The 227,181-nt window shown below is 41.0% G+C and overlaps 2 protein-coding genes, 1 long non-coding RNA gene and 2 pseudogenes across 9 annotated transcripts; 2 read left to right on the top strand and 3 right to left on the bottom strand.

The window, feature by feature from the left end:
- Window positions 1-6,933: 6,933 nt before the first annotated feature.
- On the bottom strand, window positions 6,934-18,650 carry LOC106025007 (translationally-controlled tumor protein-like; annotated as a pseudogene).
- A 20,501-nt stretch (window positions 18,651-39,151) lies between these two features.
- LOC100732299 (uncharacterized) lies at window positions 39,152-52,343 on the bottom strand. Of its 2 annotated transcripts, XR_001201636.3 has the most exons (4): window positions 52,193-52,343; window positions 48,664-48,780; window positions 48,012-48,133; window positions 39,152-41,725 (listed from the first exon to the last, which is right to left on the bottom strand). It is a non-coding gene; the product is annotated as an uncharacterized LOC100732299 (long non-coding RNA). The 2 variants fall into 2 exon arrangements; XR_010044655.1 differs by lacking the exon at window positions 52,193-52,343 and having other exon boundaries at window positions 48,664-49,364.
- Window positions 52,344-69,685: 17,342 nt separating this feature from the next.
- Window positions 69,686-99,871, bottom strand: Klf3 (KLF transcription factor 3). 5 transcript variants are annotated; one of them, XM_013154380.3, is made up of 6 exons: window positions 99,740-99,871; window positions 85,122-85,217; window positions 78,705-79,191; window positions 77,907-78,057; window positions 73,953-74,113; window positions 69,686-73,442 (listed from the first exon to the last, which is right to left on the bottom strand). In XM_013154380.3, exons 2-6 carry the CDS (start codon window positions 85,176-85,178, stop codon window positions 73,261-73,263), a joined length of 1,038 nt encoding a protein of 345 aa, XP_013009834.1. In that variant the 5' UTR covers window positions 85,179-85,217; window positions 99,740-99,871; the 3' UTR covers window positions 69,686-73,260. The 5 variants fall into 5 exon arrangements, with proteins under 5 accessions (XP_013009834.1, XP_063096551.1, XP_003471669.2 ...); XM_063240481.1 differs by lacking the exon at window positions 99,740-99,871 and adding an exon at window positions 98,745-98,931; XM_003471621.5 differs by lacking the exon at window positions 99,740-99,871 and adding an exon at window positions 90,937-91,201.
- On the top strand, window positions 98,826-197,681 carry LOC106028065 (putative uncharacterized protein FLJ13197). 2 transcript variants are annotated; one of them, XR_010044656.1, is made up of 6 exons: window positions 154,179-156,941; window positions 158,012-161,768; window positions 162,805-162,934; window positions 184,277-184,341; window positions 186,200-186,408; window positions 195,701-197,681. XR_010044656.1 is itself a non-coding variant. In XM_063240484.1 (4 exons), the coding sequence occupies exons 1-3, from the start codon at window positions 98,826-98,828 to the stop codon at window positions 184,284-184,286; spliced, it is 363 nt and encodes a 120-aa protein (XP_063096554.1). In that variant the 3' UTR covers window positions 184,287-184,341; window positions 186,200-187,083. The 2 variants fall into 2 exon arrangements, 1 of the variants encoding a protein (XP_063096554.1); XM_063240484.1 differs by lacking the exons at window positions 154,179-156,941; window positions 158,012-161,768; window positions 195,701-197,681 and adding an exon at window positions 98,826-99,048 and having other exon boundaries at window positions 186,200-187,083.
- Window positions 100,973-118,280, top strand: LOC134474066 (BAG family molecular chaperone regulator 5-like; annotated as a pseudogene).
- Window positions 197,682-227,181: the final 29,500 nt, after the last annotated feature.

Below are 227,181 nucleotides of genomic sequence, written 5' to 3'. Positions count from 1 at the left end.
ATGGATCTCCATCCACCCTTTTCCCAGCTGAGATGACTTCTGATCCTCTGCCTTGAACATGATGTTAGCCAGATATCCCAGAGTTCTGAAACGTACAACCACAGGATCTTCTCAAAGACTGCTAGTCAGGTCCCCATTTAAGGTGGGCAGCCTTGCAAGTAGATCATTTCTGCTGGCTAATGCAGTGTAAAAACCTTGAGATGGAGCACTGGGAGGGTGCTGACATTGATTTGGTGTGAGTTACACTGATTATAAGATGATTTCAAGGCTCAGAACCATCCAATCTTTTGGGTCTGAGTCCCTCTGTGTATTGACTGTGACACTACTTCCTGTCTTCAACACTTAATGATGGCAAGGTGATGTTAGATGTGCTCCATCATGTCCCTCAGCCTCTGGCAGTAGAGCAGTAGCGACCACTGCTACCATATGGCAGTGGTGTATTGTCAGGCAGTCCTCCAAGAATGGCTTTCACAAACAGAGCACACATCCCCTCTTGCCTCCTGCTGATGAGATTCTATTATACTCACCCTGCCAGTCTTAAGCTGTGCCTGCTGAGGGAGGGGCACTTCCTGCAGGAGAGGCACTGCTCCTCTCTCTTTGTATGTGGACCCCTCACCTGCACTTCCTGCTGTTAGTTTATGGAAGTCAGAGTCAACCACCAATGAAAGAGCTCTTTTTCTAGGAATGCAGATTACAACCTCAAGAGGCCAAGAGAAAACATAGTTGGAAATAGGGTGTTCTATATTTGCCCTATAAAATTCTGAATGGTAAACTTAACAGGACCAGAAAACAAGTATTGGTCACATTTTCCTGCATACTCTGGAGAAGACTTGCATCACTGAAGCACAATACTGACCTTGAGAAACTTATGGATGCTGGTGTGGATAGACAGTGCAATGTCCTGAATGATAATGTAATCAGTGTCACAGGTGTGCTGTTGGAGAACAGTAGGAGCACAAAGATCTGTACTGTTTAATGTAAGTAGGTTTGACAGAGTTGTGTCCTTGTATTTATTACAGCATTGCTACTGTTTTCTCCTAAGGGCCATAGAACCCTAACTAGGATTGGTGCACTGAACAATAAGGTTCACAAAGAGATAGTCTCTGGGTTTGAACAGGAAGAGATGGGGCTCAGAGTCTACAAGGAATCTTTTGCATGGGCTCATGGGACAATAAGCAATGCCTAAAAAATTTTTATCTGCTCCTTTAAAATCACCAGTCTGAGAGGATATTGTTAATAGTGTATCAGAATTTAAAACCCACATTACTCACACTGCTCTATTTAGGTAGATTATATTCTGTTCCAGTTTGTCTACTTGTACTAGATCTCCAGCTATTCCAAAGATAGCAGGACATACCAAGGTAACCATCCTCAATTTCCTATTAACTTATCTGAAGCCCTGTATAACTTATACCATTTTATCATGACGATCTTAGTAGAGTCTGGTTTGTTAGACTGCTATTTGTTGTCAACAGATTTTATTCAAATCTGTTATGATTGATAGTATCAAGTCTTAGAGAACAGGCAACTACACTGAAGATGACAAGATTCACTAGGACACCCATTCTGGTTTGATTATTATCTGCTTTTGAAGTTTTACACTGTCTACAATGTTGTGTTTTTATTAATATTGTTATGTACTGCTACATTTAATTATACTATGCCTGATGACATAGACAATTCCATTGAAGATGGAGTCAACCACCAATGAAAGATCCATTGAACAATGAATGGATAACACAGTAACCTTTGTAGATCACTTTGTACTGTGGTTTTATATGACTTTTTTGTTTCATGTTTTTATAGGAATATGTTTTGTTTTGTCTTGCTTTGTTTTACTTCTCCCTTTAGTACAGAAAGGATAGAAATACATGTTGAGACTCATGCATGAATAGAACCTATAAACAGTTTATGAGAACTGGTCATATAATGCATGATGAAATGAATGACTACTTTGAAGAAAAAGAGACTACAGTACCCAGTGCTGATCCTGTAGCATCATGATGTGAAATCCAGCAATAATATTATTCCTTGTTCACAGTAATTTTAGCCTGTTTTGTTTTGTTTAATCTTAACATACATGAAGGTATGGACAGCTATTTTGAAGAGAATGAGAGACGTAATGACAGCCATTGTTGACTTCCCTGTTGTCTGATCTTGAAAACTTTAAAATGCCTTCCTCATCTTGTTCAGATCAGTTCTATACTGTGTTGTTTCATGTGAACTCTCTGTGTGTGAAGATACAGTCAACTATTTGGAAGAAAACAGACAATATGATAGATAGTGAAGATCTCTGATTGTCTTGCTTTGAAATTTATGTCTCTTACATTGCTTTCTTATGTTCTGTTTTTTTATGTTCTGTTGTGTTCAATTGTACTCTCTTTAATAAAAAAAAAATCACCAGCCTGCACAGCGTCCACATTTGAAGGCATAATTCAAACTCAATTATTTATATAGACAGGGCTCCATCCTGTACTGCACTGCAAAGAAAATCTTTTCCCAAGGGCCCTGTATATTCTCAAGGAAGCCCTGAGGAGGCTATCTGGGTTTATGCAAAAGGGCATATATTGTTAGTTGTCTAAACTCAGTTGCACAATGACTTGCTTCCATTTCCAAGCAAGTCACTGGCAGCAGACTGGGTTTTTTTTTTTTTTTTTACCTCAAGGGCTAACTGGTTACTCAGACAGATTGAGGCAGACAAATCCTAATGTAGCAAGAAATGCCCCCAGCCAGTCTCTTAGTTGCCCAGGTAATAGTTCCTGTTACAGTTCCTGTTACTACTGTCTCCTAGAAATGGCTGGTCATTGTAATGCATAGCTGGCCACTATGATAAACATTGTAAGAATCAATCAGTTAAAGACAGCCAAATACTCTACCTCTGCACTTCCTCTTTATAAGCCCATAAAAAACCTCCCTCCCTAAGCCTTCGGATCTTATCATTTTGAAGGATAATTGATTCCTTGTCTGTTCCTATAAATGCAAATAAATCTGCCCTCAAATCCTTGGTGTTGTTTCAATGTTTCTGTGTGCTGTTGCATCTGGTGCATCAGCTGGGAAGACTGACCATGTTGAGCTCTTTGGTCACCAGTCATGGCCCCCTCAGATGGAGTGAGGACCTCTCCAGGTCCTCATAGGAAGGCACACCCTGGAGATTTCTTGAGTCCCTTTGGAGGTCTGGAGGAAGATTTTTGGCTTCCCACTGAGAGGCTCACTTCAGATCCAAAAGGGAGAATGACACAGTTTGGTCTGATCATTGGATAAGGTAAGAGCCCTGGAGATATCTCAGGCTGTCTGTCAGCCATGCTCAACTCAAGCAGAAGGAGAGCTTGGATCAATTCTCATTAGTCAAGACTAACTTCAAGGGAAGGGGGTTGGAATGTTTTAACCTCTGAGTGCCTATTAAATGAATGTATGAGTGAGTGAAATGCATAACAAAACAATAGGCTGCTCTATCTGTGCACCAAGACTGGGAAACACTGGTTGCAGTGCCATCATCTGAGGTACTGTGTTGATTGACATATGGTAGAGCAGAGGCTTTGCACACTCCTTAGCTAAACTGCACCTAAGTTCCCTGAAGGGCACACCCAGCTAGGCATCTGAATGATCTCTTTGTGAGGAGCACCCAGTCTTTGTCATACTATCGTTCCAGGGTACACAACACACATGTAGGAAGTCAGAGATGGGAGTTAATTAGTCAAAACCCACAGTCCTCAATTGCAGGAAAGGGGCTTTTCTGGTGATTATGGAGTTAAAAATGAAACTAAGCTGCTCCAAAATTCCCAGAAACTGCTGCTTCTGGAGCCCAAACAAGACCTGAGAGTCTCACCTTCGACAAAAAATCACCCTCACTGGCTACTGCAGTTGCTACTAACACTTGCACACCCCCCATTCTGACTCATCTACTGCTGGAAAATTGAACTGGTTCCAGTTCAGTCAGTCATGGCCTGCATTTGACCACCAAGGCCTCTCCGAAGATGCACCTATCCTGCTCAGATGGCATCATCTAGTGCCCACCTCAGATGACTGCCAGCAATTGCTTCTGAGTTCCACATTTTGACTGAAGAAAAATTGGACTCTTAACCCTAACAAATGAGTTTCCATGGCCTTTCCCAAAGATTGCCCCACCTAGAAGCATAAAATCAGTGAAGCTCTTTTCAAAGACATCAAAGGGGATGGACAAAAGCCCATCAATATGTCAAAAAGTTACCACTATTACCCAGAAGCCTAAGAAAGCCCTTAGCAATGTGTGAATTATAAGGACTATGGACATTAAGAGTTAAGTGGAACAGAACTCTGCCTTTAAAAGTCCCCTCTGTCAGAAAAAGGTTACCATCACTGGAGCAACTGGGACTCTTGCCTCTCACCCCTTCTGCCAGGCACAAACTTAACATCTCGGAGGACATCTCACCAAACACAAATTTCTGTCCCCAAGCCAGTCAGACTCCCTCTCATTTAACCCTGCACTGGAAGATGTCTGCATCATCCTGAGACAGATAACCACAATCCTGGAATTTTGAAAACTCCTCCCAGAGATATAAGCCAAAGATCTGTTTTCTGGACCTGACCACCAACCATGCTTCCTTAGTGACTGAACTCTGTGACCACCATTGACAATATGCTACGTCACAGGAAGCACACAGGTATTCAGCCACACCTCAGCCACCTAAAACAGTTCGGGATCCTGATGGACAGTTAATCACCTTGAAACACTCCCCTCCTCCTGGTTAAAATGCCCAATGGGGATTTCTGGCCAGTGTAAGATCTTCATGCCATCAGCAATGCAGCCACCACCTTTTACTCTGGGGTTGCCAACCCATATGCCCTTTTTGGATCATTAATTCCAGATGCCACCTGGTTTGCATTTCTAGATTTAAGCTGCCTTTCTCTGCTTTCAAGTTGCTTCCAAAAGCCCCCTCAACTAGGAAAATCATGTGACAAGATGCAATTCACTTGAACTCAGTTGCCGCAGGAGTTAAGAACCCTCCAACTGTTTGGGGGGAGGCTCTGACAACAGTTTGGCTACTCCAAGATAGCCTGTTTCTGTATCTCCTCCTGCTTGCCATCATGACCCCCAAGGGGAAAAAATGCAATTATACACTGTCAGAGTACTAAAATACACCTTTCTTGCCTCTAGAGCCAGTTCAAGATCCCTGAGGTGTCAATGTTACTGTGATTGCTGTCCGTATATGATACATACCTCAGTCTTCTGCCACTCATAGCCTGCTGGTACACCTGCCTGGACCTAAAAAATGCCTTCCTCTGCCTTTGATTGGCTCCTGTCAGCCAGCCCCACTTCATCTTTAAATGGACAGACCTCAGTTCTTAACTCAAAGATTAACTGACCTGGACTCAACCTTCAAGAGGCTCAAAAACTTGTTTATCTTCTTTGGGAGAAGCCCTTACAGCTGACCACCCTAGTTTCCCAGTGTAAAATATCATTGCACTTCTGGTTAATTACATTCAAGCTGCTTTCTGGAAAGACAGGTATCCAGCTCTGCTGCAATATCTGGCAGAAACTGGCTACTAGGTATCTTGAGAAAAGGCACAAATCTATAAACGATATGTGGCTTCAAAGATGCTTCTCTAACAGCCACTGTCATTCTGATCAAAAGTCTGACAAGCTCTGCTTAGGCTGAGACCTAACTGTCCAGGTGCTACTTGTACTGTACCTACTTCTATGCAAAAATCGTCACCTGACTCTTGTGGCTCAGTCCTGCCCACTGAGCTGGGCCCATCAGACCGTGATTGCCTGACACTGACTAGTAAACTGTTCTCAAGCCAACCAGACTTAAACAGATGCTGAGTATACTCTGTTCATGAATGGGAGTAGCTATGTTAGAAATGGAGTCTGACAGGCTACAGATGCTGCGGTCACACTGGACAAAGTCATTTTGGCTGAGACTCCCCAACAGGGATAATCTGCTCAATGAACTGCTACTGCTTCTGCTTCGGTCTTCCAACAATACCACACTTGTACTCACAACACTCTAAGCCCCCTCTGGGGATCCGATTGACCGAAACATCAACCCCAGCCGGAAAAACTTTAGCTGGTACTCCCATAAAATTCATTTTAATCAGAGCCAGACCTGTCCCCCTGTATGTTCCGCAATGGTGCTTATACCCTTGCAGCCAGCTCAGGCTTCAGAGTCTGTGTCACTGGCCCTGACCTCCACCTGGAATGCAATATAGTGAACTTTTCCCACTTAAAGATACATAACTCAGGCGCATATGAACTACCTCTACAAATTTCAGAAGTCCAGCTTTAGATTCACCATTCCAGAGTTAAAAGAACCCATATGGACAATTGTTAGAGAGTTTACCTGGACCAGCCAGTGAGCTTCTAAAGCTCCCTTTCTTTTCTTTTCTTTTCTTTTCTTTTCTTTTCTTTTCTTTTCTTTTCTTTTCTTTTCTTTTCTTTTCTTTCTTTCTTTCTTTCTTTCTTTCTCTTTCTTTCTTTTTCTGAGTTAAGTATTTTTATTCTTTTGATAATCTTTCCCACGGTTAACTACTTCCCAGTGTTGGCACTGCTATGAACAACATGTCTCACATTCCAGTCCCAGAAGTAGTTTCCACTGCAGAAGTTATTTGAAGACAGTCTTATGCTTTTTAGCAGTGGAGACCAGGCTCCATCTTCTCCATAAATACAACAATGGACTTAGCTTATGCATGTATTAGACTAAGAGGCATTCTCCCAAGTGAGTTAAAATACACTTTGTTTTTAGACAGCCTGCATGACATGTGTTTTTTTTCCCTAAAAAATAATGCCTCCACTCCAAATAAATCACTGTCAAAATAAATGAAGCCTCAAGATGACATCAGACTCATTTGTGTGTGTGGCAATCCTGGTGTTGTGTGGATGACAAGCAGCAGCCAGTTATGACATGATAGATCCACTGAATCCATTTCTAAATCATCCTTAAAGAAAATCATAAATCATAAAAGAAAAACATAAATCATTGTTTTGAGTGCAAGTCTGGTAGCACCATTCTCATGGTAGTCTGGGAGAGCAGCCATGCCATCTGGATTCATGTTTGCACCAAAAAAGAACTGATAGTTTATGAAATTAGCAAGGATGTACTTGATTTGTTCTGTAGCCCCTGCCCTAAATGGTTTTACTCTTTCTGGTCTTTGTTCTTCAAGGTTGCCTTGAGTGATTTCATATAATCTTTGATGTACTTTTTGTAGGCCTCTTTTGTGAAACTGGTTTCCTGCAAGTGATGGTTCGTGACAATACCAACACCAGTTACTACTATGTTTTTGCCTTCGCCCTCCAGGCCTTCAGTGGAAGCGTTTCCTCCAATGAGGAAGTCATCAATGTTAACCTCTGTTCTACTGACCATCTTGCCCTCCACCTCCAGGCACAGCCCATCCATGATCTCCCAGATCTTGTAAATGTTGGAGAACATCTCCTCGTGGCTGATGAGGTCCCACTAGATAATCACAGTTGTAGCTGATGGGAGAGAAGGCGGAAAAAAGCTAAAGCTCACTTTCTTTCTTTTTTTTTTTTTTTAATTTTATTTAAAGAGAAAAAGAAAAAAACAGAAAAAGGGTACAAGTTATACAGATTTACAGAAAAAAATAAACAGTAGGAAATCACTAGTTAATGGATTACATTTTGTCATCTTAGAAATAATTGTTCAAGTTACAAAATTAAAGCTTATAAAGTGGACATTCCAACAGTGAGACTGCAAACAGTTCTGTTCAATGACTCAACAAAACTCAGTAATATCATTATCTATCTTATACAGTTAAATATACATGCGGTTATATCGTTTAGAGCACTTTCTTTTCCTCTCTTTTGTACAATGACAATTACACATTTTGGGTTTGTTGCTCCCACAGTTCTTATTACTTTTTTGGAAGAGAGTAGAACCAAATGTGACATAACAGAACAGTCAGTCAAATCAAAAGGGTGGACATAATACATAATGTAAAAGCATAATACTAGGTGATCAACAATGGTTACCATAATGCCTCCCGCTATCTCTAATAGAATTGCCTCTGTCATTAGTTATAATAAAATTGAACAAAACAGTAAAGAACAAAACCAACAAAACCAAAACGTTGGAGACATTATAGGTCTTCAAAAGTAGATAATAGTCAACCAGAATGGGCGTCATAATGAATCCCACTATCTTCACAGCTGTTGCCTAAACTTTCGAACCCGGTACTATCAAGCAAAACAGAATAGAGTAACATCAGTCAAAACAAGATGGTGAGAGCAATACAGGGCTTTAAATCAAGATAATGGAAAGTCAAAGTGGGTTACTATAATATATCCTGCTATCTTTTAATTTATTTTTCCCTTAATTAAAAGGATAAAAAAAGTAAATAATAAAATGGAGATTGAGATAAAAGAGGGCACAACAGCAAATCAGTGCAGATCAAAACATAACCATTTAAGCAAAATAGTGTTTCACCACAAGATTATCCCGACATAAAAGTAGTTACCATATTGTCTCTTTCCTTGAAATCTTTGAGTATAACTTCGTATACTGTAGCATCAAATATATCAAAACAATGTAAAACCATTTAAGAGAATGACAGTATTACAGGGTATTTAGAATCAACCAACAGAAAATGAACAATGGTTTCTGTATAGTCTCCTTGTCTATAAAAGGTTTTGTTTATACTATCATATATAATAAAATCCAATAAGATACCACCTATTTAGACCAATGGAGACAGAAGAACAAAAGCTTGATGAGACTTCAAAACAAGATGGTACTAAATCAGCATTACCTCTTAAGACGTCATTTTCTCCAAAATAGCTGTTCCTATCATCCAATCTTCTCTGCCTCATTTCTGTTGAGCTCTTTTTCTGTCATTAGTTGTCAGTTTGTCTTCTTCATTTTGTTTTCTGCTCCATTCATTGTGGCCTCTCTGCCGCTACTTCTGGATTCTTCATATTTTTCTTTTTTAGAATTATCTTGCAGTATTCTCTGTAGAGTTGAATTGGTGGTTGCATATTCCCCTAGTTCCTCTTTATCCTGGAAGCACCTTGTTTTTCCATCAATTTCCAGGGATAGTTGTGCAGGATATATCAATCTTGGCTGGAGATTATTATCTTTCAAAGCTTGAATTATTTCCCCCCAGGCTCTTCGTGATTTGATGGTTTGTGGCGAGAAGTCTGCTGTAATTCTGATGGGTGTTCCCTTGTAAGTGATCTGTTTCTTGTCTCTGACGGCTTTTAGTATTCTGTTCTTGTATTGGATTTCTGGAATTTTAATTATTATATGCCTGGGTGTTGCTCTGTTTCGGTTGTAGGTGGCTGGGTTCCTGTATGCTTCATACAACTGAGTATCTTTACCTTTTGCTAAATTAGGAAAATTATCCTGGATTATTTCTGTGAGTAGCTTTTGTAGTTCATTTTTTTGTGTCCCTAGTTCTTCTTTTATGTTCTTAATTCTTAAGTTATAGACCCTCTTATCATCTTCTAGTGTTTGTATTATTGCTGTTTGTTTCTTTGTTATTTTTAAGAAGTTTTTCATTTCATGCTCCCATATTACAAATCTGCCCTCCAGTTCAGATAATCTGTCTTTAGTTTCTTTCAAGCTGTTATGCCAGTTTTTGATAGACTTTTTAGTTTCCTGGTAATCTCTTTGAACTTGCTTCACGTATTCTATGCTTTCTCTATTTTCTCCATTAAACAATTCTCCCCTCTTTTTCTGTTCTTCCATTCCACCATCCGTTTTTTTCTTGGGTGGTGCTTAGCATTTCTCTAACTATTTTGCTTATGTCTAGCTTCAGGTCATTAATAACTTCATTCCTGAACTTGTCTATGAGGCTCTCAAGGTAGCGCTTTATGTCTGTTGGTGCTGTATCTGCTGTTGCCTCTTTCTCAGGTTTGGGGGCCGAGGACCCTTTGTTGTTGCTGCCTCTTCCCATATTCTTTGTTCCTTACATATGCAAGCGTATATAGGAGGCCCAGCTTCCTTCCCTGTGAGTCACAGTCTGATTGAATTGCCTGGGGTAGGTGTTCCCGCCCACCGCAGCACACCAGGAAGTTGCAGACCAGGCAGCCTATGCAGGGCCTGCCCCTCCAGGTCACCTTCAGGAGCTGGGACCTGGGCTGTGCTAGCCTACTGGGTCTCAGCCAGCAGTGTCACATGGGCTAGGCACTGCTCACCAATCCCACTTGAGAGGGGGATTGGTGACTGAAGTCACTGCAGCGCCCTGTTCCCACAAGTCTGCCCGGTCCCAGAATGTCCTCTGTTGGAGTCTCCTAGACCGTGGAAGAGTCCCAGTTTTCCCTCACTCACCGGAGGTGGATGCACAGCTCCCCACCTGTCCCGCTCTCAACTCCGTTCACCGATTTCCATTCTCTGAGCTTCCATGCATCTCTCTCCCTGCCAAGCGGATGCAGATGTAGCAGCGGTGGCAGGAAACCCAAATCGCGGCTTCCAATGGCGCGGGCTCCAGCTTCCATGCTGAGGCTTTCTCTGTTCCTGTTATAGCACCAGGATTGCATTCCCAGTTGGTTTCTCTCAGCCCAGTTCATTCTTGGGTCACCGGGGCATATCTCCTCTTGCTTATGATTCCTTACTCAGCACCATTCCTGAATTCTAAGCTGGGTCTTTCAGAGAGCCTTCATAGCTGCTGCTATCTGTCTGCCATGTTCTCCCGGAAGCTAAAGCTCACTTTCAACAGACAAGGAACTTGTCTGTTAGTCAAGCTCTCCTCTGGCCACTCCAGATGTTGACCAGGCCATGTATGGCTGAAGCCTGAGGGCACCATTCACAGGATTGCTTCATGCTTCAGTGCGTTACTCCTCTTGAGTTTTGTGCCTTTTCAGGTTGCTTATCTTGGTCCTTGCTTCCACTTCAACTTGTGTATATTGTATTATCCAACTTGGTTTTTTGCTCTCTGTCCTCCTGCTAATTGTGTTTTTTGCCTTAGCACCAAGATTTGATCAGCATCCAAGATACATTGGACACTCTCCTAGATCAGATTAACCCCTTCACTCCCTTGCTAGAGTCAACTTAGGGAGACCTATAATAAGGGAAACAAATCACAAACTCCTGTTGGGAAAGCTTTCTAATTGTGGGGGCCATGGCTAGGGCCCATCAGAGGATCACTGATAGCCCTAATGTTACTACTTCTAGTTGGGCTTTGTTTCAAAAGATCACGTGTAACATGCCTAGCAAAGATTTGCTAGAAAACTAAATTGAACTTAAGAGACTAGACTAATATCACTCTGAACAGTGAATAAGAGTATTGCTAGAGTTTATATCATAATGTTACAGAATTAGCATTGGGTTTCTTAGTGTCTCTTCTTCAGAGTATCTGTTCATTACATCATGCATTATATAATCTGTTCCTGTAAATAGTTTAAAAAATTCTTCCCATGTGTGAATTTCTACATGTATGTCTATCCTCTCTGTATTATAGGGAAAAGCAGATCATAACAAGACAACAAAACGAATTCCTAGATAAACATGCAATGAAAAAGACACATAAGACCACAATATTAGGTAATCTACCATAGTTACTATGCTTTCTCTTGTTATTTTCAATTGACTTGTCCATATCATCAGGCTTAATATAGTTAAGCATAATATTACATAGCTATTTTTATAAATGCACAACTTTGAAGACATTGTAGGACTTGAAAATGGTTAATAATCAAAACCGGCATGGATATCTTTTATATCTTGTCATCTGTCATCTTCATAGTAGTTGCCTCTACTTTTAGACTTGATACTATCAAGCATACCAAATTCAAATAAAATCAGCCAAGGCAAAACCACGGTCTAACAAATCAGATTCAAATAATATCAGTCATAGTAAGACAATGTAAGTAATAACAGGGTTTCAGTTTAAGTTAATATGATATTAAGGATAGTTACCATGTTATAACCTGCTATTTTTGGGTTAAATGCCTATGCCCTCAAATCTGATATGAGTGGACAGACCAGAACAAAATAAAATCAAACTTAACAGAGCAATACTACTGTGACTTTTAAATCCTGATACACTATTAACAATGACCTCTTGCTTCCTTTTTTAGGTTATTTTTCACCTTTCCCCTTCTCAGGAGGCTTTATATGTTTTGGGTCCCACTAGCCCCTTTAGTTTTTAGATTAGGGGGCCAACCTGTTGTCTATCTGAGTGTTGATGAACCTTTTTACCCCTGAGCTTGATCTTGAGCTGTACTCCTTTATTTACTAGAGTCAACCAGCTGTGTAGTTCTACACTGCCCCAAAGTATCATAGCTTTCCAATCTATCTGCGGCTGCTGGATGAGTTGTCCCTATTTCTCTCTGTCACATATAGCTTTGCTTTCTCATCTTTGACTTTCAGTTTATTAACCCTCCTTCAGGTTGTGTGTATTTCTTATTCAGAGCATCTTGATGGAGCCTGTCTCCTAATCTACTTTTCCTGTTTTTTTTTATTTTAGTGTATCAAGGCTATCTGTATTAAAGATTATAGCTTACGATCTCTGCCTCATGTCTGCTATTCTATTTTACTGCTATAATTTGTCCACTTTACTCCCTCATTCCACTGTCTGCTCCGTTCATTCAGGCCTCTCTGCCACTGTTGCTGGAATCTTGGTATTTTTTCCTCTCTCTCTCTGGAATGTCCTTCAGTATTTTTGGTAGGGTTGGGCTGGTGGCCATGAACTCCCACAGTTCCTCCATGTCTTGGAAACATCTTATTTCTCCATTAATTTTGAAAGAGAGTTTTTCTGGGTACATCAGTCTTTTTTAAAATTTTATTTAAGGAGGAAAAGAAAAAAAACAGAAAAAGGGTACAAGTTATACAGAATTTCAGAAAAACTAAACAGTAGGAAATCACTAGTTAATAGATTACATATAGCCATCTTAGAAATAGTTGTTCAAGTTACAAAAGTAAAGCATATAAAGTGGACTTGCAAACAGTAAGACTGCAAACAGTTCTGTTCAATGATCCAACAAAACTCAGTAATATGGTTATCTATCTTATACACTTAAATATACATGCAGTTATCTCCTTTAGAGCACTTTCTTTTCCTCTATTTTATACAATGACAATTACACATTTTGGGTTTTATTACTCCCACAGTTCTTATTACTTTTTTTTAAAGAGAGTAAAACCAAATGTGACATAACAGAACAGAGTCAGTCAAACCAAAAGGATGGACATAATACATAATGTAAAAACAAAATACAAGGTGATCAGCAATGGTTACCATACTGTCTCTTGCTATCTTAAAAAGAATTACCTATTTGATCAGTTATAATAAAATTGAACAAAACAGTAAAGAATAAAACCAAAACATTGGAGACATCACAGAACTTCAGAAGAAGATAATAGTCAACCAGAATGGATGTCATAATGAATCTTATTGTGTTCACAGTTGTTGCCTACACTTTCGAACTTGGTACTAACAAGCAAAGCAGAATAGAGGAAAATCAGTCAAAACAAGATGGTGAAAGCAATACAGGGTTTCAAAGTGAGTTAATAGAAAATCAAAGTGGATTGCTATAATATATCCTATTTTTTATTTATTTTTCCCTTAATTAAAAACATAAAAATAAAAAAGTAAATTAAAAAAAAGGAGATTGAGATAAAAGAGGGCATAACAACAAAACAGTGCAGGTCAAAACATAACCATTTAAGCAAAACAGTGTTTCACCACAAGATATCCTGACATAAAAGTAGTTACCATACTGTCTCTTTCCTTAAAATCGTTGAGTATAACTTCATATACTATAGCACCAAACATATCAAGACAATGTAAAACCATTCAAGAGAATGACAGTATTACAGGGTATTTAGAACCAACTATCAGAAAATGAGCAATGGTTTCCATATAATCTTCTTGTCTATAAAAGTTTTTGTTTATATTATCACATATAATAAAATCCAATAAGATACAACCTGCTAAGACCGATGGAGACAGAAGAACAAAAGCTTGATGGGACTTCAAAACAAGATGATATTAAATCAGTACTAGGTATTATGATGTCTTGTTTTCTCCAAAATAGCTGTTCCTGGGGCTAGGGATTTAGCTCAGCGGCATAAGCGCCTGCCTTGCAAGCAGGCAGTCATGAGTTCGATCCCTTACCGATAAAAAAACGAAAAAGACCAAAAAAAAAAAAAAAAAAAAAAAAAAAAAAAACCAAAATAGCTGTTCCTACCATCCAACCTTCTCTGCCTCATTTCTGTTGAGCTCTTTTTCTGTCATTAGTTGTCAGTTTGTCTTCTTCATTTCGCTTTCTGCTCCATTCATTGTGGCCTCTCTGCCACTGTTTCTGGAATCTTGGTATTTTTCATTTTTGGAATATCCTGTAGTATTCTTTGTAGAGTTGAATTGGCAGTTGCAAATTCCCCTAGTTCTTCTTTATTCTGGAAGCACCTTCTTTTTCCATCAATATCTAGGGACAGTTGTGCAGGATATATCAATCTTGGCTGGAGGTTATTATCTTTCAAAGCTTGAATTATTTCCCCCCAAGCTCTTCGTGATTTGATGGTTTGTGCCGAAAAGTCTGCTGTAATTCTGATGGGTGTTCCCTTGTAAGTGATCTGTCTCTTGTCTCTGATGGCTTTTAATATTCTGCTCTTATATTGGATTTCTGGAATTTTTATTATTATATGCCTGGGTGTTGCTCTGTTTCGGTTGTAGTTGGCTGGGTTCCTGTATGCCTCATACATCTGAGTATCTTTACCTTTTGCTAAAGTAGGGAAATTCTCCTGGATTATTTTTGTGAATAGCCTTTGTAGTTCATTTGTTTGTGCCCCTACTTCTTCTTTTATGTTCTTAATTCTTTAGTTATAGATCCTCTTATCATCTTCTAGCCTTTGTATTATTGCTGTTTGTTTTGTTATTTTTAAGAAGTTTTTCATTTCATGCTCCCACCTTACAAATCTGTCCTCCAGTTCTGATAATCTATCCTTAGTTTCTTTCAAGCTGTTATGCCAGCTTTCAATAGAGTTTTTAGTTTCTTGATAATCTCTTTGAACCTGCTTCACGTATTCTATGTTTTCTCTATTTTCTCCATCAAACAATTCTCCCCTTTTTTTCTGTTCTTCCATTCCACCATCTGTTTTTTCTTGGGCGGTGCTTAGCATTTCTCTAACTATTCTACTTATTTCTTGCTTTATTTCATTAAATACTTCATTTTTGAACTTATCTATGAGGCTCCAGAGATACCGCTTTATGTCTATAGGTGCCGTGTCTGATATTGCATGTTTTCGGTCTTCATTCTCTTTTGCATTTACCTTTCCTGGATCAGTATTCTCAAGATTGGGGACTGAGGACCCTTTCTTGTTGCTCCCACTTCCCATACTTTTTGTCCCTTCCATACAAGCATATGTAGGAGGCCCAGTTTTTTTTTTTCTCTTTGTCTGTTACAGTTTGTTTGAATCCACCAGCTAGGTGTTCCCACCCACTGCAGTGTACTAGGGAGACACAGACCTGGGCAGCCTCTGCTGGACCCATCCCTCCAGATCAACCTAGTGAAGGCTTCACTGCTAGGGTACACCGCCAGGTGCAGGGACCTGATTTGGGATAGCCTACTGGATCTTAGTCCATGGCATCACCCAGGTCAAGTGCTCCCCATCAATCCCACTTGAGAGGGGAATATGTGACTGAAGTCACTGCAGCATCCTGTTCCGGCTAGTCTGTCCAGTCCCAGAATGTCCTCTGTTGGAGCCTCCTAGTCTATGAAAGGGTCCCCATTTCTCTCACTCACCGCAGATCAATGCAGGGCTCCCTGCCAGTCCCATTCTCAACGCTGTTTGGTTCGCTGATTCCCGCTCTCAGAGCTTCTGCATGTCTCTCTCCCTGCCTTGCCAGTTGGGACACAGCAGCAACAGGAAATTCAAATCACGGCTTCCAGTGGCGCGGGATCTAGCTTCCGCGCTGAGATTTTATCTGTTCCTGTTATAGCATCAGGATTGCATTTCCAGTTGGTTTCTCTCAGCTTAGTTCATTCGTGGGTCGGCAGGGTACATCTCCCCTCACTTAGAACTCCTCACATGGCACCACTCCTGGATTCTAAGCTGGTAATCTCAGAGAGCCTCCGTGGCTGCTGTTATTTGTCTGCCATGTTCTCCCGGAAGTGAATTTCTGGAATCTCGATTATTATATGTCCGGGTGTAGATCTGTTTTGGTTGTAGGTGGCTGGAGTTCTGTATGCCTCATTTATCTGGGTATCATTTCCTTTTCGTATGCTTGGGAAGTTTTCCTTTATTATGTCTGTGAATATTCTTTGTAGCTCATTTTTGGTTACTCCTGCTTCTTTGCTCACTTCCTAAGTTATGTATCCTTTTGTCATCTCACGTGCTTTATTCTTAAGTTATGCATCCTTTTGTCATCTTCTAGCCTTTTGAATTGTTTCTTTCTGGTTTCTTGTTACTTCTAAAAGGTCTTTTCTTTTGTGGTCATATATCATAAATCTCTCTTCTAGTTTCAAAAGGGTAACTTTGGTTTCTTTCAAGGCATTTTGTCAGTTTTCAATGGACTTTTTAGGTTCCTGGTAATCTCTTTGGATCTGTTTCATGTGTTCTAGGTTATGTTTAAATTCTTCATCAAAGGTTTCTTTCTTTTCTGATTTCCTCCATTCTTCCATCTGTGTTCTCTTGGGAGGGGCTTATCATTTCTTTAATTAATCTTTTTATATCTTGCCTCACTTGGATCAGAAGAACAGTTTTAAATTCGTCTCTGAGGTCATGAAGGTATTTCTTTATGTTCGCTGATTCTGTGTCTAGTATTGGATGGTTACTGCACTGGTTCTCTTCTGTATTTACTTCTCCTAGGCTTATTTTCTCAGGTTTGGCAGCTGGATATTTTTTAAAATTTCTATCTCTTGTCATGTTTCTGGTTTCTTTCAGACTGGTGTGTCCTGGGGGTCTCTGGCCCTCTCCGTATTGCTTAGGGTCTTTCCGAAGCATGCTAACTGGAGTTTTTGCTGCCCTCCCCAATTTGCTGTTATCTGAGGTACATGCAGGGGTGCAGGGACAGTGCAGGCTAGCCTTGAACCTTTGAGCCAGTCTATCCACAAATTAGGCTGTATTTTGTGGATGTCACAGAGTGGTGACAATTTTGTACCTGCTTATTGGATCCCCACCAGAGGCGTAGCTCAGCCCCAGAAGACCCCGCCAGTTCTCTGTGTGCCAGGGGAGGCTGACTGACATCACTGTGGCACCGGGCTCTGCCCAACTCCAAGATGTCCTTCAACCAGCAACAGCAGCCACGGGACCCAGTCCCTAGCACTCACCGGGAACCAATGCAGATCTTCCTCTTGGGTCCATTGCACACTGCGCCACTGTCTTCACTACGTTCCCAGCACAGGGCAGATCGGTCAGAAAACCGCACGGCGCCTGGCTTCGGAGCCCAGGTGTATGGTCCTCTCACAGCCTCCCCCAGTGCGTCCAGGTGGCTCTGGCTGCTTCACAGGGCCCCAGGTCCCAACTTCCAGCACTCACTGAAAGCCAATATAGCTCTTCCCCTTGGATCCACTGCTCACTGTGCCACATCCTCCCGTTAAGGGCCCGGGATTTGCTGACTCCTGTTATCGGCAGCTGCAGGCTCAGCACGACTTTGGATCCTCCAGGTGTGCCTAGTACAGCGCGGAACAGGTCTCAATGAGCGTCAGGTTTCAGCTCTCCACCTGCACTTTTCCTTCCTCTTCTAGTTTTATTTTTCCCTTCAGTTACTGCCTTGATTAATAAGAATCATTATTCAATCATCTGGCCTTCTCCATGTTCTCATATTCTAGCATCTGATCTGATTTCTTGGCAGAGACTCTCCATCCAGCCCACTAGCAAGCTGCCATTTTTTCTCCTCCTCGTAAAATGCCAGCATTTCTTATTTTATGTCTTGAAGAGTTAAAGCCTATTGCTAAGTTCTGATCTCCCTGTGGGAGCAAGTAGATGTGTAGTCACGCCGGGGAACTTTCTAAATCCAAAGACTTTAAGTGCCTCTTCTGGCAGCTGTACGTTTGGAAATACCAACTCAGGAAAGGTGTGGGAAGCTCTGTGTTAGTTCTGCTGTCCCATTGGGACCACAGTCTTCTCTTGAGTCCTCACTAGGTCTGAGGAGATCCAGAGCCCTACTGGCCCTCACCCTTTTCATGGTTCTTTATTTCTGGAAAAGAGTGGACCCAGTGCCCATGCTGCTCTTGGCAGTGCCCTGTCTTATCCTTTCAGCAAACTGCCAGGTGCTCTTGGTCTGTGTGTGCCAGTCTCAGCTCTGGAATCCCCATGAATAACACTTGTTAGATTTCATAGATCAAGACATTCAATGTGAATTCCTTCTCATTTAACAGATAAAGTAATCAACCAGCAAGTTACAGTATCTGATAAGTAATAGAGACCCAAAGGGGTTTGCTTGTAGGGCTGGCTTCCATAGCTGTCCTGCTATCCTTCCTCCCAAGAGCTTAGGAACTTAACTATTTGTTCTTCTATATTTATAGACACCCTGGAAATTCTTCTTCCTCATGGACCTTTCTTTAGCATACAGGCATCCTGTAGTGTGACAGCAATTCTCATCATTTAGTGTTTAACCCAAATGCTACCAATCTTCACTAGCCTGTGGAACAGAGAAGACACATCAATGCCTGTGACACTTATTCCTGTTCCTGTTCCATTCTTGTTCTTGTCCTCTCTGCCTCCTTCAAAGGCCTCCACAAGAATCTCCACCAGGCCCCAAAGGTCCTTGTACATGATCAGCCTTGCCATTTGGTGCTGCTACAGCCATGGTCTTCTCTACTCTTACTCACAGGTGGCTGGACCAGGGCCTTTCCAACTCCTTGCAAGCATCTCTCACTACTGACATTGTTGAACAAAGCTGCCTTCCAGTCCATGAAAATATCCACACCAACAGTGATTTCTCTCAGTAATGCTGAATCCAGTAATTTTGAAATGAGAAGTCGTGAGTTCTGTAGACCAGGTTCTATACTCACAAAACTGTCAGTATCTCACTGTTTCAATGCTGTGATTCTGGGGCCCAAACACTCACCATGTCTCGTGAAATTAGTTTGTTTGGTCTCACTCTCGACCTTGGTGGAGCTCTAAACAAGAGGGGCAAGGAGCGTGACAGTACTGCATCCCTTAGACTGTGCCTATTCATGTCCCTTCACTTTCAAACCCGAGGTGAGCCTCCATCCTCCTGTCTATGCACAGCAATTCTTGTGTGCAGATGGAGAGAGAAAACCATCACTCAAATTTAACTTCCAGTTTAGGTGAGGCTGGGGCACTTTACCATATTTTATGGCACCTGCATGGGGAAGTTAGCCATAAGGCTTCCCATGAGAGGCTACAAGGGAAAATTAACAAAAGAGGAAGCTCACTCCACTCTCAGGGCCTTGAAAGAAGTTTAGAGCCAACATCTTCCTTAGCTGTTACAAGTAAGAAACTGGATAAATGCTGAACTGACATAATAAATAGAAAGTCCGTACTAATAGACATAATGCTGTTTTCACATCTGTCAGCATTCAAGTTTAAACTCAATATTGAAAGGAGAAAAAATGATATAGAAGGATCATTAAAAATGAAAAGCCCCCTCAAATAAAAAGTCAAATTAAATTTTTTAAAAAAGAGAGAAAAAGTACCAAGAGATAGAGAAAGCCAATAGAAGCCAGCAAAAACTAGGACTAGAGATCCCATTTGACCCAGCTATTCCCTTGGTATCTCCCAAAAGAATTAAAAGCATCATATCAGAGCAATACATGAGTACCCATGTTTAATTTTTTTAAACTTTATTTAAAGAAAGACTAAAGAAAATGGGTAGAAATAATACATACTTTCAAAGAAAAAAAACAGTAAGAAATCCTAGTTGATGATTACAGATTGTCCTCTTACAAATAGTTATTAAAGATACTAAAGTGGAGCATATAAAGTGAGGATTCAAACAGTGAGACTGAAACCAGTTCTGTTCAACTATCCAACAAAAACTTAGAAATATGGTTATCAATCCTATACACTTAAACATACATGCAGTTATCCATGTCTTCAATTATGTTGAGACTGAACAAACCCAAGCAGGCTAATATCACTCTGAACAAAGAATAATACTATTGCTGGGTTTCTTATTACGACCTTCCAGGATCAGCACTAGGTCCTTTAGTGTCTCTTTTTCTTCAAAGTCTGTTCATTTCATCATGTGTCATAAGATCAGTTCTCATAAACTGTTTATAGATTCTACACATGCATGAGTCTTAACATGTATTTCTATCCTTTCTATATTAGGAGAAACAAAACAAATCAAGACAAAACAAAACAAAACATATTCCTATAAACACATGAAACGAAAAAGACATATAAGACTGTTGTACAGGGGCTGGGGATTTAGCTCAGCAGCATAAGTACCTGCCTTGCAAGCAGGTGGTCGTGAGTTCGATCCCCAGTACCAATAAAAATGAAGAAGACAAAAAAAAAGACTGTTGTACAAGGAGTTGTACCACAGTTCCTGTGTTATCTTCAATAGAATTGGTTATATCATCAGACATAGTATAATTGAATATATCAGTACACAACAGCATTAATAAAAACACAACTTTGTATATAATATAAAACTTCAAAAACAGGCAGTTATCAAACCAGAATGTGCATCGTAGAGTCTTGTCATCTTCAGTGCAGTTGCCTATACTCTCAGACTTGACACTATCAATCATATCAGTTTTAAATGAAATCTATCGATCCCAAACAGCAATCAAACAAACCAGATTTAACTAAGATCAGTCATGATAAAACAGTATAAGTCATACAGGCTCCAGATTAAGATAATAGGAAATTAAAGATGATTACTGTGCTATAGCCTGATGTTTTTGGGATAGCTGTCTGTGCCCTCAAATCGAATACAAATAGACAAACTGGGACAGAATAAAGTCTATCAAAAAAAAGAATAAAATCTATCTAAGCAGAGTGGTGCGAGTAATGTGGGTTTTAAATCCTGATACACTATTAACATTATCTTCTGCCATCTTTTTTAAGTCTCTCCCTCCTCTTTCACTTCCCCAGGGTACACTGTGCATTTTTGGGTCTGACCAAGACCCTTGGTTTTAAATTGTGGGGGGCAACCTGCTATTTAAGTGGTTCTGAGCCTTCTCTCTCCTGGACTTGATCTCTAATTGTATTTCTTTACCTATTAAAGCCTGTCTTTTCAACCTATCCACAATTACTGGTCTAGTTGCCCCTATTACTCTCTGGTTCTCTGTCACATAGAGCATTGTTTTCTCATATTTGATTTTCAGTCCATGTACTCTTTTTCATGTTAATTATATTTCCTATAAATAGCATCTCGATGGACCCTGCCTCCTGATCTACTCCACAAGAGTACCCATGTTTATAGCAGCACATTTTGTAATAGCTAAATCTTGGAAACAGCTCACGTGCCCATCAACTGATAAATGGATAAAGAAAAAATTTTTATGCAGTGGGTAAAAGGATAAACTTAAGACATTTATAGCCAAACAGATGTATCTTGGGGTCCTACCTAAGTGAAATAAATCAGACACACGTGTAAATATCATTTAGTCTCTTTGATATGAGACACTGAAAGTGTAAATAAGAACCAAAATGTATATTACATATTGTGACATAGAAAGACATTGCTCAAAAGGAAAGAGGAACTAGAGAAGGGGAGGGAGATATGAAGGATAAGAAAGTCAATAAAATGAGAAAAGAAGGATAAAATGCAAACAAAGCTTTATAAATAAAGAAGGGAAGAGAGATTGAAGGGAGGGGAGGGGAATAAGGGAAAAAAGAGGTGCCAAGATATAGCACGTATAGGTACAAATTCCCTGTCATGAATGTGATCGATATGTTATATGTAAATTGTACCAATAAGCATGATTTTTAAAAAGGAAGAAAAAGAAAAGCAACGTGTGCTTTTGCAGGGTGCTTTTGCCCCAGAGCAAGGGATGCACAGCACAAACGGCCACAGTGAGTTAGTGCCGTTTCACTTCGTGGGTCCCCCCCCCCCCCCAGCCTGGCTTTGGAAAGCAGAAGTTCATGGTATTAAAATAGATGTATTGTGCATGCAAGAGCAAGCCCTCAGCAAAGCGGCTCTTCCTGTAATCCTACTTCTCAAAGCAAAGCCCCCCTCTTTCCAACCGTGGACGATGGCCACTTGGTGTTTTGTTAGTTCTATAATAAAGAAACTCTCAAATGAGCCCTTGTGTCAGAGTCAGAGAGAGGAACAAGATGCAAAAGATCCATTCCCCTCTTTTAAAAAAAAAAAAGGTCTGAGTTTGTCACTAAATTACATTAGGTTGGGGTAAAACTGGCAATCCTCCAGCCTCAGCCTCCCTGAGGCTGGGTTTAATAGGCTGTGCCACCATGCACGGCCTAGAGAGTCCATCCTAACTTTATTTCCCCCCCAACCAGATTCCTGCACCTGTCATTCAGTCCTTAGGACCAAACTAAGGAGATCTGGGATTGAAATGCTCAGGGAAAACTGCCCCATTTGTTTTTCATGGTTCTTTCCTCTTCCTCTTCATTGCCTCTTGAAAGCGTAGAATGGCCCTTGCTCAGGTCCATTTAATGTTTATTCTTGTTCCAAATCAGAAACAGCAAGAGAACCGAGAGCTGTGCATCATGCTGCAGCACTGCGCGCCCCCGAGAGCTGGTTAGAGCGCAGAATTTCAGGCTCCATCCCCGATGTGTGGGATCGGGTTCACTGGATTGCAAGCTCAAAGGTAAGGAGCTCAGAGAAAGGCGGCTTTCAGCGCCATCCAGTCTCCCTCCAGCGAGGTCCCTGTGGAATTTTAGGTCACAGCGGCACCGCGTGGTTGCTTTTATAGTTGCGGTTGAGTTTGAGAAGAAAACTGTCTCAGAGCAACCGCCAGTTCTTTTGTCTCAGGAGGCTCGGAAGTCTCCTCCACGCTGTCAGTGAGAACTTTCTTCCAGTGATGCCTTCTGCCCGAGCCTAGAGGAACGCTTCATGGCTTAGGCATGTTCTGCATTGGAGGCGGCGATGACAGCACATCCACAGATTTCAAAGTGTCTTCTCCTTCACGAGATTGTTCATAAAACCTATAAAGGCATGGGAGCTCAGGGACACAAAGAATGACTTCTATAGCTCATCTAGATATGTGGTCACTACCTTTCTTTTCACGATTAGGATTGCTTTACTCTAGAGGCGGGAGGTTTGCTCACTATTTGGGGTACTCCAAGCACAGTTCTAATCTATGTATTTATTTATTGGAAAGTCACAATCCAGGGAGGCCAGGGTTGTATCTTCTTTGTTTTGAAAATGCTTGCTCTACAGTAATTTTGTCTGTAGTATTTGCTAACTGGGGAAATCTACAGTAACCAGAAACTATGACAGGTTGAACATTTTGAATTCAAAACTCCAAAATTTTCCCAAATCTGAAACTTTTAAAGCATCCACATAATCCCACAATGGAAGAGTTAATGTCAGGTCCTTTTTGGCTTCGGACGGGAAACTTGAGGAGTAACAGCTGAGCAGACTGACTTTCGAGAAGTTGTCCACGGTTACACTTCTAGCTCAGAAAAGAGCCCTGGGCCTTTGTCTTCCTTCTGCTCTCCAAGCTGTACAAGAGAGGATTTAGTTCATTTTCCTAAAACACAGTTCGGGTTGGAATCTTTCTCGTTTCAAAGTTACCTCCAACTTTGCCCATTTGGTTATATGACACAGACGTCTCGCTTTGCAAAGCAAAATCTAATCCAGCAGCCTGCTTGTTGCAGCCACCTTCATGCTTCACAGGTTCCATCTAGACTCTCGGCCTTGTCCTCCTCCGTGCTGCTCAGGGAAACATGACCTCAAGGAGACCTCGAGGGGCCCACCTAGTGGCTAAAGTGGGAAATGCTGCCGGGGGGGGGGGTTGGTCACCTGAGTGCTGGAGTAAGACTCACATGGACACAGCCAGACAGTGCTGGTGTGAGCTCGGCTGGGGTGAGCGCAGCTCGGACAACTGCATGCTCTCTTCTGTTGTTTGGATCTTGACCAGAAGAGATCATGGAATAGAAAATGATTCTTTCTCATTCCAGCAGTGCTACCCTGGCCTTGGCCTTGCTAAGCTGCTTTTAGACTTGGTAATCTTTGAATCCTACCCCTCAGAAAATTTCTAGTCCTATTTCTTAGCCTCTGTTTGCTCTCTGTCTCTGTCTCTCTGTGTGTCTCTGTTCTCTGTCTCTCTCATTTTTACCGTTGCATTGCTGAGGGTTAAACCCAGGATCCTGAGCATGCTAGGCAAGAACTCCACGACTAAGCCACACCTCCAGCCCTCCACTGTCTTATGAATCTATGGATCCTCCTTATCCTTATCCCTAAAAATTTTAAAAAGTAAATTAATGTACTAATCAGCTATTTCTCAAATGATTATATTTTATAAAATCTTCACATGGCTGGGGGTTTAACTCAGTGGTGTAGGTGTCTGCCTGGCAAGCACAAGGTCATGAGTTCAATCCCTGGTACAAAAAAAAAATCTTCACAATCCCAATTTTCTTTCATAATCCCAATTGTTATCACAACAAACATTTATTTTTCTTACAGGTCTGTTGACCAGAGGAGCTCTCTTCCAAACTTCATGTCTGGTTTAAATCTGTTCCAAGTATCTTGGATTTGAAAACAGCAGCTACTCAGGGGTGCTCTTGCTATGATAAATGATAAGGGAAAGGACAAACCACAGAAGCACATTGAAAATCCCCAGGCATCGTGTATCTTATTAGATATTCTGTTAGTCAAAGCCAGTCCCACAGTCAAAGTCAAAGTGAATACACACTCTGCTAGCTCTACAGGCAGGTACTGCAAAGCCACCATACAAAAGGCATAGACACTTTATCTTATTATGAGGATAGAATGTAAAATTGAGATCATAACTCAGTGAATAAAAAAAACTATTGACAGACATTAATTGTAGCATGGCCTCATTGGCCAGTCTTTTCCTTTATGATTTGTGTTTTTGTGAATTGAACTCAAGACCATCACACCAAACTTTCCCATCCACTTTATTTTAAGACAAAGTCTCACTAAATTGCCCACGTTGGGCTTGAACTTGTGATCCTCCTGCCTCATCCTCCCAGAGTACTGGGATTACAGGTCTACACTACCATACCCAGCTTCCAATTCTTGTTTAAGAAATACTCCACAGACTCAGAGTCATCAAGAAAACATTTGTCTTTATCTTGTTGTATTTCTTCAGTCTTTAGTCCCAGGTATGAGTGAGGTTTGTTATTGGGGATTAGGGTGCTGCAGCTCTTTCTAGAGATTCTTTCCAGATTCTTAGTGACCTAAAAAGAATTGGACAAGACAAGCAAAAAACCTAGCAAGATTTTACATTTCTTAAAGGTAAGACAAGAAGTACGCTCTACAGAAACAGAGCAGACCACTGAGAAAGAGAAAGCCAGCAGGTTAAATGCCACCCCACCCCACCCCATTCTTCAGGCTGATGTCAGATCCGGGCCTTTCTACCCAAACCCTCTGATTTTGCACTGGAAGAATTGAAAATAGCACTTTCTGATTGGAAACTCTTTTTCTGACTATGTGTCCTGGATCTCTGTAATTGACAGGTCAGGCCCACTTGCCCAGCTGACCTTGACCTAATCTCCTCCTTCCTTTCCCCTGTAAGACATAAATCCACAAAATCCTTTGTGGGATGCTGAGGATGTGGAGGTCTCTGTTGTCACATAGGTACTTTGGACTGAAAGGGGCTAGAGCTGCTGCTGACTGTGGATGGTGCTCTCTCCAACTACCTTGGGAGGTTGTGACTCACTGATTGAGTTGAAAAGCCTGAAAGACAGTAAGAAAAGAGTCAGTGCTTGTATGTGAAGAACTGTTGAGCTGTCTGTTCAGTGGGAGAAAGCCTGGTGAATCTGTCAGTTTCTATAGACTATTATGGGTTTTCGTCTGGATCATCATCTAAAGCACAGAATGGATAAACTCTACTCTTGGGTTGAGAATGCAGAGCCCAGATTGGACATCTCATAGGTCAAAAGCAAGGGTCAAAGTCTAAAACCAATCTGCAAACCTACCAGAATCTTCTCAATAACAGCCTGTTCTTGGCATTGTTGAGTATCTGCCACTGAAGAGGGAGCCAGGACTCAAGTAGTCCCCTCTATCCTGGGATCTCTCCTAGAAGCAAGATGAACTGTGACGCAGAAGAGTAAGAAATATCGCTCTGAGTATATCCTTCAGTATATCCAGTAACAAACCCTCACCATAACCAGGAGTAAAGCTAGAGGAGCACAGCTAGAAGACTGGGAATACTAGGTCTCTCTGGGGAACTGACCTCTGGTGGAGTTCCTGAGTTGCTTGAAAGATGGGACTGATTTACTGTCCTTAGGACTGTGAGGAGGTTGTAGAAGACCACCCACTGTGGTTATTGTCATTAAACAGATGGAAGAGACCCATCTTCCCCTGAGAGACAGGTGAGTGTCTGAAGACAGGATCATCAGTTTCCTCTTCCTTGGAGGTCTGTTAAACCCAGAGCATAACACTGGATTCCATAAGCACATTCCTTATTTCCTACTGTAATTTTTACTTTACAGGAATAGTAGCCAGCTGAGCATCTCAGTACCTTTACCTGTGGGTTCAGGAAACAATCCTTGTGCTTACCCATTTGGTACAATGAAAGGCAAGAAGTGTGCATGTGTGTGAAAGTATCATGCCAGGATTTTCACCAACATTATAATCTAACAGGTTTAGTGTATGTTTACCTGAGCATTGCAGAGGGTGATACACCTATACTCTAGGATTTGTTTTTTAAAAGTTTGCTTTTGATTTTTCTTGTAGAAGTAGCCTAGTTCGGTACAGTGAGATACGAAGTTTTGGAGGTGGTCAAAAGTAAACCATCAGCCAGGCATGGGGACAGAGACTTACAATTCCAGCATTCATAATGAGCGTTACATAGTGAGTTCAAGGCCAGCCTGAGCTACAAAGTGAGACTCTGTTTCAAAAAACAAAAACAACAATAACAACAACAACAAAAGTTAATCATCAGATTACTCATGCATGGATGATGAAGATGATTCATTATGGTAAAATACATACTTTCATAACAGAAGCATGGTGTGAGTATATGATGATGACGATGATGATGATCACTTTGACATGGGCCATGTGAGCCAAAGTTCCTGTGACAGTGAAGTGGAGCAAGAACCAACCGATGCACAGGAATGCACACCTCCTTGACTCTGGTGGTGAAGAAAACAGCAAAGTGAGTACACATTTGACTAGCTAAAATGTTGCAAAATAGTCATGCAACCAAATGGAAAGACCCAATGTTAGACGTAGGTCCAAAAATATAGTAAAGGCCTTGGCAAACGTGAAATGTATTGGGCAGAATGCCACCACTGCCATTCAATGTTTGAAATTGTGACAGATAAAATGTTACAAGATTCTGTTAAACACACAAAGGCTGAAACACAAGAAAATTGTTACGTATACACCAATAGTCATATTAGAAAATGTATTTATTATGGTACTGACAACATTCATAGCAGAGGTTTCTCATGGTAATTGCAAGAATGTAAAAGACTTATGGAAAAGTGATGGGTCAAGATATGACATAAAAATTTATGCCCTTCTAGATGCAAAAGACTTACTGTCTTCAATTTTTAAATTTATCTTAAAATACAGTCATCATGAACTTATGCATTTAGTGATAAACCAAACTATGTGAACTCATGTGAACAATGACTGTTGACTCATCTCCCAAACTAATCAGAATGTGACATCTGACAATTGGTTTACCAGTTTTCAGCTGATTTTTTGCTAACAAAGCACAAATTGATCAGTGAAGGAACTGTACACAAGAACAAAGCAGACATTCCAAATGAAAGGTTGCAGTTTCAAACCAGAGAATTGTATAATACAATCTTTGGATTTCATTGGTCTTATATATGGCAATGAAAATGAACTACTACTGCTGATGTCAACATTGCTCCACGATGGAAATGTAGGAAAAATGGAAACTACAACAAAACCAAAGGCAAGGCTAGATGTGGATGAGTTATGCAGCAACGATGGTGTTACTCGAAACACAAAGGATTGGCCAATGTTTCTATTTTACTCAATTCTAAACATGTGTAGCATAAATAGTTTGACAGTTTACAAAGAAAATATTAAGTGAAAAGTACCACATTAATTTTCTTAGGATATTGGAACTGGAACTCATAAGAGATCATTTACTGCAAAGGAAAAAAATGTTTCTGCCAGGGAACTATACAAAAAAATATTCTGAACCACACTGGTGAACATACAGGTGAGCAGGCAGGCACAGCATCACAAATGCCTACTATGACAACAGGATAACGAAAAAGATATCAATTGTGCCCTACAAGAAGGGACAGGGAAACAAAACACACATGGTATTAGAGTATGTGATAGTTGTATGTGAATCATGTGTGAAAATTGCCTTGGGTGTGACAACTGAAACAAAGATTGCTTATATTGTGGAGTTCTGTTGGTGTTTGCATTAAAGTTCACATAGATTTTTGCTTCTGATATTATCTTTTAAGTTTGTAAATAAGTACACAGCTGATGTGAAAATGTTGATGTCTATTTTAATTACATACTTGAACTCTTATTTTATTCATGTCTTATTTCTCTGTGAAGTGCATATTGTGCAACATAGAAGAGGAAGCTCCTGAGAAATCAGGAAGAGAAGAGAGGTGACAAGAATGGCCTGTTACATAGGAAAGGAAAGTTAAGCATGCATGTTCTCAGTGTAAGCGAGACGCGTGCATAGACTGTACAGTTGTTACCTGTGAAGACTGCTTTAGATGTGACAGTTGGAGCAAAGACTATTTCTGTGGTAGACTTTTGTTTGTGTTTACATTGTAGCTCACTAGGTTTTTATTTTTGGTGTTATCTCAGGTTTTGCAAGCAAGTACACAGCTGAAGTGAACATATTTATGTTTATTTTAAATGTGCAACACATATCAAGAATTTTATACTTTATTTTATCGATAGTTTCTGTTCCTGTTCACTACACATTGCATAATATACTAAGACCTTCTGACAAAATGGCAAGACCAGTGAGATGTCAAGCATGTCCTACAAAAAGACCAGGAAAGCAAAACATATGTGCTGTCAGTGTAAGCGATACACGTGTATAGAGCAGGCTGTTGTCATGTGTGCAGGCTTAGGTGTGATAGCTGAAGCAAAGCTTTTTTTGGTAGAATATTATTGGTATTTTCATTGTAGTTCATATAGGAATTTATTTCTGTTGTTCTTTTTTAGAACATACTCCAAAAATCAGTCAGTGTTGAAATCTTGATGCTTTTTGTAAACATTCAATAAATATTAAAAATGCAATACTTTATTTTCATGATTTTTTCCTGTTAAGCACTCATTTGTTTAATATAACAAAGCTCATAAAGTTGTTTAATAAAGTAAAACTCATAAAATTAATAATTTATCAATAGAAATATTCTAAAGCATAAACATGGGTATGACACATCCATGTTTAGGAGACTTTATGACCAGAAAATGTGTTATATGCCTTAGGAACTGTAGTTCTCAAGCTTTTCCAGTAATAAAGAGGTATAAGAACCTGAGCATAAGGGATTTCACACCATTTTCCATGATTTTTACAAAAAAAAGAGACCTAACTAAAGAATAGTATTGAATTTTGAGTGCCATTCTGTATCCATCCTTTGCCATTTCCTAGTTCAAACTGGACCCAAACAGAATTTCAGTAGAAGGTAAGTTGGGGGTTTTTTTTTTCCGGACTGTCAGAGTCAAGTTGTTCCCACTGTTTAAGGATATACCCTAAGGGAGAGATTGCTGGGATCTGCAGGTGCATCATGGGAGCTGCAGAGGGAGTGAGGGAGAGAGAGAGAGACTAGGTCTGGGGTCCTTCATAAGGCATTCTCTAGGGAGGATGCAGACCTGCTGAGTCGCAGGAGCACCCTCCATGACTCAACTGTGCTGCCAGATACTTCTGGCAAAGCAAGTGGCACTAGTGCCTTCTTATGTATTTTTTTCCATTGAACTCCTCACATCCTGTGACCCAGTAGGACTCCTTAAAGAGAAAGGATGAACCCCTGGGGCTCCAATGAGCTACATGAGAAAAGTCAACTCCTAAAAACTCACAGCAGAGTTCCCAGGGTCCTATCCATTTGTGAAACAATCCCCCCACATTTATCTTGATAATAAAATCTTTGGAAATTACTTTGTTTAAGGCAGTAGGATAGAAAGACCTTCTTTTTGTTTATCTTTCTCCTTCTCCTTCTCCTCTTCCTCTTCCTCTTCATCCTCCTTCTCCTCTTCCTCCTCTTCTTTCTTCTTCTGCATTTAATAGAAAGACGAAGAAGAAGAAGAAGAAGAAGAAGAAGAAGAAGAAGAAGAAGAAGAAGAAGAAGAAGAAGAAGAAGTGTACAAGGATACGGTTATCTATTAAGTCTAGCTCTAGTTTGCACACTCACAGTCGGTTGAGTTGACCTGCACTGGCTGTTCCCTTTGTTCTGCTCAGGCCCCCAGGTACATGTTTCTAAATTACCCAATTTCTGTTAGAAGAAATAGAGAAAGGATCTAACCTGATTTAGAAGTGCAGAGGGAATGAGTTCCATTAGCTCCTTGTATATAGAAGCTTTAGCTCTTATCTTTAGTGTGAGATTTCATGGTGATTGTGAGGTCAGTTGAAAAAGAAAATGACAAACAAATATGGTGGAAACACATGGGCCACGATGGCTCCCTGAGAACATGACTCATTAAGATTACCTAGAGATAAAGGGCCATCTATGGGAGAAGGGCAGATCAGACTTCATTCACAAAAAGAAGCAGATGGGGTAGGTGGCTACTCAAGCAGGCTCCCAGAAATGATAAAACTGAACGAAGTATTGGGGAGAACAAAAATGTGGGGACAAAAAGGCATACTAAGCTTTAGGCCTGAACAATCTATTCTATGACTAAGTAATATGCTCCCTGGCAGCCCCCAAGCCATGTGACCATGGAGAATGCTTTGCTGACTCACTGGTCGCCACCAGGACACAGACACACACACACCCCGGGCCTCAGCATGAGGTCACCCTGGTGTGAAGCAGCAGAAGCCTGCCCTGGCAGTGTGTGCTGTAGGGGAGGGAGATGGAGGTGGTGGTGGGGGGCCCACAGTGCGAAGTGGCTGGGTGTGGGTGACCACATGCTGGGCCACTAATTTTTCTCATCCACAAAGCTCTTAGCTCCTAGCTGGGCCTCCCAAGACTGTGTTACCAGGGTCTGGGGTGCTGTGGGATCATTCTAGAGATTATTTCCAGGTTCTTATTCCCTGAATTGGACAAGACAGGGGGAAAGGTAGGTAGGTTTTGTTAGAGGTAGCGGGATTTACTAAAGGCATGAAAAGGTATATGCTCCATGGAGCGAGTGTGGGCCGAATAAAAGTAAGTAAAGAAGTACACTCTGCAGAGTGAGAATGAGCTGCCGAGAAAGCCAGAGCACAGTGGCCACGAGGTTAATGGCTGATGTCACTTGCACTGAGGTGGGAACCTGATTTTGAATTTTTGTTTATGATTGACCAATCGATGCACTGTTCATTTTTAAATCACCCTGTTCCCACAGATCCACAGCGTTATGTCATCTAACACATTTCTTTAAATGCAGGAGGGTCTGTCTGGATTCTCCAGTCTGTTTCCTTGTTCTGTCCATCAACTTCTGGGCTGAGTCTGCACTTCTCCATTAAATTGGCACCTCAGTTCACAAATGCTTGTGACTGCGAACAATTTGGTTCACAACCAAAATCATTTGGCAAAATTCTATTTTTGCTTGCAAAGTCTACTTTAGGTGACAAACAAGATCGTGGTCATTTTTGCTGCCCAAACATGAATGTGGTCATCTTTTCCAAAGTTGTGGAACAAATTAAGTGTGTGGACTGAGGCAATAGGTATTTGCTCTCCAGTCTTCATTTAGGATCAACACAAGTTCCCCATATGCACGTTGAAAACATCAATCAATATTTTGTTTCAAATTATTCTGAATTAAAGATTAAAATGAAGAGAAGAAAAGTTTAAGATAATGCAGTGAACTTTCCTTTCCATGAGTATGGAAGAGTTCTCTTTATCTGAGTATCTTTCATTACATTCAGTAACATTTTATAATTTTACTAGTGATTGGACCCGGGGTCTTTGCAGCGAGCTACAATGCTGGACTTTTTTTTTTTTTTTTTTAATTTTTATTTTCAGACAAATTTTCACTGAGTTGTACAGGCTGGATTCAAGTCTGCAATAGTCCTGCCTCAGACTCCCAGACTGCTGGTATCATGAGTATGTGCCACCATTCCTGGTTTATAATTTATTTCTTGAAGATCTTATACATCATTAGTTTTATTTTTAAACAATTTATTTTATACTGTTACAAAAGATACAAATGTGTGCATTAAAATTATGTCCCTTAATTATGTTATGATGTATGAAATAAAATAAATGTTTACACATTGATCTCAGTATTTCAGAATATCATAAAATACCAAAATAACTAATATTTATCAAGCCTCCCCAGAAGCTATGCTCTAAGTATTTTATATGTGTAGAAAGCCTTCAGTCTCACAATGGCATTGTAAGGGAGATGTTATAACTATTTAAAAAGGAGAAGACTAAAGTCCAGAAGAGGGCAGAGAGGTTAAATAAATTGTTCAAGGTCATAAATGACAGTAGAGCCAGGAGTTGAACTCATAACCCAATATTGGCAATAACCTCGACAGTGTATTTCCCTTGTATTCTTCTCAAATTCTTACATCAATTCTAACAATTTGCTTGTCTATTTTTGGCTTTCTGCAATAATAAGAGCACAGAGCAGCTAGCAAAAGCATGGTTAATGCATTAGCAAAGCTCTGTGTGTGTGTGGGGGGAGCTTTATGAAAAGGAACGTTCTCCAAGTGCATGGAATTCACCAAGCCCTTGGGATTATTGGTATCCTTCCCAAAGAGCAAAGAATTCTATGTATTTCAGTATTTGCCAAGTCAGGGCATCCTCAGAGGAGGCCTGCAGGCTCCAGGGAGGCCTGCGCAGGGAGGAGGCCCAGGGCCAAGCCCAACAGAGAGTGTCAAATAACCAGCCTGTCCCTTCCCTCCCCTCCACCCCCACACTTGGGCCAATCAAAGGCCCATTCAGACCCCTCCCTTTCACAGATGGAGGCCACTGGGGCGATCCCCTGAGGCAAAGCCCAGCAATCCCATGGGCTACTGCTCCAAACAGACTAGCGTTTGAAGCCACAATATACTTGGCTCCAGTTTTACACACATTACTTTCTGGAAAAAAAGAAAAGGAATGAGAAGAATGAAAGGGAGAGGTTTTGAGAGATGAGGAATTCTTTTTCCAATCTAGTGAATGAGGTTAATAAGTGGAAAAAATAGAACTACTCTTTGTGAAGGTTCTTTTGAAGGGTTACCAGGCCATGATAATTAAAAACAAACTTAAAAAACGATATCATTCATTCAGCCTCAGTTTCTTCGCTCAGCCTGGAGGGAAACGAGGCGACGCCAGTGTACGGAGCTGGGGGACAGTGCCTCAGCTGGGAGATGGTGCCTCCTGGACAGTGCAAGGTGGTGACCGTTACGAAGTGGGATCCCTGTACATAAAGGGATCCCAAAAGCTGATTCACAAAGCAAGTGCAGCTGGATGTTAATCATCCCAAATCCCACCACAAACCATCTGATTTGCACATATGTTACCAAGGAACATTTTAGTTCTTGGCACAGCGTGAAAACCAGAAACTCAACAGCAGAACTCAGGCTTCAGTACCCCTGGGTAGGTCTCTTGAATCTCTGTTGACTGTTTCCTCTGGGTAACATAGAGGCATGAACGGGATCCCTAGTTTACAGATTCCCTCCTGAGTCCTCTAGAAAGCTGAAACAGGAGGAAGAGAGGTACAGTTACTTGAGCAATTTAGCCCACTGTGCCTCTGTTGTCTCTGACCTCAGATCATTTCAACACTGGTTGAGGAATGAACTCTAACCAGCACAGTCCTGGGAAATGTTACCCTTCTCAACAATACTAGGCGACCCCAGAGCAGGACCACTGTTTCTACACTGGCTCAGCTTGGACTGTCTCTTTTGGGGAGGTCAAGAAGGTTCTTGGCAGGACCACAGGGAGGTCAGCAGCCACAGTTCTGTGCTAGTGGCTGCGGAAGGGAGCCTTGCAGTCTGTGTGAGCACAAAATCCCATAGATCTGCATCTGTGTTTTCACAAACACAGGTAGGTGTTCTGTAACATTTTGCAGTAATTTCTCTCCCCAGAGCACCAGAGCTGGGTTATGATGCTTCTCTTCTGTTTCCCACTGCTGCACTTCACTTCTCTAGAACTTAACGTTGTCCATTTTTATACTTGTTAACTTGTCCTTCATCTGTCTTGAGATCAGAAGCCATAGCTTTTCATTATGAATCCCCCGTATCCAGCAAAGTCCTACACGAGTAGTTGTAGTTTTCAAAAATAGAAGCAGTGACTGGAAACAGTCTCAGATGTACTTGCACAGCTTCCCATTTCCCATCATGAAGCAGAATCTCTCTCTCTCTCTTTCTCTCTCTCTCTAGTCAAGATCTAAGGAAGAAGGAGAGCAGAATCTGTGACAGTCTCAGTAAACACAATGCTGTCAAATGCTTCACTTCAAAGCCAGATTGTGAAATCAGGCCTCTGCCTGCTGCTCCCTTAGGACAGTCACTAGCCATGAAGAAACCTGAACAGACCTGCCATGGGTAGATGTGGTTTGTCCCCCAGAGGTTCATTCACGTGGCCCTCAGAGTCATGGCACTGTAGTGTGAACCTTTTAAGAGGCAGGGCCTACTGGGAAGAGATTGGGTCACTGGGATGCTGTCTTCAGAAGAAATTAAGGAAGTTCTCAGGGAACCTCACTAATCATCTCTAGAGTGAGCTGTTGTAAATGTGTGAGTCTGACCCCTCTCCACTCTTTGCCAGCTTGCTCTGTGAGTCCTCTCATGCAGTCCCATCTTAATGCCCAATGCCATGAGCCACTCACCACAGGACAAACAAATAGGACCACCCTGATTTGACTTTCACCTTCCAAAACTGCAAGAGAATAAATCTCTTTATATATTTCCCCACCTCTGTATTTTGTTACAGCAGTGGAAAATAGACCAACCACACAGAGAGCACAAGGTGGGTCCTACTGGCAACTTGCTTCAATCCTCAGATAGATGAGTGAATGAACCTTCAGATGACTCTGCCCTCCAATCTTCAAGTTTTCCAGCCAAGGTCTGAGACAATGTCAGGGGAGAAGAGATCCCATGTGTGCCATGTCCAATTCTTGACCAAAGAATTTGTGACAATAATAAATGTTTGCAGTGGACTACTATGTATTGTTGTTATGGTTTGTGTTTAGATGGCCCCCAAGCTTCATGCAGTCATGGAGGCAGCTGAATCTAGTGTTTGTGACTGATTTGTTGACTATTGCTAGAATTGCAGTGTGAGTGCTGCACCCACCCAGGGGGTGGGGAGGGAGCATTTATGTAAGGGCTACAAGGAGGCACACTTCCCCTCTTTTGCCCTTTTGCTCTTGCTGTTTGTGGTCACCATGAATGGGTGTCTCTCAGGCACGCCACCCTGCTTTGGAGCCAGCTGAGTATGGACCGAAAACTCTAAACAAAGAAATAAACCTTTCCTTCCTTTTTGGGGGGGCATCAGATATTTTGTCTCAACAATGAGAAAAAAGTGACCAAGACAGTTGTGGTCATTTGTTACTCAGTCATAGTAAACTACAGTGGTGAGTGACAGACACTGAATAATTGATGAGTAGTTGACCATGGGTACCATCAGCTCCTTGGACCCACAAAGGGTGGGAAGGATGGAAACTATTTCAGGAAATGTGTCGAACTGGAATGCATGTGTTTCTTAAATTTTAAAGCACAGATGTCTGTAAATATCTACTACAAAAAGTAGAAATTTTTTAAAATTCAGGGTTCCTTTAAGCCATAAAAAGACATGGAAGAAGCTTGAATGTATATTAATAAGTGAAAGAAGACAATCTGAAAAGACTACACACTTATGATTTCAACTCTAAGATACTGGAAAAGCAAAACTACAGAGACAATAAAAAAATACTAGTGGTTACCAGGAACTTGGTGGGAAGCGATGAACAGGGGGAGCACAAGGCATTTTTAGGACAGTGAAGCTGTTCTATATGATAGTATAATGGTGGATACATATTACTGTACATTTGTTAAAATCCACAGACTGCGCAACACCAAGAATGAACATAAGTATTAACTATTTTAGTCCTAAATGCTAAGGATTTGGTCATTGTGGGTTCATTGATTACAGCACTGTTCCACTCTGGTGTCGGATGTTAATAGAGGAGAATCTCTGTGTGTGTGTGTGTGTGTGTGTGTGTGTGTGCGTGTGCGTGTGCGTGTGTGTGTGTGTGTGTACATGCATGAGAGGGGAGCCATGAAGAAAGCAAAGAATACAGGGGAAGCTCCAACGTATTTCTAGTGTGTTTCCTAATATTTTTCCCTCCCACTCAACATTGTGAATCTAAAACTGTACTAAAAAAAAGTCTTTTTTAAAAAAGATCTTTTAAATGTGGTCATATTTGTCCATGTTCCTGGGCCCTTCAGTCTCCCTCTCATCAAACACCTCATAAGTAAACAGCTTGTGCAGTCATTGGCAGGATAGTTAGTGCTTTTGTCATTGCTCTGGCACTCAAGGGAAAGTCTGACTTTGTACATCAGGAGTTAATTTACCTTGGGACTTATTCTTCCAAGCCCTTCTTTCTTTGTTGAGTGTGTGTTATGCGGGAGTGCACTGGCTCCCAACACAATTTAAGAAGTCTGCTGGTTTTGTTTTGAGTGACAGTGAACACAACTTCAGCCTAAAAGGCACAGAACAAAGTGAATGGCTCAGGATGAGATTCAGACAAGGACTTTGTGGCTTCTAAAATGACTGCTTAGGTAAAAATACAAAAATACAAAAAAAAAAAAAAAATGACTGCTTAGTCTTTATTCTTAGGTTTTTTTTTTTTTTTAGCAATTATTAATTAGCAAATGAACTGTTTTCCAAAAAAAAAATCAGTGGGATCATTATAAACAATGATTTCATTTTGTTTTTAAATTGACACTAGATGCTCTAATTGGGTTTTTATTATTGTGTCTATTGGTTTAATAGATTTCTCCTCAGGAAATACAGCACGTAACCACATAGTCCTGATGGCTATTTGGATGAGGATTTGGAGTTTTAGAAGCACTTGTGATGCCAATGATTCACGTTTTCAGTTGCAGCTGAGTAGCCTGACTTGGCTCTTGGCTGCACATACAAAGGCACACACACCTGCTAACCATCTGGCATGAAGAGGAACTTCATGGTTCTCTCTCTCTCTCTCTCTGTCTCTCTCTCTCTCCTCCTACGTTCCTCCACAGGATTATTTCTCACACTCAATTTTCCAAACTTCCTATCACATTTTGCCTTATTGCTGTCAGAGTTTTGATTTCCAAGAGTTTGACTTTTTTTTGATTTTTCAAAGAACTTTTCTGTAACCTTCTAATGTCCTTCCCTTTTCTCTGTGTGTCAGTCTTAGTCTCTGTGTCTGTCTGTCTCTCTCTCTCTCTCTCCTATCAATGATCATTTTTGGAATGTTCCTCCTGCTCTTTTCATTATTTCTGTTTCTCCTGAGCTTTGAAAAATAGTTTTTCTGTTTGTGTTTTAATGACTTATTTTTATAACAGTTTTTTATTTGGCATTTCCCCAGATGTTTACTCATCGTTGGCTCCCACCTCATATTTAAGGCAGAGGCACGAAAAACAGATTGTAAGCTGAGTAATGTGTGTGTGTGTGTACACGTGTGTGCAAACCCATGTGATGGTGTTAGGTCTGCAGGGAGTCTGCCAACTGATGGACTGTTCTGCAGGTGATCTTGTGGGACTGTTTCATTGGGACCTTCCCATTGCTAATTTCTCTAGATCTCTTCTCTACTGTCACTTTCCTCACAGCCTCAGTTTCCCAAATCCTCTCTGATCTGACAGATCTAAACCTGGCTGGCAGCATTGTCAGCTGAAGTGAAAGAATGGGGATCCTCTAGTCGATCCTCAGTTATCTATGTGGTGCACTGCTCTGATGTCACAAAAGCTAGAGTCTCTCTGGCCTGCCCCCTGCCCCCTTTAGACGAGCTCTGGACCTCTGACACTGGAGTCCAGGAGTTCCATACACACCTGTACACACCTGCTTGCTGTCTTCTATTGTTGCTCTCTCTTGCACCCGAGAGCCACCAATTTCCGAGGCTCTCTCTAGCCCAAGCCAACCTGCTCCTACATGGCCCCCAACGTTAACATTGGTTTCAGAGTCCTTTGGTCAGCTGAACCAAGAATCACTTTTCCATATGATTTCCAGCTTCCAAATGTTTATTTTCCTTTCTTTTCATCCTTGTGAGTTAAATCTTTTCAAATATTTAAATTTAAATTAAATGTTTAAATTCACTGTCATTTTGGTGGAGACGGGGACAACATTATAAATGTGTTTCCAGTTTGTCACATTTTAACAGGACCTTTGTGCAGCGGAATTCAGACAATGCAGTGGTAAAATGGAAAATGACTTAATTCTGGTTGGAAACAGGCTTCACTTTTGAAATTTCCTTGAGGTTCTCAGAGATTTGGTTGTTACTATAGGATTTTGCATTTCCATATGTGTTCTATTTGTATTAAATATTTAGAACAGAAAAAATAAAAAGCTGAAAATCAACTCTCTCAAGGAGTCAGAAAAGGAACAGAAAGCTGTACTTACGTAGAAGGAAGGAAATAAAGGTGAAAGTGAATGAACCAAAAATAATAGAGGAAAGAAAAATTCAGCAGTGTCAGAAGTAACACTCTGATAAGAATGATCCTGAGCAAAAAGAACAATAAATTAATAAGTTGCCAGGATCAGAAATACCCCTTAGATAATAACTAGATCATATGTTATTATAAATGATAAGTTCAAATCTTTATGTCACTTAGAAAAAATACCCTACCAAAGAAGACATGAAAAAATTTAATGTCCCCCACACACCCCCAAAATAAAGTAACTTCCAGGCTTAAATGCCTCATTGGTGAATTGGACCAAAACTTTCAATAAGAAAAACACAAATTTTATACAAACTTCTGCAGAACAAAGAAGGATGGAACAGTTCTCAAGTTGTTTTAACAGACCAGCATGTCCTGGTACCACAGTCTGACAAAGACATTATTAGAAAGGAAAATTACAGCCCAATCCCACACATAGATCAAAATATCCTGAATAAAAGTAAGTTGGATCCAGTCATGTATAAAAAACATAACACACTGTGATCAAATTTGCTCATTAAACTGATTTATTCAGGAAATTCAAGGTTGAGTTTCCTTTCAAAAATTAATATAATTCACCATCTTAAAACAAGAAAGCAGCAGTTGTACCAAGGTACTCATTTAAGATGCTTTGCTGTCAGGTGGAATTGGGGGGGAACTGGACAGTTTTATCCATAATTCATCAATCCAAGCTGAAGTGAAGACATTCTGCACTGAACGGAACGCAGCTCATCGGACAAGGATGGAGGGGTGGCCACTCTGGAAAGGGTCGGGAGACACAGATGGGCCTGATTCCGAAGAACGGAGGACAAGAACCAAAGTACTTGGCGAGAGGACCTTTAGGAGGAGTCAAATTCCACTCCTTGTCTACAAATACAAAGGCTTCCTGAGGACACTGTGTGTTCTGGTTCTCAAAATATGTTCACAGTTCCTGAGAATTGCTCAGAGTTTCATAATAAGTACATAGTCCAACTTCCTTCTGATAACATTGCAGTTAGATTTGGCCTAGTTCCATGTGTCCTACGGTTAAGGGTTTTGGTCATCTCTGAAATGTTGACACAAAGAGGTGAGAGTGGCAGAGGTTCATAGGAATGCATCAAGAGGTAGCATCTCGTGTCCCCCACCTGTGCCAGTCATCTTTGAGGAAGATCACCATCTTATATGAGGCTGGCCACATATTATTTCCCAAAATCTTGGGTTATCTGTTCTTGTTTTTCATCTACTTTCTATTTCAAAGGTTAAAGTCAAGACACTTTTTCTTTTCTTCTTCTTTCTTTCCTTTTCTTTCTTTCTTTTTTCTGCAGCATGGGTCTTGCTCTAGCCTCATGGTTAAGCACATAGCTTCTGGTGACAGCTCTGAATTCAATTCCCACTCACCTTTAGAGTCACAGAAAAGATCTGAAGTAATTGTCACTTGGTCAGGGTTCTCCAGAGAAACAGAATGGATAGAATATATGAGTGGGTTTATTTGACTGGCTTACATGCTTAGTAGCCAATAGTACCACAATAACCATCTACAGGCCGGAGAGCTGGAGAAGCCAGCAGATGCTCAGAACAAGGAGCTGGCAGCCTCAGAACAGGAGAGCAGCTAGAGATGCAGCCCCAGTCTAAGGCCAAAGACTTGAAAACCCTCAGAGAGCCAGAGGTGCAAGTCTGTGTTTGAAAGCTGAAGAGCCTGAGATCTGATGCGGGGCAACAATAGCAAAAACAAACAACAGACACACACACACACACACACACACACACACACACACACACACACACCTATTTGAATAGGATCGAATGCACATAGTGCAGACCTCCCCACTTTGGATTTTGTTCCTGTAGGCCTCAACCAACTGGGTGGTGTCACTCACACTTGGGACAGGTCTTCTTCATTCAGTTCTAGGACTCATCTACAAGTCTCTCCCAAAACGCCCTCGTGGACACACCCAGAAATGTGCTTTAGTAGTTCTCTGGACGTCCTTCAATCTCAGCGCTCTCAGACTGTTGACCAGTCTCTGATTAGCTGACTGCCCTAAGACTTTCTTCCATTGTGGCCTAAAGTAATAAGTGCAGGCATTGTTCTGAGAAAGGACTTCACTAAGCAGTTCAGGCTGGCCTTGGATTCACTGTGCAGCTCAGACTGGCTTTGTACTCACAGCAGTCCTCCTGTCTCAACCTCCTGAAGTCTGGGATTACAGGTGTGCACCATCATGCCTGGCTATCCGGGAGTATTTGAAAATAAGTTAGACACTGAAATAGCTATCTTTACCACATCCTAGTTAATGATCTGAATTAGTCAATATTTCCACATCTTAGATTCCTTATTTGTCTATAAACATGGATTATTGGGTCAATAAATGAAATAACGTATATAAAGTACTCAGAATATGCCTGACATAAAAAGCACCAAAAGTATGGTGACTTCTATTATTAACTGAAGAGGGAATTACCACTGCATATGTTCTACTTGCCTCCTTAAAGGCCTGATTCTTCATCAAAGTTTGATAAAAATGGAGGTCCACCCAACTACGTCTATGCTGTCGCACACTAGGGGCTGAATTGTCACAACAGAGAGGCAGGCTCTGGACTTATGAGTTGGGAAACTTGATTTTCCTCAGCACTGCCAGAGGTAACTCATAACCAAGCTCATTAGAAACTGATGTACAATCAAAACCTTCAATTTATAAATTGTAATGAGAAATATAGCTACTGAGTGTATTGGATATTTAAGTCCCTAGGATGAAACACTGGTTCATTTTATGCAGTGAATACTTGCTGAAGACCACATCATTAGAACTTAGGTAATTCAAAGCAATTTTCCTAATTAATAAATTTAAACTACAAAAGAGTATGTTTCCTGAGCACATAAATCTACACTCATTGGTGCGTAACTGCATTTAATGGCATTTTCCATGTTTTCAGTATCATTTCTGATATTTTGCAGAAGTCAGTCTTCTGTCCCACAAGTGTATCATATCATAACGGCTCATAGGTCTTCTTCAGAGTCTTTTAATGACATCTAAAGTCTGAAATACATGCACCGTTGTTAGTACTTTTCTGCACCACCAATTATGAATGTTCACATTACATGACCTGAAATGAAAAAAAAAAGTGTTCTAAATCATGATAATAGTTCAGTTGCCACCAAGATCAATCAAAGTTTTGAGCCTTATGAATAAAAACACGGCTCATGAACACTGGCAAGAGAAGGCCTTGAAGTCTACAACTTGCATCTCATTTGTCTGAGCAGTGATAAAGTCTTCTGCCTTCATTATTTTTCTGTTGCTGAGACAAAACACCTGACATTCACAAGTCAAAGGAGGAAAGGTTTATTTCAGCTGACAGTTTGTGGAGGTTTCAGCCCTTGGTTGAATGGCTCCAAGGCAAGGTGACGGGGCACAGGGCATCACAGAGGAGACACAGTCCATGGCGAGGCAGGTAAAAAGCAGAAATCAAGAGCACCGGGGCAGTGAGCCTGCCTTGTTTCTGTCCCTTTATATTATACCCAGGCCACAAACCTACTGATTGGTTCCACTCATACCCAGAGTAGGGCTTCCAATATCTGCACCCTTAACCCCAGTGTCATACCTTTAATTCACATTCACACATCCTAACCCAGCCACCTTTGAAATACCCACCTATGACTGCATGAGACTTTAGGGGGGACTTGTAGTTACTAGCAGCCATAATGTGATTCATTTTTAATTTTGGGGATAGGCACAATTTCTCATTTTGTGTTCATCCCTAGTCCCTTATATTTTGTTTTGTACAGAGTCTTGCTAAGTCTCTTAAGTTACTCAGGCTGGACTTGAACTTGTGATCCCACTGTGTCAGTCTCCCAGGGTAATGGGATTATAGTTGTGTGCTACAAGATGGAAATTTTAAATGCTTGCCATAAAGGATGATTGAGGATGACAATGGTAACACTTATTAGGACCTTCCCAGAAATCACTCGATGTATATACATTACTACATTCATTTTTTAGAAATTCCAAGAAATAGGAATTATGGGGTTATGGAAGTTAAATAAAATGACCAATGCCAAATAGCTAATAAACTGTAGGACTGAGATCCAGCTGCAAATGTGAGCTAATTTCAGATCAAGACACACTACTCTTCCTTCCTAAAACTAAATGAGGTCATATTTTTAAAATGTCCTAGAGCAGTACTTTTTAAAGTAGATTATCAGTGGCTGAAAATTATGGTTTCCATTTTTATAGTAACTTCTTCCCCCATGTCCAACACACACACACACGCACACACATACACACACACACACACACACACACACACACACACACAGAGTGCCCAAAGGCATAAAATTAACAAGAAGAGCTTGGAGCACATCACAACCAGAGATGGAACTTAGAAGTTTGGCTTCCTGCAAGCTTGCCTACAGGGTAACGTATCATGGGATTGTGTTTTCCTGCATCCTGGAATCTCACGTTCCTGGTTGCTAGCTGTGAGTTGCGGCAGAGACTGCTCACCTTTACCAAATGCACCACCCTTTTCCCCGGCTCAGGGCTGTACTATGCTTTGCTGCTTCCCTTGAATACATTCACTGGACAGTACTGGCCATGTAACTGAGTTCCAACCAAAGGATGAGTAGGGTGATGTCCCAATCTCCAGGCCTGATCCATGCACCCTCCTACCCCCATACGCTCTTCCTGCTGCCAGCTTGAACCAGGTGGGCATGGCAGCTTGGTGTCACATGCTGGAGTTGAATAACCATAGAGGGAAGGAGCCTAGGTTCCTGGATTCCTAGATTCCTGGATTTGTGGAGCACCATCTGCTCGTAAGCACCTCTACATCACTGTCCGTGTGAAAAGAAATAAACTTTTATTGTTGGAGTCAGAGTTTGCTCCAGCAGCAAGTGTCCCTATCAGCCAACAGACTTCTCCTTTTGGTCCCACTGTTCCTGATTTCCGGAAAATCCAAGGGGACACAATGAAACCAACAGCTGTCTGAATCCCACTCCACTGCTTACCAACAGGTCACTTGGCCCCTTCACGGTACAGTTTCTGATTTGGATGATCATCATGCTTGCTTCACTAGTGTTCCTGGACTGTTTGAACCACACAGCAGGGTGTGCTCTCATTGTGGACCTTAGGAATTGGTAATTTTGCATTACTATAGTATGTAGCTAAGATAGCAGCTTAGAAAGAGAAGAAAGTTCATTTGACTCAAAGCTTTAGGGTTCCAGTCCACAGTCAGTTAGCCCCATTGCTTTTGGGCCAGTGGTGAAGCAGAGTCATGGGAGGAGCTGTGGGGTGGAGCAAATCTCTTGCCACAGACTGGAGAAAAGAAAGAGGAGACGCTGGATTCCCATAATCCACTTCAAGGGCAGTAACCAGATGCCTCTCACTAGACCCCACCCTTTAAAGACCCCACCACCTCACAAGAGTGCTGCAGACAGAGAGCCAAGCCTTTGGGGGACACTTACCGAACCATAAAAACAGCACAGTGCAACAGCACTGTGCTTTTAAACTGTCATGGGTGACTTCATCCAAAATGATTTCCCAGCTGGCTCTGGTTGACTCAGAGAATACCTTGTCAGCTAGGATATCCTTCTGTCCCAGAAAGAGCCTTTCTCGCTCAAAAAAATGAAGCTGTCCTTGGGCCATGACAAAATGCTATTGCTATGGACTCTGCCAGGAAGGAAACAGCAGACATTACAGTTCAGGCACTCTCGCCCAAGGTGGGAGGAATTCCAAATTCCAGGCCCACAACCCTCTCATTCTCTCCTTCATTCACGTCATTCATTCATTCATGAATGTCTCTATCTGTCCCTCATTCATTCCTCCATGTGACATGCACTTACTGTGTCATAGTCTGTGACCATGATGTACAGAGGATGAAAAAGATTACTTGGAGATGAGATTTAGTTCAACCACCGACAAGCCAGAGGGACTACTCCTTTAGCGGAAGAGAGCCTCAGGGAAACAGCCCCTAGCTGAGACTCTGCAGCTATTTATTTGTAACTCAAGGACAGGAAAAGAAAAATATAGAAGAAAAGCACTTGCAACATTTTTGTATAGGAGTTTTGGTCAGGGGACAGGGAAAGAATGAGGTGGTTTATTACGTGACATACACTGACATAGTTTAAGCAATCTTATCAAAGGGACACTATAGTCAAAGCAAACATCTCTGAAAATAACTGCTTTTAATTCTGCTGATTGTTGTCCTGCAGATTTTCCTCTAACGTCTAACCGTGCATTCCAGGAGGCCTGAACTGTTGTGCAGAAACTTCTTTTGGTTTTCACATTCACTTCAGTCATCCCCATAGCTACGGAAACAACTTCCGTGTCTACTTCCATCCCTGCAATGATCATTTCCCCCAAAGGGCACAAACATCTACAAGGCATTCTGAGTGGGCAGGTATATGGATAATCTTTAACATATGCACCTTGAGACCACGGTAAATGAAATAAGTCAGACACCCAAGTTTAAATATCCCCTGAGCTCTCCTGTGTGAGAGATCTAAATTATAGTATATGTAAATTAAAGAGCAGAATAAAAAAGATAATAAGAAGCAGGCAGATAGATCTTTTACAAAAGGGAAGTGGTCAAAAGATGGAGGAGGGGAGAAAGAAAAAGTGGATAAAAAAAGAATTGACATGTGTTATGTACATACGTCAACTCTCCACAGTGACTATAAGTATTATGTACTGCAAACCTGTAATACAAAAATTAGGTGTATGGAAAACAGCTTTAATAAGGGAGAAAGCACACACAGTACAAACCAGGCATGGTTGTGTGTGCCTGTAGTCCTAGCTTTTTGGGAGGCTGAAGCAGGAGGATGCTTTGCACTCAGGAGTTCAGGGCCAGCCTAGAAAACAACATAACCCCATCTCTAAATGAACAAAAACCTGTAGGAGGATCTTATGTATTACAGTAAAGTGCCCTCAAGTTCTCCTGTAAGAAAAGAAGATAACAGTAGGATATTTAATAGATAATGCCTTAAGGATCATTAGATAATGCCTTAATCATGCTAAAAAGACAATCCAGGGACTAGGCATGGTGGTACATGCCTGTAATTGCAGCCCTTAGAAGGCTGAGGCAGGAGGACTGCCACAAGTTTGAGACCAGCGTGGGCTACACAGTGAGTTCAAGCTCAGCCTGAACTGCATACCAAGACTTTGTCTCAAAAAAAAAAAAAAAAAAAGAAAGAAAACAAAAAAGAAAAGATTATCTAGAATTCTAATCAAAGGGCCCATACATGAAGAAACACCTTGATTTTAGTGGGAGAAAATGGTGAAAAAAAATGTACATTCAAGTTAAAATTTTCAAAAGTGTGCATTGTTAAAAAAATGTTCACTATATATATTTATATGCCAGGTGCTAATTATTCAGTTGGGCTTATCTTGTTGCGATCTCAAACAGCAAACTGCACAAATAAAAGGCAGCTTGCAGCTTATTTTGCCCTTACACAGAAAGCCAACAGACCCAGAAAACCTTGGCCGTGCCTGGCTCAGGCTACATCATTCTACCTCCCTCTTGGGAGAAAGCCTTCTTATTGGAAAAGTATTGGTGATTACCTCTCTCTGTATCATTCCTAGAATAATTGTCTCTGTGTTGTAGTCACTCAACACCCATGCTTAAAAGAGGAGAGGTTTATTTTGGCTCCTATTTTAGTCCATGATTAGTGGACTCTAAAGAAGAAATAGTATGGCAGAGAGGCATGGAGGGGGAGAAGCTGCTCACATCATGGCGGCCAGGAAACAGGGAGTGAAAGGAAGGCGGAAGGGAAACAAACCCTTCCGGGTCATGTCCCAGGGGCCACCTCTTCTGACTTGACCTGACTTCCCAGCAGCATATTTGGCTATTAACTCATCAGTGGATGAATCCACCCATCAATATGGTGTACCAATCAGTTTCCCCAAGCCTTGCCTATGTATGGATGAGGCTCTGGGAGGGGGACATCTAGATATAAACCACAAAACTATGATACACACTAAAGTATGAATGATTAACAGCTAATGGTAACTGAATATCTTCTGCGGGATGCAATGGGGAATGTATTTTATATAAATTGTTATCTTCACCAAACCCTTCCCTCTGGTATCTGCCTATTAATGATTTCCAAATTGTTAAATTTCTGATAGCCACGTGAGTGACTCTTAGGGTTGACAAAGGAAAGGAAAGGAAAGATTTCACTTAGATTTTGTTAATAATAATGAGAATAATGATGAAATTAAGAATAGCAGTAATCAACACTTAAGTAATCACCTTGCTTGTGTCAGCCACTGGTGTGCTTTGGCACATTACTTCACTTATGCCTCAGCATTTGAGATATTGTTTTATATCCATATATGCTGTGTGAGGTAGGTTTTAATATTACCAGTCCAATTTTACAAAAAAAGGAAGTCACACAGCTGTAGCAGAGCTAGATTTGAATCAGACAGTCTGGCTCTAGGGTCCACCTTGTTGTTAAAATCTCTTTTCTTTTACCAGAGACAATCCCCTGCAATTCAGTCTTGGAAGAACAGGAAGAACAGCCCCCTGTGGACAGAGGAGAGGCTCTCAGAATCCTCACAAAACCCCCAGCCTTGGGCTCTATACTGTTTCTTCCTGGGTCTCCCTCTCCAGCAGGGGGCGCTCAAACCTTACATTTTTCTAGGTTTCCCCCTGCGAATTGAAAATTTAAGACCCTTTGTAGGAAAAAGCTGATCCTAAAACTTTGTCTCTTGATGTATTTACAGACTACTAATCGGTGGAATGATCCGATCCACAGAAATCACAGGACTGTCCCAGGACATTTCTTGGAGGGCCTGCAACAGACATTAGTAATCAGGAGCCTTAGAAACCTGTGTAGGCCCCAGGCTTCTAGTAGCACTGCCTAACTGCAGATAAGCCACAAGGACCCTGGGGCACTTGGCAAACAGGCTGTGAGAACTGGGCCACTCTCAGGATGACCTGCATCGTGTCAAGCCTTTCAGCTGGTGTGTAAGATCCAGGCTCCACTCTGCACTGCCCTGTTGTGCTAAGGTTTACCCTCTTGTGACCTTTGTTACATCCTTTGCAGGAAACTAATTCAGAGGAGCAACTCTGTAAGGCCAGACCTCAACCTGGACCAGAAGCAGAAATCCCAGGTTGAGCACAACCTGTACCTTTCACTGTGATGGGAGGTGGGTTGCTCTTGGTGGGGAGACTCTGTACCTCCTCTCTTAATTCTGTCCTAGAAATACAGGTGAAGAGCTGCCTTTCAATGGGGGCTCTCGGATCAGTAGCAAGAACAAAGTTGCTTGTCCTGGGAACGCAGATGTTCTCCAACATCATATACAAGGTGTTGTCCAAACTGCAAATTATCTTTCTGTGAATATCATTAGTTGCATTGTCGTGGCTTCCTTGATGCCCTGAATCAACTCAAAATGCTCACCTTTCATGGTTATTTTGACCTTGGGGAACAGCCAGGAGTCACATAGTGCGGGATCCAGTGAACAAGGTGGATAAAGACACATCATAATACTTTTCTTTGACAGAAATTGCTGTAAACATAAACTGTAATTTGTTTCAGAAAGTGGCAAGAATGATGGAATAATAGCAATGTGTCTTTTACTATCATACATTTTTAAAAATTAAACATCCATATTTTTTAATCACTGCATACGTCCCCAGCTGTTAAAGGAGCCCAGCCTTGGGACCCTCATCTGCTCTTCTTCCTTGGTCCAAACGCTTGTGTCTCCCTAGAGTCTACATTGAAATCCTAACTCCCAGGTTGATAATCTAAGAAATGGAGCTTTTAGGAAATAGGGTGATTAGAGAGCCTTCTCCCCTTCTACCAAGTGAGGTGCCATCTATGAGGCAGAGATGGGGGCCTCATCAGGCACCAGATCTGCTCATGTCTTGACCTTACACTTCTAGGCTCCAGAACTGTAAAACACAAATGACCATTATTTATGAGACACTCAGTTTATGACATTTGGTTGCAGCAGACAGAAAAATGGCACCCTGTAGAGTGACCCTTTTTGTGTGCCTACTCTGGCAAAAGAAACAACTCAGAATTCCCAGAGGAGAGAGCGCTCACTCACCACCAGCCTCCAGGCAGGGCTGTACCAGATTGCCAGGACTCGGTTCTGGCCCTGGCCCGTAGGAGCTGAACGTCGCTGCGAAGCCTGTGCATGCCCTTTCTTCCACGGTCTCCTCACCTGCAAAGGAAAATAGTAAAACCTGTCTCATAGGAGGCTGCGTGTACTCAGCGAATCAGTGCATGTGTAAGCAACACGGTGTTGGATGTGGAGGAAAGAAATGCTTGTATTTCTTAGCTGATGAGATTAAACTCATTTCTGGAGATGGAAAGAATGTGGACATTCTCACTGTGAGGCTCTTGGCTGGAACCCCAACAGTTCTGCTCTGGGCGACACTGACAAGTTCCTAGCTTCCCCAGGAAAGCGTGCCCTCCTCTTGCCACCTCCAGCCACCAGGAAGTTGTGCCAGACTCAAATCCCCGAGACTGATTGACTTGGAGTTGAGGTCAGCTGGGGTTCAAGAGGGCCTCCGTTCTGACTTTCACTGTTCACTGGCTTGTGGCATTTGTGTCCCATGGCTGCGGAGCCAAAGGGCGGTTGGCAGGCACACAGTGTGGGCCTTCTTTGGCCCTGTTTACCTTCCAGGAGCAGGCAGGGTGTGGCCAGCCTTTCTGGGTGGTGAGGGTTGCAGGGTGTGGTGAGAACACTGGCTGTGGCCGCCCAGATGGCCTGGGGGAAAAGCAGGAGAGAAGCGAGCCACCGGGCCTGGTGACCCGGGGGTCTGACTGCCGCGGCCAGGCAGCAGCCTGCTCTGTTGTGGAGTAACTATGGTGACAGAAATTCTTCCCTCCTCAGAATACTTCCTTGAGGACAGTAACAACGGCATACTTTCCCGGGTACTTATCCACAGGGCACGCCAGAGCCTCCTCCCAATGGCTGTGACCTGGGCTGCTGTGCCTGAGCCCTGGCGCCTCTCTCTCCAGGCTGAGACCTCAGGCACACTCAGCCCCTCGGGTCCTCAACTTCATCCACAAGCAGAGGGGCAGTGAAGAGCGCCTTCTTATGGCCCTTGTAGAGGACTAAAGGAGAGAGCCCAAAGACACGGGGAGGGAGGGTGGCAGTCACTGCATAGATTTCCGCCTATGATTTCATGTTGTCCTTCCTATAACAGCTCTGCAAAGTAAGCCCTCAGCAATGGGGTGGAGAGCATGTGCAGAGAACCAAGCAAAAATGGAATCTAATTCCAAGATAAACTGATTCTGAATTCCGAATCCTGGATCCCAAATCAGCAAACCTTCCCATCTTTCATTCAGCAACTTTATGTAAAGAAATGTTTTTGAGTTCCCCACTATGAGCCAAGCTGCTGAACCCTTATTTAGTTGGTTGAAAGTTCCAATGGGACTCACTTCATACATACTCATGAAGTATGTATTTTTTCACTGTATCTCTTCTGAGTCCTAGATCCAGCTAGGGTCAAGTGGCCAGGGAACCTATGTCACTACTGAGAAGGCCGTTTGGGGGCCAGCAGGCAGCCTGCTAGTGCTCTAGATAAGGACAAGGTCCCAGGGCTGTTTTCTGTTACCTAACCAGCTGATAAACCTACTCACCTTGAATAAGTTACTTAACTTCCCAAGGCTGCACATTTTAGAGCTGGTGGAGAGACAGTACTCAGTGCCATGGGTCTACTGTCAGATGCATGTTCGGAGAGCAGCCCTGGGCACAGGATACCCTCCAGAAGTTCTCTAGAGTTGGGTTTGACTCAGATGTGGACAGGCCTAAAGAGCTTTCTGGCCCCTTGGCAACTCACATCTGTCCCACCTGTAACTCAGGGGGCTGATTGAACACGGAAGGAGCTAAGGCTCCAGAGCCACTTGCCAGGGCTCCTTGCTGTCCCAGCACTTTTGTTGATGTATCAGGGTTGAGAGCCTCATGTAAATCCAGACCAAGTACTTTGGTTTCCCTGAACCTGACAGCCTCAGGGTGCTCAGAAGAAAAGCAAACTCCTACCTTAGGCCATCCAAGGACCAAACCCAAAGGCAAATGACTTAGGGTTGAAGTAGATCACTTAAGCACAGGAGATCAAGATAAAGCTGGGCAACACAGCAAGACTCCATCTCAAAAATCAAAAATCAAACAAAACTGAAGAAAGGAAAGAATAGAAACATGTCAGATTCCCACCAAAAAATAGATGGTCCAAGATTACACAGTAGTACAGCCAGGACTGGAGCTCAGTTCTCCTGGCTTCAGTCTTGGGCTTTCTATATCTAGGAAGGAAAAGAAAGGACTTAAAATGGACAGGAATCAGGTTTGGAGAATGCTCTTCACTTAGGAAGACACTTTTAAAAGACCCTGCAACTGAGCCTAAATGGTACCTCCTAGAATAGTTATTATCCTATGCAAGGTGTCATTAGTGGGACTTCAGGAACCCTATTCATGTACAAAGCAGGGGTCCAGGGTTTGGTGAGATGGAGGAAGTGGTCATGGGATTGAAGATGGGCAAGCCTGGTTTTAGGATCTTGAAGTAGGCCTTTGAGAACAGCTGGACTTAGGAACCTCCTAAGGGTTGGGAAGAAACTATGCCATGGGTTGAGTTAAGCAGAAACTAGATTCCTGGCTGGCCCTCTGAATCAGTTTAGACTTTTTCTGTTAGGGCCTCAGGACTTGGTATGTTAGGGACAGAAGGTCCTTTGGGGTGTTGGCTTGGGAGGTGGCCAGCAGGGTAGTTAGTGTGTGAAAGATAAGGTTCCTGACCCTACCTAATTCCAAGCCCTGCAGATATAGGAGCAAGACCCAGAGGACACAGTTCTGGTAGAAAGGGAGTGGGTTAGGCCTTGGTGACAAAGTCCTAGGGGAATCAGGTCTCTAAGGGGACAAAGTGCCTTTGGAATCTAAGACATCTGAAATACTTGAAAGCATTCACTGTTTCCCTTCAATTCAATTCGCTTCAATTCTGTTCACTTCAGTTCAGTTCAAGCCAATTCAGTTCAACTCAATGCAATTCCATTTGACAAATATCCCTCCTAGGCACCCACCATAGCTGGCAGAGATGGATTACAACAGTGAACAAGACAGGCGGACTTTTGTGCCCACATTGAGCTTTATAGTCTAGATGGAGGGAAATAAAAACATCATGAAACTGGCACTTAATTACAAATTGCAGTGCATGCCACCCAATGGTTGTGACAGAGACCATCACAGGAGAGCAGGTTTAGATGGGGTCATCCTACGAAGTGACTTTCCCTCTGCCCCTGCAGCATGAGGAATTGCCTGGAGAATGTGACACCAGGCAACTTCAGGCAGCCTTACGGCTCTGCCTTTCTCCAAGATCAGGGCCTCCTAAGCCTTTTTTGCTTCATCCAGCCCACTGAACTTCTGAACGTTTTTTTGAATCTAGTTTTTCCAGGGTTTTCTGACAGAAGTTTCTGTCTACTTTAGGCTACTGCACCCTACAGAAGTGGAAGTCCCCCCATGACTTTGACTTTCATGTATTTCTCTTTTCTAACTATGTAAGTTGCAGACAAAAACAGTATCTTCATAAAAATTAAATTGAAAACTGTAAGAGCACATGCAATAAACTATGATGGTTCCTTACACTCTTTTGTGCTGGACCTCTTGTCCTTCTCAGCCTCCATGGGGACTATCCTCCACTGGAAGTTGTAACACCTGGGGTTTTGTCTTGTCCCCAGCTTTCTGCTGCATCTAGGAGACAAAAGAGGTATCTTAACCTGCCTAGCAAATCAAGGAACAATACAAGGCACGCTCAGCTCGTTTGTCCGCTGGAAACATAAATTCACCTCTCCATTGGCATGCCTTCCGTGTTATCAGGCTGTCCCTCAACTTCCTCCAACTGCTGGGGGACGGCAATACCAGTCTTACCTACCCAGATCAGCAGGAAGCTGGCTAGAGTCCAGGTGGCCAGCTGGAGTCCAGGTGGCCGTGAGTAGTTTGTCCTTTATCAATATAAAGTTTTATTTTTGTGGGGGTTTTATTATTTTTATTTTTTTGTATCAGGGATCAAACACAACCTCCTGCTTGCCAGGCAGGCACTTGTGCCACTGAGCTATAACCCCGGCTATTAAGGAAAAGATTTTGGAATTCATCTGACATGCCTGTGGTGGAAAGCGAGTCTCAACCCAGATCTCAGCTGTACAAACCTAGGGAATGCAATTTTTAGTTTTCCAAGGTTTACAGTACTGGAAAGTAAAGGGAGAACAGACTTTGCTATCCAAGACATGCCACTTTTGCATAGGATTATCTGAACTGAAGACACTTGAAAAAAAGAGAAGGGTTCTACTCTTGCCTTGTTTGTCTAAAAGCAGGGCATAGATTTGTACAGAAGTTAATCGATAACTCTAGATTCTTATCAGTCCAGAGATGACACTGGAGGACTCTGCTTAACAAACTTTCCTGACTGCCTCGGCTCTTCCACTAGCTCTTAGCTGCCTTCCCACGATTCGGCACCCTGAACCAAGTCCTTTTCCTTTGTCATACATAGCACAGCTCTGAAATTTCATGTGGTCGTTTAAAGATGTGAGAAGAGCCCAGGTTCTAACCACTGTTTGGCTCACTTGCTTCTGAGTTCCTCTTGTGAGTATATGAGAGACACATAAATGAACCATTTTGTTAGTTTGTCTTTTGTTACAAAACTACAAGCAAGAACTTAAAAGGGCAGAAGGCTAGGCTTTTTCCTGCCCTCCAAAGCTTATTAGGAAGAAGTAGCACAAACTCAGCATGAGCACTAGCAATATGTATAATAATTTGTCCTGTGTGGACACGGAGGGACAGGTTAGCATCGAAAGAAACCTACACAGACACTTCAGCTCAGGTGTGTGGCTCTGGGCATTATGGTTATGTCATCTACCTTTATTCATTAAAGTCAGCTGCATTTTATCAAGAGAAAGTGGCAGTTGTTGTCCAGTCAAATTAGTTTAGCTCAGGGCTGGGGATTTAGCTCAGCGGCATAAGTGCCTGCCTTGCAAGCAGGCAGTCGTGAGTTCGATCCCTGGTACCGATAAAAAGGAAAAAGACAAAAAAAAAAAATTAGTTTAGCTCAGTTTGTAACAGGTCCCTAGAAATAAGAAATGTGCATATTAAATGTAGATAAATACTGTCAAATTATTTTCTAAAAGATCTTCATCAGTCTTCTATTACAAGTGTTGGAGAAGCTCTTTTTCCTATTGCTACAATGTCTTTGGGGTCTTTTTCATTTGCATGTCCTTATTCACTCTGAAAGCACAAATAGTAAGACAGTGAAAATGATAGCTATGATTATTAAGCCAAGTATCATGTTGCACTAAGTATGAAAAGCCATTGTATTTAGTTGTGACCATTCTACCGGCTAATTGAAACCTCATTTTACAAATCATGGAAGCTGGAGCTCAGAGAGGTTGAAAACCTTGCCGGAGGTGCACCGAAGAACCAGGGACAAAACTGAAATGTGCACAAAACCAGTCTGTCCTTGTGAGGACACAGGCTGCGAAAGACATTTCAGGTTAAGGGTTGTATTACCTTAAGAATATTATTTAGTTAGTGTTTGGTAATTCCAGGTTTATCTCTGCATCATAGTTATGAAAATTGATGAGCTTGCTTCGGTAGTGCATATGCTAAAATTAAAAATTAAGTCTCAGACCCTCCAGCAATGCAGAAATACTGATTTAATTTTTCAATGGAAAAATTCCTCTTTGGGTTTCAAGAGGCTCCTAGGATCTCCAAATGAAGTTCCCATGAATTTAATCACTCACCTGGACTCCCAGCATCGGAGATAGATGGATGGAGAGGAGATAAAAGATCAGTTTTCCAGTGGTCAATCCCAGATTCCAGTTGACAGGGTCTTCTCCTTGTTTAGCGTTTAAGGTAATCCACAGGAAGGCAAAGGTGTGTGTGTGCCTTATTTGAAATTAGTCAGAGGAAAAAGCTGGCTGTGTGTATTGGTGGTGGGACGCTGTGATATCACCTTACCTGTCATTTTTTGGAATACCAGGAGAGTTTAGAAGTTGACAGGCAGATCGCAGGTTGCCAGGATCAGCTCTTAAGTCCACGACTTCAGAGGGCCAGTGAAGTCCCTCTCCACCTTACCACCTCCATGCTGTCTTTCCCAAACAAGGAGCAACACTTCTTTTTCTACAGGGCAGGAGACCCTTGGGTAGGGTGGAAGGCCCTGGAGTCAGATTCTTCTAGAAAGGGATGCAGATGTATTTGGTTAACAGCCAGGCCTGCGGCCCACTGGTTCAGAAGTGAATTTCCTGAGAAAATGACGAAGCTGCTGTTTCGGGGTCCTTTCTAAGCCCTGGAGGAGCCCGCGTGTTGTGTCTCTTGCTGTTGCTTTGTGAAATGAGCAGAAGCCAGTGTGCTATTTTGACTGCACATTCCTCAAGACTGCAGTCTTCCTCCACTCTGACTTCCTTTGTTGTAATAAACTTAGGGTTCCTGGGTGACACATGCTTGGAATCCCTCAGCCTGCAAGGCTGCGACAGGAGGATCATAAGTTCATTTGAGCCAGCCCAGACAATTAAGAGAGATCTTGTCTCAAAAAAAAAAAAGAGGGCTAGGGATGTAGCTCAGTGTGAAGACTCTAAATTCAGTCCCTAATATTGACAAATCAATTGTGTTAACAGGCCTGGGGCAGCTGGGGACAGTTCACTTAAAGGCATATTGACCAAGAAATGTCATGTGGTTGGGGCTTGGTGGCCTACAGCTTCCACGGTGAGTTTTGTCAGTCCATCCCAGTGTGGACACAGCAGGCAAGAATCCTTTACCCCGGGGCCACAGGGACCTGACCTGGGAGAGGAAGTTGCTGGAGGAGCATTTGTGTCACAATAAGAGTCTGTCCTATAAGGATGTAATTGCAGGGGAGTCGCTGGTTGGAAGTTCTGCTAACAGTGACAGGGAAGCAGAAATGACCACTGTGGGAATCTGGTTTTGAAATTCCTTGTACTATTTGTTTAATTTTTTCAGTTCATTACCCACAGAGGTAACTTGATCACCAGTGCACTATTTATCCTCCTGGACTTATTTTTCTCATATGCCTCCTCTTACCAGTAACTCCTGGGGCAACCTCTCCAACTCCTCTCAGAAAAAGAAACAAAGCAAAATAAAACAAGACAAAATAAAACACCCCATCCTGTGGCATCTGGCCCAGACATCCTAGTGGAAGAGCAACAAGTTTGCAATGTTCAGGGTCAGAGGTGAGCAAGCCTGGAGAAAATTCCCCAGCTATCAGCCTGGTAATACGGGAGCAGGGCGCTAGGTTATCCCTGACATCTGTTCCAAACAGAAGTTCCTTCCTGTTGAGAAGGTACCTCATAATGCAACAAATACAATTGCAAATGAATCATCTATGCTTCTCTCTCTTTCTTGAGAAAATCTTAGAAGATAGATTTTACCAGAATTCCTAGTTATACGACATAAGCTGGTAGCCATTCTTCAAAAGCAAAGTCATTTGTCTATGATGCCACCATTTAATCATCTAAGGGTTAAGAATAAAAAGCCATTCTAATTATCCATACTAAGGAGAAGATATTTATCCATACTAAGAAGTCTTTATATGCTTTCTCTATAAGGAATATCACAATGGTTGTCCTAGGAAAGTGCTGTAACGACTACTCAGCCAAAAAGCTGTAGAAAGCCAGCACTGTAGAAATGGTCAGGCAACAATCCATTCCGGGCCTCTTCTGTCTCTCAGGAGCTATTCCTATTCTCCATTCCTTTTCCCCAATAAACTTTCCAAAGAAGAAAGAAGGATTTCTACAAGCCAGTAAAAGTCCTTGGAGATTTGCTGCGGTTTAACATAAACCTATTAACTTTTAAAATTTGGCACGCGCATGTGTGTGTGTGTGTGTGTGTGTGTGGTGTGTTGTGGTAGTGAGGACTGAATCCAGGGCCTCTGCACTGAGCTATTTCCCCACTAATTTTAAATATTATTTTGAGACACGATCTCGCTAAGCCACTTGTTGCCCCAACTGGGCTGGAACTTACTATCCTCCTGCCTCAGTCTCTCAGTGTGCTGGGATGATAAACCTGTGCGGCACAACCTGGTTTTGTTTTGTTTTGTTTTTCACTTTTCTCATTCAAAATAAATATGTATGGATTTTATATGCATTCTCAAACACCCGCTAGCCCCAGTGGATTCTGTCCCCACAAAATCAGGACCCACCAGGCTGTCTCTGACAAAGCTACTTTGTATTTCTGAGTCTGCTCTCTAGTGCAGCTGCCACCCATCCCTGTTAGCCCATCCCTTCTTCCCTCTACCCTTCCAGTAAGGTTGCATTTCTCCTTGATTTTTTTTTTTTTTGACAGTCTCACTTAGCAAGATAATCTATTTAAGCCCAGCCAACTTGTATTAAATACTTGTAAAATCAGCAGCAGCAATTTTTGCCATGCCTGGCAGGCAAAAGATTTGTATGCATATTAAATTTGGTCTCAATTAAAGTTCAAATGCAACCAATTATTCCCTCCATTCTTTATTAGGGAAAAGAGATTTCTAAAAACGTTAGTCAGATGACTCCTTTCTCAATTTGGATTTTCAGTTCAGCTTTTTGCTCAATTTATTGTTAATTAAAAAATAAAGTGGGAAGTTCTGATGAGTTAGGCTGAGGGTTTTTGCTTATTGAAAAAGAATACAACACTCTTAGGCTCAGTGTTGTAGGGATTTTCACGGTAGTGGTTGAAGGAAGCCCCTGATGTGACTGTACAGCCAGTGCGTAACTATATTAGCTGGACGTTTTGTGCATGTTTTCCAGCTTATTTTTTTCTTTTCTTTTCTTTTTTTCGGTACTGGGATCGAACTCACGACCGCCTGCTTGCAAGGCAGGTGCTTATGCTGCTGAGCTAAATCCCCAGGCCCTTTAGCTTATTTTTTTGCTGCATAGAACTGAATTACTCAGGTTTAGACTAACGATGACTTTACAGCCTGAGCTATGTGTCTCTCATTTCAATTATTAGTCCTTTCTTCCTTTAACCAACCTGCATCAACGTTTACTTTGATATGTTTGTGACTTTAAATATGCATTATCCTTGCAAAACATGGGTCTTTTTTTATGTTTACCTGTATCTAATTTCTAGGAATGGCATGTGATATTACTATTCCCTGCTTTTCTTGCTTAATACTATTGTGAGTTCTGTCAATCTTTTTGCCTGTGTTCTTTGCACCTTCTAGGATAAACAGTGGAAACATCATCTCTCCTGTTTAACCATTGCGGGTTTTGTCTGCTGAAAGAAATTAATTTTGTCGCAGTAATATTGTTTCTGCATTTTCAGCTTTGCAGAAGAAATCTCCCCACCCAGAATTCAATGTTTTTTGTCTCCTTGTGGTGCTAAGGAGTATACATAAGCCTTTGCACTGAGCTGTGGCCTTAACCCTTTCTCTTTATATCTTATTTTGTGGGCCTGACTTGCTAAGTTTCCTGGGCTTGGGCTTGAACTTGCAATTCTCCTGCCTTAGTGTCTCAGTGTGCAGAGATTCCTGTACATGCATGTACCACCATGCCTGGTTCACTGTTTTTTCTTTTCAATCAGACATCCGTCTCTGTGTGTAATAAAAGGTATCAAACGCAGCTCTTCCTCCAGACAGCCGTCCACTTCATCCTCTGAGCAGTTTGGCTTTCCTGTATTAACGTTTGGCACTACCCGCCTTACCTGTCAAGAACTCAGAGAGGCAGGTATTATTTGCGCTTTGTTTACCCAGTCTCATGGGTCCATTTGCCTTTATATAGAAAAATTCTTATGTATCATTGTACAAAAATTCTAGATATACGGAAACTGAAATAAAATACTCTTAAGTAAATCTTGAGCTAAAAACATGATAAGACTAACAAAATAGAGCAGGGTGTGGTGGTTCGAGCCTGTAATCCCAGCACTCGGGAGGCTGAGGCAGGAGGATCGTTGTGAGTTCGAGGCCAGCCTGGGCTACAAAATGAGCTCAAGGCCAGCCTGAACTGCATAGTGAGACCCTGTCTCAAAAAGACAAAAAAAAAAAAAAAAAAAAAAAGACTAACAAAATACTTCAGGTGTAGGAGCAGCCCCATCTTGGCACTGACCCCTGTAGCAATGATGGCCTTTCTTGTGGAGCAGGAAGAAGCAGCTGCTGTGGGTGTAGCACACATGGCGTGCTCCTAGGGACACGAGGAGGGCCAGGGGTCCCTGTGTGCACAGAGACTGCCTCCCCACCCCTCGTCCAGGCCCAGCAGTGAGTAAACTGCATCACTCCACGCGGCTGCCTGGCCTGGGTACCAAACAGAGGGGATCAAAGAAGTAGAACTTCAAAAGAAATTTGGAAGCCTAAACACATATTAAATAAAAAAAAGAATGGAGATTGAAACCAAACAAGTGAGGCGATTATCTCTTGAAAAAAAATTTTTTTAAATGTATACAAATAATATAAATACAAATACAAAGCAAGGAAATAATCAAGACAGAAATGAATGGAATTAGCTCCTAGTGAACTAACACAAAGCTTTGCAGAAAGTTAATGGACAAAACACACTTGGCTGTTAGAAAATAATTGGGAAAACAGACTTCTGGCAAGGCTGCACAAAAACAAAAACATGAAACATATAATAAAAAGGAAAATAACTTTACACCTGGAGAATAAAAGCATTATGAAAAATGATATAATGGCTGTTTTTTCCCCATAAACATGATAATTTAGAAAAACCAAGTAACATTTCTCTAAAAATATAAAGGACAATTGATGGAAGAAGAAACGGATATTTAAAAATATTTAAAATAAAGTCATGACTATTTAAAAACTTCAAAGAAGCCAGACATAGTGGTGCGAGCCCCACAATCCAAACTCCTAGGAAGCTGAGGCAGAAATATGCTGTAAGTTTGAGGCCAGCCTGGGTTACACAGTGAGTTTAAGACCAACCTGAAGTACATAGATCTTGTCTCAAACAAACAACCCTCAAAGAATAAACAAAGACCTCTTCTTCTCAGGATTTGACTCAGACAGGGTTTTTTCTGTTTTTTGTTTATTGAGACAGAGTGTCAGTATGTAGCTCGGGAGCATTGGGACCACAGACATGCACCACCATGACTGGGTCAGGTGGTTTTTGAGAGAAATTTTACAAAACTTTTAAGAAAAAAAAAAAAACTTTTATAAAATACTTTGGAAAGTTGCAAAAGGATGAAGAAAAGTCTCCTATTCAATTGTGACTAACTAAACAAACACAAAATGGTCAGCCCACACATAAAAATAAAACTCTGGCCCACGATCTTTAATAAGTAGTTTGGTAAACTAACCCTTTATTCATAGTGGCCAGCTTAGAAAGCCCTACCGCTACCTATAAATCAGACTTGTAAGAAGTCAGACCAACGTCTCTGCCAAGTAGTCCAGAAAAACCAAACAATAACCTTGTAACAATGAGCCCCAAATAGCTGGGACTTGATTAAAAATTGGCAGCTTCCCTAAGGTTTGTTCCTGCTTCTAATTCAGCACCAATCAGAGAACGCAAAATGCGAACCCCTACGTATCATATGGGATGACTTCCTTCCACTTAGTCTGCCGAAAGCTTCCCCAGGCTACCAGCCTCCAGCTGGCACGCGGATGCCTTCCCTTCTCCCCCTGTGCAGCTGGCTACTGCTCTGCCTGCCTCTGCGGCATGAGGAAATGGTGGTAGTAGACCCCCTTGCTATATCCTTCCCTGAATTGGTTGCCTTTGCCTGTTCTTATTGAATTGGTCTGTTATTTCCATACTGTTTAGGGTAACAGTGAAAACTTGTCAGACAATTATAAGTGTATCTTACTTATTTTCATGAATCCAAAATCCTAAATAAAACATCACCTGATCAAATTTTATATTTTACTAAAATATACCATAACAATCAGCTTTCCTATTGCTGACAGAATCCCTGATTTCCAAACCTTAAAAGAAAGGTTTGATTTGGCTCTTGGTTTCGGAGAGATCAGTCCATGGTCAGCTGGCTCCAAGGTAGAAACAGCATGTTGGGAGGGGATGGTTGAGGGAAAGCAGAGGTTGGAAACTGCTAGAGAGGAGAGGGCAAGGGATCAGACACGGTACCAAAGGACGCACCCAGACACACTGAGGAGTGTGCTGCGCCAGCTCCTTGGGTGGCACCCAAGAAAATCAAGTTGACAACTAAGCTTGACTGTCACATACACAGATTTATATATATATATCTTGTACCCAAGCAAATTTTAAGAAACACATGTTTCCACATTAAAAAAAAAACCCTATCACAATCACAACCATCACAGCTTGATTCTATCACAGTAATGATCTAAAGGAGAAAAATCATACGAGTAAAAAGGTGAGGAAAGATCACTTATTTAAGTTAATACTTATTTACATTAAAATTACTCAGAAGAAAAGAAAGAACTCTCTTTACTCAGTTAAAGTCACATATCATGAATCATGTAACAGAAGTCAGGCTTGTTGAAGTAATTTTAGATGCATTTCCATAAAAATATAACGCAAGGATGGTGGAAGGATGCCACTAACATATAGCAGGGCATTTATAACAGTCAACACCAGGAAAGAGATAAAAACATAAGAAACGTGAGGTCAAGAGGGAAAATTAAATTGCTATTTCCATAGTTATTAAAACAATTGCAATAATATCATAAAATCATAGAACTAATCAGATAGGTCAACCTATTTGCCAAATATAAGATGATTATAGAAAACTGCCTCTATACCAGAAACTACAAGATGTATTACAGACAAGAAGGAAGAGCAGGTCACTCCAAATATTTATGGGATCTGGAGCGAGAACACAATGAAAGTTCCACTGTATATTTAAAGACCTAAAGGCTAAACTGGTTGAGGTGGTATGTCTGAAGTCTCCACTATGTGGGAGGCTGAAGCAAGAGGATCTCTTGGGCCAACAGTTTAAAGCTAGCTTGAGCAATGTAGTGAGACCTTGTCTCTTAAAAAAATCTATATTTATGTATTCAAAAGTACATAATCAAGATATTTAGAATAAATGATAAAATGGGAATACAGTTAATGACGTCTAGTGGTCAGCTCCTCATTGCTTGTCCCCACACCACCATCTCATGCAGTAGACCAGGTTGGTTCTTTCTTTTGGTAGCACATGCCAAGGTCACATTCCCTGCAAATATATTCTGAGATAGAGACAAAGGTGGCTTCTGTGTTCATAATCACTCTTGGGAGAATTTTTTGTGGTCGTTGCTTTGTCAGCTAATCCCAACATTTTTGTCATTTGAGTGTTAGTCTCTGTTAGGTTTTTTTTCTCATGTAAGGAGTTTTCCTGGCTCTTGTTATTCCAAGTAATTTTGGATTGTATTTTAGAAATCCTGTGTGTTATCTATGTAACTAATGTCTATTTTAATGGTTTGACAACCCATATTGATGTAGAGTTTACCTCCTGGCCCACTGTTATGGGATGTGGGCTGAATCCTAATTTAATTTTTGATCTTGTTCTGTATTATTCTGGTGTGCCACGTGGTGCTGTACTCAGAGGCCAGTCTGAAACCTGGGTGGGATTCTGCATGGTAACTCAGTCCTCAAGAACTTTTCTCTGGGTTGATTCTGGTCAGTTTGATGTTTGGGTCCCTTTGAATTGAGCCTGGTTCTTCAGATTTAGATTTAAAAATAGTGTTTTCATCTACTCTGCCTTCTCCATAATCCTCTCCCAACTCTCTAGTTGAAAGAGAGAAGGGATGCAGCCTGTCTTTGGCACTTGTGTTGGGTGGCATTGTCCCCAGGGTCCCAGTCCTCTACCATGGCGTAATGGTGAGAAGGCGTAAACTTTAAAGCCTCTAGTAGGACAAAAGAGAAATGCTTTGTGACCTTGAGTTTGTGACCTTAGAACACCAACCATATAACTGATAAAATTAAAAATTGATAGACTTCATCAAAATTAAAAAGCTCCCCTGTTCAAAAGACATCGGTAAGAGAATTTTGCAAAGATATCCACAGACTAACAGGAAAGCAAAATAAAACTTTGGTTCAGAATATAGAGAGACATTTCAAAATTCACTAAGGAGAAAACAACCCAATACAAGATGGGCAGAAGAAATGAACAAACACTTCACTGAAGAAGAAGTTTTGGATGGCAAATTAGCACATGAAAAGATGCCCCTGCTAAGGCCAGGGGAAAATAGAAATTAAAGCACAAAGAGGTCCAGCTCCACCTAGCAAGGTGGGTGAAACAGCACACTTGACGATACCAAGATACCAAGTGCCCGGGAGGTCTTGGACACCTTGCAACCTTCAAGAATTGTTGGCATAAATGCAAATGAACAGCTGCTCTAGAAGCTTAGCAATTTGTTAAGGAGCTAAGTAAGCATGCATCTACTATATTATCTAGCAACAACACTCTTAAGAATTTACCCAGGAGTAATGAACAGAAAAATAAAAAATGAGCAAAAAAGGTTAATATATAACCTGCATATGAATATTTATCATGGCATTATTCATAACTGTCTCAAATTGTTATCTGAAGAGTCCTCAACTGTTGAATGGTAAGCACATTGTGGTACATTCATATTCAATAATTGAAAAGAACAAGTAGCTGATCCATGTAACCACATGGATGGATGAATTTCAAGTACATAATGATAAGGAACAGAAGCCAGAATGAAAAAGGCTACATATGTATATACAAAAGGCCAAAGAGCAGGGAAATAGAGGAGGCCGGGGTGGGGGTGGCTAGACTACTAAGGAGTAGCAGGGGATTTTAGGGAAGGATGGGATTGTTTTATGACTTGGTTGTCAAGTCGGTGGATGTACACTAAAAAGAATAATTTTTCTTTAGGTAACTTAGACAATAATCTTGATATTTCAGAAAGGATATGACGTGTCTCGTTTGTGGAATCTAGCAAATGGCGCCCACCATGGCACCCCTTGGAAAGCCCACAGGCTTATACTACTCTAGTTAAGTGATAGATGAATGTGGCCTGTGATGTGGGGGGAGGGTGTCCCAAAAGATGCCCCAGTATGGGCACAGGTAAGTGCATGGGGTCAAAGTTTGAGGAAGCTCTAAAATGGTCTAGCAGCCATCAGAAACCCAGGTAGTCATTGAGAGCAGGCCCTTGAGGGTCAGATACCTTGAATTTGAACCTGGTTTCTCCATATCCTATCTTGGGTAAATTATTTAACTCATCAGTGCCACAATTTCCATCTGTAAAAAGAATGATTCTAATTTCCTGCCTTATGGTACTGAGAATTAAGCTAATACCTGAAAAGTGCCTAATAGGACAGAGCATGTAGTTAGTGCTTAATTATTGCTAGCTCTTATTATCCCTTGGCTTATGCCACACACTTCCCAAGTACTCTTCTCAGCACACACTCAGGGGATCAGATGTTTTGTGCCTGGCCCCGGGGACAGGACATTGGGTACCTTGAACTGTACCATGTCAGGACCATCTGAGATCTGGAGAGGGAAGGAATCAGATAGGTCATGGGCAGAGCAGGGTGTAAATACTGATAACAGGAACGTACAGAGTTATAGCATCTCAGAAAGAATTAGGAGAGAATCTGTTTGTGCCGGTGAATAGAGTTCATCCAGAGAAGAGATGGTCTTTGAGAGGAGTTTTGAAAGGTGAGTAGGAGCTTGGTAAATACCTTTGAATGCTTTTCGCACATCAGTCAGTCAGAAAATGGTTCCTCAACTTAAAAAATACACAAATTTCAGAATCAATAAGGCTTTAAAGGAATCTGAACTAAGAACCAGGTTCAGATATGAAGAGGACCACGGAGGATTTTAAACTGAGGGGCAGTAATGTGATCAGATCCTTAGAGAGACGAAGGATGGCTTTGGTGGTTGGTTAAGAGGGATGATTAAAGGAGAAAACAAGGACCCATCTGTGCATCCCCAGGAAGAAACCGGGGCAGGGCACTAGCAGAGGGACAGAGCAGTCAGACTTGGGAGAGTTCCAGAGGCAGCCAGGGCTTTAGTAGAACTCAGATGCACCCGTTCTTTCAATCACCATCTCACGATGCCTTTTCTGTGGGGGCTGAGGATACAAAGGTGACAAGTCCCTGCCCACTGCAGCGTTCTCATTCTGGTGGGGAAGAGAATCTTGGACAGTGATCTCAGTGAAAGCAAGGTCAAGTGTGCTGAACAAGAAGTGTGCAGATAATAGTATGGGAGAAAGTGACTTGAAAGACGGGGTGGGGGAGCACCTCAGTTTGGCTGAAGGATGCCATGCACACAGCTGGAGGCCTATAAGTGAACAGCAGGTATGAGCCTGCACAGAGGAGAAATTTTCTGCAGCAGCAAGTACACAGGTACTTCCTATCCCCATTCTTGCTCTTTAGATGAGAGTCCTTGGATTGACAGTTTCTAAGTCTTGAGAGAAGAGAAAAAAATTGAGTACACTGAATATATTTGGTGCAATAGAAATGATCTAGGGGCCTGGAGAGCCTACCTGCCTTTTGTTCTTAGCTCTGACCACTCAGGGTTACACCAGGGATAGAGCAGAACACCAAAGCAGGCAATGTGTCTAGTCTCAGTGAGATGTTCCCTCCCCAGGTCAGAAATTTGAAATAATTCTCCCTTACAGCACATGCCATTCTCATCTGGGAATTGCTCTTTACATACAGCACCACTATTAGCAGTGTCTGTGGTCTGGGCATGGTGGTGCACACCTGTAATTGGGAAGCGGATGCAGGAGCATCACTGTGAGTTCAGGGACACCCTGAACCACAAAGCAAGATGCTGTCTCAAGAAAAAAAGAAGAAGCCTTGCATGGTGACTCATGCCTGTAATCCCAGCACTTGGAAGGCTGAAGTAGGTGGTTGTTGCCAGTTCAAGACCAGCCTGGGCTACGAAGTGAGCTCAAGACCAGCCTGAAATACATAGCAGGTCCCTATCTCAAAAAGACAAAAGAAAGAAAAAAAAAACCACTAATATGTTTGCTTTACATATCTGAAAGTGAAGAAACAATTTATCTTTGACCTTTATGCGTACACATTGGTCATTCTGATCTCCTAATATATTTACATATCTGTATGTATATGCATTTACCACCAGTTCCACTCATTATTAAAAGTAATTAATTAGGAGGGCATTAGGTTGACAGAGTGCCAAAATCTTAAGTGCTTATATGAGCAAAATGAAACTTAATGCAGATGAATGGTCACAGCCTAGGAAAACAAAAAGCAACTAATTGGAAATCGCCAAATGAAATCTCACCAACCAGAATCTGCCAACTAACCTCTAGCTATGGACTTCGCCCAGTCAAATGTTTTGTCTGCTTCTGAGAATACATTATAGCTCCCCTCTCATCTTCCATTGTTGGAGCCCAAGCACTTACAGTCTGGGGCTGCTGAATCCACAAATCATTATCTGCTAAAATATACTCTTAGAATGCAGATTGGTCATGGTGACAAAGGCCTATAATCCCAGAACCCATCTAGCAAGACCCTGCCTCAAAATTAAAAAAACAAAATTCAAAGGACTGAGTATGTAGTTCAGTGAGTTCAATTCCCTGTACTGCAAAATAAATCAACTAAATACAAATTAATGTATCTGAGTGACTCTTTTAGAATCATTTCTTCCCTCTCACACTAGAATTGATAACTTCTCCACAGCAAAATCTCTAATCCTGCTTTGTAAAACCTGACAGCATTTAACTATTTAGCAATAATTAGGTATTATCTTTTGGTGACAAACATTCTTATTTTGTTTAATCATTCCTTAAATAATCTAACTTCTCACAGAATCTATATTTGTCACCATCTTGATCTTTACCTGCCCAGAATCCAGCTTTAATAAAATTCCCCAAAGAATGATGGGTCTTATTTTGAACGAAACAAGTGTCATGTCATCCATCAGAAATACGGGGGTGGGGGGGGTCCCTCTGCTTCTTGAGTGCTATGACTTAAACTGCTTCTCTGCTAGTTCCTTCCCTGAGAGCCAAAATACATCTCCTCTTTAAGTTGTGGCTGGGTGTGTGGGGTATTAGTCCCAGCAATGAGAAATTAACTAAAACAGATTTTGGTGCCAGAGAGGTAGAGTCATCGCTGTGATGCTACCCGACCTTATAGTTCAGAAGCCTTTGGAACTGGCATGAAGGGGAAATTGGGAATGTTTGAAGATGCTGGCTGGAGAAACAGCCCTAGAGTGCCATTAGGTGAGCTTGATGGGAAATACTAGTCAGAGATCAGAATACCAGAATATTAACAGTAATGTAGCTGGTAAAGGCCACACTCAAGTGATGTCAGTTGGGTAGAGTTCCATTGGCAGTTGGACGCCAGGTCATGTGTATTATTCTCTGGCAGAAAATTTGTCTGCATTTTGCTCATGTCTAGAGGCTTTTCAGGAGACTGAGATTAAGGTGGTAGACTGACTAACATGATGAAATTTCATGGCAGCCCAATATTTAGTTGTTGGCATGGGTACTATTGGAGGATTTTAGCCAGCTTTACCTTGAAAATCAAGAGCAAAAAGCACAATGATTGCTTTTAAAAGTTTTGAGTTTGGCCAAAAGAAAGCACTAATAAGGACAGAGTATAGGAGAGCTTAAATGCTGAAAGGATTAGCATTAAAGAAAAGTCAAGCTGGGGATTTGGCCTAGTGGCATAAGTGCCTGCCTGGCAAGCATTAGGTTGTGAGTTTGATCCCCAGTACAAAAAAAAAAAAAAAAAAAAAAAGGTCAAATACTTTGGAACAAAAGAAAAAATGGCATGTGAGGAACTATTGAGAGGACAGCCTCAGGACACTCTGTGGGAGGAAGGCCTCTTAGGGAATTGATTCCCCTGGGGGTTCCATTTGCCACACTCAGCCTTCCAGGCACTTGCAACCTCTGGCGATGTAAAAGGGCTCAGCAACTCCTCTAGCTGTAGCTGTGGCAGACCTTGGTGTTATCCTCACGGTGCTGGTTTTATGGCATGCAGAATGCAAAAACTACGGGGTCAGGGAGGCTTCTACCCAGATTTCAAAAGGTGCAGAAGGCCAGACATTGTGCCCATGAGAGTGGTTTGTGGAGCTGTGAAGGTGAAGTCAAAAGGATAGTGAAGACTCCAGGAATCTGGAGATTTCAGAAACATGGAATGTGTGAGGAAAGCTGCAGGTAGTAAGCAAAAGCAGTCTGAGAGAAGCCACGAGGGCTTAAAAGCACTGGGAATATAGCTCGGTGGCACAGCGCCTGCCTGGCAAGTACAAGATTGTGAGTTTGAGCCTTGGTACCAAATAAATAAATAAATAAAATTTAAAAAAAAATAATAAAACTGAAAGCATTGGCAATGCCATTGGGATGGGGCTGCCCCAGCCATTTGGAGTTTGCCATGAGTGCTGGATGTGAAGTTGTAAGATTTAATGTTTGCCCCGATGGGGTTCTGTCTTGCTTTGATCCTATTCCTTTCTACTTACCTATTCCCCTCTTTTGGAATGGGAATGTTTATCCCATGTCTTTGTAAGTTAGAAGTATTTAAACTTTCTTTCTGATTGTTACAGGGGCTCACAGGAAAGAGTTTGCCTTACATTTGGGAGGAGACTGGACTTGGACTTTTTAGCAATGCTAAAAAAATCTAGGACTTTGACAACTCTTAGAGATGGGGTAAATGCATTGTGTATAGAGATGTGCATGAATCTTTTGGGATCCAGGGGCAGAATGTTACAGAATGTTATAGTTTATATCCAGATCTCCCCCAACCCCCAGCCTCATGCACTCATAGTGTGGCGCTGGGGTGGTGATTGGATTATGGGAGTGTGATACTCATTAGTTGATTAGGTCATGGAGTTCATAGCGAAATGTTGAGATGTGAAGCCTGGTCTGAGGAGGTGGGTCATACCCGGAAGGGGGTACCCCTATCTCGCTTTATCTCTGGTTCCTGGCTGCTGTGCCTTGAACTGCTTCTCCTCTACGATGCCTCTCTACTATGCTGCTCTGCCATAGGGCCAGCTGACTATGGACTGAAATTTACAAACTGACCCAAAATAAACCTCCAAAACAAAAGGAGAGATTCAACCAGTCATCTGGACTACATCGATAAACTATTAGTTTTTTTTATAGCCACATACAATCAGTTTAGAGCTTGCAATCTACTACTGTACTACAGTATAAAGCAGAGGAGGTTCCTTTTTAAAGGCTGGTTTCAGTCTTCTCCCAACCCCTTTCCACTCAACAGCCTCTGAAGGCAAGTCATGTGGTTAAGTCCCGGCCAGATGTCATTCTGTGTTTTGCTGAGATGGCATCTAGAGATAACATCCAAGCTGGAGGAAATTGCTGAGATCTAACGAGCCAGTATCATACCATCACACTGAGCGGAGACAAGGGGCAGAAGGGAGGTTATTATACTCTGCCTCAAACAAAAGAACTTGAAACCATGATCAGAAACTTATTGTTCCCATGCTGCTGCAGACTGTGATATCCACAGACGTGGCCATAGAAAGGCCTGGAACATAATCCTGCTTTACCTAGAATTATTTATTATTTCATGCAATTACTGTCCTGCTCCTGACCCCTCAACTTCAAGCTCTGAGTCCTGGTGTTTTATTATTTTAGACTCTGGTTAATACATAGGAAGTTTATTTAGCTTTTCACTTGTAGAGCTAGAAAGTCCAAGATTGGGTGTTGGCATCTGGTGAGGGCCTTGGCAGCTTCATGAAGTTGGAGGGAGTAGAACTGTGTAGAAGAGGTAAAACATAAGCCGTGTCCTTACTTTGTGACAACTCATTTTCAAGGTAAATAGTTCAGTCCCATGAGAGTTCAATTAGCCCAGTTCCATGCAAAATGCATTGATCCTTCATGAGGGTTGTGCAACCCAAGCACCTTTTTCCAGGGCCCCCTGGGAGACACATTCACACTGTAATAAGGCATTACAGATTCTTTTAAAGCAGGTATGGCTCATAAACAGCAAATAAAATATTTCAAGAGTGCTCCAGGTACATTTACAAATTTACGTTGGGTTGCCTGTTTTCTGAGTTGAATTTAAAAAGACTTCCTGTTGGCTGTGAACAGAAAACCAAGGTCACAGTTTTAGGGGTAAGTTAACTCTTTTAGTGCACCTTCCAGTTGCATCTATTTTTCTTTCCTTTCATCCACCGTGACTGCCCACCAGAGAATGATTTATTTTGAAACTTCTAAGGTGTTTTTACATGGTACTGAATTTTTTTTCATGGTGACCACTGCCTGTATAGTAACCACATGATCACGTTTCATATTCTGATGGTTTTATTAACAAGTATATAATACATATATTGCATACTGTATATAGAATATGAGGACTGTACAGTACAAATTTATGTTCACAGTTTGACATGACAAAATGTCATTACTCAATTCCCATTGGACTACAGAGTAGAAACAAAGAAGGTACATTAAACATTCACATCTTTAGTAAGAAAGATTACCAAAATGTTTCAGTATTTGCAAGTTTACTAATGCATGCTAAAAACCTTTACCCATTCAGTCTTATTAGCTTATAAAATATATTACACTTTATTAAAAATTTCTGCATAGTTTATACAAGTATTAAAGTACTGTAAATGTAATAATCCTGCTATATTTGCAGGTATGGTTTAAGAGATGCTAAGCAGAAAGATTATTTTGACCCTCTAACACTAAGTACATAACAGAAAAAAAAGTGCTAGTATTTGTAAAACATGTTTGTAGCCCTCGTTTAATGCATGTAAAATGGCTTTGTAAATGTATTAAGTGAATTTGCAATCATTTAGAAATTGTTAACCTTGACCAAGAAAAAAATAATAACTGAGTTCACGTATGACAGCAATTACTTCAAGACAACTGTGTATTTTCAAATCAAATTATTTTAAAACCTTAGATCTCTGAGATTGTCTTTAAAACAATCTAATCAAGAATGATGGGCAGATATACAATATCAGCAATATAGTCTTGAATTCCACATTAGTGCAATACTGATAGTGCAGATGGGTGTTAATAAAACATACATATACACATATAGTTCCTCTGTAATTCTGTTCCAAGGCTCTTGAAACTGCTGTGTATTTAGCATCTCTGTAGTTGAACATAGCTATGCTGCAAATACATTCTCCAAACCAAGCATTTAGAATGTTAATGCCCATTTTATGATGTAGATTCACATTTTAAAACTCTGAAATATGATGAATTCTGATTTAATTTTTATGACTTCACCCAGATGACATATGAGCAATAACTGAATAAACTCTCTAATAAACAATTTATATGACATCAACTTCATTGTTTATAAATCATTCTCAGAAATTTAAAGTAGTGCGATTAAATCACCATTGATAGTAACATGGCACATCATTAAAACCACAAACTTCAGGGCATCTTATCTCCTATCTGAGGTCTTCCACAATAACAGCTAAAATGACTAAGAGACTAAATTTCTCAACTATAGTAGTAAAGTAAATATATATATATATATATATATATATATATATATATATATATTTGGAAAATTTGGTTAGGGCCAATTGGTAACTAAAAAAGACCAGCCAAGAAATAGAGAATGGCCTCACTGGGTTGCTTTTCTCTCAGTTAAAATGGATCTTTGTTAATGAACTGCTAACAGGATCTAAGCAAGCTTAGTAGTAGCGCAAGTCTCTTGAACAAGATTTAAATATACTGTAGCATACATCAAATCTCATGAGAACCCATGAAGCTATTAATCGCACTCCACACTCAAAGCTCAATCCAAGATCAATTCAGTCCTTTTTTGTCCCTTTCCCTTCAATTCTTCAGTGTTTTGGAAGAATCATTCAAAGACACAAACACTTCAGCATGAATGTGATACCTGCTTTCCTAAGAGTCATTTCTATTCCTCAATTCATGTTACAGTTGCACAAAAGAAAACAACAGCCCAAATAGCGCATTTTAATAGTCTTAAAACGTTTTGTAGTGCTAAGAAAAAAAAAAAAAAAAAAAGAAACCCAAGTGCCAAGATAACAAATTTCTTTACATTTCTCACTTACATTTCCTTTCAGCTGGTTCACAGGGCTGAGTGGGACCTCCCAGGTGTGCAGTCCCTATAACTTTTCATATAGCGCCATCAAAGTAAGCTCCCCACACAATTCGCAGGCCTCCAGAGTCACTTGCTTGCAGATGTTTAAAACTATTGAATCATGTATTTCTCCCAGCTAAGGCTGTATTGGATCCTGAGTGGTAGCTGGGCTGGATCTGCAGGATTCCATTCTTCTCTCTCGCCTTCCTCCATCCTTCATAGAGGAATGAAGGGGCATTTGGTTTTGGTTATATGCAACCATGTTTGACCACCGCTGCCCATTTTCTTCAAACTTGAGACCAATAGCATGTCTCTGTGTGAACTATTTTTACTGGCATTTAGACTACTGTGCTCAAAAGCCTGCTTTTGAAAAACTTCCCCCATTAATGGTGTTATTTATCTTCAACGTAAACACGAGTCATTTTTTTCAGCTTGTTTTTCTAACAGGATACTTGATAGTATGGGAAGTACTAACTCCAACAGTAAACTTCTGGGAATATTCAAGCTACTTATGTAAGTCCCTGAACTGTGGTTTTCTATAATTTTCAGAAATCTGCCCCCAAAATAAAGGTACGTGTGCTTTACAACTAGTTGTATTTACAAAGAGTGCTACTCGGGTCTCACTTGAACAAATCTCTGAAAGCTTTAGCAGATGCTCATTTATGTGTGCCACAAACACAAATGACAGCTGATCTGGCACCTTACAGCTCACACAGAAGCTTCATGTAAAAGCTATGTGATAAACTTGATATGGGAATACAAGTACCACTCAACATTTCCCTGCTTGCAAAGTTATGTAACAAGTTGGGTAAAAGGAAGACCATTAATACTTTTACCCTAAAGATTTTTCCTTTTTATTACTGGGCAAATATTTTTGTGGTTTCGTTAACTCTCCATGCTTGATGGTCCATACTAAGGATACTGTGGGAATGGAGATCGCCACATGGATAACTCCACGGGTATTTGGTTTTGCAGCATGTTTGTACACAGCTGAGCACGTGTGGAAACTGAAGTTCTCTGGTAGCCAACCCAAAGTTGACACCAGCAGCTTCCTCCTCTGCAGTCCCTGCTCCCTGCCCCTCCGCTAAGGAAGTTCAGCACTGCATTGTCCCTTGGAACTGCTACCCGTCACCCACCTAATTAAAGGGCTCCAGCTCACCTCCTAATGGTGGCAAAGCCCTCCATGTGGGCTGCAGGCCCAAAGGGCAAAGGCCTTGATTTACATCAGGTGACAATCCAGATTGTGAGGCAAGATGTGTGAAGGTCAATGACAGAGGTGACTATTCTAGCTTGATGTCCTGCTGTAAGTCTTGCTAACTGGTGAGTGGGATCAATCTTCTTTTTGCTGCCACGCATAAAAGGGGATCATGGTGCAGAGAGGGACAGATGTCTCTGGCAAGGACTAGCAGGCTAGAAACTGTATTTCTAATACATTTACTTTGACATTCTTTTGAGGAATACATGGAGAAACTGACAATTGGTTGTTAGTTTACATGTTCCCTTGTTCTCATTACATTAAACGTATCTGTAAGAAGGGTTTGCTTAGCATCCCCGGAAAAAAAAGTGTTCACATTCTTTAGGTCTGACCCGTGATAAGGAGGGAGGATTAGAGAGTATCAACTACTGACCATATGGAAGTTTTGAATGATATAAATTCAGAGATTCAGACCAGCTGAACCAAAATTAAAATGTACATGTAAAAAATGAGTTAGATAATGGGAGGGAGGACAGAGAGAGCCCGGAGAGTGGGGAGTTGCGCTGAGGTGTGAGACCGAGGCTTTCAGACCAGCATGTGGCGTTTCCTATGTAGGGCAAGATGGTCAGAACGGGAGAAGCTGCGGTCACAGTCCGGACACTGGAAAGGTTTGATTCCAGTGTGTTTTCGGAAATGTCTTGTGAGTTCATCAGACCGAGCAAACTTCCATGTGCAGCCTTCCCATGTACATTTGTAGGGTTTTTCTCCTGCAAAAAGAAAAAAACAAAACAAAATGAAATAAAAGCTTAGGCTTTTTTTGAAGACGGTAAAGGTAAAATTTTAAGCTAATGTTCTTTAGCCTTGATCTCTAACTCTGTTCTGTGCTGGGGATTGAATCTAGGACCTTCACACTCAGTGATATCCCCAGCCCTTTAAATTTTGAGACAGGGGATTTCAAAGTCAACAGCTGGAACTTGAATTGGAATTCTGCCTTGACTTCACAGAATATATCACCATGCCCAGCTATCTCCAAGTCTTCATCCTACTCATGAGCTTAATTATATGCATTAAGTCCAAATGAAAAGTTTGAGGAATTTTCTTACAGTTTCTAACAATATGAAGTCTCTATCAACTAAAACACCTGTTAAGGAATTCAGTATCTTACTTTCTGTCTGAGTCAGTAACAATTATTCTTAAGTATAATGTTTCAAATGTAAGTACTGAACACACAGCAGTCTTCTCCTTTCAGAAGCCAGGTTCCCACACTGCTCTAATACCTGTGTGTGTTCTTCTGTGTGCTTTCAGGTGGGAGCTTTTAGTGTATACTTTGTTGCATCCGTCATAGTCACATCTGTGTATCCTCCGCTTCCTCTGTGTATCTGGGGATTCCACAGGTAAAGGTCTCTTCCCAGGCTGCACTATGACTGAAGGGTGATTCCTGTGAAAGCCAAGGTTAACGCAAAGTATTAAGCAAAGTTTCCTTTTCTTCAGTCCACTTAAAGAGTATTAACATTGGGCAAAACCAAACAAAAATCCCAACAAAATAAAATTAGCTGATCAACCCAAGAAGCACTGCTATATTCATTCAACAAACATTTAGCGAGCACCTACCATGAGCCAGGCACTGTGCTTGGCAACCGGGATACAAAGATGAATAAAAACAGGGTTCCTGCCCTCGAGGAGCTCACACTCTAGGGGGAGACAGACATGGAGATAAGTAATGATAGCAAGGAGGGTTAGGTGTTATGCTAGAGGGAGGTGCTGAGTGCCCAGAGAGTCTGTCTGTCACAGTAAAAGCCTATGTGTAGAATTCCATAGTGCAAGGAATGCTCAACACTATACTATACACTTCCAAAGCTTCATTAACTTTCCTGATGGTTCTTTAGGGAAAAAAACGCCAAGAATGTTTCCAAATCCTCTATCTCAGGCAACCACAGTAGAGGATGTATATGTATCTCTTATCCTTTATATAACTAGCATTTAGTTTGTGTCTCTTAAAGACTGCCAATTCGTGTTCATTTTTCAAACGCTGGCTCTTTTGGCACTGCTGTCTTCACGAACCTGAGCCGTATCTGTCACTGCCGCATGAGGAGGTGCACCAGTGCAGCCTCAGGGAGGCGGGGAGGCCCGTCACCCGTGTCCCCGGCTCACTATGTGCTGCAGTCTCCTGCCTACCTCACCTCCTCACGCTCCTGAGTTTGCACAATCGTCAGAAGGTGAATCTGAACAAAATCCTGCCAGATATCATTCCTATAAACTTTTTCTCAAAAAGAAACGTGGCAAAAAGAAAAGGCAGATTGGGAAAAGCATGCAGTATTTTCAGGCTTCTCCACTGGTTAACATACATCATAATAAAGTTCTAATTCATTCGTTTTCTTTTTGGATGACTAACTTTTCGATATGAGTATCTGTAGCCAGCCTCCAACTATGAAGACTTATTTCTTTTTTAAATCTAAAACTACAGTTCATACAATGTTCCAAGTATGTGAATGAGGAGGGGGAGAAAAGATTGGTGTAAAGGAAAAAAAATAATTTGATGAGGCAGATACTCAAGAACTGAATAAATATATAAATTCAGCTATGAAAACCAAAAGGGAGTTCCCGAAACCTTGTTTTTATCTTGGTAAAAGTTTCAGTACACATCCCTCGTCAGTGACTATTTCAGGCATGGTGAGAAGTGACTAGCAAAGTGTAAAAGATGCGCTTACTTTAATTGACTTTGTTCCTATACTTTTATTAGTAAAGAAAACTGTCAGTTGAGTATCACTTTACCTTCCTGCCCTGGTGCCTGGAAGGGAGGAGTTCAGGAGGGTGAACCAGGCAAGCTCACAGACACAGAAAATGTTAAAGACAAGCAGTGAACATGAAGCAGTTTGGCAGAAAAAGGAACAAGAACTTCAATTACATCTCTACAGAGTTTTACAGACTGATACGGTTTTTTAAATGAGGCTTGAACAGTTTTTCAGTGAGCCTTTTGAATTATTTAGAACTCTTCAGTAAAAAGAAAGCTATCATTTTATTTTTTTAACTTAGTAAAGAAAATGCTAGGGAAGAAATTTAATGATTAACTGTATCCCATGGGTTTCTGGGATACTCAGTATCTATCCCAGTTTCCTCTCTGTAAAGCAAATGATGACAATGCTGGCCTTGAAGGTTCTTGTGAGAAATGGTATCTCCTCAAGTGCTATATATGAAGAATCTACAATACACACACACAGCTAAGTAGGGGCACCTGATCCTTAAGCTTTTTGTTCTAAAAGCAGCTTCATACATGTAAATAAATAACAAGTCATTTGATACACCTTTGAGAGCTCTTCAAAATCATCCGAAAACTCTACCTGTAGGACCAAGCAAGTGGATTTCAACGTTGTAACTGCTTTGAAAGGGAAGGGCCTCTTGAGACCAGAATGCTGGGCAGCCTCATTGCAATGGGACTGGGCATTTAGTTTCAAGTGATTTTTTTTCCTGGCTAGCCGGTTTCCTATGCGGGCTGCTACTGGGCCCACTCCAAGACATTACTCAATCACATCTGTGAGAGAATTGCTTAAAGAGTCTATGTCCCAGTTGTGGCTAATCTCAATTTTTTGAGAAGCAAAGTGCATTCTTAGGTCAGCATTCAAATAAGCATATTTCTCATTAGTCATTAAAAGCCACCGAGTATGAGATCACCAGAAGAGTATTACTTAAAATAGAAAAGAGTTTTCTTTTGAGCAGTATTCACATTAAAGGAGACTGCCTTTAAATATTCTTCTGTAATTCACAATAACCTAGACTTTGACCTAATACTTTCTCAGTCACTGGATCGCTCCCTATGCAGGCGCTTAGCTTTAGGTAGTTTAAAAGTGTGATCACAGGAGCGTTACCTAATGTCTTGACTCATCTGCTTCCTCCATGCCTGTTGTAGGGAAATGCAATGACTCCTTTGAAAAACTTGGAAAAGTATTTGGTTTTTTTTCAGAGGAGGGGGTGATACGTAATTGTAAGAGCAACACAGTCCAATTTTAAGAGACACTTTCCTCTTCTAGCTGGGAGTACACAACAACGCCCCTTTCTCAATGCCCCAGTGAAAAGTTCATCGACTGTACAGTATACATCTATAGAATACTTGAAATTGTCAGGAAACTAGCTGTTCTAAAGCAGACTTCACACTGATGCAAAGCTGTGTGAGGGAGAGGGCAGAGAGGATAAAAGTGGGCAAGATACTTATTCAAGTTGGAGAAAAGGTGACGTGGGAGGGAGATGACAAGAGGGACTGATGCTCTATCCTAGGAAGCTGGTGGCTAAGCCCAAAGTTAAAGCACAACAAGATGATTATGACAACAATTACCGCAAGAAATGAAAACAGAAGCGGGCCAGATGAAGTGACTAGCCCAGGGTCATACATCTGGTGGAGCACAGAGCCATAGCCAAAGGCCATCTTCTCAGTTACTGCAAACACAGCCTCCAGCAGCAGCACTGCGGGAAGTCAAGGACCTTTCCAGGGGCCAACCCTACCACCGAGCAACATTACTTAACTCACGAGTGGCTTGATCCCATTAGAGCGTGTGTGCAGATGCTGACTAACAGTACAACCTTCCTAACAGGATGGCAGGTCTACAGAACAGGGATGTGCAATAGCCCAACAGGATTCAGAACCCAAGAATAAAGAAATCTTTCAGTTCTGAGCATCTGAGTCGCACATACAATGTTCTGTCAGCAGGGCTGCTCCACGACTTGTCTTAGAATGCCTTGTGGACCTCTACAGATTTCGAAATTTTCCTATAATCAATACACTACACACAGTTAGTTAGAAGTAACTACTGGAAGTATCAAATGTGTCCACATGACAATTTTTCATGGTCTAAACTTGCATGAAACATCAGAACACCAAGTTCCATCTATGCAAAGATCTGCACATATGCACAGGAAAACCACGTAAACATAGTCTGAAGGATAAAAAAACACCAAAAATTATTTATGTGGTAAGGTGCAAAATCTTGGACGATGACTCTGATGAAAGTTGATGAAAATGTTGCCACGCATTGTTCATGTAACAGAGAGCACGATGTTTTTGAGAGAGATTCTACCAGCTTGACCAGAGGTCCTGAACCACAATGCCCAGAGGCTGCCACATACCACAGAACGTTCTTGGTCATCCACAGCACGTCACATGTTTGCAATCTTGTGTTTCCATTTCAAGCCCCAAGATGCATGCTATTACACAAAGTCTGGTTACACCTTTATATACTTACTCTTGCAATAATGCTTGTGGGGGGGACACTGAGTTCATTAAAGGGGGTGTCATTTCTTCAGGATAATAATCTGTCCTCTGTGGTTCGGTCCCAGGTTCTATTTTAATTTTTTTCTGTAATATGGGCTTCTCATATGATTCAATTACAGGTACTAAAAAAATAAAAATAGCAAAGTCACTCTATGTACAAATTATCAATGTCAGCTTCTAAAAGCTCACTGTACAGCTCCTATCAACAACACTCGTGTGAATATTTATTCACCCATGGAACGTTTACAGTAAGGATGACTGTTAAACAGATTCTCTTTTCTCCCAACTAGTGTTTTGCTAGCAAGAAGCAACCACAAGACCTAGACTTCTAAGAGACAAGCCTCATGACTCTTCCTTATAAATGTTGGCTGTCTCTTTCAACCCCTCAGATATCAGTTGATAAATAAAGTGGCTTTTAAGAGCCAGCAGTTATTACCATGATCAAAAAGTATTTATTAAATGTCCTTTGTATCCTGAATGATTTGGTATTCAACAAAGTTAAAGTGAAATCCAAATTCTTGCTGCTCCTAAGTTGACAACTGCATAGTGTAGCACAGTATTAGTAATCAGCTGAAGGTGTTCAGCAGACAGTCTGATTTGTGGGAATTCTTCTGATAGCGACACTTCAAAACAAAAGCAATGAGGCAGTGTCTTAGGTGACGTCCTCTGGAGAGGCCAGGGCTTTGTGTTACGCTTCCTCACCAAGACTGGGGCAAACCTGATATAGGAAGCAGGTACAAGACGAGCACAGAGCTGTGCTGGCGCTTACCTTGCATGCTACTGCTTGAATTCTCCATCTCCTCTGACAAGGAGACCATGAGTGGCTGTTGGAGGTGGCTGGTATACATAAAGGGGACGGGCTGTACCACAACTGGCTGGATGACAGGCAGGATGCCCGGGCTCCGGATTCCGTGCCTTGAGAGGGCAGCGGCCATCACTGGGGGCATGGACAGCGGCATGCTGAAGGGCTGGACGCCTGGTGAGGAGGGTGAGTACTTTTTAATCGGCGGGCTAGAAGAAGGCATGCTCAGCCCTGGTGACGATCTCCGGTGCGAGGATGGGAACTTCAGAGAGGAGGGAGAATTCCCAGCCGAAGGTGGTGAACCACGCTTGTTCACTGTAAGGTCCACTGGCTCCATCTGTATTCCGTGCGACAGGCCTTCTGGGGTCTGAAAGAACTTATCAGGCAATGGTGTAGAGTAAATGACCCCATATTTGCTGGACTTCATGGACTCCACGTAATTAGACGGGTAGGACTATTAGGAAGGAAAAAAAGAAATGTGTAAATAGCCAAACGGGAAGCATACTGTTTGAAATATGAAGCATGCACACACAACACACATACCCCTCAAAGTAATTTTGATCACAATGGCTTTAAAAAGGTGTTGAGATATATGCTTCATCTGCCTCAACAAAGGCTGTGAGAGACGTGGTCAAGCAAGCACTAGAATTAAGGTCAATGCAATTACCAGTTCACGTGGAAAATTTAAAATTTAATTCTAAGATTTCCACACCCAATGCGAAGGCTGACTGATATCGGGCAAGGTTCTAATGCAGGTCCGATCACAAGCTTTGTGGCCTCTCTTGCTGGGAGTCAGCTTCAGAGATCACCAAGAATCACCCAAGTCACACTATCTTTATTACTTTTCTGATAGAAGGAAAAGCTTTCTAGTTTTGGCATCTCTACCCGTGTAGCATATGTAACATTTCACATTTTTCATGACAAGCTTTTGTATGATGAGGAGAAATGGAGCTACATGGTAATTCTTTTTGATAGGCTCCGCTGGAGAGCAACCCATGCCTACGGTGGCCCGAGATCCTAGTCTACCTGTGGGTGCCTTTATTCTAGCACTTGAAGTCCCAGAAATCTCTTTATCTCTGGAAAACCAGGATAGCCACCCAACCTCTTCACCTATGTACTCAAGGCCACCCTCCCTAGGGCAATTATTTATCCTCAACTTTCATGATCTGGAGGCAACACCAGCTCATGACACAACCAGGAAAATGCACCAGTGGGCCTTTATACTTAGACTGCTTCAAAGCACTATTAAGTCATTTCTTGGTTTCTCTGGCCCTTCCAATGTGCACTCTAATAGTTATGAGGCAGCAGTGATTTCGTTTGAGATTACTACTTGGACCATGCTCCTTCCTTCTCTGGCCTAGACTGAATGAAGGAAATGCACTTGGTTATGCACTGTTACCCAATGCTTGCTTTCGTCCCTCCTCTAAGCCAAATGAGCATCAGATTACTCATGGGTAGGGGACCAGGAAGTAAATTTGTTATCGCCTAACTCTGTCTTTACCTGATGCTGATGTCAGTTTCTCATCTTTACATGTTTTGTTTCCTTTTGCCCTTTTTTTCTGTCTAGATCATAATGATCTGTGTAATCTCCCAGCACAAGTAATGCCCATGAAGCACGGTGCACACTTCACCGGGGCACCCACGATGCTTACAGATGGGACAGGAGAGAGGGACATGCATTGCTTTAAAAGAGCTACATGTTTACTTCAATGTGCATGCAAGGAAAATTATACTTTTCACAGTCATGACATGAAGTTTCCTCTTAAAATAAATGTATTCCTAAAAAACTATAAAAGAAGGCATGAAAAATGATTAAACATTGAAAGTGTACATGCTCCAAGACAAACTTGTCAAGAAGGTACTCAACATCCCCCCCAGGAGGTCATGAAGTTAAAACTGGATCTGATGTGATGCTCTCTATAAGGAGCTCACAACAGAAGGCTGTTGTGGAGTCCCCCTTCCTGTCCCTCCTACAAGACCTGCATGCTGTAACGGGCTGCCAGACGCCAAACTAGGCTTCTCTAACTTCAATGTGCACTCAAATTCACCTGGGCATCTTCTGAAAATGCACTATTTAGAATCATTAGAGAGTAGCCCAGGGTACCACAGACTACTTTTTGAATATCAAAACTAAATGACAGACATGTAGAATGAAAATAATAAAGGTCAGTTGAAAGGAGAAAAAAGAATTCTAAATATTAATAATACTACTTAGAAACAAGGCCCTGAAGGATTTAAAAAAAAAAAAAAATCAAGAAATACAAGTTATATAAATTTTTAATACCAACTTTGAGCTTTGTGCTGTTGAGGATTAAAGGAGGCACAGATGATTTCTACCTTACTTCTGAACCAGGCACAAAGAAGTATTACACAAAGTGAGAGGTCCAAAATATATGATAACACTAACATTAAATATTCAATATATTTAAATTTAAATATTAAAATGGGCATTATTAAAAGTATAAGGCTCATTAAAAATATTATAAATTATGCACCATGAGGGTTGCAAGAAGTAATTAAGGGTAAGAATGAGAAAGTTTTCTCCTAGTTGTAAAACTTAACGTGTTTCACATAATTCTCCAAAGGGCCAAAGTTCTGTAGTAACGAGTGACTTGAAGAAATTGAAGACAGCATTGATTCTACTCATCAACATGTGACTTCTTTCTTATTTTCCGCCCTATTCTTCCTAGGTCTCCCTTATGACCTAGATTTTAAGGCCAGCAGCTATTGGCAGCTGAAGAGGAAGGGAAATGAGGACATACTTTTATTGCTGTCATTGCTAGATTTTTTTTTCTATCCATGGTGAGTTTAGGACAAGCAGGAAAATAGAACATGGAAACTTGCAAATTTAAATGATACTCTCAAGCTTCTCAAGCCATGGAGAAAGAAAAGGTTAAAAGTACGTTTTAAAAACATTATACACAGTTTCACTGGAGTTTGCTCTCCAATGGACAGCCCCACCCTTACGCTGAATGTGTTGATTCTCAAGTACCAGGCTAAGCACAGGGAGACACAGCTGGACAGACACCCAGCCCTGAGCATGTAATTAACTATTTCCAGTCCAACTGCCTCACAAAAAGGTGAAGAAAGAGGGTCCTTCAAACTGGCTCCGTGACAAATTTCCGTGCAGTGTTTACTTTACCTTCTCTAAGGCAGGTTTACTTTAATTATTTGGGTGGAGCACACAAACTACTACTCAACCAGCTGGTGACAATCTGGTGTAAGGACTGATACCAGGCTCCATCTGGGTGTGCCTCAGGCGGGCACACCCTGGTAACAGTCCCTTCCCCTCTGTTCCAGTTCATTCCTATCTTCTAGCTAAGCATTGCAAACAGGCGTGGCTGCCCTGGCCCCAAATCCAAATCCATGGCAAGTGTTGATGAAGCAGAACATTTGTCTGTGGTCACAGATGGACACTCAGTGTCCCATGTTCTGGAACAGAACAGTCTCAAGACGCAAGCATGGGCCACTCGTCCTGGCCACCAGCCCCACTGAGGAGAGGCAATGTACATCCACTTCCCCAAACCATCTGCCCTAGGCAAGTACCTTCCTTCAGTGGTACTTAGCACTGGCGGGCCAGCACCTCTGCTGAGTGTGTACCCCCCACTGGCCTGTGGCAGAGGAGGCTCACTTGATGAAGCCTGGAGATACTAACCCAGCACCTTCACTCTCGACAAACTGAAGGACAATACTAATTTTTTTTTAATTTTGAGAAACTAATGGGGAGAAAGAGCACGGGCTTGGGTATTTTAATTTCTCAAACGTGTTAGCTATCACTTCATACTAAAGTAAGCAGCTCTGGAGCTCTTATTTCACCGGGAAAGGTTCTGCTGACTTTCCCATTACAAGGTAACTTTAGAGAGTGGACCAGTGCACAGACAAAGGAATTCCCAGGTTGCAGGTGGGGCTCAAACCAGGAAGGCGGGGCGCACTCTCTGCCCTGTGCTGCACCTCTGGGTAACCAAAAGCAGACGTCTCTCTTTCAAAACTACCAGAAGTTTCTGTTAGGATAGAAAAAGGCAAACCAAACCATTCACTATCTCTGAATGGATAAGGAGTTCACTGGCCGAGACTATTCACTAACAAAAAGAAAAAATAAAAATGGGCAGGTTTCCTTCATTCCTGTAGGGACAAAGAATCTGGGTAGCTTTTATACAATTTATTTTCTTTTTGATGTCCCAAAGCAAATCCTGTTTCCATCTTTTGAGGAATGGTAAATACGATTTCTTTACATGTGCACTTTATATACATGCTATTTCATAACTTGCAAATTAAAAATAAATAAGGCTCAGGAAACCGCTGGTGATTCTGCCAACACCAGGTGGGGCATAAGCAGCAGAGGCCCATGGCACAGACCCAGGCCCTCATTGTGGAAAAGCCTCACTGCGCAGAGAATGCTGGGAAAGCTCATGCTCTGCAAGCCCAAAATGACACTTCCCCCACTTCTGCCACGGTAAAATACCAAAGAGCAGACCGCTTCTGCTGGCTTCTCCTTTTAATGGGGGTGGTAGTGGTACTATATACTATTTTTATTCATGTGAGATTTAAAAAAAAAAAAAAACATGTCATATGCTGCCTTTAAGTTTACAACACGTACTTAAACAGTCAAAGACTCTGACCCTGGGGTCAGGCTGAATTGAAAAAAAGAGCTATAAATTAGATTCAATACAGTCCACACTTGAGCAAGCAGGGAAGACAAAATTCGAAGATTAAAAACCAAAGCTATTTTTCTTTTTCCTTATTTAATTTTTTAAAGTAGTTACAATTTCATATTTCTCAAATGTTTCAACTAATGGAGGTTTTGCTGAATTCAGAATAAACCCCTTCATTGTAAGGACTGATATTAACCTTTGGTGAAAACTGTCTGTAATTAAATTCTTTAAGGGCCAGTTGAAGGGGAAAACTAACACATGAAGGAGAAAAACACTATTAATTGCAAAAATACTTATACATATTTTAACTTCTTATATTAATAAGTTACAACATTACAAGTTTGTTTCTTGCAATTTATTTTATTTCCTATTTTTTTAGTTAAGTGCGTTTCCTTGTACTTAATTATTTCATACCAATTTAGCAACGTGGATCTTCATTTTAGCTTGAAATGAGGCTCTTGAGCCATATTTTCACGCTTGATTAAAAGCCCTGGAAGTACCCCGAAGAGTAAAATGCATCACTGATGGTTCTGCATCATTTATAAAATTAATCATATCCCCCAGTACTAAAAACCTATTCACATTTCAAGAATATAATTAATGGGGAAGTCTTTTACTTTAATTTTCCTCTAAGATGATCATCGCAATAGTTGGGGGGAAGGAGGTTGATAAATAACAGCTCTAAATAACATTAAAAATACATTTAGTTTTTTGATTAATAAAATTCGTACTGCTCCGTTGTTATATTCAGACATGCGCTTATCTAGCTGTCATGCTGCGAATGTTATTTCCTTAAAGATGCTCTGATTTAACTTTTCATTACAGACACTGGTAAATACTTCACTGACTTCGTAATAGCCATGGCAACTCTGTTCCAAGGGCCTCACAGTGACCCCCATGTCTTGTATAAACATTTTTGGCAGGAATCTCACAGCCAATGCATAAGGATGACCTAATTGTGCAAGCGTGTCATTACCAACCTTCAGATACAGAATGCAGGCCAAGTTTTTCCACTTGTGCATATTTTCCAAGCTCATGGAAGAAAAAAGCAAGGCAGAGTGGTAGCCTGGCCTTGTTATTCAGCATTCACTAAGCCAGATCCCCTTGATCTAAACCACACCTGCTTTAAATTCAGACACCTGTCACCCATGCATCATCTCCATGACACATGTCTTGTACCGATGTAAACACCTGGATGAATTACCAGTCCCCTAATAGCTTGACAACACCTAGGTGCCAGACTCCCAGGAGGGGCTGGCTTGGCATCAAATGTTAGAGGACAATGCACATCAATTCCCACCGGCCACACTCTTCCAAGAGACACTTGATTCCGTTCCACATCCATGTTCTCCCTCTTGTTTCTCCTCAGTCACCTTCCACATGGCCTCAGGACCATATGGCTGTTGCCCGTGGGTTTTAAGCAAGTTACTTTATTCTTAAATATCTTTACATACCCAAGTTGAGTTTCTAGACACCTACTTCTGTCGGGACCAGGTTCTCTGGGGCTAAGTTCCGTGTTGATCCTATCTTGAGGTGTGTGGGGTACAGGTCCCTGTTATTAAAGGATGCACAGCTGCTAGGAGGGAATGCTCCTTAGCGATCACTGGGGCCTCCCTGAGAAACTGCACGTCCAACGCCTGTCAAGTAATGAGCAACTTTAGGGAACACACAAGATGCAAGTCTAGTGTCACGTGGAAAAACAGGGAGTTGTGTTCAATTTTGGAAAACTTACCACCGAGACAGGGTCCATGGCCTCTTGCTTGACAGGGACCGGGTCAAACATGAGCATTCTTTTAGTTAAAGCTTCTAGGGTGTTCTGGTGTTCGACCTAGAAAACAAAAGGTACCCATCTAAATCCTGAGGTCATTTTAGATATAAGGTAGTAAAAATACGTATTTATTTTTGGTTTTCTGAGACAAGATCACACTGTGTAGTCCAGGTTGGCCTTGAGCTCATGATCCTCCTGCCTCAGTCTCCCAAGTGCTGGGATTACAGGTGCCCCCCAGCTTCAAACTAATAAAAACGAAACACATCTTGCCCCCCTCCCTTCTCTGCCCTTTCATCTCTCCCACCCCCAGAATGGCAGAACTGTTCCCCACCTAGGAAAGATGCCGTTTTATAAAATTAAAATCAGACTTGACGGTCATAATCATGAGAGCCAATGGTGTTTCCAACTCAAATACAAAAACCCTGACCTTTTTTGGGGGGGGGGTGGGGGGAACCATGTACACAGCCCCTCTGCGCAGCAAGGCTTGCTGAGGGCTGCTGTACCATTCAACACTAGTTTAGATTACACAATTGTTAAATGCCTTCCCTTTTCCCCTTATATTCATCATAGAAAAATCAAGGGGGGAAAAAACCAAGCAAAACCAAAACTTAAAGAGCTAACTGTCTTTAACGACTACTTTCTTTCTATCCTACCAAAACACTTTTAGGTGAGACCATGTTGTCAGATTCAGCGTTCCACTGTGTGAACAGATCACTTTAATGTATCCCGTTTTTACTTTTGCTACTAAATTTTCACTACCACAAACTGCAGTGAATCTCTGTATATCTGCATTTTCCTGCCCATCTTTCATTTGATTCTAAGATAAATTTTCTGAAGGACACAGACACATACATAGTCTAAAACACTACACTGGTTGCAAAATGACAAATTTTTAAATTCTAAATTGATTTAATTATTGAAGTTGAATCCCCCCCCCTTTTTTTTGCCATTTATATCTCTTTGGAAACATTCAAGGTAGATCTTGACACCCTCCTCCCAGGACCTTTTTCTGCTTTTTAAAAGCTGTGGAAGTGCTAGGTTTTGAGTTACTTTCTGTATTTCAGGAAACTCCTCACATCTCCACAATAGCAATCCTGTAGCTCGCTGGGTTTGTCCTTGCTCTGTGGGTGGCTCTCGTGCTTCACTGCTCTGCAGAGTCTCACGACAACATGCGAATTTCATCCATAACTCAACATGAGGCCCTGACTTCAAAATTACATTTTCCTACATCCCAGGATGCACTGTAATCTGCAAACACCAGGTGATACCAGGCTGCTCAAATCCATGGTGCTACTACCCTCTTTATCTAACAAACCAAGAGCCAGTGAAAAATAGATGATTTCATAATGAAGGATGAAAACGTTTTTTGTTTTGCAATCTATTATTAACCAGGACTAGCATAGCAGTTCTATGGATGGTCATGATTCCAAGAACTGTTGCCCATGCCCATGTTGGCTGTAAACAAGAGAGGTGGGATCTCCACTTTCATCACTGAGGTCAGATATGCAACAACCCCACCCTTGGACGGCTGACTAACACCTCCATAAATTGAATTAGGTCTTACAGATGCAGCTATTCCAATAGATGGTATCTGGATGCAAATCTTTCCAAATAAGAGCATTCTTATTTCTCAGGTGTGAAACAACCCTCCGCTACTATATCTCATTCTAAAAACCAGCCCCTTTGGCTGGGTGTGGTGGCACAACCCTGTAGTTAGTTCCAGGACTCGGGAGGCTGAGGCAGGAGGACAGCCACAAGTTGAGACCAGCCTGGACTACTGAGGCAGCCTAAACTACACAGGGAGACCCTATCTCAAAACCAAACCAAACCACCAATCCCTTCACCCTTAAATAAAACCTGGATTACAGTCAGTTTAAAAGTCAACAGCAGCCCACACCCTGTCTAAAGCTCAGGTTGAGACCTGTCACCTTGCAGCTGTATTAGAAAGAGCTTCTGAGCCTCCCTAGCCTTTGCACACAGGTTACCTTGGACTCCTGGCTACCAGGCAATTGCAGAAAAGAACAAATTAAGATGATGGAATCTGCAGCTCCTTTGGGTTCAAATTCTAAACTCTACCTTTCAGCTCAAGTAGGCTTTAATGACTTTGTCAAATGCCTATAGTGATGATTATTGAACCCATTTAGAAATGAATTACACATTAACCTGTTACGTCTTTTATCAGTGTAAGTCATCATTTAATCATTATTGTCCTTTGATTCCCCCCCCCTTTAAATTTTAAGAAAATGTGTGCTTTGCAAGGCTTGTAAGAATGAGAAATAGTCTAATGTAAGCCACTGTTCCTAACAATGCCTATTTTGTTTTTATTATGAAATACAAAGGAATGTTTATTTGTTAAGAACTGTACTTTAAAGTAATGCAAATGTTGAAGGAGTATTTCTCATGACAGACCTATTTCAGCTAATAAATGGAGGGATGAAGCAATCAGAACACCTCATTTTGAACCTCCTAGATAAATGATGCACCCTTGAATAAAAAATATGCAAAATTCAAGTATCACAAGGAACAGCACCAAATTCACTGTCTATCCACACATCTAACAGCATTTTGTTAATCTGGTATCTTTAATGGCTGGAATGATTATACTTTGCTGACAATCACAGGATATGAAACACAAGAAGATGAATGTTTGGAATGATCTACCTTCAACTGTTAACAAAAGCTCCAGCTCTATGCATCTGTGTGGTAATTTTAAGATTAATTTTATAATTAAAAGCTTTAAAAAGAGAGAAACTAAGGAAGGAACCAACGAAGAGAATGAAATACATTAATACACAACAGGCTACTGCTTATTTGCAAAAAATTTCTATCAATCACTTTTGCCACTGGTTTAGACTTTGTGGATTCTGACCAAGAACCAGAAGTTATTGCAATATGTTCAGAGAGCCTCCCGTTTAAATAAGAAGTAACAAGTGCTAGAAGAATTAGGGTCTCTAAACTTGCAGGTCTTTGCTATCACTGGGCTGCTTAGTACTCTAGAATATTAGCATTTTTAATTAAAAGAACTACACTGGCAGCAATCTTAAGTATAACCGGTAGGTGGCGCACTAAAACACGTTTTAGCGCCCAGGGCCACCCTCACCAGAATCTTTAAACCTGTGTCTTTTAACCAGGTTGAGAAATCTACTCATCACTTTATGTGGATATCGGAGAGGAGGCCTCATATGTGGTTGTTTCCTCTATTTTCCAATTATAAACACATTCTCATTTTACATGTAACTATCTTAGCAGAAATGAATGAGCAATCCCTGGATAACTGGACTGCATTTTAAAACGCAAAAGGCAAAACTTAAAAAAAAAAATTCTAGGTTAGTGAGGTGTTTAAAAACAAAAATACAGGAATTTTACCAATCCAAAACAAATTTTCATAGTTGGAGCAACTATGAGTTGCTAGTTATTTTACTAGGAAGAACCCACAAAACTTGAGTTAAAAAAAAAAAAAAAAAGGCAGAAAAAAATGGCTGATGCAGTCTGCAGGATCAGGGCTATCACTCCGAGGCAGCAGACTGCAAGTTCCAATCCAGGGTCAAAAGCCCAGGACCTGTCCCTAGCGCCGCAAAGACAAAGCAGCAAAAAATAAAGAAATGCAATTTCCCTTCATGGACTTTTCACTTATACTTTTCAGATATCAAAGTAAGGGTTAGATCTGTAAAAATGCAAAACCGTGCAATTACGTATTAAAAGCTTGGTGAATCATTGACGCGACATTTAGAAGTAATACGGCTCTGCTTCAAAGTCCTGCACTTGGGCCTCTGTGAGGCCCAAAGGGCTCCGTGAGAAATCCAGTCCCTAATGCATGAGGGGTTCTGATGTCTCCAACCCTCCTTGGAAAGCAGCTTGTCTAGAAAGCGGTATATTACAGAAACAACCTTCCCCAGGGCTGCCCCTTCCTCAGAAGCGGAAGAGACAGACAGGGAATCAGTGTGTGAAGGAAAAAGCAGTTTTCTGTTTCTTGGGGAACAAAAGCAAGGCTTGCCTAGCGCTCTCCCAGATTATTTCCCTCTCTTGCCTCACCTCCTCACAGGTTTCCTGCATTATTCTCCCCAAGCCAACCTGACCCCCACGGCTCCTGATTACCTGCTTCCCTCAAAGCAAACTTTTGTTTCCTAGCTGACTTCCTCCAGGAACACAGAGAACACTGCTGTGAACCAAGGCCATCTGTGAGCGCTCTTTCTCTCCCTCCCAAGGGTTTGGATTTTTAAAGGAGGAAGTGCGCTTCCCCCCACTCCCCCAAGAACTTCAGGGGGAGACCTGGGCGTGCACGCCCGCGCTGTGCCGCCCTGCAGTGCCTGTTTCTTGGGCAGAGGCGGGCCAGGCAGGCTAGCAGGGTCCCTGCAGCTAAAATTCCCTTCCTGACAAACTCTCTTCTCTCCTTTACCCGAACTCTTCAAAAGCTCCAAGATGGGTCGAGTCATAGGGAACAGCTGTCTTGCCCAAACACACAGGGCAAAGGCAACAGTTGAGAGTAGGCATTTTTAAACTAGAGGCCTCATTAAGAAAGAAGCTAAATGCTGGCACCTACCTGGAAATGCGTCCTGTTTTCATCCCACCCAAGGGCTTCACCTACCTTGGTCTTCTATGGCTGCTTTGAAAGGAAATTAACTCCACGAGGTATTTCCAAATCTTTGCCCCTCATAAATTAGCTATTTTTGCATTAAACGTGTTTTGCAAATGGGAGAAGTTAATTATTTCGTTTCAGATGAAATATAATGATCCAGTGAGCAAACAATCCGCCCTCTCTCCTCTCTCTGCGAACAAGCCACCCAATTTTACTTTCCTGCCTCCACCCATCGGCTCCACCCCATGGAGAGTTGCCAAGGCGAGTCCAACTTGTCCAAACAGGACATGGCTTCAGATAAGACTCTGCCCACACCCTGTACTTCGAAAAGACCCAGTGAAGCAATTGATTTTGCACGTGAATAAGGACAGGTGCAAAGGTAATAAGCAGGCAAAATCCTAGGTGTTTCTAGACTGGTTGCCCAGCAGAGCAGACCTGGGGGTTTGGAAACCCAAACCCTACCACCCTTTAGGTCAGTTCTCAGGTTCAAGGGCACCTGGCTGGTAGCCTTCCACACCCTTCTTAAAGAAATTTCTGCAAACTCGAGTTATTTTTCCTTCTAGGGTTACACAGTTGTTTGCCTCCTTTATGCTCTCTGATGATTTTGTGTTTGCGTCTTAAGGGCCAGCAAGCTAAGAGAAACTGAAAAATACCCCCACACTGTCTAATCCTGCTGTGTACTGGGCTCCCAGGGCCTCGCCTAAGCCCTCGCAGCGCTCCTCTGCGCGTTATATAATCAGATCCAGAAGGGCTGCGTGAGGCCACACGGCCTCGCATCCGCCCGCCCCGTGCCCTCCCTCTCCCTCCCTGCAGACCCACCCCACCCCACCGCACCCCGCAGCCTCCACCCACGGCCCCACCCTGCAGGGAGTGGGAGGTTGGGAGGGACTGGCTCTGGGGCAGCAGCCAGTTCCTGGAAATTCCGGCCTCAACAAGGATAGCAGGAACCTTAAAAATAACCAGAAAGAATCGGCAGAGGGGTGGTAGTTCTTGAGGATCCACCGTTCAAGTTTTTACAGCGCGCCACGCACTGATCCTTTGGGCACAAAGAGCCACTACGCTGTCCTTTCCCTTCAAAAGTAAACAGCACAGAAAAAGCAATGCCTTTGGAAGCCGGGTTCTTCCACACTGCCCAAACCCAAGCCCTCCACCCCTGCGAGGCTGCCCTCCCGGCCTCGGTTGCCTCATTTTCTGGTCACTCACCATGGAAACCTAAGGTCATCCGTGACGCCTTCCTCAAACCCCTTCCTTTCCACTTCTCTCCTCGGCCCTGCCCAGGGGCCTCACCACTCTGTCCCCAGGAGTCTTTCTGCATCGGGCTACCCCACCTCCACCTCCGTCCTTTGCCCCCGCGGCTCCACCCCGTGGCCACCTAGTTTTCAGCCCTTTTTCAACTCTGGAGGTCACACACCCTCCTCGGGAGGCTCCCAGAGTTTACAGGGGTTTGTGCCCACATCTGTACCCGCTTCCTGACCAGCCTCCCAGCTCCAACAAGTGCCTCGAAAGGCTGGCTGCCCAGCCTTCTCCCTCCCTACCCCACCCCTTTGTTCATTTCTGGCCCAGACGCTGGGCAACCAGGGTGGAATGCCCCCCTCCCCTTCCGGCTTATCTCAATCCTCCTAATTCTTCAAAGACCAGCTCAAGGCCCTCCCCACCCCGTGGCCAGCTGCCTGCTGCCTGCAAGCACTGGCCTTGTTTCCCCATGGGTACATCCTGGACTCCAGGACCGGGAGCACCTGGAGGCCAGGCAGGTGCCCCATCCCTTAGAGGAGTTCCTCCTTCTCCCAAGATGGGCTTGTTCCCAGATGGCACTCAGTCCTGGGGAAGAGTGCCAGCCATCTCTCTTTGGATGTACTACAAGGCTGCCTCCAGTAAGTAGTGGGGATAAAGAAGGGCCTAGCTCTGTAGGAACCTACTGAGCCAAACTTCCTTAAAACAAATTACCACCTAGGTATAGTGGTCCATGCCCACAATTCCAGAGCCCTAGGAGGCTGAGGCAGGAGGACTACTTAGACCCTGCCTCAGAAAACGGTAAAAAGTGCAAAGGCCCTGGTTCAATCTCCTGTACCAAAACCCCAAAACAAAAAGCTCCAAAAATAAAATACCTACCACTGCCACCAAAACCAACCTCGCTGTACCTTTGCCTGTCACAGTTCACTAATCAGCATCATCCTCAAAAACCATTTACTCTGCACTTACAAGACTAGTGTCAGGGTCTCTACAGTCTCTTAAAATCTAAAATAGAACAAAAAGGGAAAAGGAGGAAGCAGCAACTGCAAGGGAAGGATATGTGTGTGGGGGGGGGCACTAGGTTTTTACAAAAGGATGCTCTTGTTGACCAAAGAAAGCAAGGGCTAAGTGATGTCACACTTCCTTTAGAACTGGTGCCTAGTTTCGGCACGGCCTTCCTAGCAGATTGATGAAAACACTGAAACAGAGAGGTAAAGTAACCTGCAGAGATCACACAGCCACTGAACTGGAGAGTCAGGATGTCAGATGTAGGTCATCATCTGACTTCAAGACTGGTGGTCTCCGCATACCACCTCCCAGCGGCCAACATAACAGTATGTGGGATATGACTTCTGCTACTAAACTGGTCTCTGGGGAATATGAAACTCGGGGACAGCATTACAGTAGCCAATAGCAAGGACTTCAACTCCTCCCAACTGGCCCCTGCTGCCTACCCCTCCTCCCTGTGGACATGCTTGGATGCAAGATCAAAGGACAACAGGTTCGGAAGGTCCCGAATTAGGCTTTTATTCTTCCTCGCCAGTGCACCTGCAATTGGTCCATAAAAGTGCTGAGAAAAATTGGCAGCATTAGTCAAGTAAATACGGAAATCCTCATAATAACTGTACGAAGGTAGAAGGGTCAGGTCCTCATCCCCATTTTAGAAATGAGGAAATGGAAGAACAGAGGTGAAATGACTCGCCCAAATTCGCAGAGCTGGCTGGAGCTGCAGCCTGGAACAGAAGTGTGCCTGCTACAGATCAGGCTCTTTCTGTTCTGCTTTGGAGCCGCTGTGCGGGGACCCGCTTTGGGGTGAAACCATCTCATCTAGGTCACTGCCCAGCGCAAGGATGTGGGTGTGCACTGGGTCTATGTTAAACAGTGCTATGGGGAGGTTCCGATGGGCAATTAAGATTTCAAAATGCCTTTTCAGGTTTGATCACTGCAGACCTCCTGCATCCTGTGGCATAACTCCAAATAATGATCACACATAATTTGAGATTAGCTTTAATGAGTAGGTGCTCAATAAATACTTGCAGGATGATTAAGTGGCTGGATGTCAGACCATCCTTCTCATATGCAAGGCAAGAAAAAATAAAGCCCTGGAACGATGGTACACCAGGCATATCTGGTTGGAAGTTTGTCCAGTGGCCAGTGAAGCCAGCCTAAAAAAAAAAACTGTCTTCTAAAATGCAAAGTAAATGTGAAAACTCTGGGAGGCCTGGGCCAGAACGACTCCCTTGTTTGCAGAACTAAGCAGAACAGGAACTTGATCTTACTAACGAAAGCAGCTTGAAAGCAGTTTTCGGTGCAAAGCTTTGGAAGGTACTAGCGTGTAAAGTGAAAGAACAGATAAAAGAGTGGATTGCAGTGATTACACTCAAAAAACAGCAGCAGTAGAAAGAATGATACAGAGGCCTAATGAGTAAGGCCCACAAATGCCATCAGGCAGGTGGCTCCGCAGGGTAGAGTTGCGCACCTGACACCAACACCATCTAGTAGCTCCTATCTCTTGCATTCTGGCCCAGCTCCGCTGATCACTGCTGGCACCAGCTCCGGACCAGCTCTGGTGAGATCCCTGAACCTTCCAGAGACAGGTGACCCCCCTGAGCATGTTCTAGGCAAAGCTGGGCTCTTCAGGAAGCTCAGAGAATGGGGGCTGCCTCAGGGGATGGACACCCTGTTCCTAGAAACCAGGTGAAGAGCTCGTTGAGAGTCCCAGAGGATGCATGGGCATGGAACTTGCCGGCCAGCCCCCCTTAATAATTAGCTAGGGAGACAAATGTATTCAGCCTGCTAACAAGGCAATGAGTTCAGAAGCACTCCAGGAACCTGTTAAAGAACTTTATTATAAACACTGACCAAGGGACACAAAACCTACAGATAATTTCTTTAATGTGCCAGTAAAGATGGTTACATTCCAGAATGCAGGGCCAGTTAAAAGGCTCATTGACATACATTTTTTTCCTAGTTAATTCCTAGTTTTCAAAGGATGAGATTGTATGTATTTATTTTCCTTAAATACAACTAGTGTGAAAACAGCCCGCAAGAAATACTATCTTCACGAAAGGTACCATTTTACAGCAAATATATGGATTTGGAAAGTATCTAAAGGAGGGATGGAAACATGATAAAAGTTGAATAGTAATTATACTAACTACCAGATAATGTAATTTTCCTCAGCCATTTAAAAGCTTGTTAAGTTTTTTTTCTGACAAGAGGTCTTATTATGTTGCCAAGCCTGGTAATAAACTTGGGGTTCCAGTGTTTCTCCTGCCTCAGCCTCCAGGAGTACTGGCACTAGAGGTTCGTATCACCTTGCCCAGCTTTGCAAAATTTTCTCAGAACATATAAACCTCTAACCATTCATATTACCACCTTCCCCGCCCCACCAAAGAGGAAACAATGATTTGCGAAAGCCATAAAGACTGTCTACCAAATATAGCTGGATAGAATCAAAACCAAAAAAAAAAAACCTTCTTCAGTTTTCATTACTTACGAATTTCAGTCTAAAACTCTCTTATTCTACATGTCAGCTTAATATTTCAAAGTTGCTTTTCCCAAAAGAGAAAGGAAAAATCTTACTGGGATTTTCTAAAACTCCCGTCACTTTTCAAGAAAGATTACCACCAGCCAACTATTTGATCCTAGTAACTTTCCAAATGTCATATTTTATACTTTCTCTTTATACATAAAGAAATATAGTGGGATGTGGTATGTAAAACCAAAATCCTATTTTCATCAATATTTGAGAATAGAAGACCTGACCTGATTTGCTGCTTCAGCAACTCTGAACTAATTCTAGCAGTGAACACTGCAGGCCATTCCTTTAGGTTTTAAAGAAAAACCAGAGTAAGTTTACTTGCCAGTTTTCATTTCCAGCCATTTCTTTAAAGCTCAGTTTCTGAAGAACCAAAAGAAAAATAACTTGATAGAGTAGATTTTAAATAACTAAAGCAGATATTTTTTAACCTACTATTGATACTTGAAACCTGAAATCATGAAAAAAATTGTTATTAGACAGGAAGCCAGGTATAGTGGTGCACTCTGGGAGGCTGAGGCAGGTGAACTTTACTCAAACCCAGCCTGGGAAACTTGGCAAGACTTAGTCTCAGTAATTAAAAAAATACAAAAAAGCTGGGGCTTGGTGTGAAGTTCCTGGGTTCAAGTCTCAGTATCATGAGGGAGAGGACTTACACCCTTAAACACACACACACACACACACACACACACACACACACACACACACACACACACGCTACCAGCATTGTTTTCAAAATTAAAACTTTCCAAACTATCATTCAGTGGACTTTTTGCTAGTTCTTTTCTTTCTTTCTTTTTTTAATTCAACAGATCTAAAATACAGTAAAATTTCTGTCCTTAAAACTTATCCTGATACGTTAGTCTTTGTCTTTAAAAAGAAATAATCCTGGGATTTTCGGTATGGTATGCTTTGCTTGAATAACTTTTCTAAAAATTTCTCCTTCAGGACATAAGCAAAAGTGTAACTTGGCCCAGGGTACCAGGATTACTTAAATCTGCTGTCCCCACCCCCCAAACCCTCCAGAGTGGCTGGGTTGAGGTGCACAGGGTGGGCAACGTCCTTCAGATAATGCTAGGCCTAATCACTATAAGGTGTTAATCCCGATCCAAAATTGACAGCTTCAAGGCAAAATGCCTCTTAACAAACCCTCTACCTACCTTCACTGGAGAATTAAAACACATTAAAAAAAAAACTCTAACGATATTTTTTGCCCTTATGTACACAAAATCCTTTAAAACAAACAAAAATATCACAATCTGGCAGTGAAAGATTATAAGGTAAAAACTATTGATTCACCCATATAAACAAAGTGTGTATGTAAAAAGGTTAACTGACTTCTCATTATGACATAACACAGGCATCTTAAGCAATCCCTAGTGTGTAGAGACATGATAACTCCCTGGGTGGGGATTTGGAGTTTAGGGGCAGGGACCATGGCCTGGTCTAAGCTACTGATCTACCAGAAAACAGCCTGAAACAGGAAAGAGCACACATATGCCACTTGGAATGTATGACGCAAACCCCAGCCTTGAAACAAAGAACAGGAAACAGCTCTGCTGGCTGTGCTGGAGAGAAAGCACAGAGAAACATTTAGCCGGCCCTCCCTGACCCTATATTCATGAGCAGCTGGAGTTTTTAAAGACAACAACAGGGGGTGGAGGTGTTTGTTCTTTGGGTGTGAATAATAACACCAGCTTTATATGGGGAACCTGCCCTATTTACAAATAGGAGCTGCCACATACAGTAAACATCCTAACTGCACATGTGATTTTATCATATGTGCGCTACAAGGACCTTCCAAATTACCATCAGTTCCCTCATTTCTTTTGTCCTTTTGGTCCCATCCCAGTGGCTACTCCCCAGTCCTGACCAAATTCTGGGTTTCAGTAATGATTATCATTTAGCTTGAGCACATCATAATGAAAACCAAGATACAGCACAGCTAACAATTCAGATTATAACTGGGTTACCCCATATAACTGCAACTGGATCAATTGTAAGCTCCTCTCAGTCACAGAACTAAATTCCAAGACACAGGCCATTTAGAGTCACCCAAAATTTTCACTGTCTTCATCCAAATGTGTTTATAGACAAGAGTTGCAACTCATCTGTTACATGTACACACATCTAGAGAAGCCAGCTCTTGAGAATATGATCCTCACTGACATTTCACTTGATCCAAAATTGTTATGTAGTCTGAAATGGAACACCAATTTTTACCAGATATTCAAAAATGTCTATTTTCCTTTAGGTATGTTTAAAGTAGCAAAGTCCATTTATAGTCCTGTTTCCACTCCACTATTTACTTTTTTGGCCGGACGATTTAACTCAGGTTTCTATTATCAGAGATTTAAGGATTGGTGGGTAGGTCTTACAAGTTGAAAAATAAAAAAGCATTACTGTGCCCATAGCAACAAGACTGGGTTTAATTTAGAAACTCTGCAAAGAAAAAAAAAAAAAAAAAAAAAACAATAGCTTTCTCCAAAGCGACATTGTGATTACATCCAACAAGGTTTCATGGTCTAAGCACCTACTTTTCTTTGTTATTGTCACCCTGCACTTCTTACACTTGTGCTCTCCTTCATGCAAGCCAATGTTCCTTACAGTACATCTTCATTAACTTAATCAGTAGTCCATCATCAGCCTTCTTCCTTCTCACAGTCCTGCAGCAAATCTCACCGACTAGAAATTGAGAAAGCAGTTTCTCTGGGGAGTTTAGTCAAACATCTTAGTCCAGGTCTCTATTGACAGCTTAAGGTCAACCAACACATCTAATGTTTCAAGTCCAGAAATCACTCGAACGCTTTCCTTAAACAATACCATGAACCTGCAGAATTCTGGAGATGTTCATGTTCTGGATTGTTGGAATCCAGGTTAGCATCCACACTTGAGTTCTCTTTTAAAAATGCTCCTCAAATTCGTAAAACAAAACACTCAGAAAAAGCACAAAAATGCTACGTGGAAAAACCTATAGTGAACAACTGGCCTATGGCCCACTTGTTTTTTGCTTAATAATTAGCCACTAAATGGAAATGAAGTCAGAATACCATTTCATACTCCCCTCCTCCCATATTCAGGGCTCTCGTGGGAGCGTAATCGATAAATTTAAAGTGTCTTGGTTGATATTAACGGAAAATATAAAGTCCAAGTCAGTTTAAAAAAAAATCAGCCATTCAACGTAGAACATTTATTTTAGTGACATACAAGATGAGAATTTCCAGTATCTCTTTAACCCGACTTTTTAAAAAAGTCTCAGATTCTTTATCCAATACTGTACACTGCTGCAAAATTTAAAGCATAAAAAAAAGAGAGAAAAAGAAAGTGTCTCTTCCTGTTATCTGCCAAAGAAATGGATATGACAATTCCAGGTCTTATCTACCATCTCCAAGATAACCACTCTGAAATGTTCGGTCCTGGTCCAGGATCAGTCCCCGGGTCTCCACCAGGTTCGGGTCCCTAGCGCCGCAGGCTCTGTGACCAAGACACTGTCGGCCTCCAGTCCCGCTGCAATCCTCGCCCCAGGCACTGCGGCAGGTTCTCTCCATGCCCCCAGGACTCTCCAAGCCCAGCTGGCTTTCTTCCACTGCCCAGAGAGGCCGGCCGCCCTAGCAGCTCCCAGGTTCCAGGACCCAGAGAGGGATGCTCTTCCAGTCCCAACAACCCCAAGTTTCTTCCCACAGGACCAGGCAGCCTGCTCCAAGTTTGCAGCGCCGGCGAGCGCGCACCCCGTCCGGGGAGGGGGTGGCTGGCGGGCGGGGGGCGGGGAGGGGGAAGGACGCGGGAGCCTGGCTGGGGGGGGGGAGGAGCAGGAGCGCGCGGCCTCGGCGCTACCTTTCTCCTTGCAACGCTGCCACACGCGGAGAGCACCAAGGTTCCCCGGGCTTTGGAGGGAGTCGCGGGCGGGCGCGGGCGGAGGCCGGGGGACCACACAGGTGAGCCCCTGCCCGGGCCCTCCGCGCGCCCTAGGTTCCGCGAGATGTTCCCACACCCTACACGTTCAGCCTCGGACCCGGGGGTCCCCTCCCCCTCGCCTCCCTCCGCCCCCCACCCCCGGCTGCAAGGCGCCGCCGCCGCCGCACTTTCCCAAGCCCACAGACACCCCCAGCTGCACCCCGGGCCATTCCCTGCGCGCCCCCACCCCGCAACGCCCTGCGGGAGCAAAACACGGAGGCAGACAGGGTGAGCGGGGGGCGCGTGAGCCGGGGCCAGGCGGAAAGGTGAGGGAGAGGGGACTTACTTTGCGAGGCGCGGTGCAGAGCGCTGCCGACGAGAAATAAAGGCCCGGCTCCCCGCTGCCGGGAGCCCCGCGAGCGCGGTAATGTCAGCGCTCCGCTCCGGCCACTGGGCGCGGGGACCGGGACAGGCACAGGGGAGGGCACAGGCGCGCGTGCAGCGCAGCTCGGCGGGCGCTGCGCTCCGGCTCGGCTCGGCTCGGCTCCGCGCGGCTCCGCTCCCGGCTCCCCTCTGGCTCCTGGCACCAACTCTGGGCAGTCACATGACGCCGGCGCCGCTCGCTCTGCGAGCCTCCCGGGGCTGGCGGGGTAAGTAGAGGCTGGGACCCGGGGTGGGAGGGTCAGGGAGGGAGAGGGAGCCGCGGCGGCCGCCCGGGCTGGGCGGGTCCCCACCCACTTGGGTGGAGGCAGCCGCCGGAGGGGTCGGGCGAGTCACTCGCGCAAACACGCACCCCGCCCTGCGCCCTTCCCCCGCCACCCCCGCCTCCCGCGCCGCCTCCGCCCCGCCCCGCCCAGTCACCCGGGGACGGCCTGACAGACACTCATTATTCCCCGGAGCCGGGCGCCGCCCCGCCGGCCCAACCTGTCCCGCGAGGCGCGGCGCGGCGCGGCCGTGGGGCTGGGCGTGCGCGGCGCGGCCCCCGCCCCGCGTCCTCCGCCCTCGGCCCCCGCCCTCCCGGCCGCGCGCCCTCCGCCCCGGAGCCGCGCCGCGCCCGAGCCTGGGGGGAAGGAAGGGCGGTGCTGCCCCGCTCCGGGCGTCACACGGCCGCGGCCCGCTGCGCCACTTCCAAAACACACAGCCGGGCTCGCGGGCGAGCCGAGCCGAGGCGGGGGACCCGGGCGGCCGCGCGGCCATCAATCACCGGCTCCGGCGGGAAGGGCGGCCCCGGGCGCGGCGGGAAGGAAGCGCTGGGCGCGGCGGCCTGCGCCCCTCCTCGGCCGCGCGCTCCAACTCGGCCTGGAGGACCCGTAGCCGAGGCGCGCTTCCCACCGTGCTGACCTGATGGACTAGTGGGCTGTCCGGACCGGGACCCAGAGCGGAACCGGCCCGGGAGAGGAGGCGCCGGGCAGGGCTGAGCCTGGGATGATTCCGAGTATCCTCCCAGGGGTGGTTGTCGCCCAGACGGTGTGCGGTGTCTTTGTGCCCCGGGCGCCAAGTGCCCCCAGGCGGTGACCCTGTCGGGGAGTGGGTGGCCCAGACGACGCCCTTAGATTTCTCTTGGAAATCCTGGAGACCCGGAGGCGTGCACCTCCCGCGGGCCCCGCACTCCTGAAAATGAAAACTTGGCAAACTTCGAGCCGATCTTCCTACTCGGAGCGAGAGTTCGGACTGGCCAAGGGCTTGGCCTGGCGACCTCTCATTTCCTGTTGGCTTCCCGGGATGGAGCGTGAGCGAGCATAGTGGCCTTCCCGCACTGCCCGCGCTCGGGGCTACGGAAACGCGCCACGCCACTCCGAGTGAGGAGTTTGTATAGCTCAGTGCTGGAGTTTAGTACCCCTCCCTAAAGTTTCTTTTTAAATGGTATTAATGTAATAAGGAAAGCAATAAAAAGAACAAAGGGCAAATTGGTTCAATTGTTTTAGACCTGGGTAATGTTTTAAAACATGTCAGCCTCAGTCTATAGTTTGCTGTTGCTACAAGATCTTTTAAAAGCCTTTTGAGTTCACCATCCTCACTTTTATGCTTAGTCTAGGCATGGTGCTTCTTAAAACATAGCGATCCATGTATTTCCAGCCCCTTTCATATTAAGCAGTCATAAAAATTAGCACTCAGTAACGTCAAGGAAATGAAATTCCGTACTGTCAGTAATGGAGGTACATGAAAGACCACGTGGAGGACTCCCAGAACAGTCACTGGTTGTGTGCAATCGTGCAGTCCCATATGCTTAATCTTTACAATGTACAGGTGAGAGGCTTTTTAATGAATAAAAGATGCAGGAAAAAAGTTGAGTTTGTGTGGGTCGCTAATTGCATTTCATTGATCACCGATCTGTGTTGAGAATTTTGAGCATGTTAGTGCCTGTCTCATGGTAGGAGCTCAAAAAATATGAATTTCACTCAGAAAACGAGGAGTGATGAAAACATGATATCCCCAAACCATGTTGTGTGTTCCACTGTTCATTTGAGAAGCGCCCAGAGGTCTGGTGGAATAGGTTTGATAGAAATGTGACCCAAGATAAGAAGGGCGTCGTGCAGGAGGCAGCTTCAATGAAACTGATATAAAAATGCAGCCATCTAATGTCTGGTGGTGCAGTGAGGGACGTGGCGATCCTTAAGGTGTCCAAACTGGAACTGCCCAAAACCGCCCATGACTCCTCCCCTTCCCTAACAAGGCGCGCCCATGACTCCTCCCCTTCCCTAACAAGGCTGGGCCTATCATTCCTTGAGCCTTCCTGGGTCACTTCCCACTCCTCTGCCACTACCTTGGCCCAGCCTATTGCCAGTGCCTTGCTGGGCATCCTATTGGTGGCCTGGCTGAAGTGTGAGAAAGGAGGGGGACAAGGAAGTAAGAGTGCTTTTCAAAATTCAGACTTGCTTCCCACCCTGCTGACCTGGCTTCTAGCTCTCATTATAGCTTCCTTTTTCCTTGTCTTTTCTCTTGTGCTGAGACAAAATAACTAATGCCCAAAATTAAGAAAGGAGAGCTTTATTTAATTCACAGTTTGTAGAAGTTTTAGTCCATAAACAGCTGGCTCCAGAGCAAGGTGGCCCGACAGAGGGGCAGCTGTTCAAGGTGGCAAAAGCAACAGAAGGGGGACAACAAGCCTCTTCCTGCCTTATATTCTAAGCAGGCTACCCCCTCCCAGAGCAGGTGTAACTCACACCATCTCCATGCTCTCCTCTGGCACAGAATGAGGATGTTTACAAAGTGAGGCCCCTATGCCCCTGCTGAGTCCCTTAGTTAAACTTCTAAAGGTCTCAAGTTGACATAGTGTCTCAACTCTTACACTCCCTGTTCTCACTTTCTATTCTGCTGAGCTTTACACCTTTCATGGGGAGCTCACTTGTCCACCCCTGGCCCTTTGCACATGCACATTTTTCTAGGTGGAAAAGCCTTCCTACCTTTTCTCCCAACCGGGCCTCCACTCCCATGTCCTTAAAACCCGGTAAGCCTTGATTTGTATGACACGTTCTCCAAACTATATCTTCTTTCAGCACCATCTCATGCCTCACCCCACTAGGACAAGTCAAAGTGTTCTTTCTTGGTGCTTAGTGGCACCTGGGTTTCACCTCTTGTAACACTTTCCATTCTTTCAAGTGGGTAATTAATGCTCTCTTTTTGGCAGCAGAATGGAGAGACTGTGAAGACAGGAACTGTGTCCTTTTCCAGGGCCCAGCTGTTGAGTGGGTGATGTTGTGTCAAAGTACTAAGCTGTAGGAATTAGGAGGAAGGGAAGGTCTTCCCCAGCTGAAAAGATGGGAGGAGGTTTTGGGAATGCAAGGAGTCATGACGTGTGCTTAGATAAATCAGAGGCTCAGCCATGGTTGGGAGAGGAGAAGGCTCTCCCTTCAGCAGGGAGATGGAGTGGAGTCTTAGGTTTTCTCTTATTCCTAACACTAGCATGGTGCCCGGCACACATGTGTTCAGTGAATCCTAAATTCAAGAACTATCTCAGGCTTAGTGAGGGGTAGCTGCCTTGCCCTTGTTCCTTGCTGATGGCAAGCTGATGACTAATTTAGGTTCTGAACAGCAGGTTGTGGGTAAGGGTTCTCTTCCCTGATATCTGATGGGCCATTGTTCCTCCCAGCCAATCATTACATACCCAGCTTGCGTGTATGATCCAGTCCCCGTCACTGGTACATGAAGGGAAGTGTGCATTAAGTTTGGATTGAAGGTGTATCTGAGAAGCTCATGTGTTCAGAGATGGGGCTTTTGGAAAATGATTGGATTAAGGGGTGAGTTCCCTCCATGGATTAATACAGCAATGGACATAATTTGATGGGATTATTCAGAGGTGATGGAAATTTAGGAGGTGGGGCCTAGCTGAGGAAGTTAGTCTTGAGGGCATGAACTTGGGACCTGGATCTTGTCAACTCTGGCTCACTCTGTGTTTCTTCATTGCCCTGAGTTGAGTAGCTTGGTTCTGCTATACCCTTCCACTGTAGTGCTGTTCCTCATCACAGGCCCAGGAACCACAGGGCCATGATGCCATGGACTGAAACCTCTAAAACTGTGAGCCAGAATAAGTGTTTTCCTCTTTTAAATTCTTTTTCTCAGATATTTTGTCATAGCAGCAAAAAGCTGAATAACAGTACACTAGGGCCTTATGGGAAATAATTTTCATCTTAACAAGAGACCCCAGACCTGCTTTGGAAGTTGTGATGTAAGGATGTGATGTTTAAAGCTGTGGCAACCATCTTGTGATCATGAGGAGAAAGTCAACATTTCATGTTTCCATATGCATAGTTCTTTTCTCACGTTAGTTTTCAGCTCAATTATTACCTCTTCAGGGATGACTTCCTTGAATACACAATGTAAAATGTCCTCCCCCTTCTCCACTCACTGTCTAATTATTATGGTATTTTGCTTAATTTTTTAAATACACTATTAGCTAAAATTACTATGTTCTGTTTTTAGAAGAATATTTATTACTTTTTTTCTACTTAGAATATGAGAGTAGGGGCATTCTGTTTCAGTCTTCTAAGATCCTCGAACAATGTGTATCAGAGGAAAGATGTTGCCATAAGTATTTGTTGACTAGTGAATGAGAACTAAATGACCACAAGACAATACCACTGTGAAGCTTGAAAGTTGAGATTAATTTAGAGCCTGGTGAACACCCTCATTTTCTCTTTTGAGTTTACATCACAGTTTCATTGCACGCAGTTCTGATATAGCAATATTCTTCTCTTTAAATTTTAGAACTTTTCTGTTTCTGCCCTAATGTTTCTGCTCTTCTTTTAACTATAGCCTAAGTTACAAAAGCAGAAAATCGTCATGTGATTGTGAAATTAAGAGCAGCATAGATGTACCTACCTTAAAGGAAACAAAGCCGTATGTTTTGAAGTAAAATTGGAAGCACTAGGTTGAGGGGTATCCATCTCTGAACATTAGACAGGGTTTGGAAAATCTCTTCAGCATCTCTACGAGCTGCCACATAGCCACCTCTGTGTGCATGCATCCATTCACCCAGTTTAGAGTTACTAGGAAACAGTGGGAATGAATTAGATGATCAATAAACTGATGAAGAGCAAACTCAGTGTGTGATCCCCCAACCCTGCCCCACCCAGGACTGTTCAGTGTTTCTGTTGCAGGTGGGCAGTTTTCTTAGCTTGTGTTTGGCAGAGCCTTTGCAGTCCAAGGACTAAAGCACAACAGTTGAGATGCTGGCTCTTGGAATCCGTGTTAGAAAGATAAAGCAGAAGGAGGCTGCAGAGAGGAAGCCAGGGTGCGGGTCATCTGGATATTCTAAACAGCTGAAGGTGGGCTTGTTAGAAATAATGTGATGAGTGGCCTGGAAGGTTCAAGGTGAATAGTTAGAGTGGGGACCTGTGAGTTTAGCTCAACATGAAGCACTCCCAGGGAACAGCATCGTCCAGACATTGCCTATGGAAGTGGGAGTTGGAGGGGAGCTGAGAAAATCCCTGAAGTTTAGGAAACAAGAAGCAAAGTGATGGGGGTATTGAATGTGATTCCACGTAGATCCTGAAATTGCCCAGAACTAGGCCAGAAGGAATCTAGCATAAAGCTTTGGTCCTCAGATCACATGTTCATTCCAAGAGAAAAATTCATCAAGAAACTGAGGGAGGGTGGCAACCAGGAGAACATAGATAGAACATACTCTCCATTTCCTGTAGTTAATTCTGCTTTCCCTGAGTCATAAGCAAGTAAAAAATTATCACTCATATTCAGTTATTTATTTTTGTAGAATATGTCAATAGCTTCTTTTTTTACTTGTTATTATAAATACGTTATTTCTACATCATTGAGAATTTAAGTCAGCTCTTGGGATTTGACAGGGATCTTAAGGTATTGTGTATAGTATTGTTTCAAAGGAAAGTATAGATTTCAAATCAGTGCTGAATTGAGGGCTGGTGGTTTGGTTTCTGTTGCTTTAATAGTGTACCACAGACTGGGTGGTATAATTTGGATATATTTTGTTCCCCAAGGATTTCTGTGTCGGTAGTTTGGTCTCCAGTGTGATAATGTTAAGAGACAGTGGGACCTTGGAAAGCAAGGGCCTCCAAGGGTCTCTGGAGATTAGCCCTCAGGAGGGATCAAAGTTGTTCTCTGGGGGCCTTAAATTAGTTCCCATAAGAATGTTAAATTTTTTAAAATTTACTAGTTCAAAAATAATAAGTATTCATGTAGTGTTTTAATCTATTTTCTGAGCAAGATTCCACAGAACCAGTAAGATGCAAAGAAAAGAAGTGTAGTATAGTTTGGCTCACACTGTAATCCACAGTAAAGGAGCCACATCTGGCAATGTCCTTTCTATTGGCAGTGTTTCAAGGTGCTGCAGGGCATTCCATAGCAAATGATGGCGCACACATCCTGTCTCTTCTGTTCTCTCTGCCTCTTCTTATAAAGCCACCAAGATTCAATCATGGGATCTCTACCCTAGGGACCTCATTAAGTCCTGGTCACCTTCTGAAGAGCTTCACCTCTGAACGCTGTAGTGAGTTTGAGATCCCACCTCTTAATGTATCATACCAGGGATGAAATTTTGACAAATGAGTGCTGGAGGAACACTCTTAACCATGTCCAAACCATGGTATGCACTTTGATTTTGTCTTTAAGGTTCTTATAGTCTTGCAGATGAAATTGTACAAGGTCAGGAAGTCCCCAGAATTCTTCATGAGGGAGGTGACATGAGGGAGACTTGAACTCCATTGGGGGAGGAGGAAGGCACTGCTAATCCCAGTTTAGGGATCTAAAAATGGGACAGGAGCAAAACAATCAGACCAAGGGCTCACTGAAGTGGTGTGACACAGAGCGGGACAAGTCAATGAAGGCATATCATGGAGAAAGTTGGAAATTGATGTTGGTAAACTGTGGAAAGCTTCTGAATAGGTGAACTGCATGATTTCATATAAAAATGGTGTTAAACATAACCTTGAAGTTCACAGGGCAAAGCAGAGAGCAGCAACTGTTGCACGTGTGCCAGCGAGTCAAACAGATATCTGCACCTGGATTTGTAGTCAGATTACACCCCAAATACCCATCATTGAAAGTTAATCTTGATTGTCCACTTGACTGGCTGGAGAATACCAGGAAACTAGCAGAGCACACTACTGGGTACATCAGTGAGGGTTCTTCCAAAGACCATGGGCATATGAGACAACCAAGTAAGAAGAGAGACCTGCCCTGGACATGGGTGGCATCATCCAGCAGCCTGGGGCGCAGATGGAACAAAAGCAGAAGGTGGGAGCACATACTTTCGCCCTCTGCATCCCAGGTGCCCCAGAGTGAGCAGCTTTCCTGTCATACTCTTTCATACTGATGTTTCCATCTTACCTTAAGTCTAGAAGACAAGTGACCATGGACTGAAACATCCGAAACCCTGATAAATCTTTGCTTCTTTAAATTGACATTCCCAAGAATTTTGTGATAGTAATGAATGATCTACCAAATATCAGAGCTTAGCCCTACAGGCACCTTAGAGTACTGGCAGTTCACCTTATGACTGCATGGCTGGCTGGCAGATGCCACTAGGTACCACTGCCCAGTATCACCAAAGTATTGTGTTTTGCAAGCCCAGGCAAGATCAAAATTCAAAATCTGAAATACGGTTTCTTCACTGTGTATCATGTTTGCACCATCATAAAGTGGACAAGCTATCATAAACTATCGTAGAGTCTGGAATATTTGTGTATATATATATATATATATATATATATATATACATGTATATACACACATACCATCTCTTGCTTACTACTTCATACATGCAAAAATATGTCTTTCTCCCTTGGTGACTAAGCCAGCAGAGACAATATGTGAAACACACTCAAGGGACCTGTTTAGCCTCTTACTTTTTCTGCTTGTTCCTAACATGCTGCGTGTCCACATCTCTCATACCTTCAGCCTGCAATATCTCCGTGTGTGACATATACAGTCACCTGGCATTTCTGGTCCTTGGTTTCTAAGAGGACTTCAATGTTTTATTCCTCAGGTTCCCACTCTGCCTACTGGCTTTGCACAAATGTTTTGGAGGTTTTACTGATCTGACCATGGAAACAATCACACTTGCTTGTGCTTAGCAACAGCAAATTCTTCATCAGCTTTAGAATTTAAAAACTTTAACAAGAAAATGTGAAAATGATAATAATGGTTTGTGTGAAGGTATAGGGTGTAGAGTGGAGTGATATTTTTTCTTTACCCTTCAACACTTTTTTAAAAAACTTAACATGTATTAATTTGGTAAATAACTAGAAAGAAATGAGCACATTGCAAATAATTAAAGGCAGGACCTCAAGGAGAAGTTTGCAAGCTGGCCTCTGGCAAGTGCCCAAACTCAGTGGATGGCACCGGGGTGAGAGGGAGGGGAGGCTCTCCAGGGTAAAGGCAGTAAGAGGAGGTGAACATCTTTTATTGACCCTTTGGGTTTTTAACAATAGCCACACCAATAGTTGGACCTGTGTAACCAGAAACTAGAATTCTTCCTCAGAATAATACGCTTATGCTTGAAAACCTCTCCAAAGAGATAAAGCTAAAAACCAGAAGAGCCAGCAAACCAAACTGAATAAAACCCAAGTTCCTATTTCTCAAGACACGCACTTCCTGGAGCACAAGTCCACTCCCCGTCTCCTGTCTCCCGCAGTCCTTCGCCAGGATAGATTGAGTTCAAGGCCAACAGCAGAGTCAGCGACTAGGGACATGCCTGAAAAGGAGCTGACCTTCTGTTCCCCCAACACCAAGATATGTCTCGTGTATGTCCTCACCGTTTCCTTCTAAGTGACATTTGTTTGTCTGTTATTGTTCTTAAGGTTTTCTGGGTAACTACAAGCAACAGACCTTGTTAGTTCCTCTTGAGATTGGCCACTACTCCCCACCCTTATTTCTCACCTCCCAGCATCCTGTTTGTCTCCCTGACTCTGTTCCCCACCCTATCCCCACCCCCATTCAGCTACCAGACCTTTGAGCCCTCAGTAAATTAATTTTAACTCTTAATTTTATCATGTGTTCTCACACTGAAGAAGGCTTACATCTATTCCATTTCTTATTCTTTGAATTCTAATTATTTGAGCTTTTTATCTATTGTATTTATTATACCTTTAAGATTTTTCCAGATAGATACCCAGAGTTTACCTTTCTCTCTCTTGTTTTGAAGTTACTGTCTTTGCAGAGCATTCAAAAATAATAAAGGGGGATAAAAGGAAATATGGGAATTTTGAAATATGTACAGACTATTTTGGTAATCTTTGCCTATTTAAAGTTACCTGCTGTATAAGAACAATAACAAATCTACAAGGTGTTGCTCATATTAGTATGATGCTTGATTAGATCTTAAACAATACTTCAGCTAGTCAGTGATTTAGTATGAACTAGGTAAGCTTTCTGTCACTGGGATGAAACTTGTAAGAGAAAAGGTTTATTTTGGGTCCCAGGTTTGGAGGTTCTGATCCCTGGTTGGTTGACCCCCGGCTTTGTACAAGGCAGCACCTTATGCATAGGAGTGCCTAGTGGAGCAAAGTTCCCCTCAAGGCCTGGACACCAAACAGAGAGGAAGGGGCGGAGGTTCCCACAATCCACTTTGACCTAAAGACCCCAGTGACCTAAAGAGCACTCATGAGGCCCCACCTCATAAAGGATCTACCAAGAAGTTCTTCCTGGGGACCAATATTTTTTTTTTAATTTTAAAAAGAATGAAACAAGGCAAACCAAAGCAAAACAGAACAAAACAAAACAGATAAGAGTAAAGCAAGGCAAATAACACAGGACTTCAAGACAAGACATCAGGAAGTCAACAGTGGCTATCACAGTGTCACTTGGTTTCTTGGAAATAGTTGTCCATACCTTCACACACAATATGTTAATACAAAACCAAGTAGTATAAAAACAATCAAAACGAGAATGAAAGCCTTACAGGTCTTCAAAACTAGATGGTAGAAAATCAATGACTACCATGTTGTCTTCTGTTTTCTTCCAAACAGCTGTCCATACCTTCACACATACTGAAATCAAATAATTGAAAAAAGATTAAAGCCAATTAAAACCCAAGAATAAAAGCATTATTACACTTCAAAACAAAATGATAGGAAATCAGCAATGGCTACCATAATGTCTCATTTTTTTCATCATAGCTATACTAAAATCACACATACTAAAATCAATTCTTGTAAACTCTTTATGTGAAGTTCTAGGCATATATATGCCTATACAAGTACATCTGTCCTTTCTGTATTAGAGGGGAAAACTAAACAAAATATAACAAAGTATAAGAAAAATAAGCAAGACTCAAAACTATAACAAAAAGCCCAAAACAGTAACAATGTAGGCTTTTAAAACAAGGTGGTAGGAACATAACTAATTTTGTTGTTTTGCATAGTTATCTTTGAAAGTCTTACTCAGATTATCAGATATAGTCATGCAATCTTGGTCTAGTCCTGCAGATGTTAACTATTTTGTTCCAAGAACAGTAGAATTAGTAGTATAATCATCTTAGTAATCTTAAGTATATGTATACAAATCTGTTTGTTTTTTCTTCTTTTCTCTTCTTTTCTCCTTTCCCTGGCTGAGTTGTTTTTCTTCTTTGATCAGTTTCTTAAGCCTTTCACAATATTTGTTAAAGATTTTGTATCTTATTTACCCTTTAAGTGTCTTATACTAGGGAGATAATATGCTATTTACACATGTGAGTTTTAGTTACTTCACTTGAGTATGGTCTCAAGTCACATTCATTTATGTATAAAAGCCTCAATGTGGTCTTTCTTTATAGCTGAGTAGTATTCCATTATATAAGAATACATGATTTTTGTCTATTCCTCAATTGATGGGCATTTGGGTTGTTTCCAAGATGCAGCTATTACAAATGTTATAAACATAGGTACACATATATCCCTGTGGTATTATGTTTTGAGTTCTTCCGGGAATATGCCCAAAAGTGGAAGAGCTGGGTCAAATGGGACCTCCAATCCCAACTTTTTGAGGAACCTCCAGACTGACCTCCACAGTGGTTGCACCAGTCAATACTGACACCAACAGGGCAAAAAAGTTCCTTTGTCTCCACAGCTGGGGACCACAGGCCTTTTGTGGACATTCAAGATGCAACTATAGCATGAAATATCTATGCTTTCAGTTTTTCTTATAGTTGTAGCAAATGCGTTTATTAGCTATAAAACATTATGGAATCTAACAGTTAAAATTTGTAGATTTATAAGAAATTTTAAACATTTTCTAGAATATCATAATGAAAGGTAATCAGTGTTGTAGAACAACTGAATATATTGTTACAATATCATCACAGAATAAGTTTGTTCTAAAATCAGTGTTTTTAGGAAAGGAAAGAAACTTTCAAGACTGTTCAACTGTTGCTACGCATTAGTTTATTCTGTTCCCTTTTATGTGCTGATTAGTGAAAAGGAGATTCACAAGAAGCAGAAATCAATGATGATGAAGCCTTAAACTCATATTAATGGTATCTTAGGTTTTTTCTTACTATTTATGAATACCTGAAGAATGAAGGGTTCTCCAGATTCATACAAGTGTTTCTCCATTTTCATGTTTGTTTATTATGGGACAAATTTTTCAAATATGATTTATTTTCTGTCACTTGGTACTTAGACGATGAAGCGTCTCAAAGAAGTTTCCAAGAGTAAAGAAGTGACAGGATGAATCTTGCCAAGAATTTATTACCCTGACCCAGGAGATAAACTCTGGGCAGATTCGCGGTTCTCCTTCTTTCCCTCAGCAAGTATCTCAAGACTCTCCCTTTGTATTGAATTGGAAAATATCTTGCTTAAAAGCAGTGCTGGGGACTTTGTGGTTTTTCATGAAGTGTTCGTGGTCTCAATTTAGTGGAGTGATGTAGGTAACAGGAAAATCACTTGTGTTTCTTAGTGTATTTCTTTTCTTCTATACTTGGAGAAAAAGTATGACTAGATCCTTAGAAGAGAAAAAAAATCTTGCTGATTGAATCTAGAGCATTTGGTATAGATGACCTGACAAAGATGCATTGTGAGATTCAGACACAGTGATTGCTGTGTCTGATGCCTCCCCCATCACACTGTTGGTTATGTTATTTCAGTTCCAGATAACACTCCTTTTCTTCTACAGGCTTTAGAATCTAGGGAAGGTAAAGCAAGGTTTACTTAGCCTCTTTTTTAAAGAAAACTTTTCCTATATCTTTTTTTCAAGATGATATAATTCAAATTATCTTTCAAAAACTTTTTGAAATCCAAAAAAAGAATTCCTTCAAAAAATTTAAAAGTCATTTTTGTACTTTACATTATTACCATCAACTCCTGTGGGGTTAATATCTCTAGTAAGCTGAAACCCTAGAAGTTGTTTATAAGCTAATAATAAGGCAAAGTCTGTCTTTTTATTGTTTTTGTTACAAGTCTTTATATTTTATAGTTGGTTCTGTGTTAATCTAACAATAAATTTCCTTAACAATATAAATGACTTTAAATTTAGTTACCCATACAAAGGATGTTTACGCAACTACTAATATGGTACTGATTTATATATTTATATTTTATCCATTTTTATGTATCACTTGCTTTTGTACCCTTGAATTATATTCCTGAAAATATATACTTTACTCCAAAAAGTACTATGTAGACTCTAACTTCCTAAGGAAATATTAAATGGTATATTTAATATATGATAAAAAGTTCTATGCAAAATGTTCTATTATATCACAAAAAAGTAAAGAGATTAAAGGGGATTAAAGGAATAATAATGCTTGCTAAAATAGCCAGACTGTGACAACCTTGCCTGTGAGTTTAGGAATCCTTAGACTCAGTTATCTTTGCTTATCATTATTTCTTGGATCCAATTAAGAAGCACAACATTGGGCTGGGGATATAGTTCAGCACCACAGTGCCTGTCTGGCAAGTGCATGGTTGTAAGTTTGATTCCTGATACAAAACAAAGAAATGAACAACAATAACAACAACAACAACAACAAAAAAACACGTAACTTTTCAAAGGTCATTTGAAGATGGAATCAAATGGTCAGAAAGCAATTTGAGTATTATACTAATTTTCCCTAAAAACTTCTTATTAAGTTAAGAGAAAAAGAATTTTTCTTGGAAAGAGCTAGTGACCCCTCCCCAGATGACCCTGGGCAGGTCTGTGAGAGCAAATGTGGTTCCTCCCTCCATCCAGAGGACCCCAGTGGGCTATGGGCCAGTGATCCTTCTTTCATCCAGAGGAACCTGGGTGGGTCTGCAAGATCCTCAGTCATACAGTAGGGCCCTGGCAAGGGCATAGACTATGCACAGGTAAGGTCTTGCATCCTGGAAAAATCTGAAGCATCAGTGGCAATATCAGTTAAGGGTTGATTGACATCAATACCCAACTGACTCCACAGGAGGAAATCAGGTAACTGGCATCTCCCTACACTGTGGGACCCAATGACTGTATGAACACCAACCACACAGTAGGACCCTAACTAAGATGCACATGGTGGACAGGAAAAACTAGCAAGATTAAAAGACTGAAATATTAACCAAGAGGTGAAAATGACAAGATGAAAAAACAAAATGTAATCTCAGACCTCTAGCCCATCCAGAACAAGTACAACAGACATTGACATGGAAGTAATTAGAAGACATGCACCTGAAATATCTGAATTGATATCAAATGAATAAAGAAACAAATCCATGAGGCTATAGAGGAAATCAGATCAGAAATAATCTCTCAGGTAAAAAAAAATTGACAACGTTAAGGAATTAATTCTGCATAGCTAGAGAAGACATAGATAAAAAAAAAAGAAGAAAAGCACTACAGGAGCAGTAGAAAATGACAGACTCCTTGAATGAACAATATAGAAAAGAAAAAGTGCATGACATGGATTCAAAGAGCTATCCAGGAAATTAAAAATTTGATTGAAAGCTGGCAAAAATGCTTGAACAAAACTGAAGATAGACTTTCAGACCTTGAAAACAAGATTGTGGCTAGTGATCATTTCAACAGCTCCAAGATGATGGGAAGAAAAGCAATGTAAGACTGATAGGTTTCAATGATAAAGCAGGCATCAACATGGAAAAAACTGGCATAACGAACCTAGTTGCAGAATTAATGGCTGAAAATATCCCAAGCGTGGGAACAGAATCTGACATACAGATAACTGAGGCATATAGAGCTCCAAACAGCCATAACTAAAATAAGTTTACACCCAGACATATCACAACCAAGATCCTAGAAATTCAGCACAAAATTAGAATATTAAAAGCTGTTAGAGAAAAGAAACATTATCTATCAAGGAAAGCCCATTAGAATAACGGCCAACTTCTCAACACAAATCCTCAAGTCAAGAAGATCTGGGGGTGAAGTATTTCAAGATCTGAAAGAAAACAACTTCTAACTCTGATACACTCTACAAAACTATCTTTGACAGTTAATGGTGAAATAAGGTACTTCTTTGACAATGAACAACTGAAGAAATTCATGTCCGCCAACCTAGAAAGAGTACTGCAAGATATTCTAGATAGAGATAAAAATGACCTCAATTCCCAAAGCATTACCAGAGAGAAACCACCAGGCAGAGCAAGCAACTAAACAGGGGGAAAAGCAGGGAACTAATAACAAAGATAAGCCAATGCATATCAGTTATAACCACCAATGTAAATGGCCTCATATCACCAGTCAAAAGATGCAGATTGGCAGAATGGATTAAGAAATAAGATCCAACAATATGCTGTATACAAGAAACACATTTAACTAAAAACGAAACTCATAGGCTAAAAGTCCAAGGATGGAAAACAATAGTCCAAGCAATAGGCCCCAGAAAAAAGCAGAGGTAGCTATTCTGTTAGCAGAAAATTTGAACTTCAAATCAAAACTGATCAAAAGAGATAAAGAAAGTCACCACATACTTGTTAGGAAAAAAATTCAAGAGGAAGCAATAACAATCATATATATATATATATATATATATATATGGGAGCACCCAAGTCCATAAGAAAAATTTTAATAGACTTGAAAAATCAAATACACAATAACACAACTGTAATGGGGAACCTTACTATCCCATTATAACAAAGCAATAGCACAACTAGACAAAAAGTCAGCCAAAAAAAAAAAAAAAAACAAAAAAACAAAAAACTGAATCAAACGTGAACAAATGGGCTTATTAGATATTTGCAGTATTCCACTCAATGACATCAGAATAGCCAAATTCTTTTCAGCTGCACGTGGGATGGTCTATAAAATAGACCATATACTAACCCACAGAACATGTGTAAGTGAATGCAAAGGAATTGAAATAATCCCATGCATATTATCTGACCATAGCACAATGAAATTGGAAATTAATGGCAAAAGAAACTGCAAAGATTCCATAAGCACATGAAAGTTAAGTAGCACCCTCTGGAACAACTAATAGGTGACAGAGGAAATTAAAGAAAAAATTAAACAATACCTACAGTCAAATGAAAATGCAGATACAACATACCAACATACCTATGGGATGCAATGGAAGCAGTCCTAAAAGGGAAATATGTAGCAGTGAATTCTCACATCAAGAAAACAGAAAAAGCTGGGCTAGGGATTTAGCTCAGTGGCATAAATGCCTGCCTGGCAAGTGCAAGGTCATGAGTTCAATCCCCAGTACCAAAAGAAAAGAAAATACAAAAGAAAAAGAAAAAGAAAACAGAAAAAGTACAAATAAATGACCTAATTTGCACTTCAAGCTTCTAGAAAAAGAAGAACAAGTGAAACCAAAGCTCTCAGAAAGGGGGAAATTATAAAGCTCAAAACAGAAATTAATGCAATTGAGATGAGAACAGTACAAAGAATTAATCAACTGAACAGTTCTTTGAAAGAATAAAATTGATAAAGCCCTAGCCAACCTTATCAAGAAAAGGAAAAAAAAAAGCTTACATTCATCAATAGCAATGAAAAGGGTGAAATCACTACAGATCCTGTGGAAATTCAGACTATCATCAATACCTACGTTGAAAATCACTACTCATTGTGGGCCAGGAATTTAGCTCAGCAAGCGTAAGTGCCTGCCTAGCAAGCTTGAGGTTGTGGGTTCAATCCCCAGTACCACACACACACACACACAAAATTACTGCTCATACAGGTTGGAAAACAGAAGAAATGGACAAATTCCTAGAAACATGAATTAATAAAGCTGAATTAAGAAGATATTAAATTTTTTAATAACCCAATATCCGTTAATAAATTTGAAAATGGAATTAGAAACTTACCAACACAGAAAAGCCCAGGTCCAGATTTATAATTGAATTCTAGAAGATATTCAGAGAGGATTTAATGCCAACACTCCTCAAACTCTTTAATAAAATTAAAAGGGAAGCTATTCTCTCTAACTCATTCATGGAGGAAAGTATTACCCTAATTCCAAAACCAGAGAAAGACTCAACCAAGAAAGAGAACTACATGCCAATCTCCCTAATGAACATAGATGCAAAAATCCTCAATACTAGCAAACAGAATGCAGCAAATCATCAAAAATATTATATACCATAACCAAGTGGGATTCATCCCAGGAATGCAGGACAGTTCAACATACGCAAATCAATAAACACAAGATACCATATCAACAGAGCCAGAGACAAAAGTCTCTTGATCATCTCAATACATGCAGAAATAGCATTTGATATATGCCATCACTTATTCAAGAAAAAACCCTAAAGAAAATTGGAATACATGGTTTCTACCTCAATTTGATAAAAGCCATCTATGACAGACCAACAGCCAACATCATACTAAACAGACAAAAACTAAGATTTTATCCTGATGGACAAGGCAAGGATGTCCACTATACCACTCTTACTTAGTCTAGTTTTGGGAACATTAGCCAGAGTAGTTGTACAAGACAGAGAAATAAAAGGAATTAGGATAGGAAAAAAGGAAGTTAAATTATCACTATTTGCAGATGACATGATGTTCTGCACAGAAGATCCCAAAAATTCCACCAACACTACCAAAGTTAATAAAACTCAGCACTGTAGCTAGATACAAAGTCAGCACTTAAAAATCAATATCATTCCTGTAGACAGGCAAGAAACTCACTGAGAAAGAAATTATGGAAACAGCACCTTTCACAGTAGAATCCAAAAAAAGTGAAATACTTAGGAATCAATTTAACAGAGGATGTAAAAGATCTATATATTGAAAATTATAATACTTTGAAAAAGGTTGAAGGGGATATCAGAAAATGGAATAATATTCCTTCCTCATGGATAGGATGAACCAACCTTGTAAAAATAGCCAAACTCCCAAAACTAATATACAGATTTAATGCAATCTCAATCAGAATACCATTAGCATAGCTCACAGATCTAGAGAAAACATTCCTAAAATTCATTTGGAAACAGAAGAGACCTGGAATAGCAAAGACTATCTTGGCAACAAAGACAAGACAGGAGACATCACAATCCCTGACTTGAAATTATACTACAAAGCTACTGTGATAAAATCAGCATGATATTGGCATGGAAACATCTGAGGATCAATGGATTAGATTAGAAGATGTGGTCACAACTACAAAGACACTCAGCTATCTTATCATTGACAAAGGAGTCAGACATGTTCACTGGAAGAAAGAGCCTCTTTAATAAATGGTACTGGAAGAATAGGCTTTCCACATGCTGAAGACTAAAACTAGATACATCTATCTCTATACACTAAAGTCAAAATAGATCAAAGATCTAAATATTAAAACAGAAACACTAAATCTACTGGAAGGCAAGGTAGGTAGAAATTTTGAAGACATGAGTAGGCAGAGAGTTCATTAACAAAACCCAAACTGCACAGGAAATACTTCAACGAATCCATAACTGGGATCTCACCTTATTAAAAGGTTTTTGCACATGAAAAGAACCACAGTGTATCTAAAGAACAATAATCACCCTCCAGTTTAAGGAAATGCTTGTACAACTTAATACAACAAAAAGTATGGATATGGGAAACCAACATCCTTCCATTACTAGACTGCAGGAAGTTCAGAAGGAAGTGAAAAGTATGGATCAGCTCCAGTGGTCTGTCAAGTGACAAGAATTACAAGAACCTGGAGAGGATTCTAACAAAGCAATTTTTTGAAGTAGACTTTGCAGATATAGAAGGAAAAAGAGACATTCAGAAAACTAGGAGGAGAGCAGTGCAGGAGACGATACCTCAAAGGGTTGTAGCAGAAAGCAAACCACCCATCCTGCATTGAGATACAGGAGTCCCAGGAGATCCACCGTCTCATGAAAGAGATCTCACCCTTTTACATCAGAGACAACTGCATGATAATGAAACCATGGAATTCATCCAGGATAGCATTCTAAGGATGATCCACATTAAAACTGGAGGAAAAATCTCTTTGCAGAAAGCAAGGTATCACACCCTCTGTGCTGAGCAAGATTATCAAAGACTGCATGTAAAAGCAGCCTTCGCTACCACTTTCTGAATATGTACATACTTCTGTCGCCAAAATCAACTCTGTGATGTGTGAAGTGAACAAGACCAGAGATGTCCTGGCGCTATTGATGGGCATGAACAATAGTGAGACTTGCAGACACTTGTCATGCATGGTGTCGGGGCTTATTGCTGACCTGCTGTTTTAGGTGTGTGTGGACACACAGAGATCAGAAGCTATCAGAGGGAGGTAGTGGAAGACATCAGCAAGTTACTGAAGTATTTAGATTTAGAAGAGGAAACCAGTATAACTCATGCATTTGACCTGAGACAGAACCATTCCATTTTGAAAATAGAAAAGGTCCTCAAGAGGATGAGAGAAATAAAAAGAATTTCTTCAAGCTCAAAACCCTCCTGAACTGTACCTGAGCTCCAAGACAGAACTACAGGCTTTGATTGGATAGCTGCATGAGATGAGTCTTGTAGAAACCCCTGCATCTGGAAGCCAGGAGAAGAGCTTTCATCAGAGTGCAGACCCTGGTCACCCACATCGACCTGAAGGAGGCCGTGGAGAAAAGGAGGCAGTTTGCGTGTGAGGAGTACTCTGCCATAAGGGAGTCTGGGTGGTTCTGGGAAGCCTGCTGGAGATCCAGGGAAAAGTCTTCTCCTTCAGTGGAAATCGAACTGATGAGAACTACATCTGGCTGGAGGAGCTGCTGACCAAGCGGCTGCTGGCCCTGGAGGCCATGGATCCTCAAGGAGAGAAGTGTAAGGGTGCCAGGAAACAGTCGGTGAAGCTAGCCCAGAACATCCTCAGCTATCTCGACCTGAAATGTGACGAGTGGACATACTGAAGTGCCAGAGCTCTGAAGCCCATCTTGCTTGTTTTGCGTTTGATTATCCTTCTGTGTGTTTAGGGAGCGCTTTCAGCTCATGGACCCTAATTGTGATTTACACGTGCATATTTCAATCAGTATTTATGACTTAAGCAAATTATATTCAGGATCTCTGCTGCTTTTGATGTTGCAAAACAAATATTATTACAGCTCATTAACCTTTCCATTTGGATCATCCTTATGATGTGTGGTTGTTTGGTTTGTTTCTTGTGTTTTGCTTGTGAGTTTCTAATCAGAACATGAAATAGAGGCAGCATTTATTCTTAAAAAAAAAAAAAAAAAAAAAAACCTCACCAACAGAGTGAAAAGACAACCCTTGGAGAGGGAAAAATTTTAGCCAACTGTCCCTCAGGCCAAAGACTTTTATCTGAAGGTATAAGGAATTGAAAAAAAAAAAACTCAGGCCTTCCAAATTAAAAGACCCAGTACAAAAATGAACATCTGAGATGATATGTTTCTTAGATGAAGAAACAGAAGAAATAAATATATGAAAAAATGTTCAACATCATTGGTCATTCGAGAAATACAACTTAAAATAACACTGAGATTCCATCTCACTCAAAAAGAATAGTTATCATCAAGAAACCAACCAACAACAAATGCTGGTGGAGATGTGGGCAAAATGAACGCTTCTCCACTGTTGTGGGAGTGTAGACATGTAAAACCACTGTGCAAATCATGTGGAGATTTGTCAAAAAACTAGATGTGGAAGTCCTATTCAATACAGCTATTCTCCTTCTGGGGATTTTTCCAGAAAAATTGAAAACAACATGCCACAGTGATATATGTGTACCCATATTTATAGCAGCAAAATTTGTAATGGCTAAATCTTGGAAACAATACAAGTGCCCATCAACCACAGAATAGATTAAAAAATGTATTTTTATATTATAGAGTATTACTCAGCTATAAAGAAGGATGAACAGGCTTTTATAGATAAATAGATGTAACTCGAGACCAATCTCTTAAAAGAAATAAATCCAACTCACATGTGTAAACATTGTATTTTCTCCATAGTATAAAAAATTGAAAGAGTAAATAAGATCCAAAATATACAATAGATATTTTGAAAGTGAAAGTGCAAGAAACTGCTCAGAAGAAAAAACAACTGGGATGGGGAAAGGAGAAAAGAAAGAAAGGAAAATTATATATATATATATATATATATATATATATATATATATATATGATGGATAATTATACAGCTATTTTCTGTTAGTTCATCAAAAGAACAGTTAATGCTTTCATTGTTTGATCATTTTTTCATGCCTCTATTTTGTAATCTGAGCAACTACTTTTTAGATGACAATATACAATATATTAACCAGTGTTACTCTCCTATTAGTTTTGAAATTCTGTATCATTGTTTTGATTCTTTTTTCATTTAATTTTTTTTCCTTATGCCATCTCATATTTCGTGTCACACAAATTAGGAAAATTACTAACAGTACCAAAAAACACAAGAAAACCCCACATTAATTCTTTACAGTATTTCTTCTACTTATGACTGCATAAACACACTGTAGCTATTTGCTAAAGCCCAGGAGAGCAGCGATTGAATGCATTTCCACATCCTGCTCTTGATTTGGTTCTATCAGAGATGAGTGCCTGTTCAGTCAGAAAACAGCAATGAGAATGAAGAATAGGAAGCTTTGGAAAGGAAATTCCTAACATTAAACAAATAAACAGTGTTTAAAACTAGGGCATGCTGTATGTTTGTTATGGTGTATGAATGGTAAGGCTATACCTTTTGGATGCCATAGCATCCCTGCTGTCTCTGTTATTATAAACCTGTACTTCCCACTTTCAGTGGACCTGTGCCCAAGTTATTAAAGAAACTCGGATACACCAGTGTTCTCTGGCTACTCGTGTGGCCGTGTGGCCATGGATGTAAATGCTGACTGTACTGCTTTCCAATGATTTAATTGAACCCTATTTATAATATTTGCTGGACTCCTACAAGGACATAAGATGACATATTTTTAAAAGTCCTTGTCCTCAAAGATCTTTTAGTCCAGAATGGAAACCAGACAGATCCACACAAAGATAACTATTTCAAAAAATAGTCTGAAAAGACTATATTGGGTTCAGAGAATGCTAGAGGGTTTGACTGGAGCCCAGAAGATGGTCTATCTGGATGCCCAGGGAGAGCAGAGTAATCGCAGTGCATGGATCCTGTGGGATGCTGGGGAAATGAGATCAGATTAGGAAGAGAAAGCTGCACAGACAGTGCTTAAGTGTATGTCAGGGGTTTATTTGGATGTTAAACTGTTAAGGATCTAAATTACCAAAGGTGGAATTTCATGACTTTTAACCCTTTTCAATTAAAGAAAAAAAATGTCTATATTGTAGATTGGACCTAGCACCTTCACACTGAGCCTCAGCCTGTCTTAAATTTTTACTTTGTGACAGGGTCTTGCTGAGTGGCACAGGCTGCACTTGAATTTACTGTCCTCCTGCCTCCGCTTCCCATCATGGTAGGATTAAAGGGGCGTACCAGGCTGGCTAATTAAGGTAATTGTGATTTAATATTTAAAGGTTTATATAGTTTATATAAATACATTTACAAATCCGGTGATTTTTTTTTTAGACTATGTCACGATTTGGCATTAGAATCCTTTATTCAAGCTTCACATATTTACCAAGCATCTGTGCCAAATTCTAGACTGAATATGCAGTGTTTCAGCAGTGATTTATTTAGGCATTTACCATGGCAGGCTCTGTTCCAGACACTTAGTGTGCATCACAGACCAAAAAAGAAAGCTCTTCTGGTGCTTTTATTCTAGTGGTGTGTCGGGGTGTGAGGCTGCCGTGCAGGGTGGGTTGACTGACAGAGTGATTTGTTCACTTCTTTAGTCCGGAGGCTGGAGGTCTGTGATTGAGGCGGTGGTGGTGGGCTGGCTCCCCTGAGAGCTGTGAGGGAAGTTGCTTTTCCAGGCCTCCTCTCTTGGCTTACAGATGACCATCTTGCATCTTTGCTAATCTCTTCCCCCTGAACTTGTCTGTGTCCAAATTTCTTCTTCTAAATGCACCAGTCGTATTGCACTGGGGGCCATTCTAATAACCTTATTTTATTTTATTTTTTTTGTCTTTTTCATTTTTATAGGTACCAGAGATCGAACTCATGACTGCCTGCTTGCAAGGCAGGCGCTTATGCCACTGAGCTAAATCTCCAGCCCCTAATAACCTTATTTTAAAGTAATTACTTCTCTGAGGACCCTATCTCCGAATAAAGTCATGATACAGGAGTTTAGAACATCAGCATGTGAATTTGGGATAGGGGCACAATTTGGCTTGTAAGAGGCTTGGTGACAGAACAGTGAATAAGCCCTATAATATGGTGGCTTGATGGCTACGAGCAGGTACTGTATCAGGCCTGCTCCTGTAATGCTGTGTAACCCATCTGTCAGTTAAGTCTTGCCGTCCAGGAGTCACATTAGTTCACAGTGGAGTTTGCTCCCGTGATAGTGATTTAAATGTTCTCATTGAGTTGAAGCCTCAGAAAATGGGCTGCAGAATAGTGTGTATACCCATGGCTACTTCAAATTTGGAACTGGCCAGTTTCTAGTATATGTTAATGTGCAGATATTAACAGGAGGGGTGTGTATGTGTGTGCATGTGTGCGCTTGATAAGTTTTAAGACTAAAACCAAATTAGGAGAAATCTTTGATGATTAAGAATTGTTTTCCCTGTTTAGATAGTCTAATATATTATATAACATTATTATATGATCATTATTAAGATAATAAATGTGTACCTAAAGCACAATTATTTACTTAAGTCCTATACTTTATGTAGTAATATCCATTTCTTTCTGACTGCTTAGATTCAAATAAATTACAGGTCATTTCTGACCCATGTCTTTTCATTGCTCCCAGATGGGCAGCCTGCCTGGAAACACTTCCTCCTTGAGTTTTCTACTCCAGGTGTTGTCCACATTGTGCTTCTGATGGACGGATTGAGACTCAGCAAGCTGGGTCACTTGGCAAATCACTTCACATTAGTCCATGTTTCTTAAAAATGTGGAAAACCAAATGATGCAACTTGGTGTGCTTTTTATCAACCATCAATTTTATTCAGTTATTTTATGGGCGAGAAGTTATATAAGTCAACTAGTGAATAACCTAAGACATTAATCTCACTATTAGACTGATATATAAAAAGTCACAATTATAAACTATGACATTTTAGTGAACTTTCAAGATAAAAGCTGTTTCAAAGGAGTTACTCTTGCTTTGAGTGTGCCTTCAGTCCAACAGGCGTGTGAGTCTAGCTTCTTTCCAGAGGAGTTTTTGAGAGAAAGCAGTTGAGGAATTTCGAGCATCTTCTTCCAGGATTTATAATAACCCTACCAACCATGATCCTCAGTGAAGGAATCAAAAAACAAGCTCTGATTAATTATCTTGTCCAAGTCAACACAATTAGTAAATAAACAGGGGTTAAAATTTCTGTAATTCTAAGGCCTTTTCTGTTGTCCTGCAGCCACAGGCTCTGTCCTCATAAGGCTGAGTAGACTTCAGAGCTCTATTACACACGTTGCTGTTTTGTTCACTCATGAATTCATGTGCTTGCTTATGCATTCATTCAACAAATATTTAATAGAAACTTAATTATGGGCCAGCCTTTATGCCAAACCCAGAGAATACAATGGTTAATAAAAAAAGCACAGGTCTTTCCCAGATAGAGCCTACAGGCTAGTGAGAGAGTAGACATTAAACAAACAATTATTCCCCTAAATATATATTTTATGAAATTCTTTTTTTTTCAGACAGAGTCTTACTATGTAGTTCAGATTGTTCTTGAACTCGCTGTATAGAACAGGCTAGCCTCAAATTTGTGGTGATCTTCCTGCATCAGTCTCCCAAGTGCTGGGATTACAGGTGTATGCCACCATGCTCATCTCCAAAATATATATTTTAAAACTGTGAATAGATACTCTAAAAAAATAAAATAAAAGATGTTATAGACACATCCTTGATGATATGTGTACTGTTTCCTGTCTATTCCCTTTAGCTTAACTATGTCATTTCTCATTCTGTTTTTTATGAATGGATTCTTCATATCTTTATGAAATATTTTTCTAGTCAACTTTAAGAAAATAAATGTGTTTTTTCCAAGTTAAACTAATCAAAGCTCTTAATCCTTTAGTAAAGAAAAGACAATAATATAAAACACATTTTGGAAGACCTCCCACATTTTTGTTTTATTTTTGAGACAGGACCTCCCTATGTAGTTCAGGCTAATGTTGAACTCACAGCAATCCTCCTGCCTCAACTTCCTGCGTCCTGGGATTACAAACACGTACCACAGTGCCTGGCTCCCTTTTCTATATTTTAGATCACTTCTTTCAGCCATAAATTTCCAGAAGTAGACAATTTTTTAAACTAATGTAGCCTCTGTAGCTAGTAATAATCACTACCTAAACTTCTCATATACTTTTGAAAGAGCCATGTCCTTTCTAGGACTACATAGTAATTACTGAATCTCTGATGTGCAGAACACAAATGAATTCAAGAATGCCTAGACCAGGATTAGCCTGCTTCCCGTCCTGTATGTCCTTTTAGTCATAGCCTGGATATGACAAATTTAGATCAGAAATAAATGTTTTTTCCTTGTATTTACTGAAAGCAAATATTTTAGGTTTGTGAGTAAGGTGTCCTCTGACAGCTAATCAACTCTGCCATTGTAGTCTATAGATAATTACATAAGGTTTGAGCTGAGTTCCAATCACTTTATTAATAAAAGGATTTGGCCAGTTTGTGGGTTGTATTTTGTTTACCAGTAATGCCCAACAGAAATAAAATGCATTCCACATATACTGTGAAAAAGTAAAAAAAAAGGTGAAATTAATTTTAGTAATGTATTTTCCCTAACAAAATATATCAAAAATGTTATCAGTTCGACAAATACAGCCAGTTGTGGTGGCACCTGCCTGTAACTCCACCATTTGGGAAGCTGAGGCCAGCCTGGTACCTGGTGAGCTTAAATATAGCTTAAACTACATAGTGAGTCTATCTCTCAAAAAAAGCAAAATAATTATATAACCACTATAAAATGATTATTGAGCTAGTTTACAAACTCTAACATGTATTTTATATTTATATCACATATCCATTTGGAATGGTCACATATCAGTCGTCACATACAGCTTGTGAATACCAGCTCAGTTATAGCCTTTGTCTAGTAAAGCTTAAAAAACAGGTCTTGAAAATTAGCAATTAACTTTACCACCTGGTAAAACACAGCCCAGTGAGTGCTCTTTGATGGAAGACAACACAATGTATACACTTAATAAAAATCACAATATCAGCATTAAAAATGTGTGATTAAAGATGCTGAGAAGCTGGAAAAAATACTTGTGACAGGCAGAGGAACCTGTTAAGAGACACAGGCCCAGGAATGACAAGAGAGTGGAATTAAAAGGCAATAATATTAATACAGACTTTATTATTTCATATACAGGAAAACACAAAAATAATCAGAAAAGATGTAAAAAAAACTATGAAGTAGGATGTTTGGAGATGAAAAATACAATATCTGAAATGAAAATTCCATGGGATGGAATTAAGAGCAGATTAGGCACTGCAGAAAAACATTCATTCCCTTAAATACATCAATTTAACCTGTGCAAAATGACCCATGGGAAGAAAAAAGATTGAAAAAAAAAAACAGGATAAGGATGTAGCTTAGTGGTAGAGCACTTGCCTTACATGTGTAAGGCCCTGGGTTCTATCCCCAGCACAGCAAGTAAATAAGTATATGAATAGGGATCTTTGGAATAATACCTAGTGATCTATCATACATGCAAAAGGAAGAAGGAACAAAAACATATTTGAAGAACTAGGTAACTTAGCAAAACCTTGTTTTGAAAAATAAAATAAAAAAAAAACAAAAAATGGTGTAGCTCATTGATAGAGTGCATGCCTATAATGCACAGAGATCTAAATTCAATCCCCAACACTGCAGGAGACAGGAGAGAGACAGAGAGAGACAGAGACAGAGAGACAGAGAGAAAACAGAAAATCAACACAGATTGAATGATACCATCAATCAATTGGGATTAATTATATTCTCCCCAGTGACCCAGAATATGCATTCTCCTCAAGCTCACATGGAATATTAACCAAACGAGACCATATGTTCATGATAAAACAAGTCATAACAAGTTTGTTTTAAACTTCTGTTGAAATGATACAGGATGCCCTCTGTCCATAATGAAATTAAATTAGAAATCAGTAGCAAATATTTGGGGAATCACTAAATATTTAGAAATTGAGACACTTCTAAATAACATATAAGTCAAAAAGGAACTTATAAACTATTTGGAACTAAATAAAAATGAAGGCACACATACAAAATTTAGATACGCATGCCTGTAATCTCAGCACTCTGGGAGACAAAAGAAGTAGGACCCAAAGTTTGAGTCAAGCCTGGGGAATTTAGTAACAGTGAGACCCTATCTCAAAATAAAAGATTTTGGAGATACAACTCAGTGCAAAGACCCTAGGGTCAATCCCTGGTGTGGGGTGGGACCCAAACAACATATGTGATGTAACTAATGCAGTATCTCCATGAAACTGTCTAATATTAAACGTTTATGATGGAAAAGATTAAAGGTCTGAAATCAATAATCTCAGATTCTATTTTAAAAAATAAGAAAAGAACAAATTAAATCCAAAGAAAATAGAAGAGACAATGATTAAACAAAAATCAGTGAAATGAACAAGAATAAGGTAATGTAATCTAATGCTGGCTCTTGGAAAAATGTCAACAAAATTTGTAAACCTGTAAGAAAAAAAAAAGGAGAGTGTACAAGTTATCAAAAAGGAAAGAAAGGGGGGCATGCTATAGATATACCAGACATCATGAGGATAATGAATATTATGAATCATTTTATGTCATTAAATTCAAAGACTTAGATGAATGACCAAATTCCATGGAAAATATAACTTGCCAAAAAAGAAAATATAACTTGCCAAATATGACCAAAGAAGTAGAAAAATCATAATGGTCCTATATTTAGGAGAGAAAGTAAATGTGGAATTTAAAAACTTTCCAAGAAGAAAACTTTAGACCTAGATGAATTTACTTGTAAATTTTTTAATTGTTTCTTTTAAAAATTTTTATTTTTATAAGTATATGTTTGGAGTCCATAATAATCATATTCATTGGGTGGGTTGGTACATGTACATAACTCATCTTAATTCCTTTTTTTACAACCCCTCCTCCATTCACCACCCCTATGTCTCTTGGTTCCCTTTTCATTTGCAAAAGATCTAGCTCCCTGTTTAGCTACCCTTTATTTTGCTCTTTAATTTATTTATACCTTAGGTTTCTCATACAAGAGAAACCATGTGACATTTAAGTTTGTGTGTCTGGTTTATTTTATCTAACACAGCCTCTAGGTGCATCCATTTTCTTACAGATGACAAAAAATGACCCTTCTTTATAGCACAGTGGTACTCCATTGGTATAAATACTTCTTTTTCTTCGCTCATTCATTTGTTAATGGACATTTAGACCATTTCTAAAATTTAGGAATTATAAATTGCGCTGCTAGTGAATTCTATCAAATATTTAAGAAAATAATATATCGATATTCCATAAAATCTTTTAGAGGAGTTCCTATTCATCTTCTATGGCCAACATCACCTGGGTATGAAAATCTGACAGAGATTAGAGGGGGCAAGAAAAAAAAACACAAGAAAGCAATATGGTTTATTAAACACAGCACAAAAATTCTTAGAAAAATACTAGCAAACTGAAGACAGCAATTTCTTACAGAAATAGTGTATCTTGACTAATTAGAGATTATTACAGGAAAGTAAGGGGAGCCAGAGGAGGAATATGTTAGTTTTTTTTATGTTTCTATTTTCTTTTATGTTTCATTACTTTAACAAATACCCAAGGTAATCAACTTATGAAAAAAGGTTCATGTTAGCTCACAGTTTTGGGGGCTTCAGTCCATGGTGGTTGACTGAAGTGGAGAGTTGGTCCTACAGTGGGGAGTTGTAGCAAAACAAAGCTGCTCACCTCATGGCCTGTGATGTGAACGAGAGCTGCGGGACAGGCCCTGAGTTACACTGTTCCTTTGACGGGCCCGCCCTAGTGACCAGGAGACCTTCCATCAGTCCTCACCTCTTAGTTTCCATCATCTTCCAATAATGCCAAGTGGTAGACTAAGCCTTTAGCACAGGGGCCATATTATAATAGAGACCATCAAAGGTGGGCATGTATGTCAAAGGGAAGTAAAAAGAAAAAGCAACAAGGAGAGCCTCTGGCTCCACTACACTAAATTTTAATTATTGCAACTAACACATTATTGAGCACTTTCCCCATTCCCAGAAGTATGTTCATGGGCTTAAGTGAATTCTTTTGTTTCATAAAAGCCCTACAAGGTAGGTACTATCCTCATGCATATTTAATAGATCAGTAAACTAAGGCACAGAAAAATTTGAAAACCTCTCCACAGCGTTATAGCTATTAAAATTTGGGCTTCTGTTTGACTTTCGCCCCTGCACTCTTTACTAAAGCTCGTTGGGTTAGCTTTCTATCTCTATGACAAAATCTCTGCAAAAACAATTTAGAGGAGGAAAGATTTATTTTGGCTCACAGTTTCAGAGGTTTCAGTCCATGGTCGCTTGGCTCTATTGCTTCTGGACTCATGGTGAGCCAGAAACCTCATCCTAGAAGGGTGTGGTCAGCAAAGCTGCTTACCTTATGACAGCCAGAAGCAGAGAGCGGGGGAAAGAGCTACAGAGAAAAGGGCCAAAGACAAGATATAGTTCCCAAGGTCACACCCTCATGACTCACTCCCTTCAATTAGGCTCCATTTCTAAGTTTCCTTTACCTCCCAATAATGCCATCAAATTATGATCTCATCAATGGTTGAATCTGCCCGTGAAGTTAGAGACCTCATGACCAAGTACCTTCCAAAGCCCCACCTCTAAAGATTACCGCTCTGGGGACCAAATCTTCGGGGAGATATTTCATATTCAAGACATAATGACCACTCTGTACACAACTGCTCATTTTTTTGCCTACCAAGACTTATTTGATCAATCCAAAGCATTTATCCTCTGCTTTGGTCCATAATTAAGAGCTGCCACCTAAGTCAAAATAGGAGTATTAAGTAGTTTTAAATGAAAAATACTTCCAAAATATAATTACATTTATTCAATATAAAGCCCATTGGTCTATTAAAGCCCATTGGTCTATTGGAGATGTGGTCTATTATCTCCTCCTTAATTTTTATGTGGCTATAAATGTTGTGATCTCTAAGAAGTGGAAAAAAATGTTCCCTTCCTTGTATGTAGAACAAAATGCTTTTTCTTTTCTACATTTGCTTTCCTAGAGTTTGATGTTGGCACCATGACCTGATGGCACAGGGACTTGAGCAAATGCATTAAGCCCTGAGAGCTGCAATTCTCCCATTCGTATGATGGAAAGTTCCTCTTTCCATACAGGGTGGTGTATTAGGGAGCTATCGAGGCACATTTTAATAATCCTTTTTTTAAAAATCCATTCCTTCCTTGCTTTTCTTCCTCTTTCTATTTTTTGGGGGCTTCAGAAATTTGAATCTCTAAGTAAATATATATTGCAAACTTTTTAAAATCATTGTTCACTGTAAGAAATACCTTTCACTTCACAAACCATTATGCATGTTATTCACAGATGTATGGGTAACATAAGTGACCATCTGATTGTACAAACTGGCAAAGTTATTATTTTGAAAGCAATAACTATGCAGAGTCAATAAGAAAAAGCTGGGCTAGTCTGGGCAAATTGGACCACATGTTTCCAAACCACCTAACCTTATTTGTTTTAACGTGTGTTCCAGCTAATGAAAAAAATTACTTTTCAAGACCTGTTAAATTGATTTTTGTAGCTCACTAATGAGTCCCTACCCAAGTATTTTTATTCCCTTTAGAGAGTAACTTGCCTGACTCTTCCGTATTCCTGGGGTCCAGGAGGGCTAAAGATTAATTATTAGTGTAACCAAGTTTGGAGGACTTAGGGGAACTCAGGCAGTGAAGGACAGGATGCCTCTTCAGGGCCGCCACCACACTCCTTATAGGCCTGTTTCTGTTCAATCATTACTTATTCTCTTATTCACTCATTTATCAAATGTTTCAAAATTTCATTACCCAGTTCTGGAAATAACCAGACCCTGGCTGCTGGGACATGGCTTCTGTGTTCCAGTGGGGCTGGCACTTACGGAAATAAGTTGTCAATTGAACAGGGAAATGAGCAATACCATGGAGAGATGATCGAAACACTGTAGGAACATGGAAGAAAGAGCCACCAACCGTGTCAGGGAAAGGGAGCGAGCTCAGAGGACGACCGCTACAGCTTCGCTGATGGTTTCTCAGGGAAGATGCTGATGGGCTAGGGCCTGCGAGGGGTCCCCGTGCCCCACAGTGCTCCACGCAGCTGCCCCAAAGTGTGCACTGCGTTTCCTCTAGACTTAAAAACGTTGTGCTCCTGTGTCTTTTTCTGCTGTCTTTTCAAACTTATTTTAAGCTTCATGAGCTCACTGCGACTCCCTCTATTTCAGTCTTCTCAGCCCAGCTCTTTCTTTTTTTTGGTAACATACATCTAGTGGTTCCAGTTCCCTCCCTCTTCTCCCTTCCTCTTCCCACCCAGCTCACTTCACTCCTTTTCCATAGCATTTTCACCTTTTAAATATACCATATAACTACTTATGTGTGATGTTTACTAGAGGAGTGGAAGCTCAAGGAGATGTTTGTTTTGTTTTGTTCACTCTGGTGTTACCCACCTCCTAGACAAGTGCCTGGTACCTACATAACAGGTTTCTGATAAATACTCCAGCAGCTGGTGCATTTCAGTGTCCAGGACCCAATTACTTTCTTGCCATTCTTAAAGGGAACTGCAGGGGAAAATAAAGAGCTACAAGATGTCATTTACAATCATCCTTTTCTCCTTACCTTTAATAGTCTTTACTATCATCAGCTCTGGCTGAGCCCTGCTCTTCTCTTTTGCTGGAGAAGAACAAAACAGGCCTCAAACCTATCTCCAAGGAGCTGTCCTGCCAGAGTGAAAGCAGATGTGGATATTCTACCTCATGGTGCATCTGGGATAATTGCTGAGTGTCATGAAAGTGTAAAATAGCAGCACATGACTTAGCCTGGGAGGGAGGTCAGGGAAGTTAGTTGGGTAGAAGTTGCTCAATGAAGGAAAGCACATTTAGGCAGAGGTCAGGAATCATGGGACCCTGTCTCACCTCTTTTACACCCTTTCTTCTAGTCCTATTTATTTCTGCATGTTCCTCTCAACTGACAAACTCTAAGATCAGCAATTCTTAATGTTCTCTAGGTCCTTTTCTGAGAAAAACATACATCCAGTAAAGAAACTTTCATAACATGTATCAGGGTCCCTAGGGCCCTGATTAAGATTAAGATTAAGAACCTCTAATTTAAGGAGTTTATAAAAAAGTAACTCATGGACTTAAAATACGTTTAGCTATTAAATGTATGGAAAGATGGTCAAGCTCACTATCAGAAAAGTACCATGTGAATTTACCATCAGATAATGTTTTTCATCTATCCAGCTGGCAAAGACTCAAAGACTGGATGAGACTTGTCTTTGGTCACTTGTCTTCAGGGAAAATGTATAGTCCTACTATCTGGATGAACACACAATGGAGCAACATTTTTAGGAGTCAACTTTGCAGGTGTTTTTAAATTTTTATATACATAGATCCTTTAATGTAGGGTGGACTGTCGACTTGCTTGGTTTGGGGACCCATGTTGGGAATGTGGGTATGGCTGGGTGGGTCCTGGAAACGTGACAGTGGGGCTGTGTCTGGTCCTTCATCCTTCCTCTCTGGCATTGTTTCCCTGTTTTACTCACTGCCTAATGTGAGTTAAGCAGCTTTGTTTCACCACACCCTGCCATGATGCTTATGTCTTGAAGCACCTGACAATAGACTGAATCTCCTTCAAACTTGAACCAAATTAAATGTCTCCTCCTTTGAATTGTGTCTGGTACTGATTGTGTCCAAGAAAGTTGACTAACACACTAGTTGTTCCAATCCTAAGAGACTATACGTTAGAAAGCCCAAACATATGTGTGCAAATGGTCAAGGGTGTTCATTTCAACAATGACTACAAAACTGACCTCCAGTAAGGAAATGACTGAGCAGAATGGGATGCTGTGCAGTCAAAAGGAATGAGACCAAGCTGTACTGATAATATATTAAGTGAAAAAGACAGACTATAGACCAACATGTATTGCAAAACATAGTTTCTACTAGAGAACTCACATGAAACTATTCGTGTTATTTGTATATGCATTGAAAAAAATATACTTGTAAAATATACCTGAAAAATAAAATTTACTGGAATAGTTTACATGCAACTTGGAATAGTGATTAACTTTGAGAGGTAGGATTTGGTTAAAGGGCTTAAAGTTTTCACTTTATATTGTATGCACTTCTATACTTCTTGAATTTGTTTTTAACAAGCTTGCTTTTCATTTACTTTCATTCTTAAAATGTGAAGATAACACACAAAAATTTTTATCTAGAGATTCTTTTTACCACAGTAGCCCTATTTTAAAATCTGAGTTGAAGGAAGCAATGAACTGGGAGGTATACTTCAGTCTCCCCCTCTGATTAAAATATTTCACTGCTGTCCAGTGCACTGAGGTCCACATTTCTTAAAGTGAAACGCAGATCTGCCTTCATCTGGCAACTTACTCTCCTACATCTTAACAATTGTTAAACCGTAGACTGCTTTCTTTGGAGCTCCCTGGAATATGGAATTTCTGGGGTTCTCCATGATTTCTGATGCACATTCACTTCACACAGGCTAGTCAGCCTCCTGTGCTCCTCTCTCAAGACATTATAAGCAGCTTTTTATCCAGAAGATCTGACTCTCTAGCCTTTTCCACCCCAGTCTGGGTAGAGTACTGCTACTAAATGCTTCCAAGAATCCCAGGCATATATACTGTATTGTGCTAGTTAACTGTTCCCTGCTCAATTGATTTTATTTAGTATTCTGTTTCCTTTTAGAGGACACAAGCTGTGCTTTCTGTCTGGGTGTCCCCATAATAAGGACCAATGTCTGGCGTCATTGGACAGTATAGTGCCTCCACTCTGTTGGTGGGATCCACTTCTCAAAGAAGTATGAAAGACTGCATATTAAAAGTTCTTACAATTTAGTGGGGTTTTTTTTTAACGTTGAACCTATTATAACATTTAGAATCATAAAATAAGTGTTTTTGAACTGGGAAGTTTGTAGGAATTATCTGAAGTTGTTTTCAATCAAGGATCAGAAGAGTGAATACAAGTCTGTAACATAGATTTCACACTCGAGGGATAAAACAGAATAATACAATGATCAATGGAGCACATTGTTTACAAACACTAGGTGAAATACATTGACCTAAATGCTGCCTTTAATTCAGAGATTATGTTTCTCTCCTTTCATTTTAAGATTGTTTATGAATAGTGTGCTTTTTAAAAAAAACTTCTTGGCAACATTATGTTAATTGATGGTTTTTCTTGCTCTGTTTAGTTTAATTGGCCTATTAAGTCCAAAAAAGTCTTGAAACCTTAGCTCTTATGTCTTTCCCTCAGAATTAAGACTCAGAGAATAGCTTTTGCTTATAATTAAAGAAATGAATGTTTCAGTTATTTGTCTTTCTGCTATTTTGTGTAATGCAATTGTGTAAATTAAAATATGTATGTTTGTTATGATTGGCCTTTTGTTCAGCAATTCAGAAATGAAACAATTTATTAACATATTTTCTGTGTTGCAATTGGAAATTACAAAGTGCCTATAATCATATGGTTTTGTTGTCTGTCAGTATTTGGTGAAGTTTTAAGAAATGTCAGCATCTTGAAATTATATATATGTAATGTTATTATTAACTTTGATATGGAAATAAAGATTGTTGTCTTCCATGTTTTTTGATTGTTTACTAAATTTGAAGATATTTAAGCCCTTTAAAAAAGAAATGTGGTTTTTGAATTCAGCTATTACTTGAGTTTTGTCTTTAAATGTCTGAATACTGCCCAATTTAGAAATTCTACTTTTAAGAGTTTGTCACATGAAAATAATGAGAGGTAAGTGTAGAAATGTTTGTGCAAAAGTGCTCATTAAAAACATTTGTGTAAGGATTGAAAATATCAGGAATGCTTAATAATAAGGAATTTATTAAATTCATTTTGATACAGCCATTTATTGGAAGATAACTTGGTTATTGAAATCACCCCATTTTTCTTATCTACATTTTCTAATTTTTATTTAGCACAAACATAATGTACTAAATAACCAAGAAGTGGTAAAATTTACCTAGCTCAATATTTTGCCCAAATAATGTTCCTTACTTATTTTTACTATGCTTTTTTCCAATTTGACATTATTGATTGCCAAAGGTCAGTATATGCCAACTAAAGTTTTAATTTGTTTGCTTCTAGCTTTTTACATCTTCTATATTTATGTAGCTTTTCTCCACATCTGAACCTGAGGCTACACTGCTGCTAATTAGCGCACTGGGCCATGGAAAGCTGTCATTTTCAATTGAGCACTGTGTGTTCTCCTTCAAGTCCACAGTGGAGGCCAGAGACTTTGTTCCCTGCTCCATCTCGTTCCCTAAGAACATTGCACAGATGCCCACTCTGTGGGCACTCAGTAGCTATTTGTTGAATGAGTGAATGAATGATTCACTCATTATAGGGACTTTTCATGTTTGATGTGCCATTTGCCCAGCTAAGAAATTGAAGTGCTTGCTGTTTATAAAGAGGATTACATTGCTTATACTCTCCTTAAAATTATACTTCTAATACTCTGCTACTCAATCTTTCCAAACTGGTACCAATTCTTCCACTTTTCTTTCCCCGAACATGTCAAGTTAATATTGGTAACTATGAACTAGTCATTATATTGTTGCAAATTTTCAAATCCTCTGACCAGACTTGTAAATATCACAAATCAGTTATTTTTATAAAATGCTATATTTTAAAATTAAAGTTTCCCATAAGAATACCAATTTTTGCTGTGTGCTCCAGAAATTAGAGAAAAACAATGAAACTGTATTCTATACTTAAAACTAATATTTCTTCTGCTACAAACAACAAGAACTTGTCACTCACTTTGCTTGTCACTTTGGGAGGCTCAGTCCTGAGCTTTGTGCCCACTTGCACTATCTATTCTTAACTGATTTTCTGAAGCAACCATTCCATCCCGACTTATCTTTGATATCTTGTTCTTTTAACTTTTTAAAAATGGCATTATGTTTGTTGGAAATGGCCTCAAATTCTTTTTTGGGAAAGGGAATATTATAATTAATGAGAACAACAAAAAATTGCCTAATCTTTCTCAAGGTTTTTGAAAGCTTGTATTCCATTGGGCTATTAAGTCTTCTGACTCATTGGATATAACTTTCTTAGTGACCTGGAGTTTCTAGACTCAGAAATTCTGGTAAATAAGCATATTATGCTGGAGCATTTGAGTACAGCAGTGCAACCCTGGTTTTGGAGTCTACAGAAGTGGTTCTTATGATACTGTCACTTACTAGTTGAGTGACGTTGGCCAGTCACTTCCTTCATCTTCTCAGTTTCTCTTCTATTGGGCTTAAAATCATGGTGCACATATCTCAGTGTTTTCTCATGATGGGAAATGAGACTGTAAGCATTACAAGCTGTCTGCAATCTGTGCTCTCACAAGTCTGTAAGTTCCTTGACATCATGGGCTGTTAAATCACGAATCTTGTTCACCTGGTTTGTTGACCTAAGCAGAAGACTTATTTTAAGAAAGAGCACTAAAGATGGCTGACACTGAGTTTACTTTTCCAATTCTTTTTTTTTTTTTTTTTTCTTTTTCATCGGTACCGGGAATCGAATTCACGACTGCCTGCTTGCAAGGCGGGTGCTTATGCCGCTGAGCTAAATCCCCAGCCCCCTACTTTTCCAATTCTTTCAGAAAATTTCCACTAGCATTTGTTTATTTCGAAGAATCATCAACTCATTGGCCAGCTGGCTTGAACTGAGCACCTTCTGTGTGCTTTCTACTACCCTGCAGTATTCAGGTGAGGAACAATATAAAAGATGAAGTACAAGGGGCTGGGGATTTAGCTCAGCGGCATAAGTACCTGCCTTGCAAGCAGGCGGTCGTGAGTTCGATCCCCAGTACCGATAAAAATGAAAAAGACAAAAAACCAAAACAAGATGAAGTACGGAAACTAGAAACATACCTGTATTGTAGATTCAGGCATGTCTGATGTCACACAGTGGTGACTGAAGGACATACCTACTTTTAGACATGCTTTCTTTAGCTTAAACACTAATATTTTAAAATGTAAACCAACGATTTCAAATCTAGTGATCAGGATTTTCCCTTCTGTGATGAGCTGGCCTCCCTGGTACAGGGTGCTCCATGGGGACACTTGGCCAAGGTGGTACGCTTACAGGCCTGTCCTCCCTAGTTTCTTGCAGAGGTAGCCCCAACAATTTTCGTGGCCTCCCAAACACTGCGGCACATAGGAACCACCCTTGATTGTCATGTTTTTATTGTGCTTCCACTTAGGTAGACTGTATTATGTACCAGGCACCAAGCACTTTGCTTATCCCTCTATCCACCCACCCTGCCACCCACCTATCCATCACAGGTGAGGAGTGAGAAGAGAGAAAAAGGAGTGGCTGGTATCTGGTTGATCAAGATCCAACTCTAGCCATCTGGTCATCCAAATTTTTGCTCCTAACCACTCAGTTATATCACATTACCACATGTGCGTTTGGGAGCTGGGGACAAATACCAAAAATCAGACCTAACCAAAGTGCAACGTTGTGCCAGAGCTTCTTGTTCAGGACACTGTGTTCTGTTTAATTAGAGAAGAAGTCACGAAGAAGTGATTTGGTAGAGTTTTAAAGATAAAAAATGCAGGCATGTCAAGTGTGCTGTGCAAAGGCCTCACCGAAGAGCTGAGAGCCGTGCAGATGGAGAGAGCAAGGTTCACTTCCCTGAATGGGGGCATGGACAGAAGACAAGCAGGAGGTGAGGCACTGCGTCTGAGGTCCAGAACTTGGAGCTTGTACCTGATACCAAGAGAAGGAGACCGCCCTGGGCGGGTCAAGGAGGAGGTGAAAAGGTTAAAGTCCTTTCAACCAATGTGATGTGGAATGAATCGGCATTCTTGCAGGAGTCCTGCTGAGCTTCATTTATTGCTTTCATAATGTAAGAAAGTCAGTTTTGAAACATACGTGTCCCTATAATACTGGACTGACTGTTTACTTCTGCTTCAGTCCCTGAGCATATGAGCAAACACTTCAGGCACTATAACGAGCAGAAACTTGAGACAGAGCTTATCTTGTAATGCTAGGTTTTGCATCATATCCAGGGTGTGTCACTTTGGAAGGCAAGTTAAATAATTACATGTTTACAGATTGAGCAAACAGTGCATGAGCCCCAAGAGGCCCAAGATCTATACTTTGAATGTAAAGAGAACCACAGCTGGTGAGTAGTGTCAGTACCTGGATATATCAGAAGACCTCTCTATGTTATACGTCATATCACTCGTATACACATATACATCATACATACTTATGTACACATATGTATAGATGTGTATATGCTTACATTAAATATTTATATATCACCTTGTTTGTAGTCACACTTATTCACAAAATAACTACTAAAAAAATTGGCCCAAGGAAGCCTGGAGAAGTGAAGTCAGTCAATTAAAGCTGTTTTGGGTAAATCCAGGGCATTGACCTGCCCAGTGTGTCCTGTCTATGTTATAGCAAGTATACCACTGTGTGGTGTTGGTGTTCCCTAAAAACATAATGAAGTGACAAAAACTAATATTACCTCCACTGGGAGCATCCTAAACTGCCTTTTTATGAACATAAAAATGCCAATTAAATAGCTATTTTTTTTTCTTTTTAGCTATATGTTTTTTGTTTTATTCTTTTTTTCAGAGATAGGATCTTGCTATACCTGAGTTTCAGTAATCCCTCTGCCATAGTCTCCCAAATAGCTGAATTACATAGGCCACCATATCTACCTCACTTTTTTTTTGTTAGTGGTGCTGGGGATCAAGGCTGTTTTTAACAGGGCTCATCAACTATTGCCATCTAGCAAAGGGTCCTAAGCATCAGCAGTAATGATGTTCAGCCTGCACCATTACCTGGTGTCTGTTTCTTTGGGCTTTTGCTTCTAGCTCATTTCTTCCTTTTTTTTCTATTTTTTCTTTCCAAAGACAATTCAAGACATAATGGCTATCTGTTTCAGGACTTTCTAAACCCCTTTGCAATATGGCAATCATTCTTCTAGCTTGGTAAAGGCAAGCCATAGCACTAGTACGTCCTTTCCTTTCTCATTCTAGTTACTATAGACTTCAGGGTTTTGAACCTATCTGATAAATGGGCTGAAATGTTACTACCATCCTTAAAAGGGTCTTTAGGGAGCAGGTGTTGATTGCTTGAACCCCCTTTGCCATGATTTTACTTGTTTCATTGTTGTATTAGCTTGGTGGATAAGGCCACATCTTTGGCTTCCTCTGGGGGAGAAGGTGTCTTCCTGGACAGCTTTCCAGGTAGATGCCATCAGAGTTTGGTGCTCCTTTGCTTTGGGCACTCAAACATCTAGATTTAACTTTTTGCTTCTTGTGAAAAGGTCATCAAATACCTGAAAAGACTTTTGGTGTACTTACATGTTGGGAGCCGCGGCCGACACCGGTCGCCTTACTTGGCGGACGTAGGGCCTGTGGGTGGGAGCGGAGCCTGAGCTAGATTGCCCCTCCCATCGAGTGAGCCAAGTTGGCGCCTGCTTCCTGCCCCCTGATTGTCCTGGCGACTTAAACAACCCGCTCTGTAAGATAGTCTGCCTAGCAACAGCTGATGTTAGCCAGTCAGCCCGCATCGCGCGCTTTGAACTGATTGGCTACTGTTGCCCTATAAAAGTAAATGCCTCTCCCGCCACGAGAGGAAACACGAGAGAGATAGAAAAAGTCTACCGGCGAGAAAGGGCTGGTGACAGAGCGGAGGCCTCGCGGGGCCCACGCGGAGACAAATAAAGGCAAGGTTGCACACCGCCAGACTTTGTCGTGTGTCTTTCCTGCCGGCCGGGAGCGACCCCGACATTTGGTGGCCCGTACGGGGACTGATCAACCCCGAGACACGGCGGTGGTGTGCAACGCTCCAGCGTGGTGCTGCCGGACAGGTGAGTTGGGGATAAGCCTGGGCTCTGGGTGGCGCGCACCTACAGGGCTTTTAGACTCCCCTCAGGCTCACGCGTAGGTGACGGGTTCTTTAAGTCACACGCGGTGAGTTACAGCCCTTAGAGGTTGAGGGTGGGTAATTTACCGAGCGCGGAGGCTCGGCCCTTGGTAAAGGCCCTTAAAAAGCTTTTAAAAGCTAGAGACCTCAGGGTAGGTCAAAAAACACTGGAACTATTCATAGCAGAGGTAGATAGGGTGGCTCCCTGGTTTTTACCCACGGGGCATTTAAACCTGCCGTCATGGGAGAAGTTAGGCGGGGACCTCGCCTCGGCGGAATTGGAAGGGGATATTTCGCCGGCTATTCGCCCCCTGTGGGAAATGATACATGCGTGCCTTGAAGGGGAGGGGAAGGGGTTCCCGTCGACAGTTAGAGACGAGAGGCCAAAAACCCCTATGCCGAGTTGCGCCGTGAATTGGAATTGTGTGCGTGCGCCGCCCGGGAAAAGCAGAGAGAGGAGAAAGGGCCCCCGAGCGCTCTCTGGCGGGGAGGAGATAGAGAGCCATCCGCTCCGCCCTGGAGCTCTTCTCCAGAAGCGGCTCCCCGCCGAGAGGCCGCTACAGGGAACCCTCCCTTCTCTCAGCCGGCACAGGAAGTGACGCCCTGTTCCACTCTGTCGCGACCGCCGTCCTATGACATTGCGCCGCGGGGCGGACGGTATTTTCATGGGCGGCTACTCTGCCGAGCAGGCTGAGAAAAACGCCGGTTGAGGAAACGGGGGCTGGGGATTTAGCTTAGCGGCATAAGCGCCTGCCTTGTAAGCAGGCAATCGCGAGTTCGATCCCTGGTACCGATAAAAAAAAAAAAAAAACGAAAAAGACCAAAAAAAAAAAAAATAAATAAAAAATAAAAAATAAAAAACAAAAAGGGGGAGTAAGCCAAGGCCTGCCTCCAAAGGTGCGGTTATCTATGGCATGACAATGGATGGGCCCGGATCCGGTGGTTAGCTGGAACCGAGGCGCGGTTTGTGTTTTTCCGCAGGAACCGGGACGAAAACCACTGTGGGTCCCAGAGAGGTTGACGCGACAAGTCCCTCAACTGAAGATCAGGCCTGTTCCACCAGAGGCCAACCGCAGACCCAACAACAAGATGAGCCCTAAAAGAACTGCAGGACAATCCCTTTTTGGGGGCCTGGAACGGCTTGCTCCCCTATGTGCTACCCTTGTTAGGCCCTCTATGCTCCTTGTTCTTGCTCCTGCTTATAGGACCATGCTTGCTCCGATGGGTCACATCATTTATTAATGGGCGCCTTGCGGCGGCCGGCGTCAAGTATGCCTGGTTGCCCATGCGGCCCTGGCAGCAGCCCGTGATGGGCACAATGACCCCCAGGCCTACGCATGGCTCGCTCGACTCGCCTACGACCGGGTCTAGATGTGGCGGGTCTTCCGCACTCCTTCCCTATTGACACCACACAGCAGGGTAGGTGAGTCAATGACGGGTAAGAGCGTGCCTCCCCAGCACGACTCGACCTAAGCCAGGCCCTACCCCATACTGCACGAAAGCCGCTGGATTACTAGAATCTAACCAGATCTAGATGCCTCTCCGAGGGGATCACACAGAGGGGCATGAGTGCATGCCTATGTGCATCCAGGTTCCGTCCAGTTCACTCCTGGCCCTGGAAAAAGGACGAGGGTCTCAAGGCCTTGGCGGACCCGGGGGCGGCCGACCAGGGTCCAAGCCAAGGGCCTATGGTGGGCCTCAACACAGGGCATAAGCCTCTGCACTCAATCCAGGGCGGGCTGCGATGCATACATTCATTCAAAGTAAATAAAATAGGGGGAGATGTTGGGAGCCGCGGCCGACACCGGTCGCCTTACTTGGCGGACGTAGGGCCTGTGGGTGGGAGCGGAGCCTGAGCTAGATTGCCCCTCCCATCAAGTGAGCCAAGTTGGCGCCTGCTTCCTGCCCCCTGATTGCCCTGGCGACTTAAACAACCCGCTCTGTAAGATAGTCTGCCTAGCAACAGCTGATGTTAGCCAGTCAGCCCGCATCGCGCGCTTTGAACTGATTGGCTACTGTTGCCCTATAAAAGTAAATGCCTCTCCCGCCACGAGAGGAAACACGAGAGAGATAGAAAAAGTCTACCGGCGAGAAAGGGCTGGTGACAGAGCGGAGGCCTCGCGGGGCCCACGCGGAGACAAATAAAGGCAAGGTTGCACACCGCCAGACTTTGTCGTGTGTCTTTCCTGCCGGCCGGGAGCGACCCCGACACTTACAGCTATGCTAGGGATGCATGAAATAACTTTCCAAAAGGCTGTGATGCCTCCACTCAGACCAGAAGGCTTTCGTTGGACAAAACCCTACTGTAGTCCAGCCTATGTCCTTAGTTGTAAAGTGTCAGAATCAGACAAGATTGCCTCTAGGATCCTTTTCTACTCAAATATCCTAAAGTTAAAGAAGGCTAAGGAGTTCTGTAATTAAGAATTAACTGGAAAAATAAGAATTTGATACCAGTCATCACGAATGAGATAGAGTTTGGAGTCAGATGACATTAAAGTGGAGCCCACTTTTGCTAGTGTTTTGCTCTGTAACCTCTACAGATTACTTCTCTCTGAGTCTTAAATTTCTCATGAGTGAAAAGGAAACACTACTATCTACATAACTAGGCTGTAATGATTTAATATATGTACACTGTACATTTACAGTGCTACATGCATGTTTGGCCCACAGCAATTACTTTGTAAATGGTACAAGTTACTATGATGACAGCAATCTTATGACTGTATTGTTTTGGAGTTTGGAATAGACTAAAGCTAAAGAAGATGATACACACAGAATCTTTGAAGTTGAAAAAGGGTTAAAAATACTTCTGTAGCTATTGAAAGAAATGATGCAACATGATAAAAATGATGCAAATGATAAAAATGGAAGGGGAGGGCTCTCTGGTGGGCAACATCATTTATTCACATTTCGGCATTTGTTGCTGGTGGAGATTTTTCACTTTTTGGCAGTATTGAGCATGGAACTCTGGGCCTCACACATGACAAGCAAGTGCTGTGAAGGACCATCTGGACAGCTCCTTGAAAGAAGAGCAATTATCTCCATTTTGGCTAAATCTGGCCCTATTTCCATGTATTAATGTGTACACAACTGTCTGGAACTTTTCCTTATGCCTTCAATTGGCTTCAAGTGATGCAAATTGGGCTAGCCGAGGTGCTGATGTGCAGTCTTTGAAGCAAGGTTACAGGTCAGTGTTACCTCACCCCCTTACCTCCCCCAAATCATGTGTGAGTTTGGCGGGAAGGACAGCCATGGTCCACACCTCCACGTGGAGGCTGGGATCAGCCTAGGATAGGAGCCTGTGACTTCCCAGGATGGAAGAGATTACACATCAAAGCTAAGATCCCAAAATATTAGTTTCTACCTTAAATTGTGTTATGCAGATTACTCTTTCTGCATATCCTGTCTGCGTATTACAGAGGTGATTTCAGGCTTCCCACCCAGCCCAGCTCACAGCACTCATGTAGTCCTTGTCATTCTTAGCGTCATTCATTCTCAAGTCACTCTTTCCCGAATGAATAAAACCTGGGTTTGGCCCTGGGTCAAGGCCTTCGTTAACCATCACCCTACCTGGACTTAGCACCCCCTTGGCTCCTCACAGCTACAAATATAACTTAGTCTCTTTATTCTTGTGGCAGATTGTCCTGGAAGTGATAGATTATAATTAACTCTCTAGAATACCAGTAACTTTTCCTTGGGATTACAAATATAAACTTCCTGGACCATGTGCCACTGAGCTTCATCTCCTTATGTGGATATTTTGATGAGAAAATATCTTTGTCAGTTTAGTCTTGGGACTTGGCCAGCATTTATCTTCTGTACACAGTCATTCTTTGTATTCAAAGATGATAGTATATTGATATATTGTTACTCTTGTTATTCATAGTAGATATAGATGTGTCAGAAAAAAACCAACCCAGGAAGAGGAATTTGTTCTCCAGTAATCAAATCTGAAGTTTAGCTTTATTTTGCAGCCACTAACGATGTGTGTGACACCTATTACTTCTGTTTCTGCACACATCTGGATTCTTGGCCGTATCTCCTTAGTTTGGATCTTCTCAACCTTGGCTCTCCAAGTCTTGGTGGACTGTGGAAGTCCTTGAAATTCTTTGCAGAATATATATATATATATTTATAGTTGAGAGGGTGTTAGCCAGAGCAAAGGAATCAGATTCACAGAAACCAGGAACTGCTAGTAAGGATGTCTCACGCTAGGAAAGACTTCACACAGTGGGCAAAAAGTTGGCTTCACGCAGGTATAGAGAGAGCCCCGAATACCTGTTGGTTTCTGCAGCTTTAGTCCTTCCACACATCCCGCTTTCCTTCAGTGAACAGTGTCTTGAGTCTTTTCTACAGGGTTTCCTGGTTTTAGGCCCGCTCTCTGTGACACAATCCAGGGTCCAGCTGGATTGTCCAGGGTCTGGAGGATCTTTGGAGAGTGGGTGTGAAGACTGCACACTTGCTTTTTGTCCTCAGAAAGGGATTTTTTTTTTTCAGGAAATGTAAAGTGCCAGAAAATAAAGTTTCCAGAGAAAGAAAGAAAAACCCTGATTTTTATACTCGCAGTTTAAATGTGTAAAGTAAATCTTACAGGAGAAGTTTTTAAAAGAAGGAAAAATACTTGCTCTCTAGTTTTCATTTGCAGAGAGAATAAATCCTTTGTGCCTGGCTCTGCCTCCGGGCCAACATGGCCACAGGGCCACACCCTAAGGCTGGGTTCCCTGTTTTCACTGTTGGTTTCCTCATCTTTAAAAACTTTCAACCTTCTTTACATCGCTAATGCTAGGATTTGAAACATAAGTCTAGATGAGAAAGGAAGTGGATTTTAGTTGAACCTGATTTGAACGTTCAAACTTTTTTTTAAGAAAAAGGAAATAATAAATAGAATTTGTTGAGCCCAAATCTGCTATTTTTTGTTTTATTTTGTTTCGAGAAAGGGCCTCTCTATGCAGTTTGAGCTGGCCTTAAATTCAATTTGTAGATCAGGCTAGGCTCAAAACTCATGGTAATTCTTCTGCCTCAGTTTGCTGAGATTATAGGCGTGCACCATCTGGTTTCTGAAAGCTGCTATTACTGAGGATGTCAAAAGTTCCAAATCCACTCATGCAAGGAATTATTATATAAAGCACCCTAGATGCTGGATATTCTAGAGGTTTAGCTTCTGGTCTTTCACATATAGGAAATAACAAAAAAGCCATAACTATAGTCAGATTTCTGAAAAGGGATAGATTAAGTGGCCTGGAAGAATCTATCAGATCACATATAGATAAGTAGTGAATGTCAATCAAATGGGCAATAATTACCTAAATATGATGGAATACCACTCAACCGTCAAAAGTCATGAACCAAATCTACATACAGCCATATGAAGGTCTCAGAATTATTGCTACCTGAATTTGTCATTTGTACACACAGTATTACAAAATATGTTCTAAGAAGCAGCATGAATAAGATAACATCTATTTTTAATGTGTGTATGTTTCTTTTTAAAGATCTGGACGGAAGCACATTGAACTCATGATCATGGCTGTCCCTTGTGGAAGGGGAGGAAGCTGGGATGATGGCACCAGCCATAGCTTTTGATTTATATGTCTTCACTGATGATTGACTCTGTTGATAGAGGCAGAGCTTTGTTCTGCAAAAAGCAGTTGAGGTTTTGTAAATATCCTGCCTTCTCCTAATAGACCATGTGACTTCCTAGTAGCCAGGGCCTCATTGAGGTCCAGAGAGCTGAGCTTCTTCTATTTTTCAGGCTTCTAGCATAGTAAAAAAATGAAGAAATGACAAAAGAATGCTATAGTTAATACAACGTGTTTTCAATATTTATGCTTAGACACTTGTGTGATGACTCCATCCTCTATCCCTGTTAGTGTATCTTGTGATCCTACCCAAAGTCTACATTTTAACCTCTGAGCCAACTGCCTGCCTGTTGTGCTCTTCCAAGTGGCCCCCAAGCAAGCAGAAAATAGCCTTGCTCAAAACAGGCCTGCAGACTGATCATGGGAGGGGCAGAGCAGGCAGGTTCCTGGGGCTCCAGCCCTTTCCCTGGGGAATGAGTTCTCTCCCAAGCCTGGCAGTGGATCTATAAGCTTCTCTCCTACACTGTGAGTCTCGCTTCGGAACCATGCAGTTGTCCTGCCACACTGTATACAGACAATTTTACCTCCCCAGTCATCCTCCCCTGCCCCCACCCAGGGCATTTAAGGTCAAACAGGCTTGAAGTACACTCCCAGTGCCAGCGCAGCCTAACCCAACCCTGCCCAGCCTCCCCCAGCCCAGCTGAGGACAGAGTTGTGGCCAAATATATGACTACAATTTAATAGCCTTGTAAATGTTCCAGCCATTTTATTTTTTAAGTAAAAAGTGTTTATCCTAAGAAAAAGTTGTAACAGTGCATAAATTATTTAAAAATGTGCATCTATTTCACTTTATAGAAGTGAAATGGATGTCATTTTTAAAGTCGTTACTTCTGTGCTTGGTGGAATTCTTGCATAAATATCTGGAGAAGTTAATAGCTTCAGCCAATTATGGACACACTTTTGAAATTGTTTGAAGAAGTCCTGTCCTTCCAGTCTCCCAATTTTTAATATTATATTAGGTTCTGTATAATCTAAAGTGTCCTTATTCTGAAAGTACTGATTTGTCATTTGAAAGAATACATTCCTCTGAACAAATACACTCCAAAGTGAACCCAATGCTAATGCACATTTTATAGGATGAAAAGACAAACAATATAATTATACTTGAATTTCAGGAACTCAAAAGTAGTAAAACAAAGTTTATACCAGAGCCCAAGGCAAGGTTTGTAAGTTAGCCATTTACACGTTCATTTTTCCGAGCTGGGTAAGTTTGTTAAAATAAGCTAGGGCTACTTCCCTGGACTAACAAGAAGGAAAATGTCAATCAGTTTTTCTTTTGTTCTTTCCAGATCCTGTTCAAGTGTACACTGAGCCAGCAGGTTCACCAGAAAGCTATTGAGCCTTTGCTGGAACACATTATGCAGGGTGGATTTCTTCTGGATTGTTGCCAAGGGTTTTTTATGCTTCTGTGGTAGGCATTTCTTGAACACTGTCATTTAGCCAAGCAAAGAAAATGTTTAAAAATTCTTGTTTATTTAAAAGCAGGTTAAATAGCAATATGATCTCAGGATAAGGCAGGGAAAAATATTTATTTCTTTAAGTGATCTGATTAGGTTATTTCAATTTTTTCCCCTTTAGACAGGTTCATATTTCCCCTGTAGTCTTGATGTACTAAAATGTCTTCTACAAAATACTCTCCAACATCTGCTTTTTTGGAATGTCATTAGATGTTTTCTGAAACTAAATTTTCACGTTGGTGACTTCTCACATGTGTGCAAATAGGACAGGAACCACTAGTAATAGTTAAGAAAATGTGGAGATGTGGAGACATACTGAAATAGAATTATTTTTCCACTTTCATTCTCCAAATTCTGCCATATCAAAACACACAAATGAACAAACTAAAGTGGACGTTTTTATACGAGCAGGCAATATTTTAAATGTATTGCAAAGTCAATTATAAATTCTAAGTTTAAATTTTGACATAAAATATATAGCACATAAATATCTCCCTAGAAATTATTCTCTAATGTAGTAGAATTTGACTACGAACCACTTCATTTTAACCAGGTTTCAATTAGTACCAAGATTTGTACCATATCTTCTCTGGTCCCTAGTATTGTGCATGGCTTCCTCTAAATTTGGCAAGGAAAAATTCAAATGGAGGAATATAAATCTTGTCTCTGCCATTAGTTAGTTGTGTGATCTTGGGAAAGTTACTTCTACCCACTTCAATGTCCTCATCTTTAAAATAGGAATAATAATACTTAATTCTTGGGGCTGCCATAAGATCAGAGATGCTGAAGAGCTATCTCAGTGGTGCATACTGTAAAGGCTTCAGAATGTATTAGTGCCACTCTGGTCTCCTCCAGGTTATTGCACCAATACAAGTTAAACTGGAGGTTAAAATAGGCAAAACTGATTTAAGTTAGGACAGTAGTGTTTTAATGTTAGGGGATTTCTGGCTGCTTCATTTTATACTTGCACTTTAAATGTACAAGTTTCTGTAAACATTCTTTAAGCAAAATAAATCTGTTTTTATTTTGTTGAAGATACAACTGATTCTGATATAAGGTTTGGCGAACCAAATCATCTGCAGAAGAATTTTGTTTTTGAAGTGCTGAGTCTGTCTTGAAAATGTTCTCAATGAGGAGTAACTACGATGCTACTTTTTTTTCTGCGCAGCATTTAAATCATCTCATAAGGAAAAAACATGGCAGTTCTCCTTTTCTGCCTAAATCCTATGGGATTTGCTGTCTCCTGTATTCAAGTTGGGGCTGCGATCTGAACTTGGCTCCCTTCAATTGAGTTTTGTTGCGTGCTTGGCACGCTCCGCTCCCGGACCTCCCATCTGTAACCCGCACCTGCAGCTCCTGGGGCTCAGAGCCGAGCTCTGTCCTTCCAGGCCACGCAGGTACCTGAGTTTCCACTCCTGGTTTCTCAGCCAGTGTGATATGCTTCAAACGCCAGGCCGTTGCAGTTACTGCAGTTTTTGCTTTGGTTTTTAAAAACAGCTCTTCCCCCACCCTTGGCACACCACCATTTCTCCAAGGCACTCATTGTGAGATGGGAAGGCTGGTGCCTGTCATTTGCATTCCAGATTAAGCTCACAGAATTTAGATTTTTTTCCCCTCCTTTGTGTGTGTGTGTGTGTGTGTGTGTGTGTGGTGTGCTGGGACACACAAAAGAGATTATAAATTGTATTTATTCTTTGGCGAAATGCACCAGTATGGATCCCAGGAGATGTTGAGTTTCCTTCATACTTATTTTGAGTTGTTTCCATAAATTGTGCATCCTATTTGTAACAGATAGAGGGAAAGTTTCACTTTGGTGGAGATGATAAGGGTGGGGAGGAAGAGTGGCACAGGAAAACTTTTTTCTGTCTTGTGCCATGAGGCTTTTAGTTCCTGGAAAGAATCTATGCAATGGTAAAGAAAATTTCCTGGTCTTCTGAGCCAAGGCATGGTGCAATGTGTGCCTGCTCGTGAGTCTCACAGCCGCTAGGTGCAGCCTGGCACGGGCAAGGCTCTGCCAGCCTCAGCTTTTGTACAGTGTACTTTTCCAAGGCGACTGTGACCTACTGCAAGTCCTAGGTCTTTGAGTAAAGAAGAAAAGAGATCTTCTTTAAAAAAGCATTCCAAAAGAGAATGTCAGGAAAAGGTGTGGCCCAAACCACACCCTCTCTTAGATGCAGGATGGGAAGGTGGAGGTGAGACATGGGATGTAATTTGAAAGGGAATTCTCAAATATTTTAAAGTATTTCTTAGGGAGATAGTACAGTGAACCAAAGGGGTGGTATAATGCTTCTTTAACACAGCAGGTTTGATGTTAAGGTTTGAAGTATTTTTAGCCTGGGTGCCCGTATTTCTTCCCCTCTTCTCTTCTGTAATGTGTGTGGGATTTTGCCTCTTCAAGATGGGTATAATAAAGAAGACCTCCAGGCAAACACATGCAGACAGCACTGGGAAGGTGTCGCACAGGTCACTAATGAACAGGTAGTGAGAATGGAGTGCTGGAGTTAAATCTTATGGAACTAGATCTCTCGAAGGGGAAATGCAAGTGAACACTACTAATAACAAGAATGCCTACATAGGATCTAACAGTTTATTATGTGCAATACTTTCTACATGGGTCATCTCATTTAAAGCTTATTTAAAAAAATCAAAGCAATTTTGTTGTCTTAAAATCAAGAGAAAATCAAAGTACAGCAAAGTGTGCTACTTGCTCACAGTTGCACAAGTAGTTAAGTTTTAGAGTCAAAATTTGAACCCCAGAATCCAGGTTCTTACTCTGTTTGTGGAAAGGATATGGCTTTATAAATTTACTGCCTCAACTACCTGAGGGTTTGGTGAGAGATCACTGGGTTTTTACTTGAGGGTTGATATATGTTTTACCCATAAATCTGATCAGAATTTGCACATTCGCCCCCTCCTTTGACAGGCATAGGGAAAAGTGAGAGTGTATAAGTAGGATTTTAGTAATTTTTATAAATTTCTTTGCTTGTGTTTGTATAGAAGCAATATGTTCCTTGAAGTTTTCTTAATTTTTCTTCTAGGGCAGGTGAAATGGTCTGGGCAGTTGTAAGTGTGAACATATGGGATGGGCAGGCAGGCTGGGAGACAGAGAGGGTGTGGTTAGGAGGCAAATGATGATTGTGCCAGTCAGAGTTCCATTGCTGTAACAAATACCTAAAATAACCAATTTACAAAGAGGAGTAAAGGTTTATTTTGATTCACAGTTTTGGAGGTTTCAGGCTGTAGTTGGATGACCCCTTTGCTTATGGAATGGCAAGATAGCACTATTGGTGTGTGTGGTGGGACAGCTCGTCACCTCATGGCCAGAAAGTAGAGAGAAAGAAGAGACCAGTGTCCTACTATCCCCTTAAAGCCAGACTCGCAGTGCCTGGAAGATTTTCCAGTAGACCCCACCTCTAAATATTCCCACCTTTTCCCTAAACTGGGGACTAAACCTTTAACATATGGGTTATTGGGAACACTCGGGTACAAACATAGGACTGATGACAGCTAATAGTCAAATGAGTACTCATACACAGTAGACTTTACTGTGTTCTTATTTCATCTTCTCAATACCCCCATGGGGCAGATAGTCATACTCTCAGTTTACAAATGAAGAAACTGAGGCTGGCTTGTTCAAGATCATAGGGCAGAAAAGAGACAGAGCCAAGATTCAGGTACAGTTCTGTCTGATTTCAGAATTGTGACCCTTAATCTCTACTTCAGTGAGTGAGACAGGAAGACCAGGGAGATGTAAAGGTTGTTGAGGTGCCATGAAGGCAGGGAAATGTCTAGGAAAAAATATTGTAAATAAATACATTTGGAAACTTGGAAGTTAATACCAAGTCCAAAGAATGAATGTACAGAGAAAAAAGTTGGGTGAGAATGGGGCCCTAAGCAGCTAAGTGTTAGTCCACGGAGGAAGCGACGATGAGAACAAGAGAGCTTTGGAATGGAGAAGGGAATGAAGACCCTAACTTTGGGCTCTATTATTTATCACGCAGCATCTCAGTTTCTGCATCTTCAAAACAGAAAAAGGTGAAAGAAAGAAAGAAAGAAAGAAAAGAAAGAAGGAAAGAAAAATGAAAAGAATGCACTTTTCCATATGATGTCACAGAATATTTTGGCATCCTCATTGGGCTACATGCTCTAGGAAATGGCAACTTCTCTTATGATTCTAATGTACAGCAGGACATGAAGGGTCTGAAACTAGCTGAAGGCAAAGGTCCTGGGGGAACAGGGCTGTGAGCCCACGTGTAAAAGGTGTGATGATTAATCCTGTGTACTTGACTGGCTCGAGAGGTACCTAGGAGATTTGTGAAACATACTTCTCTTTGCATCTGCGTGGGTCATGAGATATGACCTGCAGAGCAGTATCTAGTGCTGGACCCCTCTCTCTCTTGACCTTTCCCTTTTCTCTGCTTCCTGGCTGCCACAAGGTAAGCAGCTTTCCTGTGCTGTGATCTTCCACCATGATGTGTTATTTTTTGGGGTCGAACTGACAACCTCTCACTTGCCAGGCAGATGCTTATGCCTCTGAGCTAAATCCCCAGTTGGCTACAGACCTAAAGCAATGGAGTCAGCAGACTGTTGTCCAAAACCTCTAAAACTTTGTCTCCTTTAAGTTGTGTATATGTCACACATTTTGTCCCAGTGATGAAAAGCTAACAGACAAGGAGAGATTGCAGAGTTGTTTCTGTGGTTGGACTGGGAAGGAACCCCTGGAAGAAATAATTTCCTAAGAAAGATTCAAAATGTATGACAAGAAGAAAGAGGAACAGGAAGAGAAAACCTTTAAAGAATGTAAGTAAAGAGGCTGGTGATGGAGAAGCCCAGCCTGAGTGAATCAGTTTCCTGCCCTAGCTGTAATCCTAACAGGTTCTTTGACAGTTAGCTCGTGGCTTTACTTTCAGAGTCTCAGGTTTCTCCCCTGAAAAATGGTGAAGTTCATATGACTCCGACTGGGAATGACAATACTGCTTGTCTTACCCCAGCCCAGGGCTATATAGATTCTATTGAGAAAAGCACGACACCAAGAGGGCTGGCGTGGGGGCTGATGGGAGTAATGAGTTGTTGGTGTGCAGTAGGCAAAGGTACTTCTCCTAGGCCCTTGCATTTGTCCCAGAAAAACCGGAGTCACAAAATTAGGAAGCTGCCAAGAGCAAAGGTTTCCCCAGTGAGATGTCAGCTGTGCTGTGCAACACTGGGGCCCACTTGGGCCCTGGGGAAAAGGCTATGTTTTGTGAAGATTGAGAGAGTGTGAGCCAGCAGTGGCCAGAAGAAGAAAAGGTGACTGCCAGGGTCTGGGCTAAGGAAAGATTTTGAACAGGAAAGGGGATTCACAGGCACATGCTTGAGATGAGTTGTTTAAGGCTTTAAACCCTTGCCAAGGCAAGTAACATGAGACAAGACTTAGAAGTTACCTTAGCTATATATAGTGTGTAACATGAAAATGCCTCCCCCAGGACACTCCTGCTTTTGAGCCCACAGTGACTCTTCCGGAGGAGAATGGAGTGGGGGAAGGGATTCTACGGGGGACAGACAAAAGTGGAGAGGCTCTGGCTTTGAAGAATTTCCTCCCTTTTTCAGTGGTGCGTAACCAGAGACCAGTGTCAACAAGGAATCCTGCTTGGGAACACTTTTGTCTGTGGTTCTCCTTGGGGGCGGGACCTGCTTTTTCAGAGGCAGTGAATTGTGTTATTTCAGGTTCTCCTGAAATCAGGGTAAGCATTTTTGAGTGGATGAGTGCAAGAGGAGTGTCTAGTGTCATTCCAGGCATCTAGGAAACTCTGTCTCTTTGTAAGATCAAACTTGGCCTCATGAAATCTTACCATTAATAGAGGAGAAGAAAATATATGTGGGTTTGGATGTTCATATCACATCTGAATTTGCTATATCTAAAGAATCTATGTCAAGACTCTGAAATTAAGTTAATCTACTAAGTTCAGAGTTAGCACATACAGTGAAGTCAGTTATTTGATATCCTTGATTACACTTTTCTGGTTAAATCTATTTGTTGTGGCCTATGAAGCCATCTACTTTTGTGCTGCACAAAGGGGTAACAAGCTTAGAGCTCCCGAAGGTGAGGACTGGTTCTTAATCATTTAGGATCTACATTTCTTCTCTCCTTTCATAGGTTTATCAAAGGATCTAACGTTTATTCATGCACTTATCAAAAAAATTTCTACTAATTTCTGGAAATACAAAAATGTCTAAAACAAGTAGGCTTTTGCTCTCTCAGAATTTATAATCTGGATCAGAGGCAGACAAACCACAATATTAGTGGATTAAATACTAAAAGGGAGGTGAAATGCACTACAAGAAAAATATAGAGGAATACAGGAGGTGGAGGGCAGCATCTCTGAGGAAGAGGGATTAGAGTTGACTGATCGAGGCGGCCCCACTGTCCACTGAAGGACAGAGGAGGTGTCTGGGGAGGTTAAAGCCAAAGCAGTGGGAGGTATAACTAGAGGGAAACCTGAGAAAGAGCCTTGACTCGGGCCTAGAAGTTCACTACAAGAACCTTGAATTTCACTCTGGGTGGATGAGAAGTTTGAGGAGGGGTTTCAGAAGCGAAACAAGACCATTCTGGCTGCTGTTTTTAAATAAATCCATGAGGGCAGATATGCAATCTGAAAACAGGATGCAATCATCTAATCAAAAGATAATAGTGGTCTGGCCAAGGATTTACCAGATTCTAAACATTTGGAAGGAATTGGCATTTTCTCATGGAAAATGTGAGATTGGAACGAAGTAAAGATGAGTTAGCATCTTTGATCTGAACAGCCAGAGGGCGAGAGAGCTACCCTCGGTTACTGGTCTGGAAGCGGGGCCGATCTTCAGGAGAGGAAGAGGATGTTGGCAGAGGCACTTTTAAAAATCTGGTTTCACTCAGCTATGGAGAAGAGAATGGAAGCAACGTTCAGGTTACTACCAGTCAACTGGTGGAATATTCCAGATGAAGTAAGAGAAGGCAAGGAATGTGTATCTTTTGACTTCAGATTTCTTTGTGCAGGAGTGGGGAGAAATTTGGAGATGGCAAAATGCAGTTTGGAGAGTAGATCATTTCGTAGCTGTATCATTCAGAACTCTGATTTCCACAAGCATAACTGTATCATTTATTCTTTCATTTGTCTTCATGAATTCAGCGTTTATGGAGAGACTTAAGGTGAGCCTAGTAATTCTAATATGTGCTTCAATTCAAAGATGAATAAATTGTTTCTTCATTTTTCAGAAATTTGTAGTGTCATGGGAAGTAGATGGTAATACTATTAACTGTTTACCACTTTAAGTATACAGGGTGATACAGGAATCCAGATGAAATTTAGATACTTTTCCTAGTGTTAGTATATGAAGGAAGAATTATTTGATACCCTGTCTGGCATACTTTAGTTCTTTGTTTCTCCAGCCTCTTCACTAGAATCTCAGGTCAGAGATGATTTAAACAATGCCAGTTGGTGACAAATCAACCTCCCTTTCTTTACTCAGCATCCATACCTAGTTTCTCACTCAGTTTTGTGATCTCTCTCCTCTTGGACCGTAGTTCCCTCATTCTAAGTATCTTTTCTACTTTTATACATATTTCAGGCTCAGAGATTGCTTCAATTTTTCTTGCCCCATCATACTTCCTTTTCTCTGTATCTGTCTTGGGAGAAAGGGAAACTATCCATTCGTTAGAGCTCTTGATGATCTAATTTCACCTTATATTGTTTCCATTTTATCAGGGAGGCCCAGGGAAGTTGAGTAATTTGCCCAGATTCATAAGACTAGAGAAGATAAAAGAAGGACATTGACTTTACAGCCAATATTCAGAGTACTGACAGTTGTCAGGTTTCTTGTTTGTTTGTTTTTTAAATAAAAGAGACCAAAGAGAGCTAGCAAGCCCCTTCTCACCATGTGAGGGCCCAGTGAAATGGCACCGTGGATGAAGAAGCAGACCCTACCACACACTTCTAGCACTTCTCAGCCTTCAGAACCATGAAAAATTGTTTTGGTGATACTGGGGACTGAACTGAGGACATCAAGTATGCTACCTAAGTGTAAAAACAAAACAAAGCAATGAAAAAGGAAACCAAGCCAAAACCCAACTCAAGCCAACCAACCAACAGACAAAAACAGTACATTCCCCAAAAGCATAAAACTGAAAAGTAAGCTTCTGTTGTTTATAAATTATCCAATCCAAGGTACTTTATTATAGTAGTTTGAGTAGACTGAGACGTTGACCAATACCTTAAAGTCTCTCAGATGATATTTCTAAAACAGTCACAAAATTTTTATTCAGTTTCTCAGAAAGAAAAAAGAAAGCGTGACAAAACTACCTGGTAGTTTTATAATCCCTTCATTTTTCTTCATTAAAGGTCTTGATTTCCTTATGAACATCCAGGCCCATATGGCATTTACATTTCTTCCTCCAGGGTGTGTTGAATATAGTATTTTTTAAAGGTCAGTATGGTTATTTTTATTATTTCATTATAATTATTCAATCTTACTAATGGTACAAATTAATGGATCTCCTTGGGACACTACCATATAAGCATAGATCATATCCACCCTCCCTACCATGCTTATTTTGCTCTCTTTTCTTTCCCCAGTCCCTTTCCCCTTCTCTAATAGTCTGTCCTTTCTCTTTTTTGTTTTCATCTATGGGAGAAAACATGGAGAAATACATGTGTGTGTGTGTGTATATATATATATGTATATATATATATATAAAACTCATATCTATGGCTATGTTTCCTTGGTTTTCAGTCATATGGTCTTGTCTCCTTGCTTTTCTGGGTATTTTTTCTTTTTCTCTGTTTCTTTCTGTTTTTCTTTCTTTGTCACTTACTGTGTTCAGATATTTCTGTTTTTAAAAAAAGTTGTCTGGGGTGGCAGTCCAGCTCAGAGTTACAGCACTTGCCTAACATACACCAGGCCCTGAGTGTAATTCTCAGCATGCATGCGTGTGCATGCGCGTGTGCATACACATGCACAGAACTGTAAACATATGTGAAGTTCTCCAGAGTGGATCTATATTTGCCTGTACTGGCTAGTCCCTGAGACTTGTGTTAAGGAATTGCTTTAATCCAGCTTCATGTGCTGTGCAGCTGAATGCCTAGGGCCTTTTTTGGCTTATCATTGTTCCCAGGGCCCATCTAGAAGCAGAGACGGTGAGCAGAACAACCCTGGCTTGGTGGTGCTGGGCACTACATTTGGCCCTGCCTCATACAGACATATTTAACGGCTGTTTATTGAGCCACATGTCCTTTCAATTCCTCCTTTAAAACTGGCATGTGCTATAGGAGAAGAAGCTGGCCCCCTTGCCAGGCTCAGATCCCATGGTTTCTATCCTGCCCCAGATCCTGACCCGGTAATTTTTTCACTATCTTTCTTGTTTTCTATTACTCTGAAACAGACTTTCAGAAATGTTTTGTTTTGCTCATTGTCCTCATTGGAAAGGTAGTTCTGAATTACCTATTTTTCCATTTCCAGAGTAAGAAGTTCTATGTAATCTAGGTTTAGCCAAACATCTCCCTGAGTGGATAAATAATTTTGAAAAAATTTGCTCTTTACAAAGACTGTGTCTCAGGATTTCCCTAGTAATACAAACTTAGTTGAATGACAAGAAAGGGCAGAGATGACATTTCCCTAGCCCCTCATAGGAGTGTTTCTTCAGGTATGTTACTGCAGGAAGCCATGAACAAAATAGCTTGGCTAAAAAACTTACAAAATTATCCAGAAAATAACATTTAATACGGTTATGATTTGAATAAGTGTCTCAAAAAGCATACATTGGGAATTTACTCCTCAGTGCAACAGTGTTGGGAGGTAAAGCCTAATGGGAGGTGTTTTTGTCATAAGGTCCCACCTTTATTAATGGGTTAATGCCAGTGATAAAAGGGTTGAAAGCCATGAACTTTGTCTCTTGCTCTCTTTCAAAATGTGATTCTGGGATGCAGCAATAAGGCCCTCTGAAAATACAGCCTTCAACCTTGGGCTTCCCAGTCTCCAGAGCCGCAAGAATCTCTTTCTCTCTTTCCCTCTCTTTTTCATGCTCTCTCTCTACTCCCCTCCTTTTTCCTCTCTCTCTCTCTGTCTTTGTCTCTCTGTCTCTGTCTCTTTCTATCTCTGTCTCAGCATCTTCACAGTGAACTGTGTCACCAGCACTTTTATTTTTTTAATTTTGACCCAAGTTTTCATTAAGTTGCCCAGGCTGAGCTCAAACAAATCTCTCTTCCTTATAAACAACTCAGTCTCAAGTATTTTGTTATAGCAACAGAAAATAGACTAAGATAAATGGCATGAATAGAGCATTTCAAAAATAGGTATTTGTATAATATCCAATAATTGTGTAACTTTATGGGCAAAAATGTAGTAAATATGTCCTTTTAAAAACTCTCTGTATCTATTTAACTGTATCTGTAACCTTTTAAAAATAAGAAATAAACAGTTCTCAGAGACTTTGAAACAATTGTTACCAGTTTCTATAAACAACTAATACACATTAAGGAAGATAGAAATGTAGTGACCAGTTCTTACTGGAAACTTTAATTGAGAGATATGGTTAAAAAAACAAGTATCATACTTTAGTAGGGCTAGCCTTGTTTTTTAAATCAAGTAGCCTTGAGAGATATCTTTTCCATGTTTACAGCTATTAAAAGCAGGCATTACATATAACTGACTTTAGAATCAGACCTTTTGTTCACAAAGAATTAAAAAATGATGAACCTTTTTAATTATATAACTCATTAAAATATTTTTAATAAAAATATCAAAGATGAGGATAAAATGCTTTATTTTCCTATTTAATTACTTTATATATCTACTTAAAATACTTTAAAATTCAACTTTACCTTTTTACTTCTATATATTGTGTGTAATGTATATGCTCTATGAGTATGTATTATATATGCTTTGACAGTGACTGCTCACAAATTTTTTACTGATTAGTCCATAAAACTTGAAGGCCATTATTTGTGGCTGGTTCTTGAAGATTGCCTTCTAGACTTTACCATTTTAGATAAGAAGGTTTCTACCTACCACCCTTAGCTCTGCTTTCCTACTGCCCCGTTTATTGAGTTCATAGTATTTATAAAGGATTAGAATCATATGTTCATTTATTTATCTTTACTATATTATACAATCCTTGAGAGCAAGTATTATGTTTGTTTTATTTGCTAGCAATACAAAGAATACAGTAGAGGTGATACAATATTACTTCTAAGATCAGGTTATAAAAGTCACTATTGCCTCTAATTTGGTCACTGGCTTTTATATTTTCTGCTACCATGTGCTCTGAAGGAGACCATTTGCCTTGTTGTGAGTCATGTCTGTGAAGAAGACTACATGTCAGAAATCTGGAGCCTCTAGCTAGCAGCTATACAAGTAGGCCTGGAAGCAGACTCTCTAGACAATCAGAGATCTACAGCTTAACACCCACCTCCTGGGACAAAACCCATAAAATTAAGCTACTCCTAGATCCCTGGCAACTATCAGCAACTATATCAGGTAAAACATATTTGTTGTTTTAAGTTGTTTAGTTGGAAGCCATTTGTTACTCAGCAGCAGATAACTAATACACTTGAGTGTGAATACCAATGTTGCCCTTTGTTAATCACATGTACATACAGCTTCATCTGTGGAAATCAGTCTCCTTTTCTCAAAATGCACTGTTATTGAAGCATAGTCCATGATACATAGTAGTTTTTAATAAATATTTTAATTTTTATAATACTTCTTATTCAGAAAGCGAACATTTAAGAACATAGGAAGGTATAGAGCAGCTATAAAGAAACACAAAACTCAAAAGAAATAGCTATGTCCACCCAGTAAGTATGGGTGCATATCATTGTGTCCTAGCTACCTAGAACTTAAGAGCTCCATAGATTCACAGCTCACGTAGTGAATAAAAGTTGTCAGAACTATGTACAGTTTATTTTCATTCTTTTAGGTGGATTTTACACTAATATATGTAATACACATTTCCTTGTTGGCCTTCATACTGTGTTTGTACCTAAGATGGTTTCAGCATTCTGGAAAATCTCTTTGTAGAACAGTAATTCCCCAACTTTACCCATGCATCGGAATCTGCTGGAGAGCTTGTGAAATGCTCATTGCTGGAACCCACTCTAAAGGTTTTAACTCAGCAGTTCCATGGTGGTCCCTGAGCCTCTGCTTTTCCTGTGATTTGGTATTAGAGATCAAACAGCCAGGGGCTTTACAATAAACTAAATTCCCAGCTCTTTTTATTATTTTAATATTAATATTTAAATATTTAATATTTAAAAATATTTTATTTTTATTCAATATTTTTATTTTGAGGTAGGGGCTCACTAAGACATTCTCACTAAGAATTCAGCCTAGGCTGAACTCAAACTTGCAATCCTCTTGATTTAGTCTCCTCTCTCCCATCCGATCCCCCCCACGCCCCCTCTCCCACTTGTTCCAGCTGGTAAGATGCTGCCTGGACTGCAGAGCAGAAGAAAGGGCTTTGCCCTCTTCCTTGCTCCCGTGGTGTCTTTTACACCCTTGTTTGCTTCATAAGGAGACAGCATGATGACTTCGGTGATGTTTTCCAGAAAGGTGCTACCTGAGTCATTTTCTCCTGCATCTGGAATGCTCCTTCCTTTCATAAGTGATTTTCTTCAGATTGGCTGGTATATCTGAAGTTTGTCCCCAGTTCCAGAAAGGAAAAGGAAGAAAGATACCAGTTAGATGTCAGGTGGGTTCTGTCTCTGTTCATTTCCCACCAGCTGCCTCCACCTGCCTGAGATACAGAGACGCATTCCAGCTGTGAGGCCACACAAACTTTAAACAAAGAAGCCAACCTGGGCTCTTAGATATTTTAAAGTTGTATGGTTTTCTTACCAGTGTTTGGCTCATTAGCTCTGGAGCAGCTGTGCCGATGCAGGTATAGACAAGGCATGGCCAGTCTCTGTGCGCACTGTTGCTGGTGGTCTGAGCCTACTCACCCTCACCTTCCACAGCTCTGCCTCGGAGCCTAGTCTTGGGAGGTTAGCATTCTTGCAGTAATTTCAAGCTGCTGCCATGAGCTGTGGGCAAAACAACAGGACTTTCTCTAGCGAATTCAGGGCTGAGTCACACCACTGCCTTTGACTGCTGTTTGCATGGCTTTGGGGGAGCATTTTTCCCAAATAAGGAGACTGGGGAGTCTTCTTGATTGGGATGTTCTTCTGCAGCACTAGAGTTGGAAGTGTTTACACAGATAATTTCATATTGTACATATCCTTTAGGTGAAACGCTAAACATTCCCACTATATTGATTTCCTTAAATCTGCACTTTATCCTATTGAAGAGAGTTAGAGACCCTGATGCTTAGTAAGTGACTTTGGAATTGCTTATACACCTTGTGCCAGGAACATAGTGAAGAGAGATTTGACAAGAAGCAGAGGTGGTGGGTGGAGGCTTTGACAGCTCCCAGAGAACCTGCCTTGGGGCTTCAGTTCGGATAGCTCATTCTCCTCTACAGCTTTCCTGTGTTTGTGTGGAATTAGGCTCAGCAAATTGTTACTTACCTCCACTGGACACTATTCCCAATTAGATGCAGGGGACACCAAAACTAACAGCATTCTGTCCTTGCCCTCAAGAAGCTCAGAGCTTTGTTGGGACGGGGACTGGTTGTGGTGATATCAAGATGCCTACCAATATTTCCTACTCCTTCCCTTGAACTCAAGCAGTTCTTGCTTCTAGCTTTGACTAATGAAATGTATTAGAAGCAATGTTATATAACTGTTACCTTATAAGAGCCTGACTTCTAAGAAGAGACCGCTATGATGTGAGGAAGCCCAATCCAGCCATGTCAGATACATTTTTTACTCACAGCATTGTGAACAAATACAACGGCTGTTGTTGAAGTAGCCTGGTATATAGGAGTAGATAGTAAAATAAACACATATTTTCTTGGGTAATGATGGAGCCATGCATAGGATGCTGTAGGAACATAGAAAGATATCCAAGCCAGGCTGTGGCAATGAAAATATGACCATAGAATGCTTCCAAAGAAGGTATGCTTATGTAGAACATCCTCTGTAAAGGCCTAAATTTGAGCCAGGCTTAGGGGAGGGTGATGCCACCTAGGTACAGGGGAATAGAGCATAAATGTATGGAGGTGAAGAGCAGCATGGTACATATGCAACAAATCCTCAAGAAGATGTAAGGCAGGGAGTCAAAGAGAAATTTGCAGAGGTGTTTATAACAATAGTAATAGTAGTGATAGGTAAGTTTTATTGAACACTTACTAACAGATAATTGACATAGGGTTTTATATAATTTAACCATTTAATTCTGTATCTTTTTACATTAGAAGAAAATGAGGAACAAAAAGAGATGCAGTAACTTGCTCAACAGTAGCCACAAGGGCAGAATAGAGATTTGAGACCAAGCAAACTCTTGAAGATTTTTGTCTCCTTCCTTAAAGATGCTGGAATTTGTTCTATAGGTGATGAAGGGTGACCCAATGGTTTTAAATAATAGAGTAATATGGGCACATCAAAATGTGCTAAAGATTGTAACTTTCCTGTTGCCTTTGCAGTAAAACCTTGGTTTGTGAGCTTAATTCATTCACTTGTATGTCAAGCATTTTTATATCAATGTGCATTTCTCTATGAGAAATAATGGAAACTCAGATGATTCATCCCACAATCCAAAAATATTCATATAAAATGACTATAATACTGTAATATGATATGAAATGTAAAGAAAATATGAAATGTAAAGAGAAATAAACAAATTAACTTGCACTTTCCTTTGAAAACTTTTGTATCTGGTGTGAGGGAGACAAGGGGGAGTGATTATGGTGCCGGACAACTTTAACTCTAATAGAATCACTGCCATACGTCGACTCAATGGAATCTTTTCTTCTCATACAACTTTAACAAGGAACCTACCCAGTGACACTTGCTTTTGCCTCCTTTTGAGGATTTTGGGGAAATGTGACTGTGTTAGTAACTTTTTTCTCATTGCTGAGACAAAATACCCGACACCCAAAGTTAAAGAGGAAACATTTATTTAGCTCACAGTTGGTAGAGGTTTAGTCCATAGTCATCTGGCTCCAAGGCAGGGTGGTATGGCAGAGGAAAAATAATTCACAGTGGACAGAAGGTAGTATAACAAGTAAGAGACCTTAGCAATTTTTTTTCTGTCCCTTCAAAACTCTTATCTAGGTTACCAGGATTAGGACAATACTAAACCAATCAGTAGACTGATTTAGTAATCACACACCCTTAATCCTAGTATTGCGCTACAAATCAATCATGTACTCTAGATCCAGCCATCTCTGAAAAAGCCCCACCTATGACCCCATGAGGCTCTGGAGGGACATCTAAACACAAACCATAACAGTGACATTACATTGCCTTAAACAGATTAATCACTCACACTGCTACAGCCTTACTCAGCTGGTGCTTTTCTACAAAATTTTACAGTTTCCCACATTTTACACATCTCCCTAATTGCATTTGAAGTCAGGGATTCATCCAGCTTTTTCTTCTCCTCTTCTAGAGTTTGGATCTCCTCCATAACCTCCTGCTGATGGGAGACCCACAATCCTGCAGCCAGAGAGAGAACCACCATTGGCTCAGTTGTGATCCTGTGATGTTTAGTGTCATGTACTACTCGTATTACAAGAAATTGCTAATTTATTAAGTTAAAATTTATTAGAAAAGTCTGCGCATCTTGCAAAACACTTGGGGAACAAATTAGTTGTAATCAAAGGTTTTACTGTGTTCTCAATGCCTGTTGTCTGTTTCTCCGTAGTGAGTAGCAGGGTACTCCTCATAATGAGCAGTGCCAGTGAGCTTATCTTTGAGGAATATAGGGAAGCAGGAAGATACAGGGGTCATGTGATGCTTTATAGCTGCTGATGGAGGCAAAAGGAAGGACAGAAAGCCCAGGGAGAGAATGTGTGTTAGCCACCAAGGAGAGGAATGTGGGGCCACACCCTTGGCCTCGAGAAGAATGAGAGAAGTAGACAATTGGAGCCAGCTTGTTCTAAGATCTTTTAAACCAAGAAACAGATAGGCAGTTTGCTTTTCTCCCTTTCCTCTTCCCATGGCCTTTCAGGTAATTTGCATCAAAATATTAAAACAACTCTTGGGTTCCTGAGAGCAATTAGCAGAGAAGACAGCATGCCACAAAAATCTGGAACCACTCATCTGACCATAGCCTTTGCTTTCTGAAGGGGCTCTTATGGGCGAACTATGGAACAGCTGTTCCTGAATATATCACGCCCCTACTCTCTCTGTCCCTTGCTCTGAGAAGACCTAGTGGAGTTGAGTCTGTGTGCAGACTTTCACATGCTCACTGGAGCAGCTTTTTGTGAGTAGGGGAAAAGGATTTGGCTTAGGGTAGAAGCCAAGGGATTTAGCCTCAGACTTAGTTTGGCTGATGCTTGTTTTGTATGATAAGGGCAGATGTCTATAATTTTCTGGGCATAGGATTCTTGTCTGTAATAGGAGGCTATTACATGAAGGTTAATTCACAAATACAACTGTAGCTAAGATCTACTGAGTAGGTACTAAAAGCCTGACATTACTAAACAAATTTTCTTTCTTTCTTTCTTTCTTTATTTCTTTCTTTCTTTCCTCTTTCTTTTTGAGACAGGGTCTCCCTATGTAGTTCAGGCTGGCCTTGAACTCACATGTAGTCCAGGCTGGCTTTGAACTTGCAGTGATCCTTTCTTTGGGGGTACTGGTAATCAAACTCAGGACAGTGGCGCTTGCGAGGCAGGCACTGTGCTGCTGAACTAAATCCCTGTCCCTTTTCAGAGATCCTCTTGCCTCAACCTCTCAAGTGCTGGGATTACAGGTGTGAGCCACCATGCTTGGTGATAAGCATTTTAGATATATTTTATTTATTTAATTTTCACAATAACTTAAGATTAATGAAGCTCACTGAAACCTTTTTCTTTTTATTTATCCTTATATTAAGTATAAATCTTCATTATTTCCTTGCTGATTCAAAACGAACTTTGTCTAATGATCTTGAAAGTAATTGAAATAATCAGAACGTTGTCTCATTTGAGAGTTCTCGCTCCATTCCCTCCTGGACAGGCAGCCTTTTGACAATGCAGACTTAACAATGGAAGGTTATATATTATTGATAGGGAGCTGGAAGTATACATTATCAATTTCAATGAATTTCGTAAGTACAATGAACCAAAAAATGCACACTGCAGAATATATAGTTTATCTCACTATTTATGCAAAGTTCAAAGCTATAAAACAATACTACATACTCTGGGTATGTAACTTAGTGGTAGAGCATTTGCCTAGCATGTTTAATGGCCTGGGTTTGAATCTCAGTACCACATACATGAAAAAAAAGTGCTAAATATATCTATATTTTTACCCAGCGCTGAAAATGCATGGCATTGTCACCATCACATGCAGGCTGGTAGTTACCTTTGGGGAAACTCTGCAATCATCAGAGAAGGGACAAAAAGAAGGAGATTCCACTGCCTGGGCAATGCTTGATTATTTCAGGTAAGTGGCAACTACACACATGCTTAGTTATGTCCTAAATGTTGCGTAATAAATTATTTAAAACTCAACTGAGACTTCCGGGAGAACATGGCGGACAGATAACAGCAACTACGGAGGCTCTCTGAAAGGCTCGGCTCAGAAGCCAGGAATGGTGCGGACTAAGGAGACATAAGCCAGTGGAGATATGCTCTGCTGACTCAGGAATGAACTGGGCTGAGAGAAACCAACTTGGAATGCAGTCCTGGTACTAAAACAGGAACAGAAAAGCCTCGGTGTGGAGGCTGGACCCTGCGCCATTGGAAGCCGCGATTTGGGTTTCCCGCCACGTGGCGGCTGGCTGCCTCTACAGCGGCTCGGCAAGGAGAGAGACGCGTGGAAGCTCTGAGAACGGCAATCTGCGAATGGAGTCGAAAACAGGACGGGCAGGGAGGCGCGCACTGACTTGTGGTGAGGTGAGTGAGAGAAACTGACACTCTACCACAGTTTGACTCCAGCGGAGGACTTTCTGGGCCCGAGCAGTCCTGCGGGAGCAGGGCGCGGTGGCGACTCCAGCCACACATCCCCCTCTCGGGCGGGATTGGTGAAAAGTGCCTGGCCTGCGTGACGCTGCCAGCGGACCCGGTAGGCTGTCCCAACCCAGATCCCAGAGCCTGACGGTGGCCGGGAGGGGCGACACGTAGGCTGCCTGGTCCGTAACTCCCTGGTGCGCAGTGGTGAGCGGGAACACCTAACCGGCGCAATTCCATCAGGCTGTGGCTGACTGGGAGAGAAGCTGGGCCTCTTATATAAGCTTGCATATATAAGGAACAGAGAATATGGGAAGAGGCAGCAACAAGAAAGGCTCCTCGGCCCCCAATTCTGAGAAACAGGCAATAGCGGACACCGCACCAATAGACATAAAGCGCCATATAGAGAGCCTCATAGACCAATTCAGGAATGAAGTTATCAACGACCTGAAGCTAGAAGTATGCAGAATAGTTAGAGAAATGCTAAGCCCCACCCAAGAAAAAACAGATGGTGGAATGGAAGAACAGTAAAACTCAACTGATTGTTTTGAAGTAGTATTCTTCAAATTCAACACACTAATCCTCATAAATCAACCCACATTGTTCCTCATGAGTAAAACTATTTTCCATTAATGAGATACATAAACATTTATAAAGAAAATAAATATACACATTTAAAACTCTGCCTAAAATTTGACAGGAAGTCATACTCCAACATTTTCACATTCTTTGGTCAGCCTATTCATTGTGGAGAGGACATTCAAAGGCATGAATACTATGTGAAGGCCTTTGGTGGTCATCTTTGCAGTGTATACCACATTTCCTCATATTTCCAATACAGTATTGTATGTTACTTTTAATAATACTTATTTAAAATTATCTTAATGTTGTTTCAGACCCATTTCCTCCACAGTGGAAGGTAAAATTCCAAAGAGCAAGAATTTCAACTTTTTATTGCTATTTTTAGAGCAACAGCACCTAGAATAGTGCCACGCACATAGTTGATGCTCAATATTGAGTATGAAGACAGGTGTTATTGTTATACCAATTTTGTACATGTACAACAGAAGCTCAAAAAGTTAGATTGCCCAGTATTACATAGTAGGTGGTACAACTGGGATCGACTTATGCATAGAGACTGGTCCCAACAGCCTATTTAGGTCTAATTTGAGGACCCCAGTGCTGGTATCTGTAGTTGTAATGATGTGTATATGGGGACAGCAGGACAGGATTGCAGAAGGGCTGGGTGGGGCAGTTCATGGGTAAAACCAAGAGGAAGTGCATGACTGTGTATGTGTGCATGCATGTGTGGTTAAGATGAGAGAGAAAGAGAGACAGACACACAGAGACAGACAGAGTCAGAGACAGAGACAGGGAGAGAGAGAAAGAGACAGAGAGGGAGGGACAGACAGACAGACAGAGAGAATGAGTATGTGGTTCTTGCAGTTAGATTATTAAAGGAGGGAGAATGTAAGTTGTCTTGGACAGCAGTCTTGACCTAGACTTGAAGATTATACTTTGACCTGAATGTTACTCTCCTCTACATTCTTTGAAAAAAATGTGTCTCCAAGGAATTACCTTATTAAAATGACTAAGTAAAATTTCCTTTAGAACTCCCACAGCAATTTAAGTTGTTATTTGACTAGCAAGCGTATTGTTGAATTATACATGATTGCTAATTTGATTATAGTTGTGGGAATTATCCATTTTATGGATTATTTGCCAGAAAAAGAAAAGTACGGTCTCTTGGCCACCCACTCTCCATTCTCCTTCCCAGCTCCTGAGGGAGGGACCCTGGCATTCATCAAAACACAATAGGGTCCTCTTAGAACAATGCCTTACCCACCCACTCTTCTGGCTGGGGAGCTGGAAAATTGGGAGGCAAGGAGGGAAACGTTATGAAAGTGCCTGCCTTGCTCTGTCTGCTCTGGGCCATTCTGGGTGTTGAGTTTTGGAGCTAGGAGTCTTGTCTGTGCGGGAAGGAGTGTTGATCTTTGAAACTAGGATGAATGATACTCAAGAGAAGGCCACCAAAGTTGGTTGTGAAGGCTGGCTCTGATCTTGCCTCAGAGGGAAGGTGAGGATGGCTCCCCCAGTACCTATAGGCTCCATGCAGTTTATTGGTGCAAGAAAGCAGAGGGAGGGTTATGCAGAAAGCCTACTGGGGGAAAAAGAAAGTTTGCCTTCAGCGGGAAGCACCCTCAGGAACCCCTGTGGGTGGCTGTGGTTAGCTGGCTCAGACCAGACCTGGCTGACAGATGGAAATAACTTCCTCCCAAATAGTGAGTTTATCTCCACCAAGAGTATCTAGATGGAGGCTAAATAGCTGTGTGTCAAGGATTTGTAACCTTAACGCCATCGCAGATTGTCCATGGGCTTACACGTTAGGCCAAAACTTATTCAAGGAACTTTCTCCTAGGGTCCCACCTTTCCTATGCAGGGCTTCGCAGCAGTGAAGAGCACAGCCTCAGAGCTGTCAACTTATCATTGTGCCCTGGCTCCAGCATGCACTAATTATGTGACCTAACCCAGGTTCCTTAACTTCTCTGTGCCTCCATTTCCTCTAATATAGAATAGGGACAATACCCCCACAGGGATTTTTTAACTCATAGAGGAGTTGTACAACAGTGAAACTGGGATAATACAAGTAAAGTGCTTAGCCCACTATGTTTTATTCAAGAATTCATTTTATAAGCATGTATCAAGCAATACATATTGCCATGCACCAGCCAGAGGAGAAAGGTGAAAGACACTGAGTTCTGGGTCTAGTGAAACTTACATTCCAGAATGTGAGGGATGTAGGCAGGATAATGGCCACTCAAAGATGTTCACATTTTCATCCCTGAAACCTGCGACCAAGGTTACGTGACCAAGAGGGATTAAGGTTGCAGATGGAATCAAGGTTGCAAATCAGCTGAGTTTAAAATAGGAATATTAGCTTTGTTTACCCAGCTGGGCTTATGTAATTACATCCTAAAAGACAGAAAAGGAGGCAGAAGTGTGTCAGGGTGATGCTATGATGCCGTGCAAGAAGAACCTGAGCTGTTCTTGCTGACTTTGAAGTTGGAAAGACAGTGCAAGCCAAGGCATGCAGAATCCCTTTCTAGAACATGAAAAAGACAAGGGAATGAATTGTCCCGTGGAGAGGGAATGTAGCTGTCCTGAAATCTCAACTTTAACTCAGTCAAAGCCATTCAGACTTCTGCTCTTCAGATCCATACGATAATAAATAATTTGTTGCAACAATAAAAACTAATACTAATGCAGATAAGAACTAAGGGAACAAATGAATATACCAGGTAATTTCAGGCACTGATAAGTACTAAGAAGAAAATGAAGCAGGGTAAGAGATGGAAAATGGTGAAGGAGAGCTTCTTCAGATGGTCAGGGAAAGCCTTCTTGGGGCATGACAATGGCAAAGACAGTTGCATGACCTGAGAAGACAAGCCATGGAGCTGTGTTTCAGCCAGAGGAATGGAGCCCACAAGAGGGTAAGGGCTTGAAGAGTGCAGGAAGTTTAGAGGGTCAGTGTGGCTAGTCCTTAGTGGGCAAGTAAAGAAGTGCAACCAGACGATACAGAACTCAGACTTGGTAGCTCCTGGAATTTGGACTTTATTCCCAGTCTGTGCTTCCCCTCCCATGGAAAAGTAAAAAAACTAATTCAGATGTTACAAATCTCATTTAGGCTGGTGTTAGGGGAGCAGACTGGAAAAGATTAACAGTTAGTAAGCCAACTTAGGATACTATGGAAAAGGCAGGCTAAGTCAAGGTGGTAACAGGTGGTGAGTAGGAATTGGAACCTAACATATTGTGGTGGTTAGAAATGGCTAGACTTTGTGATGGCTCAGATATGGGCTTGAGGGATGGAGGGAAATCAAAGATGCCTCCTCAGTTTGTGCTGGCACTAGAGATTGTTATCAGTATTGGATACTATTACATGATGGTCTACCATTCTCTATCTCTACATGTATGCTCACAATGTTTCCTCCACCTGGGACTTCCTCCTCCTGTTCTGTTGCCAAGGATTAAGTTCATATGCATCTGCAAGGGCTATGCTTTTAGTATGGGGAGAGCTCTCTTCTTTGAACTCTCTTTAAGAGAGTAGCCTATTTAAGTCTTTTCAAGTAAGTGCCTTATTGGAGAGAAAATAATTTTGAAGGCAGGGATGTTCATTACTGTTCTTGGATCCCCCAGTGCACAATGACTGACACATGAAGGATCATGTAGGATCCCCTACATGACTGTTAAAAGGAATTGAATGTTATGGAGAGGATGTCTGCACTGAAGGGAGAATCTGAAATAGGTATTCTCTAGGGCTAGTTTCTGCTAAAATTTTAGCATTTCATTGTAGGCTGATAAAACCCACCACTCAGAAATTTTCTAAGATGCCCAGTTCCTCACTTGATTATAGAGGATGTGGAAAATGGTACCTTCAATGCAAGCCCAAGAGAAGGAAGAATTATTAGGTTTATGAAGGAATACAAAGACAGTCTCCCACGCTAAATATAAATGGTTTTGGTTGCATACAGTTTTATACCAGCCATTCTTTCCTTCTGCTCCCTCCCCTCTCTAATAGGAACAACTTTACAATAGATTAAAAATAGGAAGAGATGGTAGCATGCCAATACTGCCTTTAATTATCCTATTTTTAAGGTATAAGAGTCTGACACATATATTTAATAACTTAATGTTGGCATTGTACACATACTTCTCTTTCCTATGAGATATATATATTGCATAATGATACATGCATTTAAGGAAAATTGATGCTCTTAGCAATAACCTATATTTTTACTTTTGCCATATAAAAAGTAATCCCACAAAATAGTGGCTTAAAATAACAGAAGCTTATTTAACTTTCATTTCTTCAGCGTGGAATTTGAACTGTAATCCTTGGGCTCTTCTAGTCTGGGTTGGCTTTGCTGATCTTGGCTGAGTTCATTATATATCCGCGATCAGCGGGTAGGTTGGTCATGGCTGATGGTTGGATGGCTTAGTAGAGGTGGCAGGGTAAACTGAGTCACCCTCCACAAGGTCTCTTCCCTCAATTATTTAGTTCAGTCTTCTTTGTGTGATGGTTTCAGAATTCTAAATGAAAAGGAACTTATGTAAAGTCTCTTGACGCTCTTGTTTTCAACTTTCAACATAGCTCCTGCCACATTCTGTTGCACTGTGCAAGTGACAAACCCAGGAAAGAAGGTTGGAAAATCTAGGAAAGAATGGCTGGTATAAAACTGCACACCAAGGATGGAGAAATTGCCTCTTTTTACAGGGATGAGGAGAAGCAAAGTTGCCTTGCAAAGACTGCAGATACAAGAAAGGGTGAAGAATTGTGGCCCTTTTTGCAATATATCACAATCAATTAGGGTACTTTTGGCTTAAGTAACAGAAAATCTAACTCTAAGTTGTTCAAGCAATAAAAATGCATTACTTTACACAATCCGAAGTTTGGAAGAAAAGTTATTCCAGGATTATTTTTACCTGCTTAGTAATGCAACCATGGCACCAAGTTTTCTTCTAATTCAACTTTCCATTCTGTCATTTGCAACACAGTGGTTTTTGTCCTCCTCTTAACAGGATATCCATGAGGTTTTCAGACTTGACTAACATATGACAAAGTCCAAAAGAGAAAAACAGAATGTCTGTGCCTTGTGCTTTGTTTTGTAAGTGATGAGAAAAAATCTACTTGGGTTAACCCATTGAATCTCACCTATGACACCACATGCTGTGCCTGAACATAAATGAATTGAAAACTCTGACCACAAACTTTGTACTGCCATATTTCGAAGTTGGAGGGTGGCAGTGGGATGGTGAGGTATGCATACCTTGCCCTCAAGAATAGATCTGTTACAAATGGTAAGAGGACCAAGAGAAGGAGGGAGAAGAGGGAAGGGCAAGAAAGGGAAAGAAGCAAAAAGAATTATGATGTGTTGTGTACATGTACCAATTCTCTGTGATGATTGCAATCGTTGCATATTATAAACGAGTATGAATAAAAATTTTTTAAAATTTAAGAAGAGAGAGATTACAGGAAACTAGAAGACAGATATTTAGAGACAGGGAAGGAGTTAAGAGGGGAAGGAAAGTAGAATGGGTTAATGGGGATGAATGAATATTATTAAGATATATTTTATACATTGTACCCATATACCAAGTTGAAGCTCATTATTCTGCATTACTAATGTGTACAAGTGAAAATTATATAAATATTTATAAAAAAGAAATAGAGCAAATTAGGAACATTTGAGTACAAGGCCCAGTCCCTTTCCTAGGATTGTAGCATTGTTTCCCACCAAATGACATCCGTACCATTTGCAGTGATCTCTTTAATGGTGATGATGATGATAATGAAATCAATAATAATAGATGGTAAACATCTTTTCAAATATAAAACTAATTCATTTGGGAAGAGATGATGTGGGGCAAATAATTTCAAGAACCGTGAGTTAAAACAATTTCTAAAAATCCCATGATGCTTTTATTTAGCTACTTATGTTTGCTATTTGAGTCATGTAATAGGAAATACATTTCCTTAAATCTTAGAGATTATTTTGAGGTCTGAGTTTCACTGCTTAAATAGTCAAATAAAGAGTAAAAACCTGAAAAACTAGGCAGCAACTAGGAAGCTTGAAAGCTTTTGTTTACAGAGTACATTGGTTTTTTTGGTTTTGTTTGGTGTCTTTTTAAGACAGGGTCTCACTATGCAGTTTAGGCTGATCTTGAGCTCACTGTGTAGCCCAGACTGGCCATGGACTGGCAGTAATCCTCCTGGCTCAGCCTCCCAAGTGCTGGGATTACAGGCATGAGCCACCACATCTGGCAGTACATTTGTTCTTAATTTAATTAAATCTCACCACATCTATTAGTTCTCATGTTTAAAAACAGATCTATACTAACACATACAGCAAAGGAAAATGCCAAATAAAAAGTGCCTCTTCTTTAACTTTCCTCCATAAACAGTGTCTTAAAAGGCCCTCCCTAGTTTCGTGAAGACAAAAAGCTACACGTACAGTATAAAATAACTATTTTGCCAGTAAAGAAAGTGAAAATTTTAAGAAGTAACTTTTGACCATGCTTTGAGAAAGACCAAACTAGATAAATTCCAACTAACATAGTTTAAATTTGCAAAGAAGAAGTCACCCTGGAAGGCAAGTTTGGATATTGCATTGTTCTTCAGTCTCCTTCCATATATGATTTGTTTGAGTATCTATTTTCTCTCTATGTTAAACTGCTTACAATTCAAAAGCTTTTCCTCTTTCTGTGCAATTAGTAAATTCAGTGCAATTAGCAAATTCCACACTTTGTGTTTCTTTTGTAGCTTTACTGTAGATCTCCTGATAGGATTCTGTCATTAGGATGCACATGGGTATAGGGGGATGGGATTGGTTGTCAATCCTTTTACCTATAATAACTTAAATATCCATGATAGTACTTTCAAAAAAGAAACCACAAAAACTTAGGAAAGAATGAACAGCATGGGTAATTGGTCACAAATATAAATTAAACATGTTTTTGACTTAAAAATAGATCATTTTTATGAGCCAGCTTTTGCAGAGGTGATAAGAAACAAAGTCATGTGTATACTTCCTTTCAACTTCCCCCAGTATTATGATGGGAGAAAATCTGGAGGAGCAGTCCCATTCTGCTGTGATTATATATGAGGTGGCTGCTGTTGTGAGAATTCCCTTAGTGTGTAGTTTTTAGTGAGGTACCTTACCCTGACTGCCTGCAAAGGTAGAAGGGGAAGACCCTTCATTGCTTGTTACATGGCAACTTGGGTGTGGTCGTGTGAACTAGGCTTCCACACTAATAGTGTAATCTTGGCCTTCAAAACTTAGGTAGATGGCACAAGACCTGCCCTGTGCGAGGCCAGTGAAACAGCAACCTACAAGTGAAGGAGTCATCCACTCTCCGAGCTGTTCAGTTGCTGTTCTGTGCTTGTACCATTCTGAGAATGAGTGCTCCTTAAGTATTGTGCCCTAGATTGCTGGCTTGCCCCCATGGTCTGATGCTTAGAAAATAGCAAGCAGAACCTCACAGTGCTAGTGGATGTGAAGGCAGCGGAGTAGTGATAGTGGTGCCTGTGACAGCAGAAACACACAGACACACAATGGCAATGGTAGAAAGAGCCTGGGTGTGCCGATTCCACAAGGGGTGGGTAGCACCTCATGTTAATCACTTTTCTGCTTCTGGGGCAAAATACTTGGCATACACAAGGAAGAAAGGTGTGTTTTAATTCATGGTTTCAGTCCATAGTTGGCTGGCTTCAAGGCAGAAACATTATGGCAGAAGGGTATGGTGGAGGAAAGCTGCTTGCCTCATGGCAACCAGAAAGTAGAAAGGCAAGGAGGAGCCAAAGAGAAAGCAGAGGTCGTCAGGCACAGCATAGCCTTCCTGCGTTACAAGCCTGGTAACCCACTTCAGCCCCGTATGGCCACCCGACAGCTCAGTCGGTGATGACCTCATCAGTGAGCTCATCCATTGATAAGGTTAGCAAGCCCATGAACTAATCAGCTTCCGAAAGTTCCACTTCCTAATACATGAGTCTTTGTGGGGACATTTTAGCTCTCGTTCCTATGGGAAAAGTTCCTGGTTCTTCTGCCTACAGTTCTGTCAACTCCCAATAATCCTCCCAATACATTCTTTTGCTATTTCGGTGAATCTGAATTGGTTTCTGTTGCTTGGAGCCAAGAATCCTAACTAAAACAGTGGGGTTTTGAGCCATTTTTATTTTATTCTCCTTTATCTTTTTTGTGTTTATAGTTGGGTTGTTTTATACAAATATTTTTGTCGACTTGTTCTGTCATCAGGTAGATCAAAATATGCAGGGTGGGCTCCAGACTGAGTTAAACTGATGTCAACATCAAGGGCCTGGATTTGTTCCATTTCTTCACTGTTCCATCACTGATGTTGTCTTTATTCTCAGGTTACTCGTAGACTGATGATGGCAATTCTAGTACTGGAATGACAATGCCTAGAGAAGAAGAAAAAGGATCCCTTCCTGTGCTGCTCTCTTAAGAAGAAGGAAAAATCTTCTAAGAGCTTTCTCTTAGTCATTTTCTCATCACTGAGACCCAGTGCTGACATTTATAATTTAAGGGAGGAAAAGTTTATTTTGGCTTCTGTTTTAGAAGTTTCAGTCCTTGCATGCTTAGCTGGCCCCAGGCAGAAGCGATATGATATAAGGATAGGTAAAAGCTTCTTGTGACACCGTAACAGTAAAGCAGAGAGGTAAGGAGAGAATCAGAAAGAGACAGAACCCCTTCCTGCCTAGGCCCCCAGTGACCCACCCCTTCCGACAAGACCCCACCTTCTGTTGGCACATGTAGCTATAAACTGATCAGTGGACTAATCCACCAATGAGTATAGTGCCCATGATCCAATTACCTCCTGCCTATATGTGCACGAGGCTTTGGGAGACATCTAAACATCAACCACAACAAAGCCACACTACAAATTTCCCTCGAAATTTATTGGCTCAAACCAGGTCACTTGCCTAAGCATGGCCTAACTTGTGACAAAGACAGAGGAATTCTGCTGTAGACCAACAAATCATTCCTAGAGATATTATTAATTTTCCCCCAAGGGACATGATCTGTGGGAAGAAAAAAAGTACAGTATCTGGATAACACTGAGGTTGTCTTAGGAACAAGAAAATGAACGAAGGCTCAATAATCAACTTTCAGTATGCATAATTTATTTTGCTTGCTCGTTGATTGTCTTTTGTTCATATTTCTGTCTGTGGCTATAGTCTAGGTATTAATGTATATAACTGGCTGTCTTAGGTAAATGTGAATCCAATCTTTTGATACAAGTTTTAAAATGCTGACTATGACATAGTAAATAGTACAGCCATTATGAATAGTACAACAATTACTCAAAGAATTCAACATAGAATTACCATATGAGCTGGTAGTTCAACTCTGGATATATACCTAAAAGAACTGAATCAAGGGTCTGAAAAAAAATATATAAAATATATAATATATATTATATCTATATATATGTATCTATATATTCAAATCTATCTATCTACCTATCTATCCATTAATATTTATAGCAGCACTATTCACAATAGCCAAAAGGCAGAAACAACTGAAGTGTCCCTAGATTGAAGAATAAACAAAATGTGGTATATACACATAATTGAATGTTATTAACTTAAAAAACACAGAGCTGCCATGTGCCCCAACACGAATGAGCCATGAAAACAGTATGGTAAGTGAAGTAAGCTGCTCAGAAAAGGACAAAAATTGTTATTCTACTTTTTTTTTTTTGGTACTAGGGATCAAACTCACACCCTCATGCTTGCCAGGAAGGTGCTTATGCCATTGAGCTAAATCCCCAGCCCTTGCTATTCTACTTTTAGGAGATACTGACATTAGTCAATGTATCATGTATCTTTTTGGTTCTGCTACTCTGGAGCAGAATGCACTCATGTTTATCATAAATATCATGATATTAAAAATTTTTTCATAATTGAAGAGACACTGCCCTGTGTTTATTATCAGAGGACACAGAAACTTGATGACTAAGATGCTATGGTTGTATACCATAGCATCTCCAAACACACGCCAGCAGGATGGGTGGAAGCTGTATTTGAATAGATGAGGATATGTGTGGGTCTGGACCTTTCCCTTTGGTCTGGAATTCCCTCCTATACTTGATACCTGGTTTATTCTTTATAAAGTCACTCAGAGCAGTGCCTGATATTGCATGCACTCCAAAAATATTACCAGCTTTTTTTACTATCTTTAGGTGAAATATATCTTTCCCATTCATAATATTTCGTTCTATGTGGAGTAAACTCCATAAAGGGAGTGATCTGTTTTCTTCTCTCTCCAGTTGTAGACTGCTGAGCTTAGAAGAAACTGAGTACATTAGTGTTCTAGGATTGCTACAACAATTTACCACACACCATGTGGCTTACAAGAACAAAAATTGATTATCTTACAGTTTTGGAAGCTGGGAGTCTGACATCAATGTGAAGACAGGTTAATTCCTTTTGGAGGCTTTGAAGAAAACACATTATACAGCTCTCTCCTAGTTCTGAAGGCTGCTCAAAATCTTTTGTGTTCCTTGGTTTGTAAATGCACTGCTCCGGTTTCTGGTTGTGTCTTCACACCACTTTCTCCTGATTATCTTCTGCCCATATCTTCTAAGAATCGTTGCCATTTGACTTAGGGCCTGCTCTAACCCAGAATGATCTCATCTTGAGATCTTTAACTTAATTACATCTGTAAACACTCTTTCCAAGCGAGGTCACTTCCCCAGATTCTAGGTAGATGTAATTTTGGGGAGCACATTCAACCCACTGCACTGACCATTTGGATCCAGCTTCCTCTCCCTTCCTTCCAGGAGTGCTGAGAGCAAGTTCTGCCTTGATACTTCCATGTGGATGTACAGCAGCCTTGCCCTCCATCAGAAAGCTACTGCTTCCTGGGAATCAACATGACTGGATGGATAAATCTGTCTCATTCTGCGTTCATTGTTGGAAACCCACTCACCTGCGGCTATTCCTGTGTATCAGCTTTGTCAAGAAAAAGTGGTAGATTCATCTGCCATCTACCCTATTCTTTGATCTTTTTTTCTCAATTAGTTGAGAATTCAAGAATGGAAGAAAGGCATTTTTTTCTACTTTTGGATCTTTTGAGAATTCAATAAATATTACTGAAGTCTCAGCTCAAATGTCAGTAACATTCCTAAATCCTTCCCCCACTCTCATAGCCAGAATTAAGCATGTTTTCTGGGTTTCACAGCCTTTCACATTATGATTATTTCTGCTATTAGTTTTTTCTCATTAAACTACAGTTGTTCAGAAGCTACCTTCTGTTTTGAATCCACAGAATGATACTGCATTTTGATAGCTAAAACATTCTTCTAAGAATGACAGTGCAGGATGCATGATTAAGCACCACAAATCAATTATTCTGTCATGCTTTAGATTCCATTGTCATCTTTGCTTTCTTGCCGCTTATGGGTTATGGATAAGAAAAGAAGTCATCTTTCCTGGAAGCCACAGTATCTTGTATGTTTTATTAAAATGATCTATAGGCTGAGGATATGTGGCACAGCACCTTCCTGGCAAGTGCAAGGTTGTGAGTTTGATTTCTGGTACCAGAAAAAAAAATGTATAGGTTTTGCCTACTAAGAAAGGATAGTTTTGTATACTATTTGATGTATCATACAAGTGAGAAGTTTTTATTTTTTACTTTTAAAAGGTTAACAAATAAGAAAGTTTAGGAAATAGAATAGTAAATACAAAAAATTTGTAAGAAAGAACATAGGACTCATAAGACTCTAACATTATCCCATTATCAAGAGTCACTGTCCACTTATCTTTCCTCTTTTAATTCTGTATGTATATAATTTACTAATGATAGTATACTTACCTATACTAGTTTTTTATTTAACATTATATCAGTGAACATTTTCTTTTTTGTACCATCCTCCAAATTATGATTCTTTTCTAAGGCTATATAGTGTTTCATGTTATAAATATATCATAATTTATTTGTGTATTTGCTTTTCACTGACTATTCAAATCGTTTTAAATTTTTGATTTCAGTATTTTAAATAACTTTAAAAATACATTTTCGAAAACCTGTCATAACTCCCAACATTATTTATAGCAAAACAGAATGGTTGACACAGTCAGAGCCCAGATAACAAACAATGCAGTGAGACATGAAGCTTGAGAAAAGGCCACAGTGGTGTGAGGGGTGGCCTCCGTCACACCCCTCCTGGGGCACAAGCTGACAGATCGCTCTTTGGACACAGCCTGACCTGAATTGTAGCGACTCTATTTCCCTGTAGCCAGGCATGAGTATCCAAGGGTCAATGAGGCAAGCCCGTGCAAGAGCTCTACCCAGTGTGGTCGCTGCATCTGAGAGAACCACAGCTAATCCAAAAAACCTTTCATACCATTCAAATTTGAGACTCATGGGGTTTTAAGCCAAAAGGTAGAGCAAACACCATGAGAGAAATCTAGCCGCCATAACCACATGGTGGTGGGATCCTTGACAACGGGATTCAAGGAGTAGAGAACCAAATGAGCAGTGGATTTAGCAGCACGGAGGAAGCAGAGAGAGGGTGGCTGAGTCGTCACACTGGCAGAGCACTGAAGAAGGAGAAGCAGATGCCTGCTGCTGAAGAACAGGTGGCCTGAGGGATACTGTGTCCCTAGGGGCATTCCCAGCTTGACTAAGCCGCCAGGCAGCTGCCAAGGCTGCTTCCTGTTCTTCCCACTTCCTTGTGGAGCTTCATAATGAACCACATTGACCTAAGTCACCAGAGCGCATCTCTTTTCATGGCATCCCGAAAGAGTCTAATAGACACCATGTAATATTCATATCTCCATCATGGCATGTCTCAGGTGGCATCACGAGTGACTTGCTTTTTTATAATTCTCCCTGACTAGACTCCTGGAGGTCAAGGACTGTGTTTAATGTCTTTTAAAAAATATCCTTAACAGCTGGGGCAATGTAATAACAGGTAGTACTTATTTACTACTTGTTCAGTGATTGAATGAGGCCCAGGGATGGTCCTGTCCAAAACAGTAATCAGAAAACATTTTTCTAAATGAATTTTTGATTTCTCGTTTTGTTTTCTATTAATAGCAGGTGTAAAACTTTTTACTCTTGAGAATTTATTTGAAATAATGCCTTAAACATTTCCCTTGAAGTTTGTTGTATATAAAACACACATCTTTTAAAAAAATATACTTATTCATCAAACATTTAGAGTCCTGACATACCAAACATGAGCTCTAGGATACTATTCAAAGTAAGGTCTTAGTGTACCTTGCTAACTGTGGGGGTAAAGCATGTAATAAGAGCGTTCCAGCACTTGCAAAGAATTCTTAATCTAGGAAAGTTGGGCCATTCACACCAAGAAGAATAAGGACAGGAAGAACGGCTTGTGTACAGCACAGCACAAAGTGCTGTGTGCCTGTGTTGCAAAGTTAATGCTAAACAATATGTGTGGAGGTGCATAGAAAAGCACCAGCTTTGAGGGGTATGGGCATCTTTTAAGCAGTCATTAATGACGCCCTCTAAGTAGACAGTTTAATATAGCATAATCTCCAAATTTCAGACTCTTCCAAGTTTTCTAAAATGTCATGGGAAGTGAATTCTAGCATTTACTTTTTCCTTGTAATGTTTAGCACACCTGTCCTAAGGAAAGGTATTGTTGTTACTATTTCACGTAAGTCAGGAAATCACCATTTTTCCCATATAAGAGGCTTATTGACTAGTACTCTGATATAACAGATTTGCTTTATTTGCCATGTTTTTAATAAGCTGAATGAGTTCAGTCTGGCAATGATGATTTGTGATATCACTGTGCTTATAACTTGCAGATAACATGTCAGCAAATACTGTAATTTGAAATGTTGACCCAAAGTGAAACCCTAATTTTACTTTTTCAAGACTTGCAATGATGGTTACTGAGATGTCTAAGTTTTATAAGAATTGACATTGCCAAATTTCTCTTCTCAATGGCAAGTATATTTAAAAATCATCTTCCTAGTGAATATTTAAATAAACAGACTAGTCTGTTCATGGTTTACACGTTTAAACTCTGAAACAACTTTTCCTATTATTCAAACTAGCAGCCTACTTTCAAATTGTGGCCACAAGTGTTATTGAAGAGGAGTCTGTGTTCTAGATGTATTTTTATATGTGTGCTGTTTACAGTTACTATTTGTATGAGTTAGAATTTTCTCAATATTGTACAAGTAAAATTAAATTAAGTACAGAAGCAAATGAGACATTAAAATCAATATACACCTACAATAATCCTCCTTTACCCCCAATTTTAAAATTTTTTATTAGTCAAAATTTTGTGTTGACATTACCTGTCATTTTCCTTATGGTAATAACAACTCGTTTATCCTATAGTACACCATCCTGTACCCCATGGGGACTCAGGGTGCTGTGGGACCCACTATAAGCATTTAGTATATGCCACTGTCACAGGCATAGTGACAGGGTCAGAGACTGAAGAGTGAGCCAGGCTTAGTTCTGGGGCTGTACTTGGTTTTGTTAGGAAGGAGAAGCTTTTAAGGATGTGATAAGCACAGAGCCCCTGGGGACTGCCTTGGACAGGAGGCAGATACCTTAGACACTAAAAAATGGATGGAAAGTTTGGTGATATCCTTTGAGCCTCTCAATCCACTGATGCCTGAGTCCCAGAACCCTCTCTGAATTTATATGAGTCATAAATCTTTCTCTTCCTTTTTCCTTTTTCCTGGCCTGGATCAGTTTTAGTTGGGTTTTCTGTCACTTGTAAACCCCACCCCTGAAAAGAAACTTGATAAATGTGCAAATGCTTGGTGTCATCGGTTAATTTAAGGGCAAGCCAGTGCAAGAAGGCTAAGATTACAGAAGTGGTTTGTACTGATAAAACACTGCTTCTTTTTGTTATATGCATTTAGTTCTACAGAAGAATTACTTGAAAAAATGTTTATATACAAATGCTGTAAAAATAAACACTAGAGCCGCTGGGTGCAGTGGCATATATCTATAATCCCAGCATTCTGGGAAGCTGAGGCCTAGAGGATCATAGGTTCAAGCCTAGCCTAGACAGCTTAGGGAGACTTTGTCTCAAAAAAATAAAAATAGGGCCATGGATGTAGCTTAATGTGAAGGCTTTAGGTGTAGTCCCCAGTACTGCAAAAAACAAACAAAACAAAATCCTAAGATCAAAAAACAAACATTTTACAGCCCCACGGCCTGGTCAAGGTCATGTGCATATGAAACAAGTATTTCCAGATCTCTGGGCACCTGTCTATCCTTATCCATGTTTCCAGCTTCAGGCCTCACATACCTTCCAGGCCAGAATTCCAGGGCTTTCTCCACCTGCATCCACTCCTTAGTTCAGATTTCTGCGTCTTGCTTAGTGTCTATTTGGTGCTTAGAATAGACCTCTTTTTAGTTCTTGGTGTTTTCATTGCTTTGCCAGAGTCCAGTTACTTCTCTTTACTAAAGCCTTTAGAATCCTTCCTTGGGGAAGCAGCTGTTCTTCCGCTTAGCCACTGAAACAGTCAGACCTATTGCTTGCCAGGGTGCTTGATTGCCTTCTGCCATGTCTAGAGCCTCCAGGGCAGGGCCTATATCTCATTCTTCTGTGTGTCCCTCCTGCCTAGCTCTCTCTGACACACAGTAGATGCTCCCCGTGGATCTGTCAATGGAAGTTTTACTGCCATGGCTTAGGACTGCTTCTATGCCTGTTTACTGTCCGAAGCACCCCAGGCCCTGTCATCTAGGGTAAAGAAGCTTTCTGCACTGCATGATAGTCTTGTTGGCATTCATAGTCATCAAACACCATAAATGACCAATGTCCTACCCATTCAAAGAGTCTCAGTCTGAGGATAAACTTTTATGAGCTCTAGTTATTGGTCCAAACATAAACTGCTTGATTTTAATGAGACCTTGAACCAAAGCATAGATCAAAGTGGCTTGAAGTTCTTTCCTTATTGTGGATATTTCCATTCTGTACCAGATCATATTTTAGTTTAGTGGTTTATTACTCTTTTTCCATGGTAATTTCCATGTATCTTAGGAGTGGAAGATGTTATCCAAGGAGTTAACAACTCTTGTTTTGTTTCTGGCCACCCTAGGTGTGTCAACTTCTTTGAGCATCACTCATGCCTCATGTCACCTTCTTTGAGCTGCTTAATTGACTTGTGTGCTTCGGGCCAGTTGACCCAATACTGACATCTTATTGCTCTCCCAATGACAGATGGTCTACTCATGGGTATTAACCACTCCCAACTTCAGTTGGACCTGTTAGATGATACTAAGTGCTTTTAAAGTAGCCTTCACTTTTTCTGGATGGAATTTGTTGAGGGTCATTCCTCCCAGTTGAGGAAAGACATGACTGTAGAGCTTTGTCCTGTCTCACAATCAAGACCTCTTCACCCTTGGAACAGAATGCTGGTCTAGCAGAGCTCCTTCTGGGGTGTCACTGGCAGTGACGATCCAGTTCCTACTGACTTATTGGAAAGACTGTCTCTGGAAAGCAACCATATAGCTAACGAAGGAGCCCTAATGCTAGGGTTGTTAGAAAGGGCTAGAGTCAGTCCAGAGGGATCAAGTCTAAGCTCTTGTCATTGGGACTGAATAATTCTATTGTGCCAGTAGTGCAAGAAGGGAGGAGGTTGAAAGAGCGGTAACAAAGTCCTACGCCCTTGGGCAGTCCTAGTTTGTTGGACTATGCAGGTCAATGATAGGTTGGAGGACACTACTTGGGACATGTGCTGACATCTTAAAAAGAGATGGCTACTCTGCTTTTCCAATCTTCTATTATTTGATTTTCAAGTTACTCTTCTATATTGATCTGGTTGTCTGTTGGTAGCCTTCTCTTGGTTTAGCTAGTTGCTCCATTCTAGCAGCTGGAACCACAGAGATATTACAGGATTCATAAGATCAAAGGGCAGTGTTTTCTCTTGGTACTTGAAGTGGATATGTTGCTTTCAATGATTAAAACATTAAAAATTCCAAAAATTAATGTTCTTATTCCCATTTGATCTTTTTTGACTTTGTTTCCCAATAATGCCAAATTATATGCTTTTGTGAAATTGAATAATATAGTTAAGAAAATATAACCATAACTCTCTGATCTCTGGAATGCATGCAGGGCAGTCTATTTCAAGGAAGGGGTAAGAGTTTTGGCATCTGTTGAGTCTGGGCTCAGATCCTATCCCTAGCTCCATCTAAAGTAGACAATAGAATTGCGAAGAGGTTCAAAGGTAGAATATGACTTCTGATAATGAATTTTACTATGCAATATGAACATTTTTAAAGATAAAACTGAGTTGAGAGTACTTTTCTCGACATTCTGGTTATGTACATATCCAAAGCCATGTACTTTGCAGTTGAGCATGAAGTTTGAGCAAATAAGGTGTCTAGCCCTGGCACACATTTATAGTGGTAAAAAAAACCCATATATAATATATAATGCAATATATGTTGTGCTGTATACATTTATACATACACACAATATATATTGCATTATATATGTATATTTTCATATCTATCTATCTGAAGTTCAAACTGTGTCTTGTCCCCAGAGCTCCTGTCATTTTTATGAAAAAAGGCAGTGGTGGGTGGCACCTCCTTTTCTTGCATTTTGATGTTGAGATTGGTGGATGTTTTCCTGCATCCTCAAAGGACTTATGGTTCAGTTGATACTGAGAGTAGCTTCTGCTTGTTGCTGCAGAGATTTGAAACAAGGGGCTTATTGGTCATCTGCCTCAAAAGACCCTGGACAGAGAGAAGGAGAAAGAGGAAGTCAAGGGATTTGGGAGCTGGAAGGAGATGAGTGCTCTCTGTATCTGCCTGGCAGAGCAAAAGCTCCTAAGTACAGAAGATATAATGACTGCCTTTGTTTGCCGGAAGATTGTGAGTGTCTTTGGTTTTCTAGTTTCTGCTTCCCCCTAGAAGCAGAAAAGCAGGAGTACTGGATTCCCTGGTGTCCAGCACTTTGTAGTGCCGTGATATTAAAAAATATTTTAATTCACTGACATACAAATTTAGGACAGAAATGTGAAATTGTTGCATAAATGCATGGTATGTTTTAGCCCAGTGGCTCAAAAGTATCAACTGTGTGAGGAAAAAACACAAAATGTGAAGCATTTTAATGTTATTAACCGAGCCAAGTCATCTTAATTATATGATGTGCACTAAAAATATTTTGGGCACTTTTTATCTTTTCCAGATTCCCATTAAAAGTGGGGGAGGGTGAATAAAGTCTCTCCTCCATGCATTAAAATACTTTGGATTACCTTTGTGTAATTTTTATCATATGAGGGTAAGGGCATAGTGTCTGCTTCAGTTTAAATACCAGTTCCATGTTTTATTAACAAATCTAAACTTTCAATGACAGGTTTCTTGTAACACAGGGTTATTATGAGAAGCAAATGAGTGAATATATGTGACAGTTGGTAATTAGCATTATATATGGGTAATAATTCCTTCTTTTCTTATACATTGTCAGTTTCTCCTCACAAAGATTTGGTGAAGAATGCAGAGTAGGAGTTATTGATGTCCTTGTAGAGAATATAAAGCTCAAAGTGGCAAATTATCTTCTCTGGGATCAAATATTTAGTAATGTACAAAAGTGGGATGGAAGTTCAGACATTGTGGCTTTCCACTATATCTCCCTTTTTTCAGGAAGCTGTACATTTTGCTTAGTCTTCTTGTCTTAGTCTCTCACAGGAAAGAATGGGGACCATGAGTTAAGCATAACTGTTGATGGAACAGGTCTTCTTCCAGTATATATGTGTTGACTAAATAGAATGACTAAAGTGTTGCATAAGGTACAATTTGATTGGTTTTGCCTGATATAATTTCAAAAACTTTCAAGCATTTTATAGAAGAATTCAGCCCTTCCAGAGTGACCAAGTGTTATATTGCTCTATTTAGGTTAGACTGAGAAAAGACAGCTGGTATTTGAACCTTATGTCAAGTTCAATACCTTATGTGCGAACACGTTCACATGCCTGATGACAGAACACAAAACCCACATTACAAATGATGCAGTCATTGAAAATGAAGCATTTACACAATCCGAAAGTATGATTAATCATACAAGAGATCTGATTCCATATCTTTTATCTACAACATGGCTATCATTACTTTTAATCAAAACACCGAAGGCTGAATCACCCTCAGTGGTGCTGAGCAACAGCAACTGTGACAGGAAACACATTCAGGGAGAAATTCTTCATTTTATCTGTGTTTGCTGCAAGTTCCAAAAATAGGAGAGAAGGAGCTGATGGGAGTGTGGGTCGTGGAGAGAGAAGTTGGGCAAATTGGGTACACCGAAGAAGAGCTAACCTACAGGCCGGAGCTGTTTAGGGCAAAATACTTGTTAGGAATAAATTTGCTCTAGGAATATTTGTTATACTTAGTTTTTAAAAAATATTTATTTATTTAGAGACTGGGTCTTACTATGTAGCTCAGGCTATCCTTGAACTCACTGTATACCCCAGGCCAGCCTCAATATTGCAGCAATTCTTTTGCCTCAGCCTCCTGAGTGCTGGGATTAAAGATAAGCACCACCACACCTAGCCCTAGTTAAAATTTTTAGTCAATATTTGTAAGTTAATTTCATAGAATTTTATAATAAGGAAAAAGTTCAGAATTTATTGTGATACAACCTTTCCACTTTTCTTTTTTCTTTTTCTTTCTTTTTTTTTTTTTTTTTTTTTTTTTGGTCAGGCAAAAATTGGCTCAACAATTCTGCTGGTGTCACACAGCAAATTAAATACAACTGAGTCAAGAGTAGGCCTTTTTAAAAAAGTTTATTTTGGTTAGTATGTGTTCCTGTTACATAATGATTGTACTCTTTGTGGAGAATTGGTACAAGTATGTAACATATTTCAATCTTTTTTTCCTTCTTCCTCTCCATCCTCTCTCTCTTTTTTCTTGCCAGCATTGGACTCATGTATCTATTTATTTTATTAATCCTTATAAAGTGACTCATCATGCATACAGATTAATAGCCAAACTAACAGGCAAAAATCCCCTATAAAACACCTAAGACAATTATACTAAAGTAGGGTACACTTTTAAGTACATTGTCCTATTTGGGTTACAATAACTGTTATCTCTCTTTTTTTCTTATTTTTTGCCTTTTATTTATAGACTGAGTTTCTCATATAAGAGAAATCATGCCATGTTTAAGCTGGTATAAACCTAGGCCTTCTAATTCCCTTTTTTCATTCAGTACAAACATAACGCTGAGTCCTGTGCTTGATGTACCATTGGCCCTCTGAGAGTCTTTGATGAATGAATAAATGGTTCTCTGTCTCCAAATCTTTTCTTTTTAGATCACTTTAAGCTGAGAAAAAGATGACTGCCGTGTACTTTGCAGTTGAGCAAGGAGTTGAAGAAAGTAAGTTTCTAGCTCTGGCGTAAGTTCAGAAATGCCAGAAAAATGAGTCTACTTCTTTTGTATTTTTCTTTCTTCCTTGGGAGGAACAGTCAGCAGACTTGTGTCTGATGGGAGGGCCACATTCTAAAGTCAGACCTGAGATGGAGATCACAGAAAACGAAGCTTCCCTTGAAACTCTCCTAGGGAGGCGTCTACTGTTGCTCAGCCCTTTCTCACTGGAGTGTGCTTGCTTTTCTTGCTTGTCACCAGTGAAGCAGTTAACTTGAACTTCAGAGTCGAGTGCAGTGTATGAGAAATTTTTATTTTAAGCCAAAGGCAGCACAGTGAGCGATCTGTAGACATGGAGAAAGAATGGGCAGAACAAATTCATTGCTCATCTTAATCCTGGGGCAGGTAGTTTTTAAGAGCAAGTTTTAAAATTCATTTTTCTTTTGTTCTCACTCTTGCAATTTGTCCTACAAATATTAAATGCATGTAAAGCTCAATTTCACTGTTCTACCTGGACCAAGGGGGAAGACTAAACAAAGCACTGATATTTTATATTGTAGAATATCTTAGACAAAGATGTGATTTCTGCACACAGTGTTTATGCTCCTTGAGTGGAGTTGGTACATATTTATAATGCATCCCAATTTCTTTTCATCATTGCTTTTCCCTTCCTGTCTTCCCTTTCCCTGCATTTCTTGATCCCTTCCCCTTTGAGAATTCCCTTCCTATTATTATCTTTTATTTTGTTCTTTATTAGTATTTTGGGGTTCTCATATAAAAGAAACCATGTGATATTTAAGCATATGTTTCTGATGTATTTCACTTAACATTACTGTCTCAAGGTTCAACCTTTTCCATATAAAAGACAGTTTATTTTATTCTATGGCACAGTGGTACTCCATTATGTGTGACCCACTTCTAAGATTCAACTATTATGAAATGCACAAAAAAAGAGGAAAGAGAATCAAGAACCTGGTAGAGAGGGCATGGAGGGAAGGAAAAAGGATTGAACAAGAACTGAAGTGTTACGTACATGGGCCAACTTCTCACGGGGAATGTAAACACTATGTATTACACACATGCACTAATAAATTAAAATAAAAAGATAAGATCATTAAACTCCGGAAGTTGACACATTCCCTGTAGTACCGTGGTTTTTTCATTCTCTCAATTTCTTCAATGTGGAGGCTTAGAAAAAAAATGGAAAAAAGGAAGTTTTGGTATGGCTATGCCTAGAAAAAGAGAATAAATTATATGATTATTGGATTACTGAATTTAGAGAAATTTAAATGCAAAAAGATAGTCAGCCCTCTGGACTTCTTGTCTCTTAAAAAGTCAAAACACCAAACTAAACACTCTTGGTTTACCCAAATTTTTAGCCCTTAACATTTGGTTCAGACGTCAAAGCTGTCTATGGCTACCAGTATTTTCTAGGCTGGATTTTGCTCTTTCTGTAGCTCTACTCTCTCTCTTTCTTTCTCCCATCCATCTCTACTCTCCAATCATCATTTCCACTCAGGTGTACACTGCATACTCATAGCGGCTACAGACTGTGGTCTCATGGAGACCTTTGGAAAAATTTACTAGATCTACTAAAATTAATCTGCTCCTACAGACATTATAAAGGTGGATTTTGGATGAAGACACCTAGTTGATTTCCTGGAGCAGTACCTTGGGAATTTACTTTGGCTCTGAGAGGATAATATTTTAAGTTGTGATATATTTGCTGATCTTAAGGAGATAGTTGAAACTGTCCAACATGCACAGGAAACTTGCACTGTTGGCCCAGTTGGCTCAGGCTCTAAATATTTGGAAAATGAATACTTGGGAATGAATTTGAACATTTAAAGCATTTTATTTGTTTTTCCAGTAAGTCTCATTGTTCATGGGATCCAATTCTGCATCAAGACTCTATCTGCTGAAGACATGAACCTTGTGGACAAGTCCAGGCCCAGGCTCTACCTCGGGTCTTGGCAAGAATCCAGAAGTGCACGTCTGCTGGCTAATGTCCACACCCTGAAGCAGATTATTATTGCAATGCCTTGCCTTCTACACCTGTGCTTGAAAATAATGCTAAAGGTCTGACTCTCAGCAATGCTGCTCTAAAGTATTTCTCTGTAAAACTTGCAAGAGACCACATACGTGCACACTTGTACACACACACACATACACATGGACACATCAGTTTTTCAGACCAATTGCTGCAAAAGGTCCTGCCTTTTTTTTATTGCTGAATCTATACTATTGTCACCAATACTTAATTTTTCTTCTTCTTTTATTTATTTATTTATTTATTTTTTGAACTGGGGATTAAACTCACAACTTCGCCCTTGCCAGGCTGGTGTTTGTGCCGCTGAGCTGTATCCTCAGCCCCCATCCAATGCTTAACTCTAGCTGGTATCCTGTGGTCAGTTCTTCTCTCCAGCCTACCAGGTTATCTTTTGGCAGATCTTTGCTCCAAACTAATCCAAAGGCATCAGATTATGTAAAATATAATTAGGGAGGCAAATATGCTGTAATAGCAACATATGCATGTTTTTAGAACTCAGAAGCAATGGGGGAATTTTTCAAATTCTCTCAACTTATAAGATACTTTAGGGCTTAAATAATTTGAACTATTTAACCTGTCTTAATCACATTATTGAGCTAGTTACTGAATATCTATTTTGCTTTGCTATCGAGTCACGAATTCATGCGATCTCGCGGCACGGTAGTGAGCTCTGACTTCATCTCTGAACTCTGAAGTAGAAAGGGTGGGGTGGGTGGATGGGGCGGGGTGGGAGGATGGGTGGGGTGTGTATGGGAGCACACCTGGCCGTGGTAATTGCCGTGGTAAGGTGTTTTAGACAACAACGATAATAACCGTCCTGATAGAATTGGGGATGCAGTAGCAACAGTAAAACTTATATTAAACTGGGCCTCTTGCCCAGACTATCATAGCAATTTCAAATAAACAAAGTATAAGAAAAACATTTCATGAGGAACTAACTTGTGAATCAGGGAAGCCAGGCAAGACAGAGAGGTGCTTGCTTGAGGGGGCAATGCTTTGACCTGCAAAACTTTACCCAACTTAATAAAATGCCCAATCTAATTAAAAATCTAACTATAACCCCACAGGTACTTCACCTGTTTCTGTTGTCAAGATGCCCAATAGAACAGTCTTAGCTGAAAAATTACTGATCCAGGGTGTATTTCAACACACAGGCATGATTCCCAATTTCCTGAGTTAGAGGCAATGTTCGTGATTTGCACAATGGACGTGGTCTCCCTCGGTGATGCCGCATGACATAGATGAGTGCAGGGTGGCCATTTGCTGTTGAAGAGGGTGATAGAGTCTGTTCCATTATGGCAGATGACCCTTCCCCGCCCCCGCCATGGCTGGCTGGCTGTCTTAGAGAGGACAATGTTGGACAGGACATGAGATACCCTACAAGCTTCTAGGGAAATAACTCCAGGTCCTCTGACCTGTATGCTCGTATTTATCCCCATCTTTTTCATACACACACCTACATTATGACATAGAGCTAATGTAATACAATACAATTTGAAACATGGAGAAGGAAGAGGCCAAGGATCAAAAGTGGTTGGTCTTGAGTATGAGAAATTTCTGTAAGTCTCCTAGTAGCCTGGGCAGACAGAAAAGACCTGATCTATCATATGCTTTCTAAAATCTTTGTGTGTGTGTGTGTGTGTGTGTGTGTGTGTGTATACCTTTGACTTGATAGGAGAAACTAAATTTCTTTGGATACATATATAAAAAAAACCTCATAGATTGCTCAGCATACATGAATGAGGCCCTAGGTTTAATAGGAGTAGGACACACAAAGAGCAAATTAAAAAAACCCCAAATTTGTTAAACTGCCAGAGTGCTTGGCCTATTGATAGGGAAAGAATCAAAACATAACTGTTCTATGACTGATGAGAATAGGTAGCCCTCCAGCAGTCCCCTAGGATGGGGTGACTTAATCCTACTCTTAAACTAATAGCATGATAATTTTTACCTTTTCCTGTTTGCATATATGTATTTTCTAGAATTTTCATGGTGAGCATCTATGACATTTGTCATGGTGATAGGCTTACTCTAGGACTGCTGGGCCTGAGCTCCTCAGCCTTCCTCCCCAGCTCTGGCTCTGTGCAGTCCTTAGACCCCCACATCACTGGCTTCCAGCTGGATTTGGCCAAAGGAGGCAGCTGGAAGAGAGAGGTCAGGGCATTTTCTGTCTCCCTCACTGGTTAGTCCCCTCGGCAGCTGCCATCTCTCTTTACAGCTCTGTTCTCACCAGAAAACTGTCATGGTTCCAGCTTCCTCTGGGCAAGCCCAGTCCCTGGGCTCTGGTAGCACTGCCTTCTCGTCTCAACCCTCCAGCCTAGGAGTAGCAGCAACTTCCTGCCACCACTGTCAGGATTGCCTCATCATCCCTTGTTTGACTTCTGTGCTTCTTTCATCTCATTGCATTAATTTCCTCTGTTTTAAAGATTCAGAGTGGTTTTTGTCTTCCCAGTTGTTGGGCTCTGACACGAGACAGAAATTCATTTGAAAGATGAAGAGGACGAGAGATGTAGAGGGACCTGAGTTAACATAGTAACTGAAGAAGCAAAGTCTTGGTGCACAGGGGTGGGAAAGACTTCTGGTGATCTTAGGCTTGTTTAGATGCTTTGGAAACAGATACAGTTTTACTCTGGCTCATAAACTCCAGAAGTGAAGAACAAGAAAATGTGACATATAGGGGTAAAATAAAACAAAAGCCTCCAGTAGCATTTAAGGTCGTAAGACTTGAACTAAAAGTGCCGACTTATGGTAGATGTGGTTGGCTCTGCAGCATCCACTCTCCACCCCCACCCCCGCCCTGGAAGAACTGGGCTGTGGCCTTCACTGGGGTGTTTACTGACCACTGCATGGCCGTATACCCCACCCTGAGCCAATCAGCATGTAGCAGCCCTCTGGCCACCAGTGCACTAAAAGTGAAGCCTATGACTCTTGTTTGATGACTTCAGGAAGAAAATCCCTTTCTCCTTCTGGATAATAAAACTGGAGAATAAAGAGAATAAAGCTAGAGAACGAGGTTGGTACATAAAGAAAGGCAAATCCAATACAACCAAAGTAAAAGAGATCGAGTTTTCTGATCCAACTGTACCTAAATCCCGACAGTGGACTTTCTCTGTTACATGAGCTTATACTGTCCCTTTACTGCTTAGCATGATTTGGTTTGGACTTTCTGTTACTTGCATCACAGCAATTTTATGGTATTGGCTGTGTGTTCTTGGGTCGCTGAGTTAATCTCTGGTTCTCAGTTTATTCATCTGTAAAATGAGAATACAAGACAACTTACCTTTGAATTTGTTTTGAAGATCAAATGAGAAAGTGCTTTGTAAATTGTAAGCAGTTATTAGAATCTTCCCATTATTTCACATTAATCTATTTCATTGTTAATGCAGTTCTGCATCTCACCTATAGATAAAAGCATTTATTTTATCAAGCATGCAGTTCAGTTCAGTCATACCTACTTTATTGTTGGATTGTGAGTGTTCATCAAGATGAATCAGCAGTTACCATTATTTCACTCTGTACAGCTCTAAGTGATTTACTTTTGAAGTCCAGGTGACTATGTAAGCTTGAGAGGCCTCACCTTAAAGCCCTCAGACAACTAGAAACAGACTAAGTAACCCTTTGTGTGATCACCCATCACTCAGTTGTAAAGTGTGTGGTTTTTATGGTCATCTAGAGCCACCCGTGAAAGTGGGTGTATGACATTCCTGTAACTGAGTGAAAGTTGAGGTTTGTCCAGAAGGGACCCTCTATTCACTTCTGATCTTGCATCTTCTTTTGCTGGCTGCTGTGAGGTGATTTGGAACTTGGAGAATGGCATAGGCATTGGGTACCAATTCTTCAAAGGGCTATCCAAGTAGGAACCTCTGGGGAAACGGCAGAAGAAATACGTACTCATATTTAGATTTAGATTTTTAAAATCAGTTACAAAATGCTATCTTATAATAACAAAATATTAAGGGTAACTGATTTATCCAGGGTTTTTAGAAAAGGTCTAACAGTACAACAGAAGTATGCTATCTGTATGTCTTTTGGATAGAGCTGAGGCTGGCTTTGCTGTCAGGGAAGAAGGCAGACAGTGGACTGAGAGCTCAATCCCCATCACCTACAGGGTTCGGGAACAGAGTTGTAAGGCCAGTTTTGACCTCCCCGCTCATGCCTGTTGATTCTGCCTTCCTACCAGACTTCTTCTCTCCCCTTCTCTGTCTTGCTACTGAGTTAGGTTAGTCCTATATCACTGATGACTTGGGTTACTTTCTCTATCTGCAACCTTGTCCCCAATCCACTACTTCCAACCAGCTGTAGGAGTTGTCCTTTAAAATTATTCCATTGTGCCTATGTGTCCTCCCCTACCCTAAAGATTCTCATTGACTCCCTACAGCTCATCCTGCAGAGCCCAACCTCCTTCCAGGGCAGGTGCTGTGGGATCTGGCTCCTGAGGGCCATCAGGCCAGCTCCTCTGTCACCACCCTTTCCCACACTGCTCCTATTCCTTCTAAAACGAACCAGAGACCTGGGAAACAGCTCTTTAAGTCAATGGTTATCACATTTTTTTTTATCATAAACTTGTTTAAAATGCCAGATCCCTGAGCCACATCCTCCCAGGGGTAGCTGCAGCTGGGAATCTGAAATTTTTTAGAACTTTGTCAAAGTCTGAGCTGGTGGCCCTTGGACTGTCTTTGGAGAAATCCGTGTGATTGCCCTTGTCACAGTGGTCCACTTCTTTCCCTTCAGATCTGCCTCCAGGTAGAATCCCTGTTCAGCAAGCATCAGACTGAAGGCAGCTCTGTTTTCCTGGGACCTAGCACATCCTGAACTCTTTACGTGTTTATTAAGTAAATCAGTGAGTCATGGAAGACCCCATATCTTGAGACAATGACAGGGACAGGAGCAGTCAGGGACCAGGGACTGAACACAGGACTTAGCTGGCCCCAAAAGCAGCACCTTGGAGTTTAAAAATGCTAAAGTCAGCAGGTGCATGGGAAGTGCATGGGTCAACAGAAGCCTGGTCAGGGCACAGGATCAAAGGTGCCTATTCGGTGGTGGAGGGGAGTGAGGTTAACAATGAAGCCATCAAATAGGGGCTCTGCAAGGGAAGGCGGACCTGGAACCTTAAAGATGCATTTAACTAAACTAAGAACAGGTGAGTTGGTTCTGAGTCCCAGATTATTGCTACAGAAAACAGCAACTGCCAATTTTATTTGCAAATTAGATTCACCTGTAGACTCTGGATATATGTGTGGAGATTTTAGAAATCTTTATACCAAAAATTCTGAAATTTTATCACCATACATCTATGCATGGGTAACCTTCCCCTTCCCCATGCATCCTTGGTTGTGAACCAGTGGACCATTCTTATTTAAAGAATCATGCTTAAAAAAAACTCAAGAAAAATATTTTTTAATTATCATTTCTTTTTTTTAAAATTTTATTTAAGGAGAAAAAGAAAAGAAAGCCGAAAAAGGGTACAAGTTATACAGAATTTCAGAAAAAAAAACAGTAGGAAATCACTAGTTAATGAATTACATATTGTCATCTTAGAAATATTTGTTCAAGTTACAAAATTAAAGCTTATAAAGTGGACATTCAAACAGTGAGACTGCAAACAGTTCTGTTCAATGATCCAACAAAACTCAGTAATATCATTGTCTATCTTATACACTTAAATATACATGCAGTTATATCGTTTAGAGCACTTTCTTTTCCTCTCTTTTGTACAATGACTATTACACATTTTGGGTTTTATTGCTCCCACAGTTCTTATTACTTTTTTTTGAAGAGAGTAAAACCAAATGTGACATAACAGAACAGAGTCAGTCAAATCAAAAGGGTGAACATAATAGATAATGTAAAAACATAATACAAGGTGATCAACAGTGGTTACCATAATGCCTCCCACTATCTCAAATGGAATTGCCTATATCATCAGTTATAATATAATTGAACAAAACAGTAAAGAACGAAACCAACAAAACCAAAACATTGGAGACATTACAGGTCTTCAAAAGTAGATAATAGTCAACCTGAATGGGCGTCATAATGAATCCCACTATCTTCACAGCTGTTGCCTAAACTTTCGAACCTGGTACTATCAAGCAAAACAGAATAGAAGAACATCAGTCAAAACAAGATGGTGAGAGCAATACAGGGCTTTAAATCAAGATAATAGTAAATCAAAGTGGGTTACTATAATATATCCTGCAATTTTTAATGTATTTTTCCCTTAATTAAAAGGATAAAAATAAAAAAGTAAATAATAAAATGGAGATTGAGATAAAAGAGGGCATAACAACATAATAGCACAGATCAAAACATAACCATTTAAGCAAAATAGTGTTTCACCACAAGATAATCCCGACATAAAAGTAGTTACCATATTGTCTCTTTCCTTGAAATCTTTGAGTATAACTTCGTATACTGTAGCATCAAATATCTCAAAACAATGTAAAACCATTCAAGAGAATGACAGTATTACAGGGTATTTAGAATCAACTAACAGAAAATGAACAATGGTTTCTGTGTAATCTCCTTGTCTATAAAAGTTTTTGTTTATACTATCACATATAATAAAATCCAATAAGATATAACATGTTAAGACCAATGGAGACAGAAGAACAAAAGCTTGATGAGACTTCAAAACAAGATGATACTAAATCAGCATTACCTATTATGACGTTGTTTTCTCCAAAATAGCTGTTCCTATCATCCAATCTTCTCTGCCTCATTTCTGTTGAGCTCTTTTCCTGTCATTAGTTGTCAGCTTGTCTTCTTCATTTTGTTTTCTGCTCCATTCATTGTGGCCTCTCTGCCACTATTTCTGGATTCTTCGTATTTTTCTTTTTTAGAATATCCTGCAGTATTCTCTGTAGAGTTGAATTGGTGGTTGCATATTCCCCTAGTTCCTCTTTATCCTGGAAGCACCGTGTTTTTCCATCAATTTCCAGGGATAGTTGTGCAGGATATATCAATCTTGGCTGGAGATTATTATCTTTCAAAGCTTGAATTATTTCCCCCCGTGCTCTTTGTGATTTGATGGTTTGTGTTGAGAAGTCTGCTGTAATTCTGATGGGTGTTCCCTTGTAAGTGATCTGTTTCTTGTCTCTGATGGCTTTTAATATTCTGTTCTTATATTGGATTTCTGGAATTTTGATTATTATATGCCTAGATGTAGCTCTGTTTGGGTTGTAGGTGGCTGGGGTACTGTATGCTTCATACATCTGAGTATCTTTACCTTTTGCTAAATTAGGAAAATTCTCCTGTATTATTTCTGTGAGTAGCTTTTGTAGTTCATTTTTTGTGTCCCTACCTCTTCTTTTATGTTCTTAATTCTTAAGTTATAGATCCTCTTATCATCTTCTAGTCTTTGTATTATTGCTGTTTGTTTCATTGTTATTCTTAAGAAGTTTTTCATTTCATGCTCCCATATTACAAATCTGCCCTCCAGTTCAGATAAGCTATCCTTAGTTTCTTTCAAGCTATTATGCCAGTTTTTGATAGAGTTTTTAGTTTCCTGGTAATCTCTTTGAACCTGCTTCACATATTCTATGTTTTGTCTATTTTCTCCATCAAACAATTCTCCCCTCTTTTTCTGTTCTTCCATTCCACCATCTGTTTTTTCTTGGGTGGTGCTTAGCATTTCTCTAAGTATTCTGCTTATGTCTAGCTTCAGGTCATTAATAACTTCATTCCTGAACTTGTCTATGAGGCTCTGGAGATAGCACTTTATGTCTATTGATGCCATGTCTGCTATTCTCAGGATTGGGGCTGAGGAGCCTTTCTTGTTGCTCCCTCTTCCCATATTCTTTGTTCCTTATATATGCAAGCATATATAGGAGGCCCAGCTTCCTTCCCTGTCAGTCACAGTCTGATTGAATTGCACTGGCTAGGTGTTCCCGCCCACTGCAACACAGCAGGGAGTTACAGACTGGGCAGCCTATGCAGGGCCCACCCCTCCAGGTCAACTTACCGAAGGCTTCACCACTAGGGTGCACCTTCAGGCGTTGGGACCTGGGTTGTGTTAGCCTACTGGGTCTCAGCCAGCAGCGTCACGTAGGCTAGGCACTGCTCACCAATCCTGCTTGAGAGGGGGATATGTGACTGAAGTCACTACAGTGCCCTGTTCCAGCAAGTCTGCCCAGTCCCAGAATATCCTCTGTTGGAGCCTCCTAGACCATGGAAGAGTCCCAGTTTCTCTCATTCACCACAGGTCGATGCACAGCTCCCCGCCCGTCCCGCTCTCAACTCTGTTCACCGATTCCCGTTCTCAGAGCTTTGGCATGTCTCTTTCCCTGCCGAGCCGATTCAGACACAGCAGCAGCGGCAGGAAACCCAAATCGGGGCTTCCAATGGCTCGGGCTCCAGCTTCCATGCTGAGGCTTTATCTGTTCCTGTTATAGCACCAGGATTGCATTCCAAGTTGGTATCTCTCAGCCCAGTTCGTTCTTGGGTCAGCAGGGCATATCTCCTCTTGCTTAGGATTCCTCACTCAGCACCATTCCTGGATTCTAAGCTGGGTCTCTCAGAGAGCCTCTGTAGCTGCAGCCTCTGTAGCTGCTGCCATGTTCTCCCGGAAGTCTAATTATCATTTCTTTGCCTAGCTGTTTCCATCCATTTCTCTTGTCTCTTGGAATTTTTGGCCATAACTTCTATGTTCCCAAATATTTATTTTGTTTCCAAGATTGTGAGTTTGATATTTCATGCCCCACTGAAAAATCCTTTTGTTTTCCTTAGTTTCATATTCTGAAACACTTTCTCAGTATACTTTGCAGGCTAACATGCTCCCTAGTTTGTATCGTCTGTTATTTAATGTATCTACTAAGAGTTTTATTTTTATGGTTACATTTTTCATTTCTAAAATATCTAAATACATGTCATCGTAATAGCCCTTTCTTGTTTTAGGAATGTGATATGTGTTAATTATCTAGAACATTTAACATACAACACTTCTAAAAAAAAAACACCTCTCAAAAGTTTTCTTCTGTTTGTTTCATTCATTCTGTTTCTACAGATTTAAGACTAGTTTGGTTTTTGTCTCATGATATTGGTTTCCCTTACATATTTGGTACTTCTGGATTGTGCACTTGTTTTTTATCTGATTATCTTTATGTTTGATCATCTTTGATTACAGCCAGCAAATTGTGGCCTATGGGCCAAATCTTGTTGTCACCCATTTTGAAAATAAAGTTCAATTTGAACACAGCTATACTTACCTATTTACACATAGCTATACTTATCTATTTACATATCCCCTGAAGTTGCTTTTGTGCCTTAAAGGAAGAGCAAGTAGCCAAAAAATTCTAAAATATTGACTCTGATCCTTTACAGAAAGAATTTGCAACTCTGTTTTGGGCAAAGCCATCACTTTGCAGGAAATCCAGGCATAGGAGAACATGGAAAGCAATGTTTAGCTCACTGATACATCATCCAAAGCAGAATGGGAGATATTCTATAAGATCAAAATTGTTTCTTCAGATAAGCGTAGAAATGAACAAAAGGATACATTCATTTGACCTAAAAGAGATTTAGTGGAAGTATCAACCTAAAGCAGTATATCACCTTTCTTGGATCTTAGTTTAAACATTTAGACAGATCAACTGTGAAGACAAATTTTGAAGACAGTAAGAGAAAATTAAACATGAACCCATATCTCTAATTTTTACTGAAGTGAAAAAAGCCACCCTACAATTCAGTGTACTAAGATAAGAGCCACATTGCTCTGTTCATATGTCCTGTGGGAGGGGGATGTGGAGGTCTTCTTTGCCCCTCTTCATCTGGAGCCTCAGGCAGGGAAACTTACCTGGCTGGGCTCATCTGAGGATGCTGATTGGACATTTCCATGTGGCCTCTGAATTCTGAGAGACCATCATGAGAGGAAATTTCTGAAGACTGAACTTTCCAAAAGGACAAAATGGAAGTCAGGAGACCTTTCTGACCTCATCCCAGAAGCCAACACCCCCACACTCACAATCTTTTGTTCCAGAAAGTGACCAAGGCCAATCCACAGTCAAAGAGGGAGGAGGAACTAGATTTTTCCTCTTGACGGAGAAGTAGCAAACTCAGCACTGCTGAAGATGGTCACGGCTGCACAGGATGGTCTTCTCTGCACAAATAGGTAAAGGGAGGAACCCAGCAGTGTGGCCACCAGGATCAGGTGGTTGTAACTTGCCCACGCTGCCTGCAGCTGCCTCCTGGTCTTCACACCGGTCGGCTCTGAGTTTGGAGCAGCCAGGAACCACTTCCCCCTCTGCACAATGTCTCCCTCCAGCCTGTTTTACTGTTTTAGGATGGCATTTCTTCGCTCAATTTGGTCCTCTCTGATACATCCTTATTATGGACTGAACTTTTGCAAAAAAAAAAATCCTTTCTTCCATTTTTAGAAATGCTGGTTGTGTCCATGAGCTATTTGGATTCAGTACTTCCATTTTTTCCAAGGGGATAATAGGGAGGGTACACATGATCAGAGCTTGTTATATCCATGTATGAAAATATCACATTGAAACTCACTATTTTGTACAATTCATATGAACTAGTAATTTTAATAAATAACATATATATCTCCCAATTTACTGCAAACTACTTGCAGTATAATGACTCACGATTGCATATTATATCCCATATATATGCTTTAATTTATAATTTCTGGACCTTTACATTTGGGGCATTTCTAAATTTTTGCCCTTACCCTTATTTACAGGAATAAATATCTCTGTTTCAATATTTAGTCTCATCATTAATCTTATTTCCCTAGGATGAGCTCTAAACTGGGAAGTTACAGTAAAAGAACATGATCTGTAACATGACCAATGATATATTGCCAAATTTATTTTTAAAGAATTTCTATCCATTTATGGTTTTCTTCTCAACCCCAGCAGTGTAAGAGTATCCGTGTCAGGGAGAGAGAGAGAGAAAGACGGAGAGACAGAGAGACCGAGAGACAGAGACAGGGACAGAGGAGAAAAAGACAAAGAAAACCTTCCCATTAGAATTTTTAGTAGATAAAAATGCTAATGTTTAAAAATTATATGTGTAATAAGTGAATACAATTATTTGGGAAAATCAAATCAGAAACAGGAGGAGTAAAGAATGAGTTTCCTTCATCCTCACAGTACCTTCTCCTCTCCAAAGGCAAAATATTTAGTGTATATCATGCTGGGTTTTCAAAACTCCTTATGAGTTATGTTTATAAAAGCAAATATGTAACTACTGTTGGATTAATTTTTCTGATTTTTTATTCATGCATTTGCACTGTGTACTATTTCAATCCTTGTAATACTTGTTAGAAAATATAATAAATATATCAAACACATCGTGTCTCCATGTCTAGAATTAAACCATGGTTGTAGATTTACCAAGTAAGAAGACAGAAGCTGGGGGAAGTTCTTATCTAGCAGTTGTCTCCGCCTTCCACCATGTGGAAATGATTCAGTTCCAGGTTGGTTCATTAGTCTTTGCACAGTGTTCCAGAATCATTTAGAATGTATTACCCATCTTTCTACTCAAAATGTTTTGTGTCTCACACTTTTTTTAAAATTTTGTGAAGTGTTATCGAGTAATTCTTTGAGGAAGGAGCTAAAGATGATAAACTATGGGAAGCCCTGTAATTGGCTGCCACCTTAAACCTGCAGGCCGCACCACCTTCTCTCTCTCTACGAGTTAAGTTTGGTAGTTAAGCAGCACCTTGCCTACCTAGCTTGTTTGATCTATTCAGGGATTATGTTAATCAGGCCACTTTATGAGCCCAAGCGTGGGAAATTTGAATTGACCTATAAACCTTGGTCTTGCCACTGTTGCTAAGTTACCCACTGAGGTCTCAGAACCCAACTCCCTCCTCCCCAATACCCTATGTATTTGATTCTCCTTCCTTGAATAAATGAGACTTGAACGGAAGGACTTCATCTTGTCTCCGTCCTTGTGTCTCTTATTCCTTTTCATCCCCACTCCCTCTCTAGGGTCTCTGTGGACTTACTCACAGGCCAGGACAATAGACTTTGTAAAACTTTCTGTTCAAAGAAGGGCTGTATTTAACCCTTCTATCTGAATGTTGGCTCTAGGTCTTAGTCCATTTTCAGATGAGGCTAGGAATTTTATAAAGAAAAGGGGTTTATTTAGCTCATGATTTTAGGGCCTAGAAGGTCCTAACAGCATGGCACCATTGCCCGATTGAGGGCCCTCTGGAAGAGAAGCAGAATGGGACAGCATATGAGCATAAGATGTGTGCACACACGTGAGCAAGGAAGCGAGAGTCCAGGGAGGGACTGGGCTTTCTTTGTACAACAGCCTCTCACTGCAATTGGCCCACTCCTACCCGACTTCCTAGATACAGCTTTCATCTATACCTAAGGGTGCTGCCTCCTGACCTAATTGCCTTCTACTAGGCCTCACCTTTGAAGGGCTCCTTCCCTCCAGCGGTGCCACATGGGACCTGCCTCTAGAACGTGAATGTCTTGGAGACCAACTATACCCAAACCATAGACTCGGGTATAGAATTTTAAGTGAAAAAATCTTTTGTCTTAGTTGAAAGATTTGTTCTGTTATCTTCCACTGTCCAGTGTGGTTGATAAGAAGGGGATTGCCAAACAAATTAGTGAGTCTTTTAGAAAAATACAAATTTTTCCTTTCTAAAATCTTTAAGGCTTTCTATTCTCGTATAAGTTGGCCTTGGGGAATGGCCCTAGAAGGGAGGACTTCTTTCCATCTCTGCTCTAGGATTTTTACTGGCCTTACCCTCATGCTGACTCAGAGGCCATGCACTAAAAATTCTCCGGAAATAATGTAAGAAACAGGGGAGACATAGCCTCTTCCTGCATGGAGATTATATTTAAGGGCTGAACTGAGACAAAAACTATAAGCAAGTACTATAAATCAAATACCTAAAGAATGTGAACTGAAGGAAAAGAACATTTTGGTGTAATAGGGAATAATGGACTAGATATATATCTTCTTAAAATGAGATGATATTTAGAAACATCTATATGAAATTGTGATTGATAGGCCTTTTTAAAATGAAGACCGCTGACTGCCTTTGGCTTTGAAAATCTTATTTTGTTTTTAAAATGTCAAATTTCACTATGATGTGACTTTGTTCTATTCAGACTTATTGATAGTCTCTTTGTAACTGTAACTGAGGATCTATTAGAACTTTTCACTCAATCTTGGGTCTATTTATAACATTTTTTTTTCTTCATTCTGCACTCTCTGTGTTTTATTCTTACATATTTTTTGTTCACTAATTCTTTGCAGCTTTTTCTAATTTACTGTTAAACCTGGCCACAGAGTTCTTAATTTTGACCATTGTCTTTTCAGTTTTATAATATCTATTTTGTTATTTTTCAAATCTGCAGTGCCACTCTTACAGTTTACAGATCTTTTAAAAAATTATAAAATTTTCTTCTATCTCTTTGATCATAGAAATATGGTTGTGTCTTAGTTGCTTTTCTCATCATTATTGAGACAAAAATACCTGATGCCCAAAGTTAGGGAAGGGAAGGTTTATTTCTCATAGAATGGAAATTTCGGTCCATACTCAGTTGGCTCCAAGGAAAGTGACATGGCTAAGGGGCGGTGGTTCACGGCAGCTGCAAACAGCAAGCACAAACAGCAAAAGAGAGAAAGACACACCTCCTCCCCATGGTTACACTGTATGCTGGCTCTACTCCTGGGCAGGTATAGCACTCCCACCACCAATCTCAGTGCCAGACAATGAACCAATCATGAATGCTAGATTCAGCTGCTTCCATGATTGCATGAGACTTGGAGGGCCATCGAACATAAACTATAACAGGTTGTTTTATAGTCTATCACTTTTGTCTATGCAAGTAGAGAGTCTCTATGGGTCTGTTCCTGTTATTTTTGCTGGTTCTCATTCAATGTTTTTTTTTCATGTGTCTAGTCATTTTTTATGACTATTTTAAACATCTAATATTTTAGAAGTTCAGAAATAATTTGGGCATGAGATATTATCTCCCTGCCTAAGTAAGTTTTGGTTACACATAAAATTAGTGTACTAAGCTATCTGGGAACACTAGATGGTAGAATAATAGAGTGGTCCTTCAAAGTATGCCTTGAAAGACATTGTGGAGGCCCCTGGATATTGTGAAACTGGGTTGCTATGTGAAAATTGGATTGTCTTTGCTCATAGTGTTAAGTCCTTGAGTTCGTGTAAGATTGGGAATATATTTTATCAGAGAACTGGGCTAGCCCTGTCATCTAATTTAAATTTCTATCTCTTATCCCTAAGATATGGAGTAGCAAAACTCAACCTCTCAACATTTCTTCCAGATTGCAAATGTCCCCATTACGAAAGCATCCTGAGTGCTGGACTCACTTCTCCAGATTCATATGTTCCCAAGATCCTTGCCCTTAAAATCTCTCTCTCACTTTCTTATTTACATTGAACTGAAAATAGGCTTTTCTCTGGTAAAAGCTCTTTCTATGGAGTGAGGTCTCCTTTGAACCTCAAACAAGGGTTCTCAAACATGACCAACTACTTGGGGAGCTTTAAAATGGCCCAACCCTGAGATATATGGAACATATGATTTTAAGATGATTTCCAGGTCCTTAATGATTTACAAGTCTCTTTCCTAAGAAACTATCTGATGTTAGGGTGTTCTCTCTCACACATCCCTGTTCCTACCAACAAAAGAAAGGTAGACTTTTTATCCACACAGGTTCACAGTGTGCTGCAGTGCACCAGGTGTAAAAATTTCTCAGAGCACCAAAGGAAACAATTTAAAATGTCAGTATAGCTATCACAAAGCTTGGGTATAACAAAAGAGTTATAAACTTCTGTGCAAGTGAGGTAGTTCCCCAGTTCTCTTTCAACAAAACAGAAGGCCTGATACTTGAAGAGTGCTAATAATAACCATGCAATTTTTGGTCTTTAACTCAGAAGGAATTCAAAGAATTGAAAATACTACTTTTAAAAACCTCCTTCCATTCCCATGTATTTATACATGTGAATAAAGGGTTTTGGAATCTATAGGTCTAAAAAAAAAGGAAAAAGAAATCCTACCCTATTAAAAAATACCGGTTACTCTAATCACTAATAACATATTTAATTACATAATTATTTGTTTAGCTTATTTTTACTTCATTATGTATGTAAGAATTTATTGTCATTTATACACTTACACAATCAATTATTAATTATCATAAATACACAATTTTAAAAAGTATCCTTTTTGTTAAATGACTTTTAGTACAATTTTAATTGTTTTGTTGGTGTTATCCAAACTTTATATTTTTAGGTAAATTTTGCATTAATAATAATATTATATTATTATTATAATATATTATTATTATTATATCTAAAATAAATTATTTTTAACACAGATCCTTATCTGTGGGGAAATTTAAAAGTTAAAATGTCAATTTATATGATTTTTTGTGTACTATAGGGTAATTAATAAAAACAACTAAAAATATATTTAGATAAAATTTCTGCAAAGAAGTGAAATGGAAATACAAGTTCAAAAAGAAATAGAACCAATATAAAACTTGTCACTGATCAAAATAAAGGATCCTTTTGTATTTTTAATAATGGAGGATGGTATATGATACCTTGATAGGGCATTTGTAAACCAATGACTACATTGAAGAGAACATCATTTTAAAGTGTCAGTGTTATAATATGCCAGAAACTATATTCTCTGGAACAGTTTAACTAATGATGACTCAATTTGGACGACAAATTAAAAATATGTGAGGGGCGATTTAGGCTAATGCGGCTGTTTTAAGGAGCACACAAGCTGAGAAAATCCAGAGACTGACGTGCTCCGGGTTTGAGAAGGCCTGAAGTCTGTGAGTGAAACCCTGCCCTGGGGTCCCGGCCTGACTGGGGACCAGGGTATCATTGAATATTGGTGGATATGGTGGTGCCTCTGTTTCTCCCCTACTTTTACAAGGACTTCATACCATCCTGTTGCATCTATTTTTAGGAACTTTATATTTAGCTTTATAAAAGAGACCCTGTTCTATTATAGGTTTCTCATAATTAAACCTCCTCACACAATCACCACTCATCAAATGTGTTTGAATTTCTCCCTAAGGCATCTGACTCCAGGAAACTGCTCAGCTGGTCTTTGTAGATTTTTTTCTCCATATGGCAATTTTAAGGGGTTTAAATAAGATGGTTCCCTGCATCCTATGGATGTCTAATGTGTGCAAAGCCTCTTACTCTGCCAGAAAAGATTGGTTTGCCACTTTCTTCTGGGAGTGGGTTTCTTCCCTTATAATTTATTCCTTGGTCTATTTTTTAGGCTCTGCTACCTGCAGTATTTCCAGGTGCCTATAGGATAGCCCCTTCCTGTCTCCCTGAGGTATGAATGAACAGAACTTTCAGATGGATCAGAGGTGACCACATAGGATGGGTGCACTAAGAACAGGGAGTATGCTCAGGGCCTGGTCAGTGTAGTGCTAGTGAACAATTATGGAGTGGGAGCAGCTGAATGACTTTTAAGATCATGCACATCTCACATTAATTTTAAATCGCTTGTTACCTTGTGATGTGGCCATGGACAGTGAGCATATTGACAGGTGGGACCTTTAAGAGATGATGCCTTCCACCCCAGGATGACAGCCCCAAGGCACTTGCTGGATCAGCAGCATGCATTTGGATTTCTCAGTCTCCAGACCAGAAGCTAAATAAACTTTTATTCTTTATAAATTTTCCAGTCTGTGGTATTCTGTTATTGCAGCAGTGGCTGAAGACACCCCATTACTTCCAATGTTCGGCAGATTCTACAGCAAACATTTGAGTTAGTGGAAGACAGAAGTAAATGAGAAGAGGTGTCCCAACATGCTTCAGGTGACCGGATGGAGATGGTGTAGGAGATGAGCTCTGGGCCGTGGCTGAGAACTCAGTGAAGGTGGAAAGCCAGCCTCAGTGTTGAGCAGAACATTCCCTTGGGGATGCATAAGGATCGTGGAATATTGTTGTGTGAAAGAGAAGAAGGGAAACCAGCTTTGGGATAACTTTGAACTTCTTTTCTATTTATTTAAAAGGTAACACATAAAGTAAAATGTTCAAACAGTATGAAGAGTCTGGGGAAAGGGAAAATACATATAAATAAATTTTTTTAAAATTAATGAGAATATTAAATATTTTCCAGGCTTTTTCTCCCATTTGATAGTAAAAGGAAGGATGATTCTAGACAGTTGAAGGCCTTGGAAACAGGAAGCAGAGCTGATACCTGCAGTACTTATCCTTCGTTAATTAGTTTAGTCCTATTTTATGGATGAAGAAATGGATTCCCCAGATATTAGTGAGTCTGGGATCCTAAAACTAGGAAAGGGAAGGACTAGAGTGGATTCGGGTATGTTCAGCCCCCAAGTCAAAGCCTTCCCTACTCCTCCCTGCCCACCCCTTTCCTCTGGCATGGGCTGGGTTGAAGCACCATCAAATTCCACTGCAGGAAGTCTCTGCAGGAAGCTCACAGCAGCAGGCAGGACCAATGGAAAAACATATGGGGAGGAACAAGGAGTAAAGATCGCCTGAACCTGGGCTGGGGAGGAGTATTCTAACAATGTCAGGTGTTCTAGTCATTGAGTTGAGGAACCAGGACAGGTAGGCGGCAGCAGCAGGGAAATCCATCAGCACAGAGGCCTGGGATACTTGCTTGGCATTCTGTGACAGATACCAGATCTGATGGGAACACTGGGCTGGAGCAGGTTGGAATGTGGGGTGACAGCAGCTCATCCCTTTCAGGCACTAGACTCTCTTCACCATGAGAAACACATCCGATGTGCATCAGCCAACAGCTGGGGGTTATTCTTTCTTCTCCCTCCCAGCTACATGAGTCAGCACTGAAGCCAAAGAGCCTCTCAAAGCACACAGCCTGCTTGGCTTTAGTATTTAGATCAGGCTCAGTATCTCCAGGTAACTGAGTCGGGGACAATCAGCATCCCGTCTGAGTTTTTCTACCAAGGACTATCAGAAAATATTTGTACCTTCTGCTGTAGTTGCTGAGCTTGGTGCTGCTGGAAGCCACCTTGGTTTCTCTATGCAAAGCTTGTCTCAGAGGTGGAGAAAGAAAGAGATAGAAAACAGATCCCTGAGAACCCAGTGGAACTTTGATCTTACTTTGCTGGGCATCACTTCATCCCTGGATGTCACACTTAAATAAGCCAGTGCTTCTTGCTAGTATGCTTCAGCCAGTGTTGGGTTTGTATCACAGATGAATGATGAATACTCTGTTTCTTCATTCCAGAGAGATTGCAGCGATTAGGCCAAAGGGAGGGTGGCAGATGTTCAGTGGTGATACCTGGGGCATACCATCTGGTAGGACCAGAAGCACCGAATTGGCTGTGATGACACAGAGTACAGTCAGCATGTGGATCCACCATTCCTCTCCTGAACTCATAGAAAACATCACTGTTGATCACAGCATTTGTCCTATGGAGTCAGGACAAGCCAATTGGATCCAATGTACTAAACTCATTTTATAGAGCTCCAGGCAACCACTATAACTGATCTGAGGTTGTTTGGGTATTTCCCATCCTGGATTTAATGACTGAAAAATGAGATACATTTGTATAGGAACTGAAGTAGAGCTTGAAAACCATTTTCACTAGAAATAGATTTGAAGGTTAACTCAGTTTTACTTGGTATTTCTTCATTATGGATACTTTCAAGATACTTTCTTGTGGCTGTGTTATTACTTACAGTAACATGAATATTGCCAGGCACTGTGATATGCACCTGTAATCCCAGCCACTTGGGAGGCTGAGGCAATCAACCTCAGATTGAATCCCATCTGGGACACATAGCAAGACTCTGCGTCCAAAACATATAAATAAATTTTAAAAAAAGTGAAAAAGATTCCATGGTAGAGCTGTTGCTTGGCATGTGCAAAGTCCAGTGTTCAATCTCTAGTACTGGAAAAAATACTGCTATGAATATGACTAATGGTAAATTTTTGAGTATTCTTTTAATGTAACCATAAAATTGGCTCCTGAGCTCCTCTCCCCATAGTGACTTTGTTTCTCTTGCTCACTCCGGAGTGATGGTTTTGCAGTGAGTAATGATTTGGTCCTGCGCACTGTCAGTCACTCCTGATTTGGAGATTGTCTCTCTGGCGTGTGCAGAGAACGCCCAGGAGGTTACGAAGCTGACGCTGTAGCATTTGATCTGGCATTTCTCCTGAGTGGAACAATGTATCCTTTTTGTAACCACCTTCATTTCCAACCTTTATCAGTTTGAAAAATCAACGTTAGTCGTCTACGTGGACTTTATGTTAACCATTTCCCTATAATCAAGAAAGCATTCTTCCTCACCCAATCAAGTGGAATTGCTAAGATACTTTTAATAAAGAGGTTTCTGAGTATAAGCAGCCAATCAAGATAGACAAGTATCATTTTAACCTCTACCAGGTGGAGCTCAAACTTGTGATCCTCATCCTCAGCCTCCCAGAGAGCTGGAATTAATAATACAATTTTTTTTTTAAAGGGTGGGTATATAGTTCAACGTGAAGGGTTTGGGTCAAATCCCTAGTACTTGGGTCAAAATCCTAGTACTGCCAAAAAGAATTTTTTTTTTTTTGTAAATTGACCCATAGATTAAAATTTAAATTTAAAATAAGTTACCAGTGCTTTAAAACATGATTGATATAGGAGAAAGGGCGTGGCAAAGCAGGCTAACGAAGTGGGTGGGACCTGTCAATTCCAAGACTCAGAGCGGTGCCAGACGGTTCGCAGGATCCAGTTTGTACAGCTTCTCGCACTAAAAGTGCGCGGCACAGAGGAAGCAGAGGCCACTGGGAGTACCACGGCGCCTCTGCCTGAAGTGCAGACTGCAGAGTGCGCCTCTATTTTGCTTTTATCCTTTCTTTCGTTTGGCCCAAGTTCACTCTACAGGACTAATTCTTCCTGTTCCCCTTCACCCCGCACTTCTCAAGTAAACTTTTAGCACAATTTTTGGGATGTTTTGTCCAATTTTTTGCTCGAGGCAAGAAAGACCTGGAATATTTTCATTTCTAAAGGAACTACCGGACAAGAAGATGATTTAAAGCCAAGAATAAGGGGTACTGCTTGTGATCCCAACACTCAGGAGGCTGAAGCAAGAGGATGAAGACCAATCTAGGCTACGAGTTTAAGGTCAGCCTTAACTACAAAGAAAGAACCTGTCTCAAAACACAAAGAACAAAAACAAAATACATTGATGATACAACAGAAAACTCATCATGAAACTTCCATTGGTAGAGTGGGAAAAGCGTTCACTTTAAATCAATTTTAGTATTACCTACAGCTTCAATACCAATTTTGACAGCCAACATTTATTTACTCTTCACTCATGTAACCATAACTGTACTAAGTGCTTTAATAAGATTATTATGTTTACTTCATGGTAAGAAATGCATACTTTTATTGTACTTTACAAATAAAGTAAGATGAAGAAACATTAACTTTTTCAGTGTTACAGATATTAATTCATATACAGGCTGCAAACAGATTTGCGAGTCCGTACTAATTTAGATAAAGTATCACTCTGTATTATTTAGATAAAATATCTGTACTATTTAGATAAAGAAGAAGAAATTGCTGAAGGGAAGATCTGGGGAGAGAGGAAACTAATTCATCCCCCTATGTTTCCAGGTGGCATCTGAAGTCATCACCTGTATCTCAACCTATATGTTCATTAGGATCAGACATAAGTAACATAAAAACTCAAACTGACCTTGGGCTCATTTATCCATTTCCTTTATATTCCCAGGATCTGGAGAAAATCAGTCCCTAGTTGGTAGGCTATCTCATGACCAGTGATCCTATTCCTTCACCAATGGGGGCCTGCTATTCTCAAAGTCACCTGATAACTCAGTCTAGCTGCTGGAGCACCAATAATCACGTTTGCATTCTAGAAAGCAGAAATTCCACACAGCACTTCCACCACACATCAGAGGCAGGAAGTTAGTCACACATCACAGCTAGCTGACAGGGAGGCTGTGAAATGCAGTCTTAATTCTGTGCATCTGAGCATCTAGTTAAAAAACAGCAAGAGGGGAAAACAAATATGAACAGGATGTGTGAGTAGAAGTAGTTCTACTGATGTCTTATTTTTTACCTATTTTTCCATGATTTATGTTAATACCAGAGTTTTATATTTTAACATCCAAGAATATTTATATCGTTTTATAAAACAAACTCATAAGAACTTCTTTAAAATGTTGCTTGTTATTGTATATTCAGCTGTTAGACAAATTAGATCCCCAAATATTACATGACATAAAATAAAACTTGTTAGCTTCATTTGTCTACTCCACATGGGTCAGTCCTACTTTTTAACACTAACAGAGGAGGTGGTTGTGCCACCAAGGAATATTCTAACCGTGTGCTGTCTTGGTAATTATTTTACTGCTTAACCGTTCCACTTAGAAGCTATGAGAAGAAAACTTTCCAGACTGCTGACTTATCACCTTTATACTGTACCAGAAATCTGAGTTGGAATGTGTGTATCTGTGAACATTTATTCATTCGATAAAAAATCCCAGGTACTGTGCTAGGCATCTCAGTAACATAAACACTAGTAAAATTCTGTGTTCTTGTTTATTTGTTGAAGGTTTTACATGCCTGTCATTTGTTTTAATTTTCACTTCTGGGAATATAAACTTACATAATCATAGATACCCTAGAGGAATGGTCCAGCATTTTCTTCTTTGATTAAGCTCTGTTTTAGACACTGGGCAGATGTGCAGAAAAGAAAGCTGATAAATAACATCTCTTTTCAGTTCCTGAGTTTAGAACCAATTCATGAGAATAGGGCAGGTAGGATGATAACATGATCCTTATAACTGATGGAGGCTGGGCAGGGCGTGCCCTGGGCTGGGGCAGTGACCAGGTGCCTGACTTCCTAACTCCCGACATTGAGGTCAACAGGCTTCCCATCCTCGGGCAGTGCTAATGACCACAGTCTGTAACCTTAGGCAATTTGGGATGCTTAACAAAATACCATATCAAGGTGACTTAGAAACCACAGAAATATACTTCTCACAGAGAGGCTAAAAGTCTAAGTCAGGATGACTGCATGGTCAGGTTCTGGTGGAGTCTTCTTCTAGGGCTCTCTTCTGGGAGACAACTGTTGGGAGCCGCGGCCGACACCGGTCGCCTTACTTGGCGGACGTAGGGCCTGTGGGTGGGAGCGGAGCCTGAGCTAGATTGCCCCTCCCATCGAGTGAGCCAAGTTGGCGCCTGCTTCCTGCCCCCTGATTGCCCTGGCGACTTAAACAACCCGCTCTGTAAGATAGTCTGCCTAGCAACAACTGATGTTAGCCAATCAGCCCGCATCGCGCGCTTTGAACTGATTGGCCACTGTTACCCTATAAAAGTAAATGCCTCTCCCGCCACAAGAGAGAAGCACAGAGAGAAGCACGAGAGAGATAGAGAAAGTCCACCGGCGAGAAAGGACTGGTGGCAGAGAGGAGGCCTCGCGGGGCCCACGCGGAGACAAATAAAGGCAAGGTTGCACACCGCCAGACTTTGTCGTGTGTCTTTCCTGCCGGCCGGGAGCGACCCCGACAGACAACAAGAATGCTGTGTCCTTGTAAGGTGCAAAGAGGGTAAGAAGTCTTTGGGGTCCCTTGTATGACGGTACTAATCCCATTCATGAGCTCCACCCTCATAATCTAGTCATCTCCCTGGGTCTCATCTCTCAACACTGTCACACCAGGAGCAGGATTTTCCCAGGTGAATATTTGGGGATTGCAGCTGGAGCAGATGTGAAGGGAGCAGGAAAGACGAGGATGGACCCTACCTCCCCAGGGCAACTGGGCTACACCAAGAAGTGTGCCTCAGGAGACAGCAGGTTTAAGCAACTGCTCACTGTGGAGAGCACTGATTGGGCCCCTCACTCTTCCTTTGCCTTCATGCCCAGAGTGCAAAGGTGAGACCCAGAAGAGTGTAGGCATCTGTGATAAGGAGCAGCCAACACAAGGATAGCAAACGTCCTTCCTGCAAAGAATATGGCACGGAGCTGGACATTGCTGGATCTCTGACGATATGCACTAACCTACATGGGGCAAATGTGTCCAAATGGTGTGATCCTTGTTGCATAGTAAAACCTAGGAATAGAGAATTTTGATATTGGGAGCTATCCTTGATTTTGAAAATATTTCTTTAGATCCCACATGTTCTGAACACTAAGGCAAATTAATGATTTTGGAGTCAAGTATCCTTTAACTTTTTTCCCCCAAATATGTATTAATATAGCTTAAAAACTCAATGAGGAGAGATTCCCAGGCTGGATGACTGAGAACAACTTGAAGAAGGAGCCTTGATATCTCACTGTCCTTTCCTAACATCGGACCTAGTCTCTCTCTCAGCTGGTTCTGGGCCTTGTGGATTCCCATGCTGGGCCGCCTTGGGAAGTTCTAGGGGACAGAGGAGATGGGCTCTACTCCCCTTTCAGCCAGGTCACCTCCGCTATCATTTGTTGTCTCTACTGAGATTGTTACTCTTATGATAATTAATTCAGTAGAAAAAAGATGGGAAGGTTCAGGTGGTCAGATTGTTTAAAATTACTTACTTAGATAAAGTTAAGTTTTTTTAAAAAAACATCTTTTATGACATCCTCACTTTATAAACAAGAAAGCTGACATTCAGCCAAATTCAAATGACTTGATCAAGTGACAGACTACAAAAAAGTTTCCTGCCAAATATTCAAAAGACTGAATTTCTCTGGACTAGCTTACCATCTAACAACTTACCAGCAAGAATAGCACAGGAGTCCAAATCCCAAACACAGAGAAAAAGGACATAATACAATTGAAAATTCCACAAGTAGGTAGACTTTAGGTTTGGCTTGATCAGAGTTTTCATTCTATAAATTCTGTTTCCTTCTGTGGATTACCATGGATTAACTCAATCTGATTTTGTACCAGATAATTGCCAGTGGGGACAATAAGCCTAAAATGCTCATGACATTTGTCCTGATGAGTACATCCATGGGCCAATAGTTGCAGCAAGCCTTTTTGTTTCCAAGGACAATTGCCATGGCTTCTTATTGCCTGCCTAGTGTTCTCTTTATCATTCCTATGCTTATTCACAGTGCTAAAAATATCTCTTTAAATTCACCTCGTATGATCTTGTGCTCAATTTCCTTATGTTTTTCTACCCCTCCTTTTCTAGTAAGTACCAGCCCATCATACTAAGGTACTGTAAATCGTACACCTCTGTAGTGCTGTTTCTGTCTTTGACCTTGTCCAGACTGACAAGGTAGATGGCATTGCTCACCCAGCCTTTGCAGCATTCACTGTCAGAGTGCTATGGAGAGTGATGTGTTCCTCTGTGCTGATCCATAGGTTGGAACTGGGTTTCCCTCTGCAGCATCCCTGAGCTTCCACTGTGGAGATGTCTGTGACTCATGAGATCGGGATGTAGGAACATAAAGAAAGCGCCATGGTGAGCCGAGGTTACTCAGGGAATCGAAGGCCTCTTGCCTTTTCTCCTCCAAATACTGTGCACACTCACTTCTGCTTCCCCAGGGAGTAGGGAACTGGGACAGGACTGTGGACTCTGTCCAGACTCGGAACATTTGAACATCACTGCACTTTCTGTTTTGTCTGGATTAGAAGGAAATCCCTTAAATCAAGATGACCCATGTCTTTGTTTCTAAAGATAATAAACAAGGATAAGCTGGTTTGAGGGGACAGGAGCTCTAAGGCATGAGCTGGGGAGGATAGGAAAGCAGAGAAAAAAGTGAAAAGAGGCCCCACCAGAGGACTTGGCAGCCGAAGATCTGGGCTTTTGATTGAGTTCTTGCTCCCAGGGGCATGTCACTGGAAGATAAAGGGAAGAGAGATATATTTAGGGCTCTTTGAGGATTTTGAGGAATAACTCACTTAGAGTACCATGGAAGTAGTAATTTAACTTGCCAGATGTTAAGCCAGGTGAATAAATCAAAAGGAAAATTTTCACAGCAATTTTCACAACAGTGCATATATGTCTGTATATTATACTGTATTTGCTATAATAGCTTAAGTGAAAAGCAAGTGGAATTTCAAAGGGCAAGAGAAACAATGAAGTAAGATATCAGTACAAGGATGCATCACATATCCATTATTGGAAACACAATAAAGACTATAGAATTCTGTTGGCTAGCCACAAGTTCCATTTGATTGGACTAGAATGAAATAAAATAAAATAAAATAAAATAAATTTACCTCCTCAGCTGCACTAGTTCCACTTCAGGTGTGCAAGAGGCACATGTGGCTCACGACTACTGTCAGCGTGTGCACAATGGGCATTTGCATTATCAGGGAAAATCCTATTGACAGTTGTGTCCTGGAAAACTGGGGAAGTGTTGCATGACTCTTCCAGTGACACAAAAGGCAGCACATGTACAGATTATATCACTGAAAACCTGACATGCACAGCTAAGGATCAGTCAAGACCAAGAAATATTATAAATTATTTCCATTAGGGCATCCACCAAGTAGATTTCCAAGTCAACTTTTAGAACCATCGAGGGTCCAGGGCTAATACATAAAGTTTTGGAAAATTCTTCCGGACTCTATTATACCTGCTGCTGTTGGATAGACATTGTGAAGTCATAGTAGGGACATCAGGAGATGGGAGAGTAAGGTTCTTGTGTTGGTTTGCAAGTGAACAGCTCTGTGACCTGGTTGATGTCATACTCAGTCTGCTGGTGTCTTTCATCCAGTGGATTGTAAGGTCCCTACCGTTTTAAGGAATTTAATGCTTGCTTCTGTGCATGTGTGTGAATGTGTGTGTGTGTGTGTGTGTGTGTGTGTGTGTGTGCGTGTGTGTGTTACTAGGTATTGAACCTGGGCCGTCACACTAATCCTCAGTCCCAGGCCTTTTTAATTTTTGGTTCTGGGGCAAAGTCTTTCTAAGTTGTCCAAGCCGGACTCAAACCTTCAATCTTCCTGTTTTCAGTGAATGAAGGAACAGGGGAGTGGACAACAAGCAGAGACCTCTGGTGGGCTTCAGGGATGAAAAAGAAGTAGAAGAACTTCCAAGGATGCAAGCTGGATATGGAAGTCTGTGTTCTGGACACTAAACACAAAGAAAATTACGTCTGTTTTTGTTAAATGTTAGGGATGACTTTGAGCAGCGCCTAAGTGAAACTGCAAACACAGCTGAGAAGATCCCAGCCCTGTCTGGTTCCTCAGAAACTCCACCCGCTCTTTGCTCTTTTCCGGCAGGCTCTCTAGTTGCAAGTGGTTCACAAAACACTGGCTCTCTGGATCACTAACAGTGCTCTGGAGGAGGCAGTCCACCATTTGTTCAGCTATTTCTCATTTGTCAGATCATAGTCATACTTCTTGAAAATCATTTATTCTGAAATACTTTCTCTGAATTGATTTTACAGTTGCAGTATTTTATTTAAATCATTTCACATTTATTTTTAAAGTTTGAAGATAGGTAGCATTTCAAGCCATTTCCTTCCCTTGTATACTGTTTTATTAAACATTGAAGAATTTCCTCTAGTAGTCAATTTTATCATTTATATTTATTGCTTTTGATGCATAACAACTACACATTTACTTGGTATGTATTATGCATCATAACTATACACTCACTTGCCTTTGGTATGTATTATGGTAAATTTTCCTGTTTATACTTCTATTATATACTTAAACAAACTATTGAATCTGCAACTGCAAAACCTTTTATTAGGACAAAAAAAATACATATGAGTGGGACTGTGTGAAATCTATATATTCATTGTATAAAGAACCTCTTCCTATATGACACGTCCTGTGAAAGATCAAAGCTGAAAACACACAGTTCTTTCTGCTAAGGGCATTATGATCAAATGGACATATGCTTTGATAATTTCTGGATAACTCCCAAATTAGATAAATTTTGGGTTTCAAAAGTGAATTTTGGCAAGGAGTGGTGGTACATACCTGTAATCTTAGCATTTGAGAGGTTGAGGCAGGAGGGTTGATGAGAATTCAAGGCCAGATTGGGCTACATAGTGAGACCTTGTCTCAAAAAACAAAACAAAACAAATTTTAAAAAGTATGTTTTAAAGCAAATAACACAGAACTCAAATTTTTGTTCCTTATAGAAGTTACATATATTTGATATAAATTAAGTCCCCCAAAATGACTAAAATGTATTAATATGTCCTGATAAAACTCTTTAGTATAATCTAATTAATTAAATAACAATATATAAATCCAATATATTTATGGGGTCTTGTCAGTTTTATGATACTGTAACATAATAGACGGGGCTGTTGAAGAAGAAATGAAATTCATTTCTTGGGGCTGGGGGTTTAGCTCAGTGGCATAAGCACCTGCCTTGTAAGCAGGCGGTCGTGAGTTCGATCCCCGGTACTGATAAAAATGAAAAAGACAAAAAAAAAAAAAAAAAAAAAAAAAAAAAAGAAATTCATTTCTTACAGTTCTGGCGGTTGGAAAGTTCAAGGCTGAAGGTGACAGCTGGTGAGGATCTTCCTTCTGGTCACAATGTGGCAGAGTGTAACATGCCAAGAGCTAGAGGTAGTGTAAGCTCAGGTCTCTTCCTCTTATAAAGCCATAGTCCTGTTATGGGCACCCCACTCTCATGATCTCATCTAGCCCTAATTACCACCTAAGATGGTCAACAAAGGAATTTGGGAATTAAATTTCCAATGCATGAAATTTGGGAGGGACATTTCAAGCCACGGCATAGGATTTATCTTGTGAGGAACTAGAATTCAAAAATGAGTAAGACAGATTTCTTGTTCTCAGGCTGCTTATAATCTGATAGGGAAGGCAAACCATAAAACCATAGTTGCCAGAAGGCATCGTAGGTGTAGAACGGGTCTGGGAGCCTTCATGGAAGGCTTGATCGCCTTTGCGCATGCTGAGGGACGCACCACTGATGGGTGCAGGCAGCGGGAGAGGAAGGCTCTGTTCACCTAGTGTCCTGTCCACTGATCAGGGTTTGGGGTGTACCAGCTCCAGCGTGCTTTGACCTAGGGCCCAGAGTGAAGGCTGAGGGGCTCAGTCCAACCAAAGGTTCCTGCCACTGCCACTCTGCAGCCTTACTTCCTGATTTTTCTTTACCTTTCATCAGAAACCAGGAGGGTAGTTTGGTTTTCTTCCACTGATGACATTGTTGATTTCCTTCCTGGCTTACTCTGCAGCTGGGATCAGGCCAAGAAATCCATTAAGAGTTTCTCACTGCTATTAGCATAAAAGCTAATGTCCTTTCCTGGCTGGTCCACATCTTCTTCTCCATCTTCCCTTCAGCCAGTCCCACCGAGTCCTTTTTTCTCTAGCGGTGCTGCTCCTGTAGCTCCCCGACACACCACGCTTCAGCCTTTTGATTACAGAATGGTTTATAAGAGTTTTGCTGAGCCACCACTGCCCCCTTTAGCAGGAGGCAATGACTGTCCTCACCATTTTTGATGTTCTGGAGAACAAGTGTGCAGATAGATTCCAACACAGCACAGTCTTGGGTCTCTATACCATTTCAGAAATTGACTTTTTATTTTCTCATACCTATGCACCAGAATGGACAGATCCAGATCTGGTTATCCTGACCAGTTCCTGTGTAGTTTCCCCTCTCCATATCCATTCTGCTTATCTGTAAAGCAGGAGGTCGATAAAGGCTTCACCTCTCTCATCATCTCTCTCCTGTGTTTCTAGGCCCCAAGTTTCCATCACAGGACATCTTTTCCCTATTCCTGGGAGTGCGGAACTTATATCCACATCCCCACTACTTTCTGAGCCCAACAGCGTTTCTTGCACATGCTGTTTGTTTTTGTCCCTGGGCCCTACTACATCCTCTTCCCCAACTCTCCATCCTTCCTGGATTTCCCTACCTAATGACTATTCATTTTTCAGGAAGCTAAATTCCACTCTCCCAATGCTGTATCTTGTCTGCCCCAAATTCTGCACAAGTGTGCTCAAGACTCCTATGTGCTCTCACAACCCATTTACTCTGTCTTTGCTCTCATTGCGTTGTATTACTGTGGTCTCTTTCCTTGGTTGTTTCTTAGGAGTTCCAGAATTCTTTGAGGGCCTCGACTCTGTCATTTCAACCTCTAGGACAGTGGCTGGGACATGGTCAATGCTAATTCATGTTTGTAGGGTGAATGAATGGAAGCCTCACTCTCACCAGCTGGTCTTTTAGAAAGCACTTAACAGGACCCCCTGGAGATACAGTGTCAAGTGGTCAAGTTTGGAGCTGGCAAGAGAAAGGGTCTCTCTACTTCTTAGCTGGGGCCCAGTTAGCCTGGCACACAGTAGATAATTGTGGGGAGTAGACACAGGAGATATCAGGTGGCTCTTTGGGTTTTCCTGACCTACCTTGCATTGTTGCAATGTCATTGCCCTGACTTGCAGATATTTACTGTAGGAAGGAGGCGAGAGGTACAATTTTCCCACTCAATGTAACGCCTGACAATGTGACTATGATCCTCCCTAAGCGGTGCCCAAGAGTTCAACATAGACTCGATCTTCAGGCTGGGCGATGAGACTGGCAAGTGGAAGTCCTCTGTCCTGAAAATACTTATGTGGTGCTTGCGTTATGCCAGATATTGGGCTGGTGCTGGCCCAGAGCCATCCAGTAACCAGACACAACTGTGGCTTACCCTCAAGAAACTCAGTCTACGAGGGGAGCCAGACCACTAACAGAGAATTAAGCAGTGCAATGATATTAGCTAACCTTTGCCCAAGTCCTAAATAAGCATAAACCCCTGCTTTTATGGAGCTGGAAACATCACACTGATATCAGGAATTTTTTAATTAACCATATCCATTTATATATATGATCTTGAGCCTTCATAGAAACGTCATGTGGTAAACATGAGTGCCCTCTTTTCAGATTAGAAGACTGAGGATTAGAGAATCAAGCAACCTGATGGAAATCAACCCATGTGCAGGAGTGTCTTGGGATCAGTACCATTCAGAGCATTGTCCTAACTGCATCCTATGCTTTCAGAAGTCATGGTACTTAGGAAGTCAATTCTAAGGCTCCTGAAGGTGTCTTTGAAATAACCAAAGAGATGTTTAGTCTTGACATAGTTAGGCCATGAGTTATGTTTTCTGATTTTTTTGATTCTTGGAGAATTAGATGCTCAGAGAGGGCATGTAACACGATAGGAGTAGATCCTGGGCCAACAAGAGTGGGCATAGGAACAGAAAGCTACACCTCCATTGGGAAATGGTCAGGAGGGAGATAAGACAAGATATGAAGCTCTTCTAGCTAAAGAGAATGACCTCAGGTTCTGCAGAGGCCGGGCTGGGGGAGGAGACCAGTGGCCCAAAGCACAGGGTCAAAGGACAATGCACACTCTGGCAAAGTCTATCCTAGTGTTGCAACTGATTGGCATTGGGAAGTGTGACCCAGCAACTGGAATCAGCCAGGATACTAGACAGTGGCAGCCAGGAGCAGCTGGTAAGCAGTGCAGCCCAGAGGGAAGAGAACATCACATCACCCCCAACAGGGGAGGATATAGCACAGGGCAGACAAAGACTCCTAAGAGACTGAGAGTTGGGTCCAGATTATCAAGCAAGTCATGAAACACAAGAAGAGAACAACCATTCACTGAGTCCACATGCTGTGTTGTGATTTTACAAGTGTAAGCTCCAAACTGCCCAGAAGTCCTGGGGGAGGAATTAGTACCCACAGCTTAAAGAGGTCACAGTTTGCCAGAGGTCCAGAGCTAATGAGAGGCTGTGGTCCAGGCTGAATTAGAGCACAAACTCACCTGATCCCCTTACCCTCTACACAGAATGCACAAGAGCTTTTCTAGGGCCTAGGGACACCCAAGAGACACACCATCTAGCTCTGCAAACTGTATAAGAGATGAAGTCCCCCATCCTGATACTTCCCAGGCCACTGACCTTGTGCCCTTGCACAGGCAGGCATGTCTGGGCCCTGTGAGTGGGTGGAGTCCAAAGAGACAGCCCTGGTGGGCCGGGTCAGGGAGAGGAGGAAGGCCTGGTAGGAAGTGTGGTAACTCGCAATTTAGTAGAAGAGTAAATTACTCAGAATACCACATGCCCCAACCACTCCGAAATGGTTTTACTGTAATTTCAGATAAAAACAAAACTCTCAGAGCAGATACTTAGAGTCCTGAACTCGAGTTGGTTTACTTTTTTTTCTGCAGTTTCAATACAATTCAGCACTTTCACTTTGTGAAGATGGGCCTGACCTTTCTGTGGTCTGGAGATCGCTGACTCAACATCTGGTAACCAGGGGTGTACTCGTGACCCGAAGCTGGCCTGGCAGCCCTTGGGGCTTTCAGTGTCTTCGCCTGGGCTCATTGCCATCTCTGAAAACAGGGCCTGTGCCAGTTCTGGGAGCCCTTGTTGGAATAGGGGTCTGGAGAGGTAGCCACGAATCTGAGCCCTGTTAAAAGGGAGTTTTCCTGAGGAGCAGGGAGAGTACTGACTGAGGTTTCCTTCCTTTTTATGTAAGTGCAGACGGCGATCAAAGATGAAAAAAGAGAAAAAGGGTGAAAACAGAGGGGTAGCCAACAAAGAAGGCTTGCTTTTATTTCCTTAGAAATAATTTGATTCTTTTCAAAGCTCAAATTTGAAGTTCCAGGAAAGGCAAAGCTCTTTCAAATGCCTGTTTATGGGATTTTTATCTGGCTTCGTTTTATGGTTCCTTTGGAATCAAACTGTGAACATGATTATTCCTCATGCAAAAAGCATAGACAGAAGTTTACCCTCTTCTCTAAAACTAAGGCAGAAGACACCCCACCTCCAAGCCCCAAAGTGACATTTTTGACACACTTATCACAAATCAAATCTGCTGTGTATACAGTAAGTGTGCTAGTAAGTCAGGTGTAACCAAATCAGATCTTCAGCTTTGACTCCCAGTAGTGGCAACAAGGTTGTGCTGATACAGGAAAAACAACACGGCATTTTCCCCTTGTCCTGCATCTGCACTTTCAGAAGATGTAGAACATTGCTGGGGTCAGAGGCTGGGATAATGAGAATCTGGAATCAATGATGATTCAATGGTCTTGAGGGCCAGGCTCAGGAGAAGTCAGATGGGGTCACACTTCAGACTCTCATGAGGCATCCAGTGCTCCTGGTGGGTTCTGGGCCTTTGCAAGAATCAATGTTGAATTCTGGTGTAGATTAAAGGGAAGGTCTCAGAAATGATTTACATTCTGGCTGGTGGAACTCAGTCCTCAAACAAGATCCCCTGCTCTTCGTCTTAGTTTTGGACTCTCTGAATGTGCCTGACACAAGGAACCTACAGCAAGCCTGTCACAGCACATAAAACCATGTCACTGCCAGAATTTTGCCTATTGTAAAATTATCTGCAAGAGCCTAGCTGTTCCCAAAGATAATAGAATAACTGTAAGGGTATAGAATGATAGGATTATAGGGAATTTTGTTTTTCTTAATTTTTAAATAAGCTTGGACTCATCCCCTCAATCATGGGATTAAAAATGTCACATTAAATTAACTATTGATTTGAGCCCTTTTATTCAATACCTGAGAAATTTTTATCAAACTTATACTTTGAGGAGACCAGCCTCACCTGTGAGGTCATGAAATGACCATGAGAGCTTGTGTAGTACAGTACAGAAGAGGGAGGAGGCCACTTCTGCCTTGATGGTGGTCACCATCTTTTGACTGCTGGTCCTTGGCTGTCTTTGAGACACAGGGCCTCCATCCGTAGAGATCTTCTTTACCAAGCTGCAGGCTTTGTCATAAAGTGTCTGCTGGGGTTTGAGGTTGTGGCTTATAGGATCTAACCATTGCAGCATGCCAAGGTTTGGGTGCTGTGGTCAGTTGTGGCACAGACTTCTGGGAAGTCCATCTCCCTGTGTAATATTGGGATATCTGATTTTAGGGTATAAGTTTTTGTCTTCTACCTCAAAGCCTCAGCTCTTCTTTCCTTCTCTGGACACTCCAGCTTAATCCCTTCTCTTTGAACTGCTACAACGGTTTGTAGGGACTGCCACAACAAAACACTACAAATGGATGGTTTATCCTGTAGAAATCTATTGCTTCATAATTGCAAGTCTAGAAGTCTGTGATCAGAACATGGTCAGGGTGAGGCTAGGAGGAAAGGGTCAGTTACATGCCTCTCTCTCCTTGGCTTGTAGATGACTGCCTTCTCCCTGTATCTCTTCACATCATTTTCCCGTTGTGCATGGCTCTGTGCCCAAATTTCTTCTTTCTGCAAGGACAGTCATACTGGACTAGGCACCCCCACACACATGATCTTGTTTACTTGTTTATTTGTGTAAAAACTTGATCTCTAAATCTGGTTGCAGTCTGAGGTACTTTGGTCTTCAACATGCATTTTAGAGATAAACAATCCACTCATCACCAGGCAAATTAGGGGTGGGAACAAACAAGAGTGTAGACTTTGAAAAAAAGAGTAAACAAATCCATTTCAGTAATGGGGATTGAACCCAGCACTTGTGCGTGCTATAGTGAATGCTTATCACTCATTATGCTTTAGTTTTAAGCGAGCATTAGATTCATACTGAAATTGAGAAGACAGAGTTCCCATATTGTCTGTTACCCATTTATTCCCCTATTGTTAATATCTTATGGTACATTCATAACAATTATAAACAGGATTGACATATGGTTATTAACCGAAGCCTGTAGTTCAGATTTCCTTAGTTTGTCCCCAATGTTCACTTTCTCCTCCATGAATCCATCCAGGAAGGGTCTCATGTTGCATTTACTTGCCACAGATCCTTAGGCTCTTACTGGTTGTAACTTTCTTTGATTCTGATGATTTTGACAATTTTGAAGAGGGTTATGATTTAGATTTGTCATGTCTCCAAAAGGATCATGTACTTGGAAGGCGATTGGATTATGTGGGCTCTATATGCATCCATGGATTAGTCTAGAAGCTGAGCATGCTGCTAAGTGGGCCCTGTTAGAGGCAGTTCACTGGAGGCGTGACCTGGAAGGGTCTGTCTGCCTCCTGAGCTCCTCCCTTTGATCACTGCTCCCTGGCCACTATATTGTGAGCACTTTTCTGTGCTGTGTCCTCTGTGATGCTAGTTTTGCCTTGGAGCTGGCCAATCAGGGACTGAAAAACATGAGCCAAAGTAAACTCGTCCCCCTTTAAACTGTGGGTGTTGGGTGCTGGGTGTCAACAACAAGATAGTGACTAAGACAAAGAATATTTGTAGGATGCCTCCGAAATGGAATTTGCCAGCTATTTTTCCTCATGGCTAGGCTGGGTTTGTATGTTTTTAGGAGGCAGATCACAGAGGTAAAGTGTCACTCCCATCACATCACATTGAAGGCACCGACTATCAATATGATTTGTCCATGTTGAGGCTGGCCTTGAGCACCTGGATGGAGAAGTGTTTGTTGGTTTTCTTGAATGTAAATTACTCGCTTCTTTTTCTGTAAAACTTTGGAAGGAAGTCACTCTGTGTAACTTATTCTGTAGAAGTAAGGATTTTCCTTGAGGGTGGAATAGTCACATAAATTACTTGAAATTCTTCTGCAGAGAGATGGGTCTGTTTTGCCATTTATTAATTTATTCAGTTATTTACTGGTACCATTTTACTGTAGGCTTGTGATATTTATTTTCTTCTTTGGGCTCTAATTCAGTATTATAGTACTTAATTTCATTTCTTTAATTGTCCCAGTTGTCAACTTCCATATCTTCTGATACCCACCACCCATGTAGGGTTTCTGTTTCTGTTTTTTTTTTTTTTTTTTCAGTACTTTCTTATATGCTGGAATTGGAGGATGCTATCTTCCCATGTATCAGCCTTGACTTGGGTCCCAGGTTTCACATGTGAGCATCTAACTTGTCCCTGATAGCTACCCCCCCCCCACCTTTTGTGTTTGCTCTAGAAATTTTGCCCCATCCTTATTTCACTCTTGTGTCTAGCAACATCCCTTGCTAACTGCTGATGCTCATCTCTGACACAGACTGCAACTCTGCCTTCCGCCTCCCACTGGCACCTCCTCCCTGTTTCTCATTTCTGAGCTGTCTTCCCCTCCTAGCCTCTCACCCTCCCCAAGCCCAACTACTATCTCCTTGAAAAACCTCTTTAATTCCCTTACGTTTTCCATAGAATATCCCACACTATGATTTGTGAGAACAGACTGCTAAATTCAAATCATGTGACTATTTCATCCTCTTAGATTCTAAATTCCTGTGTACATACTAGAGACCTGTCCCTGGGAGAGAAACCAGTTTGCTCAATAAATCAAAACATGAAATTTGTTTTGTTCTTGTTGTTGGCATTGTGCTTGATGTTCCACACTGCCCATTTGGGGAAGTGCTGCCTTTACTGCTGACAGGCAATGCAGCCCAGTGATGAAATGCCTTTGCATGGAGCCAAATGACCTTTGACTAGATGTGTGACCGTGAGTGACTGACTTAATCTCATGTTCATCTTTAAAATCAGATTGATCATACTCTATGGTTTTATAAGGATAAAATGAGATAATTAAGGCAAAGTTTTTACAGGATGTTAGAATAGCTCCAAAGTGACTTACTATATTTTCTTATGTTCATTTTGGTCATTTGGTTATTTTCTAGTTCTGTAGTGTACATTGCCTTCAAGATATACTTTCTCTTCTTTCCTTTTTCCTTCCTTCCTTCCTTCCTTCCTCCCTTCTTTCTAAACTGGGAATTAAACCAGAGCTTTTGCATTGAGCTAGTCCCTCAGCCCCATTAAATTTTTGTTCCGTTTTGTTGTGAGACAAATTTTCCCTAAATTGCTTAGTTGCCCAACATGGGCTCAAATTTTCAGGGTTCCTGTTTCAGGCTCCCAAAGTGCTGGAATTGCAAGTGTATGCCACCATGCCTGGTTAAAGATACTCTTTCTTTACGAAAAATAACTCCAGGACCTACCATCCTGTACAAATATTTTAGGTAACTTCCCTACAATTTATGATCTTACATGTGTTTGAAAGCTTCTTCGCCATAATTTTGCATATCTCTGCAACCTCAGGAGGTTGCCCTGCACTTCATTTAGTCACTTAAAAAATCCTTCCATTAAAATAAAATCTGCATGATGTTTGGGGGAAAAATCAGCTTGAATCTCTCCCACAAAACAGATGAGAACTGATTCATAACAAGACTGATAGTCTCTAGAGGTACAAATAGTGCCCTTTCTTTCAGGAGAGAAAAAAGATTTCTCTCTTTGTGTCTATGCCAAATTCTGAAACAAAGTTGTTACTCCTTGTTTATTTCTGTTTTCCTGTATTATCTTCCAAAACTTTCATATCTCAGCCTTCTGAGTGCAGCCTCCTTGTCAATCTGGAGGTTATAGCCCAAACAAACAAACCGAAAACAATAAATTAAGGGAACTACTTTATTTCTTAATTAGAAAGTAACACATCAGTGTATTCTCCTACAGATAAAGCTAAAGACTTCATTGACTATCAATCCAATCAATATCAAGGTGTTTATTAGTTTGCATTTGCAAACTTACATTCCCCATTACATTGCCTTGTGTTTGATTTTGCATAAATTTCACACCATTTTATTTTCATGGTATATAGTCTGTGATTCTAAAACAACTTTCATATTGAGTTAAGTGAGCTATATGTCAACTATTATTACTCACAGTCATAATTTTGGTAAAAAACCCTCTGACTATTAATAATTATACCATTATTATCTTTGGCAGTCTTCTCTGATTAGATTGTCTTGGTGTCCTCTTTCTTTCTTTCTCTTTTTAAGACATGATCTCACTACGTAGCTCAGGCTGACATTGAACTCACTATATAACACAGGCTAGCTGTGATCCTCCTGCCTTAGGCCCTTAAGTACTGAGATTACAGGCATATGTTACCACATCTGACAATCTTGATGGTTTTAAAATTTGTTGGGTATTAGATTTACCTGAGAAAACTTTAGGACTTATATGCAAGTTTAATCTTAGGCCAATGAAATCAGAATCTTGGGGAAGAGAACACTCAAACATCCATAATTTTTAAAAATGGCCAAATGGCATCAATAAGTTTGAGAACTGTAAGTTTTGGAGGTGTTTGAATCCTAGCTCCTGAAGCTTGACTATCAGAGAATTTTTGTTCAAACCCACAGGCAGGAAAGTTTTGAATTTGTTACCTATAGGGTATGCAGGGATGAACCTTTGTCTATCAGGGGAATTTTCCTTCATTTATAGCCATCAAAGAGAAAAATAATTGAGAAAATAGCTTTTTACTGTAATCTCTTTTTGAATATTTTATAAATGTAATAGCTTCCTCCTGAGCTTTCAGTAAAACTTTATGAACAATTGAGATCCCTGTGGAGGCTTTAAATTTTTTTAATTTAGAAATCTATTTTTAAAATAAACAAGTTGTGTTATGTACATGTGACAACCCACATGACGAATACAATTATTATGTACTAAAAACATGTACTAATAAAATCTTCTTAATTAAAATGGCTTATAAAGGAGATTTCTTTTTCAGGGCTGGAATACATCTATAGAACTATCATGTACATGCTTCACTGATAACAACAGCAGGAATCACAGACACTAACATGGAATTACAGATGCTCAGCACATGTAGGAAATTAGGGGAAAATGCTTTCTAACATTGTGGGATTAGAAACTGTGAAGGGCAAAAACAAGGGCTTGCCTGTATAAGAATTCACGTTTAAGTACTGGTTTTACCACTTGATCTATAACTTTGGTCAGATAACATCAACTCTTTGAGGCTGTTTCTTCATTTGAATAGAATATTGCCCACCTTATATAACGTATTTTAAATATTGCTTAAAATTAGAAAAGAAAAAAAGACCTATCAGCTGTTGGCATACAATCTTCTCCAAAGTTTCCACAGTGCCAGTAATTTTTTTTTTTTTTTGTCTTTTCTGTTTTTATCGGTACCAGGGATCGAACTCATAACTGCACACTTGCAAGGCAGGCGCTTACACCACTGAGCTAAATCCCCAGCCCCATAGTGCCAGTATTTTTGAAGATTCCAGGTCAATGTCTTTTCTGAGATTCAATGCAAACTCATCTGTGAACCTCTGTAAGAAGATAAAACAAATTGCACAATCCCAAGGTGTAATGACACAAGCTAAACATTCTCATTCCAAAAGGAGGAACAGGGAGATGGAAAATAATTGAACCAAAGCAAGTTCAAAGCCCAGCAGGGCCACCATTAAGTCCTATAGCTCTATGTCTAGCACTTGTGGCAGATTGTGGTGAGATGTGAACACCAAAGGGCTTGCAGCCCTACTTCTATGGCTTTGTCATTTGCAACCCACCATGGCTTCTTTCTTGAGCTGGCTTAGTTCATTGCCGATAGTTTTCTTAAGCAGACTTTTCACATTCTTGGCATCTCCAATTTCTTAGGATCTCCTTACAGCTTTGGCTTCACTTTCACAGATTCAAATATTGCCCTCTTGGATATTTCCAAAGGGATTATGACCATGATACATAATTTTTTTTGCTTGGCCTTCAAGATCTTCCTTTGAAATTTGGGTGGAAGTCTCCCTGGTCCCATGACTCTTACATTCTGCATGCCAGTAAAGTTAGCATCACACAAATGTTGGTAAAGACTTCTTTCAGCTGGAGTAGCATCCAGGCCCTCTTGGATCATTACTGTAGTCTCCTTCGAGTATACAGATGGCTGAGCACTGTGAATTGAGTTATCGGGAACTAATTCTCTGGGTGACTTTTCTTGAGTAGAAACCCAGGGTCTTTTTTATTAAGTGAAAAGTTTACAATTATGCACCTGCAGTAGGTCTTTCTGATATATGAGATATCCTCAGGCATCTTTCTTCTTATCCCTGTGTGAAGTACTTGGTTTCTTTTTAATGGTGATAATCTCTCCAGCAGCCAAATCTCTTTAGCCTGAACATTTTATGTAGCTATTTTTGGGTCAAAATCTAAAAGTTTTTCTGCTCTGATTTTTAATAAGTCTGGCCAAAAGTAGTAGCCAGTAGTATTTATGCCACAGTCTGAACGTTGGGCTGTCTTGAAATTTCTTCCACCAGATGAATTAGTCCACTTCCTCTAATCTCAGTCTCCAGAAAAGTCTCAGAATGTGGGCAAAATGTAGATAAAATTTCTACCAGAATGTATCACACTTGGCTTAGAATCCAACTGCCAATATAGTCCTTGTTCCTATCTGGAACTTTCTGAGTTCGCCTTTATTACCCATATTTCTATTACCATTTTGATCTTTCAAGTTCCCAGCAGCATCTGATACAATGATGATAATACATATTCTCCAAGCATATACATCAAGCACATGCTAAATTCATACAACTCTGCTTATAGTCTTTTAATACCTTCTAACTCAGATCTCCAAACTTTTCCAAACTCCCCTAGCTAACCAGTTGCAAAGGCTTCTACATTTCATGATCAGATACAGTCATAGAAATCTTCCCATTACTCAATTACCAATTTTCTGTTTCCATTGCTGGTACATAATACCCAACTCTCAGAATTTAAATAGCTCATGGTTTCAAGGGATTCAGTGCATGGTCATCAGGCTCCAGGCCTGGAACATTATGATGGAAAGGCATGGTAGAATAAAGCTGCCTGGTTCATGACAGCCAGGCAGCAGAGAAGGGGACCACTGCCAGAGAAAAAGGGACAAGGCACTATATGTAATTCCCAAGTCATGCCTCCTTCACCCAATCAGACACATCTGAAAATGTGTTTCTTCAATTTCTTTGGGTGGTTGTCAAGACAATGAAGTTGACACAGTCAAACCTAACTGTTATGACCACAAACCTCATAGTATTATAATTGATCTTAGGACTAAAGTCTTTAGCTGTTGATAGTATGGACTTTGGAGTCAGGGGAAATCTATATTTTTGTCTGTCCTACTGTCTTGCTATGTGACAAATGTCCATAAACTTCTATTCCCTTGCCCGTAAAATGAAACTAATAATAATATCCACTTCAGAGAGTTGTGAAGATTAAATGAGAAGTGAACTTAGCATGTGCTTGATATATTGTAAATTCTTGGCAAATATGTATTATTATCATTGTATCAGTCACTTTCTTTCCACTGAGACAAAATCCCTGATACCTGTACCTAAACAAATAAAAGAGGTTTATTTGGCAAACAGTTTCAGAGGGCTTACAAAGTTGACTGAATCTAAGGCAGAAATAGCATGCCAGAAGGGCATGGTGAAAGAAATCTTCTCACCTCCTGGCAATCAGGATACAGAAAGAGAGAGTGAGGAGTTGGGGGCAAGAATCATCCTTCCAGGTCCTGCCTTCAGTGACCCATTCTTCCATCCAGATTCCATCTTCTAACAGCCCATTCAGCCTTGAACTCCTCAATGGTTTGATCCAATAATGCATATAGCACCTCCATAATCTAATCATTTTTGGAAAGCTTTGTTTCTAAACATACAAGGTTTGACAGGGTGAGGGGTGTTAAACCTAAACCATAACAATTTCCATCACACTGAAACTCGTGTAGTTTCCTTAGGGCAGGTGGATTCTTTGGTGTCTACAAAATATTTTTAGGGGGAAAGAGGAGTCAATGAGATACATGAAGAATTCAACGGTGGGGAGATCATCAGTAATGGCTTTTTGTTGAAACTTTATCTTCATCAATGGATAGAATTAGTGTTGGGAGAAAATTACACACAGAGGATACAGGGCAGGACTTGAGCTGAGGCAAAGAATCAAGAAGCACAGCGAGTTTTGGAAATAATTACTGCTGGTTACTAGGTAGATTCCTTTTAAGATAACTAGTAGAGACAAATCTGAAAAGATGACAAAATTCTCATGACTCAGGTAATATCACTAGGAAGTTCTGTGAAAACCTTTGCTTCATAGGCACCTCTCCAGCTGTCTTCTCTATTCTGGCCTTCCAACTGGGCTTAGATCAAAACTTGCTTCCCCATGATTTCTTCACCCTGGAACTGCCTCCTTGGGTCCTGAAAACTGCTTTTTTATCTTCATCCTT

Source organism: Cavia porcellus, unplaced genomic scaffold (assembly GCF_034190915.1).
Source record: "Cavia porcellus strain 051 isolate PalLab524CR breed Dunkin Hartley unplaced genomic scaffold, mCavPor4.1 scaffold_30, whole genome shotgun sequence".
Classification (NCBI taxonomy): Eukaryota; Metazoa; Chordata; class Mammalia; order Rodentia; family Caviidae; genus Cavia; species Cavia porcellus.
This window is presented reverse-complemented; position numbering and strand designations above follow the sequence as displayed.

What these genes read in the sequence shown, in the direction of transcription:
- Klf3 (XM_003471621.5), bottom strand. An exon ending in CCACAAGCATTATTGCAAGA is followed by an intron (nt 74,114 to 77,906) that starts GTAAGTATATAA and finishes TGGCTTTCACAG; the next exon opens with GAATCACCCTTCAGTCATAG. An exon ending in ACACAGAAGAACACACACAG is followed by an intron (nt 73,443 to 73,952) that starts GTATTAGAGCAG and finishes TTCTTTTTGCAG; the next exon opens with GAGAAAAACCCTACAAATGT.
- LOC106028065 (XM_063240484.1), top strand. Translation starts at nt 98,826, where the DNA reads ATGTCAGCGCTCCGCTCCGGCCACTGGGCGCGGGGACCGGGACAGGCA. An exon ending in AGCCTCCCGGGGCTGGCGGG is followed by an intron (nt 99,049 to 162,804) that starts GTAAGTAGAGGC and finishes ATTTTTACCCAG; the next exon opens with CGCTGAAAATGCATGGCATT.